Here is a 218007-nt window from a genome sequence, read left to right on the forward strand (position 1 = left end):
CGGTTCTTAGCTTTACAACCCATGCTTCACGCTGTTTCTTGTCCCGCGGTTACCAATGCAGGCTGACACTCCATGGGCTCCTTTGCGTAAGCGCGGCACTGCGGCACCGAGCGGTAGAGCCCCATGTTCGTCGCCTTCAGAGGCAGCCACTCTATTACAATGGTTTCAATTGAGTAGAAAATGAGAGAAAACTTCCGAATTTGAACAGACCGCAGCGCATGTGGGACTTGAAACTCGTTTTCAAAGCACGCGACAGAGCGCCACAAGCAGCCGACGCGGCCGCGGAGACCACGTGATCCTGCCAAGCACGTCACGCCGACGGTGGCGCCGGCGTTTCCAGTGGTGGGCCTCGAGGCCAATATGGGCTTTTTTTACAGTATAGCACTAGGGTCATGTGACTGATTCTTCCGTCCTGGAATTTTTCAACGTTCTTCCTTTCTATCGGCGTTAAATAGCGACAGGATGCTAGAATTAGCTCTTAATTCGCAACGAGCAAATTACGCTTTTCCTTCTTCTCTTTCTTTCAACGGTTGAAGGCAAGCGGATGGACTTAGGCTGTGGGCCATTTGTGTTCCATGTTCAGGTGCAAAACTTAGGAACATTGGCGTGCAAGGGTCCCTCGATGACAATGCTGATATGAGCGGCGCTGGCACCGAGGCAGCCTTTCGGTGTGTGAGGTTACCGCGACACGGAGGTCGTAAACGTTGCCCAGCCAACGGTACAGAGAGAAAGTGTACCCCTCGGCATTTATCACTTCATTCCAAGCATATATAACAGTGGCATGGTCGCTGCACTCTATTTGCGAGACTGCGTATTCAGCCTATCATGCATGAAGACTTGAAGAAAAAATCCGGCAGATCCCGCGCATTGTGGGAATCAATTTCATGGGAAGCAGTCAGCCAGTAGCAGCCTATGCCGTATTCTTCGCTTTGAGCCAAGCGGTACGAGGTGGTTCGACGTCTTCGTGTAAATTGAGTAGTTGTGCCCATATCGTATGCTTACCAGGCACGCCGAGTACACTGGCTTGCATGGTCCGACATAACGTCGGTACTCACGTTATAGCAGAATCGTCAGCTTCATCACTACGAAGTGCGCGCTACGGTGTGATGATGTGCATATTCTACGGAGCGGTCACAGGCGTATTCGCGCTACGCTTGACTATACCTTGAGTAATAAATATATAAGGCTTGTTACATTGATATAAAAGTGGATAGCCGACACTGCCACCCCAATTGGCGTTGTCCTGACATGACGCTTGTGTAGGGTCTTTTTCCGAAGCAGCTTGAAGTACTGGCGTGGCTCTTTGGTTTAATACTTGACTGTCATACACCATGCCTGGGTTCGATTCCTGGCCGAGCCATGATTTTTATTCTTTGCTTCCATCGGGATATTTAACCCATCGATAACACCGCCGACCCCGGCATCGAATTTTCTGTGCCATGAGGTCCTTCACACTATCGGGTTAAGTCGGAGTTGATATAGACTGTGAATCACTTGTCGCGGATACCCGCACACCGTGAGCCGTGGTATGCGGATATGTACCGCATATGACTGGTAGAAAAAATTTCATGACGTACGCGACAGGGAAGTCACGTTATTCATGTCGTGCATTGACAGGGAGGGGGGAGTTGGGGGTGGGCGGTGTTTGAACACCCCCCAAATGCATGCGTTTATATACACGCACACATACAAACGCACGCACCAACATGCATAAACTATGACTGGACCCCCCCCCCCCCTCTCCACGAAATACATTTCTGGATAGGCCCCGCCACGGTGGTCTAGTGGTTATGGCGCTCGACTGCTGACCCGAAGGTCGCGGGATCGAATCCCGGCCGCGGCGGCTGCATTTTCGATGGAGGCGAAAATGTTTGAGGCCCGTGTACTTAGATTTAGGTGCACTTTAAAGAACCCCAGGTGGTCGAAATTTCCGGAGCCCTCCACTACGGCGTCTCTCATAATCATATCGTGGTTTTGGGACGTTAAACCCCAGATATTATTATTATTATTACATTTCTGGAACGCTACTGATGTCATGTCCTGGCAATCATACTCGTCATACGTCATATGCCAATTTTGGTATGTACCAAGCTAAAGAGATGACTACGAGAGCGCGAAGACGTAGGCGGCTGTAGATAGATAGATAGATAGATAGATAGATAGATAGATAGATAGATAGATAGATATAGTGAAACGGTCAAAATGCCTTTAGTTCGCTAAGAAACGCTTCGCATTTAAAACAAATTGAAACTTAGTATACACATGCACTACGCACTGCAGGATGTCTGGCACATAGATCCTGTCATTAAGACACCAGAGAAAGTGAAAGAGAGAGAGAGAGCAGCTAGCGCGTTTGCTTAGCTCTATTCTCGGTGCAGTCAAATAGTACAAACAAACATATCAAACCGTATTGAAACAAACATTTCTCGAAGCGGAACTTTCTCGTATCTTCTCTCAGTGAATCGGCGCTGCAGCGGCTCTTTAAGCGTTTCGAATCCCTTTTAACTATACAGAGGCAGGTGCCGAGTATAGCCACCGTACTGTAACTTTTTCTCCTGCATTGCATTTTTATTCCTCCACAACTGCTCATATGCCTCCTGTGCTTTGTAAGTTTTTTTTTTTCTACCCCGCGCTTAAGTCTGGCTTCTTAAATGAGGAAAGAAGAAGTGTCTATTTTTCTTCAGGATTGACGAACCTCTGCGCATCTTTTCTATCACAGTGGTTGGAGAATGCCCACAGCTACCGGATGCACTACAGACCACTGGGCGCCGACAACGCGCCACGGCCGCTGTTGCCAAAATTGGCGCTCGCTCGGCGCAGGCGATCTTCCTCAGAGCTGCCAGAGGGGCCCGAGTAATGTTTAGAGCGCGAGAAAAAAAAAAAAACAAAAAGAAGAAGCAGCGCCGAGTAGCTATATGTTGAAGGCGGTATTCCCAGCAGCGGCAGACTAAACAGTTCGGATGCAGACTACAACGCATGCGCAGCCACGGTATATACTCGCAGATTGCGCCGCATTACTATAATGGGATGACGTTCAAGGGTGGGGCCGGCTATATAACAACGCGTTCTTGCTATCTCTTACCAGCTGTGTATTTATCCGTAAACTTACCTTCAACCGCGTGGCATTCCAAGCGCGCATCAGGCGCACTCGCCGCAGGGTCTTCGCAGATGTGTGCGTATTGAGTGAAGTATCCGTTGAACATATGTTTCCCCGAACGGCAAAAACATATCCGCGTTCTTAGGTACGCGGTATTATGTACAAGAAAAGGCTCGTTCTTTTCGATTATTCAATGACTTTTGCTCGATTCCGTGCCATTCTTGTCTTCGAACGCTCACGGCCGGCTGATCCCATCCATAAGGTGTTCTGGCCGTCGCTCTGACCGCTCACAAAGAGGGAGGAACACGAAAAGGTGTTAGTATAGAAAAATGTATCGCTATGAAATGACGGCTCAAGAATCTTGCGCTCTAATGTCACTAAAGGCGTGTGCTCTTTTTTCACTACCGAAGGATGGCCACCCCGGATTCAGGGCGGAAGGGCGTACATTTTGACTATTGCGCTTGACTGGAATGTAGTGGAGCAGAAACCTGTGTAGGATACGACACCATGAAGGAGTGTACCGGTGCCGGTCAATTCATTCTCTTGCTCAGGCTTCTTTTCATATTTTCACTCTGCTTTTCCGGAGGTGCAGAGTGCAGAATATGAATGTGGAATGCTCTATACGCGCACGTATTTAGGGGGAAAAAAGGCTGCGTCTATAGACTGAGTGATCGTCGCTCGCGGTCTGATTCATGCTTCACCTTTCGCCCTTTAAATCGCGGTAAATAAGGGCATTTTGTCTTGCGAGTGCCACCACATCATTTGAAACGAAAGTTCGAGGTTCAGATGCGAACGTTCTATCATGACAATTGACTTTCGGAAGTTCGGTGACACAATCGTGTTTCCAGAAGGGGGTGATGCAGGTTGAAAGAATTGTACTCGCTTCCAGGTTAGACTCGCCTGTTGCAACGCGCATGCTTCGTCACTGGCTCTTCGTCACCGACCATCGTCATTACCTCACTTTGCGACGTCGGACAAGTCGAAGGAAAAGTGCATGCGGTTTACAATACAACACTTGCAATGAAAACGCTGGTTCCAGACATGAGAGTATACAACGAACGCGCTTCTTGCATAAGATAATTGTCACCTATGAGATAAGAATTTTGACAGCTAGGAACGGCGTTGGCAACCAACCGCATAATGCGTGCTCAGTGATGCTTCAGCCATGCTGTCTTATTTATGTATTTTTAAGCTGCGCTGTTTGAGGGATTTTTTTTTTTCTAGCACTGTAATATCCATCCATCCCCGACGCCTCGCGACAAAACCCACGAGTTAAAAGAAATAAAGTGCGTCGTATACATATGGCTCCGCCAAACCATCCGTTTATAGGTGACACGGTGCCGTGCCGTCGTTTTGCGCGCTGCTTGACAGTGTGCCAATGTTCCGAACCATCGAGGAGGCGACTGCCAGCTTTCCACTTGCCACGCGCTGTGCGAGACGTCCCTTGAATCAAACCAAATGAGTCCGAGCTGAACGCCTTTCCATAAGAAACCAAAACCTGCGACCTATATCTCGCTCGCGGGGCAATTTGAGAACTCTCGGAGTGTGTGTCGCTTATCTTCTTCCAATTTGATAAATGTGAAGCGCAACGAACGACGGCGTGTACTATTGCTTAGCTCAGCTCGTGATAGCGTCCCTGGCATAATCAACGGTGTGGGCGTCTGTCGAGGTCGCCAGCCACGGCGGCGCGTGCCAGAACGAGAAGCCACTCGGTCGCCGGGCCGCCGATCGGGACGTGTACACTTTGCTTTGAGACACTATACAGGCGTATAGACGCACGGCGTGTTCTATTAGAGACATCCTGATCCGCAAATAATGCGCATGTTCGAAATAGTTTGAGGTATTCTACAGGCTAACTGGTCAATGCATTAGAGGGATGTCGGAGTAGTAATAATTGCTGCGGTTTTATGTGCCATAACCACAATATGATTATGAGTCACGCCGTAGTGGGCGACACCGGATTAACTTCGACCACCTGGAGTTTTTTTAACGCGCGCTTGAATTTAAGTACATGGGTGTTCTTGCATTTCGGCCCCATCGAAATGCGGCTGCCGTGGCCGGGAATAGAACCCGCGCCTTCGAGCTTAGCAGCGCGAGGGCGTGTCGGAAGTGTGCCTATATGAGGCTTGGCTGTAATTTTGCTCTTACTAACGACGCTAGCGTTAAAGCTTTTTCTTTTTTTCCAAAATACGGGCCGAAGTGTTTATGTGTTTGTTGCTGTGTGTGTGCGCGCGCGCGCGCGCGCGCGTGCGTGCGTGTGTGTGTGTGTGTGTGTGTGTGTGTGTGTGTGTGTGTGTGTGTGTGTGTGTGTGTGTGTGTGTGTGTGTGTGTGTGTGTGTGTGTGTGTGTGTGTGTGTGTGTGTGAATACAGAAACAGGGGAGGGGGGCAGCCAACCTTGATGCTGCACATCTACTAGCGAAGGTGGTCAGACAATGGCAAATACCATTCACGACAACGAAAAAGAAAAGGGGGTTGATTCACCTCATCTTACGCTATAATTATTTGAAAGAGAAAATTTCAGCTAACCCAGGATGTCTGACATATATCAGTAAAGTGAGTTATAGCCCATGGTAAATAGCACTTGTGTTCATGTGAATTCGTCTTTTTTTTTTTATGAATACACTATTAACGCAACGGGAAGCATGAAATACCTTGTGTTAACTTTATCGCGCTAGTATACGTTGAAAACTTACGTTAGCTTATGTTCTATTACGTTCGGCCTCCCACTTAATTCCATCATCCAGGATGGAATGAGAGAAACAAAAAGAAAGACGGAGAGTTCGACCTGACTGACGTGTCTCAGTCCTGCAACTATACGCTGGGGGACAGGTTTGGGGAAGCGGCAGAGACAGCGCAGCAAGATGACGGTGATATGATGAGGAGGATCGTTATGACATTGCTGCGGCACAGTCTGCTGTTCATGTGCAACCTTAACGTGCATTTTTTCATACACACCCACCTTATACGAGAGGTTTTCAGGTATACTGCTGGGACACCGCCTATAGCCTGCAAAATTTGGACGTCTATTCTCGCTGCAGGCGTAATCGAGTGAGATGGCAACTGCTTAGATAGAGAAATGTTGTGCGGGGCTATGGCTAGCCACTTAGGTGTAAAGCGTCCCAGTTTATGACTGGCTTGTAGACGAATGGGGATGTTGACTTTCACGACTCTTCACACCGCTAAAGCAGCGAAGTCCGGGTGTTACATTTGCACAGTTACTGAGATTGGTTAGGGATTTCGAGAGACGAAGGCCTAACCATCGGCACAGACACGTCGTTACGGTGACAGGCACTTTGCCATGTCAGTTCGCCTTGATTGGCAAGACGTTAGGAAGCGCACACAAGTTATGCGCTAGCATACGCTTTTTTGCCCTTGAGGAAGCTCTGGCCCTTAAATCATTGAACGTATGTGAAAGAACAAAAAAGGGCGAGCGATGAGGCAGGCAGGGAACGCACGAATAATTTTCACCGTTCCGACTCCACTTCGTTCGCGGCACTTCGCGAGCAGCGCAGATTAGTTGATCGCCGACTGCGCACACCTTGTTGCGCGCCTAGCTGTGACTGTTTTGGCATAGAAAAAAAAGACACTTTTCACGGGACAAGGAGTGTGACAAAGTCCTACCTAAAGTGTGCGCAACTAGCCCCACTCACCGCCTTGCTACCACGCATGGAGTGTCACACACCATAGCTCTTGATGTCCGTGTACCCTGTACAAACAACTTTCGAAGTCTAAACAGGCAGGTCCTCTCTTTGTTGCTTTATGCTACTGTACCAAATTAATTCAAAACATTAGAATAAGCTAACGAAGGAATATCCTGGCTGCAGACGTAGCACCGCACTCCATACAGTACAGAGCCTTAAGGTGCTCGTGGAGCTCGACAGTGCTAAAGTACAATCAACAATACTGTAGTCAATGGTGGCGCTACAGACATCATTTATGATAACGTTTCAATTCCGAGCCGATGACTTAATAAAGCGAACGACAGAAGTAATTTTCTAAATGCAAGTTTCAGGATATGGAAACAGGAGCTGTGTGAAACTTGTGTATGGCAGGCAGCGCCAAAGTTGCCTAGTTCACCATCCAACTTGGTGTACGTGGCACGTACCAATACCCCCGCGATGTTACAAATGATTAAAGACTTGCCACTTAAAACGTTTCTACGTTAACAAACGATGCTATACACTAAATGTCAATGGCAGGGGACCATTCAATGCAGATTAATGCAACCACGCCACTCTCCGGCATAAACGGTATCGCCACCAAAAAGATTTGCGAAAATGCGCAGCTGCTCAATACTTTCCGTCTTCCGTAAGGACGGTGTTTGCGTCAAGCCGAGTCCTCCATGCATAGCACCACGCAATTCCGATGCTTTACCATGTACTGACGCGACGGCGCCTAGAAATCGTCGGCCATCCTAATTTTGTGGTGTTTGACGGATCCAATCTGCGTTTTAATGCTTGAATTGTTTTTATTTTAACAAAGGGCGATACTACCATGGTGAATCGCGATGAGCGACATGAAAACTTCATCTGCTCAAAGCGCGAGTCCAGTGCTTGCGGTTTTTAGGTGAAGACGTGGTCCATCAGAAGCCATCATTTCTTGATGCAACGTCATACGTTTCGAATAAATGCCCAAGTACTATGTTTGTAAGACCTACTTGTGAAAGCGAGGTATATAAAACAATCATGCGGCTTAGAAATAGTAAATGTTCTGATTGTTTTGATTTTCAAATCAAACCAATTGCCCCGCCACGGTGGTCTAGTGGTTATGGCGCTCGACTGCTGACCCGAAGGTCGCGGGATCGAATCCCGGCCGCGGCGGCTGCATTTTCGATGGAGGCGAAAATGTTTGAGGCCCGTGTACTTAGATTTAGGTGCACGTTAAAGAACCCCAGGCGGTCGAAATTTCCGGAGCCCTCCACTACGGCGTCTCTCATAATCATATCGTGGTTTTGGGACGTTAAACCCCAGATATTATTAAATCAAACCAATTAAATACGCCGCCGAAATAATTGCCCAACCACTCTCTGAAATCATTAACCTCTGTCTGGCGAAAGGAATTTTTCCTGCGATACTTCAAACTGCTAAAGTGTGCATCTTGCACAAAAAGGGAGATAAGAATAATTTAGCAAACTATAGACCCATCTCAATTTTGCCAGTATTTTCTAAAATAATAGAAAAAATTCTTCATTCCCAGCTGGCAGAATTTATTAACAAACATAATATCTTATGTGACGCACAATACGGTTTCAGGAAAAATCGATCGACTGAGCTTGCTCTACTTGATCAGAAAGAGTTCATTTTGAATAGCATAGAATGTAAACAACTAGTACTCGGTATCTTTATCGATTTCAGCAAGGCCTTCGACTCTCTGAATAGACAGTTACTTTTACGTAAGCTAGATTTATACGGTGTACGAGGTGTTGCCTTAGACTTGTTTGACTCATACCTAAGTGAAAGGAAACAATACGTGTGTATAAACAATTTTTCGTCGACGACTAAACCAAACTATCTCGGAGTGCCTCAGGGCAGTATATTAGGTCCGTTTTTGTTTAATTTATACATAAATGACATTGTAAATTAGATCCTTCAGCAAAATTTGTTATTTATGCTGACGATACAAGCGTATTTTTTTGCACATGATGATACTGACCAGTTGATTCAAAGAGGAAATAATATACTAGAGAAGATATATAAGTGGGCATGTTCCAATGGGCTATTAATAAACGCAGAAAAAACCAAAGCGGTTATGTTTCGAGCAAAAGGCAAGCAGGTACACGTAACTTCTCCGCTCTATCTTAATAACGGTCTGATTCAAATGGTGGATAATGTGGAAACATTAGGTGTCGTATTTTCAAACAGCATGCTATGGGACGCACAAGTAGAGCAAGTAGCGACAAAAACGGCACGTGTACTTGGTATAATTTATCGCAACAATGATCTACTTCCGTTAAAAACAATACTTATTATTTATCATTCTTTGTTTATGTCCTATGTTAACTATTGCTTTATGGTGTGGGGTGACACAACACAAACAAATATTGATAAGCTCAGTAGACTTCAAAATAGATTCCTAAAAATTATCGCTAAGAAGGAACCTTATCACTCAGTTATATAGATGCAACAAAAATATAAACTAATCAGTTTTCAAAATCTTTACAATTACAACATTTGTAGGAGTATAAAAAAAGAGCTGAAGCAAAAAACTGTACTATCTGATTTAGCCAACCTACAGCCTTCGGAGAATAAATATGATACCCGTAAGCATAACCTCTGGTTAATACCACGATCACGCACAAAATATGGTGACCAAATGGTACGCAATGCTATTCCCAGAATGCTGAATTATTTAAGCAGCATTGATGTAAATATAGAAAACATGACCACAAAAAATGTTGCATCATTGTTCTTATAAATTGTATCATGATGTCATTTACCCTTTTGTATCAGTTTGACCTCTTATTGCATTTTGTAACACATGTATACATAGCCTTTTTAAGCTTCTGATGTTTTGTTTTCTCTTCATGGAAACTGTTGTATCCTGTTTACATATAGATTATGTAATTATATTGATTGACATTACCATATTTCTGTATATAGTATGCTTTTGTTATCTTATTTGTATGCCAGTGCTTCTGACCCATTCTTTTTTAGGTAGCGGGAGCTAGTCAAGCTGTTTTAGTGCAGCTTTTACTCCCGCCATCCTTCATGTAGTATCAAACATGAAAATAAAGATTCAATTCAATTCAAAAAAAAAGGTTCAAAATGCGTCGGTCCTTTAGTGGAACGCTGCAGGAGTTAAATCGCTCATGTCCGACATCCGTCAGTTTGCAATCGTGAATCGTGTTCCATGCCCATCGTCTTGGCGAACCCAAATTTTCAGTTGCCATCAGACTCCCTCATAAGTTATTTGTGTCCTCTGTACACAGCGACCACAGCGAATAATTTTTTTTTCACGCACCATGAGCTTACGTATTTTCATCAACCAGTGCCACAAGGTCATTAAATTCTGCATACACGCGTCTGACAACAAGGAAGGCACGCTGACTTTTACAATTCATCAAAGATGTGTACTAGCCTTAGGTAGACTGGATGGCTAACAATTACCAATAATTTTATAACGACTCCGCAGTACTCCATTAGTAGTCATTGAAAATTTAACAAGCACCACTATTCCTGAAGAAGCTTCGGGATAAACTCTAGAAGGAAGTAAGTGTATACGTCTGAAACGGTGACATATAGACCGACAATTCAGGAGATGCTCAGGCGGAACAATTGCCGGCTATGTCATGAGCCAGAAAGCAAAGCGAAAGATGCTCAAGGCCTCTGTAGACGCACCTGCCGTGAAGGCCCCGCAGAGTACGCCGAAGTACACCATCCTTTTCTTGCCTACGCAACCAACCATCAACATGAGTCTGCTGAACAGGCAAGCCGTGTATTTTGAGCTCGAGGCACCAACTGTAGCCGAACGGTATTGAAGAAGCCAAAGTTAATGCACGGATTTATATTCTAGCGGTGGACGTCGCTCAAGCATCAGCGTTGGAATCTCTGAGCGCATTCACCATCTTTGGTGGCATGAATGTTCGTACAATCACCCCCCTAGGAAAACAGGCTACTACAGGCGTCATGTATGGCAGTGATGTGGCCATCTCGAATCGGCCGTTCTTTATTAAGCCTGTGAATTATGGGCCCAAATGCTTCAGGTGTCCCCTATATAGGAAAGTCTCGATGCGTAAAGAATGTCTTGAAGAGTGACTACTTGCACTCAGTGCCAGTCACACGTCAAGGTGGGCGATTTCCGACATGCTTAGTGGCCCTTTATTTCTAAGCCGCTTCACTGGCGAAAATCTTAGAAATTTGGTAATGTGAGCACTGTCTGTGGAAATTCTACATGTTTCTATTGTGTTGCCCCACATTCTGCAGACAAGTGCCGGGCTAAAGCTTTATAGTAGTACAAATTCCCAAGGGCCCCACGACGCGTCATCAATGGACTGTCCGAAAATAAGGCAGAAAATTCCTGTTTTGAAAAAAAATGTTAAGGGTCCGTTCGACTCATCGAGAAGCAGCTGCTGTCGTCTCGCGAAGTCGTTCTCTTCACAGGCGCTCATCAAGAAAGTCTACGCCTACCGTAAGAAGAACTACCTGCTGCAAATTAAGCCTCCTTCTTTTGAATGTATTCCTATACCCCTGCTGAACACAGTCAGCGCGGGTACTAAGAATGCTGCAACCTGAAAAGAAGGCTGTGGAGGAAGCATGGCCAAAGATAACTCCTGCGAATAAACTGCAACAAGGACCGGTAGCACAACGCTCCGCATCTCGCCCAGATTAACTGTCAGAGCGTAACCGGCAAATTGTGACGAAGTCTCTTAACACTGCGATTCGCATTCTCGCAGCGCAGTGCAAGTCAGTGGCGTTGCCAAGAGGGTGGTCTGGGGGGTTTAATCCCTTCCCCCCCCCCCCCCCACAGACACACCAAACATTTAACATTTTGCATGTGTATATATACGCGCACACACGCAAACACACACACGAACATACATAAAGAGGGGTCGGAACACCCCCGCCCCGAAAATAATTCCTGGCCACGTCCCTGGTGCAAGTATTGGATGCCCCGAGTCCAGTGCTTGCAAGCCTTGCGTAGACACAATGGCTCGCCCCGTGGCCTCACTTCGTGATGAAGAGGTAGCGTGACAGTTTTTCACCGGGATGCCAGATGTCTTAAGTCGCGGACCTGATGTTTTCGCCAGTACGTTTTCTGCAAAAGATTTGCTATATTAGTCACTATGTGCACCGAGCCAGTCAGAAGCGATAAAACTATCTGGATACGAAGCCTTCACGTCATCGACGTGTGGAGAACCAGCATAGTGATTGCTTATGTCCGAACTAACCTAACCTACATTTCCCATTCGGCGCAGCCGGCACGTTACAAAGGAGAAAGTAGCCTTCACACATCGGCACCTACATGCCACCATCCAGTAGGTTCCACGGCGACAGGCTGTATGACATCTTGACGGCGGCTCCTGGAAGCTGGCTTATCATTGGTGATGTCAGTGCCCATCGTTTACTTTGGGGTAGCTCCAAATTTGATTCGCGGGCCGAAAACTTGCGGAATTTGCCTCCACGAACTCAACATCACAAACTCGGCATCACTCAAGTGCGATGGTTGCCTGTTATTGAGGCTCACAGCAGAATTCCGACGTATTTGAAAGTCGCAGGTATTGGTAGTTCTTTTTCTTCTACTTACACACACGTTAAGTGGTCAATGCATAAAATAAAGGTGGGAAAATGCATGCGAAGGTCTCGTGTGCAGCCTGGAGGAGGTCATTGTTAGTGTGATGGAAGTGGCTAAGTACACCCTTACGTACACATCAAAACGTGTACAGAATCCGATGTAGAACTTGATGCGACTACGAACGATTCGTACGCGGGCTGAGAGTAAGTACAGGTGCACTAAGTCAATTCATGGCCTCAGATACACTCGACGGATAAAGAAATCCAACTTCATATGGACAAGTTGTAGGACCAAAGGTGTAAGGTATTTTGCGAATCACTCGATCCTCGCAAGCACTGTCCCTCATAGAGAAGACGGTGCGTGGCACTTAGCTCGACTCCACAACGACATCCATTCTGCGCTCTGGCTCTCCATCAAGGCCTCTCACAGGTTGATATTGCCGAAGCTTTCTGTGTTAAAATTGCGGGCAATTTGGTCACCAGGAGTGACAAAGTTTTGAGGGATGTTCCTGTGGCGCGCGTCCCTGAAATGAATGCGTTCTTCTCACTCTAGGAACTGGAGTAGGCTCTAGCCACCTGCCGGCGTTCAACGTCACCTGGGCCGCGGACGGCCTTAGGCCTACATGCGCTGCTTTATGTCATTTAAGGAAACATGGACGAGATAAACTACTGAAATGCTACAACCAGTGCATGGAATGATGGCGTCATTCTTGAAAGGGGGCAGTCCAGCCGTTTGATACCGCTCCTGAAACCGAGAAATTCGCCGCTGACCTGGCATCATACCGGCCTATTGCGCTGTCCCGCTCCTTGGGGAAGGTAATCAAAAGACTGGTTCCCACACGCCTCGAGGGATGCATAGAGCGCCACAATATATATCCTGAGGCCATGGCTGGCTTTCGCACTGGCCGCTCCTCTGTCGACGATGTCAACAACCTCGGAACATCTTTGCAACAATAGAATCACCTCAAGCGTATATCAGTTGCGTTGCTCCTCGATGCGAAAGGCGCATACGACAACTCAACGAACGAATTCAGTCCTCGATTCGCTGGAGGATATTGTATATTGCGCCTGTGCTCGTCTGTTCCTTTCTGGTGTACGTCCTGTCTCCTTGCGCCACTCACGATGGTTTCTATCTCCAAACACCAACTAGCCCAACAGTCATCATCATCATCATCATAATCAGCCTGTCTACGCCCACTGCAGGGCAAAGGCCTCTCCCATGTTCCGCCAATCAACCCGGTCCTGTGCTTTCTGTTGCCACGTTATGGGTAGATGAGATTAAGAAGTTTGTAGCCCAACAGTGAACTCTTTTAAAGATATTGGAATTGATGGAGAAATGTTTCGATGGATTCCGAGGTATCTGCTCAGGAGATCCTTCTTTGTACTAACCGCGGGAGGCCGAACTGTCAACCACTATGCCTCTCGTGGCGTTCCCCAAGGCAGGGTCTGAGCCCTACATTGTTTAATCTCATGATCATTGGACTTACCCAGATTCTACTACGGACAATCAACCTTTCTGTATATGCTGCTGCAGGGTATTCCCCATCGTGGGTGGCGATGGAAATGCCGCCAACCACTCCATTTCACCGCTCACCGCTTCGACTGACCCTTTTGAAATACGCGCCTCATGAACCAATAGACAGCAACTGTGAGCGCGCAACGAACGTCAGCGAGCCGTGCTTCCCGCCACTTGGTTATGTAAAAAATCGCCAGGCCTGTTCCGAACACGCAGCACAGTCACAGCGAAAGCTGGAAGAGCGGCCTTCCTTCCTTCCTTCCTTGCCTTGCCTTGCTTGCTTGCTTGCTTGCTTGCTTGCTTGCTTGCTTGCTTGCTTGCTTGCGTGCTTGCTTGCTTGCTTGCTTGCTTGCTTGCTTGCTTGCTCGCTTGCTTGCTTGCTCGCTTGCTTGCTCGCGGTTAATATAAGTGGGAAAATTTAGACTTTAGACGAAGGAAAAAGAACTAATCGGCCGTGTAGGGTATATAGAAAAATTGAAGAATTATTAGTTTATGTACTAGTAAAAATAGGAATGTGCCAATCATATGGAATACAATGAATTAGCGCGAGGAAGTCGGATGTACAAAATTTTGATTGAGAATAATTAACAAGGAATTCTTGTGTCCCTAAGGAATTCGCATACGGCTAAGCAAACGTTCCTGTTGCTCTGGCCCAGAGATGCCCTAAGGGAAAAAATGTTTTGAGAGTTTACAGTAATTCTTAATTTTCTGAATAACATTTCGTAATGTTTTTTCCTGAGGCTAGGGAAACGACGGTAAGTAAGAAGTGATCGATGTCTTCAGGTTCTTGTCAGTAAAAGCATGGAGGTGATGGCACCAGAGCAGACATGTATAAATGAATTAAGAGGAGGTATATGACATCGAAAATTTGTAAAAGATACTTCCAATTTGCGCGTGGGACACCATTTATTATCCCAAGCAAAAGAAAGATGACCATATTCTTGAACTGGTAATTTAGGTTTCATAGAATCTTGAAGTAAGGAATATTTGCGAAATCTGGATTCAGTAATAAAAGCTGTATCGGGCACAATGGTCATTACAGGACCACCTAGCGACCACTGCGCGAGAGCATCAGCCATCTCGTTTAAAAATACGCCACGATGACCTGGTACGCATACCAACCGCACTGTACACAAGTTTTTAGGGATTAATGAAGTGAAAGCATTCAGAATAGAAGACTCGGAAGGAGAAGCTGAAGTGAGAGATCTGCATACGGACAGCGAATAAGTAATTACTACAACTGTCGAATCATTTACTGAAAGTTTTCGAAGGGCTGAAATAATTGCTAGGAGCTCAGCTTCGAATATTGGGGTATAATCCGGGAGACGCAATGAGAATGACCAAGATAAGGTCTCTGAGAAAATGTCTACTCCTGCTTTCTCTTCACACATGGATGCATCAGTAGCAATAACATTATCAATTCCCCTTGCTAGAGCTTGTTGTAAACTCTATTGGGGCAACTAATACAAGTACACTTGCAAGGTGCGCACTATATACACATAAATCATAATAATTTTTCTAAAGTACGGAAGCAGCCACTATGCCATTATTCGTCATTCTGCGGAGAAGCGTGGTACTCGCTACACATCTGTGTGGCATTATGTGCACTTTGTTTGTGCTGTGGCTGATGACGATAAAGAATTGTGGCTGAGCCCTTTGTAACGGGTTGGAAGCTTTCAGCAACCCACTCGTTGCGCAATTCGCATTGTGTGACGCCAGGTTGTTATTATCCTCTTCTACCACGCTATGTTACATATGTTAACGTTATTCCTTGCCCGACATGAGGCCTGTATAAGGTCTTTTTGCGAAGGTAATTTATGTCATCTATGCTTCAGCTATTCAGCGTGCTCTTCTTGGAATATTTGCTATATAGCACGCCACTGTTTTCCTGGGAAAAGTAACATCCGGGTACTGAAAAGCATTCAAGGAAAAGTCCATCGTATACATGTCTGGGGCTAAGTGGCGTACCAACTCGTTCGCGAGTGGGGGGGCTGGCGTAGCTCATTCTGTCCGCCAACACACACACACACACACACCACACACACACCACACACACACACACACACACACACACACACACACACACACACACATATATATATATATATATATATATGTGTGTGTGTGTGTGGTGTGTGTGTGTGTGTGTGTGTGTGTGGTGTGTGTGTGTGTGTGGTGTGTGTGTGTGTGTGTGTGTTGTGTGTGTGTGTGTGTGTGTGTGTGTGTGTGTGTGTGTGTAAATATATAAGACTAAAAAGGAGACACACGTTGAAAAACAGAATGGTTTCTTTACGGTTCGGCCGTGGAACGGGCCTTCGTCAGAATCATGCAAGTCCAGTTCCAATCATGAAATATCACCCTAGTGTATAATATATATATATATATATATGTTTGATTTGAGGCGATTTTTTGTATGCATAGAGCTGATCAGATGACTTGCTTTTCAAAACCGTTTGTTTTAAATCAAGGAAGAATCTGCACAAACAGATTGTGCAGGCTGGGCCGCCCTATATACCGCCACAACGCAGCAGTGTTTAATAACGTTTTGGAAATAATACCGTGAAGTTTAAAAAGTACACCCAAATTTAACCTGATCATCTTAGCATTCCATCAGCAAACTTCCCAGCCTTAGTTTGGCGTTGTAGATACGATGAGTATGAAGAACCTGCTATGACTCTAGTACCTTAAATTCTCACTTATTAACGCGACAGCGTTAAAGAGCTCGTTTCGCAGAAATTCCGGTGTCGGCGTCGGTGACGGCCATGTTGGTTGTGAGCGAAAAATCATCTTGTCCGTGACCGAAAAATTGAGAAAGACGCAAATAAAATAAATAAAAATTTTGGCTCCATGTGAGAATCGAACCCACGCCATCTGTGTGGCAAGCACCTGTTCTACCGCAGAGCCACGTTTTTTCTTGAAACTGCTTCGCAAAAAAAAAAAAAAAAAAACGCTATATGGATGTTACGTAGTGGAAGGTTTTTCTAACGTATGCAATATTGCGTGGCAGAAGCGTAGAATCGCTCTAGGTGTCAAAACATGTGAATCGCGCAGCGAGTGGGTGTTTTAAAGGCCCACCCATCACAAAGCGCTCAGACATTTGTAATAATCATAATCAACAGCAAAAACATCAACAAAGTGAACAGCTGCGTAGGTTCGCGTGTTGGTTTACGGACGCGTAGTGGGCCCTTCACTAATTAGCAAAATGAATAATTATGGCGTAGTGGGCACTTCAACAACTGTACTTGCAGTAGGCATTATAGGATACTTTGAAACGGCCAATGTTACGCGCACACTCGTTCGTTTCCTCATGGCATGGTTGAGGCATACACCAAGAGCCGAAGCCAGGCTAGCAATTGAGAAGGCGATGCGCACGAGGCCCGATTACGCTATCGCGTTCTACTCTTGAAGGCGAAGCTGAAGCGTCCTCCAAGTTTTTAAACACAACATGTGTCTGACAAAGCAAGGTACTTCGCAGAAGTCTTCAGGATAAGCAGAGTGCCAATTTCTTTACAGTTAGAGCCCTCTAATATAACGTCTTTCTTCAGAAGAAGACCAAGTTCAGTCGATTAATACTTAATCAAACCACATTGAGCTGATTGTGCATTGTTATAAGATTATGAATGACTACGAATTTATATACTAGGTGTCGTTCCTTGCCCTCCTACTTTTCCCAGATTGGGTGGGGGGTGGACGGAAAAGCGGTGAAGTGGCCCTTTACTTCTCCCCTCCGGTTCCTCCTAGCAAATAGCCTACGTTAACTGTGTAAGCTCAAATTTTCCTTCAAAAAATGTGGGCGATTATAACGTTAAACTACCCCGCATTGTTTTCTTCCGTATAGGTCGTTAGCTGTTAATGATTGGTCGAAATTTTCTGGGTCATGCTCACAGCACCTGCTCGTACAACGACGCAACAAATAACGCGTAAGTGATCCACCGCGTAATTACCACGTACGCATGACTGAGTAAAAATAATAATAATGAACTATTTTCAATACGGTGCGGTTCTGCGCTGTTCGTCAAAAATTTTCATTCTGCCATAAAATCGCCTCCACTTGTTACGCGACGTCACACGGTCTGCGAAAACTCGCGGCGTTAAAATGAAGTGTGCACAATAAGCAGCATATTACTTTGCTGAACAATTACTTTTTTTTTGGAATAGCCAGACAGTGTCTCTCTCTGAACGCAATTTAAGAAGGCTGCCCACCAATCACATTGGCAGTGGCTGCTTATAGCAGCGGGCGAGATGGATTCATATGTGTATGATAGATACTTTCAGTTGTAGTATAAGGACGCTGAGCTGTTTTTGCGCGTGTACAACTCTTTGTGAATTCATCGTTGCTGAATAAGAGGTAGAGAGAGAAATAAACATTATTAGGAACAGACACAATCCTTTGCAGGTATGCAGCCTTCTTAGTCCAGAAAACCGTGAACGCTGATCATCTCCCTGGTGAGGTATATCAAGTAACAGGGCATACTTGAAAGCTGAATGTGCTCGAGTCCACTGGCTTGTTACAAGCCGCTACGACCGCTGCAGGCTACCATATGATAAGCCAAGTGAAGCAGGCTTATCGGAGACTAAAGTGGGAATCTATTTTATCTGTCCTGGCTAGGCACAACTAAAATAATGGACACTTCTGCACACTCATCAACTCACTGCAGCTTGAATATGGAGCAGTGGCGATGCTATTCGTTTTCAAAGAAACTGAATTTTCTGAAAAAGGGAAACGTTTGATCGGGCTATAAAACGTTTACTGGTTCCCGCCCATATATGCGACGCGGATTACTTAAATTTCAGGGCAGGCGGGACAAAATAAAATCATGACAGATTGCTGTAATGTTACAGACCTCCTGCTGAGCGATAGCCTCCTCTGCAATGCTCGAGCGCAAGACGCACAAGCGTGGAATATGCAGCCCGCACCGCAGGTAGCCTACACGTGCGTCGTCATGACACACGGAGGACAGTCGTCACAGCAGAATCGTAGGACAAATTTTATTACAAAATTACGTTATTGCTGCGTTCAAGTAAAACTTTGCCTGACTTGTTAGTTTCCCAGTCTGCAGCCGCAGTCGAAAGTGGGGGGGCGGAGCCGCCCCCCCCCCCTAACATTTCTCAGTGGGGGGGGGGGGGCTAGCGCTTCCCTTGCCCCCCTCCCCCCCGTTATATACGCCTATGCTGGGGCTACCTCGGTGTGCTTCAACGTGAGCAACGAATGCCATTGCCAAAGACCACCCAATTACGACATACATAACTGTTCCGGGAACGTATTCGTCACATATCCAGGGATCCTGACCACCATCTCGCAAAATTACCAGAAAAAATACCGAAGGCTGCTTTTTCTAAAGTTGTTGCTGCTAGCCAGCTTTCTATCTCGTTCAGATTCTTGCCCCAAAAAAGAACGCCATCACGTGTGTGCTTTCTGAAAAAAAAAAAATGCTCCTGTGCACGTTGAAGTTACTGAAATATCAAAAAAAGCTATGTGACTCTCAAACAGATTACATTGGGCATTTTACATACCTTGTATGCTGACCGAATTCACGTGTACCCGGACGCGTTTCGGTTTCCGGAAGTTCGGCGGGTGCCTTTGTTGCACCATCTCGATCGATCGTTGTTAAGTTCAAGACCTCACACGTCACGGCATCTACGGGTTATGAGCTCGCCACTCTTAGAGACACAATGGAATTTGAACGAGAATCTCCAAGTAAGTGGGCAATATTCTACGACTCTGTAGCATTCCTTCAAAGCGTGCGAAGTTTACAACGTGAAAACTCCGCCGTAAAATGCGGCATAAACTACACCATAAATTGCGCCGTAAATTACGCTGTAAAAAGTCAGTGTGCCATATAAGAGAAATTTGTCATCGCGCTGCTTATGGAGAAAACGACATAAACCTTGATAATGCCCGCCGGAACACTGTGGTATCAGTGGTAACCACCTCGCCGATGACGCTGCCCGATGTTCCCACGATGGAACGACGACCCCTCTCGTACATTTATCAAGACGCTGCAGAGAACTTCGCAAAAGCACGCGTAGTGATTTTGCTCACCGGAATTATCCACTAAACTCCAGTCGTCGCTTGTACCACCTCAATGTATTATTTTTATTACAGCTGCAGCTGCCGACAAAGATTTCTCGACGTGACGCTATAATGCTGTGTCGGCTGTGGGTCGGTGTAGCATTCACCAACTCATACAGCTATTTCATTCGAATGGTGGAATCACACATGCAAATGTGAAGAGGTATAGCCTCTTCACATTTGCAGTTAGCGCACATGTGAACCTCTTGTGCCGCTGTTCCCACTTTGACCAACATTGCGTCACGTTCCAGCGTGCTTTGAGCAGACTTGACGATCTACCTTTTACTAAACAAAAGATATTGCGAGCCTGGCCTTATAGCTCATCAACCCAGAAAGGCATACGAGCCCTTCCGCAGCGATGGTCGATTTTCAGCGACTCCAAAGCAGCCCTACAATCTCTGTCAGCCCTGCGGCATGGACCGTACGAACAACTGGTATTCGATATCAGACACCTCATTCATACGTAATCTGAGAAAGCAGACCAAGTGACATTTGAATGGTTGCCAAGTTACCGCGGCATGATTGGCAACGAACATGCTACTCGGTCAGCTTTGTAAGGCGACAAGGAAGAGGCTATAGCCCAGTCAAGGTCTGATGCTGCTGTCATGCTTCGAATCAGGAACGTAGCCAGAGGGGGGGGGGGGGGGGGAATTATTGGTGAAGTACGTGTTTTTACCAACAATGAATAATAAATATAGGTGTTTTTCTCAAATTGTCGAGGTTTTCAGCAAGTGGGCCCCCCACGAAAAAAATTCCCGGCTACGGGCCTGCTTCGGAATGATCGCAAATGACATTACGCACTCCACAATGAATACAACAAGTAGCCAAAATTATTGGGAACACCACCTGAACGCGCTTCTACGGGTTCAAGTACCAACTGGACTCCGCCGAAGAGAGGGCACTCTGCTATGCCGATCATGGCTAAGAGTGTCTTTCACAAAGACATTTTCGTTTCGTATTGGGATAACCGACAACGCTCTTTGCGACGCCTGCGGTACCGAAGAGACTGCGGCGTATCTTGTGCGACTGTCCTCGCTACGCTGCACAGAGACGATCACTCGCAATCGCTCTCGCTCGCCTTGACAACAGACCCATGTCACTAGCAACTATCCTCGAATGTCATCCCGAAATGTCATCGAGAATTCAAGCAACCAAGGGATTGTTAAATTTTCTAAGGCCAACAGACTTGCACGAGCGACTGTATACACTCATAATGATGCCGTACACTGCACAAGGCTGCCGCTCTGCCCTGTGACGTGTGTGTGTGTGTGTGTGTGTGTGTGTGTGTGTGTGTGTGTGTGTGTGTGTGTGTGTGTGTGTGTGTGTGTGTGTGTGTGTGTGTGTGTGTGTGTGTGTGTGTGTGTGTGTGTGTGTGTGTGTGTGTGTGTGTGTGTGTGTGTGTGTGTGTGTGCGTGTGTGCGTGCGTGCGTGCGTGCGTGCGTGCAGGCGCGCTCCCCCCTTTTTCTCTCTTTACTCTTCTTTCAATCTCCCCTCCCTATCCCTCTGCAGGGTAGCATACCGGTTACGCTAAACTGGTTAACATCCCTGCCTTTCCTCTCTCTCCTGTTTTCCTTCCTTCATTTCTGTAGTTTTTTGCAGGCAACAGAATTAAGCGATCGCCTGTAGATACGCTGCACTGTGTATGTATATTGTGGATTGTGTTCATTTTTGCTTTTTTTCTCCTCCCCAGTGTAACAAGCTCGACGTAGTCTAATTAACCTTCCTTGCCTTCCCTGTATTCCCCTTTCTCTCTCTACTCCGCAGAGAATGGCACCGATGGAAGTAGTAGTTGTTCAAAACATTAATATCGGTACTGGGGGTAATGGGTTCTGCGACCCCACCAGATGGTCCTCAGTTGCTGATGAAGAGCGACCTATTGCTCTTGCTGTGACCCAGACTTGCACAGAGCTGGCCAGCAGGGTCTCCCACTTTTGCATGCCTACAAGTTTGCGGAGTTGCTTGGGTGATATTCGTTCCATGAGAATATAGGAAGAAAAATATTTTCAAAAAATCTGAAGTTCTTGCAACCGAAGTCGAAGTGTCGGTATCCTATGGGCGATAAATGCAGGAGAAACTCGGAAAAACTTGACGATTGGAGAACCCTGCGCACGCCTATGGGTGTGATTGCGCAACCTATATGTGTAGGTGGGATGTTTAGAATATTATAACACAAGAATTTATCCTCTGTTCGACGGAGAGATGCTTGGACAACTGCTAAATCGAATGAATCATTGTTATGTGAAACTGATCCACAAAGAAATTTCTAAATAGCGGCAGATATACCACGGAGCATAGAGACGTTTATTCAAAGGCTTCGACTGGAACTAGTGTGCACAAATAATTTTCTCCACAAGATACACGAGGGGTCCCAAACACGCGGCCAGCGGACGTTTCGATAGCGGCCCGCGGCTTTCCAAATAATACAGTGTTTGTGACTTTGCTGTAAGGTACTCGCATCATTTATTCACCTATATTGCTATTAATAACACCTTGTTCGGGTAAGCTACAGAGACAGGACTGGTCTCAAGCAGTTATTTCGTGAGGCGCCCCGTGCGGTCACAATTTTTTAAAACATAACCGCAGAACAAAATCTCTATAGTTCGCAACCGGCGTCCAGATTGTCCAGAGTCATTCTGGACAGCAGCAGCGATATGGTTCTCGAATCCGGACGCCAAATCCTCTTCAGAAATGACCCATATATGAGATATGGGAAATGCGTTCTTTCAAATGGCAGCGTTAAATATTTTGTTCAACCCCCCCCCCCCCCCCTTCGCGCTTCAACCTTCTTGACTGTCCCGGCCCGAGCGGGTCGTGACTGCGGCCCGCTAGCGGAGGTCAGCTTGAGACCCCTGGAATACACTGTTCCTAATAATCTGGGCACTGCTGTGGACATGAAATCGAGAACGTTCGTCAGATTCGTCTGCAATGTATGCAAATGAAAGAAGAAAGTTGCACAGAAAACTAAGTTTGTACAAGTGCCCTTTTACATTACAAAAATTACTTGAACCGTGGCCTGCAAAGCATCCGCAGTAAAGGTCAAACATTTTTTTATAGATTTCATAGTAGACACTGAACTCGACAATCATTTTTGATGAGCAGCCATTTGCAGGTATTTAAGAAGTGGCGTGCAATCCCGGGTATTGTGGATACGTCTTAGACGAAAATCTGTGCTTCTGAACGTTCTAACGTAAAGTGGACTTTTGCCAATGATCTGCCCACTTTCATGTTATTAAGGCGAAAGCCTTAGATGCCTCATCAAACGCGAAAATTGGCCGTCGGCGGTGGGTGCGGCAACACGAGTGATGCTGAAAATCATCATCACGGGATGACGTCACAATATTACGTCATCATGACGTCACATGTCGCCAAAATTTATGACGTCATCACATGACATCGTTGCTTGGTCAAAGTTGGGCCGATCACGGAGGCAGGGCAAAACCAGGGCAGGTGCAGGTAGCCTTGCAATGCCTCCGATCCTGGAGGCAGTGCAAAAGCACGTTAGGTGTAGAAAGCTTTCGGAGGGTGGCGAGGCAGGATCAATGCATCGACTGAGACAAAAAAGAAGATGGCTTTCGCCTTCGAGTCGTCTTAGGCGAATGCATAAGGGACCCCGTGAGTTTTGCTGCTACATTTCAATAAAAAGAAAAAAAAAGAAAAGCTACAAATCGGAGTTTTTGTTCCGAGGGCCGAACATTTTATAAGGTTAAAATTTAGCAAGTGGTCCAGGACTGTTACTTTTTTTTTTCATACTGCTATTTGATCTCTTTAGGTGTCTTTTTTTTTGTCTTAGGCTAACCGTTATAGGGTAATGGAGACTTAACGTGGCGAGTTTCGGGAACGTTGATTGAGCCAACGTGCCAAAAATAAATAAAATTATTTCCTTGAGATCCTTGACGTCACGCTGTTAAGGTTTTGGGGCGAATAAAAAAAAATGAGCTTTGACCTTGAATTCGTCTACTAACAATGGGTACGGTACGGTACGGAGACATTTATTTAAAGGATCCTTAGAAGTGCCACCCCTTAGGGCGACACAATGAGTGTGTGATCGCAAAATTAACGACTCTAGAGTTTTGAAAGAATAATCAGTCAGTCTCCACTGATTTTCCCTGTTTGCACGGCGCCTACGGGAAACCAACGAAACGCTTACACATCGCTCGGCGTATCCGAAGATTTGGTTTAGCCGGGTTCGTCTTAGCCGGTATTTGCGGTACTTGAAAATCTACTTTCATAAAATAATATTATTTTCTGTGTTGCTCCTAAACTCTTTCGCGCCGCCCAAGCTGTGGACTCAATTAATAAATATGCGCCCCTAAAATATTCTGGTAGGTGATGAATGAGTTCATTACACGTCAGATTTCTAACGGCGGTGCTTGTTATCGCTTATAGAGGTCAGGAACACCCCGGCCTTCAATGTGTCTACCTTGCCTGTCCTTGAACTCATGTAATCTATTATCTATATCGAGAAACACAAGAACAACGCTTCAAGAGTTGTCTTTCGTAAGCACTTAACGTCTGCAAGCTTACGCACCAAGAACAAATTACTGCTGGGTAACGGTTTTGAAAACTTTTTTTTTTTCAAGGCTGGATCTTAACTAGCCGGATCCGCCGCACCCCGATATCGCGCGACGATTCCTTGTCACAGGACAGCCAGCGCAAAGAAGAAAAAGTGATGACGCGCTTCTTTTATCGGCCCAGAGCCTTGAATGCCGCAACTATACGACGAGGGGCTCCGTTGCTTCCCACACACCGTAATTCAAGGCCAGTCCGGATGCGGATAAGGAACGGTTTCTCAATGAAACTACTCCGGGGCCTGCTAAGGGTTAGCGACACTCCCGGCCGTGGGCTCTCCTCTTTGAAAGTCTACACTGGCCGCCGCCACACAAGACGGCGAGGGCGGCCTGGTGGACTAGCAAAGCGAAGCAAAAGTAGAACAAGTTAAGAAGAAATAAAACGGCCTTGTAAGGGGGGCCCCGGCTGGCGGGGTGTGTGGAGGGGTGTGTGCGGGGGAGGGGGGGTAGAGGGGGTTGCGCAGCATGAGAATGAAGATAGAAGAAAAAGGTCCCGCCGCGAAACCGAACACGCGGACGGACGGACGTTACGCGCATGCAGGCCAGCTGTTGGAGACGCGTCTTTGGGCGCCCGCCTCCGGAAAAGTAGTCCCCGCGGCGGAGTGCCGCTGCTTCTGCGTGGCGTGGTCCGGGTGGAGGGCGGATACCGCGCCTCGCAGCCCACGTGCTCCTTCGAGGAGCGGAAGAGGCACTCTCTCGCCGCCGGCGGAGCATGGTGGCCCGTCGCTGACTGGGCCGACAGCAGCGAGAGGAGCTGTCTCACAGCGGGGCTGCCAGCGCGGCCGCTGCTCGGTAGTGCGCCGCTAAGACACAGACACGCAGCGTTCGCTCAGAGAACACGCGGTCTCTCAGTAAAAAAGCCACAGGGCCTGCGCACGGGGGAGGGAGCGCGACAACCAGCGAGCGCGCGAGACCATGCCGAGCCCCCCCGGCAGGGACAAAGGCGCTCGGCCGCGGCTGACCGCTGCCGCATCTGCACTCGGCCTCATACTCGTCCTCTTACTCCACCTGCCGTCCGGCGCCGACGCTGCGGTGAGTCTTGTCTTTTTCTCTCCGCAAAACGCCACCGGTATTGCCTTCTTTCATTTCTTTTTTTTTTTTTTCGAACGCAAAGAAAAAAGCGGTGCAAGTGCCGCATTTTTCTTTTGGCCCCCACTTTTTTTGACGCTAAGGTGGACCGGTGGCACGGTTGCTCGTTTCACTTGCTTCAGCATTCTCCTACGAGAATAAACTCGCTAGAAGTAAGTACATCAACTTGCACGCGTCGGCACGTCCAAGTCGTGTAAGAATTCCCCGAGCGCTTTTCCCGAGTGTTGTTTTTCCCGCGATGCGCGTCTGAGGCAGCTCTTGCGCGCAGCGCTCTTTTCCAAGCTGAACCGACGCGGCGCGCGCCGTTGGGGGGAGGGGAAAAGGCATCCAGGCGAGCGCGCCCGATCAGCGAGAAAACGCGCCGGGTGCGTCCTAGCGCGACGTCGTCACGAGGCCGCCATATTGGAAGAGGCAGTGGGATCCGGAACTTCCGGCCGGAGGCTTCGGCCCAGAGCGAAGAAAAGTACCAGATAGTTGCGCTGTGGTGGTGCTACACAGCTTCATGGAACTCGCCTTTCTGTTTTTTTTTTTTCTTTTCTTCCCCTTCATTTCGGACGCCGGAGCCACGATATGTAATGCGTTTTAGAAATTGATGTTCAGAAGCATCTTCGTAGCGCCGTTTCATTCTGAAAATAGCATGCTTCAGAGGCATAATTTTTATCAATACTGATACTATTTTTTTACTTCATTTAATGAAAACTGTATATTGTTCTGAGTTGGGTGATCTTTGTAACGTATAATCTCATTAGGTATCGCAGAACTGTGCTTTTTTTTTTTGCGTGGTGCCGTTGAGTTCTTCTTTCTTTCGAGTTTCAGTTGTCGTTTAACATATACAGTTGTGTAAATTGTATTTACAGATGTTCACATTTGTGAGGAATCAACTGCAACGATTCCACTGTCTGTGCGTTTGTCTTGCGAGATATTAAGCTCAGAATGATAACCAGTCTGTCATGTATGTGCTTGCATTCGAGTGTACCGTTAAATGTGTGCTATCGGAGCCAAAAGAGGCCGCGCTTACTTACGCCGCAAACAAAGACGAAAGCTTTCGTCGCCCAAATTCGAGTTATAAGCTCAACAAACAGCATGTTGGATTTCTCAGGCGTCCGAAAAAAAAAAAGGGACGTCAGGCTCTGCACGCCATAAGAAATGCGCAAGACGTAACGAAGCATACTATGCTATGCTATTTATCGAATCATGTTGCTAACACTGAAAATGAATCGCATATAAGTTGTCGCATTTTATTAATTTGTGGGCTGTTACGATAACTATAACTAACCGAGAGTGAAGGTATCCGTTGTTCTGTCTAACCGCTGTTTAGTTTTAAAGCGTAATGTACGACTAATACGCGTAGGAAGTGTCTCGGTAGACTACATCAGACGAGGCGTCCAGCCCGGACTATAGAAGCGCGCTGTTTCGAATCCCACATAAGACCTTGAGGAGCGTGTAAGACGAACTCTCGCTATAACGAGATGAAAGAAAAAATAAAAGAGAAACAAAGCGATTCAATGGTGCCCACTACTGTTCCGAAGACACATTGCGTTACGACTCGTCGTCAACCAACCCGGAAAAAGCGAATATATATGGTTGGTACACGCCTAGCTTTCCTTGGGAACAAACCTACGCAATCCGCTCTCCTACTCTCACTTTATATTGCGAATGCGCCAGGGGTACTCAGTCTTTATTTTCTTTTCCGTTGAGGCAGTCATTTATCAGCTGTTTACGGCCGTCGGCGTTTCTGTTCCGGCATACGGCACCGAAAGTCGCTTCGTTTCCAAACTATACTAGAAAAAAAGGCTATGAGATACGCGTACGTGAAGGCCTGACCGACCACGCCCTCTGTGAGTAGCTAAGAATGTTTCGTGGAACGCGTCGCTGTGATCTGCGCATTGCAAATTTAAATTGTGTGTCGCAATAGTTGAGGATTTTGTGCTATAGCGTATATATATGTCATGGAAAATCAAAGAGAGAGAGAGAGAGGGAGAATAAAGAAGAGCTTACGATCCATATATCATTGTCACCACAAATTGACGAGTTGACAACATTCAACGAATAGTTCTATACATTTTTATTAGTTATCCAAAATAAACATTGTCGGACGGAATGTATATGCTGGGTAGTGTTCTTGATTATTGAACCCTCCCCCCCCCCCTCCCCGAGGGAAAAAAAAAAAACAGATATCTTGCAACTACAGAATTTATCCGTGCTGATGCCAGCTTGCCCACTGTATTTCATATTGTGTCTGCAGTGTTTCGAGCCAGGAGCTAAAAAACCGAAAACTGAAATTAATGTTCGGAATGCAATGAACCCAAAGACAGAAAACATGGCTGCAACATCTTATTACATTATTTAGACAGTGTTTTCTTTTTTTCTTTTTTTGCTGACATGTTGTTACGGACACGGTGCAAATATGTCATCAGTTTTCCCTCAACCTCCATTCCGAATTTAATGTATTCTTGTGGTAACTGCGCGTGCACGCCGTGTGCAGTGTTATAGCAGGAGTGAGCATGCATTTTAGCTCATATGGTTTGTCGGCCCTAACGAGCAGTTACGATGTCTCCACTTGGCTAATAAGCACCCAGTTCTCGTACGCAACTTGAGTGTCTGTGACAAATGATATCCACAACGCCTGGCAGCAGCAAACGCAGAATGGTGGTTGCGAAAGAGTGCGAATGAGGGAATGTCTTATATAGGTGCCAGCAGCATTGCTCAACACGGACCTCTGAGCTTTTCACCCGCGCTTTGTACGCATCAAATGAGGAGAGGACCCAATTGTGCGCAGCAGTTGACGCCTGGTTGGCCAAGAGTTACGAAGCTAAGCGCAATTATCGCATAATTTTAAGCAGTTTATCTGTTCCGCAACTGACAGTTACATTCCATAAAATAGTTCGTAATCAGAAAAAAGACCAAGTGCTTTAATGCAACCTGACGCACTGTTATTTATAGTATTCCCCTCTTTTACGGGACGTAACCATGCTTACGGTCCCACAAGTGCTCCATATGAAGTCGTCTTTATGGTAGTTGTTAAACCAATATAGTCGCCTAAGTTTTTTTCGTGCGCGCGCGCGCGCGTGTGTGTGCGTGTGTGTGTGTGTGTGTGTGTGTGTGTGTGTGTGTGTGTGTGTGTGTGTGTGTGTGTGTGTGTGTGTGTGTGTGTGTGTGTGTGTGTGTGTGTGTGTGTGTGTGTGTGTGTGTGTGTGTGTGTGTGTGTGTGTGTGTGTGTGTGTGTGTGTGTGTGTGTGTGTGTGTGTGTGTGTGTGTGTGTGTGTGTGTGTGTGTGTGTGTGTGTGTGTGTGTGTGTGTGTGTGTGTGTGTGTGTGTGTGTGTTTTGTGAACCCCCTAAGCACACCTGTCTGGGTGTACTGGGCTACAGTCTACGCATAATTTGAAAGCAGCCCTATAATTCCGAAATGTTGTGGATACTTCCAGAACTCAAAGCCGTTAGGCGACAGTGCTGATAAGCACGACTAAAAGCGACTTCTCCTATAGTTGCCAATACCAGCAAACTCGCCCTTGAAGTGACATTGACTGTCGACAGGGATATCTCTAAAGTACAGGAAAACGCGCTCCGTAAAATACATACCGACGGCTTTCTCATCCGAGTCCTTTCACCGAAATTTGCAGTTAGGAATTATTAGCTGCTGATCACGTCGGTTGAAATTTGACCTTGTTGGTACATTATCGTCGAAGAAAATAGCGCTGGTTGAACAAGTACGCAAGAAGAAGACACAAAGCACAGGCACTAACAGCGCCTGTGTCATGTTTCTTCTTCTTGTGCCCTTGTTCAAGCAGCGATAGCTTTAGAAAAGAGGACACTGCGAAGCGTTGATAAAAAAAAATTGTGCGCGTAAAACGAGGCATTGAGTAAAGTATACACGCAAGAGACGTACTGCATATTTTCTTCAGTGATCACCAATTTAAGCTGGAAGGAATACCTCTGCTACCACTGCACCTCTCTTTCCTATTTTCTAAACAAGAATAGCAGCCGTAAATGTATTTATTAACAAGAAAAATCAAGAACAAAAGAACAGTACTCTTCGCGAAGCTCTACTTTTCCTGCGGCACATGTGCATTGCAGGTAAAGCAGATTTGCAGGGCGAAATGACGCTACGCGGAGGGGGCGACGAGAGAAAGCCAGAGATACAACACAGAATAGGGATGAGAGCGCTATACGCCCGTAATCTTGATTAAGACATACTGGAGGGCACGCCCACTGAGAACAAAAGAGACACGTGCAGATAAAGGAAACACAATTTCTCCGTGTAGCTTTTCTTTTTAAAGCAAAACACTACAATCATGTTATCACAGCTAAACCAGGCCACACGCCATAGTGTCGCAAAGTGCGACACCGCGCATGTAATTGAAACCGCGCGAAGGGCGCGAACGCCTCGCTTTGCTGAAAGACTGATGACGGGGCAGTAAGGGATGCTTTCTTTTTTTTTCTTCCTCACTAACCGGGCCCTCGTGTATGACGGGAAAGCTAGGCAAGCGAAAGAGTGGAAAGAAAAGAAAAATGAACGCTTATCGTTGTCTTGTCGCCAGAACTCGTTGCATCATGTCGCACCAGTGGAAGGAGGATTGGGTACAAGAAAGAAAAAGCAAGTTGACGACGACGGCGCCTTGAGAAAGTCAAAGGCTACGTAGTGGCGAGAAGATATGGTCAAACGATGAGGCCAAAAAAGCGGGCAGATAGGCGGGGCAACTGCGTGCGAGTGACGACGTGAGGAATTGGCGCCGCTCGCGGGCGTCTCCGCACCCGAAAGGTCACACTCACCGCACGGATGCGAGCCGCGGGCTTGGTCTGGAACTCGTTGCAGATAACGACAGCGCTGATGCTAGGGAAAAAAAAAGAAGCTTGTGCAACGAGGACGCAGATTGTGCGAGCGTAGGCTAAGACGATACGTCCAAGTTGGTTGCTCATTCACGCAATTCGAGCCTCGCCAGACAAGCGGCGCCGCGCTGGGGTCGTCTGGACCACACCGCTTAAACCTGTGACTGACCAGCGGGAGCGACCGCTGGTCGCGGTGAAGCGCGGTGGTCGCGAGCACGGGTCACGCAAGCTTTGCGTTCCTCGTGTGCATTATTCAACCAGAACTCGTTCATAAGTCGCATACGCGCTGAGAAGACGAGGTCAGGCGTTGTTTTCGAGCAACCAAACGATGAAGCGCCATCTGCGGTCTTATAGCCTCCGTGGCCAAAGGCGTCATTCTCGAGAGATCAGGGAGCCGCAGCAGAGTTTCTTGCCATGCTAGCATCCGAGTTTTGAATCCCTGCGTGCCCGCAATTGCTCACTTGAATGTCTTCAATCCGCAAAACAGTGTTCAGAGCAACAAAAATAATGCAACAAAAGGTGCTTCGTAATATCGGACATTATGTGTATTTCTGTTTGTGTCTCGCTCCTGCTGCATTTCTAGGGGCGAAGCTCCTTATAGCATCACCTGGTCGGTCGTCGCTCCATCCGGCGTGCCCCCGCCGTCGCGTCTCCCGTATCATTCAATAGATGGCGCTGTCCCATAGAGATGTGTGCAATATGTGTGCAAAAAAAGAAAAAAAAAGAAGAAAAAGAAAGAAAAAGAAAAAAAAAAGCAGCGGCACCCTGCACGCTAGATGGCGTGCAGTAATCAAAGCGGCGTATCGCTTTGATTACTGCTGGGCGAAACCACTGAACATTTCACGGTGTAACCATGATTGCTTCTGGAGCTTCGCCCAAGCTCTGCATCATTCACCCGTGGATATGCTGTAATTTTTATGTAGTCCCAGCAAATATTTTAGAAAAATAAGTAAGGCTGTCTCTCTTTGATCGGACCTAGGACATGCCAATACTTCAGCTCTGACAATGCTCAGTAGCCCTTCCCCCTCCTCTCCTCCTTTCGGCTACTCTAGATCTCAGGCGACCACCCCATCCCCCTGGCTATATGCTTTTCTTCTTTATTGCCTATGCTGTTGAACAATCTGAGGCGAACGCGCTGTTTAGTCGCGCGCAATGTATACAATGAAAGTGCGGATTGACATGGAAAGAGGCGGTGTTGTGGATGCAGAGTTACTTCAAAGGACGCGCGTACACACACTTGCGTAGCAGAACAAGGAACATAACTGTTCTCAATATAAAAAAGACGGTTACGTAATTATGTGACATGAGGCGGTATGCTACGCAAGAGAAGCTGGAACATAAAATGGAACGGTTCATCTCACGTGGATGAACATGACTTGTTAAGCCCAAATGGCCACACAACTGTACGTATTACGAGTCACTCAGTCATCATTTTTTGCGAATTACGGTATTTTACCGCACCTTCTCCCCTCTGTAATGCTGAAATGTCCCGGATGGATGGATGGATGGATGGAACTTTATTCAAGTCCTGCAGACTACAGCTGGCCGAGAGGCTAAAAATAATTGAAATTAAATAATTAGCTTTTCGATAGTTGTTCGCAGGGGAAGTTTTTCAAATCGATACGTTGGGAGGACGGAAAACTCAATCCGTAATTGTTGAACGTAATCTTTTCATCGGGAAGTATTTCTTTTCATTTTTTTAAGTTGAAATGGGGTCAAAGTACCACGCCTTGCATAGTGTTTTGACGCCATTGAATTCGCCGCATGTCTTGCGCATTTCATAGAGGTCATTGCTGAAACCAGCGACAGAGTGCGCCACCGCTGTCAACGACAGCGAGATGTTCCAGGCCCGAGGTTGTTTTCCGCCATACAAACCACGCCATTCAGCCACATTTTATTTCTCTCCACGCTATGAAATAGCTCAGCAGTGCCAAGATTGTCATTTACAGAAACCATTGCCACTCAGTTCGGCCAGAAAAATAAAGCCGTCCTCGTGTCAGTAAAAAGCGAGACGCTATAAATGCGTCTATCATGGCTTAAGTAAGAAAGAGTGAAAGAGAGGCTCACACGCGCTTCCCTTTCTGTCCAGGGATGTGAACGTTCGTGTCAACACACGTGTCTTAAAAACTCCGTACGTAGATTCAGTTATATTTTTTTGTTGTTTCAATGGCGATTCGCGCAAAGCTGTTCGCGTGCCTAGCTATCAACGCGCCTTCATTTTGGCTCACAACGTGATCGCAATATGCGAAGGAAGAAACAGGATATTAGCGAATGAGGCCCTGGACGAGAGACTCGTTGATAGCGATGGCCTTGTTGGCAGCCTCGTTTCACCCTGAGCGTGGTCCTCTTTCAAAGATGGACTAGAATTTCTCGCCTTGTGGACGAGGAGATGAAAAGCGAAGCAGGAGGAATGCTTTCCTCCGCACTTTTTTTTCTCGAAGGCGGAGCGGCGACGCTTTGCCAGCCCACCTCGAAAGATATGTGAGCCCAGAAGATATACATACAGGCTTTTTCCGCCTCGGAAAGAGCGCTTACTGAGGCTGGAATCTGGGTCAGGGAGCTAAAGCATAGGATCTGACTTAAAAAGCACGTTCTCCTATATATTTGCCGCGGTATAGCTGAGTGGCTATCGCGTTTGGCATGAGGTCGCGGGTTCGATCTAGGCAGCGGCGACCGCATTTCGATGGGGGTTCAATGTAAAAACTAAAATATGGTTGATCCCTCCGTCGCAGGAATCGGTATAACATGAAAGTGAGCTGTGTCTTGACAGGAATAGTGGACTGTTTATTGTACATTGATGTATCAGAGCTTACACATTGTCTATTGGTGTTTGACAGCTATAGCACCGTTGGACGAGGATGCATCCACGTTGGCGCGTAGTGGCACATCTCCATCCTGACGACTAACGTCCATGATCTTGACTTAACCGTTGTGGCAGCTGAAGTAGTTAACATACACCCGGACCCAGCATAGGGTGAATCCCGCGCAAAGATGGCATCAACAACCATGTAAAGAACACTGATGCTCGATGTGCACGCATTCAAAGCGTCGTCATCTGATGAGACAAACGCCAAGGCGTGCACTCCCCATTAATAGGGCAACCTACGCCTGTGCTCATGCATATACCACACAGCAAATCAGGAACGCGAAAGACAGAGCTCGTAGCTTGAGCCGGGAACGCGGGAATGCGTTCCACTAGCCGCTAGCGTCTCTCTCGCTGCACCAAATCACTCACTGCGGAGACATTCGCCCGTCGACGTCATTGCCTTTCCGTGCCACTTATTGCACCAGTTTTATTAGCCTGTGCTATTGCACTCGAAGCAGTAGCGGCGAATAAATGCTGTTGGTGCATGTGGAAACTGCACTACTCTGTCGACGAGTCGTCACGCTAATACGACGCGAAAGGCAAAGCACGCACTGCATCGTCACCACATCGAATCATCGTGTACGGCGTATTGCACCGACCGTAGAGTTTCCTACAATAATGCATCGAAAGCCTCCGTTGCGCTGAAACTGCCGAAGCGTTCCCTGTCGGCACTCGTTAGTGTCATGATGCAGTAATTCACTTCACCGCTTCTAGGCGGCGACACCGCCCCGCCAACGAAGATCACTGAGAGGGAGGTGTGAGAGGTATAAGGCGCGCTTGTAAAGCCTCGTGCATGTGCGTCGGTGCCGCAGAGGGTAGAGCGCCGGGCACCTGTCGTCGCGGACCGCGAGGTCGTGGGTTCGTTTCCCAGGTCATCGAAATCAACGGAACTTTTGCTTTATCATCTGTTACTGTACTTTATACTGACGTCACTTCCGTGGCGGAAATGATGTCAGTGAAGTCTTTTTGTACCCCGACATAAAACCCTTTCGTGTTAAAAAGAAAAGCAAAAAAAGAAATTACTCGCGCACCGCTACGCCAAAGATTCGCAGTTGGCCTTGACTAATGCGGTGTTCTCCCCTACTACGAGGTGCCTCATGATCGCGTGGTAGTGCTGGCACGTAAAACATAGAATTTAACTTCTGCCCCCTCGCGGAGATCTCCGAAACTTGAGACGTGCTATACCTACAAGTATATTGAGTTTTGACGCTGAAACTCGCTTATCATGTAGCGCCCTCTTACTCCGGTGCTCTTGTGGTGAAGCGGTCGCCTTTCTGCCAAGGAAAATCACTCTAGAAGGATGTCCCTACAAACTATAATTTTAGCGATTTCCTTCCTAAGTAATCATTATTAATAGATGAAAGAAGAATCCATTTAACAACAAGGCAAGTAATGAAACGTGGGATACAAGATGTGCAGAAAAGGAAGGCGAGTAAAGCAAACTTCTTTGTTTTTTTTTGTTCTAATTTTCACACAATTGACGCCGTCATCCCAGTGGTCACCCCAGTAGAAGGTAATACATATGAAGCCGCTCTAAAGATTAACCTATACACACAGCGGGAACAATAATAATTGACGTTTAACGTCCCAAATTCATGGTATGATTACGAGGGACGCCGTAGTGGAGGGCTCCGGAAAATATTGACCATCTGGTCTTCTTTAATGTGCACCTAAACCTAAGTACACTGGTCTCTAGCATTTAGCCTCTATCAAAAAAAGGCCGCCGCGGCCGGGAATCGATCCCGCGACCTCCGTGACAGCAGTGGAGCACCATAACCACTAGACCACAGCGCGAAACGGTTGATACCATGCTGAAAATTATACATTTGAATTGTTAAAAAACTGATGAAAGGAAAATTCAAGGCGATGACGCAATGACTCAGTCTTGTGCCTTGCGGCACAAAACTAAATCATTTGGCACGCTTTTTTCTTTAAGAAAAAAAATTAAAGCGCCACCATTATCCAGTAGGACGGACGTGCGTCCTATATGGGTTTGATATGTCCACAATCTGGGCTCTTTTTATCACCAATCTCACTTCAGCCTCGACTATGGTTTTTTTCCGCTACGATGGCCTCGCCTCGCTATCGGGTGACATTAATAACAACGCGTCTCAATATCACTTCGCAAGTTTGAGGTTACAATGTCGACCTCGCCTTAGAGGACACATCACTGATTACGGACGGCCATGCGCTGCTGGTTGTATACTTTTAACGCTACTAAATCGCTTTTCCTCTTTTTCAGCTTTTTAACAGTGTGAATGAAACAAAAATGCCTAGACGTCCCCGAGTCATGTTTAGTCGGGTGCGTAAAGAGTTCCTTCCTTTGGACAGAGCTGTACATAATCATTCGTTGATTCGGTAACTCTTCATAAAGAGTAACCTTCAAACCATGAAAAGCACATCAAAAGCCAAATAGCGACTTGAGTCGCAGTGATAGATTAATGCTGGAAAATTTACAAAGCGTCAATACTATCGACAAGAGCGCTTTAGTGACTGAGAAAATAAGGGGAACGTGGGAGCCGACTTGCGACTCCAATGAGACATTCTAGTTTTAGCTTGTTGACGCTCGAGGCCCGTGTACTTAGATTTAGGTGCACGTTAAAGAACCCCAGGTGGTCGAAATTTCCGGAGTCCTCCACTAGGGCGTCTCTCATAATCTTATGGTGGTTTTGGGGCGTTAAACCGTGACAATTATTATTATTATCATATTATTAGCTTGTTGACGTAGAAACTCCTCACTATAATTATGTCACTATAGTACGCAACCACTCATAATAATAATTAAAAAAAAATCGTCGCAGTGAATTCTAAGACGGAACAAAATACTACACGTGCATTTATATTTGATTCCTGACAAAAAAAAAAAAAAAAAAGTCTAACGTTTTGACGCTACCCTTCCAAGTGTGGAAGGTGGCCAGAAATGTTCGTTTCGCTCAGCCTTTTGCTGCCAGCGCACTTGTGTTTCAGTAGTTTCGTTATTGCGAAGGCTTTGCTCGCTAGCGAAACTCACCACGCTCTCGCATCTCACGGAAGACACCGTAGGGCTGACTGTTGGGTAGTTACAACATGGTTACAATAGGCGGTGATAGCGTATGCAATATCACAACTTCTCGCTCAGGAGAGGGCCATTCTGATGGCGCTAGGAGTATCCAGACCCTTGAAACACGATTTTCTCTTGAACTAAGCTATCTTTTACAGCGGAACTGTATATGACACACGTCCTTGATTTCTTCGTATCGCTGTCCGTATGCGAAAACCCCAAGTACCCTCTAGGGAGTAGCGGAAGAACTATATTTAATGCATTAGTTCTTCCACCGCTCCCTAGAAGGCACCGGAATTTTATCACTTTAATGCTTCAAATGTGTGTTCGAAGCATTAAACTGATAAAACCTCTGGTGCCCTCTAGGGAGCGGTGGAAGAACTAATGCATTAAAGTGATAAAACCAGTCAGTACGTGTTTCGAGTCGAGGCGCGGCGTTTATACAGTCGTCCGTAGCAGGTATATGGTGTAACCGCGCTTTGTGAGAACGCCCGAGGAGCAGCGCGCTTAAGAACGGCGACGAGAGCAGAGGCGGGAGTGCGCCCGTCAGCTCCGTTAGTCACCCAGCTTTAAAGAAAAAAAATGGTGTCGAGCTTTTTTTTTTTTTTCGGCACTGCAAGGTTTCTGGAACGGTGTTTTAAGCCAATTTCTATTTAATATTTCAATTTTGTGTTCCTTGAAGGTAAACATTCAATGTTTTGCCTTTCCGTAAGATCGAAAAAAATATGGTCCTGATTCGAGGGAATTACCGTGATGCGAAGAACTGCGGTGCCCTAGTGCTGACCACCAGCCTGACCACCGGTGCTGCCCGCCGGTGCTGCTCACCTGCCACCAGCCGTAGTGGTGGTTGCACCTAACATTGTACTGAGTTATTGAGACAGTCTGGCATTTGCTGAGTTTGAAACGTGTGCCAAAGAGGCGTAGGTTTCCATTTTTCGGGAGAAATGGGGGTGGAGCTGTGGCTACCTAGACGACGTTGTCGGGGCAGTGGAGTTGAAAGCAGAACTTTTTGCGCACTGAGGGAGAAACACAAAATAAATCAGTCATCTTTGCGATAAAAAAATTGGAAGTTTATTTACGCAAGAGAGAGAGAGAGAATTTATTTGAAGGCAGAGAGGTCACCAGCCGTAGTGGTGGAAGGTTCATTCCAGTGGTATACTACATGTCTAGAACAAAACGCAGCCGGTAATTAGGGCTGCCAAGGGACTACCCGGGGGGGGGGGGGGGGGTGGTAGACGCATTTACGGTCTACCTTGCAGTCCCTAGTCACAAGCAGGAGTAAGGGCAGGAACAGCCATGGAGAGCGGGCGAGTAGATATATTCCGCCGCTTCGCTCATATTGGCCAAACGGCTGCACCAATGAGTGCGCGCCAGCTGCGCCGCTCACACCGGAAGGGGGCGGAGCTTTGGACTTAAGTGTAGATGATGTGAGCTTGTCTCAGGAAACACATATTGTACGATCATCTGATTTGAATTAAATGAATCATTGGGTCACACGTAATTCAGTTTAACATCTACGTTAATTCAATTGACATTTGTAGCAAAACGGAGAATAAGGCTGTATTTTACTTTTATCGCGTTATCATTAATTACCGTATTTACACATCTCTAGGTCGACCCATCCCATTTTATCTAAGTTTGAAATCCGAAGTTGGAAGGTCAACTTACAATCGAAACAGAACCTAGCAGCGCCAGTTACGGCGGGACAAACGAAAAATCAGGGACACTGTGGCATGGTTACAACATTACGTTTACGTTCTGGCTCTGCTTGTAACATTATACCGTATTTTCTTCTGTATAACCCACACTCTCAGCAACGATTCACAGACATTTTTTTTTTTTAGTGATCCCCGCGTATTACCGCGAAGCTAGCTTCGCTGCAGAGCTGTGAAACGCTGCCGTGAAGTGACTTTTGCACCACGGAATTCGCATTTTTTGTTTTGACCTCACAAAATACGTTGCGGGGCTAGTTGGTGATACATTCCTACTAAAAGTATTCCAGCGCTACTTTTAACGAGTTCAGGACAGAAAAGTGCTGTGACAGGACGGGTGCTGACTCCAAAATGTCAGTTCAGCGTGTGGTCAGTTCAGGACTGACCACTCCAACGTGTGGTCAGTCCGCCGGCGTCTATGTAAATAAATTTCCTTTATAAAATGCGCTCACGCGTTCTTTTTTTTTTCTTTTGCTGTGCTATTGGGGGGGGGGGGGGGGCGAGGGGGGTCTACCTACATTCGAGTCGACTTACAGTCGTATAAATACGGTAACTACGAAATAATGTCCAGTAATAGGATATGAGAAGAGAGACTGTACATCAGGGGTCTAAAACGTGTGGCCCGCGGCTTTACAAAGAATAAAACGTATGTGACATTGCTAAGTGGTACTCGCATTATTTACTCACTTGTTGCGATTAAAACGCTTTCTTCGGGTAAGCTACAGTTACGGGACTGGTCTCAAGCACTCTTCGTGGCACCGCATGCGGTCACTATGTGTTGAAACATAACTGCGGAACAAAATCATTATATTTCACAATCGGCGTCCAGATTTAGGTCATTATGGAGATCAGTATAGATGTTTTGACGTTTCCCGAATCCTCACGCCAAATCCCCTTATTCAGAAATGATTCATATATTAGATATGGGAATTGCGTTCTTTCAAATGACAGCTTTAGGTGACAATTTTTTGCTTCATTGCTTGGATATTTTTGTACATTTTATCGACCATGCAGGCACATTTTTAGAAGTATATTTTATCGCCAGAAGGCTTTCGTATCATCAAATGTCATCTTCCTTCATTTTTAAAGGACTCCTTGTTTGTGGAGAAGCCGACGTAGGAGACAAATACATAGTGGCCAACGTCTCACTTTTATCGAAATAAATCAGGCCAAATGTACGCGGCCCGGATGAGAGCGACTCTGTAAGTTACAGCGTTGTTCCCTGCTCTAAACCCATTCCCCGTTATCTCGGCGCCGTCGTGACAAATAACCCTTTCTATGTCCGGTTGACTGATTTCAGTTTCTTTTTCGAACAGAATGTTTTAGTGTTATTTTTTGTCCTTTCTTGTTTCTATGGTTAATAAGTTATTTTCTAAACTATTCATTTCTAAACCCATTTATGTTATAAAGCCATTTACTTTCTAAAACAAGGTACCACACGGTTCATGGCCGATCCCCCAGTGTGGGTGACGCCAGGCCGCTGAGGAACAACCAACCAACCAAACGGCTTCTAGCTTGATCCTCCTTGATACGCATGGCATAACCATCGCCATTATCGTCTCCTTTGCACGACATCCGAAGATAACCATCATCTTCGTTTTCTGCATTTCAATGCTCCACTTTCGGTGACGTTCTTGCCAATATCTTTATATGCCTGACCAATCGCGCGGAAATGGTTTTCAGCGAGAAGCATCGCTTGCTGTCTCTCGCATAGAGTCTCCTATAAATACACTAAAGGGAGCTCTGGCGCTAGTGTCTGTGGCAACTGCAACGCATGGCGCTTCAGCCAGCATGGGAATGATGGGTGGTACACGGATTTGTCTAAACTTCGTTCTTTCGGCTCCGTTTGGCTCCGTGTGGCATAGAGCCGCTTTGTCGCAAGACGAAGTTCAGCAAATTTTCAGCAGTTTCACTTCACCACGTTAACCTTTTTAGGCTCGCCAGTTCAAATCGGCTCACGAAGTTCACAACGATCTATCTTTTATCCGAAACAGAACCAAAACACAACAACAGACAAAGCCGCAAGTGCGTTCGAAGCCCGCATGCACGAAGACTAGGCAAATCCGTGTACTACCCATCATTCCCATGGTGGCTGAACGATCGCAGCGCCAGAGTTCCCTCTAGGTAATTGTAGGAAACTCTATGGTCTCTCCTACTGATTCTCCTGGACAGAAACTATTGGTGGCGTTGAACAGAGAACAGAAAGCCTTCCCCCTTTCCCACATTCTGTTCCCCCTTTCTGGTCCTCGTAGCAACCTTCGAGGAACGCAGAGAAAGGCAGCGGCTATATGTAAGTCACTTTCGCTGACTGAGCGGTTGTCGCCATACAGCGCTATAGTGCTCCCACAACCAGTGCTTCCACTATGCTCCCCACCCGAACGGCCGCGGCAACGCTTTACCGCAACAGCATTAATAGAAACGTTCTCGCTCACCGAGCTTTTGTGGAACCTTGAGCATCTCTATAGTTGCTCCGAAGCGAGCCGACCAGGGTTTCTTAAGAAAACAAATATGGAGTGCTGGTGAGATCAGCGAAAAGAAAAAAGAAAAAAAAAAAACCTTCGCGAGTGACGGCGCCAGCTGTGGGGATCTGGGCTACGGAAATATTCGCCAAAGCAACAAGGGCGCGTCGGTGAGCGATCTCGAGTCCAGACGGTTTCCGAGGAGCGACCGCATGTTTCTGGCAAAAGCTTCTGGAAACTGACAGGGAGTAAATCAGTGCAAGTGGGACAGCGATAAGAAGAAAGAAAAGGCTGGCCACCCGATGCACGACAAAGCTGCATGACACCGCCCAATTCATGAGGCGTTTGAAGCCGGCACCAAAAGGAGACTGCCACGTCGGCCTCGGGGAACTACCAACCAACTGCTGACCAACCGTGATGCCGAAGTTCATGGACGCAACCATCTCCATAAGATCGTTTCGAATGGCCGAGGCGTCTGCCAATACATCGAATAGGTAAATATATTGAGGGCATTGCGTTCTACGAATGGCGTCCCTCTCGTCACGTGCTGAACAGCTTTGTTCTGCTATGCGGTGGATAGCTCCCGAGCGGGGATTTTCCCCTCTCTCTTTTTGAGGTGCCGACGTAAGACATATGTGCCCGACGGTTCGAGATGCGATCACTCGAATACCATACGGTGCAGGCACTGTTACGACAACGCGCATACCAGTTTTTTTTTTTTTTTTTTTTGGGGGGGGGGGGCACTGAAGGGGGTGATTGCGTGCATGCGCAGTTACGACAAAGCATGATTGCGAGCAATCTAGTAACGCGGCGCTTCCCGAAAGGCCCTTACGGCGCCCACACGCCATGCCCCCGAGGCGAGGGAGGTCGACAGCGGAAACGGGACGAGAAAAGCACGAGGAGCGCCCGATCCATCGCAGCAGCCCGCGGAGGCGAGGAGGAACTTCCAGACGCTAGCTGAACAAACAGGCGCACGCGCGCTCGACGCCGGCATCACCGAGGGTCGGGTGCAGCTCCGCATGCGCTGCTGTTGAAAATACACGCCCAGGCTGGCGCGTACAATAAACAGTTTGACCAAGGCAAAAATTTTTTGCCCGATGCGGAGGAGGAAGCGTGTATTTCAGGAAACTGTTTAGCTTTCCCGGACCGATAGGCTTGCCTTCTTCAGAGTGGCTGCTCAAGCGAGTGTAGGGTTACAGCCCTACTCGTCGAGAGCTCAGGCGCACAGCGCAGAGCTCATCGCGGACTGTGTGAGAAGCGACTGTCGATGTAGCGTACTGTGATCCGATACACGTTCGCGCGCGATGGCTTGGCTCCGTACGATGACTAGGCGAGGCCACCTAATTATGGAAAGCCCCTGGAGGCCTATCGGAGTTGCTGTAAACAGAACCGATGTTCCAAACTTTGGTCGGGAATGACAGAGGGCAGACGGTAACCTTGGAATGTGCGGTGCGCGAGACGCTGTTACTTTGGTTATCCAAGAGGCCCCTTTGGAGGCAGCAGTCGGCAGTGTAGCCGCGGTTATCGCAATCCGAAGCGTCGGGCTGCATGAAATCTCCAAGGACCCGCAAATACGTCCTCGGCAAATGAAAGGGACTGATTCGCGAAGGCCGAAATAAGTGGAGGGAGAAGACACGCTGCTTCATAGTCAACAGGCGCAGGTCTGTGGGCAGCTAACCAAACCGGGGCCCTGTAGTCACTGCTCGAAGCTCTCGACCCGCGGCGTCAACAACCCTTATCCTGTTCGGGACCAATGGCGTACAAGGCCACCCATGCGCACCATGACGGCGTGCCAGATTGCGCAAGCAGCGAACCGTCCGAGCGACGGGCATGCGTAGTATCCAGCCGCTGCAGCCATGCTGCCATTTATTTCCTGCCGCTCGTTTTTCGCCTTGTCGCCTGCGCATCTTTTTTGTCAACGGTCGCGGGTATCGCAATACGGAAGTCTCCGGTGCCAAGGAGCAAGAAAAACAAAGATCGGACTGGAGCGCATGCACGAGCAAAGATGGATCTACGAAAAAAAAGCATTCAATGACAACGCAGCTGACTGACATTTGCGGTTATCAAAGGGTTCCGGCGACGGCTGCGCGCCGGTTTCGGGTTGCAGGCTCGTTAGGGGAACTCGCCCGTCCCCTTCCCGTTCCCTTGCAGCAACGGGTCGCAGTGCTGCTTGCAGGCGTCGCCTCGTCTCATGCATGACACGAGCAGCTTCGCGCGCCCTTCAAGGATCCCAAGAAGAGCAGCTTCCTGGCTGAGAAACGAGGCGTTGTGCGAACGAACAGCAGCTCGCTTGTCGAGGAATTGGTAAAGTCCGAACAATACTACTGAAAGAAAAAACAGAAAGGGCACTGTTGCAACGGGCACCCACGTTTTGCCACTATGTGCCCGCGCCAGTGCCGTTAATTGCGACATCTCAGTGGCTAAGAAAACGGAATCCCTTGATTTCTGACCTCCTAACACCGAGCGTGATAAGGCTGTCAAGCTCCTCGTGTGGTGCAAGTGACCTTCCAGCATGTTCAGCTCCAACTGATAATGAGAACGATTGCGCGACTCTGATTGGCGCTGTAACGTTGCGCGTTTGTGCGCGGGTCACGGCCACAGATTCCATGTGCCGGAGCAAAAAAAATAAATAAAAAAAGACGACATCTGTGACGTCGTAATTTCACTCTCCGCACTCTACAGCCCATGCCAGCACGGGTGTGTATCACAGGCGTGAACGAGGAGCGGTGATTGGCACTGTTCCCACCACGCTCCCTCCATAGCATCAGCCAACTGCTGCTGCGTATTTTCCGGACAGAGAGCATATATCTGCCCAGAAATTCACTTTGTGGAACATCATTACAGGGATAATGATTTTGTGAGAGGAAAAGGGCGAGATGGTACAACTGAAGTACAAGGGGGAAAGGTACAATTTTTAAAGTATCGGCAGATAGATAACGAGAAGTCAATTAAAACGCTTTCCCCCACTTTTTAACAGCGGAGCTGTTTTAGCCGACCGTTAGCCCGTCCTGAGCGAACAGAAAAGCTATCATCATCATGAACCGTCACGCACTCCCTTCGTCATCTTCTTCATATTCTGCTTCGCTCCCAGAACACGTGCACCGATTTGTCCGGCGTGGGATGCAGTAACTCTGATGGACGAGAGAACGAGTGAAGAGAGAGAAAGAAAGAAAGAGAAAGAGAGAAATTCTTGGCGAAAAAAATTTCTCGGCCAGGTGGGATTCGAACCCACGTCCCCAAGATCCGAAGGTGAGCGTCGTAACCACTCCGCTATCCAAGCACGCTAGCTGCTCATATCATGTATCCTTTTATAGTATAGCATAGCAAGTGGATGGAAAAGGGAAGTGAAGTGTGAGGAGGAGGGAAGGGAGGAGGGGAGAGAGTAAAGCATAGCCTTGAAAGAAAGAGAGAAATATAGAGAAAGGAGGAAAGAAAGAGAGAGAATCAAAGGAAGAAGCATGGAATAAAAAGAAAGAGAAAGAGCAAAATATAGAGAAATGAAGAGAGAAAGACAGCGAATCAAACAAAGAGAAAGAAAGAGGAAGCGAGAAATAAATAGGGAGAGAGAAAGAAAGGGAAGAAACAGAAAGAGCGAGAAAGAGAAAGCTGTACATAGAGAGAGAAATAAAGAAATAGAAATGAACAGAGAGAAAATATACATGGGAAAAACAGAGATAAGAGAGAAAGAAAGAAGCAGACAACTAAAGAGAAACAAAGATGGCCACCCAGCTCCACACTTCCTTCAGGCTTGGCACTATACTAGTGTTAGGCTGCCTTAATATATTTTTTTTCTTACGGCACCTATTGTAATGTATAATTTTTGCAGATGACTTCGCACAACGCATACGTTAGAAAAGAATTTTTAGAATGCCTGAAGTCAGTTTATCGTTCGGGTTTTACGTCCCAAAACCACGATATGATTATGATGGATCGCCGTAGTGGAGGGTTCCAGAAATTTCGACCACCTGGGGTTCTTTAACGCGCACCTAATTCTAAGTACATGGGCCTCAAGCATTTTCGCCTTCATCGAAAATGCGGCCGCCGAAGCCAGTTTCGTTGCTTTATTTCATAAGTTAAAACATAGCACACATAGCAACACGTTTGTGTACAAGGTACATAGCTAAAAAAAGGCAAGGTTTGCGAAATTATACATAATATAGGGTGTTTTTTTTAGAAAATATAGATTTTTTACAGATATGCTATGACGGTCGGGCACCTGTAGTCTTCCCACACGAACTCTACGTCGAGGCAAAAATACTTTGCCGCACCTAAAGTTGCACTGAAATGAGAAATGAAAAAAAAACATGTCAATTAACTTCTTAATTATTAACTTCAGGGCGGTTGTTTATATGGAAAAGTTGTAGGACGTGACATTTTATGGCATAATATTTTTTTAGAAATCCCAAAAAACACACTTAATTTTTTAGATATCTTCATCTGAATTGAAGGCCCCGATCCAGGTGATATCGAAACTGAGCGCTGTGTTACGTCAGACCGAAACTTCACGTGACGAACTTCTTGACCAGCAGAATCTGGTCATGAAAGACGGCAAGTCGTCTCAAATACGCAAGCGGACCGCTTATTCATTGCGTGTGATGTTTCGTGTTTATGTGATTCTTTCGTGTTGCGCCCAAGAAAACTGCGAGTTCCACTTTTTCGTTTTCTTCTTTGTTTTCACTGCACAGCGTAAAACTAGGGAGCAGCCACTGTGGTGCTTTGTCCAGCATGTAACCGGAACACTTTTTTGCGCCTACTTAGAGTTTAAGGAATGAAACTGCGGTAAGCACTACACACCAGACGTAAAGAATAAGCGGTCAACTTGTGTATTTGAGAGAACTCGCCGTTTTTCCTGACATGATTTTGCTGCGACGCGTCTTTTTTCAAAGTTCGTAACGATAAGTTCCTTCCTGACGTAACACAGCGGTGGCATCCCTTGCATATCGCCTGGAAGGGGGCCTTAAATTCCGATTATTAATATCACAAATTACGCTATTTGGTTGACTTAGTGAACCTAGGTGAACCTGAACACGTCAGTTTATAATCTATACCAAAATAAAAGTACCTTTTCAAGTTGGCTAGACGTAGGGACGTCCCTTTATATAATTTGGAATAAAATAAAACGCTTATCGTGCGTTTTAGTTTCCCACTGACATTGGTTTCATTTAGTTTCGTGTGTAATATACGGTAAAATTGATTTTCAATATTTACGATTACCCACGGATAAAGGTAAAGGAGGAGATGGCAAGTGTCCTCTAATCCTCCACCTTTATCTTGCCCTCTCCTCTTCAACATTTGTGGTTGTGCGAGAGTGTACGAAGCACACACATGCACGCGCTAAGGTAGGCAGCTGCAGCCCTAAAGAAGAACAGACCGCTTGTCGAAGCGTTGGCTTCGGCGACGCCCTGTTTCAAGGATCTCTCATCGCTTCAAGATTCCATTTTCTCCTGTCTTGTCACTCTAGTTTGCGGGAGTGCACGCTTCAAAAGACCAAACGCGTAGTCCTTTCTTCAACGTTCTCGGATTTCTCACTCCACACACCGAAGCACCGAAAAATGCTATCGCACCGATACAAGAAAAACACTGCCCCCTCGTCTGACTTGCTGCGTTCCGGCTATCGCCCGTAAATGGAGTCCTCACAAGACGCCTCATTGGAGCTCGCGCCTATACTTTACTTTCGTGTCGTCCGTTCGTCTGCGTGTTCGTACTCAAACTTGTCATATTGAGCCTATTTCGTAGGAGTAAAATGAATCCGCAAAACGTGGTGCTGACTCTCGCGAGTTTAAAACTGTCTCGCTTAGAATTATACCCATTGCCAGATGGAGCATTTCTAGCTGGCCAGCTTTCTTGCGAAACTTTCTCATCCGCTCAATGTGCTTTAGCCGAATGAGCCAGTATTTTTAAAATATTTATTATATCTCATAGTCACACAAGAAACTTACACATTGCCTTCACGTGTAAGGAAGTGTACACCAGCCCTTCGTGCCAAGTCTGTGGAGCCTAAAACGAAACGCCTGAGCACTTGATTTTATAATGCCCAACTTTCAACAGACACCACTAAGTTCTAGCTACTACTTTTCTTTCTTTTCTGAAACTGAGCAGAATAGTTTGGTTTTTTCCTGTAAGGTCGAGGGTCAATTCGGTACTTTAGGCTGACAAAGATTTAGTGGAAGACCACACTATTTTGCATTGTGCTCGTACTCCGTATATATGTGAGGTGTTGGGGTCTGCCTTGTTATTTGACTCCGACTTCAGTCATATATATATATATATATATATATATATATATATATATATATATATATATATATATATATATATATATATATATATATATATATATATATATATATATATATATATAAAATGTATCATTTCAACGATATGCGCGCCGTCTCCTGAAGTGCGTGCCTATACACACTACACGTTTTTTTTTTTTTAGTCTCCCCTTAAAGTGGATGAGCGCATGGCGTCCCTTTTGAGGGCAAATTTGCTAGCCTGCTTTCCTTTGTTCGTGTGTGGCGTTTATATATGCTTAAATAAATAATAATACTGATAAATTTAAGCACGTTGACCATACCTGGGTGAGAAGTGGCTCAAATGTATTATATTTATGATTGTTTCATGCCGGGCGCTGCTGCCAACCGTCTGTCCTCTTTCAGGGCCAGTGTTCGATTCAAGTCAGAAGATACCCGCTGCAGATGTTACTAGTCGATAACTGCGCACCGCGCAAAACGAAAACACATCTTGTACACGTTCGGTCTTAGTTTCGTTTTCGAACGTTCGCTTTCGGCTAACGCGTTCGGCCGGAAGCAAGCTGTCGCCGTCGAAGGCTGGCTTCGACTAGACAGCTCGCTTCTGGCCAGTGCTTCTGGCCAATCGCGTGTGCGGAACCAGAAAGTTCGAAAACGGAACTATAAGACGGAACGTGCATAATATCCTGCCCCGTGCGCAGGAGGCATCACGTAATGAACTCCACCCCTAATTCGCATAATGAACTTCGCACTCGTTGGATTTCAATCCAACGACAGCCGAAGACAGCGTACGTCTTTCAGTAACAGCGCAGTTGGAAGGCGTGCGCAATGCGGCGCCGCAACTCTTCATCACGCGCCTCTCGGCCACGCGCTGCAAGCAAGCGGATACATCACGCCTGAGCACGCGTTCTGAAAGTCGCGCTCTGTTTCTTTTATTTTTTTCCTTTATCTTGGGTCAGGCCGCTGTAAGTAGAGACACGCCTGCGCGAGCCACGGCCTCAGCGCTGGCCGCTATTTGTGAGTGCTTTCTCGTTCACCAAAGCAGTGGCGTTAGCTTTCGAGGCCACATTCGTCGTCGTTGCAGCATGCGCGCAGTTTCGCTTTCGCGCCTCCATGTCGCAACGGCCGAAAGCGAAGAAGGCGAACCCGGGGAGGGGCCGCTGTCGAAGAGAGGGGGGGGGGGGCGGATGACGCAGCACGGCGTAGGGGACCAAGATGGAGGCATCGTGTCACAAGGCGTTCCCACGGCCGCCATGCAGTCCACGTGGGCACAAGTTCGTTTGCGAGACGACGCCCACCATCCCGCGGCACGCGGGCGCCTTAATGAAACGGGTCGCGGCACGCATGCACGGGCAGCAGTTCACGCATCTTTTTCTTTATTATTAATATTTTCCCGTGCAATTCCAGAGAGAGACGCATTGCCAGCCTGTCCCGTGCATGGTCGTACACTGGTGTCAAGGCGCCTTACAGACGTCAGCAGCCGCCTCACTTCCTTGCACTCTTCCACTACAATCTCTTTATTCCGCCACCGGGAGACCTCCGAGCAATTAGCATCTGACTTAATTTTTTTTTACGTCAGCCCCCTGTCCGAGGTGACAACATTTTCGTGCCACTGTGGTCGGTTTAGCACAGTGCATTCAGTAAGTAAATCGGCGCAAATGCCAGCAGGGCGGTGGGCACCTCCTCATGTCTCTCACCCCAAACCTCCTCCTGCAGACTCGAGGAACTGCAAGGCACTCAGAGCGAGGGGAGGGCAGCTCCTGCAAGCTCTCTTACTTAATCCACCCACTCCCCTCTAATCACGCTTAGTAATAACTTGTGACTATGATGCTGCCTACTAGCCTTTAAAAGAAAGTTGTAGTTTTGAATAGGTATGCCGAAACTATGAGTTAGAGATTTCGGTGGCGGCCGCGGCGGCATAGTTCGCGAAAATCCCGGCACCGGCGACTGTACGCAAATGCGCGTGTACAAAAATGGGGCCCTCGAAGGTGCGCCGGTCGCATGCGTATTTGTATGCGCTTTTTCCATTAACTGATGCACTCTCGATCGTGAGCTTGTCGGCGACGAGCCGTTTTTGATATGGCAATCTGGGGATCTATTCTCGTGCCGTATACTCTCTTCTGGTAATTTCTAAAGGACACGCCCATTTATCGTTTCGCATATTGATGCTTAAAAAGTTTAGTCAGACTACTAAACAGCAAGATAGCGCGGTGATCTTAACTAGAAAGAGTCATTTTCTTCACCAAATAAAAAAAAAGAAAAAGAAACTGGAGCGTCGTCTATGCTTGATATGTTTACCGCGAAATTTTGTGACATTTATATTAGGTATATCTGTTTTTATGTATGCTTCACTTTTTTCTTTCTAGAGCTTACCAGCTTCCGCAATTTTTTTTTTAAATTTCTTGTTCTTGGCGGAAATTCTGCTACTAAAATCACTAAGGTAGAGTTGTTGTTTGTTTCTCTCAAGTGTGACGGATTTAGTTTAAATTGATTGAACGTCGTCTCGTAAATGCATTTCTGAGTTTTACATGTTTATTTGGACATAGAGCGCTGAGTTGACCTCGAGCTAAAGCATCTTCTTCCGCTCTGTCTAAACAAAGCGATTCTGCTTCGAAATATTTGTTGCGATGGTTAGAAGGAAACCAGAACAAGGAACGGAGATGGTGCAACCAAGTTTATTGTTTTTTTTAGTTTTCTTTGTTTACTTGCACTGTTGGTCTCAGACGCATGCAGCTCGCGCTCCTCAGCACTGCGATGCGGAAGACGCTGCTGCTTATTAGCAGGGCGGAGGACTCCGCTGCTTACTTGGGACATTAACAAATAGCATTTCAGCGGAAATGCAGGCTCATCTCCCTTGCTTAATTCTTTCTTTCTTTCTTTATTTATTTATTTATTTCTTTCTTTCTTTCTTTCTTTCTTTCTTTCTTTCTTTCTTTCTTTCTTTCTTTCTTTCTTTCTTTCTTTCTTTCTTTTCTTTCTTTCTTGCCACTGAGTGTCCGTTGTCGACCTCTGAAGCCTTATGGAACGCGTATGTTCGCTATAATAATAATAATAATAATAATAATAATAATAATAATGATAATAATAATAATAATAATAATGCGATGAAAAATAGCCTTATACGTACTGCTCACGAAAATTTCATCAATATTACCGTAATAGTGCTGTGAAGGCTGTGGAATCAGTTCGTGTCTCCAGCACCCTGAAAACTTTTTGTTGTTGTTGAGTTTGGCAGTTCAACTAAACTACAGTTACACTTGCCAGGCCGGTCGACTCTTATCGTTCGTTCCCTAGCCAGAGATGCGAGGAGAAGCGTGTCGTTTTGTGCCAGCTGGGGCGTATATGCCGAGTGCGTGAGCGCCTGCGGTAAAGAGAGAGGGACCGACAAAATGTCCCGCGGCAGTACATCAGACGCCGCCGCGGCGGCAGCTGCGTCCGAGACCTTGCGACGCACCCGTGTTGGTGACCTCCCGCAAGTGCGTGTTCCCGCGTCCTTTCACAATGCTCGACAATCGAGGGCTACACGCGGCCATATAGGAAACGTCGTCCCATCGCATCGCCGCTTGTTGCCCCCAACAAACGCGGCGGCAGCGGCTCATTCAGTCAGTCACAGGCGCGAGGGTGTCGCTCGTGACAGCGAGTTCTGGCCCGATCCGGGCCGGCGACTGCCTGGACACCTTCCAGCTCGCCGCACGTCCTCGCCCCGCTTCGTGACGACGGAAAGGTCTCTCCCTTGGCTGCCAGTCACAGAAGTCGGCGGGGAGCACTTTCGGACCTCCGCTTCCGCCTCGCTTTCTTCGCGCAGCCGAACTTGCAACCGCTTAGTGATATACCTGTGGCGAATCGGCTCCGTGGTCTTTTTCAATTCTCGATGGCTGACCTTCGTGCCCCTCGGCGCATCAGTCGAAACTTCTGCCACATTCATCTTTATATGCACTCCTTCTCCTTTTTGTAGGGTAGCAAACCGGACACCTTCCCGGTTAGATTCCCTGCCATTCTTGCTCTTTATGTCGCTTTTTCTCCACCTCTCCATTGGCATTCGAAACGAACGGCCGCTACCAGGCGTCTCACAATTATGCTGGCGTATAAAGGGGCCGCCACTGGCTGTGAAAGCCCCTTGTTCTGAATGCCGCAAATATTTAGCCATGGAACATAGCTCGATAAATGCACACGTGACGAAAGATTCAAGAAGCTTGAAACGCTGCTTTTTTGAAGTTATTTCACGGTTGCCAAATTTGTTTTCGACAGCTTGCTATTTATCATTATGAACGGTCGCGTTCTTTCGAACTTGTAACGAAGCATTTCAGCGAAAGGTTGGCGCGTCGGGTCAAACGCAGGGCCAAGACGAAAGCCCACGTGGGGAATGTATTCGTTTCTTAAAGACATCCCGTAGATTTTTTTTTTTTTTTATGGTTGGCGACGCTGCCACCATGACAATTTACCGGAGTCGCTGAAGGTGCCCCCATCTCCCTTCATCATTTTTCGAATTGAACTTTTCGAATATGGGCCAGCATTTGCGCAAATGCTCTTAGCGTCTTCTGCCGTTGACCATCGCCGCTCCTGTATCACACCGGGCGCCATAGTCAATTGTGCGCCCGAGTTTTTAACGGGACTTTTAGCGTCTGCGAATTAAGAGATATACGCTTACGCAAGACAAGGAAGTTCTGTAAATACGTGGTCTACAATGCCAGCCAGGTCTGCTTGCGCGCATGTTTATTTTCTTCTTTTTTTTCGCTCGTTCAAATTTTTTTTTTTTTTGTTCCCAACAAGGAATGTATTCGGCGAATAACACGCGCTTGCTCGCAACCACCTCCCATCTCTGCCATTCTCCCCCGCTGGGTTGCCTTTCCAATGCAGCCCGCTGATTCCCGAGCGGAAAATGCCCGAGAAATTTGTTATACTGTGCGACGTCTCCGGGAGCGACGATGCGCAGACGCGAAGCGAGATGACGAGGAAGAAGGAGATGTCGCGGAGAAGCATCGGCGCGAGAACAAGGGGTCAGAAACGACGGGCTGAGAAACAAGAGACAGCCCCCATAGCAAGTCGAGGCGCGGTTTCATTACTCGCGCAATGGTATGTCACGCGCGAGAGAGAGCCAGTCTGAAAAAAAAAAAGAAAAAGAAGTATAGAAGGCAGCAGAACCAAGCGAACCGGCAGAGTTCAAAAGGAAGAAGAAAAGAAGAATGAAGAAGAGATAGTAAAAAAAAAGGGGGTGGGGGGGGATTGCGTGCAATGAAAAAGGACGCGCTTAATTGGAGTGAGAGGAGGGGCCGGAAGACGGGCCAGCATACGCCGTGTAGAGGCGGCGGCGAACGAGAAAGATGATCCCGAGAGAGCGGCGCCTCATCCTTCCTCGCCATCCTTTCCGATTCGAGATAACTGTCCTTGAAAGAAGTCCTTCTTGGGGCTTCTTTGGCGAGCAGTGCCGCCTCTTATGTACACGAAGCGGCGGCAGCCGCTGAAAGGGGCGCGGGATTGTGACTGGTGAACGCCACACGCGGAGCGCTTTCGCGTGCCCTTGCTTGCTTCGAATTCCGCGGTGCTCAGACTCGATAGTTTATAATAGAGACCCCTTGTCCTTGCACCGCTGCAACAAAGTGCGCCTTTCCTCGGGTTCATCCGTTGCATTGGCGTGTATGTGCAAAGTACTTGCCATGATTTGTTTTAACAAAAAAGCGGAACTGTTTAAGCTTTTCGTTGCACCGGGTAGTGGGAACGGAAATTATCATCATCACGAACCGGCACGCGCTCTCTTCGTCCTCCTCGTCTTCATCTTCTGCTTCGCTCCCACAACATGGGCGCCGATTTGTCCGGCGTGGGATGCAATAACTCTGATGGGAGAGAGAACGAGTGCAGAGAGAGATATAGAAAGAAATGGAAGAGAGACATAAAGATAGAAAGAAGAAAGAACTAGACAGAGAAAGAGATAGGAAGAAACATACACAAAAAAGAGCTAAAAGAAACAGACAGAAAGAGAAAGAATGATAGAGAGAGAATGAAAGAAAGAGGGAGAAAGAAGACAGAGAAGAAGAGAAAGAAAGAAGGGGAAAGAGAGAGAATGAAAGCATACCATAGCCACGTATAGAATAGTATAGCAAGGAGATGGGAAAGGGATGTGAGGGTGAGGAGTAGGGAGGGGAGAAGGGGAGAGGGTAAAATAGAATAGCCATGTGTAGTATAATATAGCAAGAGGTAGCCATCTATAGTACAGTATATGAATGGGTGGGAAAAGGAAAGTGAGAATGAGGAGGATGGAAATGAGGAGGGCAAAGGTTGAAGCACAGCAAAGCCGTGCATTGTAGAGTATAGCAAGGGGTGGAAAAGGGAAGTGAGAGTAGGGAGGAGGGAAAGGAAGAAGGAACGCCACCAGCTCCGCTGATTCCTCAGTCTTCGCAGCACTAGTGTGAAGCCGCCATAATTTTTTTTTTATTTTGCTCCCGCCACGGACGCTACATAAGACACTCGATGAACAGGAGGAGACTTACGCGAAATGTAAGAACACACAGACGAAATAAGCAAGCCCACTGAAGAAGGCACATCGTCGCGCACACAAATATATCTATTATCACGTATTGTGAAACAAAGACAAGGGAGATTAATCACACGATTTTATACGTAATAGGGAACGTGATTAGACGGGTCGGGGCAGCTTCATTACTGACACTTTCCCTAGACATTAACATTGCAGTTCATACTAGTTTTTTAAGTCGAAAGCCTTATATGGCTAATGAGTAAAAAATAAATAAATCCGGCGTCGGCGGCGTGAATACCAATGGTACCAAATGTAAGTAATTTAGTGAGTGTCTCGTGAGAGCATAGGCTTTCACCTGCCCTCTCCTCGGCTTTACCTAAAGGGACTGTCAATTTTTATTTCTTTGTTTGTTTGTCTTTTTGTGAACGAAAGAGCAAAACGAGTACCGAAGTGCACAATTGGAAATGTGGGATAATCTTTATTTCGCATCTACCTCGTTGAAACTGTGAATTGATTTTGCTCAGTTACTCAGTCCTCCTTACCTCTTGTTTTACAGGCGTGCAAAGGGTGCTCTATCCAGCCATGCCTGTGCAAAGGTGAAAAAGGAGCCGTGGTGAGTTACACCTTCCCGTCAAGCCATTGCGTTGTGCCTTTGCAAAAGGTCGACGGGCAGAGAAGGGCGTTAAGAAAGGAAAGTGAACTATAGTTGGTCGGTCGTTTGCGATGGAATTGTGATTTCGGGGCTAGAAGCGCAAAAAAAGAAAAAAAGAAATATAAGATGAGGCTAAACACTGCTAAGCGTCAGAACAAGCTCGGAGCACAAATGTCTCGTAATTCATCATAATTCATCTAAACAAAGGGCTCATAATTCATCACCATCAACAACAGCAACAAGCGTCCAGCAACGTAAGTGCACGTATGGCCTTACAGATGCGGGGTGAGCACTTTGCTACTTTATTTATTTATTTTTATTTCAGTATACTGTCAACCCCAAATGAGGTTTTTACAGAAGTGGGTACATTTAGAGAAAAACAGCAAACACACAGAAGTGTTACAGTGAAAATGTAGATGAAGACGGAATCGCATGGTGAAGGTGAATGGTGATTATGACGCAGTGCGCACTTCGCAACTACACTTGCATTAGGTGCCCTAGGAGAGTTTACAACGGCTAATGTCTCGACCTCATAGACGTTCCTTCCCTCACGGCAGTGCTGAGGTGTCCACTCTAAAGGGCGAAGCTTAAGCGTCCTCCAGGTTTTTTTAAGTACCCTTTTCTTCCAACGGTGACGATTATCGAATTACTCACGGAGTGTTAGACTGACTGTTAATAAAACAGAAAAAAAGTATGTTCCCGTTAACAGCGGCTAGTCTAGGTGTCTTCGGGTAGTATTCGTTGCGCAGGCCGTAATGTGTCAGTATTATGTGTGCCTGTACTGCGCAGGGCCACCCTGGGCTTCCCGGATCGCCGGGCACCGAGGGATCGCCAGGAGACCTTGGTCCCCTGGGACCGATTGGTCGCCGAGGCGAACGAGGTTTGACCGGAGACACCGGAGCCATCGGACCCAAAGGAATTCGAGTACGTACGACGACTCACGCCGGGCGGATCATCATTCATCGAATGGTGAAACGGCGGCTGAGCTAGACGGTCTTCCGACCAATCCTTTCATTTGCCGTTTCGCCACGCTTCAAATTTGATTATACACTTCTGAGAAAAATATCGGGAGCTTGTTGTCGCCACATGCGTAGACAGTGGACAAATGTACTCGAAGATAGAGCACAGCGCTGACCTAATGCTGTTGCTCAGCAGCGCTGCGTTCACTTTTCGACTCCTTGCCTCCGACCGATGTGTGAGCGCGCGCTGTGGCATCTAGCCAAGAACTGTGAACCAACTGGCTTGCCAGCGTGTCTTAATGAAAATTGTGACACGGGCCATTCCTAATTACTCAGTCATCGCGCTCGTGATTGTGAAACCTATCCACGGGGATTAAGACAATGAGAGGAGTCAACTGACACGGTATCGAAAACGCCACTTGCAACTTTGCACTCTTGCTGTAGAAATGGCAGCGTCTCGAAATGTGTTTCAAAATATGAATATTTTTCAGATGGCTTCGCAACCATCGCGCTGTATTGAGAGCGAAGCTGTGCCGGTTACAGCGCAAAGTGGGCGTTTTTAGAAATACGCATGTTTCTATCTGCCATCATGACGCCGACCTCAAACAAAACTAGAGACCTTAAACAAAACAAAAAATAAAGAAAACAAATAAAGCATGAATGCTTCCACCAACGTGAAGCTTGCATATATTTATGAAGATCTGATTTGCACCTTTTTTTTCTTTTTCTGCCCCTGAGCACAAGTGCCCATCAGTCACGTGGTACTCCTTCAAATTTCGCCCACTTTCTTAAAAGCTCTGAAGAATTAAGACCACGGTAACTATTATCAAGGAAGTAAATTATTTGGACACTAGTTAATAGGCTCTATAACTCCTCTATTGAAGGTGGGGCGTTAAAAGCAATAGTTTGAAAGTTAATTAATCAATTACTATGAAGTAATTCCCTGAGATTACCTTAAAAACATACTGAGTTGGTCAGGGTGACAGTAAACAATAGTAATTTCGTTGTATAGTCATAACGCGCGCGTGTACTTTCTAAATTTTAGCCGCTAAAAGACCCTGTATGTAGCTTTAGGGACTCCTGTCATAATGACGTCTTCTTCATAGCATGCATGTCTAAAGTCGTGCGTTCATGCGCACTACTTAGCCATCACCCCTAAACCTTCTAGGTAGGCTTAGTAATTGGGCTTCTGGTTGCTCTAATGATTTCACTGTGGCTCAGCCCCCAACATTGTAGATGGATCCTCATTTAGGTTACAGATGGTCGTTACGGTAACTTGGCTTAGGCGACCTTCACGACGTCTCATGTTCGCGATTCCGGTCAGAAGTTCAAAAATGCCAAAACATTAATAACACACATGTACGTGCGAAGGTTTATAGTGCGGTTAAAGCTTTCGTAATATAGCAAAGCGTAAGGTTATTTGTTTGTTCAAATCTCGTTCTGCTCGTCGTTCGCTCCCGCACTGTTGGCTTCATCTCATCAACGCTATGCTTGCAGTGAAGAAATCTTTCCTTCGTACTGGCTTCACGCGTCTTTCTATTTCTCACATGCTCGTTTAGCCATGAACCACATTGAATAAGCAGTCAATATTTCTCTGTCGACAGTCAGTCATCCTAAGCGTTCATATTTCCTCACCTGTGTTCTTTCACTCGCTTCCTTTGAAAGCGGGCAGACGTTGTGTGGCTTTCGGTTGCCCTCCCTTTACTTTATTTTCTTCTTAGCTTGTGTTTCTTTTCTTTTTTTTTTCTGGCGCATGTGCATGTACTTTTTCTTGTTTTTTATTTTTCTATGAAAGAAATGACTATGGGCAAAAAGACGAATTGTAAGAAGTTCTTCCGTAGCGCGTAAAGATAAAGGCTTACTGTAGGCTCGACACCTTTACTATTTACGCCACAAGAATAGTAACTTGCGCCACATTGAACCTGCATCTCCGTAGCACGTCAACAGAAGATTGTAAAACTGAACTATAGCTGTTCCTGTAGATACGCACGCGTAAATGCAATCTACGAACACTGCGTAATATCAACAGCCATTATCGAAAACTATACACATCGATTATATTCATATTTTCAATAATAGTGTGGATACCACTTTACTAACTTGAAACGCAATTATAAAAAAAAAAGATAAGCATTCATGTGTTTTGTACTTTAGTGTATGACGTCTGTACGCCGAGCAGCCCATACTAATCTGTTGCCATTGTGCGTCAGACTCGCATCATCACCAGACAACTTGTAAAGGCACTTTCTTTTTTTTTTTTCTTTCTCTCTCTCTCATCACTTACAGGGTGAACCAGGGGCACCAGGATTCCCAGGCAGGCCAGGTGCACCGGTAAGAATGTGGCAATAGGAAACTGTGCAATTTTTATTTTATTTTTGCTTGTTACTCGTTGTGACTGCACAGTTCAATAAAGGGACGCTAAAAAGTGCAATCCAGGGATGGGTTGGTACGCTACAGTTACCTAATTTTTAAAAAGGTTTCTTTCAGAAAAGAGATCGCAGCTTAGGTACGCTAAACATGAGGTACACAAAAAAAAAGTAAGAGAAGTTGCATTGTCAACCCCCATTCCCAGTATAGCAAAATCAACTAACTGTACTCAGTGTCACAAATTATGGCAAGTACGCCCTATGAACTTTCTAATTCTTCATTATAACTACAAACAGGGCAAGTTACGCTTACATTGCATCAGAAGAGGAATAAAAATTGAGTTTCTGTAAACATTTCTCAAGAAATAAAAGGATCTAGAAGTATATGAGGTGTTTACGGTTGCGGATCCACGAATATTGCGTCACCACTATTGCACTGCAATCGAACAGAATCAAAAATGCGAATTTCACTCTTAAGACACAATTTTTAGTGACTCTTTTTTTTTAATTTTATGGTCAAGTTTTGGGGGAGTGTAAGATATATATATATATATATATATATATATATATATAGTGAAACTTTAATGAATAGTGTCTCCAACGTGCCTTCAGATCGCTTTGAAAAGTAAAACTCACAACGACTCTTAGAAACAATTACAAAATTATTTGGTTTAATTGAACATACTTCAAAACCCTTTGAATGCACTGAAGGCATGTTCGTCTAAAATAACCTACCATCTAAGCTATTTCAAATGCATCCAGTGTTCGTGGCCTTTGTATTCTGTAACAAGAGTTTCGTTTTTCTTTATTTTCTTCTTCTTTTTTTTGAACAGGGAAAACCAGGTCTCGATGGGCTGTTTGGAGAGCCGGGAATACCGGGATGCAACGGAAGCAAGGTACTGTTTTGCACTTATTGCGACAAGCCGAGAGACATCACCCCGATAAAAACTACGTTTAAAACAAAAGTAATTTGCATTATGCGAATAGGTGCGGACAGTTCTAAGGGCTAGAATACGTTGTTTTATGACACTACGATGCCTGCAACAATCTGCAGAGCTTCCTTGACATCAATGTATTCGCGTTTTCCCTCGAAACATTCTTAGTTTTTATCAGAAGCCTCCTGACAAAACACCTGCTATTAGCGCGCACATAAGAATGCGAGGCGACAATATAAACAATAAAACAATAAAATAATGTGCGGGGGGGGGGGTTCTAACTTAGCATGTTCAAGCGATTGCAGCCGTGTACTCAGGCCAGTTCTGCCTGGTAAATTATAATAGATTTTACAGACCGCCATTTCAAGACTTATGCCAAGACTACAAACAACGAGCGAAGTTGGTTTTCTTGTGCTCTTTTTTTTTTCTTAAAAGTAACTGCACATAAATGGCTGAAGTCACTGGTGATTATGACATGAGTTGTAATCCTCGGAAGAATAGCGACGCATAATCTGTTTGTTTTTTTTTTCCTCTCATAAGATTCTGAGCAAGCGCTTGAGTGTGTTTAGTTTTCATCTCTTCTGTATGGACCTATTGGGCCTAATGAAAAAAAGAAAATTCACTTTCTAAATGCCAGAAAGACCAACGCTTATTGATGCTGTCATACGTCATTTCAGAACATAAGGTTTATAATGTTTCGTTTTTTTTTTTTCGTATTTGTTCAACGCAGGGTCTACTCGGACCCCATGGTCCAGCCGGTGGCTGGGGACCGCCAGGACCACGTGGTCCTCGCGGAAACTACGGACCCAAGGTACGCGTGTGTCCTAATGAAGACACAGAATTTATATTCGTATTTTTGTACCAGCACATATGCATGGTAGTATAAAAATTATACTTACGCACATTACTTCACTTGGTTGAATCTTTCCGATAGATGCATGCACCTCAAAGCATCGAAAGAAAGTAACGTGCAAACAGTGCCTAGCGACTATCATTTTTGTAATAATAATAATATTTGGTGTGCTCCTTCGTGTGTTTGTCTTACTTCGTGGCGCCGTTTCGTAAATATAAATAATAATTTCTCGTTTTTTTTTTCTCTCATGCCAGCTCCCAGGACATGATTATGACGCATGCCTACATGTGTGGTCATAATTGTATGCGCCTGCTTCTTGCCCAAAATTACCGTTACATCAGTAGTTAACCTCACAACGTGCAAAGTAAAGGTCTCAAAATCCTTCATCTCGAAGTAACGTGAGGGACTGCACTAGTTCGCATCTCGAAATCATGAACATCAAATCACTAAGCATGGCGCAGACAAGAGCGGACGAATACGAGCCTTGCCTTCTTGTCCGTGTTTTAGTTTGCACTGTAACGATGCCTTTACAAACAATCTTTAGAATATTGCGACGAGTCCACGTGGTAAATGAATTATCGTGTGGAGCAAAAACTGAACATTAGAGATGTGTAGAGAAAAAAAAAAGGCAAACAGTGACGTAACTTCACAGCAACAGCAAGTGACGGTTGATCCTTGAGGAAGCTATGCATCTGTCCCGGATAATAATCTCACTTGTGCAACACACTATGGCGCATCCGCGTGTTGACACTCTACATGACATTTTCTTTTTCGTTTGCAGGGTTTGCCTGGAGATGGTGGGATAAACTCCCTTGGAATTCGTGGAGACCCAGGAGACGACGGAAGACCGGGCCCTCAGGTAAGATCAAGCTTACACTACACGTCACAAAACGATAGTTTTAAAGAGAAAAGTGAAGTACTGTGGAGGACAAACTCGGTCATTCATATAGCAAAAAAAAGAAGAAAATACGAAGCGAAATTGTCACAAATAAACCTATTTGAAGGAGGGATTCGCAATGGGCGATTCGTGCTGTATTTTGCGAATACGTGTAAGTGTATGTTCTTAAACAATTCCAAGTAAAAATCCAGAATTTCATTCTGAATATGGATTAACCATACCAATGGTGGAGCCGCCGATGAAGCTGAGCTCAGGCAAAGTATAATAGAATAACTTGAGTCACCGAAAATGATGGAATTTTAGTCAAAGAAGCGCTTCACTTCTGATTATTTGGCCGGATGTGGATTGATCGGTGAATTTAAGTAAAAAATTAATTCTCTTCCTGTCAACCGTAGGGCGCACTTGGTTTCCCAGGTTTTCATGGCGAGAAAGGTGTTCGAGGAGACAGTGGACCAGCGGTGAGTGACCTTCGTATTTTCAGCTTTGGCGCCGTGTAATACACACGATATCGTTTGAATCGCGCAGTGCAATAGTCTTCTCCTATTTCACCCCATCCCCCACCTTTTCTTCACATAGAGAGAGGGAAGGGGGGAATTGTGGATTCGCGATCATTCGAAATTTCGAACATGAATCGGGTGTTTTCTGCTATTATATTCGTATTCCGATCCGACAGTTCGCTATATTAAAGTGCCGGATGTTCATTTCTATTCCTAATTAGCGGCTAGCAGCACTTGTTGAACTCTTGAGCGAGAGAAAGCCACCCGAGGTAAGTGTGAGGGACCGTACCGATTTATTCTGCGGTAGGAGAGTCATAGTAGTTACGCAGAGGCAAAAATTACTAAGAAAGCGAATGGGGTGGTTGACCATTGCTAAGTAATCTCCAGAAATTCCTTAAGCGTTCATCGCTTTTAGGGAGCCTATGCGTAATGTTGCTGTCTCGATTTAGGCAAACCTATTTAACATTTGGCCGATTTCATATCTGCACCCCTTTAATGTAACGCGTGCTGCTGAGGCATTTATTTCTCTCTTGCTTCTTAAAAACACTCGGCCCTCTAAATGCACCGTAGTGACCTGCTGTAAGCTTATTTTATTGCCGTCATGTTCGTGGAGCACCAAACGAGTAAAAGCAGTTTCTTTGTTCCTTAATTCTTTCTACGAGCAAACTTTGTGAAATCTTTATACTTCATTTCTGTTTATAAATAGGAATGTATTCGATATTTAATGATATTCGGACGCGGTTTGCCTAGAACATTCGTATTTACTTCGATTCAAAAATTTAATTATTCACACACCACCAGAGCAAAACAAAAAAAGGTAAATTCTGCGCTCCGTACTGACAGCAGTTACAAGTTTGACATGCACACTCCTCAAGGCGCACGCATATTATGCGTGCACCATGTCCGCTTCGTTTTGTAGGTGCAAAACTAACGTAAGTACTCACGGATTCAAATGCGACATCAGGCTTTTTAGTATAACGAGTCGTATGCGCAATTGCTCAAGATAACCGCATCATGCCGCGACGAATCTGGTCTCTAAAGATAGTGTTGGTTCTGATCTACGTGTTCGAGTCAAAATCACGCCAGTATGACCCAAACTGAAGACGGTAGAAATGAAAACATATGCATTACTGAGCCCTAAATTGTCCTATTTCAATCCGTGAGTACTGTACAGCTGCACCGGCACTTCAAAAACAGCTCCTGTTTCCTGAAAGTGGCGCACATGGTGCGCGCGACAACCAATCTCCATGGTGATGGAGTTGTGTCCGAGTTGCCTCTTTTGTTTTAGTTACGCTTAGATGACGCGGAATAGTAAGTAACGCGGACTGACCTTTTTTTCTCTGTCATGTCGTCTTACCAGGGAAGACCGGGCCCTCCAGGAGCGCCAGGTCCCAAAGGTGTCCAGGGTGATGACGCGCAAGGCGACAAGGGACCTAAGGTGAGCGGATTCAGCACCAGTCCGGTGAAACAAGACGTTACGAAAAGAAACTTTTACATGACGCGATGCATACCAAGATTCGAGGTGTTAAAGTTTCGCAACTCCTTCGCAGTCTGCCTCGGATAGTTGTTCGAAATTATTGTCACGCTGAGAAAAATTTAACGATCAATTAAAGGTCTAAGCGCTTCACCGACGGCGTTCTCGCTGATAGTACACCCAGTGCACTAGAATGTATACAATCTCTTGGAACGAGTTTCAGTACACGAGTTCTGAAGTGTCTTATTGGGCAGCATTTACTACGAATACGACAAACGACTGTGTGAACTGTAGAAGCATAGAAAAAAAAAAGGAAGGCCATGCGGATAAATTTGCACTGGCGACGTGCTGCTACTGAATATACAGAATTGTTGCGAAAAGAATCAGTAGGAAACGGGAAAATTCACATTCCTCAATCACCAACTTTTGTATACGGTGAGACTTCCAGCCGTGGTCCACATAACGCACCTTGCACATTCGCCGAAGCATTTGAACGGGACTTTCTCTGTACATACGTGCAAACTTCAGCTGCTTTCTACTGTTGTGCCAGAGCGTAACCTACAGGTTTGAAAAAGGGGAGTCAGTCTTTCCTCAGCTGATTTTGATCTTCATCACCTGGACGGCTTCTCCTCAATGTCGCTGGGGAAAAGAACTCATCGAGTGCGATGTCTAGCAAACGTAAGCTCTGTCACCCCGCTATGTATTTTGTTTTTCAACGCCTTCACATTAAAATGTGGGGATTTTAGATGCACAACCCGCTGCTACATAACGCGCACAATGAATGTACACTCCATATCCAGAACGCGCGTTCCCGTGAGAGAGAGGGCGATGAATAAGGAAAGGCGGGGAGGTTATTAACCAAGGCCACGCTCGGTTGGGTACCTTACATTTAGGAAAGAAGAGGCGGGGAAATGTGTGTGTGTGAGAGAGAGCGAGAGATAGAGAAAAAAAGGGTATTTGTCCACGATAAACGCCGAAGCGTCCCGGCTAGGTCCACGAGGGGACCGGCAGTCCAAGCCTGCCAGCCTTCTCGCGGGCCCTCGAACGGCCAGTAGCTGACGTCTTGGGTCTTGGCTCATGATTTGTTCGTACCGACATAGCACGTGTGTGAAAAAAAAAGCTAGTGGAGAGACAGTAACCGTGAGCGCACTCGCCGAGGAATGTTCGCTGGCATTCAGAGGATATCGTACAGCGTAGTCGCCCTTTATAAGCGCAATGCTTATTTGCCCTTGAGCATGTCAGGGTGCGGCCCCTGCGCCAGGCTATTTTTCCCTTTGAGAGCTGTCCCAGAAATATTTGTCCAGGTACATAACAGCTCAATGCTTTTATAGCGCAAATGTTTGCGCATGCGATGTTCAAACAGATGTTTGCGCATGTGACGAACTAGTAAATGACCTTGTTTTGACATACTTATAAAAATAATTTTGGGGTTTCTTCTTGTTCTTCAGGGAGAGCCAGGTCTTCCTGGAGATAGAGGTGCTCCTGGTGACTCCTATTTCGCTGCTGGGTTGCCAACAGTTCTACAAATCCCCGGTGACAGAGGACCAAAGGGTGAAAAGGTCAGTTCAGTGATTTCTTTCATTCATTGTCTCGTAGATATAGCGATGAAAAAACAAAGCGCGTCTTCATTAATCGGTAAAGGTTGTTGGCACCTTCTGAATTTTTGTTGGCGTCAGAACAGCGAATTTCTTGTCCTTGCAGGGAGATGTTGGAAGCAAAGGTGAACGTGGATCACGCGGAGTGGATGGAGAAGCCGTGAGTTGGTCAAGCTGCACATATGATTTTTAAATTTTTTTTATTCGTCTGTTTGTGTGTGCGTGGAAAATTGTGCTTGGGTCGACGAAAACAGACGTGGCAACTTTCTATGATTGTATCTGTGATTAAATTAACCTGCAAATTAAACTTAATTAAACACGTAACATTCATGTTACGATCCCTCATGAGCCTGGTGGTACTCACAAATAAACAAATATTGCAAATAAAAATAAACTCAATAATTTCTTACTGGAAGGTGTAAAAACAAATAGGAGACATTAAAATCGATAGTTTTTTTTTTTTTGTTCCGAATGGTGCCATCGGTACATGCATCTAAATATATAAGCTAAGGCCAGTTTCGTAAGTAATACATCAGTTGTTGTTTTCTCAAGTGAAACGCCACTACAGTACAACATATTTCATTGCGGCATCCTGATCCTCAAGACTAGGTAACACGGCCAGGATGAGATATTGGGAAGTTTTTCGTTGAACCGACCTGGGCAATATCGTGCGCACGATTAACGATGCCCACGAAAGTACGGTAAACACTTGCGTATGCCTATCCCAGGGCCTGCCTGGCAGCGACGGATTCAAGGGAGAAAAAGGAGACTTAGGCGAGGAAGGTCCAAGGGTAAGTGCTGTCGGTCCTGACAGTATGCGTATTTACTACTCCTTCTAGCAAACATGCACATACACGATCACCTTGGCTTACCCGAGGCCATGCTTACACGAATGGCGCAGTTAGGCAGCGGTCGGACAGCAACGGGTGTTTTCCGCGTAGCGGTTAGATGTCTCCAGCCCATGAGTGCCCAACGGGTCAGACACCAAACTGCGCCGACTTTTCCACAAAGGCGTTCTGCTGATGAGCACGACGTCGTGTACTCAGTTACTGCCTGCAGATGTACTGAGATTTCAAGACTGGTCAGGCGGCGAATATCAATCCGGAGCAGTCCACTACGTTCCTCACGTATGGCTTTTACTACAGAACGTAGTAACGTATGTGCACGTTTGCTTTGGTCACTGAATGAGCAAAGGCAGTGCCGCGGATGCAGACTCCGCTTCACCTCCTCTACAACTTGGAGGGATTTGGCAACTCCATTCAGCACAGATTGCTTGTATCAACCTTTTTCGATCGCTACAGTTGTATTTACTTCAAGCTAGGCAACACCAAATACTTCAAGAATCGTTAATGAGACCCACGCTAACGTGCCTCCTCTGGCAACGACACTGTGCTCGATCGTTGCATGCGCGACTACTAAAAGCGGGTGTTCGGCGTGTTTCCTGCTGGAGTTATTTCTACCCGCTGAAGTACTGGCGCAACAAATGCATTACTCGTGACGACCACGTTAACGTGGTTGTGCTGTCTGAACGAATAGATTACCCACAAAGCAGCTCATCCATCAATGATTAAGTCACCCGCTTGTATGTGGCTTGCTGTCGTTCACGCGCATGGTTACGAGGATTTTCGCTTTTTTATTATGTCGCCTTCATAGCGATAAGCTTTACTTTGAAGTTAAACTTCCGTTTATTCTTTAAAAAAAAAAACACTCTTCGTACTTTTTGAATCACGAGCAAGGAGATGGGAGGTATGCGTGCCACAACAGAGGTGCACGCATACCTTGTAGAGATGCGCACTTTTCAAACGTAAGGGAAGTGCAAGATTTATTTTGATTCGCTGTTTATGTTTTCTTCGTCGCTCTTAGTTACAGCCCAATACACCAAGCCATTCAGGACCCATCTCATAGTTTCAGATGCTTGCATGCATATTGGGGACCTGTGCGTACTTCTTTACGGCTCCACGGCGTATTCCTCTGCAGGGCAAAAGGGGCAAAGAGGGGCTCGAGGGTCCGGCCGGAGATAAAGGACAGAAAGGAGAACCAGGATTCACGGGAATTGATGGTGGCGCCGGTGACACGGTAAGAAAGACGTCTCAAAGCGTTTGTGCCCATTTAAAGAGAAGAGCCTTCTTTAATCTATCCTAAGAGTTCACGAATGCCTTCGAGCGTCACGAGGTGTTGTCTGATTTTCCCAACAGGGAGAAGCGGGAGAGAAAGGAAGGCCCGGAAATTACGGACGACAAGGACCACCGGTGAGTGTTTTTCTTTGTGAAAATTTCCATCCCGCGCTTCAACTCCTGACAAAATGTTTTCGCGTCATATGACAAGACACAGCTATGCCCGCAATATATCTCGACTGATAAAACGCATACACCGCGGCATCTTGTCCACGGGCGTCGTCGGACATTAACCTTGTCCAGGATATTAACCATTAACCAGGGCGTCCACCGTGTTAGGTCTTCCTAAGCTCGCCGCACCGCTAATGAAGAAATAGGCTTAATTTCGACATTGTTCTCGCGCTCTTCAAGTTATACATTGCCTTTTTTTTCGTTGCAGGGAGTTTCTTTCTTTCTCTTAAATACTGTCTATCGTCCTCAATCAGCGAATACGACACCTATATTTAGGGAGCACTAATGAAGCTTGTTTAACAAATGCACAATAATAGTTACATTTCTTGAGTTACTGGTAGCTCATATTTAACGTAAGCTTAGACGTTGCGTGCAAGGTAAGAGGCCGACCTAGAAAGACGGGTATAGACGACAGCAGTAATGCAGCTAACTTATATTAACTATACACGATAGCAGCAGGGTACGCATTTGGGCTGGTTGGTTCATGATTACGAGTGGAGAAACAGCGCTAAAAAGACGGGACAAGAAAGGACACAGCGCTGTGGTTTGTGTCCCTTCTTGTCTCGTCTTTTTAGTGCTGTTCTTCCACTCGTACATGATAGCGTTTCACATTTGACGGCGATATGCGAAAAATTGCAGTAGAGCGAGTTATGAACGTTCTACTTCATTTCCCCATAAATGAACACTGGCTTTTGTATAATAGTCTAAAAATAGCAGAAAACGTGGCATCAGGTACGTGACGCAATAGTAATGTCAAATGCTTGTACATTATGCAAGCCGAACACGGGCAGAAAGCGCGCCAAACAAGTGTCATATAACAGATTGCGTGGCTGAGTTTGAGTTCCCTGTTCCTTGGTATTTTGCGCTTCTTACACGTACACAAGCAACATTCTGCGCTGTTCGTACGAGAATGGGACTTTGAAGGACACTATTTTGAAGCAAAATATAACGAGCTATCTTAGTCACCAAAAAACTGGAAACCACTCACGGTGAAGTGCCGCCCCAGGTAAAGTACATTTCCTGGCGTCCCACCGAGCACCTGCATATACTGAAGCAGCGACTGCCACCTCTCTACTGATAATGGCAAACAAAGCGCCAGCCAGACACTGCCTCATACCGTGACTTGCATTTTACAGACAGAGCGCAGATGTTCAGCCCAGCGGACGCAGCCACTTTAACATACTTGATTCATGAATGCAATCGTTCAGCGGGTAGTCCAATATGCAGTTCTCGCAGTACTTCTAGGACTATATTCATTTAGAACATCTAGGCGCATTTCAATAGCTCCAAATGTTGTATTCAGGGCCCACCGGGACCGACCATAGCGATCGGATCGCCCATACCCGGTCCCAGGGGCCCCCAAGGAGCACCTGGTGACACGGGTCTACCTGGACGAGACGGTAAGCACGCCATTCGCAGCACTCCCCTGGAGGTAGAGGCTTTGCTGTGTCATGCCCCATGTGTACATGGTTACCTGCCTTTCCTGTAGGAGAAAAGGGTGCCACTGGTCCCATGGGCTACCGTGGTACAGTAGGTGAACCAGGCATACCAGGAGAAGCAGGAGCAGCTGGACCTCGAGGACTTGCCATCAAGGGCGAGCCAGGAGAGGACGGTCAGTTCCCCGCATTTTTTACGTGTCCATTATTTTGCAGCAGTTCCGGCTATCCGGCATCACCCGCCAGCAGTGGAACGCACATCGGCTAAAAACTTTTAGGGCACCTAAGCAATTCTTACGATGTCTAAATGCGAGAGCATGACTTGTCACTGAGTGTGTCGTCGAGTTATGTCGCTGAGTTGAGTGCTATGGCGACACTTTGCTGAGCTCGTAGATGGTGTTCTGCAGAGCCGCGTGGATAGTGCCGTATCTATTCTTCAGTTCCTTGTGGTTCGCACCACCCTCTTGCACCCTATTTTCCCTTCTCAAGTACTGGGTAGCCAACTGGAGACCTCCTCTGGTTGACTTCCTTCTCTTTATTTTACCTTTATCACTCTCATCGGTATCGGCCAACGTGATCGGAGTTATTATGCGGCTCTCACATCGGCCACAACGTTGCCTGGCTGCAGCTCGCCCTGCTTTAAGCGTTGTCGGGGACCTGGGCGCTATCTAATCTGTCGCCCGCCAACTTTCAGTTTTCGAACGTTTGCTTTACGAAAGATCAGATTGCGAGCGTTCCATTTTCGAATAACCACGTGCCAGCCTCGAAGATGACGTAATTTGCGCGCTGTTTTTCTGCCAAGGCTTTTCGATGGCAGTGGGGTCAAGTCAGCCAAGCAATGAGCCAAGTAATGCTCTCGCATTAAAAGTATACATAACACAAACAACCTTGGAATGCAAGATCATGCCCTTAAGCGCTTACTCTCGCTCCAGTCTCTTCATTCACAGTGGTATGCTAGTGTAGCCTACAACTCTTATATAGAACCGAATACGTACACAGTATTCCGTTATAACTGAGGAACTTTACATTCTTATGGCGGTGTTAAACGAGCCAGATTGTAGCCCATTTTTCCTAGACCCAGATTCTTAGACCATCACCCCTATGCTCCGCAGGCTTACGAATCAAGGCGGGCTTCAGCTTATGAAATCGGCTGGCCTCGGCAAGCGATTTTAGGCGCAATGGGCAGAACCACCAAGTATCAACTCTAATGCTTCTTCCCTTGTTTCGTTAGCTGTACACCTTCTCTTGCGCATGGAAGTTCACCACTCGTGCGTCGGGTTCATTCTCTACCTTTTCTCCCTCTCACCTCCGCCTCTCCGTTATCCTGATGTTGTTTTGTGCATGTTTGGACAACCATGGCTTCTTCGTCGGCGTTGTTGCTGCTGTTGTTGTCGTCATCGCTGTATTAACGAACGTCGACTGCGTTTGCTTATTCCCTTTCTTATACTGAACCTTTCCTTCCGCTTCCCGCAGGGGAATTTTTCCTTTAGATCTTTATTTCAGCCTGATCTTCTTCACCTCGGTGACAGTGTCTACTACTGGACATTCGCGTGTTCTATACAGTGGCGGGTGACGCCATGCAGAGCTGATCATATTTCGTCTATATCGTGGCAGCACAGCTGGCGATCAGACGCAAAGAGCCCAGGTTGAAAACTCGCCAATAATGCTTCTTTTTTGAAAGATTTGCACATATATGTTGTCATTGACCGTGGTTGCCAAGTAGCTATGGCGTTGTGCTCCTAGGCTCGAGCCCACGACCACCACATTTCGGCGATAGCTTCGTTTTAGAAACTCTCCAATCATCATGCGAATTTCACACACGCGCGCGCGCGCGCATGCGGCCATTTTGTTGTCCACAAGGCTATTGACTGCTCACACATCACCTGTCCGTACGCGCCTGCAGGTTATCCGGGATTGCCAGGCCTGCAGGGTCAGCAAGGACTTCCAGGGCCTCAAGGCCCGGTAGGAGATAAGGGCCAACCGGGTCTCACAGTAATCGGCGCTCCCGGAGAAGATGGCCGTCCGGGAAGAGATGGACGACCGGGCATTCCTGGTGTACGCGGAGATCCCGGACCACCAGGTAAGAGCAATGCAGCGAGCACGCGATAGCTTTCTCTTTTTTTTTTCTTTCCGATCGCAGCGACTAGCCAACTTTTCAGTTGTCTAGCCGCTTAGACAGACAAAAAACAGTTAATAGAGTGTGCTCCATGTGTTGTGTTCGTGTTCTCGCAGCAGTCCGGCCTCTTTGTTGCATTGCGCAATAACTTTGGTAAAACTAAATAGCTAACCTGCTAGTGGTTGTGCCGAAGGAATTAAAATGCGCAACTACTAAGCAAGGACAAGGGGACAACACGGGCAAGTGCATTTTATTTGTTGCTTATTTTATTTCCTTCAGTATCATGAACCATCTCGCCTCCAACAATTTTTATCATTTTAGTGGTCATGCCTCGAAGTTCAAACGAAAGTTTCCGTGATCAAGACGAGCTGGTTCTTCTAACACTTTTTTGTGTGTGATGTGTGTTGATAGGTTTGATAAACTGTCAACAACTTAAAACCGCAAAGAACTCTGAACAGCGAGAAGGAATTTATGCCTCCTGTCAGTTTGTGAGCCGAGAACGGTGTCTTTTTCTTTTTCTGACCAGGTGACCAGGGCACACCTGGTCGTGGCGTGCCAAGGCCTGGCCCCGATGGACCCATAGGTCTACGTGGACCACCGGGTGACCAAGGAATTCCTGGTCGGCCGGGTATCCCGGGTGCAGATGGCCGTCCGGGACCCAGAGGTGACGACTGCGGCTACTGCCCACCGGGTATACCTGGAGATCGTGGCGCACCTGGAGAAGACGGCCGCCCTGGTGAGTCACAATACTTCTGTCATATTGGACGGCACTCATTTCTTCTCTGACGCGTACAATATCGTTAAATGAACGGAAACTGAGTGTTCTATGCGTTGGGAAACGTTATTTTTCTCATGCTGTCCAGATGCCTCCACCTTTCAGGAGAGATGCGCTTGCAGGGCTAGATGAAGTATTCTACTAAAGCACTCACTTCATTCCCCTCAATGCACGGTGAAGAAGCAGCATCCCTGACCCTGAACATCCATGCATGAGTGTAGGCCAACCCTGCTCTTACTCTGTGGCGGGAGGTGGCTACGGGGCGACAAAGCAGCCCATTTACAACCCCGGGTTGACGCGGCGGTTTCTAATGCCAATGAAAGTGGCAAGATATTGTCTCTTTAGGGGGTTCATGATTCTCCGGAGCTCTCGTTGTCGGTTATCTCGCTGTCGGCTGTCTTCGTTGGCTCGGGTATCTGCTCTTTCGTCGCCACTGGCACTCACACGGGAAGGCATCCATTGGGAAGCTATTTTATTGCGATAGCAATTATATGGACACTCTCGGCTGTTTTTTGCCGTCACCATCGCCGTCATGCCCCGGATATGTATATGTATGTATGTGTATGTGTATATATATATATATATATATATATATATATATATATATATATATATATATATAAAAGGCACAAAGAAAAATAAACCACTAGAAAGAAATCTGAAGTACCCGACCGCGGATTCGAACCAGCAACCCCTCGCTCCCCAGCGCGCTGCGTTAGACAACTCAACCACACACCATGTATGCGCCGGTGAAATAACGGCGAGCTATTTATGTACACCATGTACCACTGGTGGTGCTTGTGGTGGTACCACTGGTGACAGTTTCAATTTGAAAACTGCCCTTGAGACGCGCACGACAAAGTGGCCCTTTTCTGTACCCACTCGTGATGTGGAAGGAAAAAAAAAACAAAGAACACCGGGCACACTTTGCATCAGACGCCCCCGTGTGGCTGGAGACGCAGGGGGTCACTCCACCCGCCGCAGTTTAAAAGAAAGAGAAATATCTAAGATCGTCTGATTCTCCATTGTCGACACTTGCAGACGCAACGCTCCTAATCTTCTTTCCATTCAAAAACTGCCCTTGAGACGCGCGCGACAAAATGGCCATTTTCTGTACCCACTCATGATGTGGACGCGCCGCAGTTGAAATATCTAAGAGCGTCGAATTCTCCATTGTCGATGCTTGCAGAGCGTTGCTCAAGCACGTAGACGTAACAACTGTGACGGTTGTTAGTTCACGCTTGCCCTGTGCATGCCTATGCGTTCTTTTAGGGTGTCCTTCTTTGTGCTTCAACGGCGCGCTGCAAGTTTCGAGCTGCTTCTGGTTCTTCGTGTGACATTTCAATTTCTTGCTATCGCATTCATTGCTTCGCCCTTGCGGCGAAACTGTGACTTTTTTTTTCTTTTGTCGATTACTTTCGTGTATCTTCTTCTCCAGGCCCCGATGGCTCAACGGGATTCCCCGGAACTACGGGTCCGTCTGGAGTGAAAGGTGACAGAGGCTATCCTGGTGCTCGAGGCATCCCTGGCCTACCGGTACGGACGAGCAGGACTCATGATTCGCTTTAACTTCCCATTCGGTTGTCGCATGTCGTGGCTTCCGATATTCGAATAGCCTTCACTGAGCCTCAGTGACCAATTGTACTCCGTGCAGTGCTCGCCTTCTTTCTATTCTCAATTCTGTAGGGTAACAAACCGAACGACCATCTGGTCAACCTCCCTGCCTTTCCTCTTCTTGTTTTCTCTCTCCACTGAGCAATAGATAAGCAAGTAGAGCCTCGTTCCGCACTCGGCTTCTGCAAAAGCTTTACTTATTTGTTTTTAAGTTATGTTATGTTAGCTATGGTGCTTAAAAAGATTTGATTATGGATCTGCTACTAAATTCAATCCTCACTATGGATCTTATGGGCTTCTCAATGTTCTCAGTAAAGCACCACTCGTACGTACTTACATGAAACTTTGTTCAAAATAATGTTGACGCACGCCGTAGTGGGGGACTCCGAAATAATTTTGACCACCTTGGCTTCTGTATCGCACCCCTAAATATAAGTACGCGGGTATTTCCGCATTTCTCCTTCATCGAAATGTGGTCGCCGTGGCTGGGAATAGACCTCGCGCCTTCCAGCTGTCCAGAGCAACTACTCAGCCTCTAAGCTGCCAAGGTGTGTAAATCTTGTTCAAAGTAAGCGGTATACTTTGAAATTTATTTGAACTGGCAGCAATGTGCTTGTGCGTTCCACACAGCCTCAAGCACAATGCTGCTTTTTAAAGAGCCCCTTCGCTTCGCACTTTGGCACCGGACTATAATGTTGCGGTGGCGATAAGCAGTGCGTATGTGCAGTGGTAGGAGGATCGACGGGAACGACCGATGAGGCTGCGCAGAGGCCTTTTTGCCCAGATTGTTCCCAGAACGTGAGCGACTACGTCTGTCGCAGGGTCGAGACGGAGAACCCGGCTGGGACGGACAGAAGGGCGAGAAAGGCTTACCGGGCGAATTCATCTTTCCGCCGGGCCCGCTACCGCCGGGCTCCATCAAAGGCGAGAAGGGCGAACCCGGAGACTACGGACCTAGGGGCCTGTCTGGTCGCGAGGGCAACCCTGGACCCATGGGCCTGCCTGGAATAGGGGGACCCAAGGGAGACCCGGTGAGCGCCCATGTGGGAACGCCTCAATGCACATTTGCGTTGCCTTCTATAAAACTTTCGTGTAGGTGAGTTGCTGATACATAATCGGGGTGTTTACGCGCTTCTTCGGTGAACCGAGCACAGAATAAACAAAACGAGATATGCAACACTTGCAACGAAACCTCAGTTATTTTTTTTATTCACACAAGAATTTCGTACCTTGTAAAAAGAAAACCTGAACTTACGGAAGTGTTGTCCAAGTTCCTCCTGTGGGAATGCTTCGATTTCTCGTTAACGTCGGCTGCCTAGCGTGGAAAGTGAACGCCTTATGCTTTGGTATGCCGTGCATTTGTGTGACGTTACGTATAAGATGCATGATTTTTCAGTAGTTAGTCTGAGCACTCTCAAAGCAGCTAGGGTGCTTGAGCGTAGGAACGGCCGACTGCCTGTTTTTACAGCCGGCGTAGTAATATTAGCGAAGGTTTGTCAGGTAACATACCTATAACAGACAGCAGTTATGGACGAAAAGCTCCATGGATTCGACCATTCGTTTCTTAAAGCTTTGCCTCCGGCTCGCACTCATATTGTGGAGTGCAAATGTTCCTGAGCGGCTTGCGGCCAGTGATAGTCGGTCTTCTTGCACCCTCTACTCGATCCTTGCGTGCGAAAGGTAATAGCGAAAGCAGACAGAGGCCTCCCCGACCCAACTTTGACATTGCACGAGTTGCTTACTGCACTTGGCTGACAGCGATCAAAGGGGCAGCTGAGCACGCAAGTGATAATGATGCTTTGTGAAGACCCGCCAACGTGAGGCGGGGGGGAGGGGAGGAGGGGAGCAAAACTAATAATAATAACTGCTGAAGTTTGAGGTGCCAAGACCACGACACGATCACGAGACCAGCCGTAGCGGGGACTTTCGACCACCTGGAGTTCATTTTCGTTCGCCTAAATTTAAGCACACGAGCGTTCTTTGCATTTCGCCCCTAATCGAAACGTGACCGCTGTGGCCGAGAATCGAGCCCACGCCCTCGAGCTTAGCAGCGGGACACATTAAGGGCTATAAACTGCCATGGCGGATGTTGGAACAAAGCTGTCCTGTCGAAAAAACACATGTGCCCCGCAACAAGCATATCTAATAATCACCATATGAGCTCCACTGGTTCGCTTTTCCATCTGTCGATCTCCCCTTACCTCTACTCTGCTGTAGGGCGACAGACCGAATGTTATTCTTCCAGTTAACCTACCTGCTTTTCGAACCTCACGTACTTTCTCTACGGCATTATACTTATAAACTTCTATATGTACCACAAACCGCATGAAATGTTTCAACGATGAGTGCATATTATTTTAAAACGTATTTTGAGAATAAAACAGACTGCTTATTAAAGCCCGAAAGTCTACTCTGTACGGACATGGCATAACAGTGAACACAGATGTAACATGCTGAAAATATAAATGTACTGAAATAATCAGGTAATTGCAAATGAAAGCAATCTAAAAGTTAACTTGCCGCAGGTGGGTGGAGCTAAACTACATCACTCGCATTACGTGTGCGGCGTTTTATCATTCCGTTACCTTTCCGTGAAGTTTCATTTCGCATGCCTTATTGTTTGTATTATATTTAAATTAAACGTATAAATATACTATTTACCCTATGCTGGCTACGATTTCTTTGTCTGCTTTTAGCATATGGCTGTGACTAACAAAAAAACGAGACTCTCGGGTCTGTTTTGTTAAGGCGAAAGCCTTACATGGCTGATAGGTCGAAAGATCCAGCGTCCAGCGTCGTCGTAAACGCAAATGGTACCACAATTCTCGTGACGTTACATGCAGATGCAATGATCCCAAATGATTAGGAGTACCAACTGAAGTGAATTCAAAGTGAATTTAAAGTGAATCAACGCACTTTGAAGTGATTCAAGAGTGATTCAGGTGAGCTAAGGGTGCCTCGCAGAGCCGGTGATTTCCTAAGCGTTAGGTAAAGGGACCCGGTGACTTTTTCTGCTCTCGTACTCCACGCATCGGAATAAAGCCCCACACAGAGATCCGTCCCTACGCAAATGTTCGAACTCACAAAAAAGCGGAAGTTAATTCTATATATCGTACAATTCGATATAGAACCTTTAACAAACTTACCGTATTTCTGACTTTTAGTTTTCCGCGGTTTGTAGTTGGGGGTGCGGTTTATATGCAGGGACGGGTTATACGCGAGAAAATACGGTATCGATGTAAACAAATCATCTCGTAAAAGTCTGATTTTTACTTTCTACACCACGGGCATATATCGGCATGGAACATAGTCTCCGATGGTATTTTGTTTTTTCGCGAAGCGAACGGCGACGACACACGAATGGTGCGACGGCGAGAAACCATGGGCGAAAGCACGGAATGGCACGTGGTAGTTTCTAGTTACTCCGCGCGGCGCCCTCCTAATCTCACCACTCGCTCTCCCAAATGCATGAAGAAAAGCCCTCTTTTGCGAGAAAAAGCAAACTACTTGCAAGAAACCAACTTCAAGTGAGGGAAAGCCAACTTCTTGGGACGTATCGCGCTGCCCAATGTTCGATATATGACGTCTTCGGGCTACCTTTTGTTCGATGTAGCCTTAGATATTCCTACGCACTGGCGTCAAAGCATTGTCGTGTTCGAAAATAGTTCGATCTAAAGGATAATTTGTTTTAACTGAGGTCGATATGGTCTGGTCTGACTGTATATACTTGCGAGAGCTCACATTTACGCGTGGCTGTGCAGGGCGACTTCGGAGACCCTGGTTACCGCGGCTCTGACGGCCAGGAAGGCTTTCCTGGTCTTGCTGGTCGCAAGGGAGAAGCCGGAGACGCCTACTTCGGCGAGAAGGGAGACGACGGCGAGCCAGGAGAGCCCGGAGACATGGGACCCACCGGACCGCCCGGAGAAATGGGTACGTCGTCAGCAAGCGCTTCTCGAATCTCGATAACAACATCCCTCGATCCACTTCGCGGCCAATTTCGGATGATCGTCCGGGCGCGCTAGCACGTTCTGAAAACGCGACATGCGGTTACACGCATATGCGGACCTGCTGACTCTTCCGTATACCAGTGTAATCTTGTACTAGCCCTAAATATATCCCAATTTCTTTTTGTCTGCCTCGCTTACGCCGGATGACGGGAAAAATTGAGTAGGAGGTAAGCGTGTATACATACAGCCCGTTAAGGCAATGATGCGCACAACGTGCCACTGTTGCGTTAACGGGGATCATATGTATAGAGGCACACGGGAGACGGCGATATAAGATAAACGACACTCTTTTGTATTCATATGCTTTTTATTTCTAGTCTAAACTTCTTGCTTTGTAAAAGTGTATCAGATTAAAAAAAAACCAACAACAATCATGAGCGTAGAGCATCATGGAGGTTGCACTTCTTTTTTTCTTCAGGTGACCCCGGACTGCCCGTAAACATTCCGGACTCCCTGATACACTTGACGGGACCAAAAGGTGAACCAGGATTTCCTGGCCCGAATGGCCGAGAGGGACCAAAAGGTACGCATGGACTCCTTCTACAAGTCCTCGTATAAGCTATTCATGCGCACGTGTAGAGTGAGCCAAGTAACACAAAGCGTCCGTTGTACGTTAAGGTTGCTACAGTGCGTTCTATAGATATGTCAAGCAGCGCACAAATTTTCTAACAGAAACCTACATAAACCTTGCATCGGAACTTAACTGCTTAAAGAAGCATTCGTACTAATCCCAGCTGCAGAAACCTCAGAAAGGTAATCATAGCCGTTGTCACGAAAATAAATAAACAAACAAACAAATAAATAAATATGCTGCAGGAATTTTCAGGGAACAAATCGTCTTGCCTACTCCTCCGCAGGTTACGCATAAGAACCTAAGAGTATCTGTTTATTGGTTTATTAGGTGTCCGCAGTTACATTTCAGCAACTCAGCTGCTGTTAATCAGCGCAATCGAACGCACGCTATTTAATCGCGCGATGTATCATATGGTTGTTCCGCTGACTTTGAGAGACTTTCAATAACAGTAAAGCGACCGGCGTTCACCTATCCAAGCCGACAATTTTTGTCACGCAAGTAAAGAATATTTTAGATATATAATCTCACGACATTCAGCAACAACAATAAAGCCTCACTAATATCTCTTTCAGTTGCTGTACTCGCATTTATGTGTACGCGATTTGTATGCTCAGCTGTTATTTTTTTAATCATTGACATAGCAAAGAAGTAAAATAAACTGACATTGCAACACTGTTACTAAACTTAACTACACCATGCGTACTCGACATGGCTCCGTTTTAGCTGAGCGCGTTGAATACTGCTGCACACGACCATTTTGGCGAAGGCACGTTTCATGGCTTGTTCGACTTGCTGGGTTTCGTTAGCGGTGGCGAAAGAATCAGTTCTCTTTGCCCGCAATGTTTGCAGCCACTGAGTAACCCGTTTTTGGGCATTGAGCCAGCAAGGCATGCATTTGTTTAAACAAAAAACGGAAAAACGGTCTCGAATGTTTGAGCGCTGAAGTAATACGTGTAGTTATTTGTAATCAAGAGTACTGACTGGAAAATGGTCAAATCCCGCATCCCTTTCCCTCGACTTGAAGCAAGTGGAATCTGCAGCACCTTGCCAGATAATTTATGCAACTTTGACGCACTTATCGGGCTGTCCGTCATAACTTGTGACTAAAAGAGACAGGAACTTAAGTATACTTCGGTTCTGGAATTCTTTGCGTTGACATCAGGCCAGGTTATCAGCACAACGCAAATAATGCAGAGTAAAAATACGTGAATATGCTACTGCTATAGTGGACGCGGAGCAGAACCTGCGTCGTGAGCGGGTTGTTTCTTCTGCCACCTACAGGCGACAAAGGATCGCCCGGCTACAACGGCTTGCCCGGGCGGCAGGGAGAGAAGGGAGACCACGGCACACCGGGCTACTCCCAACAAGGACCCGAAGGTCTTAAGGGTTACCCGGGTCTCGCCGGAGACCAAGGACCTTCCGGTCGCCGTGGTGCCCCTGGAACGAGCGGAGAACGCGGCTACGATGGACGTCCTGGCCCGAAGGTACGCACGCTGCAGTGCTGCGCCTCACTTGCAGAGTTCGAACTATGGAAATTTCCTCGGTCCCTTCTGTACTCGTTTGTATCATCATCGCGCATGCATACTACACCCCCCGTCATATCCGGCGATATTTCTTATCTTATTTTCTTTTAAGGGGGGGGGGCGGAGGGGGGGAAGGGGGTATCAATCACTCGGTGACAAGATCTTATTGTTATTTTGTTTTGATATATTGGCAGCCCCGTCGATATGAGTCCACCTAAAAAAAATTACTTAATATTACAAGAATATAAAAGCGTTCACTGGAGGCGAAAATGCGCAGGCGCTACCAGACTGGCGACAAGGGTGCATCAATTTTGTTGTCTTAAGGAGCGGTACTTGCCGTTCTCTAAATGGAATGGTGAAGGACAGTACTCTGGCGCATTTATTCACCAAACCATAAACTGTCATGTGACAGTGCCCTGGGAACTTCTCTATGGGAGCTCGAGCGCGGGGCCGGCTTAGCGGGCAGCAAGCTATGAGCATGCATTTTAAATACGATGAGCCTTCTTATTCTTAGCCTGCTATGCCTCAATGCTTTCGCGTGACTATCGTTAAAATAAGAGGCGCGTTCGACAGCCGGTTTAGAGCGCGGTTCCTTCAGCACAGCATGCCGCCACTCTACCCATTAAGTTAAACCATCATTGACACACGCGCCGAAATCTTCTCAGCAGTTTTGCGTGGTCCATACGCCGGCGTAGTCAATCTGTCGTCATTCATATGGTCGTGCCGCCTTTGTCACACCATCTTCGTCACTGAGCCGTCGTCATACACGCGTTGTCATACCGCGTCGCGATGCGCCTTGGTCCTTCTATCGTCGTAATTGCAGCTTATTCATCTAAGATCTCGTCATGCCATCGTCGTCATTGCTGTTTTAATGACATACTCGTCGTGATTCAATTCTTATCATGCAGTTGTCTTAACACTGTTGCTATTTCAGAGTCATCCTTCTATTGCCATCAGCCCGCTTTCGTCGCTGCATTGATGTTTACCTTCTTAGTGGCTCCATCGTTGTCATGCAGTCATCGTCATTCTGTCACGACCAACTCTGGCGATCGAGTATCCGATCCATGCAGGAGACAGTGTATGTCTCATGTAGGTGAAGCAATGGAAATATCAGGATCACCACCGCGGATTGTAAATAATGGCTTCTGTAGCATTAATGCGTGCCGCTATACATCAAAAGAACATGTTTCTGGGCTATAGTTTGTTCATACTTGCAGGCTTAACAAGTGCACACCGTAGACGGACAGTAAAGTAGGCACAAGACATGTACTACAGTTCTTAAATGCGACGGAAATCTCTTGATGGAGCAGTATTTCCTAGGATTTCCGTGGTCGCGAGAATGACTACGACCGAAGACTACATATTGTAAATGAAGGTGTTTTCAGCAGTGCGGTGTGTCGCAACGTTGCTGGTATGCTAGTCATACGAGGTGTTTTCTTTTTCTTGTTTTTGTAACCACTACCCCTGAACCTTTTCCCTGTTGAGATCACTGAGTCACACTCGGGATTAAGTTCTCTCTGGACGATTACAGGGTGCTCGAGGACGGCCTGGCTCGGGCAAGGGCACAGGACCGCAGGGCCTGCCGGGTATTCTGGGTCTAAAGGGCGAGCAGGGCCAGCCTGGATACCCTGGAGCTCCTGGTCCTGCTGGACAGCCAGGATTCGCCGGATTGAAGGGACAAACAGGCGAGTGGACGTTTGACTGACTCACCAACAAAACGAATGCCAGTTCTCTGCGACTTTCTCCGCCAGAAAGTCGTTACGTCGTCCACAGCTGAGCGTGTTTTTGCATAACCTTAAAACGCAAAAATAATGTTACGGGCTGCCAGGTTCAATTCCTTCTTTTGCGTTATTGTCGTCGTGCGCTACTGCGCTTAGGAAATGTCTGAAGAAGCGGAGGCTAGGTGTCCCACTTGTCCACGTCAGAAGCAATAGAGTGTGCTTGGCGCAGCAGCAATCTGTTTGAGAGCAACTGTGTATCGGGCGTGAGGTTGCATGCATTGTGACTTTGTGTTCGTGTGTGCGTAAACTTGCCGCGCCAGAAACCGCAGAGGCGAAGACAGATAGTTCCAGACAGGAAGATTCAAGGGCAAACCAGAAAGTCAACCAGAGTGTCCTATCACGACCCTCTGCTGTCAATAAATACGCCGCTTCTTCGAAGAATAGATTGTTGGGCGAGTTGGTTATACAGCAGACATAACTGATTAGCGCAAAAAACAACGGACAAGGTAGAGATGACAGACAGGACGTCCTGTCTGTCGTCTCTACCTTGTCCGTTGTTTTTCGCACTTATCAGTTATGTCTGCGTTAATACGCACCAACTAGCCCAACTCACGTCTCTAATTGGTTATACATGATGAGTGAAAAGAGCGTGAAATAACGTGGGACAACACGTAGAAAGCTACAGGAGAAGCGCATTCCTGCTTCTTCCCTCGAAGCACTTCAGAGATGCAACGCCGTTGCTTTACTTCAGATGCTCTCGACTAAGCACAGCCCCACTCACTCACCCCAGATCTGTGCGCTGCACCTGCGCAGGTGAACCGGGCTATGTCGGATACCCCGGACCAAAAGGAGTGAAGGGTGACGCTGGCGATGCTGGAATCGGGACGCAAGGGCCCCCTGGACCTCCTGGATACGACGGCCAGAAGGGTAAGTAAGTGAACGCGCCGGCATAGCGGCACGAATGCGACGCGCTAGATACAGAGGCCGAGTGCTCCACTGACAGTAATCACTCGCGCTGATATTTGCACCGTGTACAGAAAGCAGAAGAAACTTGAGCTTCTTGGCGGGGATCTCATAAGCCCTGAAAGCGCGAAATCACTGGCAGAAAAATATCGACCTAGAGTATAACTTCAGAAATGTAAAGCACGGTATCAAGCTGTGTTGAAAAAAACAAGGACGAAGTTAGTAACTTTCCTACATCCTTGACGTCAATAAAAGATATACAAAAATAATAAAAGACTTACTAGTGTTGCGAAGGCTTCGCATCAGTCGTAGTATACTCTCCACTTGAGTTTGCCTGCATTTTAAACCATTCTCGCGTTAAACGCAAGTTTTTAATGCGATAGCGTTAAGGAGCTCGTTTCGCAGAAATGCAGATGTCGGCGTCGTTGGTTGTGAGCGAATAATCCAGACATATGCAAATAAATAAATCATAAAAATATTCAGTTCGCGTGGGAATCGAACCCAGGCCTTCTGCGTGGCAAGCAGTTGTTCTACCACAGAGCCATGGCATTGCTTGAAACTGTTTCGAAAAAAACCCTATAAGAATGTCATGTATTGTGAGGAGTCTCCTTAACCCGTGTAATATTACGTGGCAGAAGCGTAGAATCGCGCCAGGCGTCGAAACATGTGAATTGCGCAGCGAGTGGGTGGTTTAAAGGGCCACCCGTTCCAAATCTCTTTGGCATGGCTCATCATCACCATAATCAGGAACAGCATCAACAAAGTGTGCAGTCCCGCAGGTGCGTGTGTTGCCTTACGGACGCGTAGAGGGTACACCGCTAATTAGCAAAAGGAAGAATTATGGCGTAGTGGGCACTAGAAGAACCCCTGCGGAAGTTGGACTTGAATTTGTCACTTCCGGTGAATCTTTCATTTGGGGCAACCATATTTGGTTTTAGCCACAGGAGCGTTTTCAACGCTGTCTCTAATTTTTTACGAGAATCCAAAAGAATTGAATGTTGAGTGAAGCCTCAGTTGTCTTATATGCAACTGTATATATTTATTTTTATTATTGTTCTTGTTGTTGTTTCCATATGTGCGTTTTTTTTGTTTTTTTCTCTTCTTTAAATCTTGCGAGTTTATATGTAAAGGCTAAACATTTCATTTCAACTTTTTCCTTCACTAAGTGAATTAGTTTCCTAAGCAAGGCACCGTCCGCTTCATGGCCTATCCCCCCCAGTGGGTTGAGCCAAAGTACTGAGGAACCAACCAACCAACCAACTTCGCAACTGTACTTGCATTAGCCATTGTAGGCTAGCTTGAAACTGCGAATGTATCGCGCACAGACGTTCCTTCCCTTGCGGGACTGTTGAAGTGTCCACCGAGAAGCGAAGCCATTCAGAAGGCGATGCGAACGGTGCCCGATTATGCTATCGCGTTCTACTCTTGAAGACGAAGCTCAAGCGTCCTCTAAGTTTTTGTGTACACGCTACTGCATCCACTGAATGCCGACTTGGTGTGCGCAGGAGAACGAGGCGTACCCGGCCTTCCGGGCACTGACGGTTCCCCCGGGTTTCCCGGACTAAAGGGAGAAGCGGGAGCAGCGGGCGCACCAGGACCACGGGGCCGCGACGGCCAACCCGGCACCCGGGGACAGCCAGGAACGCCGGGTCTCGAAGGATACCCGGGCTCACCAGGTATACATATGCAATGTTGATCGAGCTATGCCTGTAAGAGTGTTTTCATCAGTGTTGTTGCCGGTATACAGTCCACCCTGAATAAACTTAGCTGCGAGGGACGCTTTTTTTTTTCTTTCTTTTCGCTTCTTCGGGTCGGTTCGGGTCATTTAAACCGTAACAAGGGTGCTTCGTGTAGCTATAACTTCCAGTTTACGCACCACACATAGAAGGGGCACATTGCACTTCCACAATATTACGCCCTGGTTACGTCGAATTTGCATGAGTGCTACAGCGTGTTGCTCACCTCTTACAGAGATAGGACATATGCTTTTAAGGAAAAGCAATTGCATTTACTAATAAAAAAACAGTATACTTGTGTGATATATATGGGAATAGTCGGGCTGTTGCAAGACATCATCGGCAATTCGGGCATTGCCACAGACATTTAGGAAAACCTATAGGTAAGGCCAGGTGCGTGCGCCTTCATGTGGTCATGTCACCTGTATAGTGCCGACGTCAAAACTTCAAGTATAAGACAACTGATATGCGCAATTGCTCGAGATAACCACGCCGTGTCGCTATACAAATCTGGCCACTAAAAGTGATGCTGGCTGTGTCGTAAGTGCACGAGCCAATATTACGCCGGTGGGACCCGAACTGAAGACGGTAGAAACGAAAGTAGGCGCATTATTTAGCCCTAAATTGACGCGTTTCTGTTTGTCAGCACCGTACGTACGTACAAAACCTGGGACGCCAAAAGTATTAGCCATTTTACTGTACAATACCCAAATGCAGGTTCGCTGAGATTCTGTGATACCATGCGTGCCTTACACTAAGGTTGAAGACTGGGCGTGTTGGTATAAAGCATCACTGTAGATTGCCTTACACTAATAAGTTACAACGTAGCCGCAGAAAGTTCCGCTATGAAATTGTGACAGTTACCTTATTATGAACTACTCTTACAGGCCGAAAAGGCGAGGCTGGAGATTTTGGTTCACCTGGCTGGGACGGACTTGCCGGAGAGCCAGGATACCCTGGGCTTAAAGGAGTCAAAGGTACGCAGGTCACGTTCGTTATTTCGCTGCCGAGCCGTAAGATAGTGTTACCAAGATGACTTGTTTCTAGACCTGAGGGTAAGGAATACCTAACTTAGTCAAGAAAAAAAAATCTTTTTGCACTTCATTGTCCCGTCAACCTATCCACTGATGATATATGATTGAATGCGTGCGAATGTTCAAGCAACAAAAACAGAGCCGTCCATTTGCTTGCAAATGCGAATAAACTGCTTTTCCGAACCCAACTTGTTCACGGTGACAACCAGATCTACTCTGAATAGCTTACCCTAAATATCTTAGGGTAAGCTATTATCCTAAAGCTTACCCTAAATAGCTCACCCTAAATATTGTGTCATTTTAAATCATAAAAAAAAAACATATGTGCAGGAGAGACACACTAACAAATAAGGCCACGGGCAACAATAAAAAGGCGTTTTACGGAATTGCCTTCAATCGTGTGCTGCGGAAAAGCTCAATCCCTCTGCGAGTATCAGTTATACTGGTTGTATGTGTTCAATACTGCCACGCGCGCTTCTTTTTTATGTAACTAATCCGTTGCACGCGTAGCCGCTGCCTTGCGCAAGCCGCGCCCTAATGTCTGGGAACCTTCCAGATTGTTAGAATCTTCTTATAGGCTTGAGCGCGGAAACTCGAACAGCTGAGATTACTCTGTATCTAACGCGGCCATCAGCGATAAGGCTTGAATGTTCGATGCCGCGTGTATAAATGCCGACGCGCCTTGCTGCAGATCAGTTTTATCGAAGGCCGACGCTCTGTTCGCCGCTATCAGTGTACAGTGTGTATTGCTGTAGTTTGACTTTCCGTTGCCCGGCCGCAAGTTCGGCCAAATACAGTGAAACCTCGGTGATACGAATCTCACCGGACCACCAGAAATATTCGTATCATCCGAAATTCGTATCACCAGTAGGCATGGAAAAATAGCATGGAAAAGTGAACCAGGCGCGTTGTGACCCGAGACAGATAGCCCCTTCCAAATTTTAGTATGCTTTTTTGCTTGACACCGGAGTACTGCAGCGGAAGTAACTAAAGAAGTGCTTTCACGCGATGGATCAAGGCCACACAATTACAGAACCACGGTCCTGTGTTATGACTTAGTTATCGCGGAGGTGTTGGGGATGTTTTTTGGGATATTTACGGCCGTGCCCGCACACGTGCGACCTCAATAGTCGCTCATGTTGACGTTGTGAGGCCTGACTCCTTCGCGAAGACCGCCCTCGCCTTCTTTCGGTCCTCGCACACCTTTCTTAGGATGTCTGATGCAAGAGGCAGGCATTGTAAACGCAGTACAGCGACAGCAGTCCGCGTCATCGCGTTAGAAAAAAAAGCACGGTGCTAATGTCATCTGTGATCTAAACGCGAAGGCACACGAAGGCATGTCAGAGCCTCAAAGATTCGTGCACACAATCTCGGAGGCCGTGACGCGTCTCTGAAGGTTTATTCTGACCGTAAGAAAAGTGTTTTGCTTACACTGTGACTCTGACGATTTTGAGGTGCGGCGCGCATGCCCACGCTTGCGTTCGCGCGCTCGCACGTACTTCGCGCGTCTTCCACAACAGCGCGGACAGCACCTCTTCGTACCTGGGCGGTAGCGTACGTTCGTATCAAACGTCGCTGGGTGAAAATCGGTTCGCAACAACCGTACTCCATTACATAGCAGGCCAATGGGCCTTGGCCGGGACCAACGAAAAATTCGTATCACCCCGAAATTCGTATGAGCTGTGATTGTATCACCGAGGCTTCACTGTAAAGAGTTTCATTTTGGATACGCCCACTGTTGCCTTCGCGACGTCACGACCCCGTGACAATATCCAATAGTCGTAATTACAATAATGCGACTGCACGCACGTTAAATGTAAGCCAGCGACTTTCTAATTCCTTACCTGAGCATGAGTATGTTGGTACTATAGTAATTATTATAATTATTAGCAGTAGTATACTCCTTTATACAAATATTATTACAAGATGTCTATCTATACCATGTGTTCCAAAAGAGTGCAGTGCATCATGATCGCGTGGTACCGAATAGCCTTTTCGTAATTGCTGCGAACGCCGGCGCTGTCCTGATTTCAGGGTATGGACACCGTTTTATAGCCTGGAAATTAATTGATATCGTAGAGTGTCAAATATCGCTGGGTCGTAAAAGGTTTTGCAGGAGCCCCTGCCAAGCTTGCGCTGGGATAGACTTGCACCAACAATGCATTTAAGTAAGGTGCTGCACTCTACTATCTGCTGCTCGAACGTCGCCATCGTGAGCATATAGCATTCACTCTGCCAAAAACAATAGCGCTAGAATATGTGGATCACACGGTACTGGCGCACCATGTACTGCTGTAACTGTCTTTATTGATCATCGAATGCACATTGAACAATGTGAACGCGTTCCATCGCAGGAGAGCGGGGCCTAAGTGGACTGCCCGGATATCAGGGTCTTCCTGGCAGGCCGGGCCTTCCGGTGAACGTGGAGAAGCCGGATACCCGGGTCTTCCGGGTCTGAAGGGAGACAGGGCTCTACGAGGAATTCGGGGTGACGACGGCTACCCAGGACCCGACGGTACGAAGTTGTACGCGTCGGCATGCACATGTCGCGAAGCAGAAGAGGCAGCTGTCCTTGAGTGGACAGGAGCAGCGTCGAACGTGTTCGATTATAACACCGTCGCAGATCTTTTAAAAAACATCGCAGTTCGGGCGCGGCGCTTGCCGTGTGATTGAGGCACCTTACATCACTTAAGCTATGTTTGATCCATCCTTATCTACATCAATATACTCGGTAGATAATATACGGTCATCATAATTCAGCTACCACGAAATTCATGTTTTTCTGTGTGAGTGTGTGTTTTCCGGGAGCAGCGTAAATATACAAAGACAACTTTTCCTGTAGAATAAGCATTCACCAATCAGGCCGGCGAGACTTGTCCCGCCGCATCACCGTCGCTATGTGATCTTAGACCATTCCTGTGTACTCGGCTCGCCCGCCTGTTGACGTCGCTATTTCCCACTGTCTTTGCATGTGTTTGTCAGCGGCAGCCGCGGTATTGGATAGCGTGCGCGCGGCATCGTGTGGCCCAGACATCCGGCCCTGAGCACGTGATCGTCTCGGGGTGCCAGCCTTTCGCCGTCGCATCCTAGCACCCATTGTTCTCGCTCAGCTCCGGACCGGGACAAAGCGTCTCGTCCGGCTCACTCACTATACAACAATTTCCGCTCCATTAGCAAGTATGAACTGCGCACGGTTAACTTAAAGAACGCTACATCGCTGTTGCTGCAAAAACGTTGATCCCCAGATTTTGAGTCTCCAGTTTGGCTTTGTTCTTATATTAATATAAACAGCGCGCGTATATGCGCATCACTCATTTCGATGTTCGCTTGTTCTTCCCAAGGTCTGCCTGGTCCAAAGGGTCCGGTCGGATTCCCTGGTCTTCCTGGAAGGAAGGGAGAGCGCGGAGAGCCAGGCCGAGCACTGGGCGCGCCAGACGGACTACCGGGAGAACCGGGACCCAGGGGCTACGACGGATTCCCCGGCCTGGCTGGATTAAAAGGCGAAGCCGGAAACCCTGGACTCCCCGGCAAGTAGCTACGTTTTCTTCTTCACGGCAGTAATTGGGTACCAGCTTCTCCTACCTGCGGTATCAAGAGACTGACTACCCTGTTCATGCCCAGCGCATGGTAGGAGGTGCCGTCACAGCGCGTGCGCTCGGTTCCCGCCCGCGCCGTGACGCCCGAAGTTATCAATTGTTCGCCATTTTTGTCGGATGATTGCCAGAATCGACACGCTGCGAGCTCCTTCAAAGGCGCCAACCGGTTGTATTGAATATGATATAAATTATATATATACTCCTGACGATATATATTACTTCTTTTATTCGTGCAGGAATGTGCGAAATAGATTAGACAATGAAGAATCCGCCCCACGATAAGCTAAGCGCTTCCAAGCTCCTAGTTACGATCCGCTAAACTATGATCCTCAGAGCCCGCTAAAAACTACAAACACAAACACTGACAACTTCTGTCGCAGTGGTGCCATGGGTGTACAAGCGATGCCCGTAGAACTCGTTCTGAACATAGGTGCCCCCCTCGCGAAGCTTTCCTTTATATATTATCAAAGTTTCAGGATTCAGAAGCTGAAATGCTCGCTATATGGGGAAAAAAATGTCATACAGCCGGACCTCGTTATAACGGAGTTGCATGGGGACCCTAGGTTGGTTCGTTATATCCGGTATTCGTTGTAACTGCAGGGATGAGAGTGTGCTCCAACAAATCGGCAATCTGTCTCGCGAAAAAATCCTAGATAGAAAAACGCGTTATGGTCCGAAACCACATGCAGCGTGTTTGCCGGCGTTTTCTGGAATTGCGTTTCTCGGCGTCGTCACATGAACGCCGACAGAGAAGCGCTGAGATGGCCAACCGCATGAGAAGCGCTGAGATCAGTGCCAGCCCAGCGTCGCACAATGTGACCAGAGGGAATGAACCTTAAAGGGGCCCTGCAACACTTTTCGAGCATGCTCAAAAAGCGCTGCCGATCGGTAGTCGAGGCTCCCGAGAACACGCGAGCCAAATATTATAGCGATGCGCACGGCCTGGAATTTACAATAAATTCTCAAAGTCAGCTGAAAATCGCTCCCTCTTCTCTCGACAAATGATGCATTAGTCCGCAAAATATGACGCGATTGTCGGCAGTTCCACCATTGGCTGATGTTATAATCACGATAACACCCTCATTATTACTTTCGTTGTTAATTTTGAGTTCAATAAGTAGATAATATGTATGTTTATATTATGTTATCGCGTTAAAAACACCGCACAAACATTAATATTAGCACTTCCGGTCTCACCGACAGCTCGTCTGCTCGTAGTTGCGTGGTTCCGTTTTCTTCGCCATGCGCAGTGCCGAAAACGTGAATATTTCTGTGCTTTTGACCATCGCCGGTTGCCGTTGAGAGTGGCAGCCGTTCGAGTGTTGCCTCGTCAGCTGAGAACTGCATCGTCGGCACGTTCTCACGACCGACCGAGGCACGGGCGCAGCGCGTCTCCGATAACAATGCTGGCGTCCGGTAATGGCGGCGCTTCGGGGTCGTCTGCCAGTGCCTTACGAGGCGGTGTATCGGAGTATGGGCCGAAACCGATCTCAGCTGTCATTCGTTCCAAACGAGCGCGCAGGTGTGCTTCCATGGTTGGCAGAGCGATGAAAACACTACGGCGTTCGAGGTGCACACCCAACATTACCAAACCGACGCGCAGTTTTCAAGCACGCGCGATACACAGAGCGATCGACTCCGCTCGACGAGAACGACGCAAGCCGACCGGAAGTGGCGGCACAGACCACGTGGTTGCGCCCAGACGTCAGAGAGAAAAAAATGAAGAAAAAATTTCCGCCGGCGCTCTTGGGCGGAGCCTCGCTCGTCTGCGCTCCCTCCCTCGACTCGCTGCCTAGCTCTCCGCGCGCTCGCTGCGTTGAGTTGAGGGAGAAAGCTGCGGAACGTGATCTCTATAATTTGGTAACACCACTTAGACTTGACGGATTCGAAAAATTTTTGCGGCATATGACTCGTGAAGAGTCATACGTCAATAATGAGACTATTCCAGTATAACTAAGAAAGGTGTTGCAGGGCCCCTTTAAACCTCACAAAGCAGTGTGCAGTTTCCGTCAATGGACTTGGAAGAAATATTCCTGAATATAGCTTTTATGTCTCATTTGTAGTTTTGTATAGTACGAAAAATGAGCCAGTGCCGCCGAAAGGTATTTTTTTCTTTTACTTGTAGCACCAGCTATTAGATTAAGAAAAACCACAAACTCGTAATATATGGCCCCTGAGCTTGAAGTAGCACTCATGGGCACACATCTTTGAGGCCACGTATTCGGCTAATAGAGCCATTCATGTTAAGCCTAACGATTAACTTGAGTATGGCTCTCGGAAAGAGAGATCACGAGCGCGCTGAGAACTTGTGGGCCATAGACGACGACGAAGTAAAAGAAGGCACAGGACAGGCAGCGCCTGTCCTGTGCCTTCTTTTACTCAGCCATTTCGGCAGCAGCAACGACGCCATTACGCAGGCGGAAGACGCTGCCAGCCGCGCGCTGATTGATTCTCCGTCCATTGAACTGCTTCTGGCGTCGACACCGACGCTGCCTGGAACGCCCTGAGGCGGATGTTTCGGCCGCCGTCACAAGTAGCGTAGACACCAAGTGACGCCGGGGAACGAAACGCCAGACGAACGCCGGCAAAAATGCCGCATGTGGTTCGGCCTTAAAGGCCGAACCACATGCAGCGTTTGGATCGGAAGGTTCGGCCTTAAAAACCGAACCTTCCGACCCAAATGAGGTAATCCTGACCTTTCTTCGTGTGGCATTTCAAATTAAATAGACCGGAATATGTGAAGGTCTATGACACATGAAATTGTCTGCAACTTTTTCGACCACATTTTTAACCAAATTTTTGATGTCCCAATCACAAAAAAAATATGGTGGTGAATTTTCTTTCAATAGTCATTTTGCATTTTATGCAAGGTTTAAGCTTAGGGCGATCCAAATATTTCTTCGTTGCAGCCAATATCGCTGCGGCTCTCGCGTTTTCAGCGTCGTTATAAATAGAATAAATGTCACTGAAATGAAACGTGACACACCAGCGTTCGCATTTAGCTCGCTGTAACCGATAATTCGCTATATCATTATTCGTTATAACGAGGTTCAATTGTACCTTTCACTGGCATGGTTCACGTGGTTCCTTTTTACTTTCATACCACATTATTTTTTTATTTTTTGCAATGACACAATTCTTCGAATAAACACAAAGTGTAGCTAAAGAGTGTAATTGATTCGCAACGTGCAATTCGTTCAATTCGTGCCTAGAACTCCAGAAATCGCTCACGTTGTCAAGCTTCGCTAGCAGTATTTCCCGTTCTACGAAGTTCTAATGCTGTGCACATTCACTACAAGTGAGCAGCTCCTGATGTCCTTTTAGAAGATGTTGCGCCATGAGCATGCTTTGTTTACTACAGCGAATCCATTTTACAGCAGAGTTATTATGGTCGAGGTATGCCGTGTGTCGTGGATGGAAAGTTATTATCATCAAAAACCGACACGCACTCAGTCACCGCCCAAGCATTATGTACAGATGGCTAACATTAGAAGCTGAAGCAAGCTTGTCCAGCAGCTCTGCTGTAACCCAGCCTTGTGCGACTTAGTACAAGCCGCTCTATTTTTTTTTTTTTTTTCAGCGGTCATTTTTGCCTCCTGAAAAGCACTCCACCCAACACAGCGAGCGCTGGACAAATTGCTCACAGTGCATATTATCCTACACAGGCCCTCGTGGATTAGACGGAGAACCAGGATTCCCGGGCGTTGCAGGCCTCGACGGCGCGAACGGTTTTCCAGGACTCCCCGGTCTCCCTGGCCCTGACGGATTCCCAGGCCTTCCAGGATTCCCTGGCTTAAAGGCAAGCACGTTAGCTAAAGACGGTGCACTTTGCACACCGTACCATTCTCTTACTGCACGTCAGTAAGGCATCTGCAACACAGCGAAAAACGTGCGCTTCCATCAAGTGCGAATCAATTTTGTCGCTGGATGGGGTTCACTGCAGCTTACCCAATTTCTCTGACGAGTCAGGCCTTACTGCTACTCGACCATAATTCTTCAGGTGTGGCATTCCGTTAGTGGTGTAGCCGGATGGTGCATGCTCTATTCGAGCGGGCGTCCTGCGTTTCAGAAAGCTTGTTGTTCCTTTTACCTCAATAACTTGGTATGCGGAGTAGCCCGACCTCAGCTTCACCATTTCTCTCGTCTTACTCCTCTCTCCTTAGCAGGGCAGTGAGCTATGTTCGGGAGCGGCCGCGCGCTAGACAGTCATCCTCCACTTTCTCTCGACCCATTTATTTCTCTCACTAGTTGCTCTAAAACACTCGTTTATATTAGTGCACAATGAACACGCTCTCTTCGGAGCTTTTACGAAGTGCTGTATCGACTAATGTGGCAGGCGTATGAATTCTGCCCATCGGCTTCCCAGGCACCTTCACTTTCATCACTCGTCGTCGGCCACTCCCGCCGCCGCGCCTGTCTTTGCAAACCTGCGACGCTGTAGTATTCACCCTCTTTCCCTATAAGCAATCTTACACGCCTGGCTGCGACGTTTCCACGTCGGAGCCAGGCGTGTCTCCGTCGGTGTCTCACGGCGCGACTGATGACCATTCATCGAGTGCACCGGAGACGACGTAGAGGTACGAGGGTCGCTGCCGCCAACCAGATGCATCAAAGGTTTTCGTTCGCACATGTGGGCGCCCGCAATGCACTCAACAATAGATTAAAGCTAAGACGTTTGGTCTAAATAGTGACTTCATAAAAAAAAATAATAAGGCGAGGGAGGAAGGGGGATTACGCTTGAAGCCATTGCGCAGGCGCCGAATAAAATCTAGAGAGGTGAATAAGACAGTGTTATTACGTGCCTATTAGATTTGTATGGCGTCACGCCCATCTCAGTACACCAGTGGACATAAGCTGTCGCAAAGTGAAGCGACATAATGCCGCGTAGCTTTGTTATTTATCTGGAGCCGCATAACGGTATTTGTTTATCGTTGGTGGGTCCCCGTAACTAAGTTGTTATCGCGTTTTGTTTGAGCGCCGATCTGGCGCGCCCCTTATCTTTCGCCACTCGCTGGGACATCGCCCTTGTCGACGGCTTATCATTGTGCATGTGTGTGTACGGATATGAATAGCCGCCTCAGAATCGCTAAAGGGGCTTTTCTTGCGCCTGTCATCGACGGATTCAGAGCCTGAATGTCCAACGAGACGGAATGTACAACGAGACTGAATGTCCAATGGGTCACGTGACCGGCGAGACTGAATGTCCAACGAGACGGAATGTCCAACCGAGACGGAATGTCCATCGAGACTGAATGTCCAACGAGACTGAATGTCCAACCGAGACGGAATGTACAACGAGACGGAATGTCCAACGAGACGGAATGTACAACCGAGACGGAATGTCCAACGAGACTGAATGTCCAACGAGACGGAATGTCCAATTAGAAGAGATAAACGTGTCCTCGTTTGAAATTTCTCAGACAATTCTGATTCATTGGGTTAAGATAGCCTAACGGAAGATCGCATTTTTTTGTGTGTGTTTTCCAAATATTGACTGTCTGTGGCGTCGGGCGTCGTATTTTTGTTTCCGTATTCGCTTTCCTGCATTTACCATAATTTCAAATTTTGTTAGTTTTATTTCTATTTTGTATTTTAGTTTTCATATGTATATTGAATATGTTACTTTAATGCTTTATTTTGGTTGTTTGCATGCTTTGCTGTTCCTGTTTATCTTTGTCATAAATCGGACATCACAGCCCCTTAAAAGATTACGAGAGAGGGCGCTCCCTCGTCCACTCTGTGCGGTATCTATCTGCGTTTAATCCCTGAGAGCGTTACCAGCGCCACTCGTAGCTAAGGCGGCGAGTGTGAAACACTATTTTTGCCAGAAAGCGTCACGAGGCAGGACGAATCCCTTGCTATGAAAGTGCGAAAGAAGAATAGTTCGAGAGACTCAGTTATTTGTTAGAAAACCAACAGCCAATTAAGCCAAATAAAACATTGGGGACATTATTTGTTGCTTTTTTTTAACTTCGATGTAATAATTATAACCCATATGCAAAGGAATACAAGCAGACGAAAAAACACCCTTTCCATCGGTGGGATCCGAACCCGCAACCTTATAATTACGGCGGCGATTTGCGCTTGCTAACACTCCCAGGGATCAAGCTCACGTAAACACCCAACAAAGTGGACGAGGGAGCGCCCTCCATCGTAGCTTAATTGTTAGAGCATCAGACGCGTAATGCGAAAGTTGTGGGTTTGAAACCCACCGAAAGAAAGTGTGCTTTTTCGTCCCATTTAAGTCCTTTCAATTTAGGTCATATTCATTACACCACAGTTAAAAAGATCCACAAATAACGTACCTATGCTTTCCTTGGCTTGATTGTTGGCTTTCTGCGAGCCCCTAGAACAATTCTTCTTTCCTCTTAAAGAATGCGGGTCGAAGAAGCTAGGGAGGAACTTTTCCTTAAAATTAAATTCTTTGGTTTTACGCGCCAGAACCACGAAATGATTATGAATCATGCTGAGTGTGGGATATTAGTTTTAGTTTTGACTACCTTGATGAAAACATGTCATGGCATTTCGGCTAGAGAACCGCGGGCCGGTATAGGAAAGACTAGGCCGTTAAAGAGGTGGTGTCACCAAATTTTGAGGCTATAAAAAGCCTGCTGTAGGCTTTCTCTGTAAACAAGGACGCTCAGCACGAAGTATTGCACGCAGCAAACGTTTAGAATATATTTAATTCACTTCCAAAGTCTGTATAAATACTCATTCTCGCGATCGAGACCCATCGCTAGCGCGTCTGACACCGACGTCACTGTGTAGGAAGCGTAACGAAAGTTTTAGTGACGTCACACCACATTAGAGTGACGTGCAATGAGCGGTGACCTACACCTCCGCTGCACCGGGCCAGTCAAGGGAGCATCAGGCCATCCGCTGCGAAGTGCTCATTTTTTCTGAGCTTATTGCCGAAGTAGCCAATCTTGCTCGCGTTTTGCAGTGCTTCGCGTGAATAATTTTTCATTACAACACATAGCATACAGGTAATCGTTGGCGACAATAAAACCGTTTTTATGATGTTTAAAATAATTTGAGGACTTTTCAGAACCGGCCTGAACACGAGCTTTTCTATTACTCTTCCAATGATGTCGATATTAGTGCTGTGAAGCTCAAGTGAAAAAAAAACTGGGTCGGGAACAGACTTGTACGCATTACAGTGAAAGAGCGTCAGCGATTACAATTACCTTTTAAAAAAAAACTAACGGATTACCGAGAAAAGCTGAAAGCTAATCGATTACTCAACAAGGTGAGGTACCGGGCTTTTTGGTTTTGCATAATTGTTAAAGTGTGGTAAAGTTACAGGTACATATTTTTAGGGAGGACGCACATAACAAAAGCATGAAAAGCGCAAACTTTCAACTCGATTTGTTGAAAAGGCATCAAGTTATATGAACACGAGCAAACGGGTGCAAAAGGGAGCTCTTTAAATATTTTAAATGCAAAGCATTTCTTAGCGAACCTCTGGCACTTTGAGCGTTTCTATCTACGTATCCATCTATCTATCTATCTATCTAGCCGCCTACGTCTGGGTGCTCTCATGATCGCCTCCTTAACTTGGTCTAGACCAAAATTTGCATGGTAGGGTAAGAGGATTTGACGAATATGACTGTCGAGTCATGACATGAATAACGTTAAAATCCTGTCGCGTACGTCGTCAAACCCTTTCCACTAGACACGTGTGGCACATACCCGTTTACCACGGGCCGCGGTGTACGGGTATGCGCCACAGGTGATTGACAGTTTATATCTTCCCTGGAACGGCGACAACAGACATTGGTAACTTAAATGCTAGAACGTTAAGGAAAACCAATATCGGCAGCGTTGACTCAAAGAATGGAAAGAATGAAAATTAGGATCCCAGCAGGAATCGAACCCAAGCATTCTGCGTGGCAATCAGGTATTCTACCACTGAGCCACGCAGGTCTATAAACTGGTTTGGGAAAACAGCCTACGCAGGCGTAGTGTCGGTGCAACGTCAATTGTGGTTGTGGTGCTGGCTATCTAATTTTACAAGAAAGCAATAAACACTACATGATACTCCTAAAATGTGTACTCCTACGATACAGGCGTCATATCAGATTAACGTCTGTAGCTCCAGTGTTGGCTCCGCTTTTATAGCAGTATAATAAACATTACGTTTGTATTCCTATGATTCAGGAAGCTATATTGAAGTATTGCTTGACCCCGGAGGTATACATTAACGAAAGTTACATATGATATCCACATCACCGTACGGTAAAGTGCACTTCGTCCACCAGAACGACGCAGTGTCCTCTTCATTTCTTACGAGGCTGGGCGATGGCCTCATGCTGACCGAGGATGATGCCAGATTGCTTGATAGCCGCCTTGTAGAATAGGCTACGTAGGCCCAGGTAGTCTACGAATACGACAAACATCATCCACTGATGTTGGTCTACGTAGCACTATCCAGGCCTACCAGCCTCCCTCACCAACACGAAGGGTGGCTTCAGGTTCCGACATGACGCCGGCTCTGTCGACAGACAATTTGTCGACGAAATGACCGAGGCATCCACGAATTCCAACAGCTCTACTATACCACATACTTCACTACACATGGACCATTCGTCACCACGATCACGACCGGATCCTGTAATAGGTCATGACCAGCTGCTGGTGCTCGCTGATCACGGTGATGATGCCCTTGTTCAAGAACTGTCAAGAACTTCTTGCACACACGCACACGGGTTCGTGAAACGCTCGTGCGTTCTCGGGACACGTATAAGCACTACATATCAGCTTACCGCTTCTGGTGTTGGTAATACCCATGTTGCCATATATATATATATATATATATATATATATATATACATATATATATATATATATATATATATATATATATATATATATATATATATATATATATATATATATGTGTGTGTGTGCGCGCACACAATTTATACAAATCTTTAGCGTCATTTTGTACGTGTCGCTAAGTAAAAAAAGTTACGCCACATTCACCTACCCGCCGCATGCTTCGCATAACAACGACTCCCACGGTACGTGGGATCTGCCGAATTTTTTTTTTTGCGTCTTGTTTCCTATTTATTCCCTCGTGTCTTTGCGCTTTCTCTCTCTCTCTCTCTCTCTCGCTCTCTCTCTCTCGTCTATATATATATATATATATATATATATATATATATAAATATATATAGACCGGTCCCTCCGGTCGAAAACCGTTGGCAAATAAAATTAAGACAACCGCTTAGTTGTGTCTCTTCTCTTCCCAAGTACGTTTGGCCCATTGGAAAAGCTTATTCAAATATATATATATATATATATTAATATATATATATATATATATATAATATATATATATATATAATATATATATATATATATATATATATATATATATATATATATATATATATATATATATATATATATATAATATCCTTGCCGTGCGTAATACGCAGTCTCAGCGCACGTCCTATCACGACGAAACGAATTTTCACGCACGTCGCAAAATATTAGGGCACATTCGGAAAATTTTCACAGCAAATATTGGGATGTGTGGAACGAAAACGGAAAAGTGAAATTTGTGACCGGGACGGAATGTCCAACGAGACGGAATGTCCAACCGAGACGGAATGTCCAACGAGACTGTATGTCCCAACGAGACTGAATGTCCAACCGAGACGGAATTGTCAACGAGACGAAATGTCCAACGAGGACTGAATGTCCACTATTGGACATTCAGTCTCGTTGTACATTCCGTCTCGTTGGACATTCAGGCCGCAAGCGTCATCGACGGTGGTGGCCCGCAACAATTAAAGCCACACCCATTTTCTTCAGCGGGCAGGAGCTAGCCCTATCATAAAACTTACTTCGAAGGATGCTCGAATACATACTGCCGTCATTTACGTACCGTCGCGATACGCGTGGCAATACTCGGGCGCCAATAAAACTTGCTAATACGCGCGTACTGTTGGATTCTGCTCAGAATCGGCACGGGATATACCTGGCTTATACCTCAGTCATTGTCATAGCCATCGAGGTGCAACCCTCTCCGCAATCGTATACGCCGCTGCTGCCGACGTTATTGCGATTACCAAGGCAGTTAAATAAAGCCGTGTTAGCGATATAGTGTGTATACCAGCTAATTCGGACCAAGTTGTTTAAAAATGGGGTCGAAGAGGTACGACGATTGAACCAACAATGTTTTGTTTTGCGCCGCATTGCGCAACACTGCGGAATTGTGCTGCTAGCATACATTACTTCACCAGTAAAAATTTATTACCGAAATTGCTAACTATTTTCGTAATTGCCCAAATTCGCATGCCAGATTGTGCATCACGTTCAAAAACATAATTTCCAATTTTTTCCAGCTCGCTACGGCTTTCTTAGATTTTACGCTCTTCAAGGTTGGGGCCCAAAACGCGAATAACGGCGCGCGGCAGTATATTGCTCTAAAAAAAAAAAAAATTTAATATTCGCTCTAGTCAGTGCCATACTTGAGGACTGCCAAAACGTGACGAGGCGGCCGTTGGTTTAGTTGTTGGTTGCTGCTACAAGAAAGCAGCCGCGTGACCCTTGTGTCAGAACCGCGTCCACCGACTCAGCGACAAGTATTTCGAGACGTCTTTTGAAAGCGCTGCTGTCGAGCGCGCGAGAGGTGGGGTGTGTACGATCAGCTGGGCGATTGCCAACCGATCGGAATTTTGAGACAGTTTATGAATGTAAACATTTGCTCTACAGCAAGCATATTTATGGGAACTGCTGAAGGCATAATGTCCTCACAGGTCACCAAGGTATAAAAACATAGGTGCCTCCGCTTAGGAGGAAAAAAAATCGAAGATGAAATAGTTTTCTTCTGTCCACAAGCTTCAAACAATGCTACGTTACACTTCATTACGCATACATTTTACACATTTTTTTTTGTAGCCGTAATATTTGACACTTCATATTGTCGCGAATTTGTGAGAATGACGGGTGACAAAAATGGTGCCTCCGCATTGAAAAAGGTCGACATTTTTTCCCTCCTAAATTATGCATTTGATAAACAAACAGAGTCCACTTTCGGGCTACCGGGGGATATGTGCGTAAAATGTAAAATACTTTATACGAAATCTAAAATATCAAATTTTGGGCCCGTCTTAATCTCTCGTGGTACAACTCAGTTCCGCTTATAGCGCCGCAACTTTGAAACGTGGAAAAAACAAGTAGGAAAGACGTAGGGAGCTAAAAACGATTGGACATGATGCTTCTTGATGTAATTAACAATGTTCCTAGCAAAATTTGGCAATGATGCAAGTCATTAGTAATTTAGATAAACAATTTTCACTGTCGATGTAGTCGATGCTAACAGGAAAATTTACCAGTTTGCTGGCCGAAAATAGTTACTAACAAAACACCGCTGGTCCCATCTTCGAACCCCCCCCCCCCCCTCCCCGTCTTTTTTAAGTTAGCTTGGCTGAGTTGGCTGGGACACACTGTATATTAAGCTCTTCTTTTGTACCTTATAACAATCATTTTCTAGTGCTCAAACCGGGATGCTCTCTGCAATTCAGGGCGACCCCGGCTTTGATGGACGCCCAGGCGCCGCTGGTCCGCCGGGTCCACCAGGTCTTCCTGGACCTCCGGGTTTTGACGGCAAACCAGGAATCAAGGGAGAAACAGGAGAGCCCGGATATCCCGGTACGCAGCACAGCAGCGTCTTCAGGAACACTTCCCTGTTGGGCGCTGAAAGCACAGCGAAAACCGCCAAGCAACGGGTTTACCACACATAGGTGTTCCGACTAAAGCAACCGAGTTTTTCTTAACTATTTAGCGTGTAATGCGCTGATTGTTGCGTTGATAAGTACTCTTAAAAGGAGCGTCATTTTTCTTCTTTAATTTCTGTTCGGCCCTAATTTGACGGTTTAAGGAAAAGAAAAATAAGCAAGAGCGGCCGCTTGAGCTTTATCTTATAAGAAACCAAGTGCAGTCGTTTCGTGCGAGGCAGGTATGCCAGTGAAAGGAACTGTGACGGAAGCGTTAGGAAGTACGGATACGGTGGCCTTTATTGACAAGAGTCCTGAGAGAAAGCCAGGCCGCCCTAAGGCGGGGCGGTTGGGAATATGAAACATACACGGCCAAATCAATGTCCGAGAGGAACAGCGTTATATAGCCAGTGGAGGAATACTATACTTGAATCGAGGTTGCCATGGAGGGGCGATGCGGTGCATGGAACATTGCGCGCTGGATCGGGGAGCAACGGTCAAACTAGTGCGCCGATGTAGCGTACTTACATTCAAGCGCACATGCACACCCACAAACCAAATGCACTTACGCGTAGGAATTACCCTCCTCTATCATATAATGCTACAACGTTTCCTCCCCCCCCCCCTCTCTCTCTCTATTGCAACGAATGACGAACGTGCGCTTACACGTGAAATTTGCGCCTTCAATCGCGTACTTCTGACAAGAACTTGTCCCACAGGTCTTTCGACGTTCGAGATCAGTAAGGGAGACAAAGGAGAGCCGGGCCGACCGGGACTGCCCGGGTCACGAGGCGCTCCCGGTGACGACGGCTACCCAGGCCTTAAAGGCGCGAAGGGCCAGGTCGGTGAGCCCGGTTTCGACGGCGCGCCGGGCATTGCGGGAAGACCCGGCCCCAAAGGTACGTCCACGCGCATGTCTGGCTTCTCATATTAAACAATGTTGCTATACGAGAAAAAAAAAGGGGGGAAATGTGTGTGTTTGTGTGAGAAGGGCATGTTATAGTCAACAATTGTGTCTATTAGTGTTTAGGCTAATTCATACGTGCACGCTTTTACTTGTGGTGACTAGCTGTATAGCTTTTAAAAACACTGTGTGTGTCATACAAGGTGGAACCTTTTCTTTTTCGCCATCCTATAGGCGTTCGCCGCAATGATAGACAGATAAAGCGCGGGCAGCATGAATTTTCTCACTTCCTCTTTTCCGCTTATGCGCATGAACATAATAACCCCCGAATGCAGAGATGTTACTTGGCTCGTGCCTTCAACTTGACTTGAGCAAGTCGGCCCGAAGCAAGCAGCGGACTTGAAAACCCCCAAGTCGGTCTTCGCTCGGGCCCGACCTACAATATACATTCAGTAGATCTAACAGCAGCTGCAGAGAAGCACACCACAAATTAAAGACGGTTCAAAAGGGTGCTCTTTGCTAGGCTGTAGAGAGCCCGATGCCGATATATACTTCCTCGACATAAGTAACATGACTATATATGGTAAACTCTTGCGCTCGCAAATACATCTCGTTTGCGCTTTTGCGACACAATGTCACGTTCCCGTCAGCAGCACTCCCGTAAGAGGGACAAAACGCAGAACAACGCACTCGCAAAAGTATGAAGCTTCGAAACGTAACTGGGACATATTGTCCCTTCATGTACGCTTGGTGCTGCATTTATATTACGGCAGCGCGCTATGTGGAGTGAAGTGGGCACTCAGGGCTCGCACGCCGGCATTAGACGATGACTGGAAAATTGAGACACGCGGGTAAGTACACAAGCCATCGTTTTGTGAAACTATAGTGGCAACTAAGAGTAAGTGGCTCCGTGTTTTTAGCAGAAGCACCAGCGCTTGTGTATCATTAACACGGGCAGTGCATTTTTATGCGTTTCTGTAGCATATCAATATACTTGAATGGCTAACAAAAACTAATTTTAAAAAACATGAAAACGAACGCAAGTTCCCTATTTTCCTTTTTTTCCTTTCTTTCCTTCTTTATGTTGCTTCATGCGCGTGACGACTGAGGCAACCGAGGGTCTTGACTCCTTTCTTCTTTTTTTTTTTTTTTTTCTTGTGCACCGTATTTAGGATACCCAGGCGACCCTGGGCCCCCTGGAATGGATGGAGCACCCGCTACCGGTACTGTACTAGTTTTATTGCTGCAGCACGCGTAAATAAAGCAATTCGCCTGCTAGAAAAAATAAAATAAGCAGCTCGTAATTACTGCACCTGAAAACTTGACTAATAGCCGTTCGGGCCTTTAAGCTACGCAAGTAATAAATTAATGAGCTCTAAACAACGAAATGAAGTAAGTATAGTACCTGCTACTTTGTGACATGCGAACTCTGGCTCTTTTTTTTTTCTTTATTTTGCAGAATAGCAAGGCAGATCAGAGCTACATTAACTACATTAGCTTATTGTTTGCGAATGAGTGGATATAACGTGACGAGCGACTGTTGAGTTGTTTTTCTTGCTCTCCATTTATGCCTTGTGTGGCAGTTGATTAGCCAGAGGTACATCTTCTGTTCAAAATTGCATTTAAATGTAACAGCGCCTCCACCATAATGAAGCGGGAAAGAGACAGCCACCAAGGTGTAAACAGGTGTCTGTATGCACATAAGGTATATGAATGGAGGCAGCTGAACACGAGCGGCCACAGTCTTCACCGTAATTATTTCGAGGCAACTCGCACGCTCGCTGCACCGTTATATTGTGATGAATTAATCAGCTTAAGTTTCATTCTTTGGTTTTATATAAAATAAAAAATAACTTTCGCTAAAAGGGAAAGGTTCGTGGGGCGCCATGCTGCCTCTCAGAAAAGGCGTCACTATATAGAAGCGCAATTGGTGGCAGAGGAAGAGCCTACGCTGTGTGACATTGATTCACGCGTCGCACTTGCGCTCGCAGACGTCTACCCAGGACCAAAAGGAGACGAAGGAATTCCCGGACCGCCTGGTTTCCCCGGTATCCCGGGACTCAAAGGTGAAGCAGGAGAACCAGGACCAGATGGACCAGATGGACCGCCCGGCTATCCAGGTGTCGCCCCGATCGGCTTCAAGGGTGAACAAGGAGACGCAGGAGTGAGCGGCCTTCCAGGTGACGTTCTAATTAACATTCTACTCCTCCTTACCCGTAAACACGAGCACTTCACGCGCAGTTAGCCAGCGGCGTTCAGTAAATAATTGGTAGTCAACGAATAATCCAAATCAATCGCAAGGGGCACGTGCCCCTTCGCAAAGAGAAAAGGCCAGTCGGCCATTGCCGACAATGTACGATTGACCTTACGGTGCGATGTTGTTGCTTCTTGCTACACGATGTTCATGGACTGGCGTCCTTAGTCAGCCTACCAATAAAGTGAGGGCGCTCCGATGAACATCGAATTCAGCGTCTTGAAATGCATTATTTTCGCAATTTTGTACAAGCAAATGACGTAGACCATACACTCCGTTACTGCTGCTTGTGGCATCTAGTCATCTAACCCCGCTAAACTTATGCCTCTGATAAAGAATAACTTATTTATACGTTTCGTGATTAGCAACCAGATGGGTCTAAACTTCGTATCACGGTCGCAGCTAGCTGTGCTCTACGTGGAGGATGGCTGTAATTAGGAGCAGAAGACTGTCTGGTGGACACTCTTGAGCTACTTAAACGTCGAACAATCCGAGATACAACAGTCATGCGTTTGGCTGTGTAAAAGTAAGAATAGATGTTGTGAGGGACCTTGGTGAAATGCTCCAGGATTGAGAAGAACAGAAATGAGAGACTTGCACGATGTATTGCCGCGGTAAACTGAAACTTGTTGCTTGTTATCCGACGACAGGCACCCCCGGCCAAATAGGTTCTCCGGGACAGCCTGGTTACCCCGGCATCCCAGGATCGAAGGGTATCCGAGGCGATGACGGTTTTCCGGGGCCTGTTGTTCCCGGACCACCGGGATTACCAGGGCCGAGGGTGAGCTATTTGCCAGCCCCCCTTATTTTTTCGCTGTCCCCCCTTCCCCCCGTCAAAAGTGCAGTCAAAAACCGTGGACTACGACGTACGAGTGGAGGTGAGCTTTTGATTTTTCAGTGCTCTACGTGTGCTGAGCCATACCGAACTGTTTTCGTTCCTAATGAAGAGGACGCGGCAAATTTGTGTCTGATTCCGCACCGGCTACCCCTGTTCGCCGCTCTGGCTGGCAAGAAATCACGCGTGAGAGCAGAAGACGCAGACAGGCACATTGCCCCTCTAGGTGGCCGTTGTCAGCCTGCCATTTTCCTATTTCTTTGTGACCTTGTAAGCTTGTGTATACATTTAAAATAAATAATAAAAGGCGAAAAAAAAAAACGCACGAGAGTGGGGACACTTATGGACGGAATTCGAGGCGTTGCTTACGCAGCCCCGCACAGCTGCGCTAGAGTTGTCTTTCATTTTCGTCCGACTTCTGAGGTAACCCGCAGAATTTTAAAGCTAGTTGCTTCCGAACGGTGTTCCTACAGCTGTTGTGCCAGCCATTCACGCAGAAGTACGGAAAATTACCGGAATTCTGCGACGTTTTTATGTCCTTTCGGTGAGGAGCCATGCGTTTCTACCGTGACTGCGGGCACGGGAGCAACAAACGACAATCCCAAGTTTTCCGCCGCGGCCGTCCGGTGGCGCTACCTGTTCGGTTCAAAGCTGCAGCGCACTAGGCCTGTAGTGCGCGCCGTCCAGTTATCACCATTGACAGGCGCGCACATCCGGTTTGACCGCACTGCGCATATGCGCGCCTGTCCATGGTGATAACTGGACGGCGCGCACTATACCACTGCGAAGGCTTGCCGGTGTTTGGTTTCATTTGACGAGCACTGTACTTACCTCTAGGGAAAGAAAAATGCCGTGGTTGAAAGCGCTTAAACCAAGCTTGTCGAGCGATAGCAGCAACTGCCACGGAAAGCATGCTGCGGCGGTGCCCCGCGCGTCGGCGTCCCCGCGCGGCAACCAGATCCACGCTGTCCACATTTCCCGTCGTACTTCCGGTGTGGAAGTCACGTGACAGGAGTTGAGATCTCGAGGCTCTCGCCGACCAAGGGAGAGGGATGCGCGGGAAAGAAGAACAAAGCGCCACTGCGCATGTCCGTTACTGTGACGACGTACGCGCGAGGAGGAGGAGGGGGAAATTAACGTTGGCTGGGCTTCAAGGTCAAACGCATGCACCAAGATGTTTTCTGAGTTTGTGCCGGGAGGCAGGGCCGTACCCAGGAATTTTTTTCGGGGGGTGTTTGTGTGTATAACGGCTATCTTCGGCAACTATAGTGGTCGCTGTGAAGGCATGAAAGTTGTATAGAGCCACCCGAAAAGTTAAAGCATGAAAAAATTTAGGGGGGTGTCAGAACCCCCTCAACCCCCTCTTAGTTACGGCACTGCCGGGAGGATTAGAGCTATCCCTCTAAAGAATAAAACGTATGCTGAAAATCGAGGCAGAACAAAACCAGCGCACCGCTCTGCACACTCATGGGTGCCCCTCCCCGCTCAGGGACAAGACGGCCAGCGAGGCTACAAAGGCGAAAAGGGGGCGCCTGGAGAATCCGGATTCTCTGGTTTCCCTGGACTCAAAGGCGAGAGAGGTGACGACGGATTGCCCGGACCTCCAGGAAGGCCCGGTGTAAACGGCACAAAGGGCAAGTGATTTTTTGGTTGCGTATGAATGGTAAAAGTACACCGTGCAAACGTGTTCTTGAGGCAGTTACCGCGTGCTCAACTTCGGCCGCTCCAGCATCCAATGGCTGCACGGTTTCGTTCACTAAATTTAGTGCGACTCTTTGCCTAGAAGAAAAAAAAAACACTAAGAAAGTTATTACAGTTGCTTAAGATTTATTACCATATGATTGTGCAAGAATTATAGATTTTTGTTAAGGTCCGAATATCCGAACAGATTTGACAGTTTCGCTTGACATATTGAATGCGCTGCCATTAGAGTCGCTGTCGTGTTTCAGTAGGCTAAGATTCATCAAACGTTGCTAAATTCGATCGTATCTATTTGGCGTCACCATTCTTCAGTTGGTATTATATTCACTTCAATTATTATAGGATTCGTTTCAAACATTACTGTTCACTTTAATTCGTCCCTTACTTCATTTGATTTATTGTTTTGATATTATATGTCGTGACCCTGTGTCCATTATTGCGTGTCTGTATACATTTCCGCTATGAAGGATCCTACTAAAATACGAAATATATAGAGGACAGAAAGCAGCATATTATTCGTGCATATTATGTGAAATTTGTCTATGTTCGGTTCGTGTGTTTCATGATTTCGCTGACATACGTAGGCGTACAATACAGCGTTCTGGTTCATTTGTGATGCCGTCGGAGCTGTAAGACTTTCAGATATGCTAGAAGTTAAAACAGCGCAAAAGACATAAAACCAGCAAAAGAAGGGCACAGACAACAGCGCTGTGTGTCGTACCAACTCGCCCAAGCATTCACTTATGGAAAACGTTAAACTTAGACCACAGGATGTCTCATCGCCAACTTCACGCTCTCATATGCAATAAAGTATGAAAGTTAACTAGCTGGAGAACTTAAGCTCTAGTCTCGCGTTTTTGCGTATTCAACGCAAGTCTTCATTATGTATGAATGTAGTACATTGAATTGTAGGATACCGAGCCGTCCAGACTTCAAGAATACCTAGAAACACAAATTTTTGTTTTATAATAAAGTGCGGCCAAGAGAAAGCTGGAGTGGATATATATTTATTTATTTATTTTCGATACTGCCAGTCTCATACGAGACCAAAGCAGAAGGGCATCAGTTCTTGGATACACAATACAGTTTTCAGTTTCACGTTTATACGTTTATATATATATATATATATATATATATATATATATATATTCTTTTTATGGTTCTTTAATGGTTTCGCTTCGTTACTTGCTCATGATTATCTCTCCCAGCATCAAGGAAAAGAATGCCTTTGTCTAAATGTAGTTGTGTTCCGATTATTTTTGTTTCGAATATATAGAAGGGTATTTGCGCCGTATGTAGGCAACGGCTATTCAATAAAAGGAAACGCCCATGACGTGGTAACGTCCCCCTTAATCACGCATGCTTGGCCGTTGCGAAACATGCAGGTGCTAAAGGACAACGTGGCAGTAGCGATGGTCCAGTCGATTATAGGCCTCAAGGTTTCCCAGGAGAACCAGGCTACCCAGGAGCCAACGGATTACCAGGTCTGCCCGGCGACCAAGGTTTCCCGGGAGTCAACGGCGAACCAGGAGACAACGGGCTTCCGGGATTCCCGGGACTTCCGGGCTACTCTGGCCCCCGAGGTCTTCCGGGCGACGAAGGATTCCAAGGCACGTATTTCGGACACGAGATAGCTGCGCACGCATGCTCGCAATGTCATTGCTATGCCTGTGGAACTATAGACTCGATGATGAGCTGAGTTGAACTTTCAACGGAAGCGATACCCCGGGCACGCGAATCATGACCGTAATAATCATAATCATAACCACCCACGGTCCCACGCTCGTACGAAGTCAACTATCCGAAATGTACTCAGCGAGTGTAAATGGCGCGCATACTCGTTTCGAGTTTATAATATGTACGCTGTTTTAAAGCCTACAACGTCTAATGACGCATTTGAACCAAGATCAATAACGGTTACCTTTCAAGCCTCGTGACTCTTCCTCGCGTTGCGTGCCTACAGTAATTTCAAGCTAGTCGCGTTTGCCTATACCATTGGCATAAATTCAAATGCGAAGTGGAGAACGACCAGAATGCGTTGTCGCATTTTAAGGAGTTTGCTGCGTTTGTAACACCGCGACAATTATTATTATTATTATTATTATTATTATTATTATTATTATTATTATTATTATTATTATTATTATTATTATTATTATTATTATTATTATTCCGAATGGTGCAACGGCAATAACCTTTCTCTAAATACCTCAAAGACAAAATTCATGTCTATCACTCGCAAAACATCTAGCGTGTCATTTCAATACTTTGTCAATTCTGTGCCGTTATGCAAGGTTTATGAAATCAGTGATCTTGGTGTTGTTGTTGACAGCGCGTTAAACTTTTCTTCTCACGTTAAGCGTGCTGCTATGCGGGGCCTTCGTTCTCTCGGATGTGTTTGTAGAATATCTCGAGAATTCAGGTCTCCCATGGCCCTACACAAATTGTACACGGCAATATGTCTTCCGCAACTTGAGTATGCGTCCGTGATATGGAATGGCATTGCTCAATCCAGCGGTAACACCATTGAACGAGTCCAGAAAAAATTCCTCAGCATATATAACCATCGTTTTGCTAAAAATGACTCTGGATCTCGTTCAAATACTGCTGAGTCATTATCACTGCCATCACTTCACTGCCGACGAAATCGTTCTGATCTCTTATTTCTCTACAAGCTAGTCCACGGTTTCATATCCTGCCCTGTACTTCTCCATTGTGTTAATTTTCGAATTCCGCGTAAGTTAACCAGAGAGAACAGACCGTTTCATGTACCCGCCTGCTTCTTCCAACACTCTACCGTTCACAGAATACAAAGTCTTTATAATATTAATTTTCTTGATCTTGACGTTTTTCATAGTCCACAATCACTGTTTTATCCGAGCTTTGCACTGTTTTGACATAGTATGGCACAGTGTACAAAGTCTTCCCTTCTCCGTCTTTCCGCATAGTTGTATATGTGCAATCTAATTTTTTATTCCCCTTCAATATTTCTCATATTGTCTTATTTTACTCCTCCCCTTTAGTGTTCATTTCTCTTTGTCTACGTGTTTTTGCTCTTTTTATTTCTGAAGACTGTCTGTATTGTATTGTTTATTTTTATTGATTTTATTTTTGCGTGCGCCTGCACAAAGACCTCACGGTTGTTCCTGGGCACGTTAAATAAATGATTGATTGATTGATTGATTGATTGATTGATTGATTGATTGATTGATTGATTGATTGATTATTATTATTATTATTATTATTATTGCATCTGTAACAGCCGGATCCTTGAATACTGGTGCCGTTTTATTCAAAAGAAAAGCTCTACGAACTGAGCGAAAAAAAAATATTGGTAAATTTGGTACAATTTTTCTTCTTTTTTCGCGGTCATGAAAGGGTTACTTAGGCATTCTGAACATGAATTACCAAATGGAATTATCTTTCAATAAATTTTGTTTTCCTGTGCGTGAGTCGCGGTTGAAAACCGCTTCGACTGTTATGACTTACAACGTTGCTTGTTCGGTTCATTTCATTGCTCGTTCGGCTCGTTCGGAGGGAGGGGGGGGGAGGTTCAACCCTCCCCCCCCCCTCCCGGAAATTTTCAATTTTGCATACACAACCCACGCACGAACATACATAAAGTATCGTTGAACCCCTCCCCATCCCTGAAAAAATATTCTGGCTACGCTACTGATACGCGCGTTCTTTAGATCAGATTGGACGGTGTATAACCGCTGAGATTCAGCCATAGTGCGACACACAAAACAACTCGGCCGAAAGAGCTGCAGGGCTGCACTGCGTAGTTCGCTGCATACGGCAAATGGTTTTGGAAATGTATGGCGCATACTGAAAGCTCCCTGTAAACCTGATGTCTGCAGGAATCCAATTGCAGCTTCGTGAATAACGACCGGAGGCCTCCGAAAATTCTCGCGGAAAAATTTGCCGACCTTTTTGTTTTTCCTATGTCAAGAGGCAACGCAAACGGTGACCTTGATTCCCTGATTAGTCCCGATACCATAACGTTTTGCTATGGTCCTGCCGGTCAGATGGACGAGGCAGACTTAACTCTCGAGGAGCTGCGCCACGCGTTCTGCATGTCATGTCTCTGCACTGCCCCAGGTGAAGACGATATTACGTATCGAGCCTTAAGAAACATCGATGAGACCTTCCATCAGTACATCTTGGACGAATATAACAAAGTGTGGCGAACATGTGTGATCCCTGTTAAATGGAAATCATTTATCGTGAAACCAACCTTTAAAAACCGGGCGCCCTGCAAAACACCTCAAGTCATACCGGCCAATATCACTAACTTCTAATGTTATGAAGCTGATGGAGCGAATGGTACTGTCTCGTCTAGACCGCAGACTACACTAGGTAAATTTCTTTCCTGATGTTATGAGCGGCTTTAGTCGACATCGTTCAACCACCGATAGCATCGCAGATCTCGCATCAACACTTGAATCTGCTCGAGAAAACAGACACTCTGCATATATGCTATTCCTGGACGTGCAACAAGCTTTTGATTCGGTGCCACATAAGAAGATCGATTTCGCACTTATGGCTGCGGGAATTTCGGGTGGACTGCTTAATTTTGTGCGTAGCTTTCTATGGGAACGCAAAATGGTGGTGGTGGTGGTATCAACTTTTATGAACGCAAAATGAAAGTACTCATCGAAGGAGTGACAAGTGAATCGCGCACTATTAAATGCGGTGTCCCCCAAGGCAGCGTTTTGTCGTCGCTTCTCTTTTGCTCTCGAATACCCTCAGTAAATGTGTTAACAGAATCGCATAGATGACCTCTGTTTAGGAATATATAACAGCGTACTTGCTGGGCTGCCAAGCCGATTACCTCAAGAATACGAGTTCCTTCCCAATAGGCATGACAATCTATGCTGACGATATTGCACTGTGGACGAGCGGTCCTTCACAGCAAGGTCCGCGTAATCGCGGAATTTTGCAGAGAGCGCTGAATACGACTTTACAAATTTCACCTGCTAAGTCAGCCGCCAGTATACTGACCATCCCAGGCAACGTGCTCGACGAAGCTTGAGCCGGCTGTACATCGGAGATACACCAATAAAGTGGGCACGAATACATCATTAACTGGGCGTAATTATCGATGGTCGCCTGTCTTGGCGCCCTGCCGTTACCTCCGCGAGGCGCAAATCACAGTCGTTCCTCAAGTATGTGGCCGCCCTGACTGCTAGGGGCGCTGGCTGCGACCAGACGACAGCACATGTGTATTAGTCAGCTATGCTCTCTGGTTTGATGTACACTTTGCTAGTCTTGAACGTGCCGCCTAGTTTGATATTTCACCTGGAACGTGATCATCGTGTTGCCCTCCGAATCATACTTGGTTTACCTCAGGCGCAATCTGTTCCTCTACACACCGAAGCGCACCAGTTGCGCCTAGGGCTGCAGGCAGACCAGAGAGCGCTGCACTATATCGAGCGTTTGCACCGAGCACCAGACGGTAAAGCACTTATTATTGCGATAGAAATTATATGGACAGTCTCAACGGGTTCTTGCCGTCGCCGTCATGTCCCTCCCGTATGAAGTCCAAATTGATAAGATCCCCCCGCGCATCATATGTTCTACCGCGGGTAAAAGCGCGCGAGTGGGGGCGACGAACGCGGCCCAAGGAGAGATCAAACGAGCCGGCCCATTTCCGTCGCTCGGAGTGTGCATGCGATAACATTACCCCGCTCGAGAGGCCCGCCGTCGAAGCAGACAGGAAACGCCACGCCCTGCTCTAACGAGCATGAAAAGACGCATGCACCCTCCGTCGCTCGAAGGGTGCATTCGCTCGGAGACAGAGGGGGGGGGGGTCGCACGAGCAGCGCAACTTTGAACATTGAACCTGAAGGCGCGGTCGGGATCGCTGGCGCGCGCGCTATCTCGACAGCCATCACATACCCTTCTACGTGCTGCGCTCTCACGCGAAGTGACTATGCGGAGAGCATCTCTCCCTGGAGCGGCTGTATTCTTTTACACCAGCGTTTTGTAGTTACGCGAGATCGGATACAAAACAGTTAGCTGCCAGCCTCACTTCGTATAACACTACAATTTGTTGCCATCGCATTCATTGCTTCGCCCTTGCGGTGAAACTGTGACATTTTTTTAATCGCCTCACCCAGCGCCCGGGCTCTCGCATGGGAAAAATGGCGGCATTGTTTACTGCGACTGCCGGCAGTTCAGAAGATTCCACTTCCTTCACAACCCCGAAAGAGCACAACCAGTGCACCTTCCCCATTTATCTTTCCATTTCCGGAATACATAAAAAGTCTGACCAGCCTGTTTCGGCTCTATTTCAGTTGGCCCAGTCGCACCTATTTGAAAATTTTGACGATTATCTGCGAGTATTTACAGACGCATTTGTACGCAGCGACGGCCAACGTGGCTCTGCAGCTTTCTATTGCCCTTCGACTAACATCAGACGGGTGTTTCGTATACCGCATTCATCTTCACCAACAACTGCGGAACTATCAGCTATTGATGTTGCTATCAAATGCGTTCAAGAAGATTTAGGAGCATCAAAGGTTGTCATACTTACAGACTCTCGTGCTGCCCTTAGCAGATTGTTGAGAAAAGACTGCGGCAGTCCAATTACATGCAGTACTGTAAAATTTGCCACATACATTATTTCTCGTGGGGTGTCCCTCATTTGCCAGTGGATACCTTGGCATGTGGGCATTGCTAGGAATGAAGAGGCCGATCACCTAGCTTCAAGTTGTGCCCACAACGAGTGCGACTGCCAAGAAATTTCATGCCTGCTTGACAACGCTCGTCTGTTGATCCGTCGATATATCTTCTAAAGCAGCACCCTGACCAGCGCGTCGCAAGCGGATTGTTCCCTCCCCGTATTCGTGGTCGTGGACTGCCTCGTCATGACAGAGCGCTCTTATATAAGCTAAGAGTTGGCTCTCTATTAGCGCGTGAGCGATTATACCGTCAAGGACGTGTGGACAGTCCGTTATGTACGTCGTGTGGCTCCTTTGAGACACTAAACACATAATTTTTTAGTGTCCCGCATTCTTTATGCAGCGAGCACTGCTCATCAAGGAATATGGACTTATTGGTCTTAAGTGTACGAACCTTGATTGCCCGTTCCCAGGTGGTTGTGCTGCTCGTCGTGACCAGGCCCATCGAGCCCTACTAACTTTCTTAAAGAATACCAATTTGGCCTCGCGTTTATAGACATTTTTCCATGTGTCTACTTATTTGTGTTTACGTCTGTGTTATTTTTTTTTTCTCTTTTCTTTCCTCTTATCTTCCTCTCCTCTATGTTTCCCCCTTCCCGAAGGAGCAGGCAGGCGTTTTGCCCCTTAGGTGGCAGTTGTCAGCCTGTTCCCGCCCTATTTCCTCTGTGTCTTCGTGTTTTGTATGTATCCAAGCCAAATAATAATAATAATAATAATAATAATAATAATAATAATAATAATAATAATAATAATAATAATAATAATAATAATAATCAATCAATCAATCAATCAATCAATCATTTATTTAACGTGCCCAGGAACAACCGTGAGGTCTTTGTGCAGGCACACGCAAAAAAAAAATCAATAAAAATAAGCAATACAATACAGACAGTCTTCAGAAATAAAAAGAGCAAAAACACGTAGACAAAGAGAAATGAACACAAAAGGGGAGGAGTAAAATAAGACAATATGAGAAATATGGAAGGGGAATAAAAAATTAGATTGCACATATACAACTATGCGGAAAGACGGAGAAGGGAAGACTTTGTACATTGTGCCATACTATGTCAAAACAGTGCAAAGCTCGGATAAAAACAATGATTGTGGACTATGAAAAACGTCAAGATCAAGAAAATTATTATTATAAAGACTTTGTATTCTGTGAACGGTAGAGTGTTGGAAGAAGCAGGCGGGTACATGAAACGGTCTGTTCTCTCTGGTTAACTTACGCGGAATTCGAAAATTAACACAATTGAGAAGTACAGGGCAGGATATGATACCGTGGACTAGCTTGTAGAGAAATAAGAGATCAGAGCGATTTCGTCGGCAGTGAAGTGATGGCAGTGATAATGATTCAGCAGTACTTGAACGAGATCCAGAGTCATTTTTAGCAAAGCGATGGTTATATATGCTGAGGAATTTTTTCTGGACTCGTTCAAAGGTGTTACCGCTGGATTGAGCAATGCCATTCCATATCACGGACGCATACTCAAGTTGCGGAAGACATATTGCCGTGTACAATTTGTGTAGGGCCATGGGAGACCTGAATTCTCGAGATATTCTACAAACACATCCGAGAGAACGAAGGCCCCGCATAGCAGCACGCTTAACGTGAGAAGAAAAGTTTAACGCGCTGTCAACAATAACACCAAGATCACTGATTTCATAAACCTTGCATAACGGCACAGAATTGACAAAGTATTGAAATGACACGCTAGATGTTTTGCGAGTGATAGACATGAATTTTGTCTTTGAGGTATTTAGAGAAAGGTTATTGCCGTTGCACCATTCGGAAAAAGAACACAAATCTGACTGCAGCAAGCGACAGTCGTTAACTGAATGAATTTCCTTAAATATCTTGATGTCATCGGCATACAAGAGGAAAGAAGAATTACGGATGGCAAAAGAAACATCATTAACGTAAATTAAAAATAGGAGTGGGCCTAATACCGACCCTTGAGGGACCCCACTAGTCACTTTATACAAAGAAGAGGTTTGGCCATTCACGGCAACATAACAAGATCTATTGAGCAGATAGCTGTGCAAGAGATTCACAATCGACAAGTCAACGTCAAAGTTCGCAAGTTTAACCATAATCAGTGTGTGGCTGACTACGTCAAAAGCCTTGCTCAGGTCACAGTAGATTGCGTCAACCTGTCCTCTCTGAGAAAGAGGTGTGGAGATCTGCGTCATGAAACTAGCAAGATTTGTGGTAGTTGAGCGGCCAGCAAGAAAACCATGTTGATTTGGAATCAATGAGTTTTTCACACTAAAAGACAATATTTTGTGAAGAGCCAGTTCGAAGATCTTTGATGTGGCACATAGTAGAGAAATCGGGCGATAATTAGAAACATCTGTCTTAGAGCCCGACTTAAATACTGGGAAAACACGAGCAGTTTTCCACATGCTAGGAAATGTGGAAGTGCCCAGGCAGTTATTAAATATCGTAGTCAGTACTGGGACAAATATAGTACCATATGCTTTTAGTATGGCGGAGGGGATGCCATCTGGGCCACATGATAAGGATGGTTTTAAGCTCTTAATGCATTCGCTGATAAGATTTTCATCCAGCGACAAAGCACTGGATGAGCTAACTGCCTTGGGCTGTTGTCTGATATCAGTGCTGGAGTCTGAGGCCTTATAAACGGATGAGAAATGTGTGGCAAAACAGTCAGCGACGGCATGCACTTCTACCCCATTTGAGTCTAGTAGTCTGAAGGACTCTCCGCTTTTGCTAGACCGTTTACGTACATACTTCCAAAACTCAGCCGGCCTGTCAGAGGCGCTTATTAATTATAATAATAATAATAATAATAATAATAATAATAATAATAATAATAATAATAATAATAATAATAATAATAATAATAATAATAGGTCGAAGTGCCGAGGATCGATGCCGTATAATGCGCCTTTTTTGTTGTTGCTGTTGCTTTTAGAGACGCTTAACGTACCTTCTGACGCGTACGCAGGATATCGCACCGCCTGTAAAAAGAAACGAAGGGGCTTCTCCTTAACAGGTATCTTGATGTGGTGAAGCCAGCGTTAAGAGTGAAAAAAAAAAAAACGCTTTTTAGAGACCTATACGTTCCCGCGCATGGGATGGGATATTCGCAAGCGCCGTAAACGCGTCATTTGGAAGTTAATCATTGTTGCCACACAGAAGTTTGCTCACGTAAGAAGAAAAGCCATGGCTGCAAATATTGTTCTAAGCTGAAGTCACTTGGCATGGATGGAATGGTGCATTATAAAATTAGGTATGAAAACAACAGAATGAGGTTAATAAATAAATAAATAAATAAATAAATAAATAAATAAATAAATAAATAAATAAATAAATGCTCGTGCTTCGAGAAACAGGTGCAAGAACCACTGATGTCTAGGAGTAACACGGAGACACTACATCATTACTCTCGGTAGAAATATTTGCATGAAGCTACAAGCTTAGTTGCGTTTTACAATCAGCACTCCTTGCACCTCGACCGAAAGAAGCGCAATGAGGAGGGAGGTGCGGGAGGCGATCAGCTTCGCTCTTCCCCACTACCTCCGCTTCTCCAAGAGTGTGCCTTCTGAGCGAAGGCTTGCACAAATCGTATTTAAGGTAACTCTTTCAACAACGATGCACGGCTTGACTACCTATTACACGCTAAAATACATCGCGCACGTTTTCCAACAGGACTACCAGGCTTCCCCGGTACGCCAGGCACTCCGGGACGTCCAGGAAATCGTGGTCCTCCAGGTGGTCCCGCCAGGTCCCGAGGCTACTTCTTCACCAGGCACAGCCAGACGTCGCGAATTCCGGAATGTCCCAGAGGCACTCATCCGCTCTGGTCTGGCTATTCTCTCCTCTACATTCTCGGGGATGAGAAAGCCCACGGCCAAGACTTGGGTGAGTTTCATTTCAAGTTACCATTGTTGGCACATGGGAGTCGAATGAGGTGAACATCCGACGTCAGGTGTCACTCGAAAGTGCTTCTTAGGAATAAGTGTCTTCGCACATACTTCAGTTCTATGAAATTCAATTTACTCGGCAGTACGCTCATGCACCCATGTCGTAGACCATACCAATTGCCTTCTTTTTAAAACTTTCAGGAAGCGCCGGAAGCTGCTTGCGGAGATTCAGCACGATGCCGTTCCTGTTCTGCAGCTTGAATAATGTTTGCAACTTCGCATCGAGGAACGACTACAGCTACTGGCTCAGCACTCCGGAACCAATGCCCATGGCAATGACACCAATTGTGGGAAGAGACATCCAGAAATACATCAGCCGATGCAGTGTCTGCGAGTCTTCCACGCAAGTACGTGCGAGTGCATTTCACGCGCCCCCGAGTTTTGACGTCACACACAATACAATAATGTTCTTTTACGATATCAAGTATGTCCCGGGGCATGCTTTGATAGCAGCTTCGAAACGCAAGAAACACTCACCCACCCACCTTTTACGCACAAGCACGTGCCATAATAATAATAATAATAATAATAATAATAATAATAATAATAATAATAATAATAATAATAATAATAATAATAATATCTCGGGTTTAACGTCCCAAAACCACGATACGATTAAAGCACGTACCATGGACTTCTCCTTCGCGACAGCTACCACCGCTCCCACTACCGCACAATGCGTCCTCATTACCACAATTGCGCACTCGCATAAAGCCGGCGCAAGATATACCGCAATATACACTGACTGAAATAATCAGCAAGAAGTAAATAAACAGAAAATGAAGAAATAAACCATAATGAAATAAAAACGTAAAACGTTAAATTATTAAAATTAAATGCTAAAGAAGTCACAGTTTCACCGCAAGGGCGAAGCAATGAATGCGATAGCAACAAATTGTAGTGTTATACGAAGTGAGGCTGGCAGCTAACTGTTTTGTATCCGATCTCGCGTAACTACAAAACGCTGGTGTAAGAGAATACGGCCGCTCCAGGGAGAGATGCTCTCCGCATAGTCACTTCGCGTTGAGAGCGCAGCACGTAGAAGGGTGTACGAGCCGCCCACTGTGATGGCTGTCGAGATAGCGCGCGCGCCAGCGATCGCGACGCGCCCTTAGATTCAAAATTGCTGCTCGCGCGACACCCCCCTTGCGTCTTTTAACGCGGTAGCGTTAGAGAGCTCGTGTCCCAGAAATTCCGCTGTCGGCGTCGGCATCGTTGGTTGTGAGCGAAAAATCATCCGTGAGCGAAAAATCGAGAAAGTAGGAAATAAAATGAACGATAAAATCTTCGGTTCCAATGAGGATCGAACCCGGGCCGTTCGGCGTGGCAAGCAGGTGTCTTACCACAAAGCCACGATGTTGCTTGCAGCTGCTTCGGACAAAAACACTACATAAATGTCATGTAGTGAAAGGAGTCTCGACGCATTTTGTTCGGCAGGTGTCACGACGAAAACGAGCCCATACGGTAGGCGCATTCGCGAGGCCATCAAACTACGTCGAAAAACGCCGGGATAGTGCAGCCATCGCCGCTAAATACACACACGAACTTTCAAACAGCGCTAAAAATGGACAACTATGTCCATCTAGAGGAAAACATATCAAGCAAACGCAGCAAACGCTAGATAATGTGCTGCCATCTGTGAGGCATTGTGAGAAATATGTCTCGACTTTTCATGGCATCCGAGAGGGCCGGCGCGCGGCGTATATCTTGGAGGCCATGCGACTCTTGCTTTAGATCGAAAGCCTGTAAAATTCGCGCGCGTGTGTGCGTGTGTGTGTGTAACAATACACATTAATAAGTATGCACTTAGTGGTTGAAGTGCGCACTAGGGGCCGGATCTCGCTATCGCGTTCAACTCTTAAAGGCGAAGCTTAAGGGTCCCCTAATTTTTCATGGTCGTTTAAGACGGGCGAGGCGTTTCCTGTCTGCTTCGACGGCAGGCCTCCCAAGCGGGGTGATGTTATCGCATGCACCCTCCGAGCGATGGAAATGGGCCGGCTCGTTTGATCTCTGCTTCGGCCGCGTTCGTCGCCCCTGCTCGCGCGCTTTTACCCGCGGTGGAACATATCCGATGCGCGAGGGGATCTTATCAATTTGGACTTCATACGGGAGGGACATGACAGCGACGGCAAAAACCCGTCGAGACTGTCCATATAATTGCTATCGCAATAAAAATAAAAACATACCTATAAAAGTACAGCACGAGAACCAATATTTCAAGCAGGCTAAAATAAAGCCACAGTTTCACCGCAAGGGTGAAGCAATGAATGTGATAGAAACAAGCGCGAATGTTATACGAAGGCTAGCAGCTAACTCCTTTAGCATCCAAATCGGCGTAAGGAAACACGGCCGCTGCAGTGATCTAAGTCACCTTCGCACTGCCTATCACTTCATCGTAAACCGAGCTGTTAGACCAGCACCTGCAAAGGTATAAGCCGTCTGCTGATCCATGTTTTAAGATATGCGCGCGCCACCACGCCCGGCTGAGCAATGTGCTGAGCCATGCAGCCGCCCCTTCCCTCCCCTCATGCCCCTTTTGCGCGACTAAAGACGGCCGGCATGTTTCCTCTCCGCTAGATAAGCGTTCGTCGGCTGCGCTCGCACGCTTTCACTCGCACATAGGACATACAACGTGCGGGGCGATGTTATCGATTTGGACTTACACGGAACCTCACGGCGACGGCAAAAACGCGCCTAGAATTTCCATATCGCAAAAAAATGCAATGTGAATTGTCATCATTCATTATTGAATCGACCCAGTGAACAAATTGCCTGCCAAATTTTGTTAGCCAGCCCCTGCACCGATTTGAATGAAATTTGATACATTTGTGAAAGAAGGTAAATTCGAGCAATTGTAGGAAGCAGAATGTTGTTTCGGGGCCTGGAATATACAAAAACAGGGAAAAATCAGTAGGATAAAAAATTATGACCACAGACTTTACAAATACACGACTGCACCAGAAACAGATAAAGCAATTCTGTAAACTGTCTTAGAGCATCTAAAGCAGACAAATTTGACAAATGAATTTACAAATTGCGTGAATTGTTGCGTTTACAAGCGTTTTGAAAATGTCCCACCGAAAAATTAGGGGTAGTTTATTCCAGAAGGCTGTATACGTAAATTCTAACCACTTTTGATCTATTTCTAGGTGAAGTTTATTGAAATTTGATAGTTTTCAACTGCTAAGTTACACAGAGTTAAGAAGTTGGTAGTTCCAATTTTTTATTGTTAATTTCACAGTCAACAATTATGTTTAAAAACTGATGGCTTAAATAAACTATCAGCTTACTATAGACAATATATTCTCATTTTTAACTTGGTGCAGCGGTTACTAAAAAAACTACTTATCTGTTTCAACGATTTAGATAGGAGCACCCGAGCTAAAGCTTTCTTTTAATGCTATAACTTTATTGGCAACCCTCCCTACCGCTCGAATGTGCGCAGTGTGTGTGTGGGCAAGCACATGCATGCATGTAGATACAAGTTTCACAAATAGCCATAATATGGAAAATGCAGCAATATACACAATGTAATAAAATATGTTTATTTGTAATAAGAAAGTCGTGGTTGTACACATGCATATGCTACAGTAAAAAAACTGTAAACAGAATTTTTTTTTCAATCTGCATTGCACATAACATAACACTGAAAACAGGTGGTCGTAACACTGGCATCAACAACGATTAAGCAAAATTTGTGATACAACAGAGGCATGGTAACAAAACAACATTGAGTCAGAAAAAAAGTTTTACCTGAGACAAGTGCACATTTCTTACAGAATGAGTATTCAGCACATAATCATGCCAAGTGTAACTTGGTGCAGCTATTAGGCAGGTGCTTGCACTGAGGCATTTTTTGGCAAAATTGGCCACAATCACCACAGCACTGGGTACAGATATACATTTTGGTACTTTGCAGCAGATACAAAAACAGCTGAATGAATAGAAAAGCTATGAAATATGCATCAATATATACACCAGGCTTAAGAAAGTACTCTGAAAGACATAACATATTTGTTTTTTTTAACACTTTATGCTGTTGGTGCAATATTGGAAGCAGACAGACAAAAATCACGTTTGCATGAAGAAAGACAATTGATCAAAGATTAAGTATGTAAGCAGCAAATTGATTTTTAAGGCTTAGTCCCATGTGGTTACACCTCATGTGAATAATTAAAGATTAAGTAGGAAATTGCTTGCTATGGCTTGGTCCCATTTACTTGTAGATCGCACCACTAGCACAATGACAAACGGTAACAAAATACCCAAATTAATACTTATTCATTTATTTGCATTATGCTATTGCCTCACATGCAGGTCATAGCCATACACAGCCAGACTTTGGAGGTACCAGAGTGCCCTGAAGGCTGGGATGGCGTTTGGTCTGGCTACAGCTTCTTCATGGTAAGTAGGACATTGGATCTGTTTGCACGCAGCAGTGAGAGGCGGTGTAATGGTCACAATGGCATTAACTTGCTCACAATAAAGAACATGGATTGAATTTTGGGGTTTCATGTGCCAAAACCACAATACAAATATGAAACATGTGGTAATTGGGTGCTCCAGTTTAATTTTGACCACCTGCATTTCGTTAACGCTCATCAAAATGCAAGTACACAGGCGTTTTTGCAATTGGCCCCCGTAGTAAAATGGTAGCCGTGGCAGGGAATAGAACCTGCATCTTAGAGCGTAGCAGTGCAATAGCCTAGCCACTAAGCTACCGCAGTGCATAATGAAGGTTGCATCAAAACTATTCAAGCGGGGAGAGTGGTGTGTTGAGTTCTGGCCCTGTAGAAGCCGTTCAAGTGCGAAAGAATGTTTCTGCTTATATTCGCCTGCAATTATACAGCAATCAAATAAAGACAATGAGAAAAAGAAATGTTGCTAATCTAAACATGATGCAAAATGAACGGAAGATCTTTTGTGCCTCTGATATTTCAAACACTGAAAAACACATTCTTCACCGACATAAAACATAAGGCTTGAAGCATGAGAAATAAATTAAGGTGTATGTATTCGGTAAATATCAAGATTCAGGTACAATAGATTCTTTAACCACTCCCATGCCATGGATAAGCTCGGTTTGTCCGTGTTTGTAGTAGAAATGACCGAGGATGAGCCAATACGATACTTTCCACTTTCTTTCAATATTCATTTGGATGTTTGCAATATATTTTACAAGTACAGCTGTTAAGCTTGACTTTTGCACTGGACGGTTGATATTCCACATATGTTTACAGTTAAAACTGCCTGCAGTGTTTTATAAAGAATTGTGCAATAAAAAATTTCGGTCCACCATTTTCGGTCAGAATTTCGTACAATAGCATGGCACACAATTGGCTGATGCACAGTGTTTCCTGCTAACAGTAGTATACTATACAGAACTAGGTACTGCAATCATTCAGCGACCTAGAAAAGGATGGTTTGTATGTATATGTAGCTCATTTTAATGCTTGTGCCTTAAATGTTCAAGTCTATGAAACTGCTTGAAGCCATAAGGATAATGTTTAGGAAAAATTACATATTAAATCATTCCCATGCCCGCCATGTTTGCAGCTTCCCTTAACAATAACACCCCAGAGTCCTCTCTATTAATTTTTTCGAAAAATTGTATAGGTTAATGTATATGAAGTCACAAAGATTGTCGAGGCCTTGTATAAAAAACCAATGCATTAAGGTCACAAAATCAGCATTTTAATTATTGCAAAAAATTTTATGAATACATAAAAAAGACAAGTGAATTTTTAGAACATCCCACAATCATAAGCGACTTTTTTTTTTTTTGCTTTACCAAGATGTAAAATAAACACTTTAAAATATTTGTAGACGAGTGCCGAACTTGACTACTAAATGAAAAAGAAGATGTATAACAGTGGTTATTGTGATTTGCACAATAAATGGCCACCTTGCAACCAAATCCTGCCAGTCGCGTTACTCGGTATACGGAGACTTGTCATGTACCTTGTCCTCGCAAAAACTATGGATTTGAAACACTACGTTACCGCCTTCCAAGTGTGATGAACAAATGGAAACTAACAATTGATAATCTGCGTATATTGTCTAAAACTGAAATGTTAAATCGGATGTGCTGATTGTGTTGTAAATGAATGTTGTGTGATTTCTGTAATGGTTATTCAGTTTTATTCTTTCATACATTGCTTTGTTATGAATATTTTTGTAAGTATTTCAGAGTTGTCATTCTATTATTTGCTGTCATGGGCCACATGCGTGTTTCTTTTTGTATTGTCGCTTTCCACTGCCTGTAATTTTTGTAATTTTTTTAAATTTGTAGTTTAGATTTTTTCTGGGTGAAGGGGCCAGTCAAGCTGTGAAATGCAGCTTTTTTCCCTTTGCACCAAACCACGTATACAGTGTATTTTCGTGTACTTGTCACGTGGTTGAATAAACTCAAACTCAAATATGCGCAGTTTCTATAGGCAAGTACAAGCAGCCCCACTTGTAATACGCTTGCTCCAGGTTTAGCGTTTTCGACTGCGTCTTAACATATGAAAAGAGTTAAACAATTAACAATACCACAGGTGTTAAATGGAACAGGTGTTGCTTTTAACATTTTTGCAATAGAAGAATGAACAACTTAAAACAATATAAAATTATTTCTGTTCATTTTAGGCTAAAACACAGTCTTTCTCAATCTTTGTGCTTATAGCTAATAAATATCGGGATAAGCTCCATAAATAGCAGAGTTATGCAACAAAAACATAAAAAATCTCACAACAACAACCTTGATTAGAATATTCTTCAGCTGCTCTGAAAGTTGTTTTCAGACAATTCACAATAGCGGACTTATGTTGCAAACTTTCCAATGCTCGTCAGCAAGAAACAGCTTTGAGTAATGAGTAAAAAATTATCAAACCAGGCTTCTGTCTACGCTATTAGCGAGGGTTGCCCTGAAATTTCTTGTAAAAACGGAGGCTCTTATTGAGGCTATTAAAATGGCACACTATGCCTACCAATAAAACAAGTTAAAATCAGCGTAAGGTAGAGAAATTATCACTATTCTGGATATATTGCAAAAGGATTCCATCTCTGGACCCAATTTCTGACTTGCGATCACAAACTTGGGCAAAAATAGAAACAAAAATTGCGCATCAAATAAGAAACATGACAATTTTGGGCCAGCAGAGATTTCGCCACGGGGATGTCATTCACGAGAATGCAGCGCATTGAACAGTATATGAATGTTTTTTATTCCCAAATATTTGGACCGCTAAAGTTCATCTCAAAAGCCTTGCATTTTGAAACAACTTCCAGAAGAGACTCTCACTTCCCCAAAATTATCCATTCTTACACCTCCATCATCGTCCCTCTGCCCCTTCCAAGTTTGAATAATATGAAAATAAAGGGCTATAAATAACATTTTCAACATTTAAGTAAGCCGCTCTAAATTTTGGTCTGTTTCACAGAAGTTTTTTCCTTGCTTTGCAGAACACCGACTCGGGAGCAGAGGGCAGCGGCCAGCCCTTGGTTTCACCAGGTTCCTGTCTCGAAGAGTTCCGACCTAATCCCTTTATTGAATGTCATGGTCATGGCCGGTGCAACTACTACACCACGGCCTTCAGCTACTGGTTGGCAACAATCGAACGACACGATATGTTCAGACCACCAGACCCACAAACGCTCAAGGCGGGTGATCTGAGAACACGAGTTTCTCGCTGCAAAGTTTGCAGGCGGCAGGTTATTGTCCCTTGAGCAATTTTTTTTTTTTTTTTACTGTGTTCAACTGCCTTGTTCACCAGCTCGACCTTTTCTCCAGCAACAAGAATTGGGGGGGGGGGGGGGAAACTCATGCAGAGGGTGACTGCTTTTTAAAGAACACAGCAAAATTGTTTTGTTGGACTTGTTAGTTTCATGTTAACTTACACATAAAGGCCTTGTGTTGCTTATGTTCCTTTGTTTTGCATTTATAGTACTCATAAAAACTGCCAGTGAGTGTGCCTGCATTAAGCCAAGAGCCAGATATGTTGCGTACTATGTGTTGTAGCAAAAGCCTTTTCATCAGAGCAAGTTGAAGCTAGTCACACCGTAACTTTGCTGCACCACTGGTTACGTAAAGGAGTGACAACAAGGACAAGGAAACCAATATGTATATAAATATTCAGCCTGCAGGAGAACAAGGCAATGCAGGCCATCAATCTAGATGCTGAAAATGTGCCAGCAATCAAGCAATGGCATTAGTATGTTGCTGACACTTTTTTCTTCTTTGTGTGCGTCTGACTGTCAACACTGCCAATTTGCTGTTTACAGTAGAAGAATGCAAGACATCATTCACCACTTTTGTTTTTCAAGAAAATTCCTTTTTGTTGTTGATTCTTGTGCTATATTCTGCATATTTGTTAATAAAACATTTCAAAGTCCCTGTGCAATAGATGCTTCGCATGTAGTGAGTCACGACTTCAATTTCAATATCAATAATTTAACACTACTACAAACACAGGTGGTGACAGATATATATTAATGTCAGTCCTGGAAACCCAAATAGTGGCCCGTCTCATTGCATTTCCGCCCTGAGATCCATTAAACACTGATGTCTGCACAGGTAGAAGCACATACTTTAGCAAATGTGAGACCTGTGCTTAAACTCTGTTCTACAATACAGCTGCTGAACACACCATGTTCAGTAGTTTGAGAAATCAAAATCATAATATTTTGCATGGAGGCTTACAAAATAGGCATTTTAAATAATCCAAAATGTCTTTGCAGTTGGCCTTTGTGACTTTGCCTGATGCTTTCATAATAATAATAATAATAATAATAATAATAATAATAATAATAATAATAATAATAATAATAATAATAATAATAATAATAATCATTTGTTGTTGGGGTTTTCATTTATAATTTTTATCACTTTATAATTCATTTATCTGTAAACCGAGATTCTACGCAGCTTATCCAAAACATAAGTCTTCAAAATAGTTCCCAAAACATAAAAAAACAAACAGATCTGCATGGGATAATCTGACTTTTACTGTAATTCAATTATGTCTAAAGGCTCAGCATCTACATACGTATTCCCATAGGCTACGCACAGGATGGGCAGTCACAGGGCTTAAAGTCTCCCTTCAGTGGAGGGGGGCCCACATAGGGTGGCGACCTGTGTGTGTGCATGCATGTGCATATATGTATGAATGTATGTCTGTATGTACACACACACATCACCGATTAAGTTTTAAGTGCCAACAGATGTGTTTGGGACAAAGTGTAACTGTCACTAGAATTGAACAAATGCTTATGAATGTTACACATATAAATATATTATTCCTTGTGTATTTCTGGCATTTATTCGAGGTGCCAATCCAACCAAGGACTAAAAGTTGGCATTTTAGAAATGATTTTTCAAATATAACTCTGGATGTAAAGGGATATGAGAGCTCAAAGCAGATATGAAAGCTCAAAGCAAAGAACTCAAAGCAAATAACATTAGTTGACGTGAGAACCTCAGTCACGACAATACTATGTATTTTATTTTCACACCTAAGTCTGTCCGTCCCTCTGTCTGTTTGTCTGTACTTGCCTAAAAAAGCAGGCAAAATACATGCATCTTAGCCATTACACCAGACTTGTAATGCACAACTAAACAAATTAAAGCTGGCTGGTAAACTAAAGAGACCAAGGTGAACCTTCACCAATTGATGAGCTGGTAGCTTCACGCTTAGGTGTCTCGTGAAACAGTATGCTGTGCCAAGAGGCTTAGTCAAACAGGGTAGCGACCCATGATGTGCAGTGTCTCGGGAATTCGCATTCAGCAGTACAATGATACCTGTTTCCTTTTTCTGTTTTGATGAAGCCCCGTCAACCAAATAATCGCGATTAAATAATTATTCAAAAAATTGGAGAGTTAATTTCCCCGCACAAAGCACTACTGCCAATAAAATCAATTCCAGCGCTTATCAAATGGGTGCCGCAGTGTGACCTGGTGAGGGAGGGCCGAGCCCCTCCTTAAAAATAGAAGGGGGTGTCGGGCCCAAGGGGGGGCCCCCTTGGGCCCCCCCTGACTTTAAGCCCTGGGCAGCCGCACCCCTAATCATTTAAGGAGGGTGCCAAGTCTTCCTGATACCTTTGCTCAGTCGGACCTGTCCGGTCATTGTTTGAAGCTCAGGGTTACGGTCATGCAGGTTTCTGACGATAATGGCAGGCGAGGACCCCTAATGTTGCATTCCAAGAACTGTTTACTTCCCACCTTTACTCCCAGAAAGCCGGGGACCAAAGGCAGGCTGTTGTGGGAAACATGTCATCGCTTCATTTTCATTTTTCCATCCATTTAGAAGCTTTTCTTTCAGACTAGATAATTGGGGAGGGGGGGGGAGGGGTTAGGTGAAACTTTGCTCTCCCTAATGGAGTACCCTGCGCATGCCTCTGCATATTCCTATGCAAAAATAAGCCGGTCAAGATTTATCTGAAATTTCCAAAAACTTATGGACAAGTGTCCAACAAGCAACTGCAATGATGGTTACGCAGTTGAGTTTTTGCCTCATAAGCAGGAAATACCAGGTGTGATTAAAGCTAGAGTGAAAAACATTTCTTTTTTACAAGTACAGATTTGTCCGTTTGTTTGTTTAATTATTTAGCATTAGATTGGTTGGTTGATTAATTTTGTATTGAAAAAAGTTGGCCACAAGAACAGCGTGCCACCTGGTTCTCCGAAATGTGAAGTTTTTAATTAAATGACAAACGATGATAGGTGAAGCACAACATTTCAGCTCTTTAACAGTTTGCTACCAAACACAGGGCTTGCTTACTGGTGTTTGATATTAGCTTTTAGATTACTGAGCTTTCTGCCTAATCTGAGATTGAGACCAAAGAAAATGGTCCTATAGCAATCATAGGCACTTTTGCGGACACTTCACAGGTCTTTAACAAAAAAAGTGAGGTATGGGTAGATGCTTGGCACCCCAAAGGATAACATATTAAAATGAGGCTCAACGCATTGTTCCTTAGAAGCTAGATGGTGGCGATCGTGGATGGCGAGTTGTCCAATTACAAATATCATGCGACCTCCACTGCAGTTGTTGGAGCAGTCAGCGCTACCTATTACTTTTCAGTAAAATGGGTATATAAGCTCCCAAAGGCTGCAGTAGAATTAGGGGACTGCACTGCTTCAAAATATGACCCGTTGCTGGGAAGTGGCTTTGGTGAAAAGCTTCTCTACATGACAATTTTTTTGAAGGCCTTACCAAAAATGCAGTCGATAATTCTTAACAGGGTGAATGCGAAAAAGTGATGTGAAATGTAGCCCTGGTCACTTGCACTGGGATACACTTTGGACTACCCAACACTACATCAGACAACTGCAGCATAAATGACAGTGCCGTATCACCTCTTTGCCTCTTTTGATTAAAATTCTGAAGCATCAGCTCAGGGCAATAAACTGAAGTGACGACGCATCAAAAAAACAAGCCTGCAGTCAACCACGTGCAGCTTTACACTTATCTGTCATTGTTGATACAGGCTGGCTGTAAGAAACACTAATGTAGAAGCAGCAGCACCACAAATGCCTTTAAATGTGTTTCTGAAAGAAAAACTGGCGCTATAAGCATGTGCATAATTTTTCAGCCAACAGCACATCGGATGCACCCGGTTTAAAACATATGGTTAACCCTCAGTGCGGTGACTCTTGCTCCACAACCTCCTTGATCTTCTTGTGCAGAGGAAACCGAACACCATCTGGAGAAGTAGCCCCTGTGCAGTCATCGCAATTGAGACTAAATGTCATTATTCCTCCATAGCCTTCTGAAAGAATCCACCTGGCCTGCAAAAAGAAATATGTTGTAGCATATATGAATATGAATGCGGAGGTATCCATTCCGCAAAACTTAAGGAAATAGTAGTACTGATAAGGCAAACGCAAACAGAACATTGGTGCATTATGAAAGCATATCAGCTATGATTGCCACCTGGCTGGTTTTCCACTCGTCCAGAAGGTTTCTTTTTTTTTTTCATGGTACCAGCTGTGACTCGGGACACCACACCAGCACAACAGTTTCCAGTGTCCTCTCTAAACTGGCACATTATAGGCTGCATTGCAAGGAGCAGGCTCCCATGTATGGGTAAGCCAGAGCAGTAAGGGGAGTGCCAGCCACAACACACAGTGCAACACAGCGCCACAAATAATCACCTCCCAAAGCATGCTAAATGCATTCTTAGATAGCAACCGCAATTGGTTCTTCATAAACTTTATGGCTGGCTCTTGAAATCGTCATCTGGGAAAATGGTTACAAACCACAAGAAAGCTTCAGAATGTGGTGCAAGTTGCAGTATAATGTACAGTAGGGCATTTCACATGCTTATGTCTGTAGAGTAGAAATACTCTTACACAGAACACAATTTAAAGTTCAATAGAAAATGAACAAACTATTGAAAACCTACTAAATAAAACTTATGTCTGCCTAGACTGAATGTTGGAACATGTTTTTTGAGTGGTCACAGCCATGAATCACACTAAACAAAGCTCGTACTTTCCCTCTGCCACTTCGTGTAAACCTTGGAAATAAACAGGCTCTTTTTAGAATTTGACAGCCTTTTTTTCAGTTTCAGCACATCTGCGTACAAAGCAATCATTAAATGTACATGACACCTTCTGTTAACAGTTCAACGACTTATGTTTTCACACATCTCATCTTCTCTTTCAGTATTGTGAGCAGTATTTAGATCAGTGAACTGCGATGATATCATGATGGCAACATCAATTTTTACTGCACCATTTGAAAGGTGCTACAATGCTATCATTTTCAGTGGTAAAATATAATGGGTAATATACTTTGCCACCATAGGATGATTTCATGTTGGTAGTACATGCCAGTTTCTGGACGTGCAAACATAAATATGGGGAGCTAATACATATGACCATATAATCTAAACAAGGTCACTGTTTCAGAGCATAAGCGCCACAAAAATGTAACAAACAGGAACTTATCGATGGGGTAGTACCATAGTACAAACGTACAAATGTTGCTTCAGAAAATTCTGGCCCTCCTCAAAACACATAGCATGCTACCACATATGCAAAATTTGGTTATGTACTTAAACAAGCAACATTTACAAGTTTCGTCCACCAACTTGAGAAAGTAAACACATTATTTCCAATAAATCTGTCCAGTTTAAATAACATTTATAGCTTTATAGTATGCACCAAACAGCAAATCGGAACTGAGTTGAGTCGACAGAACCACACTTTTACGCATGAGTACCTTCAGTTCAACACTGTCGATGTCATCATAGCTTATCCAGTGCTTCTTGTTGACCACATATGGAACTTTTGACTGTTTATCAAATATTCTTTTTCCTCCATCTGCAATCACTTGGCAGACCTGCAATGCATATTGGTAGAAAAGTAAAGCAGTGCTATGAAACACAATATGCTCAATCAAGGCTTGCTCACACTATTATGGTACCAACGAAGGCTGACAATTGAAAAAAAAAACATGGCTGATCCTTCCGTCATAGGAATCGGTATAACACGAAAGTGAAACATGTCTTCACAGAAGTAGTGCTTGTTGTATAGTAATATCTGAGAGCTTGCACGATATCTATGGGTGTTTGGCAGCTATAGCACCATTTGACGTGGATGCACCCACGTTGACGCCTAGTGACATATCTCCATCGCAATGACTAATGCCCATGATCATGATTTAACCGTCGTAGAAGCTGAAGTTTTAACATATACCTGGACACAGCGTACCGTGAATCCCGCGCAAAGATGACATCAACAAGCAAATAATAAACACTAGTACTCGATATGCACTTCTTCAAAGCGTCGTCAATTAAGGAGAGAAGCGGCACGGTATGCGATCCCGAGTAATAGAGTAACCTACGCCTGTGCTCATGCATACACTACCACACTGCGCTTAAGTAACACGAAAGGCAGAGATTCGTAGCTTGAGCCGTGAACACGCACAAGTGTTCCACGTCCCACTGGCCTCTGTCTCGCTCCACCAAGGCACGACATATGCCCGTCGACATCGTTGCCTTTCTGCAGCGCTTACTGCAGCAGTTATATCAGTTGCTGCTATCGCACTCAAAGCAGTCGGTGACGAAACACCGCTGGTGTATGTGGAAGCTGCACTACTCCGACAACGAGCCATCACACACTAACACGAAGCGAAAGGTAAAGAATGTAACTGCGTCTAGGGTCTCCCCCAATGCTAGCGCGGCCAGTGTTTTTCGCTGGTATCGAGACGCTTTAACCATGGCCTCCGAGATTGCGTGCCGGCACGCAATCTCAGGGGCCATGCTTTAACTATGTCGTCACCGAATCGTTCTCTATCGGCACTAGTAATAGTCTTATCGCATTACTTCACTCCACCGCTCACAGAGGGCAACTCACAGAAAGCACCGTGCGAGAGAGAATGTGTGAGGGATATAAGGCGCATTTGTGAAGTGGCATGCATCTGCCTCGGTAGCTTAGTCGGTAGAGCGCCGGGCGCTTATAGTCGCGGGCCAAGAAGTCGGAGGTTCGACTCCCGGCGGGGGAACTTTTTTTTTAGTTTTTCCTTTCTCACCTGTTAGCGTCCATTTTATCAACGTCACATCCGTGACAGAAATATGTCACTAAAGTCTCGGTGGACCCCGGCATGAAACACTTTTGTGTTAAAAGACATATTACAAAAAGTCACCATTATAACAAGCAGTAATCAGCAATGCTATGAAGCCACTTTCGTAAATGTGTGACTTGCTTTCACAAAATGTAAAAACACAGTTACTAAAGACATGGTATATGACACGGAGTGATTCACCTTCCGTAAAGGGGACCTGAACCACTCCCAGAAATATTGTTGATGGTTGTGACCTCTGCATGGAAAGCTTTCACCTACTGCTCTCTTTTCTTTGTCTGGTTATGTTAAACACAAGCACCCCATCAACATTTTGAGATGGCTTCTCATGTAGGAACTTCAATTATTGACTGGGGCTCTTCTGCCTTCGGTGGCTCTTCCGACCTCAATTACAAGCCAAGCCTGCACTCGGAAGACGACACCTTAGAATTCCAGCAAGAGCAACCTACAACTACAGTCGACTCCCGATAATTCGAAGTCGCTTAATTGGAATTATCGGTTAATTGGAAGTGGAGTGGGGGTCCCGTCAGTTTTGCATGCAGTTCAACAGGAAGAAATTCTCGGTAATTGGAAGCTAGAGGTCTGAAATTTCGGTTAATTCGAATTTATTTTCAATCGAATTCCCGGAGGAAATCGTAATGTTTGTTAAATTTCCTATTGTTGAAGTGCTAAACAACAATGCGTGTGCGACCGGCACCCAAGGGCATCGCAGTTGACCACAGCGCCGCAGCTCAAAGCGTCAGCTGATGGCATCGCAGTTGCATGCAGCGCCCCAGATCACGAAGCGGCTGCTCCGGCGGTTCCGGTTCCGGGCCTCATTGTTGATCTCGTTACGGTCGTGTGCGGACTCAGCGTTTCCACGTGCGACGAAGCTCCACGTGCATTTACTATGGCAACTCGCGGGCCTTATCGGACGCTTGACTTGGCGACGAAAGTCAAAATTTTGAAAGAAGTTGAACAAGGAGGCACCGCCAAGCAAGATATTGCGCGGAAATACGGCATCAAGCCTAATACCCTGTCTAACATCCTGAAGAACAAGCGCTCGGTACTGGACGCATTCGAAAATGACCAGTTCAAGATGTCTCGCAAGAGAATGCGCACCGGCGCCCACCCGGAGTTAGAGCAAGCGCTGCTCATCTGGATTCGGGAGGCTCGAAGCAACAGACTTCCTCTCAGCGGCGATATCGTTGCAGCGAAAGCGTCATCGCTTGCGATTATGCTAGGCATCGAGAACTTTGCTTCGTCCGATGGGTGGCTCACACGGTTCAAGCAACGCCACGACATGGTGTTTAAAAGCGTGAACGGGGAAAGGGCTGCCGTCAACGCTGCAACATGTGCTACGTGGAGGGAAAATCAGCTTCGCAAATACTTGGGAGAATATCGGCCGGAAGATATCTTCAATGCCGACGAGACAGCACTTTTTTACAGAATGTTGCCCGAGAAGACGCTGACCTTTAAGGACGATGACTGTGCTGGAGGGAAGCGTAGCAAAGAAAGAGTGTCGGTGCTGATGGCGGCGAACATGACGGGCACTGAGCGATGTCGCCTGCTCGTGATAGGCAAAGCTGCTAAGCCTAGATGTTTCAAGGGCGTGAAAACGCTGCCTGTCGACTAAGCGTCTAACAGGAAAGCGTGGATGACCGCAGACCTATTCAAGGATTGACTGACAAAATTGGATCGCAAGTTCGCGTTATCTAAACGCAATGTATTGCTCCTTGTGGACCGATGCAGTGCACACATGAATGTGCCGCCCTTGAGTGCAATACGTGTCGCCTACCTGCCAGCGAACACCATCGGTGTTACAACCACTGGACCAGGGGATCATCAAAAACGTGAAAGTATTGTACAGGAATCATCTTCTTGAGCGGATGCTGTTGTGTATGGACAATGGATGTCAGTATGAGGTGAGCCTTCTCAGTGCTATCCATATGCTGGCGCGAGCGTGGGGTCGCGTAAAGGATGAAACCATTGCGAACTGCTTTAGGGCGTGCGGCTTCATTCCAAGTGGTGCAGATGATGACACGTCTTGTACAGTGGGGGAAGAAGACACAAGTGAGCTTGACGTCGACGGTCTCCTGCCAGCTCTCGGCGACGTCCCTTTCGAGGAGTACGTTGCCACTGACAGTTCGGTAGAAACGTGCGGTGCACTGTCGGACGCTGAGATCGTGGAGATGGTTCTGCCCAACGTTACTAGAACAAACTCAGTTTAAAAGCTCCGCCGGAGAGGCGGTCCACGTGGCGGTCGTGAGAACTAGTGGCGCTGCAGTCACGTCTAGCTCCCGCGGCTGGCGCTTGTTGTGATCGGCGCCGCCGATGTACGAGCGCACGTGGGTTACAGCGTCGTCTGCGCTTTGTTAGCTCGTCATTTTTGCGACTGTTCTTGACCAGGCTTAGCGTCTTGTACGAAGACACGTGCACGATGTACGAAGCGTAACGAGGGCGAACAGATTCACAGTGCGGTATGCCGACTTGCTTTGCGCCGGGCTGCAAGGGCGGCTACCGCAACGACGACTCCGCTTCACGACACTTCTTCGGACCTCCAAAAGACCCTACGCCATTCAAGCTTTGCATCGCAAAGATAGAAAGCTTACTGCGAAATGCAAGGTCTGTGACGTTCATTTTGAGAGTGACGACATTGTAAAGCACTATCGTCGTGTCGTTGCGGGACAAGAAGTTTTGACCCACGTGGAAAGTGGGAACTCGCGCCAGGTGCCGTGCCGCGCTTGTTCCCAGCACTTCCACCCCACATTTCAAAGCCAAAATGTTCGGGGTTTAAGCGCAAATCCCCCCCCCCCCCCAAAAAAAAAAAAGAAAAAACGCACGGCGTCCCGCGAAAGCCCAGTGCCCAATTTGGAGGAGCCGCCAGAAATAGAACAGCAAAACGAAAGGCAGGCGATTACCTATATACGCTACCGAGACTGAGAGTTGCATCACTCTGATATTCGATCAGTTGTCAGCTGTCGCTATGCCTTCAAAGCAGTGGATTTTCGAGAGATTTTACGACGAGGTATTGAACGAGATGTGCGGAATATTTTAGAGTCACCGGCTCGGGAACGGGCTGCTCAGCGCAAAAAAATGTGACACGGTACACATAGAAAACACGAGGACCAGCGCTGGTCCTCGTCTTTTCTACGTGTACCGTGTCAAATTTTTTGCGCTGAGCAGTTTAATAATGGAATACCAACTAGCCCAATCCAACACTTTGCTTCGGGAATGGATGCTTACTTGTGCAAAAGATAATTGTAGTTGACGAGCAGTTTAACTGCGTAGTGAACGGCTGCAGCACGAAACGCAAACGGCTGTTGTACAGTGTAAGAAGTGCTGCGTGCATGGAACATCTGCTCGGTGAAGTTAAAAAACTGAAGTTGAATACTGACGACTCTTCTAGCGACAGAGTACGCGCGGATAACTGCTCGTGCTCACATCACGGCCGATCTGTTCGAATTGTTTAAGGCACCGTAGAAGGATGCGACGTAGAAAGATGAGACACCGAAAATACAACTATCTGCTGAAAAAATTGCTCAGAGACGACATCTATTCGATGCAATCGCACACTGACATTTCATTTACCGAGTTCTCGTAAAATTTTCTGATTTTGGGTCAGTATCCCTTTAACCGTCGCGAAAACGTGTCCTGTAAACATTGCAAACCATTGGTGATGTTTTTCGAGAAAGTTTTTTTTCAATAAATTGTAGAAACATGAGCACTGTTTTTCTAGAACGTCTTTGTATCTCGAGTAAGTACGCTTTGTACACTGTAAAGGCTTTTACAAACGGGTTGGGTTGTTCTTGGTCTGTATAAGACGGCAGCAGTTAAAATTGTGGTGGTAGTTAAAAAATTTCGCTGAAAACCCTCATTCGCTTAGAAACTCCTATGCTTGGAAGTTAAGCGCAATGTAGACAGCTCAGATATTGTCACAGGATCGTGACGTCGACGAAGGCAGCAGTCAGCAGGTCCCAGATGAAACTTTATTTGGCCGAACTTGTGGCCGGGAAACTGAAAGTCAAACTACAGCAATACACTGATAGCGGCGAACAGAGCTTCGACCGTCGATCAACTGACAAGCGGTCAAGCGTGTCGGCTTTTATACAGGCGCTATCGAACTTTCCAGCGATATCGCTGGTGGCGGCGTTATCTCTCGACAAAGCTGGAACATTCGCGTGCAGCGCGAAATCTTACCAAAACGACCTACTACAATCGCGAAGTTTCTCGAACACTGCTTCGCGGACAGCGTCGAGCGTTGATAACCGTCCTTGCTGGTCAAACCCGAATACATCAAAATAAAACAAGTGGGCGTGGCAATACAGACCGAACATCGATTCTTAGCCAATCAATGAACAACGCACGCGGGCCAATGCATACAGACGACCTTATGCATATCCACCTAAGTATCCACCGAACTAGTACAATAATAAAGTTGCCGCGCAGTTGCCGCGAGCAACTGCGCGGCGGACCGCAGCACAGCAGACGACGCGCCGATAGTGGCGTGGCGCAAGACGGAACTGCAGCGCCGCTAGTTCTCGCGACCGCCGTTCGGACCACCCTCCTCCACTGGCGGAGATACGGAGCTTTGAAACTGAGTTTGTTCTAGTAACGTTGGTTCTGCCCAGCGAGCCTAGTCACGAAAGTGAGGTTGACGACGACAACACCGCAAGTGAGCCACTACCGCGGGCTGCTGATGTAGCCGCAGGCCTTGCCCTCGCGCAGCGGTTTTTCACTGCTGAGAGCAACGCCGAGGAAGCACTCAGGCACATATACAGCCTGCAGGTCTTGCTTTCTGCTGCAAGATTCAGCAAACAGAAGCAAACGGCAATCACAGATTTTTTCTCATAAACTGCTTTGAAATAAATGTATTTTTCGTTCATTGTGGTTAATTGGAATTCCGCTTAATTCGAAGTTTTTCGCGGTCCCCGTGAACTTCGTATTAACGAGAGTCGACTGTATGTTGGACCTTGACAAGACGGCACCAATGCAGAAGTACTGAGAAAAATGGTGCTTTAATCTGCTGTGCATTTTATTGATTAGATATGATATGATTATGTTGCATGCCGTAGTGGGGGACTCAGAATAAATTTTGACCACCCGTGGTTCTTTAATGTGCCCCTAAATCAAAATACCCAAAGTTAACACCTACCTCAGGATAGGTAATGTATCCACCTCCTTCGGCAGCTTTCCCCAAGGTGAGGCAAGAAACACCATGCCACTTATGATGACCAAGTCTCCAAACCAAGCCGTAAGTGGGTATGCCAACAACTATTTTTGACTTCGGCATCCCTTTGGAAACCCACAATTTAGCTGAAGATGCCTATGTAGCAAGAAAATAGAAAAGGACTCAAAATTAAGTTGTTTTGGTACAGACATTTATTGATATAAATGAAAAAATAAATAAATCAAAGATAGAAAGCACAAGGTGTTTTAAATTAAGCAAAACTTTTTGCCATATGTGATGTAGTGAACCATGCATGCATGTAAATTCAGCTAAAGGTACTTCTGCACTCAGACTAGTCTTCCAATCAGCAGACGTTGTACTACAAAATGATGTATATTTCTGCAACAAGAACTCAGAGGGATAAAAATTGACTATCAAGTTAAGCTGTATTTATAAATTATACTGCTGTGATTACACTGAAGTTGCACTCCTTGTGAGAAGAGCCTTGGTAAACCAGGAGAGGAACAAAAGTGAGCCAGGTGGCAATGTCACTATGACGTTCCAACACAAGCTTGCTGTAACATCATGAACTCTGACAGCATTTAGATGGATTAAATACCAAACATCTTGGTATTTCGATTTTTAATGGTCTTAGATGGAACGAGCACATTTACTCAGTGTGTAATTCTGCCAATAAAAAGCTTTTCATCCTCAGATGGGTTATGAGGCTGACCATGCCCGAGCTTCACCTTCGAGCATCTAATACCATAGTACAGCCTATATCAGATAACACTACAGTAATTTTGGTATCCTTTTACCAAAAGAAAAATAAAATGGAAAATATTCAAACGCAGGCAATGCGATATATTTATGACAGCTCTGGACGCACGTCAATCACAGCATTGCTAAATAGAGCCAAGCTGTCAAGCCTGACTCAGAGGAATCGAGTTCTAATATGAAAATTTGCTTTAACTAATGAAGTGTAATTGCAGCGTAGACATTTCTGAGCTGCTTTCATTTTAAACAGCTTATGCTACAAGGCAAAAGCATTCACTAACAATCGCCCCCTTCACTTGCTGCAATAACCCCTTTAAATACTCCTCCTTTCCCAGGACAGTAATTGAATGGAACCAACTGTCAAATAATTTGGTGTTACAGCCTTTCATGAATTTGTTTACGTATCATATTGTCGAATGATGTTTTTGTTTGTTTTTTGTTTTTTATCGGTGTATTTGCACTTGATGCACCTTTTATTTTATGTTAACCGCATCATTTTTGTACCAGTACATAATATATGTTATTTTTCTTTCTTGGCCAAACTAGCCATATCATAAAAGTGTATCCCCACCCTGCAAGAGTCCCATTATAGGACTGCAGTATTCACAAATAAATAGATAAAGAGGAACCAAAGATATGGTCCATAAATTGCTTTGTGGACTCACGGTCTCATGCCACAAAAGGCGCACTATTTGCAAGTCACTAGCTATCTGGAGACATTGCTCTTCACGCAGTGACCTACTGACAAGTGGCTTCAGCACAGGTGTGAACATTTTGGTCCGTTTCAAGCATGCCTGCAGTGGCCTTGTAACTTTCGACGCACATAAAATCATGAATGTGAGAGGCACAGTTCGTAGCGTGCACCCAGTACACGCAAAAGCATTGGGATTCCCATTGGCATGTCTATAGCTGGTTTAATGCAGTCCCTTTCCTAAAATTTGCTTGTCAATGTCACTGTGTTTCTGTGGTACTTAATGCAGCAGCATTGATATTCAGCGCCTTTGCAAGTGAAGCAGTAGGCAGCATGTAAGTAGTGCTGCTGCGCATTGACACTGCAGTCTGGAGGCAATGAGATTTCATAGCCGACGTGGAAGAAAATCAATGTCGCAAAAATGTATCAAGTCAGAGCAGAAAGCTCAGACAGATGGTCTCACGGAGATGTCAAGCCTCTACCACACCAACCTTCTGCACTCTTTAGTGTCATGATGCAGTACTTCAGTTTACCAATCCCAGATAGCAGCACCATCCTCAACAAGAGCAGTGAGAAAACACAGAGAAGGCACTGAGAAAGGATATAGCATGTGTTTGCACTGTGAAGAACGCTTGCATTGCGGTCATAGTGCTTGGAGCGCCCAAACAGTGTCTTTGCGGACTGAGGAGTCGGAGGTTACATTCCATTCCCCAGGCACCATAATGAAAGTTTTCCTTTTGACCTTTTCTTTGTGGCCCATACGCGTGCTCTTTTAATGATGTCATTTCTGAGATGGGAATGAAGTCAGCCAACTCTTGATGGACCCTGGCATGAAACGCTTTTGCGTTAAATTTTTTTTAATTGGTTCATTATTGGACCAGAAGAAGAAGTTGAACTTTCCTGTTACAATGCTTCCAGAAAACAAGCTTCAATGCCAAAAATCACTCTTCCCCTTTGCCACGGCTAGAGTCCATGAGTCATGCACACTCCTGCGTTCTTCCAAGTGCTGAGCGCATGATGTGCAGCTGACAAACACTGCCTCCATTTTTTTTCCCTCTATTCCAATTTTGCTGCATGGCACATTTCCAATGGTGGCATTGCACACTCCATATTGGACGAAGAACTAAAGTCACATGCCATTGAAAGCGACATTCCAAGCAGTGCCTGTGGCATAGGGCATGTGTGTGACTTTCACTCTCTCTCAAAGAATGGCTCTTTCTAAAGGAAGGGAGGTTTTCTGTTTGAAATTTTGACCATTTTCACATGACATGTAAACATCAAGGAAGGGGAATGAAGAGGGAAACGACATTTTAAAAATAACATTGCTTCGTTGGAATTTGCAGAAAACCAGCCCATCATCTTTAAAGCTTTTCAAAGTAAAGAAATTGGAAAAAATTACTAACGATATTCAGAGTGGCAAAGTAACCAAGCTCCTTCCTCCTTCCATGTAGAGGACTATTGTGCCCAGAAAAAGGGTAATACCACTTGAAAAGGTGTAGATCGTATGTCATGAGGTTGATGAAGTCCACATACCTGAAATGAAATAAAAACAAAGAATTTGCACAACACACTGTGCACACCTTACCTTGCACAAGATGCTGTGATGACATAGCACTAACATAGCGTGACATATATAGTGCGAGTAATGTATAAACCAGCTCAATTCAACATTTTACTACAATTTACCACATATGTAAACTGTCCATACAGTTGTGCCCTCTCAATGCACGGGTTTTTTAAAGGAGTGGTACATGGGCTCTATAATGCGCAGTTTCAGCAAAAATTACGATGTGCACTTTGGCAAACATTTCTGGTAATGGCAAAGTAACACCGTAACTTCTTTCTTTTTTTCGCAATGCAGTGCACATTAGCTACAACATACAAAGGCAAGCTTTGCATTAAAAAATTATCAGTCACCATCCCAAGAGAGCAATGATAGTTAAGAAATGTAATGCAATCTGATTTAGCATAATGTTATATCAAGGAACACAAGAAATGGTAAATAATTATTTAAAGGGGCCCTGCAACACTTTTCAAGTAGTCATCGAATGACCTCACCATCAGTTTATTGCCGCACAAATCGACTGGTACAAAAATTTTTCGAATCCATAAGGTATGAGCGGATTTACGACGATGAGTTGCACGCCTTAAGTTTTCTTTCTCCTTTCGTCCTGACGAGCGTGCTGAAAGCTACATGGAGAGGGGGGGGGGGTGACAAAGGGGAAGAAGCTACATCAGTGCGCATCATGACCTTGAGTACCAATCTTTTTTTTTTTTTTTGAGCACGTCAACCCACTTTTGACATGATCACCAGCTTGCTAGTGTAATTCTAGCACTATAGAGCACAACGTGGGTACATGGCAGCACCCCGTGCCAGCCGCGGTATGCAGCATACGAAGCTCAAATCAGCGAAAGGCCGTGTCCCTCTGCCTATGATGTAGTCGGGCCAGTCTATCATTGAATTTGCCGAGAGAAAAGTGAGCGATTTCTAGCTGTCTTCGAAACGTAACTGTAAATTCCTTAACGCTTGCAGCACTATATCTGGTTCACATGTTCAAAGGCGTCATGACTAGAGATTGGCAGCGTTTTTTTTACTTTGTCTGGTCTTTCATCAAGGAACCCAAAGCTATTTTGAAATAAAATCAATTCCAATGAAAGTAATAAAGTTTCCATCAACAATAAAATGTGAAAACAAGTGCCAGCATCTAAACGTGCCCTGTTGTTTAACAATATTTTTTCTGCCAATTTTTGGGGAAACATCGTTGTGCTTGTTCATGCAGTAGTTTGCCATAAATACTATTACCCAATGTTTCCTACTATCTTTGAGTCTGCTGGAGTTGTGAGGTTAACTAATTTTTCAAAAACATCCTCATAATTCAGCTCTTAGAACATTAATTCAAAGTTTCTCAAGCAGATACACATATGTTCTTTTCTCTTCTTGCACAAAATCTTTCAGTGGCCTCTTGCCCAAAAAATCTTTTTACAGGAATGGGAAATCAGTAAGGTAGGTCCAATAGATTGTTCTTGTAATAAGCAATCAGCTCTTGACTACCAAGCCGTTTTATTAACAAGCCTTCCTTGTAAACCCATGCAACACATTTTGTATTCACATAACGCTGAATACATAGGGTACAATTCATACTGTCATCATCTCAACATGGCTTTAAGTGTACATATTCCTGTGAGACCCAGTTGCTTCTGTTTACTAACATTTGCACACTGCAATAGATAAACAATCTAAGGTCAACTGTCTTTTTCGGGGACATCACGAAAACCTTGAAAAAGTTAATCATGCTACACTAGTGCTTAAACTCTCCTCATTCAATCTTCATTCTAACATGCATGCTCGACTTGATTCTTTCCCAACAAACTGCTTTCAAAATATCAAAATTAAAAGTCAGGACTCATCTCAAATCAATGTAGCATCAGGAGTACCACAAGGTTCATTCAGTTTTAGGTCCACTCATGCTTTTAATATGCAATAACGATTTGACTAACTGTGTCCCTTCCTCTGTGCGGCTGCATGCCGACGACTGTGCACCTTACATGCAACGATGACGATAATGATTGATATATTGAAGACAGACTAAAATAACATCACAAGTTGGGGTGATAATTGGCTCACGAAATCCTTACAAATGTGAACTAATGATGGTCTCTCAGCATTACGAAAGCTCAAGGTGTAATCTAGGTGACATCGAACTTGACCATGTTTCATCATACACTAGTTGGACGTCACTCTTACTTGCAGTCTAACATTGAATACTGATATTAACATGATCAGTAACCGTGCTAAATACACAGTCAGCTAGAAATCGTTTCCTCTTCTCTCAACAAATGAAGGTTGTAGTGTGCACGTAACTCACAGGAGTACGGCCACTAGCGTGGGTTCGGACTTAGCGAGCCACAGGGCCGCGTCTGCCGTCGCCTCGCGTGAACTAGCGCGCCGCTGCACACGTACGTTCGAGCGCAAACAAGGCGCCGAGCGTAGCGCGGCAAGTACACAGTACTGCTCTCGAAATCCGCAACACTTTATTGCCTGCGGCAACTCCACAAAACGCAGTACAACGCCCGCTCCCAAAGGCGGCGGGAGAAGCAAAACAGGCTTAACCACGCCACGGGCGAAAGTACAACACAAAGGGTGCCGCGAGCACGTCTCCGCGGGCAAAAGGGCTCACGGGGACACGCCGCTGAGAGAAACGTTCCCTCGCGACTATGCTGCGAGCTCTCACGATCAGCGACCAAAACAGGGCCCGATCGCTCGAGCAAGGGCAAACTCCGCTCGCGTTGGCTTCGATAGATACGGTTTCGGCGTAGTAAGACCACGCGCGAATGCACCGCACCGCTCTTCAGCCTAGCGTTCGGAAAAGGACAACGTAAGGTAAGCGCTCGCCGCTGGCGCAAGGCACCGTTGGCGAACTCCGTCCGAGCGAGCCCAAACAAAGGAGCCGACGGACGGGAAAGAAAATGCGTGCTTACCCCTACGAGGTCCAGAGAGAGTCTCTTCCCCCGCCGCGCAAAACGCAAAACGTCTCGCGAGACGCGAGCACGCGAGACCCGCACGCGGCGCCACCGTCGAGATCCGGCGCCGGGGTGAGGAGGGTTAACGTCACCCCCGCTCGCCCAGAGCCGTAGGACGGCGGAGGAGGGGAGCGACATGATCGGACATGAGGATGGCAGAAATAGGCGAAAAACCCGCGCAATGGCGACGGGCAAGCCTCAATCCCCCACAAGGTATATACCCAAAATCAACTGCGTCGCATACCCAAAACACACAGCCATTGGCTGATTTGACCATTGTGAGTTGCATAGCTACCGCAGCGTGCCACGGCGCGGGCAAGTGACCCGTGCGCAGCGTTTATACATTGGCCACACCCACGTTCAAAGAAAACAAGAAAAGAAAGTGCTCAATATCATGACGTGCGATGACGTACAGATGCAGCTCTTGCCCCCTTGTCATCCCCTCCACTCCTGTGTACCTTTCAGCGCACTCACTGGGACGAAAGAAGAGAGAAAGCGCTTAGAGAGTGCGACAAATCCCCATAACGCCGGTCGTACTTGACGGATTCTAAAAATTTTTGTGGCAGTCAATTTGTGAGGCTCTGATAGAGAGGTCATTTCATGATTATTTGGAAAAGTGTTGAGGGGACCCTTTAACCCTATTTGTTTATTTTTTTCAATTATGAATGAGTACATGATGTCATTCTCTAAAATAGTATTCCATCTATGAGTTCAGCTGTTTTTCTGCGCAACTGCATGTCAATAACTCGACCTCATTGCTGCATTTGCATTAGCCTGATTTGTTTTGTCTTTAGTTCATACAAGATTTAATTGAGTATATTTTGATATCATGTTTCCATTGTCGAATTGGATAAAAACCAGCGGGAAACACGAACCACAGAGAAAGAACACGACGGGACAGGCTGGCACGCGAACTTACACCCACTGGCAACCACATTCGCGCTTTTTGTTTGTGTGCCAGCCTGTCCCGTCATGTTCTTTCTCCATGGTTCGTGTTTCCCGCTGGGTTTTATCCAACTCGATATGTACCAACTAGCCCAGTCCATCACCTTGATATCCTATGTTTCCATTCATTTGTTATCTTGTTTTATTACTTGTTAACTTTTTGTTACCTGTTTGTATGTTGATTTAACCTGATTTTTGTTCTTTTTCATTAGGTACAAAGGTCCCCTGCCAGGCAGGAACTTTGGGATCACATTCTGCATATTATGTTACTGTGTAACATTGGTGCAGCATGGGGGGGAGGGGGGTTGGGGGGTTCAACCACCTCCCCCCCCACCCCACCCCCGACATTTTTTCAATTCTGCATGTGTATCTGTGCAAGCACATATACAAACACACACATGAAAGCACATAAAGGTTGTAGGTGTGCAATCACCCACCCCTCGAAAAATTCTGGCTACGCCCCTGCTGTGTAATATTTTCATGACTGAATAAAAATAATTCTTCTCCTACGTCGTCAGTATTTCTACCTTAATTTTTTAATGTTTAGGGTTTTACATCTCAAAACCAACACACGATTATGAGGGACGCCGTAGTAGAGGTCTCAATAAATTTTGACCATCTGGTGTTCTTTAACCGTGCACACGGGCCTCTAGCATTTTATCTCCATTGAAATGCGGCCACCGCAGCTGGGACAGTATTTCTGTTTTTGCCTTTTCATAAGGTCTTCCATCATTAATCACTATGTACCAAGCTTATCATGCCACTGGCTAATCCTTCATCTTGGAATGATTATGGACGCAAGGTTAGAGACATTTTCTGCAACACAAACACATTTTTTATTTCTTCACACCCCACATTAGAGCACTGCACGGGCCCGGGCCGGCCCGAAAGCCCGGGCCATCCGAAGCGTTTTCCGGCGGGCCCGGGCTGGGCTCGGGCTTGAAAGTGTGGGCCCGGGCCGGGCCCGGGCTTGAAGCCGCGGGCCTGGGCCGGGCCCGGGATTGAGGCTGCGGGCCGGGCCGGACTCGGACCAGCTCATTAAAAGGCGTAAGTCGGGCCTTCGAGCACACGCGAACGTTATGCATTGCATGGTCTAAGGTATACTGTGCCAAGCTGGAGTGACACGTACAAAGAGCTGGCTCTTAGTAAAGCTTAGCAATAAAAATAGAAAAACAGTTGAAGTGCTATTTTTTTTCACCAGTATAGATATAGATTGGCATGGTATATATTCACTAACGTTTCGTCTGCTGGATCAGACTATGTCAAAGTAACAAGTACATCATTGTGGGTTTCCTTATAAACACGCCAGATCACGTATATATATATATATATATATATATATATATATATATATATACACATTTCATTGTGACTTGCTCAAATATATTTGCTCATTTATATGACTTGACTTGCTCATTTATATATACATTTCATTTTGAAATGTATATATACATTTCATATACATTTCATTTATACTCCTTGGTATTACGTGCCAAAACCACGATATGATTACGAGGCACGCCGTCGTGCCACCGGATCAATTTCGACCACCTCGAGTTCTCTAACGTGCGCCTAAAGATAAGTATCTACACGGGTGTTCTTGCATTTCGCCCCCATCAAATTGCGGCCGCCGTGGCCGCAATTTGATGGGGACGAAATGCACACGGGTGCGAAATGGACACGGGTGCGATTCCCGCGGCCGCCGTGGTCGCGGGAATCGCACCCGTGTCCTAGGACTTTACAGCGAAACAGATTAACCGCTGAGCTACCACAGCGGGCAAAGCAACATTTCGATGCATGTACACACCGGATTTTCCGTCCGATCGCCCGCTACAAAGCGCACGGCATCATTAATAATCATCAACAACTAATATCCTCTAGCGGGCCCGGGTCGGGCCTGGTCATGAACAAGCGCGCCCTGGATAAGTTTAGTAATGAACGCCCAGGCCCGGGCCGGGCCCGGGCTTGGAACGACGGGCCCGGGCCGGGCTCGGGCTGGGTACGGTCAAGTACGCCCGGGCTCGGGCCGGGCCCGGGCTTGGAACCACGGGCCGGGGCCGGGCTCGGGCTGCATAAAGCGGGCCCGGGCCGGGCCTGGGCCGTAAAATCCGGCCCGTGCAGTGCTCTACCCCACATATCTAACTGGAACCACCCACTCCCAATGTACATAGTTCATATTTCTGATTCCTCCCTTTTTTTTTGTCATTCTTTATCTGTGCACCTTTACTGCCATAATCCTACCTGGTCATCAGATACATACTTTCCACACCCTGTTTTTCTGTACACGTCACAATGCCTGCAGTTTTTTTGTGTCCTTTCTGATATTTCTTTTTCATTTACAATCTGCTGATCATACTGTATATAACATATGTTTCATTCTGTTTATATTAGCTTTTGCTTCATCTCACTCTCTTTACATTTCTTCATTTATATTTTTGCGACTGCAGGCTTCATCTGGTTATTTTCTCCCCCTCTATAGAATACGTCAACCAATAGCTCGGCAAGGCTTATTCGACTGAGAATATGCAAAATAAATAAATAAATAATGCATGTCTACAGCCAACTGTATTAAACACAATGTTGGCTGAAGCAAAAGCAGAAAGCCGTTCCTTACCTCTCAATCTCTTGAACATGGTAGGAGGAGTTGACAATCACAGACTGTGCAGCAACTGCAGCGGATAGAATTAGTCTCTGTCGTCCTGAAGCAACAGCCTCATCATCAAATGCGGTTCGCAATTTCTATAACAAAATGTTAATCAGCAACACTCCGTTCTGTTCAAAGTTTATGCACAAGGGAGTCGATATTCGCCCGGCATCCGGCTGAACTGCGCGAGCGGAACTTGGCCGGCAGTGTCTCCTCATTGGCCGGCTGTAGTCACGACGGCACAAGTCGTCCGGTTGTGTGTGACCGGCAGTTTGCTATCGCGAGCGGCCGGCTGTCAAGCAACGAGCGCCGGCACTTAGCGCGATTTGCCGGTAGTTTTACTTAAAACAGGCTGTGACTGACGGCACAAGTCGTCCGGTTGTGGTTTGACCGGCAGTTTGCTTTCGCGAGCGGCCGGCCGTCAAGCGACTAGCGCGGAGACAATTATTTGCCGATACATGTCAAGATAGTGTGACGGAGTCCCGTCACATCGGTGACAAACATGGTGAAATAAAGGGGAAAAAAATCACCGACGATTACGATACCACCTAATATTCTGAGCGCAACTGTTTAGGTGTTATCAGTGCCCTCAGTGGTAAAATTCTTGAAGAAGATGTGGAAACAAAGCCAGATTTGCTGAACTGTGGTGTTTTAGATGAGTGCATGGACATCAACCTTGTAAGGCCCTTTTTTAGCAGTAATGCATGGCCCGCTATAACGAGCACAGTGAAGGTGAAACATATCAATGCACCAGTGGGAATGTGAACAGTGTCACGAAGAGCTTGAGAAGTTTGACTTTATTTTTTGTGATTGGTGTCTCTGCTGGTACCATACACCTTGCACATTGTTGAAGAGGCAGCCAAAAAAGAAACTGTGGCAATGTTCCAAGTGTGTGTGACTAATATATACAACAACATTGTGCATTGGCTTTCACGTCAACATTGTACAAACAACTTTGTAACTTGTTATTGATGGCTTGCATTTATGTCATTGCACCATGTTGGAGCACCAGCAAGTAGGGATGCGGTGTTTGCGATGCCACATTAATGTTATCAAGACATCACATGCATGTACTTTTGCTATTTGCACACAGAGATGTATGTTCCTGCCATGTTCTTTTCACATAGACGAAACTTGTTTGTCATCAGAGCCACCATCGTGCAGTGCCAGTTCATTCAGAAGCTGCGTCTATGACATCATGTGCAAGCCATCCTGAAGTGACCTTTTGTGTACCATGCAACAACAAAAAAAGTGAGAGATGTCATGGAGACAATGAAGGGTTTGACTGGCACTGTAGCTGGTATCATACCCCTCCATCTGATTTGAGGTAGCCAAAGAAGAAACTGTGCAATGTTCCCACTGCGGGTGACTTTTTGACAATATTTATGTGCATATCTTCCATGTTAAAATTGTTTAAAACTGAGACGTGCTACTTTTTTATATCACCTGACGTTACCTTTTGTGTAGAGTTTGACCTCTACTTAATTGCCATTATCATACCCCTCCATCTGATTGAGGTAGCCAAAGAAGAAACCGCAATGTTCCCACTGCAGGTGACTTTTGACAATATTTATGTGCATATCTTCCATGTTAAAATTGTTTAAAACTGAGACGTGCTACTTTTTTATATCACCTGACGTTACCTTTTGTGTAGAGTTTGACCTCTACTAATTGCCATTATCATACCCCTCCATCTGATTTGAGGTAGCCAAAGAAGAAACCGCAATGTTCCCACTGCAGGTGACTTTTGACAATATTTATGTGCATATCTTCCATGTTAAAATTGTTTAAAACTGAGACGTGCTACGTTTTTATATCACCTGACGTTACCTTTTGTGTAGAGTTTGACCTCTACTAATTGCCATTATCATACCCCTCCATCCGATTTGAGGTAGTCAAAGAAGAAACTGCGCAATGTTCCCACTGCGGGTGACTTTTGACAACATTTATGTGCATATTTTCCATCTTAAAATTGTGTAAACTAAGACTTGTGTTGCCTTTTATAACGTCTGAAATTACTTTTTGTGTACCACGCAACAAGAAAGAAAAAGCAAAGTGAGGAGTGTGTTGTCGACATTCAAAGACAAATTCAGGATAAGATGAAAGCTTGCAGAGATTAAAAAAATCCTTGAAAAGGCATGTTGCTGGAGCCAACATTTCGACAGGTGGACTTGTTATCATCAAGGCTGCCCTGACAAAGCAGGCCCGTTTGTCGAAATGTTGGCTCCAGTGACATTCCCAGGCCAAGGACTTTTTCATCTCATAGAAACGCACAAGATGTTGAGTAGCGCCTTTGCTGATATCATACATAGTCCTTCTATATGTCATCAGAGGCAGCCAAAGAACAAAAATATGTAACTTTCGTGTGAGTATTGTGCATTTCAGAATTTTTCGTAACCTCTAAATGTCTGACATTAATTTTGGCAACATGGAAATAAAAAATTGAAACACGACGCCCCCCCCCCCTTTTTTTTCACTCCAATGTGCACTATGAAAGGCAACGGTTCACTTGCGAAGTTCGCAGGGAATTCTAAGTGGAGGATATACCGTCAGGTTCTGACTGAGTTAAACGAAGTAACAGCGCAAATGCCGGTCAAACCACAACCGGACGACTTGTGCCGTCGTAGTAGTCACAGCCTGTTTTCAGAGGAGGCTATACCATGGATAAGTAAAACTACCGGCAAATAATTGTCTTCGCGCTAAGTGCCGGCGCTCGTCGCTTGACGGCCTGCCGCTCGCGAAAGCAAACTGCATGCCGGTCAAGCCACAACCGGACGACTTGTGCCGTCGTAGTAGTCACAGCTGCCTGTTTTCAGGGGAGGCTATACCATGGATAAGTAAAACTACCGGCAAATAATTGTCTCCGCGCTAAGTGCCGGCGCTCGTCGCTTGACGGCCGGCCGCTCGCGAAAGCAAACTGCCGGTCAAACCACAACCAGACAACTCTGTTGCCGTCACGGCGTGCGTTTTCAGACGTGGCGACGGCACTCTTCTCTTGACGGCCGCTCGCGAAATGAAACTCGCAAATACCCGTGCGCTAAGTGCCGGCGCTCGTCGCTTGACGGCCGGCCGCAAAAGCAAACTGCCGGTCAAACCAGAACCGGACAACTGTTGCCGTCACGGCGTGCGTTTTCAGATGTGGCGACGGCGTGGCTAAGTCAAACTACACTAAATGCCGGCATCTTCGCTTGACGGCCGCTCGCGAAATGACACTCGGCAAATACCCGTGCCGGCAAAGCGCTTTTTGCCACTGGATGCCGGCATTAACCACGTGACTACGGCCGGCCAATGAGGAGACACTGCCGGCCAAGTTCCGCTCGCGCAATTCAGCCGGATGCCGGACGAATATCCACTCCCTATGCACAACAATCAGCCTACCTGCAAAAGCCTACTGAAATGGGCTTTGCCGTTACGAATATGCATAGGAAATTCCCAGTCAATATCAATGCCATCTAGATTGTTTCTCCGCAGGGTTTCCACAACACAGGCGACGAATCTGCCCAAGTGAATAAGGCAAGCGTGTTTAAGCAGCTCACAACTTCGCTAAATCACTCGCCAAAAATACACACCTGTCGGTATTCGAAGGATCAGACACCATTTCGTGGAAACAGCGCGACTTGCCCCCTCCTCCCACAGAGAGCATGACTTTCAAGGAAGGATTGTTGGTTTTGAGATTTGCAACAGCTTGATAGGACGAGTCCCCATCTGTAGATCCTTTGCTGAGGATGCTGTTTTCGACCTCCGTAAAGCCCAAAATAAGATGAGTGCACAAGCTCGTGTCCAGATCACCCGGCTTGAGCTTGTCCTCATCCCATCTGTAGTAACACACCGTCACAAAACCTGCAGAAGACATGACAGGGTGCAATAAAACAGTATAATCCGCGACGCTTCGATGATTCCGCCGACATGAAGCGCGTCTTCGCTTGCAGCTGGCAGGGCGTAACAAAACGACGACAACTACAATGCCGTGAAGTACCAATATCCTAAACTATGTCGTTTCGAAAAACCGCTCAAGTGCGGTGACGGACAAAATGTAAACAAAACAGCCATCAAAAGCATCAAAACATACCTCGGTTCTTGTTTGACATGGGCGTCATCGCTGGTTTCAAGACGCAGACAATAGCTGAAGGTCGCAAGGTAATGAAGGCTCACAAACTTTCTTTTCGACGCTAAATGTTTCACAGCTGCAAGCAGTTGGTACTAACACTATTTCTACAAATACGACCGTGATTTGGAGGCTCTTTGCCAGCCTTAGAAGAAGATTTGGTGATTCGGGTTGCTCTATACTACAGCGGCAGCAGCATCACAACAAGCAGCAAGCACTTTCGGATTCTTTGTGTTTGCGCAGTGTCCCGTAAGCGGGTTATTTGAAGTGAGTTGGGCAGGGTTGTGACTGCGCCCTTTTGCAGACGAACATCTATCCTCGTTTACACAAACTACAGACAGTGTACCCAAACAGTTACACGGGCGTGTGCTTCTGGTGCGGAGGCGCTCCAACACTACCTCATATAATATACATCTGCCCGGAGAGGCTAGTTTCGACTCGGTCGACTCTGGTACAAAATACGTACAAGTGCCCCAGAAAGTAAACAGAATGAACGAGCGCTGGCCGATCTGCGTCTCGCGGTGCTAGCAGCAGTATCAAGAGCAACATGTGCAAAGAAACAAGTTAACTTTTTTTTTTTTTTTCCTCGGTGATTTCATGGAAGAAAGCTTCCACAATGTGTGATAGCAACTTCATCGCAAACCAATATATAGCCTGGGAAAGTGCGTTACTTTTACGCTATTCGTGTAAGCTCTGGAACTACAAGTGATGTAGTATCAGTTTAAGCAACAGGACACATTTCTGCCACCCAGACAACATTAACATGCTGCGAAATCTTCCGGACCGCGTTATTCTAGTTCGTAGCCAGAAAAACGCGCCCGCCAGACGAGGTGACTTCAGCCAGTGACATATATGGCAGGAAAAAATGTTCCAGTCGCTAATGGAACCAAGCTGATAGCAGTAACCATATTTCTTTAAAATACGTGCCACTTATCTCACGACAGTGATTCATTCTTGGGTTGTTTGCTACATATTTATTTCCTGCAAATTTCTTAGCCGTCATATTGTTTCAATGTGTGCTTTAAGCATTATCGCTGGTTCACAAGGTTCACAAAGGCGTCCGCGGGTGAAGGATCGTCCAAGCTTTGATTGCAACATGTCCGGGGTTGACCTAGTTTGCTACGTAGCATCCTGTTTACGTTTGTTTGTTGTAATGCCGTACTGGTATTTATTCTTTTTCTTTGTGTTTTACATTACTGGTATGAATTTCATGTTTGTTTGTATTTAATTTCCGTACTAGTGGCAGCTAAAGTTTACTCCTTACGTATTGCAAGAGTGTGCCAAACTGAACTGGTTGGTTTATCATTAGGACGAGGAGAAACGACGATTAACGCGGGCTTAACGCGGGATGTTTGAATGACCGGCTGAGAGAGCACACGTACTCGCTAAAAAACTCAGTATCCCGTAAACCAGCCCGGCACTGAAAATAAGAGGGGAGTAGCCAAGGAGGGGGGGGGGGGTTCAAACCAGCGACGCACTGAATGCGATAGCAACAAATTGGAATGTTATACGATCAGGTAGCTCCTTTAGCATCCGATCTGGCGTAACTAAACAAAGTGCTAGCGGAAGGAAACGTGGCCGCTAGCGAAGCTATCCTTCGCGCTGTCTATTGCTTCAATGCTAACAATGGTTTGAACACAGTACAAAAAAAGCTATGAGCCATCTGCGCCACCGCATCCAACCAATCAAAGTACGCAGTCACTGCCGGAGTGACGCAGCTAGCCTCCCTTTGGGCCTTTCGCGCTATGAAAGACGGCCGGCGCGTTTCCTCTCCGCTTGAGCCGCTGTCGTCGGCTGCCCTCGTACGCTTCCACTCGCTCATAAAACATACGAAGCGCGCGACGATGTGATTATTTGGAGTTTATGCGGAACCTCAAGGCGACGCCGACAGCAAAAAAAAAAGGGGGGGCCTGGAGTGTCCATGTAATTCCTGTCGCAATAAAAAAGAAGAAAGCCACTTTGACCAGCGTCGCTATGTTGCAATTTTTTCCTTGCGTCTTTCGGAAAGCCTTTGCCAGCCGAGATAGGTGTGCTGGCGCCCATCGACTCGGAAGGCAGAGCTCAGGCGGTTGCAGCGGCGGTGTCGGGTCGCGGAAGCATCACCTGCAAGCCGGTACTATAAAAATGGAATGGAATGACAACACCGAAGCTCGCAATCAAACGAGGGGGGCGCCGTCCCTCTGGAGTGTCCCGTAAGTGCAAACTCGGGAACCCTTTGTTTGTGCCAGCATTTCGAAAGATTCTTCATGGCATCAATATAAAGTGAAGTATGCCTTGAGGAAATTCAGAACTCACTCCCGGAAGTGTTCCTAGACAATGACTCCCTTCATGAAATTAAGCAGTTTTCAAACTTAATTGTGCTTATCTTGTTCCAAACCTGTGTCTTGTTTGTAAGGTGAGTGACAGCTCTGTCACTCACCATGCATATAGCCGTATTTCAAACGTTTGTATAGAGCTCAGATTATATCTGTTTATTGTTGGTTTTACATTATTGCTGTTTTAGATTAGAAAACAGTACATTGGTATTTTATAGAACAAAGCAACTGAAGTTTCCACTTTTGCCGTACTGGGCTGACTGGGCTCCTGTTCAGCTGAGTTTGATTTCTAAGCAGGAGCGATGTGGGCTTGTTGGTAACGCATCTTGAATGGGTTTTCTTAAAGCGAGTCTGCACAGAAGATACACGACACGCTAACTTAGCGCCGTATGTTTCCTTGTATGTCTCTCTTTTTTTTTTTCAGAAACAAAAATCCTTGAACAAGGAATGTCTCTGGAGCCAACCTTTCCACAAGTGAACTTGTCGTTTTTAACGAACTTCCTCTAATTGCAGCAGCGATAACCTGGGAACATGCACGCTATATACTTGGTCATTCAGCACTGCATTTCTCAAGTTTAGCTCAATGACTGTTGCTTGTATGTCGCCTTTGATGTGTTAAATATGGTGGCCCTGAGTACGCCTGCTTCTTGCAACAACGCAAATGTAAATACACCATCGGTTCCCACTGACATAGCAGTTATCCTGGCCATATGTCGCGATATATTCTTCGTTATACGGCAAAAACGAGCGCCAAAGCTTTCAACTATACTGAGAAAGGAATGCAATGGACGAAGAATGAATATATGTCCACGTGGTCGTGACGTCGACGAAGACAGCAGTCGGCGTTTTCAGAATGAAACTGTTTATTTGGGCCGAACTTGTGGCCGGGAAAATGAGAACTAGAACTACAGCAATACACGCTGTACAATGATAGCGGCGAACAGGGCGTCGTCCGTCGATCAACTGACAAGCGGTCACGCGCGTCGGCTTTTATACAGGCGCTATCGAACTTTCCAGCAATATCGCTGGTGGCGGCGTTATCTCTAGACAAAGCTGGAACATTCGCGTGCGGGGCGCAATCTTAACAAACCGATCTACTACAATCGTGACGCTTCTAGAACCCACTTCGCGGACGGCGTCTAGCGTTATAACCGTCCCTGCCGGTCAAACCCGAAATACACCAAAACAAGACAGAAGTGGGGCGTGGCATGGCCCCCCCTCTGAAAAGCATCGTCCCGATGCTTGTGAAAGAACATAGAAGAGAGAAAAAAAAAAGTGCATACACAAATAAATTACAATACAAGGGAAAAAAAATAGAGTCCCCCAGGCTCGCTACGCGCAAAAAACTGCTTACGGCGCCGACATGGACGACTTCAGGTCGCGCACGGCGCCGCTGAGAGTTCGTAATGCCGTCAGGGACAACCTCATAGTCGGGTGCGCCGAGCGTCGAAGTACCCTGTACGGGTCCGAAGTATCGTCGAAGAACTTCTCACTAAGTCCTCGTCGGCGTATTGCGTCCATACCCATACACGGTCACCGGGTTGGTATTCCATGTGGCGTCGGCGAAGGTTGTAGCGGCGGCTGTCAGTCGTCCTGCTGGTTCTTGATCCTAAGCCGGGCCGAAGCTGTCGTGCTTCTTCGGCGCGCTGTAGTAGGTGGTCACGTCGATTTTTCCCTCGTCGGTCACGTTTGGTAGCATGGCGTCGAGCGTCCGTTGCCGGGCTCCGTCCGTAGACCAACTTGTATGGCGTCATCCTGCGTCGTTTCCTGTACGGCCGTGTTGTACGCGAGGTCACGTACGGAAGGATGGCGTCCCACGTCTTGTGTTCGACGTCGACGTACATGGCCAGCATGTCGGCGATGGTCTTATTTAGACGCTCGGTGAGGCCGTTGTTCTTGTGGGTGGTACGCGGTGGTGCGGCGGTGGCTTGTGTGGCTGTATTCCAAGATCGCCTGAGTCAGTCAGCCGTGAACGCCGTACTCGGTCTGTCGGTGATGAGAACCTCTGGGGCGCCGTGTCGAAGGACGATGTTCTCAACGAAGAACTTGGCTACCTCAGCGGCACTGCCTTTGGGCAGGGCTTTTGTTTCGGCGTAGCGGCCGGCGTAGCGTTGCGGGTGAGGTAGTCGGTAGCCACGACGATCCATTTATTTCCGCAAGTCGACGTTGGGAACGGCCCCAGGAGGTCCATCCCGATCTGCTGGAATGGTCGCCGAGGAGGCTCGATCGGCTGAAGGAAGCCTGCTGGTCTTGTGGGCGGTGTCTTCCGTCGCTGACAGTCTCGGCACGTCCTTACGTAGCGAGTGACGTCGGCGGCAAGGCGCGGCCAGTAGTACTTTTCTTGTACTCGTGCGAGCGTTCGGGAAAGTCCGAGGTGTCCAGCCGTTGGGTCGTCGTGCAGGGCATGCAAAATTTCTGGTCGCAGTCCCGAAGGTACAACGATAAGGTAGCTGGCTCGGGCCGGAGTGAAGTTCTTCTTTACGAGGACGTTGTTTTCATGGAAAATGATGCCAATCCTCGCCTGAATACTTTGGGACAACGATGGTCCTGCCCTCCAGGTATTCCGCTAGACCCTTCAGTTCCGGGTCGGCCTCGCTGTCGTTCGGCGAAGTCTTCGGTACTTATGGCTCCAAGAAGCTGTCAATCATCCTGTCGTCGGGGCTTGGTGGGGTCGACGGGGGCACGAGACAAGCAGGTCGGCGTCGGAGTGTTTTCCTTCCGGACTTGTACACGACAGTAACGTCAATTCTTGAAGTCTGTAGGCTCCCACGTGCGAGGCGACCTGAAGGGTCCTTCAGTTAGCTGCCAACACAAGGCGTGTGGTCGCTCACAACTTTGAAGGGCCTGCCGTAGAGGTAGGGGGCGAAACTTGACGTAGCCCAGATGATGGCGGGGCACTCCTTTTCTGTTTGGAATAGTTCACCCTCTGCTTTAGACAGCGACCGGCTAGCATAACTGATAACCCTTTCCAGTCCGCCCGTCCGCCTGCACAAGGACGGCGCCGAGTCCTATGCTGCTTGCATCGGTGTGATCTCCGTATCGGCGTATTCGTCGAAATGCGCAAGTATCGGAGGTGTCCTGCAGGCGTCGTTTCAGTTCATGAAATGCGTCGACTTGCGCTGTTTGCCACCTGAATTCGACGTCGGTCTTCGTGAGCTGCGTTAGTGGCTCGGCGATACGTGAAAAGTCTTTGACAAAGCGTCTGTATAGGCGCACAAGCCGAGAAATCGGCGCAAACGGCCTTCTTGTCGGTGGGTGGCGGGAAGCGGCGATGGCAGCTTTTTTCCTGCGGGTCTGGGAGCACTCCAATCTTGCTGATCACGTGACCCAAAAAGAAGAGCTCCTCGTACGCGAAGCGGCACGTTTCTGGCTTCAGGGTAGAGCCCGGAGTTCTTGATTGCTTGAAGTACGGATTGAAGTCGCTGGAGGTGTTCGTCGAAGTTCGAGGAATACACAACGACGTCGTCCAAGTAAACAAGGCAAGTCCTGCCACTTTCAAGCCAGCTAAACGTATCCATGACTCGTTGGAAGAGTCGCAGTGCCGAGCAAAGACCGAAAGGCATGACCTTGAACTCGAACAGGCCCGTCCGGTGTTATAAAGGCGGTCTTTTCCTCGGTCTCTCTCGTCGACTTCATTTGCCAGTAGCCGGTCTTGAGGTCCATCGACGAAAAGTAATTCGCGTTGTGGAGGTCGATCCAGGGGTGTCGTCTATCCTTGGGAGAGGGTAACCGTCCTTCTTTGTGATTTTGTTCAGGCGACGATAATCGACGCAGAAACGTAGGGTCCCATCCTTCTTCTTCACTAACACCACGGGAGACGCCCACGGGCTGTTGGACGGCTGGATGATGTCGTCGTGTAGCATTTCTCGACTTGGTTTCTTAACGGCCTCCCGTTCCCGCGTCGAAACCCGGTAGGGACTCTGACGGAGGGTCGAGCATTTTCTTCTGTTATGATGCGGTTGCTTAGCAGAGGGGCGTTTGTCGGACCCGCGATGACGACGAGAAAACAGTCCCTGTATTCCTCCAGAAGGCGTCGAAGCTGTTGCTGTTGGCGAGCGGGAAGACTTGGGTTTACGTCGAAGGGTGGCTCAGGGATCGTCGTCGTAGCTTCGTCAGAATCCGAAAATGCAAACGCATCGCTGACGGCCGAGATTTCTTCGATGTATGCAATCGTCGTGCCCCTGCTCAGGTGTTCTGTAATTCCTGGCTGAAGTTCGTTAGCATCACGCTTCCTTTTCCTTCATGCAACCGAGCAATGCCCCTTGCGACGCAAATGTCACGATCTAGCAGCAAACGCTGATCGCTCTCGATGACACCTTCGATGTCTTCAGCTTTTCGGTGCCGACGGAAATAATGACGCTGGAACGCGGCGGAATGTCACCTGCTCTTCTATCACATTCAATGCATTGGTTCCCTGGCGTCACGCGGGGCGGGAGCGCTTTATCTGAGGGTAGTGTTATCGACTCGGACCTCAGGTCGATGACGGCGCCGTGTTCACTTAGGAAGTCCATTCCAAGTATTGCATGCCTGGAGCAGTTTTGCAGGATTACAAAGCTCGCAGGATAAGTCCGGTTATTGATGGTGACTCTCGCCGTGCAGACACCAATCGGCGTTATCAGATGGCCTCCAGCGTGCGGATTTCGGGGGCCTTCCCAAGCGGTCTTAACCGTCTTCAGCTTCGCGGCGAACGGTCCACTGATGACAGAATAGTCGGCTCCGGTGTCGACGAGCTGTGACGTTGTGGCAGTCGATAAGACGTCGAGGTCGCTAGTTCGTCGTCTTGCATTGCAGTTAGGTCGTGGCGTCGGGTCACGGCTACGTCGGTTTGTTCCGCTGCTTCCCCGTTGCGTTGTCAGGTCCACTTCGGTCCGGGAGGCTTCGTCGTCAGGGCTCTGTCTGGTTCGCGTCGGGTCTTCAAGGTTTCGTCGTGGCGGTCGTCGTCGGCGGCGGAGGATCTTCGATGTTTCCGTCGTACAGCAACCGCACCTCCATTCGGTTGCTGCCCTTAGTTTTCCGGATACGGGCTAGGCGACCGCCCCGGAACGGGCCAGTGTACTGGCGGCGTTGGGAGAGGCGTAGCGGCCTGGCGACGGCGATCGGGAAGGTCCTCGGGGGGTCCATGCGCTCCTGCCAGATAGTCGGCGATGTTCACGTGTCGTTCCACCTGCTGTGGACGCGGCGCGGTCGATGGCGAACCCACGCAGTCCCATCCGTCGATACTGGCAGCGGCGGTAGGTGTGGCCAGCTTCTCCGCAGTGGTAGCAGAGTGGACGATGGTCGGGGGCGCGCCAAACGTCGGTCTTCCTCGGCGTGTATCGCTGGCCGGTTGGCGGGCGGTATTGGCGTCGGTGGTGGCGGCGGTGGTGCCTGGCGGCGGAACTGCTGGGGCGGCGCGGCGTCATGACGCGGGCGAGGAGGGGGGGCGTTGCGTCGGGCTGCAGCAGCATAACTCATTGCTTGAAAAGCTGCGGCGGTGCCGGCTGAGGAACACCCAGTGACTCTTTGATTTCCCCTCGCGGACAATGTCTGCGATGGAATCCACTTGAGGCTGCGGCGAAGGTAACAGCTTGCGCAACTCCTCCCGCACGATCGCTCGGATGGTTTCGCGCAAGTCGTCGGTGGCTAGTGAGTGCACTTCGGAATAGGTTGCAGACAGCGGAGAGCGGTTGTACTGTTTCGTCCGCATGTCCAATGTCTTTCAATAGTCGTAGCCATCGGTGAGGAATTCGGCGACCGTCGTGGCGGGTTGCGGACAGTCCCGCGAAAAGTTCTTGTTTGACACCCCGCATGAGCAGGCGAACTTTTTGTCTTCCGCCATCGCAGCGTCGACCCTGACGGAAAAGTCGAGTCATCCCTTCCGTGAAGATGGTGACGTTTTCGTTTGGCAGCTGCAACCCGGGTCTCCAGCAAAGCAGCGGCCTTTTCCTTGCGGACGATGCTCGCGAAGGTATTGAGGAACGTCGTCCGAAAGAGGTCCCAGGATTGAAGGTTCGATTCATGGTTCTCGAACCACGTCTTCGCGGCGTCTTCTAAGTAGAAGTAGACGTGGCGCAGCTTCTCTTCAGTGTCCCCAGTGGTTGAAGGCGGCGACTCGCTCGTACGTCGCCAGCCAGCTCTCCGGGTCTTCAAAAGACGATCCACGGAAAGTTGGTGGCTCCCTTGGCTGTTGCATTACTACCGTTGTAGGTGGCAGTTGGTCTGTCATCGTCTCGGCGGTAGATGTGACGGTCTTCGGCTGCCTGGCGTTTTCGGGAAGGAGCCCGTACTCTGGTTGTAGTCCCTTCTGCCGGCCGGCTGGTTCGAGGATCCGGGTTGACCTTAGAGTCGTCTTCTTCGCGGCTTGGGCTTGGGTCAGCGCTCCGCGGTGGCGTCCGGATCATGAAGCAGCACCTCCACCAGATGTCACGTGGTCGTGACGTCGACGAAGACAGCAGTCGGCGTTTGCAGAATGAAACTGTTTATTTGGGCCGAACTTGTGGCCGGGAAAATGAGAACTAGAACTACAGCAATACACGCTGTACAATGATAGCGGCGAACAGGGCGTCGTCCGTCGATCAACTGACAAGCGGTCACGCGCGTCGGCTTTTATACAGGCGCTATCGAACTTTCCAGCAATATCGCTGGTGGCGGCGTTATCTCTAGACAAAGCTGGAACATTCGCGTGCGGGGCGCAATCTTAACAAACCGATCTACTACAATCGTGACGCTTCTAGAACACCACTTCGCGGACGGCGTCGAGCGTTGATAACCGTCCCTGCCGGTCAAACCCGAATACACCAAAACAAGACAAGAAGTGGGCGTGGCAATATGTCCTTGAACCATAGGCGTATCTACCGGGGGGAGGGGGGGGGGTAAATGGGGCGCTAGCCCCCCCCCCCCCCCCCGAGATAAGTCAGGGGGGCTGAGCCCCCCCACTTTTGACAGTGGTAATTGTCAGCTGTAGACTGGGAAACTAACAAGTGAGGCAAAGTTTTACTTGAACGCAGCAATCACGTAATTATATAATAAAACTTGTCCTACGATTCTGCTGTGAAGACCGTCCTCCGTGTCTCATGACCACGCACTGTATGGCTCTCTGCGGTGCGGGCTGCCTAATACAACGCTTTCGCGCTTTGCTCCAGCATTGCAGAGGAAGCTACCGCTCAGCAGGGGCTCTATAACATTAGAGCAATCTGTCATGATTTTTTGTTCTGCCTGGCCTGAGATTTACGTAATCGACGACGCAAATACGGGCGGGAACCAGTAAACGTTTTATAGGCCGAACAAACGCTCTTCCTGTTTCAGGCAATTTAGTTTCTTTCTTTGAAAACGAATATAGCATCGCCGCTGCTCTATATCCAAGCTGCCGTGAGTTGATGAGTGTTCAGAAGTGTCGAGTGTTTTAGTTGTGCCGAGCCAGGAGGTCTAAAAAAGGTTCCCGCTTTAGTCTCCGATTAAACTGCTTCACCTTGCTTTCATATGGCAGCCTACAGCGATCGCGGCGGCTTGTAACAAAGCGGTTAATAAGGTAGTTGACTCGAGCACATTCGGAAGCCCAGCTTTCAAGTTCGCCCCGTAACTTGATCTACCTGACCAGCAGGGCCGTAACTAAGGGGGGGTTGAGGGGGTTCTGACACCCCCCGAAATTTTTTCATGCTTTAACTTTTCGGGCGGCACTAAAATACTTTCACGCCTTCACAGCGACCACTAGTTGCCAAAGTTAACCGTTCTATACACACAAACACCCCCGAAAAATATTCCTGGGTACGGCCCTGCTGACCAGGGAGATGATCAGTGTCCATGGTTTTCTGGACTAAGAAGACCTGCAAAGGCTTGTGTCTGTTCCTAATAATGTTCATTTCTCTCTTTCCCTTTCTCTCAGCAAGGATGAGTCCACAGAGTATTATACGCGCACAAACAGCTCAACATCGCTTTACTACAACTGAATGTATCTATTATACGCATATGAATCCGTCTCACCAGCTGCTATAAGTAGCCACTGACAATGTGATTTGAGGGCAGCCTTCTTGAATTGCGTTCCAAATGACACACTGTCCGGCTATACCAAAAAAATTGTTATTGTTCAGCCTAGTAATGCGCTGCTTATTGTGCACACTTCATTTTAACGCCGTGAGTTCTCGCAGACTTGTGACGTCGCGTAACAAGGAGGCGATTTTATGGCACACCGAAAAATTTTGACGAATAGCGAAGAACCAATGTTCAACAACATGCCGCATTGATTTTTTTTTTTTTTTTACGTAGTCGTGCATTAGTCGTCATTGCGCGACGGATCACTTACGCGTCATTTGTTGCATCGTTGTACGAGCAGGTGCTGTGAGCATGAACCAGAAAATTTCGACCAATCATTAACGGCCAACGACGTATACGGAAGGAAACAATGCGGGGTCGTTTAACGTTATAATCGCCTACATCTTTTCAAAGAAAATTTGAGCTTACACAGTTTACGTAGGCGTATTTAGTTGGAGGGGCCCGAGGGGAGGAGTAAAGGGCCACTTCCCCTCTTTTCCCGCCGCCCAAGCCATGAAAAGTAGGGGGGCAAGGAACAACACCTAGTATATAAATTTGTAGTCATTCATAATCTTGTATATAAAACTAACTGAATGTAGTTCCCATGAATATTAATCGACTGAACTTGGCTTCTTCTTCGGAAAGACTCTTACAGTGAAAAAATTGGCAGTCGGCTTATTCTGAAGACTTCTGCAAACTACCTTGATTTGTCAGCCACATGCTTTGTTTAATGAGTGAGAATTTAAGGTATTAGAGTCATAGCAGGTTGTTCATACTCATCGTATTTATAGCGCCAAATTGAGGCTGCCAAGTTTGCAGATGGAATGTTCAGATGAAAAACAAGTTAAATGTGGCTGTACTTTTTAAAATTGACGATACTTCTTCCAGAATGTTATTAGGCACAGCCTGAGTTGTGACCAAGCCTGCGTAATCTGTTTGTGCAGCTCTTCCTTAATTTCAGATAGCAGCTTTGAAAAGTATTTATCTCTCTGTATAAAAAAATCACGTCGAAAATCATGTCAAATTGAGAGCAAATGTATCTCTCTCTCCCTATATATATATATATATATATATATATATATATATATATATATATATATATATATATATATATATATATATATATATATGTGTGTGTGTGTGTGTGTGTGTGTGTGTGTGTGTGTGTGTGTGTGTGTGTGTGTGTGTGTGTGTGTGTATTTATTTATTTATTTATTTATTTATTTATTTATATGATATATATACATATAGAATAAATAATTATGTACGGCCGACAGAGTGAGCGACACTAGCCCCCCTACTCGCGAATAAGTTCGTACGCCACTGCCTTGAACTTATCCTTATATGCAGGTTCATGAACTTTCGCAGCATCGTACAAAGGGCATCAAAAGATATTCCCGCCGGTCTCAAGCTCCAGGCCGCGTTCAGCGTCTGCGCGACGTCTGCCAGTGGATTAGACGAGTCTTCCAAGTACATACTCAGGGACTTCATGAAAAAGCGCAAGATTCCATGGCCCCATGATACGATTCCGGAAGCAAATCAGCGAGACCTTCTCGACTTCGCACTCGGATCTTTGGTTTGATGCACAACCGCTATACACACACCGAAGGGTGCCACAGATTCCAGCCACTTTTGATAGCCTCGACGGTCAACAGGGCACGCAGCTACCTCAGAGGCGCCATTCCAAGGGATCTACAGGAACACTATTTTACGTGTCATTTGTATAAACCGACAAGAAAAAGGAACACGTAGTGAGCGAGATTACCAGTATCACCAGCATCGAGTTTGATATCGTCTCTAGCCACAATTCGCCACCGAGGAGATGCTGACGGTAGAAGCTCACTTTAACAGGGTCAGGCAAGTAACCATGATGAAGATCGCCAGACTCTGGTGGGGCTACAAACTGCCCAAGTGCATGTGGACCGTGAAGCTACAAGAGGTGAAGGTGCTTCTGTGGTCACCCGCCGAACGTCATGGCTGCACAAGTAGTACTCTCGCATATGTGCGCACACTTCGCGTTCAAAATGAGCACCACGATTTAGTTTGCACGGAACACCCATGAGAGTTTGCGCGCGTTGCCCTTGATCCGACGTGCGGTCCGGGCAGATAAGTGTGGTCGAGTCACTCGAGTGTCATTTTGTGCTCTCTATCTCATGGCAGAAAAAAATTTCGGGGGGGGGGGGGGGGGGGGGAGGGCACGGGCCCGGTGTGCCATCCCCTGGCTACGCCTCTGACCCTAGCGATAATGTACAGGGGACTCATATTCCCGTACGTGCGTGTGTTGGTACGAATCCTGGACAACGTCGCGCTGCCCCACAGGGAGACGTGGTACTTTCGTGGGCGTCGTTCAGCTGCAATTAAAAGGCGCTACCAGAGCCGGCTCTTGCCTTGTCTCCCGGCTTCTCGTTGCCGTTCCTGAAGATGCCGGCGCTCGAGGTGGCTTCGCAGCCTTCGAGCGAGCCTCGAGCAGCTCTGCTAATGGCGGGAACCAGTGGCGCACCACGGATAGAGTCTGGTACACTCTACCCCGGTCCACGGACGCGTTCACCGAGCAGAGGGTGTTCTTCATGACCGCCTCCTTCACGCTGTGCAGCGAGCACTACTAGCGGCCTTGCTGCGTGGAGGCCGCAAGAAGGCTTTTGCGCATTTCCCTCCGTTCGCAGAGACGTTGGCCTGTAGGCCCTGCTCAGCTAAGGACCCGCCAAAATGCCCATTTTTTTTACTGAACATTTCAGTTGACAGCGCTTAGCACTGGAACATGCCTTGCGCCCGAAGCAGACTGACACACCTGTGGCTATGGACAGCGACACCACGCTATTCTGTTTCTTCTTTTTCTTCCTACTCTCTGTGTTACACCATTGATCACCAACGAAGATTCATTTTGTTGGATATGAATCTAATTCAGTTATTCCGTTAATCAACTGAATAAATTTAGGTATGCAATACAACGCACTGGAAACATGAAAGCCTCATGTAGTTAATCATTATTATTAGACGTGTTGGCGGTACAGCACGTCGTGAAAATGGGAAGTAAACAGCTCTTGGAATGCAACATCAGTGGTCCTCGGTCGCCATTGTCGTCAAGAACCTGCATAGCCATAACCTTCCACTTTAAACAATGAAGGGGGAGGTCCGACTGAGTGAAGGTATGGGGCAGACTTTGCGCCCCCTCAGATGATTAGGGGGGCGCCCCTCCCCCCCCCCCCCGGCCCCCCTCGTGCGCACGCCTACGATTTCGAGCCTGCACCATCCCATTCGAGCAGTGGTGCAAAAGTTATCTAATTCTCAACTAGCTCGCGTACAAGTACCCACGCTTCGTTGTGAACGTCCAACTGGTGCACGACCGGCCAATGTTGGTGGGAAAAGTGCGGCATAAAAGCCATTAATAGACGCACGCAACACCTTGCATGGTGATGCACACAGTATGTGCAACCTTTATTAGGATTCCTCTTCGGGCGTCTCGTGCAGCTGTTTCACCACAATAAGGGTGAAAGTACGGCCTGGTGTGACGATGATCTCGTGGTTCTCGTTCGTCACCTTGAAGTAGTTGGGCCGATCCCTGCGACCGGTTCCCAACGTGTTCCTGGTCTCGCTGCAGAGGCCGACGGCCATCATGGCGTAGCGATTGGTCTCTCCGCGGTCCGGTAGGGTGGATTTGATGACCGCGCCATCCGACAGAGTAGCGATGACTCCCACGACGCCGCGGTTCCGGTGGAGATTCGCGAACACTTCATTCACCTCGTCGACCGGAGTTCTGAAGCCAGTATCGTCGAAGAGCCGCGATCTGAATTCCCCACGGCGGGGTGGGGCCAAGCCGCCCCGGCGACGTCGCGAGTTCATGGTAGACAGTCGAAGCTGCTTCGAGGACAACTGACGGGTAGCTGTGGGCAATCTGGACAAGCTCTGATGAGCTGCTGTCACTAGGCCTCTAGAACGTCTCTAGAACAGCACGCGATTGTGGCGCTTCGAAGCAATGACAATGCGTATGGACCGACACACTCGTGCTGCACGTGGAGGTAGAGCAGACCGTCTTTTGGTTGTGAAATAGTATGCTCACTGCGGGCGCTAACTGAGAATAGAACAGCATAAAGATGATAAATTAAAGTAAGTTTATATAAATTAAAATTAATTTGGACACGATATTTAATAGGCTTTGCCAACAGATTTACCAAAAAGAAAAAAGAAAAAGGTGCGCGAGCATATCCAGCTGGAATGTCCGTGTCTCACAGCGTCGTCTGCTACACTTCTGGCCGGCGATCACATTTTGTTGTCTGAACTGCCATTGTCTTCTACAGATGACTTCGGTGATTACATATTGTTCAGCGAGTTCCTTATGCCCGCGATGCGAGAAACGTACTACGTTAGCGTCAGACGTACCGATTTTATTATACACCTGTTCTGAGTTCTGTTCTGAGCACGCCTCTTTAAACCACAGATTTTGTTAAAAATGAAGGGAAGCTGTAGCATTTTACTTTCGCATCCATAACGCGGCGGCTGATCGCACAAATATTGCAAAGCTACGACACTGCGAGAAAAACAAAAGGACGCCACCACTTAACAGTATTAAAGTTTCAGTAGCGTTCGGGCGTGCAATCTAAGACCCAAGAATCCATCAAGCTTTGTTTCCCAACCCCCGTGCTGCCTGCTTACCAAATTGAGCTTTTCCTAAGAAGAAATAACGAACCAGGCGGGGTTGACGAAATGTTGTCGAAAGACGCATCTGGTTGAGAGTCTTTGGTGCCCCGAATATTCCCTTTCTGTGCACACGAAACAATGTGAAAGACAACTAAACTTTTACGGTACAAGATTCTCTCAATAACGTTTAGTAGTGCTTCCACTGGGGCTAGTTGGTATGGCATTGCGAAGTGAAACGATGCGCTGCATAGATGAACTTAGACGAAAGACAGATGAACATGAAACGGACAAGAACCTTGCGCACTAACAACTTTTGTTAGTTTAATAGGCTTAAAAGTTTAAAAGTTTAAAAAGTTTAAAAAGTTTAAAAGTTGTTAGTGCGCAAGGTCCTTGTCCGTTTCATGTTCATCTGTCTTTCGTCTAAGTTCATCTATAGATGAACTATAGACGCACCACAAAAAGAGAGAATCTTGCGAAGTGAAACGATGCGCTGCAATGCAGCGCATCGTTTCACTTCGCAAGATTCTCTCTTTTTGTGGTGCGTACGACTGCAAAGATCTTGATATCGTTGTTTCGGCAATGTGCTCATCGCGCATCTATCCTCGTGCTCATTCCTGCTTGCAACAGTGCTCCGAAAGCACGAACCAAATTTCAAGGCAGGAGGCAATAAAGTAAATACAAGGCAAAGTACGAGTTAACGCTACTTTTTTTTGTAACTTGAAACTTGCGGCGAGTACGCGCAGAAAGGGAAGATCCCATCGCAAAGCGCTTGCGTAATGCGTACGTAGTGCCATTCCGCAGTACTAAAACTCTTTATTATTGCCGCAACTTCGATTTTTGCGAGGAAAATCCGATGCGGAGTTTCTGGAGCGTTGTAAGTTACTTTGCAAAACGCGCTCGCTACCATATTAGAAGGAAGATAGAACAGGCGAAGGAATGGGAACCATCGTTAAAGGCGCAACACCACACAACACAAGAGAAGACCAGACGAGCACAGGCGCTCGTCTGTGCTCGTCTGGTCTTCTCTTGTGTTGTGTGGTGTTGCGCCTTTAACGATGGTTCCCATGTCTGAACACCAACTAGCCCAACAGTCAACTCTCTTAAGGCGAAGGAAATGCAACGCTACTGCGGCTGATGTATAGCAGGCTTAGTTTTTAATTGAGGCGTTACGGCATCCGAGGTGATCTTGTACAGAATATTGCATTTCCTGGAACAGGACCTGGAACTGGGAATAAGTCAAAACTCGCATCTAAAAACTTTTTTTTTTCGCGGGCGATGGCGTCGCGGAACCCCTGAGACGGCTCCTCGGAACCCCGCTTGAGAACCACTGCATTAGTATGCTAGCTGTTTCATTGATAAAAGCTTATCTTTTTTCTCTCTCGGATATTTCGTATTTAACAGCGCAGCTTGCACGGTTCCCATTTCTTGCTCTTCACTGCTGTTTCGAGCAAAAGGTGGCCCCCCTCCATGGCCCTGGACACGTGACAGTCGTTGAGACTAAGCAGAAGAATAAAAATAGGATGTCACTGTCGGGATCTCGGGGGCGTTCCTTTTATATGTCTAACCAAAGTGGTTGACTAGGAATGCTAATACTGATGTTAATAAAAAAAACTTTCATTCTAGTATATTTCAAAAGTTCTATGATAAATTGAGACTAACGTCCACCCGATTATCGGACAGCCAGTGGTGTAGGTCTAATTTTCTTCAGCATCATTACCATCATCATCTCCCAGTACTCGCGGAGCGTTCGACGAAGCCACGAAAGCCACATGTGTTGTGAAGAAGAAGCCGCGATTGCGGTTTTGAATTCCTAATTGCAAACGTATTCTGATAGTAGCAATGAATCAATAAGAAAAAAAAATCAATAAAAAAAGAATAAGACGTTCGGTAACACATTAATTTCATTATTCTAATTTCTAGTTAGGATGAGAAGTCTGGGCTGAATGTGCAAATAATTATTGCACTCGTTCTTTTATACGTTTGCTTGTCTTTTGCGTTAAATCATTAGTTATGACTTTGAAACTTCATATCAACAATTCTTGACCAATCCCCCAGTGTGGGCATGAGCCATGTGTAGAGGCACATCATCATCATCATCATCATCATCATCATCATCCCAGAGGCGTCAATACCGAGGTGAGGCCAGGCATTGTGTATCCCTGGAGCCTGGGCAGCAGATGCCGCCGGCCGGTGCCCGGGCTGACAACGGTAACGCACCATCGCAGTCATTTATCGCTCGCTTCCTCTTTCTTTCTGTCTTTTTCAACAGCGGAGCTGTTTAAGCCGCGCATTGGTCCGTGACGCGTGAACAGAAACGATCACCATCATCACGAACCGGCACGCGCTCTCTTCGTCCTCTTCTTCGTCTTCCGCTTCACTCCCAGAACACGTGCGCCGATTTGTCCAGCGTGGAATTCGATAACTCTGATGGGCGAGAGAACGAATACAGAAAGAGAGAAAGAAAGAGATACCGAAAAATGCTTGGCGAAAAAGGATTTCTTGGCGAGGCGGGATTCGAACCCGCGTATACACGATCCAAAGGCGAGGGTCCTAACCACTTGGCTATCCAGGCACACTAGCAGAGCATAGCATAGCCTTGTACAGTATAGTATATCAAGGGGGTGGGAAAGGGAAGTGAGGACGAAGAGGAGAAATGTGAGGGTGAGAAGAGGAAACAAAGGAGGGGAGAGAGTAACACATAGCATAGAAAGAATGAGAAAGAGAGAAACAGAGAAAGAAATGCAGAGAGATGAGAGAAAGAGTGAGAATCAAACAAAGAGAGAGAAAAAGATAGAATGAAAGACGAAGCAAGCGAGAAATAGAGAGAGAGAGAGAGAGTGAAAGAAAGAGAAGAAAGAGCAAGAAAGAAAAAGAAATATGTAGAGAGAGAGCAATAAACAGATAGAAATAAACAGAGAAAGAAAAGACATAAAAAACAGAGAGAATAGAGAAAGAAAAATAAAAATAAAGAGAAACAAATAAGGCCGCCCAACTCCGCGCTTTGTTCAGGCTTGGCACCACCAGTGCGAAGGTGCCTTAATTTGTTTCTCTCTACTTCCTTCCCTCTTTTTCTTTCTTTCTTTCTTTCTTTCTTTCTTTCTTTCTTTCTTTCTTTCTTTCTTTCTTTCTTTCTTTCTTTCTTTCTTTCTTTCTGCATTTCTTTGTCTCTATTTCTCGCTTTCTTATTCTTTCTATGGTATGCTTTACTCTCTCCCCTCCTCCTCGCCCTCACATCTCTCTTCTTCAACCTCAATTCCCCACCCCCTTGCTATACCATACTATACATGGCTATGCTATGTTCAGCTAGTGTGTATGTATGTGTACCTCTGACTGCTTGTCTTGTAATGCTCGTGCGATTATTGCCGCTGAGTGAATGCAAAATTACGTCATTACGTTTGTAGTAATTTCAAATACGCACTGTAATAAATACCACGAAAGAAAAAAAGTCACAATTTTGCCGCAAGGGCGGAGCTATGAATGCGATAGCAAGAAATTGGAATGTCAGACGAAGAACATGAAGCAGCTCGATACTCAATTCCAGCGCGCCGCTGAAGCACAGAGAAGGACGCCCGAAAAGAACGCACAGGCATGCACAGGGCAAGCGTGAACTAACAACTGTCGCAGTTGTTACGTCTTTGTGCTTGAGCAACGCGCTGCAAGTGTCGACAATGGAGAATCAGATGCTCTTAGATATTTCTTTTTCTTTTAAACTGCGGCGCGTGGAATGACCCCCTGCGTCTCCTGCCACACGGGGGCGTCAGATATAAGGTGTGCCCGGTATTCTTTGTTTTGTTTTTTTCCTTCCACATCACGCGTCGGTACAAAAAAAGGGCCACTTCGTCGTGCGCATTTTCACGGGCAGTTTTTCGAATTGAAAGAAAAATTAGGAGCGTTGCGCGATATAGAAAACACGCTCAATCTCCTCCGAAATTTGCTTACCACCAGCGGTAAATGGTGTATATAAATAGCTCGCCGTTATTTCGCCGCGCATGCATGGGGCATGGTTGCGTCGTCTAATGATTCGAATCCCCGATTGGGTGCTTTGGAATTTTTTTCTTCTGCTTTATTTCTTGTGCCTCCTTTTTATATACATATACATACATATACATATCCAGGACATGACGGCGATGGCAAAAATAAGCCGAGAGTGTCCATATAATTGCTATCGCAATAAAAAATGTCTCTATAGCCGAGTGCTTAGGACGCTCGCCTTCGGATCGTGTGTACGCAGGTTCGAATCCCGCCTCGCCAAGAATTTGTTTCTCTCTCTACCTATTTATTTCTCTCTCCCTGTGGTCGTTCTCTCGTCCATCAGAGTTATTGAATCCTACGTTGGACAAATCGGCGCACGCGTTCTAGGAGCGAAGCAAAAGATGAAGAAGAGGACGAAAGGAGCGCGTGCCGGTTCATGATGATGATAATTTCTGTTCACGCGTCACGGACCAACGCTCGGCTTAAACAGCTCCGCTGTTAATGACATAATCCTGAAGTGTTAAATTGATAAATGTTTGCATTGCGGCTTTATTGAAGTGCGTGGGAAGAGGCCATACCGGAGTACAAAAAGCAGTGAGAAGGGTTCGCTGCCGCACGCTCATCATTGTAAGCCAACATTCGCCGATAGAAAGAGGTAAGGGTTATACCGTATTGGCCGCGAGATCGAGCGGAGTCGCCGCCCATGGAGGAAGGAATACTAAGGAGAGGCCCTATCGTATTTCAATGCATTGCGAAGAGTGTGGCGGAACTGACGTCAGATTTATGGGGCAAACAAAACAGCAGACGCCCCGCGGCGTGCTCTCCGCGGTGGTTCGCTTCTGCGCAGATTTGTAGTCCCGGCGTAAACTTAGCGCGTATTGTGCGGTTCGCACGCAGTAAAATGTTGCAAGCAGACGTTACCCAGGCTGTTCGTGTGTGGCAGGCCCGAGCGCTGCGTGCTGAAATTCTTCGCGGAGCGTTTTTGTGCAACAGTACAGAATACCGGTACGTGCCGTGATCAAAAACGTTCAGCCCCTGCATCATCGTATTCGAACTCACCTAGCAGTGACTTACGCGTTCTGCTGGGCGTTAGGCCTTCCCTTTCTCGTAGCCCGATTTCCCGATCTGTTGCCGGATTAGCGGTTCTTTGTTCGTGTATATGGAGTGAGCGCGTAGTAGCTATTCGGCGCAACGCCAACCTATAGTTGACGTAACTTCACGTCGAAAAGGACACCGCTGTATTGTATACGCGATCGTTCACGTAAAGTTTGCAATTCCAGTACGCACACAACAAAAAGCACGCAGCGAGCGCACACCGCACAATACATACATCACGTAGTCCGATAAAAACAACATAAGTTTATTGCCCTTTCGTTGAACGACATGGCCTCTAAAAACGTACGATGCCTTCGGCGCATGTTATGTACGGCGCGTCAGACGCCAAAAACAAAAGTCCACGTGTGTTCTGAGTTGACACAATGAGTAAGAAGCAACAGAGCGCACATCCGAGAGCAGCAATGAAGCGAACGTATACGTACACACGAAAAGTGAACCCCGGTACTTTCCGCAGTGCACGTGGTTTGCACCGGGTATACGCAACCATACGCAACAGCTGGGCATGCGTAGCTTACTAAAGAACACGCCCAAGGAGCAGCATGCGTGAATCGACTGCGCCGCGGCGCCGCTTGCTCGACGAAAAAAAAAGAAAGGCTCGAATCGCGCATGCGCTTGAAAACTACATGACTGAAATCGCGAAATGTTTCGAGACCCCTTCGCTAGGAGGCGATGCGGGTGTTTGCGATGTGGAGGCTTCACGAATGTGACGTCAGGGCCTCTCCTTATTTTTCCTTCCTCCATGTCGCCGCCTGGCGGCTTCTGGCTGAACCGCGCCTAGTGTGGATTGCTCCATGCGTCGTCTGCTAGCCACGTTGTGTTTGCATGTGCCCGTACGTCATGCAGGTCCTTAAAAGGCGGTTTGTTCCTTTGCGTTAGTGCAACTTTAACCGCTCGTACGTATGCCTAACACGATGTAAAGAAGCATTTGGCCTTGATCGGCTGTGTATGTACTGTTATAAGATCAGTGAGTGCACGTGTCGAGAGTGCTGTGTGTGGTCGTCGTACCCTCCGTTCACGAGAGTCATATCAGTGTAGGTGCCGCTCTGTGGCTCAAGCGCATTGCAAAGTGCACTTAGCGTTGTCCTAAAGATGAGAAGTATTAGATCTCATGCGAGTCTTTTAGAGGCTCGGTGGTAAAACAAAAGAAAGGCTCTCATGCACTTGAGCGTTGTGGTTAGGTGTGTAACTTCGGGACTGTCTATAGGTTACGCGACGAGCTTTAGTTGTGTACGGTCCTGGTCCCACTACAGAGAAATATTTCTGTCAAGTCACGTCTGACACTTCGATACTTAAATTGTCCCCTAAACAGAACAGAAAATGGAATGACACGGAAATCGCAAAACTGAGTTTCCTTGTGCAATTATAACGTGTGGCGAAATGCATACAAAGGCACCTGTGTACTTAGATTAAGGTACGCGTTAAAGAGCCCTAATGGTCAAAATTAACCCAAACGGCGTACTTTAAAATTATGTCGTAGTGATTTCACGCGAAGCCACATCCTTTTTTCTTTGCATTATCTTAGCGTTTGTGTTGCGTTGTTATAGCATATTGACCGAAGGCAGCGGACATTATTCGCACGAAAAAACGTACTTTGGTCCCGTGAAATAAGCGGACCTTTGTCCCATTACTGTCGTGCAAGTAATCAATCGAAGAAAGTTCCGTGCTGTACAGTTACTTGTTACTGGAATAAAAACAAGCGTGTGCGTGTTAAACGTCTCAGTAGCGCTAAAGCGCTGTCAGCCACGTAGCTTTCTTCAGTAAACCTATCAACTGTCCTACATTTCATGGAGAACTGAATAAGAAATTCGGATGAATATTTGAGCACGCAGTACACATAGTGCTATTTGAACTCATCGTGCAGGAATACGGGCTTTCTTTTTGTTGGGGGTTATCCAGATGAACAAGTAAATACTTAATTCAGTCGCACTACAGCAGTGCGTAGTAAGTGGAACACAAGGTAAACATGTACAAATAACACAACAAGAAAATGTCATCCATTGCGAAAACGCCGACTGTTGCCGAAGGCGAGCAACCCGTTCTTCGGCAGAATGCGCTTCTCTCAGTAATAGTAACGTTCAGCACCCTTCGTGCATAAATTCGGAAATGAAGAGCGCACAATTACCAGAAAGCTGCAGTCAAGGCATTTTGTTTGCCGGAAATTGTGTCAAATCGCTCACAACGAAGCGTTGTTGTGTGCGTTTGTATACGCGCCGACAACCGCCTATCCACACTAGCGCGGGACGGTGCTGCCACCTGTAGCCCGATCTCGCGGCGAATAGTCGCGATGGCCTTGCATAGTCAACTCAGCGAATGAAATTATCACATCACTTATAAGTTAGTGACGCTGATAACGGGGACATTATGAAGTGTTCTTTAACGAGCTTTATGTATACAACAGCTGCACGAGATAAATTTGTGTGTGTGTGTGTGTGTGTGTGTGTGTGTGTGTGTGTGTGTGTGTGTGTGTGTGTGTGTGTGTGTGTGTGTGTGTGTGTGTGTGTGTGTGTGTGTGTGTGTGTGTGTGTGTGTGTGTGTGTGCGATTTCGTGGGAGAACGCTACCGCAAAGTATGCATAGTACAACTTCAATCACAGCCTGGGGAAATGCGTTGCTTTTACGCTATCCAAGCTCTGGAGCTACAAGTGATTTAATCATCCAGACAGCATTAAAGGAATACTGAACGAAATTTTTTCCACCAAGATCTTCAGCCAAATTGAAAGATTGGGTGCTGAAATCGACAGAAACAACCTTCATTTCAGGCAGAAACAAGAGGAAAATAATGAATTTAATACATTTTTTACAAACTGCCGCGCCTAGCGGCCGCGCTGAGAACTAGAGGAGGTGACTCACGGCCGGTCTGGAGGCGCGCGCTCGCTCGCTCGGCCGGTCTGGAGCGCGCGCCTCCAGACCGGCCGTGAGTGACGCTACATACACCTGAAACACGCATGCCAACAATGCCAGCCGCAACCCGCGTCTCTCAACCCGCTGAGCTCCCACTACGGTTCCCAGAATCACTACGAACAGCACCGGCAGCGAACAATGTTCCCGGCTGAGGTAAAGCATTAAAGTGGGATGAAAGGAGAGGTGGAGAAAGGAAAGAGGACAGGAACACGTGCACCCAGCATGCGCCTCGGAGAATGTGATGTCATGGCTGGCGCTCGCATGCAGTTGCCGCGCGCTGACAATCCACCAGAAATACGGCCAACTGTTAAAAAATACGCAAATAAACTCTGTTTATCGGAAAATTCGCGTCTTCCGAGTAGAGTTTCAATGTTTCGCCAGTTTGTCCAACCCTGTCCAGAAGCGAAATCTTCTGGACAGTTCGTCGCCAGAAAACCGCGCCCGCCAGACGAGGTCACCTCAGCCAGCGACATAGTGCAGAAAAATAAATTTCCAGCCGCAAATGGAACCAAGCTGAGTAATCATATTTCTTTAACACTCTCCTAAATACGTGCCACTTATCTCATGCCAATTTCTCGTAGCCGTCATATAGTTCCAATGAGCGCTTTCAGCATTATCGCTGGTTCACAAAGGCGTCCGTGTATTCAGCTCTCAAGGATAGGCCAAGTTTTGATTGCAACGTCTCCGTGGTTCACCTAGTTTGTTACGTAGCATCGTTTGTTTTTACAGAAGAGCTGCTATGCTTAAATTTGTCGTGTGTCGTAGACAGGATATTATCATCATCATGAACCGGCGCGCCCTCTATTCGTCCTCTTCTCCCTCTTCTGCTTCGCTCACAGAACACGCGCGCCAATTTGTCCGGCGTGGGATGCAATAACTCTGATGGGCGAGAGAACGAAGAAAAGTAGAGATAAAGTACAGAGAGAGATAGAGAAAGAGGTAGACAGAGAAAGATTGAAATAGAGAGAACGAAAGGGAAGAAAAATAGAGAGAAACAGACACAAAAAAGGGATAGAAAAAAGAGAGAGCAAGAAAGAGGAAGCGAGAAATATATATATATATATATATATATATATATATATATATAGAGAGAGATAGAGAGAGAGAGAGAGAGAGAGAGAGAGGAGAGGGAGGGAGGGAGGGAGGGAGGGAGGGAGGGAGGGAGGGAGGGAGAAAAAGAAACGGGACATTTTCCCGGCAACATCACGTAAAAGTCCCAAAATATGTAGACCACTTTCGCTAAGTCGCGCACGGCTGGGTCACAGTGGAGCTGGTGGTCTCCTAGCTAGTCCCGGCTTCCACCAGCCACTGCTAGCTCCCTGAAACAGTCGCGAAAGACACTGCGCATGTCTTAAAGTAGAAAGGTGATCGAGGTGGGAGGCCGACCGGAACTGAAGAGCCGGTTGCGCTTGGTGGTACCTGGGAAATAGCGAAACTTGACAATAGCTAGCATTACCTAGCAATACTTAGCAAAACATAGCAACAACTTAGCCAAGCCAGCACTAGCTAGCAGACCACCAGCTCCGCTGCAACCCAGCCTTGCACGACTTAGTGCAAGGCACTGCAAGCTGTCTACATTTCTCTTTCTCTCTCTCTCTCTCTTTTTAGGAGTGGGGGGATTTGGAACACCTACGCGGATCTGGAATGTACGGTCTAGTCTGATTATTGTTTTCATGCGCCATGTTTCCAAGGGTCTGGCAGGAAGGCAAAGGTAATGCTCAGTTATTTTGTGGGGACTCTTATGTTCTCACATTCGATCGTGAATCGTAGTAAGAGTGAGAACATAGGAATTACAGACACGATAGGCAAGCTTCCTGAAACGAGCAAGACCATGATACAATTTGAGAAAACCATCAGCTTTCGCAACGGAAGATATGAAGTGGCCCTCCCTTGGAAGGATTGATTCGAGCTTGCAAGCAACAGGCAAGTCGCCATTACTCGACTAGAAAAGCTTGTCAACCGTCTCAGCGCCAAGAAGGGACTGTTCGAAACGTATGACCGTACCATAAGAGAGTACTTGCGGGCAGGACACGCTGAAGTCGTCAGTGACGCACCTTCTGACGTGACAAAGTTATATTATATGCCGCACAAGGAAGTCATACGTGAACAAGCGCTGACCACGAAAATTCGAGTGGTGTTTGACGCTTCGTCACATGCCAAAGGATGCAAGTCACTTAAAGGGGCCCTGCAACACTTTTCGAGCATGCTCAAAAAGCGCTGCCGATCGGTAGTCGAGGCTCTCGAGAACACGCAAGCCAAATATTATAGCGATGCGCACGGCCTGGAATTTACAATAAATTCTCAAAGTCAGCTGAAAATCGCTCCCTCTTCTCTCGACAAATGATGTATTAGTCCGCAAAGTATGACGCGATTGTCGGCAGTTCCACCATTGGCTGATGTTATAATCACGATAACGCCCTCATTATTACTTTCGTTGTTAATTTTGAGTTCAATAAGTAGATAATATGTATGTTTATATTATGTTATCGCGTTAAAAACACCGAACAAAGATTAATATTAGCACTTCCGGTCTCACCGACAGCCCGTCTGCTCGTAGTTGCGTGGTTCCGTTTTCTTCGCCATGCGCAGTGCCGAAAACGTGAATATTTCTGTGCTTTTGACCATCGCCGGTTGCCGTTGAGAGTGGCAGCCGTTCGAGTGTTGCCTCGTCAGCTGAGAACTGCATCGTCGGCACGTTCTCACGACCGACCGAGGCACGGGCGCAGCGTGTCTCCGATAACAATGCTGGCGTCCGGTAATGGCGGCGCTTCGGGGTCGTCTGCCAGTGCCTTACGAGGCGGTGTATCGGAGTATGGGCCGAAACCGATCTCAGCTGTCATTCGTTCCAAACGAGCGCGCAGGTGTGCTTCCATGGTTGGCAGAGCGATGAAAACACTACGGCGTTCGAGGTGCACACCCAACATTACCAAACCGACGCGCAGTTTTCAAGCACGCGCGATACACAGAACTCCGCTCGACGACAACGACGCAAGCCGACCGGAAGTGGCGGCACAGACCACGTGGTTGCGCCCAGACGTCAGAGAGAAAAAAATGAAGAAAAAATTTCCGCCGGCGCTCTTGGGCGGAGCCTCGCTCGTCTGCGCTCCCTCCCTCGACTCGCTGCCTAGCTCTCCGCGCGCTCGCTGCGTTGAGTTGAGGGAGAAAGCTGCGGGACGTGATCTCTATAATTTGGTAACACCACTTAGACTTGACGGATTCGAAAAATTTTTGCGGCATATGACTCGTGAAGAGCTTTGTTCTTATATTAATATAAACAGCGCGCGTATATGCGCATCACTCATTTCGATGTTCGCTTGTTCTTCCCAAGGTCTGCCTGGTCCAAAGGGTCCGGTCGGATTCCCTGGTCTTCCTGGAAGGAAGGGAGAGCGCGGAGAGCCAGGCCGAGCACTGGGCGCGCCAGACGGACTACCGGGAGAACCGGGACCCAGGGGCTACGACGGATTCCCCGGCCTGGCTGGATTAAAAGGCGAAGCCGGAAACCCTGGACTCCCCGGCAAGTAGCTACGTTTTCTTCTTCACGGCAGTAATTGGGTACCAGCTTCTCCTATCTGCGGTATCAAGAGACTGACTCTACCCTGTTCATGCCCAGCGCATGGTAGCCAGGTAGGAGGTGCCGTCACAGCGCGTGCGCTCGGTTCCCGCCCGCGCCGTGACGCCCGAAGTTATCAATTGCTCGCCATTTTTGTCGGATGATTGCCAGAATCGACACGCTGCGAGCTCCTTCAAAGGCGCCAACCGGTTGTATTGAATATGATATAAATTATATATATACTCCTGACGATATATATTACTTCTTTTATTCGTGCAGGAATGTGCGAAATAGATTAGACAATGAAGAATCCGCCCCACGATAAGCTAAGCGCTTCCAAGCTCCTAGTTACGATCCGCTAAACTATGATCCTCAGAGCCCGCTAAAAACTACAAACACAAACACTGACAACTTCTGTCGCAGTGGTGCCATGGGGGTACAAGCGATGCCCGTAGAACTCGTTCTGAACATAGGTGCCCCCCTCGCGAAGCTTTCCTTTATATATTATCAAAGTTTCAGGATTCAGAAGCTGAAATGCTCGCTATATGGGGAAAAAATGTCATACAGCCGGACCTCGTTATAACGGAGTTGCATGGGGACCCTAGGTTGGTTCGTTATATCCGGTATTCGTTGTAACTGCAGGGATGAGAGTGTGCTCCAACAAATCGGCAATCTGTCTCGCGAAAAAATCCTAGATAGAAAAACGCGTTATGGCCGAACCACATGCAGCGTGTTTGCCGGCGTTTTCCGGAATTGCGTTTCTCGGCGTCGTCACATGAACGCCGACAGAGAAGCGCTGAGATGGCCAACCGCATGAGAAGCGCTGAGATCAGTGCCAGCCCAGCGTCGCACAATGTGACCAGAGGGAATGAACCTTAAAGGGGCCCTGCAACACTTTTCGAGCATGCTCAAAAAGCGCTGCCGATCGGTAGTCGAGGCTCCCGAGAACACGCGAGCCAAATATTATAGCGATGCGCACGGCCTGGAATTTACAATAAATTCTCAAAGTCAGCTGAAAATCGCTCCCTCTTCTCTCGACAAATGATGTATTAGTCCGCAAAATATGACGCGATTGTCGGCAGTTCCACCATTGGCTGATGTTATAATCACGATAACACCCTCATTATTACTTTCGTTGTTAATTTTGAGTTCAATAAGTAGATAATATGTATGTTTATATTATGTTATCGCGTTAAAAACACCGCACAAACATTAATATTAGCACTTCCGGTCTCACCGACAGCTCGTCTGCTCGTAGTTGCGTGGTTCCGTTTTCTTCGCCATGCGCAGTGCCGAAAACGTGAATATTTCTGTGCTTTTGACCATCGCCGGTTGCCGTTGAGAGTGGCAGCCGTTCGAGTGTTGCCTCGTCAGCTGGGAACTGCATCGTCGGCACGTTCTCACGACCGACCGAGGCAGCCGTGCAGCATGTCTCCGATAACAATGCTGGCGTCCGGTAATGGCGGCGCTTCGGGGTCGTCTGCCAGTGCCGTCTTACGAGGCGGTGTATCGGAGTATGGGCCGAAACCGATCTCAGCTGTTATTCGTTCCAAACGAGCGCGCAGGTTTGCTTCCGTGGTTGGCAGAGCGATGAAAACACTACGGCGTTCGAGGTGCACACCCAACATTACCAAACCGACGCGCAGTTTTCAAGCACGCGCGATACACATCGGCTCCGCTCGACGAGAACGACGCAAGCCGACCGGAAGTGGCGGCACAGACCACGTGGTTGCGCCCAGACGTCAGAGAGAAAAAAATGAAGAAAAAATTTCCGCCGGCGCTCTTGGGCGGAGCCTCGCTCGTCTGCGCTTCCTCCCTCGAGTCGCTGCCTAGCTCTCCGCGCGCTCGCGGCGTTGAGTTGAGGGAGAAAGCTGCGGAACGTGATCTCTATAATTTGGTAACACCACTTAGACTTGACGGATTCGAAAAATTTTTGCGGCATATGACTCGTGAAGAGTCATACGTCAATAATGAGACTATGCCAATATAACTAAGAAAGGTGTTGCAGGGCCCCTTTAACGACTGCCTTGAAAAAGGTGACAACTTGTATCAAGACCTCGTGCAAGTTTTGCTACGCTTCAGAACGCACCCGGTGGCAATGATCGCAGACATCGAAAAGGCATTCCTTCAGATTTCGATACGGGAAGAAGACAGAGATGCTTTCCGCTTTCTCTGGTTCGAAGAAGGAGATTTATCCAAGGCCAAGTTACAAGAGTGGAGGATGACACGAGTACCTTTCGGAGCCACATGTAGCCCATTCTTGCTCACAGCTACCATTCTTTACCACGTCAAAAGAGCAACGGCTGCCATGGCACAAACAGCACAAACTCTTGCTGAGTCTTTCTACGTAGACGACTTAGTCACTGGTGCCGATACAGAAGAGGAGGCCGCTAAACTTTGCCGAGAAGCGCAAACAATAATGAAATCGGCAGGCATGACACTGCGCAAGTGGACAACGAATTCAGAAAATTTGATGCGAACTCTTGAACGTCAGCAAGAGTCTACCAATAACGAAATGGTCGTCCTTCACGAAACATCCGTCAAGGTCCTGGCTCTGGTATGGTATCCTGCAAGAGACGAATTCAGCTTTACGGTTGAAAATTTACTCAGATTTATGGCAGCACAGAGGGACACAAAGAGATTTGTCTTGCAGGCAGCATCAAGAATATTTGACCCATTGGGACTTGTCGGGCCATATACCATTACCATACGAATATTATTTCAGAAGCTGTGGAAACGAGGAATCAGCTGGGATGAAGTACTACCTAATGACCTGCAAAAGGAATGGCATGATTGGGTCATCCAGCAACCCCAACTGCAAGCCGTTGCTGTTCCTCGCTATCTGTGTGGCGGAGGCAGGATGCACAACGTGCTTCAAGTACATGTCTTCTGTGACGCCAGTCCAGCAGCATACGGAGCAGCAATATACGTCGTGCCAAGTCCTGAGAAGCCGACGTTGTTCATTGCAAAGTCACGTGTAGCACCCATTAAGGAGACGACGCTGCCGCGATTGGAGCTTTTGGCTGCCTTAATCGGCTCACGAATGTTGGCCTACGTAAGGAGTGGCTTGGAAAGTGTTCAAATTGACTACACGATGTGGACGGATTCAGTGATCGTGTTGTCATGGATAAAAGGTGACGCCACGAAATGGAAGCAGTTCGTAGCCAACAGAGTCAATGAAATCAGGTGCAAAACAGATCCATCAAAGTGGAGATACTGCCCTGGGACGGACAACCCGTGTGACCTGCTCACGCGTGGTGTGACGCTCGAGAAACTGCTGTGCAACTCTAAATGGTGGCATGGTCCTGAGTGGCTACACAGACCTATGTCCGAATGGCCGCTACAGTTCAACGAACCAGACATAGAGGAAGCCACACAAGGTGAAGTCGCAGTAGTACACGTCGCAGTAGTAAAGCGCTTCTCAAGTCCAATCATCGACATTCAGCGGCATAGCAGGCTTCAGCGCCTACTCAGAATCACTGCCTGGGTGTTCAGATTCACCGACCGCTGCAGGAAGAGGACAGATCAAACTGGACATCTGGCAACAGAAATCTCGAACGCTGAACGGTATTGGATCAAGCGTACTCAAGAACAAGGCTTTCCTACAGAGATCACCGGTTTGTCGAAGGGCCAACCAGTAGAGTCCACATCGCGAATCGCTGAGCTGCGCCCTTACCTAGACATAGACGGGGTTCTTCGGGTTGGAGGACGCTTATCGCTTATGCATTCCACGCAAGACGTTAAGCACCCGATCATACTGCCGTCAAGCCACCACTTTTCGGCCCTTTTGGCAAACAGAGCCCATCATCAAGTCCTACATGGAGGCGTTAGAGACACGCTTACTCAGCTTCGAGAACGCTACTGGATTTGCAGAGCTCGCACTTTGGTGAAGAGAGTGTTGCACGACTGCAACGTATGTCAGCGTATGTACACCTCGAAACGAGTTCGAGGTGTACGGCTCTAGATGCGGCGCACGTGAAAAGTGCGATGTAACACTTCGTGTCGCCTGTTTCCGTGCGGGCATAAAGGGGGCCGGCGAAGTCGACTCCTACCACTTCGAACGGGTTCGTCGGTGACAGTCGATGGCTTGCCATTGGAGCAGTCTCAGCTCTTCCTGGGCCCACACTGAAGCGCTGAGACTGCTCCAATGGCAAGCCATCGACTGTCACCGACGAACCCGTTCGAAGTGGTAGGAGTCGACTTCGCCGGCCCCCTTTATGCCCGCACGGAAACAGGCGACACGAAGTGTTACATCGCACTTTTCACGTGCGCCGCATCTAGAGCCGTACACCTCGAACTCGTTTCGAAAATGACATCCGAGGCTTTCCTACTGTGCCTACGGTGATTTATAGCTAGAAGAGGAATACCTAGCGTGATCTACTCGGACAACGCACGAACCTTTCGCAAGGCATCGGCAGACATGAGACGACTACACCGAATGGTCTCTGAAGAGGAAGTAGCTGGTCACCTCAGCGCCAGGCATTTCGTGGAAGTTTATAGCGCCAAATGCCCCTTGGTGGGGTGGATGGTGGGAGCGCCTCATACGATCAGTGAAGCTTCCTCTGCGAAAAATTATCGGAAAAGCTCGTCTAAACTTCGAGGAAATATCGACAGTGCTGGCTGAGGTCGAAGGAGTCATAAACTCTAGGCCTTTGACTTTCATCGAGACAGATGCTGGAGAACCTTGTACGTTGACGCCAGCTGAACTTCTCCTTGGACGAAGGTTGACTTCTATTCCGTATGCGACCGTCGATGAAGTCGCCGGTAGTTCCAAACGAGCAGATGCCATACGCAGACACACCTATAGAAAGCTACTAGTTGAAACATTTTGGAAGCGGTGGCAAAAGGAATACCTGTTGCAACTACGATCTGCGCACTGTACTGACACCAGATCAACCAAAGCAGTGAAACAAGGGGACGTCGTGCTCGTGCATGCTGACAACGCGCCACGCCAGCTATGGAAGCTTGCAAGGGTCATGGAAGTGTACCATAGTGCCGACGGCCTCATTCGTTCCTGCAAGATCAAGTTGCAAGGAGGTCTTCTTGTGATCAGGCCGATACAAAGACTCTACCCGCTTGAATTGCGTACCTAACTTTGGCGTGGCCGGGAATGTTGATTATTTGCACGTTCCGGGCTGGGTCAAGGAACCGAGGAAGAAGAGGAGCGCGAGAGCACGAGCGGCGGGGACGCTCAGAACTGAAAGCAGAGCGCTTCCACACGCAGCTCAAATAAAAGTATATTTTACCTTGTGCCTTTATGACGGAGTTGAGTCTGATCGCAGTGTCTGGAACGCCATCGTTTAAACAAGAGGATGACGTTCTGGCCATTCCATCACTGCCAGGGGCGTAGCCAGGGGGAGGGGGGGGGGTTGAAACCCCCCGAAATTTTTCGATTTTGCATGTGCATATATACACGCCCACATACAAACGCACGCACGAACATATAAAAAGGATGGTTGAACCCCCCCCCCCCCCCGAAAAAATTTCTGGCTACGCTTCTGATCACTCCAGAAGCTTTTCATCAGTCAAATTCAGTAGGTCGTTGTCAGATGTATAGCTTGGACTGTATGCATGGATCGGTGCGGGGTCACCGTGATTACACCAGCGAATGCCTCGAGATTTGAGTTTTTTATGTTGTACACTGTCGCATACTCATGCCAGGTGTTATCGCTCATCATTTTCGTGGCTTTGTAGCTATAGTCCTATTGTATCAGTGAGGCATTTTGTTACAGTGAACGGAGAAAGCGTTCTGACTTACTCCTCAGGAGCTGGGCAGCGGATGACATGAAAACGTGGGAAATTTTCTTTTGGTTTATGAAAGAAGCTGTAAGATCGTTCGCGCGCCTTCTTTTTGTGAGAGCGCGATGAGGAAGTATAGGAAAGGCACTGGAGGCCACCACTGGCGTAGCCAGGAGTGGGGGTGGGGGGGAGCGTTCAACCCCCCCCCCCCCCCCCCACTGACTGAAAAATAATTCTGGCTACAGCCCTGCTGGAGGCCATAAATGTTGGTTATTTCACACAAGGCCAACCCTTGTCGCCAGGAAAATTGGAAATAAATGGAAGATAGAAGAGGGAAAGTAAGATTAAAAGTGAGAAAGATAAAGATCATGGGAGGGAGAGACAGGAAAAGGCGACTGCTGATTTCTCCTAGATGGGTCCGTCTATAGGTGTGCTGACTACGTGAAGCACGGGCTAAATGGGTATGTCTATGTTACCTCCACCTTACAGTTCGGGGGCCTTACAGTTCAAACACCCAACGTCATCTCGACCCCCAGGATCACCCTTTCCCCGGACATATCTCAGTCTCGCACGGCAAGGCGTGGAAGTGGGTGGGAACCCCCCGTTAGCTCGGATTCGTGGTGACTACGTTCTGTCCGCCAATCAACCTAAGCATTTGTTAATTAATCTACCATTCTATCCGTCCGGCGTCCGTCTGTCAACAGGGTGTTTTAGCAGCGCCAGTTAACCATACGTTCAGCCACGCACGTCAAGGCGTGGAAGGGGGTGGAAACCCCGAGTTCGGGTCCGTGTTGACGCTACGTCTGCATGGCTGTCTGTCTATCTGTCTGTCCAATGCCTCCTTGGCTAGATGCCCGCCGTGTAGGCTGATAAACCCGGTTCAGTACTCTCTCCCTCTTTTTTTCTCCGCGGGCTAAGGTCCCCCTATTTTTCAAAGGTAGCGCGAACTCCTCCTCTCAGCGTCGTTTCCTCCTCGCCCGTCGGCTTCCCTAGATTTTTTCCTCTTAAAAAATCTAGGGACTTTAGGCGCGCCCAGCCCGCATGCAGCGCGTCGAAGCACTTGCTTGTACTTGCTTGGAAACGGGACGATTCACACAGCTATTCGTACGTAAGATGTGTATAGTAAAAATAGTTTGTGGTTGGTCGGTACCTTAGCTATCATCTCGCGTTTTATAAGCAACAGATCGCACACTGGTGCCGGCATACATAAAAAGAAATCCCATTTCGGCACCTTACGCGCGAACAGCTTTCTGGACCTGGGATTTGTTTTGACAACGCGAAAAGCCTAGCATTTGCGCATTGTATTTGAGTTTATATATAAGTGTGGGATGCGTCGCTCGCACCAGGCAAACAAAAGGCAGAACATGTTAAAGGGACACTAAAGGCAAATAACAATTTACGTCAGAGTGAAAGCTCAATGTATGACAACGTCTAAAACGGCAATATTATCAACAGCAGCGCCCTACTTATCGAAAAATTAAGCTAAATGTATCACACGATGAGCGCCACGAGTGGGACATCTTGGAAGTGGTCCCGATGACGTGAGAGAGTCCGACTACAATTAATCGCTCGTAATCATACTAGCTGCAATAAAAAAAAAACCTTCCGTGCATCAAGAGTGGTAATAAAATGCTACTTGTTCGTTTCTGTTTGATTCATAGAAAAAATAACCTCTTTGGTGTTGCCAAGGGGAATGGCGCGCGTGGTTCAAAGCTTCCTTTTTCGCCGAACTGCGTTTCGCCCGGCGCCCGGCTTCGCTCACGCGGTCGCGTCTCAGTGGTAGTTTCGGTATCGCGTACTGCCGCGCGTGTTTTGCACGCTCGTGAAAGTCGCTTTGACAGAAAATTCGACAAAATGCCGCACGTATGTGATGTTGCCGGATGCCCGAATGGTGCGCGCCACCAGTGCACGCCACCGCGCAGTAAAGGCGGGCAACGTTGGGCACGGCAAGAGTGACGTCAGAAAGACCACTTTCAGGCGGATGATTTGAAGTGCGCTAACGCGATGCGGACCACTAAAACGTGATTTCATTACAAAATAAGCACTTCCTTGGCACAAAAGTAGCGCTACGAGGTTTCTGGACCGCTATTTCAACAACCAACGTCCACTTAATATTTGCCTTTAGTGTCCCTTTAAGGACACTAAAGCCTAGTGACGTCAGCTCGCGAGGAGAATCCCCCACAAATGTCCCCCACTCACACGGACGAGGCGAACGGAGGGGGAGACCAGTGCAGACTACTCTGGTGGCTTGTGCCGCCCGTTTCACCAGCTGCTGACGAAGAGCTGCAGACGACCATGCAGCTGCAGACTGGACACGCACAGCCGCTCTCTGCAGGAGCAAGTGCAACAATGTGGCCAAACAAGAGCCCGAAATTCCGCTATATCCCCCACCACCGGGGGATCGTTTCTCCGGTCGGGGAAAAGGTCCCCGTGTCCTCCGAGGAGGCGCGAAGGGGTCGCGCCCACTCACTAATCCGTGACGTCACCGTCACGCGATCCGCCATCCACCCGCGTCCCCTGCGGATTTCTCCCTCGTGTGAATACCAGCGCGGGGACCTTACGCGCTCGCGTTCGCAATCACACTGAAAGTAGGCCGCGCGTTCGAAGAAAAACAAGAAGGTGCTCAAGGCCATGACGCGCGCTGACGAAGGGACGCATCTCCTTGGCCCCCTGCGTAGCTTTTAGCGCGCTCGCAGGCCCAAAAGGAGAGAGAAAGCGCTTGAAGCGTGCGACAAATACCTGGAACTCCTCTCGTAATTGACGGATTCTAAACATTTTTGCGGCATGCGATTTGCGAAGCGCCATGCGCTAATAGTGTGGCTATTTCATTATAACTCAGAAAAGCGTTGCAGGGCCCCTTTAAGCGCGGGCTTTTCGTGGATGCCGCGACGAAGCACATCGCGCGATAACTGCTCGGAATCGTGGCTGAAAAAGTCGCGCATTGGCTCCTCGACTTGCGCGATCAAGAACACCGCACGCGGACTTCTCGCACCTGCGGCTATACATTTCCTATAGATCCACACCGCGGACTGCACGACGAAGGACACGGTGCACCGACTGTTTGGAGCCGCGCACTCTAAAGAAAAGAAAGAGAGCGAGGGAAAAAAATTGGCCGCCATCCCGCCCTGCGAACGTGAATGTCCAGCGAAGCTGTATCAAATACCACACATGCTGATGGGGGAGGGGGGATGTTTTATTATTACATTAGAGTAATGGTAGTGACAATCGATTTGTGGTCGCTGTGATAGGCCGTCATTGGTTCCGCGACCATTTCCAGCAAGACGAATTTGTTCCTTTCGTCGAGCATTGTAAACTTTGTCCGTAAAGTTTCGAGGCTGATTTATTTTCTTCTCTAGAATTGATTCCCCAAAACAAATCTTGGTACTAAAGCCCCTCTCAGAGGGGCTTTACTTGGTACTAAAGCTTTACTTGGTATCAGAGCCATATACACCCTTCGGGAGAGTTTGGCGATTCTTTCATCTCGCCGCTATCCGCGCCCCGCCCCAGCGCCGCTCTCATCTCGTGACGTAAACCCTCTCTCCTCGCCGGCGGCGGCGGGCGGCAGCGCGGCGCGGAGTCTGTGGAGTCGCGACGGCGAGGTGCCGGCGCGCCGCATTTACGCGATTGCTGAGGAGCGCGCGTAGGTTGCGAAGCTCTTGTGCGAAGCCGCGTATGGTCTCGCACGTATTCATGGCGACTGCTCCTCGCATTCATGCGTGAATTTGTTGCGTGCGATGGGCTGTTGCTGCGCGGTTGGCTGCTCAAACAGCAGCGCGCAGGGTTTCCGCCTTTTTAGGCTTCCCAAGGAGAAGAAGTGTCGACGCCTTTGGATTAGAAACATAGACGCAGCAAATGGACCCCAACCGACTGCTCCGTGTTATGCGAGGTGCGTACTTGAGTATTTCGCTTGAATATTGCTGGTATTGTAAACAGCCTACCATTAACACAAGCTTATTATTCGTTGTGCAATGGGGCCCTTTCAGGCGCACAAACATTAAAAATCATCTTGTCACGCTGAAAAAAGGAGTTTTATGGTTCGCGTTTCGAACGCTTGGGTAGATTGAAATTTTACCGCGATCACGCTATAAGTGTCAAGCGTGGTGTGTTGCGTTTACGTAATTTATCGTGAGTTCAGAGCACGAGCTTGGGATGTTACCGTGATGTTGTTAGGGGAAGATTTATTTCGATATCGCAGGTTAGTGCCGCCGCGCGTCAGCTGCGGTGGTTTCTAGCATGTGTTGTACGTTATGTGGTCTGCGTTTCTGTGACTGTCAGCCTATGATGTCATTTACCGCTATGTTGCCGCTTGTGTACATGCTACCAGTTTCACGCTTAATTCGCGCATGTAAATTAATCCGCGCCTCTGTGGTAAGCGAATGTGCCTTACGCTTTCTAGTCATGCACGTATAGTGCACGATGTCTGTGCTCGTGCAGGAAGCTCTTCTACTATAGCAAGGGGCCCTCATGTGATCGATGAAATTTCGTGATTATTAAGTATAGAGCGTGAAGAAGTTGTGCAGAAAAATGATTTTTAGGGGCGTGCGAATATTCGACATTTCGAATATTTTTCGAATAGTGTTTGCTATTCGATTCGATTCACACTGGAATTTTACTATTCGAACTATTCGAACTTCCCAAAAACAAATACAGTCAACGTCAGATTGAAAGTGACCCCTTCAGATTTTTAATTTGCTTCACCTCATTACACCTCGGTATTGCGGCAAAGCTATCTTTCAAGCTCCGTTACGGTCGAACTTAGCCAAGACACAGTCAACGTCCGATTGGAAGTGGTCCCTAAATTTTTAATATCTTTCACCTCATTACACCCCGGTATTGCGACGAAGCTGCCTTTCAAGCTCCTTTACGGTCGAACTTTGCCAAGAGACAGTCAACGTCCGACTGAAAGGAGTCCCTAGATTTTCAATAAACTTCACCTCGTTACACCCCGGTATTGCGGCAAAGCTGCCTTTCAAGCTCTGCTACGGTCGCAAATGCACTAGCTCAAGAAAACGCTGGTTCCAACATGGAGATGAAAGATGTGGCAGAGGTGGGGGCTCAATTAATGCTGTTTTGGACCTGAAATTTGGGCAGGAAGTCCGAAAAATCGGAAGCCGAAGCTTTTTAGCATCTAAAATTTTAGATGTTCTTCTATATCGACGTCTACGAGGCAGATTTGGAACTCCGGACTTGGAGCACACAAATTGTTCGCCACATCAGTTGGGCTTCCACGGAAGTTGAAAGAGGAGGATAAGCTGAGGAAATTGCATCTTTGCCTATCACGTGTAAAGTGTTGTCGGCAACACTTTGGTTGCACCAAATCATGTACATAAATACAATTCGGCCTCTACATTGCCTCATTCTTGATAAGACAGCTATGGAACACCACCCCGCCAGCGCTTCATCAACCTAGCAAAAAGAAACACTTTCATGTTGCTATCTCATAAGAATATGCTTAGGAATCCTCTCTAACTTTTTTTTTTCTGCAGTCTCGCTTTGAAGTATTCGAAAAATATTCTAGAAATATTCGAGAATATTCGAAAAAAAAAAAAAAACATGGCTGATCCCTCTGTCATAGGAATCGGTATAACACGAAAGTGAAACGTGTCTTCACAGACGTAGTTGAGCGTTTGTTGCGCATTCTTTCGCCCCAATGGCGAAGGAATGAATGCTACAGCAAGAAATTGTAATGTCACGCGAAGAACGGCAAGCAGCTCGAAACGTGCAACGCGCTGCTCAAGCAGAAAGGACGCACGGAACGAACATACACAGGATGAGAGCGAACTAACTGTCACATTTGTAACTTAATTCTGCGTGAGCACCGCGCTCCTTTCGCAAAAGGGGCCGCTGCAGTGAGCCAAGTGACCTTCGTGCTCTCAACGCGAGACGTACAAACCACTGCGATCACGAGATAAGCGCACGCACCAGCGACCACGTCCTATAGACGCGGGCGCTCGTCGCAACGGCGACGACCTTTCAAGCGCGCTCTTCGAGCCCTTCGCGCCATCTCGCTAGTGATAACGAAAACACGCTGTAACACAGATCTCCGAGTACAGCCACCGGCAAATGGTGTATATAAATAGCTCGCCGTTAGCATTGCTAGGAACGTGTCGTCCGTGGCCGAATCGTTTCGCGCTGCGGAGCGAGGGGTCGTAAGTTCGATTCCCGGTGACGGACATTTTTCTTCTGGTTTTTTTCTTTGCCCACTGTTAGTCTTTATATTTTACAACGTCATATCCGTGACGGAAATACGTCAGTGGAGCCGTGGTGGGCCCCGGCATAAAACACTTTCGTGTTAAAATATTCGATTCGACTCGCACTCACACTTCAATATTCGAATTCGCTTCGCACCCAAAATTTTGCTATTCGCACAGCTCTAATGATTTTCTAAAGTAAACCAACAGTATGGCTGCTATAACAGACTAGCGGAACGAAGCATTGTTTTCATTTAACACTCGGCTTCTAGGGGCCCTGCACCTGCTCTGGCGAAAACCTTAGATGCGTCAGCAAACGTGAAAATTGACCGCCGGCGTCCGCGGCTTCGGCGGCGTCAACACGAGGGATGTGAAAAATCATCACATAATAACGTCACCATACGGTCAAAGCTTGTGACCTCATGGTGACGTCGAATAACGTGACTTCACGCGATGACGACATGACATATGGCTTCACCCATAGAGTTTCATACAATACCCTAGAGAGGAAACTGGCGCTGCAATCGTTCAACCACCATGGGAATGATGGGAAGTACAGGCTTCGGATTGGATAGCGTTAGCTAGCGAACTGTCTACGGATCTTTTTCTACAGTTTCAGTTTCGTTCTTCGTGAGGCGTGGGTAGTGGGGTGCATTTCAAAGCATTCAAGCAGCGCCTTTGTTGTTCAAAGAGGCTGAATACCGCTAGACCTCTTGGTTTGCTGCGACGCTGCAGCTTTACAGGTTGTATTTGACAGTTTTAGCAAAGCGTCATGCACTCACCGCTGCGCACAGATGTAGCGTCCCATGTCAGTGCAGCAAACTGCGTCGAGTTCACGTTTGTTTGATAAGCGCGTCTTACCAAAACTCGTTCAAATCAGCTGCAAAACGACGGCGAAGCTAAGTAGACGCAGCGTCGCGCTCCTCTGACTCGACTTCACAACAAAACGAAAGATGCGTTGGAGGCAGACCGCTTGAACAGACGCACCTGGCATCGCAGCACACGATACGTTAAGTGTTTCTCACTCAATACAGTACTGTTATTTCCATAAATAGATAATGCGTACTTTCGAGGGAAAAACAAGCGTGTTTCTTTTCAAGTGTTGTACAAAAATAATTCATTATTTGGTGATGCCAAATCTGGAACACAGTTGCAGAGTAATGCATACCCTGGTGGTTGAATTTGTTCAGGTTTCAGTTCCATCTCATGGTCAAGCAAACTTTTTGCAATAAGTTTTACATACAAAAGAATTAAGCAAGTTTTAATTGGAATTAACTTCACATCACTTTGTTTTACACTCGGCAAACAAGCGTCGCGAATCTCAAGAACCTAATCCAACCGAAGCAAATCCGAAGCCTGTACTTCCCATCATTCCCATGGTGGTTGAAGCGCGTCTCAAGGAGCCCGCGTAGACACTAGCGCCAGATTCCCCTCTAGGTATTATTGTAAGAAACTCTATGGCTTCACCGATTTGCACTGCCTTCGTGATCGGCCCACCGATCACGGAGGCAGAGCAAAACCAGGCGAAGTGTAGAAAGCTTGCAGTGCTCCGATCTTGGAGGCAGCGCAAAACCATATTAGGTCCAAAGAGCTTTCGGGGGGGGGGGGGGGGGGGGTGAGGAACAACACATCAACTGAAGAAAAGGAAGAGGGCTTTCGCCTTCGAGTGGTTTCAGGCAAATGCATAAGGGACCCTGTGAGTTTTTAGATGCGAAGATCTTTTGCTCGGGGGTATATCCCGAGCAAGAGATGCCTTCACACTACGCATGCGCAACTCTCCTCCTTCCCTCTCTCCAACAGCTGCGCGTTACTCTCTCCACTTCTCTACCAGTACCTGCTTGCGCTTCTCCTGCGTTCTCGTTTCTGCTCTCGCGGCGCATGCGCTACTCTCCTCCGCTAGTCTCCTCTACTTCAAGTGGTAGAGCGCTGCGCGCGTTCAGTCCAGCGCTTGCTTCGGTTGACTCCTCTGAAATGCGGGCTCGACATGCCGAAATTCTCTCCTGCGCAGCGCCGCGATGAGCGCCAGCGCATGCGCGTCCCCTCCCCCTCTCTCTCCTCTCCTACGCTGCTCCCCTCTCGCGCGCCTGTAGACCGCGTTCCCCGCTCGCCCTGTGAGAATTACCGGCCAGGCTAGAGGGAAGACACGACGCGCGTAGTGTTCCTCTTCGCGTTCCACGACGCGAGGCCGGTAGCATGCCCGAGGTCGGTAGCATGCCCAACGAACGCCAACGGAACGCGATCGTGCAAGTGCTCCAGCTTCGCATCGCCTCATGGTCCCCTTTAGCGGGAGATGGTGTAATTTTTTGTCTATTATTAGACAGTTTAGTGCCGGGTACTCCAAGCCGCTTGCTTAAGCACGCTCTTGGGTTTCAAGATCGGAGGCGTTGCGAGCTTTCTGCACGTCCCCGGGTCTTGCATCGCCTCCGTGATTGATAGGCCGATCACAGAGGCTGTACAAAGCGCCGATGTCATATGTGATGAAGTTATCAGATGACGTAACGTAATATGACGTCAACATGACGTCATTGCCACGCCACAAATTTTAGCTACCTATGACGTCCTGGTGACGTCATCACATGATTTTTAATGCCTCCAGAATCGGAGGCGTTGCAAGATTTCGGCACCTTGCCTGGTCTTGTATTGCCTCCGTGATCGGTGGACCGATCACAGAGGCTGTGCAAAGCGCCGATGTCATGTGATGACAATATCAGATTACATAACGTAATCCGACGTCAGTATGACGTCTTGACACGTCACAAATTTGAGCTATCTACGACGTCCTGGTGACGTCATCACATGACTTTTGCCTCACTTGTATAGGCGCCGAAACCTCGGGACTCCAGTCAGTTCGCACGTTTCATGAGGCATCCAAGGTGTTTGCCCTAAAAGCAATGTTTTAATGACCACGACATTCAACAGCGCGAATTCTGCTTGCATGAACACACCCATACCCCCATAGTATGGGAGATCCGATTTCTAACTGTAGTGATCTTACGCACTCGCCAGCACTCCGCTCCCGAAGCAAATAAATAAATCAATGTTATATATATAGTGCACTCTACAGTTCAACTCCAGCCTCGGAGCGACCATCATAGTAGGGTCGAAAACTTCCCACGAGATCACTGTGCAGAGAAGCGCCAGCCGAACCGTACTAAACATCTTCAGCGTCAGAAACATTACCAAGCGCCGTTATTATTGAACCTAAGCTTCAAAAAAAATTAATCAAGAAAACGAACCAGAATAGACGCAAACCCACAGGTCTTCATAGCACGAAACGTCACCGATGATTACGATACTCCCTCATGGGAACTGAGTGCAGCTTTGTGTTGAGGCAACGCCAACTGTGTTTGAAGTTCTGGCTATCCGCATTGGGACATTCGTTACATATTGCCACAGAAACTGCCAGTGCTCGAGTGCTACGCACACCACTCTGTGCATTGCAGGCGTCGCGAACCAAGCGAAACGCTGACATCAACATCCCCGTCACGACAAGCGATCAGTCGCAGCGCACCTGCCAGCCCTGCATGCGCACGAGCTCCGACCGAAGGGCGAGGGCGCGTGACGGAGGAAGAGAGCGATGTTAGAGGCCAGTGGCTCGTGATATCGACAGACTCCGCGTTCGCTGTCTTTCGTCCTCGTGCGCTCTATCGGTTACGCCGACGACGCCAAAGGCGATGCCGAACAACGCAGGAACGGGCGAAGAGCTGCGCTCTAAAAGCACAGCGCGCATCGTAGAACGTCGTGGACTCGAATCGGCGCACACAACTCTAGAAGTCAGTTTCTCGATGATTTGGACACATCGAATTCTCTCCATATTCTTCATTAAACTTCTATAACAATGCAGGGGCGTATGAAAAAAATTATTTCGGGGGGGGGGGGGGGGGTGAGGGGAGCACCTCTTTGATTTGAAGTAGGGGCCGGGCAGGCATATGTGGGCGAGTGTCATTTTGTGCTCTCTATGCCATGGCAAAAAAAAACAAAATCAGGGGGGGGGGGTGCACGGCCCGGTGTGCCCCATCCTGGCTACGCCACTGTCACAATGTGCTTGCACAATTTCACTTTCGCAATTTCTTTAGCAGCGCTAGATTTCACAAATGAACAGCGCGTACATAACCTCAGCCGTGAACCCGTCGCGCGGAAAGACTATATATGGCGGACGGCACCGAAGCGGAGGCGTGGCGGTGACGTGAACGACGTCATTGCCGCGCCGCGACGTCACTGCCCCGCCCATTCGCCAGACCAGAGTCCTTGGATGGATAATAATAATAATAATATCTGGGGTTTAACGTCCCAAAACCACCATATGATTATGAGAGACGCCGTAGTGGAGGGCTCCGGAAATTTCGACCACCTGGGGTTCTTTAACGTGCACCTAAATCTAAGTACACGGGCCTCGAACATTTTCGCCTCCATCGAAAATGCAGCCGCCGCGGCCGGGATTCGATCCCGCGACCTTCGGGTCAGCAGTCGAGCGCCATAACCACTAGATAACCGTGGCGGGGCTCCTTGGATGGATGGATGGATGGATGGATGGATGGATGGATGGATGGATGGATGGATGGATGGATGGATGGATGGATGGATGGATGGATGGATGGATGGATGGATGGATGGATGGATAAGGCCTTTAGTTCTTATCCATCCCGCCCTTTAGTTCTTATCCATCCCACCCTTTAGTGAGCCGCTGCCCTTTAGTTCGGGCGGCGGCTCACGCCACCTAGCCGCTTGGTACTACTTGATGATGATAATGATGATGTGGTGCCGTTCCCTTTATAACGGGTCGCCGCGTGTATGGCGGCTTGGCAATAAAAAAAATACAGGTGTATAAAAACCCCAGCTAAGGGAAAAAGAAAGGAAAAAAAAACGATTAAGGAGGATGTGAGGGACGACCTACTCCATGAAAAAAAAGATGGGGGGGGGGGGGTGTCCGTTCACTTCGACCCTCTGAAGAGATAGGATTCTCCATCTCTCCAAGCGCCGCTTAGTGCGCTCCACCGCTCCTCTATTCATCTCCCCACCATCACTCTCGAATCCCAGTGCGAAATGCAACGGAGTGTCTCCAGGGTTGCCAGGTTTGGCTACTTTGCGCCAAATTGGCTACTTTTTTAGGCCGGTGGCGGCAGAAAAATCGTCTTGGCTACTTGGCTCCTTTTTGGCTACTTTCTTGTCCCCTCGATTTGAGCAAAATTATGAATATCTGGTGATGTCGCAGCCACTGGTGTTCGAGTGTATGGTGCCAAAACATGGCAGCCATAGCGTGCTTCCTGCTCCAAAAACTGAATTTTCCATTTTGATTACGCGGAAAATGAATTTTAATGAAAAGTATGGCGCTGTGGCTTAAGCAGGCGTAAGGTTCAATGGTAGATCATAACATAAATATAAAAAAAAACTACACGTGTATAACCTGCCAGTCAAGCAGGCGTCGCGCACACTAAACAATGCTTTTAAATGCCTGGTCGGGACTCAGCGGGAACTGTTGCATGGAGCCTGTTTTTGCAGATCACCCATTGCTGAACGTGGCTTTAAACCGAAGTTGCACGTGAACAGGAATCGAAAGCGATCCGCATCCAGGGCGCTGTGCACTCATCGACATTAGAAATAGTATATCCGACATTTCAAGTGAGCACTGAAAAACCAGGACAAGAGAGGAAACGGCGGTAACACAAGCGCTCACTAATAATAGCTGTTAGTGAGCGCTTCTATTGCCGCTTTTGCCATTTGTGTCCTGATTTTTCTTTCTTTGGTACTCTCTTTAAAATGTCGTACCAACTCACCCAACAAAGAATCCTTCTTGGATATCCGACGAACTGCTTCATCGTTTCTTAGGCTTAGTACGGACTGCGACTCTGGATTCGTCATCACGGAAAAAATTTTTGCGAAAGGGCTTCCATTTATGTTTCAAAGCCGTAACTCATGCCGTGGCTCAATTTCATTGTCGCAACTTCTAGTCATTTCAAGAAAAGTCACGCAAGGCGCGTGGAGAGAGACTCGCTTTTTTTCAACAGCGCGAACACTATGTCGTCATGCATGAAATGATTGCTAAAGTCAAGAATTTATGCTGAAATCTCCGGAATTATGATTTTGAATTGTTCAGGCAGCACATATTTAGAATTTCGCCGGGAGGCTTTTGCATTTAGTCATTTAAATACAAATGTAGAAGTGGATTTCACACATGCGTGGCTGCTTTTGGCTACTTTTACTGTCCTTGGCTCAAGTTGGCTACATTTTGGCTACTTTTTTCAATTTTCTGGCTATTTTTTGTATTTTCGACCTGGCAACCCTGAGTGTCTCCTCCACATTGGGGTTCGATTTCCCTGCACTGCACCACAATGTTCCATAGTTTCGTCTGCACACTCACAGACCCTACACAACACATCCCGCTGCTCACTATCTATAGTCCGCTGGCGTTCCAAGGTGTGCAGGGCCCCAGCTCGCGCCTCGAAGAGCAGGCTGCTTCCAAGGCTATTGTCATATATGAACACCGCGCCAATAGTCCGCTTGTGCTGTCCATACAAGGTCATAGAGCTCTTGCCCCCCATCGCCTGCAGCCACAGCTCCTCTTCCTTCTCCTGGACACGGTCGCGCACATCCTTCACATATTGCTGCCATGTGTCCGCCTGTATAGGTGCCGTGAAGAAGCCATATTTCTTCTTAAGGCGGTATATGCGGTTTGTCCAGTTGGTGCGCATACACGTCGCTGAGAGGTAGTCAAAGACCTGTCGGGCGAGTCGCTCTTTCCGCAGAAAATGCAAACGGCCACGGTAGGTCAGTTTGCTTGCCGCCTCCCGTGCCTCGAAGGTGGACCACCCGAGGTCTCCTTGAACAGCCTCGATAGCTACTGCCCCGTGCGATCCTAAAGCAGTGCGGCCGACCTCTCGCTGCCGTCGTTCCAGCCATTCCTTGGTCGCATGAGACAAGCAGACAACGGCGTTGCAGAAAGTCAGTGCCGGCACATGCACAAGCTTCCACATGTCGCGAACCATGAGATATCTGTTGAATCCCCATATGCTTCTGCGCCGGAGAACACACTGTGCCCGCAGGGCCATCCGTCTGACTATGTCCTCGTGTTCACTATAAATGTCGCCTCCTGCACACAGCGTCACTCCGAGGTACTTGAACGAAGAGGCAACCCCCAGCGCCTTTCCGGACAGTGTCAGGGTTTCGTTGCCCAGTGTCACACCCACCAGCTGTACTACTGTCGTCTTCTTGGCGTTATAGCGAAGCCCCAGCTTTTCGACTTCCGCTGCACAGATGTTGAGTAGTGCCTGCATGTCTCGATAATTTTCTGTCATTAAAACGATGTCATCTGCAAACGCTAGTCCCGGTATCTTGCGATTACCGTCTATACCGGTGGTGCTGTATTTCAGGCTGAAGCCAAGGGAAGACCTCTCTATCGCTCGCTCAAGTCCGGACACATACAATAGGTATAGTATCGGCGATAGTGGGCAGCCCTGACGGAGACCCCTCGAAACCTCCACAGATTCTGTCGTGACCCCAGCAAAGAACGTCGTAACTGTGTTGCCGCTGTACAACTGCTTAATTGTTGTCAGTAGTGTTGTCAGTAGACCCAGGTCTCTCAGGCAGTTAAAGAGACTGGCATGCGGAACATTGTTATATGCTTTCTCCGCATCCAGGAAGCAGCAAAGCAGTCCACGGTTTTCTTTTCTGGCAATCTCGGCACACTGCGTAATCACGAAGAGGTTGTCTTCCAATCGCCTGCCCTTTCGGAAGCCATTCTGTAGTTCTGTGAGGAGACCTTTGGACTCCGCCCACCCGTAGACCCAGTCTTTTATCACCTGCGTGAAGGCTCTGTATAGCGTGCAGGTGACTGTCAGTGGTCTGTAGTCGCTTAGATGACTTGTATTGCCTCCTTTCTTGGGGATCAGCACTACTCTGCCGAGTCGCCATTCTTTGGGTATCTCCTCGCCCTCCAACATGTTGGTGAAGAAACCAGCCAACTGTTCTTTGCAATCTGAGCCTAGGCACTTAATTAGGCTAGCTGGTATGCCGTCAGGCCCTGTGGCTGTGTGCGTCCGAAGGCGGGAGAGTGCACGTTCGACACTCCTGTGTGAGAAACCCCATTTTGTCTCCGAGAGGTGCAGAGCGATCGGCACACTTCGAGTCTTGCATCTAGGGCTGTCCTTTGCGTCTGCAGGACTATACAGGGCCTCTAAATATGTTGTTACATACCCTTTAAGGTCTACAACCTGCTGTCGTGTTTCGCTGTCCATGATTTGGAGCTCCGGCTGTTCTTTTCTATCAAACGATCGGACATATAGTTCCAGAATTTTGCAGCCGTTGACTTTCCCTCCTCTCGCAGGTCCTGTAACATCTGTCTATTGGCATTGGCTAGCTTCATTTGAACCAGGGCCTGCATTTCGTGTTTCAGCTTCACGTAGTGTTGCCATTTGTCGCTACAAACCTCGGGGTCTTTTGCCTTGACTGCACGGCGGTGGGCACGGTTTGCCTCTCGGCGTGCCTGCCACGCCTGAGCGACTTCCGTGTCCCACCACAGTTTGCGCGTGTGGCGTGCGGGGTTCTTGTTGCGGGACATGTGCCGTCACATGATGCTGCGCAATATGTCGACGTATTCTTCGTACGTTTCCGCCTCTCGTCGCCGTTCACTGTCATCAAATTCTGCAGCCACCACTTCAATAGCTTTAGCCGGAAGGTTCATTTGACCCTCGGATGTCTTGCGGCGCTTCGGTTTGAGGTGTTGTGTGCGGGAGAAGTCCATCCGAATACGATTATGATCGCTTCCAATGCTATAGTCTCCTTCTTCATCTATATCGAGCGAGTTGAGGAGGCGAGTTAGGTTATGCGAAAAGAGGACATAGTCTATAGATGTTGCACTGCCTCGAGCACACTATGTGTGTTTTCCCTCACATCTGGGATCAAGATTAGCAATATCCAGTTGTAGGCGTTCCGCCAACAGCATCAAGAGGCTACCATATGCGTCCGTGTATCCATCCAGTTCAGATATATGCCCGTTAAAGTCTCCAAGGATCAAAACTTCCCGGCCGTCGGTCACGCACTTTGAGTCCTGGCACACACAGTCTATCAGCGCCTGGTTGGCCTCTAGCCGAGTACCGCTGACTGCCATATATACTAGGTACTAGAGTTGCTGTATATGCTACCTTTAGGTAGCATATACAATAACTCTACTTGGTACGTATAAAATCACTGGAACGGGAAAAGTACCGCGACCGTCCTGCCGGCCGCCATATTTGGTCCAGCGCGGCCGAAGCTGCGGCGGCGCGGTGTTCATTTCACGCGGAGTAACGCATGTTTTACGCATTGCGTGCGCTTTTGCAGCCCCGAATGAAGCATACCGTTGTCCTCTAACTGATTAAGAAAGAAATAGCGACAGTCTTCACTTGCCTACACGCGCACGCACGCGTACTAACGCGATAAAGAAATGCGAACTGCGCGGCATTTACGCGCTCGGCTGTCGCCATTTATTAAATGCGAATCATTTCTTAGTGAACTTCTGCGAGTTTGAACTATCTATCTATCTATCTATCTATCTATCTATCTATCTATCTATCTATCTATCTATCTATCTATCTATCTATCTATCTATCTATCTATCTATCTATCTATCTATCCGCCCACAACTATGTGCTCTCCTGGCCGTTTCGTTAATGGGATGTATACCAAATTCGGTATGGCATAACATGACTGTATGACGAATATAAACTACAGGTGGTAACATGAATATTCACATGTACGCCGTGTACGGCATGATTTACATGCCACGCTCATGGTGCGCTTGTGGCCGCTTCGCTAGCTTGATGCACACCAAAATTAATATGGGATGACAAGACTGTTTGACGATGATAAGTTACTGGTCATAACGTGCAAATCATGGCAGGCATATACCAAGTAAAACATGATTTACATGACATGGTCTCGGGGCGCTCGCGGTCGTTCAGCGAGATGCATATATACCAAAATTGATATGACGAGATATTTCTGTATGACGAACACGTGGTAACATGAAAATCATGACTTGCATGTCATGTACAGCATCACTTGCCACGATCATGGTGCGCTCGCCGCCGGTTTGTTAGCTTGATATACACCAAAATCGGTATAGCGCGAGGTGACTGTATGACGAACATGAATGACAGGTGGTAACGTGAAAACCATGACATGCATGACATGTGCAGCATGGTTTACATTATACTGTCTTTGTGCGCTTCCGGCCGTTTTGTTAACTGGATGTATACCAAATTTGGCATGGTATGACATGGGTGCGTGACGACCATAAATTACAGGTCATACGTTGTATATACCAGATTCTACATGCATGCATGCATGACAAACATGCTATATATATAGTGAACTATAGATGTCATGACATGAATGATTTCATCTGCCTGAAAGACGAACAAGGCGATATATGCAGCTCTTTGTTGGCTGCTTCGCATTAGATTGATTCCCACAATGCGTGGGATATGCCGGATTGACACAAAAGGCACAATTATACTGTCACGTCATGCGCTACCAATCTTGGTGCATATCAAGCCAGCGAACTGGCTGCGGTTGCACCATGAGCATGACATGTAAATCATGCCTTACGTGACATGCGGGCCATTATTTTCGTGTTAGCGCCTGGTATTTATGTTCATCTTACAGTCACGTCACGCAATACCGATTTTGGTGCATATCAAGCCAGCGAACCGGCTGCGAGTGGATCATGAGCATGGCATGTAAATGATGCCTTACATTACATGCGTGCCATTATTTTCATGGTACACACTGTTATCTATGTTCGTAATACAGTCACGTACGTGACGGAATACCACTCTGTAGCAGTCAGTTTTCATGGCGCACTGATCGTTATATGTGAGCCCAAATGCGTCAATTTTACGCAAACATAATTAAGAGCTGCCCGGCAATGTTATTGTACATGAACCTTCTGCAGCAACCACGCGAAACAAGCTTCACTAGTGCAGCGGAGACGCCAACATTCCCCGAAACATTTGCGAATTCTCAATAAAACGCTTGCCTCACAAAGGCTGGCATCAGTCGTGCGAACAAATTTTTCGCGCTGTATTCTGTGCAGCCACACAGCCCTTCGCTTGGCATTCTTTTTCCCGCTGGGAATAGCGAAGAGGGCTCTGCCCGTTTTCCGCCGGTTGCTGCACCCGAAAGCGCAGCACCCAGGCCTTCATCGATGCCTCAACAGGCTTGCGATGAAGTGTCAAAACGATACGGGATGTCTTAATGTTCCTCCACGCATTTCTGAGGCTATAAAAACAACCGCCCTTCAAAGCGCCGTGCGTCAGCGGCCGGGAGACGCTAGCGAGGTGAGCGAGCTGGACCATTTATGTGGCGAAGCCGCCGAAAGGGCACGACGGCGAAGAGAAAGAGAACGCGGTACTTAAAGTACCGCGACCGTCCTGCCCGCCGCCATATTTGGTCCAGCGCGGCCGAAGCTGCGGCGGCGCGGTGTTGATTTCACGTGGAGTAACGCATGCTTTAAGCATTGCGTGCGCTTTTGCAGCCCCGAATGAAGAACACCATTGTTCGCTAACTGATTAGGAAAGAAATAGCGGCAGTTTTCACTTGCCTACACGCGCACGCACGCGTACTAACCCGATAAAGAAATGCGAACTGCGCGGCATTTACGCGCTCGGCTGTCGGCTTTATTAACTGCGAATCATTTCTTAGCGAACTTCTGCGAGTTTGAACGTAGTATCTATCTATCTATCTATCTATCTATCTATCTATCTATCTATCTATCTATCTATCTATCTATCTATCTATCTATCTATCTATCTATCTATCCGCCCACGACTATGTGCTCTCCTGGCCGTTTCGTTAATGGAATGCATACCAAATTTGGTATGGGATAACATGACTGTATGATGAATATAAACTACAGGTGGTTAACATGAAAATAATGACATGTACGCCATGTACGGCATGATTTACATGCCACGCTCATGGTGCGCTTGCGGCCGCTTCGCTAGCTTGATACACACCAAAATTGATATGGCGTGACAAGAGTTTATGACGAACATAAGTTACTCGTCATAACGTGCAAATCATGGCAGGCATGCCATGTAAAACATGATTTACAGGCATGACATGGTCTCGGGGTGCTCGCGGTCGTTTAGTGAAATGCATATATACCAAAATTGATATGACGAGATATTTCTGTATGACGAACGTTAGTGACAGGTGGTAACATGAAAATTATGACTTGCATGTCATGTACAGCATCACTTATTGTCATGCTCATGGTGCGCTCGCGGCCGGTTCGGTAGCTTAATATACACCAAAATTGGCATAGCGCGAGGTGACTGTATGACGAACATGAATGACATGTGGTAACGTGAAAACCATGACATGCATGACATGTACGGCATGGTTTACATTACACTTTGTGCGCTTCCGGCCGTTTTGTTTACTGGATGTATACCAAATTTGGTATGGCATGACATCGGTGCGTGACGAACATAAATTACAGGTCATGCGTTGTATATACCAGATTTTACATGCATGCATGCATGACAAACATGCGATATATAATGAACTAGATGTCATGACATGAATCACTTCATCTGCCTCAAAGACAATTGCCTCATTGCTGGCTACTTCGCATTAGACTGATTCCCACAATACGTGGGATCAGCCGGATTGACACAAAAGGCACAATTATACAGTCACGTCACGCCCTTCCAATCTTGGTGCATATCAAGCCAGCGAACCGGCCGCGGGTGCACCATGAGCATGGCATGTAAATCATGCCTTGCATGACATGCGTGCCATTATTTCATGTTATCACCTGGTATTTAGATTCGCCATACAGTCACGTCACGCAATACCGATTTTGGTGCATATCAAGCCAGCGAACCGGCCGCGAGGGCACCATGAGCATGGCATGTAAATGATGCCTTACATTACATATGCGTGCCATTATTTTCATGGTGCACACTGTTATTTATGTTCGTCATACAGTCACGCCACGCAATACCAATCTGTAGTAGTCAGGTTTCATGACGCACTGATACGTGAGCTCAAAGGCGTGAATTTTACGCCAAACATAATTAAAAGCTGCCCGGCATTGTTATTGTGCATGAACCTTCTGCGACAACCACGCGAAACAAGCTGCACTAGTGCAGCGGAGACACCAACATTACGCGAAACAACATTTGCGAATTCTCAATGAAACGTTTGCCTCAGAAAGGCGAGTATCAGCCGTGGGAACAAAATTTTCGCGCCGTTTTCTGTGCAGCCACACTAGCCACCCTAGCAACACAGCCCGTCGCATGGCAACCTTTTTCCCACTCGGAATAGCCAAGATGGCTTTGCCCGTTTCCCGCCGGTTGCTGCACCCAAAAGCGCAGCACCCAGGCCTTCTTCGATGCATCAACAAGCTTGCGATGAAGTGTCAAAACGATACAGGATGTCGTAATGTTCCTGCACGCTTTTCTGAAGCTATAAAAACAATCTCCCTTCAAAGCGCCGTGCGTCGGCGGCCGGGAGACACTAACGAGGCGAGCGAGCTGGACCATTTATGTGGTGAAGCCGCCGAAAGGGCGCGGCGGTGAAGAGAAAAAGAACGCGGTACTTATGCGTACCAGGTACGTAAGGGTACGTAGTATGTGTAGCGCCATCTTTTCGGGCTAACCTGAGCTATTTGTGTTAATTGCTGTGGCAACCGCTAGATGGCACTACATGTAGAAAAGGGGTAGAGTCACTGGAAAAATGGGTAGAGTGTAACTCTAAAAAGGGGAGATGTGGCGGTGACGTTGTCACTAGTCGTCGGCGCATTCTACTGTGAGTGAATGTGGAGAGTTGGACGTCCACCTCGAACAGCGTGTAAACATAAAATTCTGTGTGAAGCTTGGTAAGACAGCCGCACAGACGTATGAGCTCCTTCGAGACGCTTACGGCAGCGAGACATTACGCAGTTTTAGAATAGCGTACGCCAGGGCTTAAAGTCTCCCTTCATTGGAGGGGGGGGGGGGGCTCATAAAGCGGCAATATATATATATATATATATATATATATATATATATATATATATATATATATATATATATATATATATATATAATCTGGAAGAATAGATCGCCTAGCAGCGATCTCTTCGCCACAAAAACCGATGCTGCTGTGGCCTCAGCGGCTCTGCAACGCGCAGATCGTGGGTTGTTGGAACGCGGTGCGAGCTGACATACCGAAGAATAAACGCACGATTTCTAGATATATCGGTCAAGATCTACTTTCGCGGTCGTATTATCCAACTTTGGGCAAAAGTGTGATCGCATTAAACGCATGAAAATGCATTATTTCCAAGGGATGTTGGTCGGGAATAAAACAAATACGTATTAGGCTGGAAAATGTATTAAGCAGAATCGTATCAACGAGATTCCACTGTATATATATATATATATATATATATATATATATAACAGAGGTGTTTGCGATGATCACAGTGCAGTGAAGCCAACTGTCTCTAGAACTGAACAAATGCTTATGAATGCTATACAAATACATATATTATTCCGAATGTATTTCAAGCATTTATTTAACATGTCAGTCCAATCAAGCAATAAATGAAATTATTTTGGGAACAATTTTTCAGAAATAACTCGGGATGTAAAGGCTTAAAGATATGTGAGCTCAAAGTAAGTAACATTAGTTGACTCTCTGGATTCAGAACCTCAGGCACGACAATGCTATATGTTATTTTCACTACCACTTGCCTAATAAAGTAGGCAAAATACATGCGTCTTTGCAATTACAGCATACTTGTGATGCACAACTAAAAGAATGAAAATTGCGTGGCAAACTAAACAGACCAAGGTGAACCATTACTGATTCAGGAGCAGGTAGCTTCACACTAAGGTGCCTCTTGAAACAGTATGCTGTGCCAAGACGCTCTGTCGAACAGGGTGGTGACCCGTGGTTTCAGGAGGCGTTGCCCGAGGTGTTCAGTGTCTCAGTGAGTTGCTTTCAGCAGTACAACGATACCTGTTTTCTTCTGTTTTGCTGACACCCCGTCAACCAAACATTCGCGATTAAATTATTATTCGGAAAATTGCAGAGTATAATTTCCCCGCACAAAGCACTACTGAAAAAAATTCAACTCCAGCGCTTGTCAAATGGGTGCCCAAGTGCCCCCGTCGGGCTGCCGAGGGGGGCCGGGCCCCTCCTTAAAAAATAGAGGGGGGGCCGGGCCCCTCCCGCCCCCCCCCCCTTGACTTTAAGCCCCGGTGTACGCTAAGTTAGCGTTAGAGTTTGCGGCCCGCTATTTCCGTCACTTAACGGGAGCCCGCAAGCGGTTAGCGTACGACGCATGCGCAGTTGCGCGTAAAGCCAACGCAAAGCTTTGCGTACGCTATTCTAAAACTGCCAGTTCTAGTACATCTTTACTCTCGTTTTCCTTTTGCTAATTTCATGCTCTGTGGTGATTAGAGAGTTTTAGCAAGTTACGGAAATAACGGTACGCAAATACGGTAAGGCACTGCGGTAGCGTTCCTCCTTTCCCGCTGGTTGTACTTTTGCAGTTCCCGGTGCCAGTGACAATATAATGCATACCCCAAACGACAGGTGTCTCGTTAACAATGCGTGGGCTGACGGGTAACAATGAGGCGTGACAACCCCACAGTAATTTTTGAAAAAGCTTTTGTGGTGTTGGGGTGCCTTCACCAGCAAAGGGTCGACGACCTGGAAAGGAGGAGCGGTACCGTCATACTGTAGCGTATTTGCGTACCGTAGTTCCGTAACTAGCTAAGTGGCACAAGAGGTTCGTTTCGGGGAGAACGTCAGAAGACGACACAAGGCAGGGGCGCCCTGCAACCTCACGGAATGAAAACAACGTGGCTAGGGGTCAGGGAGATCGTACAGCAAGAAGCACCATCACAGTTCGCATGCTATCGGATGCTCTCGACATTAGTAAGACAACATGCTACCAAGTCTTGCGTGAGAACTTGGGGAAACGAAAGCTGAATGCCAGACTTGTGCCGCACTCCCTCACGCAGGACCACAAGGACACGGGGGCATCAGTGAGCGCTGATTTGCTCTCCGAGGCAGAGAAGGATGCTGCATTCGTCAACAGCATCATTGCTGAAGACGAAACATTAATACGATCCTCAAACAAAGAGGCAGAGCGCCGAATAGAGGTCCACAAGCTCTCCGGCGTCGAGGAAGGTGCGGCGACAGAACAAAGACGATGCTGATAGTTTTTTTTTTTTTTTCGATGCCAGAGGTGTCATACACCACGATTTCGTCCCACAAGGGCAGACGGTGAATCAGGAGCTTTATATCCGCGTGCTCCAACAGATGCGTGATGCACTGCGACGCCGTCACCGTGACTTATGGGCATCTGGACCAGTGGCGTAAATCCAAAAAAATCACAAGGGGGGACACACATCTCGTCATGGTTGCCATTTTGTTTTTATAAATATAGTTGTTTTTTTTTACTTATATAAAAAATAGATCATCTTTCTAATAAAATTAAATGGTGAGCAAGGGTGCCCAGCTCGCGTAATTGCATTATTTGATTGACTCTTCTTTAAAACCGGTCGAGCGGCAGTTGCGGTTTCAATAGTCTCACACAGCCGAGGGGTATTGAACACAGGACCTACACGCTACAAAATAAACAGGCACTACAGAAAGTTGAATGGACTATACTTAACTGTCAAGAAATTCAAACATCCTGTTTGAAAAATAAATCTCAATGGGGGGACATTTGCAAAAGGTGTGTCCCCCCCCCCCCCGCAGGCTGAACACAAGGGGGATCAGGACCCCCTGACCCTCCCGGGATTTACGCCAGTGATCTGGACAATGGAGGCTTCTGCACGATAACGCAAAGCCACACACTGCTCTCAGCGTGACAAAAGTTCTCGCCAAGCACAGTATTACTGTACTTCCCCACTTGCCATACTCGCGCCTGACCTCTCCGCATGCGATTTTTTCCTGTTTCTTCGTGTGAAGATAGCCCTAAAAGGTCGCTGGATGGGGAGCGTGGAGGCCATTCAAGACGCCACGACAAAGGAGCTGATAGCCCTGCCAAAAGAAGCGTTTTCCAACTACTTCCAAGACCTCAAGAAGCGCTGGAAGCTGTGTATAGACTGCAAGGGAGACTATTTCGAAGGGGTGCTGCACAAATGATTTCAATTAATGTTAAACGCATTTCTTTGAATGGACTCAGTCTCGGAACTTTACGGACAAAGATTGTATTGCGCTGTTCTTCTGGTGTCCTTAATTTCCGTGGTCTGCTTAAACTCCTCAGGACCTTGTGGGGATTGAGGCTTGCCCGTCGCCATTGCGCGGGTTTTTCGCATATTTCTGCCATCCTCATGTCCGATCATGTCGCTCCCCTCCTCCGCCGTCCTACGGCGCTGGGCGAGCGGGGGTGACGTTAACCCTCCTCACCCCGGCGCCGGATCTCGACGGTGGCGCCGCGTGCGGGTCTCGCGTGCTCGCGTCTCGCGAGACGTTTTGCGCGGCGGGGGAAGAGCAGGCCCCGGAAAGTCTCAAGTTCCAGCGATCGCCGCAGAGGGCGAAAAAAATCAACCGCGGCGCGTTCCGGCTTCAAACACCGGGAGTGGATCTACTAACTTCTGTGTTAGGGTCGCATGGGCGCCGCCATTCGCTCTATTGCACTTTCTTGTAGGGGCGCCCTCGTCGGAGTCAATTATCCAATTCAAAATATTCTTGAAATAACCGAAGGCTACATCTTTCTATAATGCTACATTTCAATAAAACAAATTGCTATTTATACCAAGTGGCCTTGCCTTGACAGGTACCGCGGCATCAATCTTTTGTAATAGTTTTTGCTCCAGCTGACTCGTAGTTGTCATCAACCTATCGACATCATTATCTTCATTTCAAAATATACGGCGGCAGAGGCGGCGTAACGGCAGGTAACGGTTCACGGTGCATTCGTATGGGTCTCGCGCTCTTTCGTTTCGCTGTAAAAGTTTCCAGCAACTGCCGGCCGAGAAACTCGCTTTCGTTCTGTTTGTTCTGACTCGTTGAAATGCTTTCGCGAAGCGCATTCAGCCGACTTCGGGAGAACGAAGGGACCGTTGAAGCGTTCACCGGATGAACACTCGTTTCAAGCCCGAGAATATACGAACCGGTGAGTATAAAAACCCACTGTTTCAGCTTTTTACCAATGACTGTGTGGGTGTCACACGGAGGTGACGCACTGCAATATTAAAAATTTCAACGTGTCAAACTCTGTCGATGAAAAAACGTGCGATCCTTGCGGCGTGGCTTCAAGTGGGAGCAAGTTGCTGAGTTTATCGTTCGGTTCACATTAACCAGGCCGCTGCAATAAAGAAAGGCAACTGCATCACCGACGCCTCGCATGTATCTTCGTAACTAGCCCGCATATAAGTGCAAAAAAGATACGAGTTATATTTTGCCGCAGTCGCATTTGAGAAGCCAGGTTTAGAGGTCTCATTTCTCCTGTTGTCAGTTTAGGTTATTTTTACTACACATTTAGTGCAACAAAAGCTTCACATAATTATGAGTGCACTTTCACCTTATTGTGATAAAGAAACCTGCACTATAATCAGAAATATTTTTCTTGTTTTTTTCTGCCATAGCCATCTGGCCTGACAAGAAAACAGCTCTGTGCAGTGAGCAAGGCACCTGTTACATGACACGCCTGTAATGAAGCTAGCCTGAGTGGAACAACATGCATTATAAGGTACGTTTACATATATGTATAAGAAACCGCTATTTTTGTTCACTATGTTTATATGTTTACTTTTGCAAAGTTTAATATTCATTAATTATGCTTATCAATATCTGGTGATGTCATTGTTTTTCCAGGATTGCCAGGCAACGACAGGATGACTACCCTCGAATGTCCACTCTGCAAGTGCGGTGAAACATGTGAATGTCTGCTACAACAGGTCATCTTGAACCTCACACTTGCAATGTTGTACTTGTGAATGGTTTACCATGCATCTCATGGAGGGCTGCTTACAATCGTCCACAAGCATTAGCTGTTTACTGTGTCATGTAATCTACACCACAATAGCGTTGAAATTGAACACTATCTCTGTGCATCAGTTACATTACGTGGCACTGCTGAGCTCAACGACGCAGGTTTTATACCCAGCTACGGTGGTCCCATTTCATTGGGGGCGAAATGCAAGGGCCCTCGTGTGCTCAGATTTGCGTCTGAAGTTCAGGGAAAAACGAAAGCTTGAAGAGACGAAAAATTTGTGAACAAGAGGTGTCGCTGGAGCAAATGTTTCGACAAGAGGTCTTGTCTTCTTCAAGGCTACAACTGCGTTTGTTTAATTCCAGGCAGTTAGAATCAATCTAGAGTTGCCCACTACTGTATGACTCATAATCATATCATGGTTTGCATGTGAATCATCAGAAATTATAAATTTAAAGGTAAACATATTCGACAGAAGTCTGTCTGGCTGGGCAAGATTATAAGAATAAAAAGACTCTCCAGCCACGTTTAGTCATTAATCTTCTTAATTTAAAAAGCTAACAGCCCGAACGGGCCTCGAAACGTAAGGTCAGCTTTTTTTAAATTATAAATCACATTACAAAACGAACATCACGGCAGTGAGGGGAATTAACAGTCTTTCCAACATCTAATAATGTCTGGGGTTTAACATCCCAAAACCACGATATGATTATGAGGGACGCCGTAGTGGAGGGCTCAGGAAATTTCGACCACCTGGGATATAAATACACGGGCCTCAAATATTTTCGCCTCCATCGAAAATGCAGCCACCGCGCAACATAAATGCAAATGTTGTGCCTTATGAGACAGTTTACAAACTACGCTCAAAACTGTTTTGCCTTAATAACTGTGTTTAGATCATAGAAGTTTACAAAAAGATACGACAAAGCTTTACAAGGCTGTGCTCACTTACATTAGCCTTTGCACATATGTTCATGCGCTCCTTCAAATTATTTACAGAAATGTGACGAGCACTTCTTCCAGCACAGCTTCACCAAGCACATTTACGTTGTAGTGATGAGAGAGATTGTGTTTATTGATTATGGTAGTGTTTTTTTTATAGCAGAGGAACGTCCCAAATTTGTTGAGCTCACCTACTTCTGCCTGTTTGATTAAATAACATGTCACAAATATAGCACCTACCACTATGAAGTCTGTGAACTAAAGTCACGAAAAAAACCTAGGAAATCGAAGAGGTAATTTAAAACATACATGAACTTGACTTATCCACAGCCACACTACAAGATTTTACGTATTGTCACGGGGTCGTGACGTCGACGAAGGCAGCAGTTGGTGTGTCCAAGATGAAACTTTTCATTTGGCCGAACTTGTGGCCGGGAAACGAAACGTCAAACTACAGCACTACACACTGCACACTGACAGCGGTGAAAAGAGCGTTGGCCGTCAATAAACTGATCCGTGGCAAGATGCGCCGGCATTTATACCTGTGGCATCGAACATTCGAGCCTTATCGCTGGTGGCTGCGTTAGTTCGAGAATAAACTGAGCTGTTCGCGATTGCGCGCTCCAGCCTAACAGAAGATCCTAAAATAATCTGGAATGTTCCCAGACATCCTGGCGCGGTTTGCGCAACGCGGTAACTACACGTGCAATGGACCAATAACATAAAACATAGAAAGAAAGGAGCGCGTCTGGCAGTATTTCAAGCCAGAGCTTCTAAAAGTAGCAGGGAGAATACATACTTGAGCTTCCAAGGACAAATATATTGAAAAAGTAAATAACACAATAACAAGTATGCAATATATATATGACCTTTATTTATCCAGCATTGGTTCACATCATGCCCCACAGTTTGATTTCGTGCTTGCATAGAGTGCTAGTTCTATCGACATGTGTATGTGATACAGAGATTGTGCTTACGGCTGAGCAGTTGTTTAGTGTTCTGTGCGAACACCAACAAAGATGTACACTGCATGCCTAAAGGTTATTTTCTTAGAATTGTGCTTCTAGAATCTGTAAGAACTCGCCTTATATCTCTGTTTCTTTAGCATTCATCTACGCTGTGTACTGAGCAGTCCGATTACTACTAGCGCCAACAAATTCTAGCTGTAGAAACTGTGTAACTGAACTATAACGAGGAACAAAACGAGCCTGAAATATTTTCTTCCACCTATTACCTAAATACGTAATACCTGTGGTATGGCTTCACGGCCGAGAATTTAGCCGAGAAATTCGTGCCTGCCCTGTAGACACAACGCAATATTCCTTATTTGTAACGCATTCAAGGTGACATCGCAGAGCGAGAAGGATGCAGAACTGTACGCATCCGCGATTGTTAACGTAAAAGATTAATTAAAACTACACTGCTCTCACTGCGCCAACTATTTGTCGGCGTAGCGCACGTTTCGTTTCCGACTCCACATCATGCACTCAAAGATCAACACAACCTGGCAAGCGCCGCGTAACTAACGGAAGGATAAGACCCTTGTCCTAAAGCTACGCTGTTAAACTCGGACGCCGCTACACAATGAGAGCAACGTTCTTTCAGCGATCTAGTGTTCAGTTATATGCACATATTTGTCAGCTTTCAGACTGATTACACACGTACGGGTTGAAAGCTTTCGACGTGTATGAGTGACTTGTTTTGCTTGGACCTGACTGTATACATTGCTTGTACCAGCTTGGGCACTCACAATAAACGATGAAAACCTTACTTGATTGACGCTGTTTTTGCCAGTCGAGGCCAGTTTGGTCACCTGGCGATAACTATTACACACGCGAGCCGCGATTTAGCAACGACAAAGAACAAAATACCACAGGGAGCAAAAAGCGCAGTAGCGCGACCAGGGCAAACCAGCCGCAAAAACGCGTTTGTGTAATGATGATGATAGTACTTGCAGCCGCCATCTCGCCTCGCTCTATTGCAGTTCAGTACGCCGCCGCTACCCTTATTTCCGTACTACAGTCAAAGGGTACAGTTTCCGTTCTCCTAAAGTGGTAGATATTCTCTGGTCGTAGCCGTAGTCGTAGTAGTCGTAGTGCGTAACCAGTATTACGCTTTGACCTCCAAGGTGGTGCCGGTGGGAGATTTTTCCTGTGCGTTGTTGAACAATAAAAAATTCGCAGCGTGCGCGTTAACTAAAAGCCGAATTCTTCTGTCTCTCATTCCCCATTAGCAGCCATTGGCATGTTCCAGTAGGAAACGTTAGTAGAAGTAGAAGTGTAAGTGTTAGCTAAAAGCCGACTTCTTCTGTCTCTCATTCCCATTAGCAGCCATTGTTTACCTCCAAGGTAGTGCCTGGTGAGATTTCTCCTGTGCGTGATTAAACAATAAAAATTTTGTTCAAAACGCCGTTGATTGATGAAATAAACCAACGAAAGACGCCAGATGTTTTCTAAAAAGCAAAACGAAAGAACGCCAGATGTTTCTAAAGCAAACGAAAAGACGCCAGCTGCTTAACGAAAGATGCCATAAGTTTTCTAAAGCAATGGTTTTCTAAACAATGAAAATTCACAGCGTACATGTAAATTAAAGTGAGCTCAGTCGTCATAACTCATCGAACCTTTAGTATAAACGCGCCCGATCTCACGTCGGTGATGATGTACTGGGCAGAATTCACGGAAGATTCACGGTTTACCGATGAACCTCCGCAGCTTTGCCCACTCATCATCATTCACTCCGTGGATATGCTGTGATTTTTTTTTTCCTTCCACATCCCGAGTGGGTACAGAAAATGGCCACTTTGTCGTGCGCGTCTCAAGGGCAGTATTCGAAATGAAGAAATTAGGAGCTCTGCGTCTGCAAGTGTGAACAGTGGAGAATCAGATGCTCTTAGATATTTCTTTTCTTTTAAACTGTGGCGCGTGGAGTTACCCCCCTGCGTCTCCAGCCCCACGTGGGCGTCTAATTGTAAGGTGTTCCCGGTGTTCTTTCTTTTAAAGACGATAGTCTTTCTTGGGGAACTTAAACGCAGAAATTTTGGTCTGTCTTTCTGTCTGTCTGTCTGTCTTTCTGTTTGTCGGCACGTCCCTCGATTCAGCCACTCGGCCAAAGTTGAACACGTGCCCAAGGGCCCAGCCGTCTTGAACTGGTACGGCTGTTCATACTTGTGAACGTTGCGATCAAAAAGTAACTATCATTGCATATCTTAGGTGCAACATCACTAGGTAAGTATTAGGTGGCGGGTCCTTTAATAGAAAATGCATACATACGTAATTTTAAGGCGCCTAGTTTCTTAAGCTGCGGCTGAAAATGCAATAAGAATGGAGCTTGAGCGAGTTGGTATGCGTTCATCTTTGTTGAAACAGACGCTCACTAGACGACGACGAAGTAAAAGAAGGAACAGGACAGGCGCTGCCTGTCCTGTGCCTTCTTTTATTTCGTCGTCGTCTAGTGAGCGCTGTTTCAACAAAGCTGAAAATGCGACTGCGCTGAAATTTGCCTTGCCTCCGTGCCCTTCGCACGAGCTCATGGTTGTGTTTCGGTTTCGGTTCTGTATTGCACTGTACGAATGCCATGGGTTGGTGTTGGAAAAACTTTAGTTTTGAGAAGGCCAAGAAGGTGAAAAAAATATTTAAAACAATGAAAAAGCAGCGTTGTGAGCGGCCTTCAGGCTGCCGGTTGTGGGCGCCGCTCTGGCGTTCCTGTTTTACCCAGCGACGTGGTAATAAAAGAGTGTGTGGAGAGTACTCGTTGAGTGCGGACGTTTCTCTGCTTCAGCGCTTCGCGCCAAACCGCGTTTTTCGGGCTGGCTGGCGTCCCCGCCGGTCGCGTGTGGTCACCGCCGGTCTTCGCCTGCTGCTGCGCCGGGACTACCACACTCAACACAGCACTCATGGTTTCCCGACGTATTGCCAGATGGCGCCCATATCTCACACAGCGCCTCTTCTATCGTCTTTACACGACATTTGCAGCGAAGCACGCAGATACGCGGCCAATTTTTTCTTCCTTCCACATCACGAGTGGGTACAGAAAAGGGCCACTTTGTCGTGCTCGACTCAAGGGCAGTTTAAAATTGAAAGAGAATTAGGAGCGTTGCGTGATAGAAAATACGCTCACGCTCCTACGAGATTTGCTTACCACCAGCTGTACATGGTGTATATAATAGCTCGCCGTTATTCCGCCGGCGCGTACATGGCTTGTGGCTGCCTTTGCACCGTAGGCATAGGCAGCCACAAGCCATGTACGCGCCGGCGGAACAGTATGCCAGTTGCGCCTTTGTCGTGTGTTGCCTAACTTTATAACACGTTTCGAGCTAGTTGGTTGTTCATACCGAGGCGAAAACAGCGCGTACAGACGAGTACGAACAGACACAAGAAAAGGCACAGACAGAAAAGGCACAGTGTCTGTGCCTTTTCTTGTGTCTGTTCGTACTCGTCTGTACGCGCTGTTTTCGCCTCGGTATGCCTAACTTTGTTGTTAGCACCGCAAGCATGCCTGGAGTCACGCGAGGTTTCATTAAGGAAGTTGTGGACAGTGTCCGCTTTTTGTCAGTTAGGTTTTCAAGTGAATACCTGTTTTCAGTCGGTCAAAAGAAACTGCATAAGATATATGCGACATGATTTTTCCGGTACCTGTGTATAGGGTAATAAATAGTGGGGGCAAGGGTAACGATGTTCTCAAACGTGTTAAGAAAATGCAAATTCAGGCGAGCGCAGAAACCTTTTTCTTTAATTTACATTCGGGGCACCCCGCCGGTTCGGACCTTCTTACAAGAGCGAGGTGTTTATATGCCGTGGGGTTCCGATTGTTTATCTGCAGAAAGCCAGAAACAATAGATCATGTATTTTTGCATTGTTGGGAAGGGGTTTATTTCTGGGACGTTTTACAGAGAACGCTAAAAAAAGAACTTCCCTTGCATTCACTTGGAATAAGATTTTTACCAATAGAAAATGAGGATGGACTGCCTTTCGATCTAATAATGCTTCTTGGCCTCCATTGTCTATGGCGGGCTAGGATGGCCGGTTTCCACTGCGACCCTGACAGGAGACCTGCACGCGTGCTTTTTCGCGAAATCATTTGTCAATATGTTGATGTACTCAAACAACAAGACTTTGTCCCTGACTGGCTTTCCAGGGTTGAGCCCCTGGCTTACCTAAAGGAATTTTAGGCATGTAACTAATTATAGGTGTGCACTGCTTTGACATTGCTTCAGTTGTGTCTGTTGTTGTATTTTCTGCTGTTATTCCTGTGCCGTGTTATGAAACAGGTAATAAAGAAAAAAAATGGCTTGTGGCTGCGTTGTCTAACGCAGCGCGCTGGGGAGCGAGGGGTTGCTGGTTCGAATCCGCGGTTGGGTACTTCAGAATTCCTTTCTTCTGCATTGTTTTTTTTTGTGTCTTTTATATAAATATGCATACATATATATATCCGGGACATGACGGCGTCGACAGACTGCGACGGCGACGGCAAAAATCAGCCGAGAGTGTCCATATAATTGCTATCGCAATAAAACAAACCTTCGAAAGAACAGAAGCTGCTTTGCACAACAATTCAATCGCCAGGAAGCAGGGACATAGACGTAGTTGGGGAAGCTTCCAACAGATGCCACTACAGAAGCTAAAATTGTGCGCGCGCTGCCCACATCAATTGTGATGCGGACTCATTAGGCATCGTAGCACCCTCTTCGTCTCGCTCTCTCGCACACGCTCCCGAGCATTGAATTTAAAAACTTTGTCAGCACCGCGAGCTGTTCCGACACACCCCGATAGTGTAGGAGCAGATGTGGGCTTTGGGAACAACAAGAATAAGGCCGACAAAAACGACCGAGGAAGTTAGATGGCTTTAGCTACTCAATAAAGCAGCATATCAATTGAAAGAGCGCTTCTCCGCCAATCTAAAATCGGGAGTTGTTTTTGGAACCTCTTCTCTGAGCTTTGCAATCAAAGTTGAAAGAGCCCAAAGTGGGTCTAAATTGAGGCAGCTCTCATAGGCTGTGTGGTAAAATCTTCAAATGGCCTGGTAAGGTAGGCGCTTTGGGGCACGTTATTAGAATTTCGCCGAAAATGTTCTAGTTGTTCCCTAGTCTCTGAAACCAATACTCGTTTTCAATGTCAGGCTTCGTTCGTCAGATATGATTTTTTGTGTGTTCTTCCCATTCAGTTATGACGGGGTGCCCTTCCGCCGCCGAGAGATGGCGCGGCGTGTGCAGGCCCAGAAATCCTCGGGTTACCAGTACCAGCGAGAGGCTAAATCAACCTGTGTTATAGCAGAGTCATTCAATTCTCTTATGGTCACGAAACTGCACCGTCACGCTATGGGCGAGCTTCATACGCTGCTCGAAAATGCCGCAACGCGCCGCCGCTGCGCCACAGAGGCGATCGTCTGCGCCGTCCGCGTATTGAAATACTCGCGCAGTGCGAGACAAGCTGCTGGATATCATATGTTCAAGTTTGAGGAAACGCTGTCGCAGGACTAGGATGCCTAACAGATGTTGCGTGCCGGGGTGCCGTTCCGGCTACAAGGGAAGCAAAAGGTGTCGTTTTGTTTGCCGTTAGACAGCAGCAGCGCGAGAATGGAAGCGGGCCATACCGCTGCAAGGAAGCGGTGATAATTAACATTGAGTCGAAGTATACACGTGTGTGTGCGAACCATTTCGACGCCTCGGACATTATCACGGCGTATGATTTTAACATCACGGCGACTCCGTGTCGCAGAAACGCGACAAACCAACGCTGAGGCTGACACCGTTCAAAGGATTTTTGAGGACTTCCTTCGTATCTCACAAAGCGCAAACCTCGATCTCGCTCATCTACAGTGCGACCATCATGCAAACGACCACGTGAGTCACCCTGAGAAGAGCTACGAGCATCGCCAACGCCCTGTTTAGACCGCACCGTAGTGCGTGTCGTGCGGAAACGCCTGGCAAGAAAGGGACCAACGGGGCGTGTAACTGCGCGCCAATCACCTGCTAAGTGCTTCACTGCTCGGCCCTGTCGGCTAGACGAAAACAAGTCATATCGGTTGTACGCCAGAATGAAAGCGAAGCACTATTACAACGAATAGAAGCTGTTATGAGAGTCAAGTGCAACTCTCGCCGGCGCACGCAGCGAGCGAGCGAGCGCGCTCACCCACGTTTCTTCCCTATCGAGCTTCCGGACCCAAACAAGTGCAAGCCTTCGAGCCCGGACGCCACGGATAACTCGCTTCAGTGTGCCGAATGAGGAAGAACTACGAAGAACACTGCCAGCCTTAACAAAAGTAAGCTGTTCGTCAGCGGTTGTATTCCCGCAGAGTTACCTGCCACAACTATACGAAGCGATACGAAGTAGGCTTCGCTACGTCGTCGGCACCAAGCCGGCCGGCGGCCGGTGTGAGTGCGTTGCCGGTGCAGGTGAAAGAAACGTTGCGTAGAATATGCTTCACAGAGAATAATGTCTTCTGGAATAAAGTACAGGTCAAACTGTGTCTTTCTCTGCATGCCACAACTGTTGTCAAACATCTAGCGCGAAGGCGAGACGAATCAACTTGCGGCCGGCGGCGTACAGCGAGCGAATTACGAGCATGGTGAAACAGCTGTGCCTGCAGGTGCCAAAAGTCATACAGAAGTCCCCTGCTACGGCGTTCGCAATTATATATCTTGGTATTCTGTCGTTAATCCCCGAATTTTTGTATTTTTTCTGCTGATATCACCGCGAGCTGCATGTTTTAATTGAGCTGGTTTTTTTCCTCCCGGGTGCTCATTTTAAAACAGAAAACGCGTTCAGAAATGTATTTATGCATGCTGAGTGCTAGAAGTAAAAGCGTGAAAGCAAAGCGACCGTTGCGGAAGTTTAGAAAGCTTAAACACCGAGGCTTCCCACACACAACCCCAGCGATAGCAGCGTTCGCATCGCCTCTCAAGCACAGCTGCGCTTCTGGCGGCGGCCGCTGGCTCCATATGAAACTGACGCGGCAGTTTCGTGACCATAAGAAGCATTGAATGACTCTGGTAATAGTTTAAAAAAATGTTTTTTTAACCATTACGGAGGTTGATTCAGCCTCCGGCTGATACTGATGATCGCCGGTCCGATAAAGTCCTGCTTATCTGTGCGCGCAAACGCCCCTTTGAACATCTCGCGTACTTTCCTCGCGTTATCACCGCGGTCCCGGCTCTTCCCGGTCACGAACGGCGCGCGCGTTATCAGCGTGACATAGCATTCTTGATAGGAAAGTGACGAGAACAGGTGTTTCAACAAAGGAAACGCGAGAGAGCCAGATGACGATTTTTGTTGTGTGGCAGAAATACACCCCGAATACTCGATTTTTTTCTTAGAGTGCAGATGTTTCGTACCTACACTAGGGCACTGCACGGGCTCAGGCCTACCCGAAAACTCGGACCGGGGCGCATACAGTAGTTTTCACGGCGGGCCTGGGCCGGGCTCGGGTCTGAAGCTCCGGGCTTAGGGCCCGGCCCGGGTTTGAGGTGGCGGGCTCAGGTCGGGCAGGGCTTGGACATTACTCAGTTCTTGCAGAGACACTAAAGTGATACAATGAATCGGTTAAGACTGACAAAGTGTACTCTGAGAACTCGAATGTAGCTAGTTTCACCATAAGGACAAAATCAAGGGCAAATCTCCATTTTAAAGTTTCGCGCCGGAATCTTCGCTCGTGACGTGACGGATCTCAAACTGAATTTGTCGTATTTTGGGGACATTGGGTCAACGAAACTTTTTGCATTTCATGCATTTAATTTTTACCGGTTAGGAGCTACGTAGATCCCAGTAGACGCCGTCAGAATCGATGACGTCATGGTGGTTGTTGCGTGATTTTCAGGGTGGCGTCGGCACGCGCATTTTCTTTTTGCGCGTTTTCTCGCTTACAAAGACTCTTGTCGCAGCGAGCCTGGTGATTATGGAATTTTAAGAGTAATTTAGTGATAACAGAAGAATTATTTTTTGTTTAGGGACCCTTCAAGTGTGTTCCTCAAAAGTTGCGCGTACATATACATTTCGCATTTTATCTCGAAAAAACGATTCTTTTTTTCACGTGGGGCAAGCTATTTGGAGAAGTTTTATGAGCGAAAAGCACTGATGTTTTTTGCTTCATGCATATGGGGCTACTTCATTTATCTGAAACGGGCGAGCTAAAAGAAAATAGACCAGGCGGATATATAGTTAACATCTCGCTATTCCGTGCTTTATTTGCATTCCTTATTATTTTATATCCGAAATGTTATTCTCTAATCGCAGTAATAAATGTAATATAATAAATTTATACCTATACCTTATCATCCGAAGTGCGATCAGGGAGCTCCAAGGCGGGGAAACGTTCTTGCAAGTTCCATCCCACCACTAAAACGAAAAGATTGCGGGAATCTCGTGACATAAATCCCTATGAAGACATTCTTTTCCGTGGCTCCGTCTAGTCTCCCAGAGGTCATGCGACGCGAGATGGACATGCACAGCCTGCTTTGTGTGCCCAGATTGTTACATCTGAGCGTTTCCTTTCTGTTCCCCTCTCTATCAGGGGTCTCAAAGCCGCCTCAGCTAACGGGCCGCATTCACGAAATTTACTACCGCAAGGGCAGTCACGACAGTGACGAAGGTAGGAGTGGAGGTGGGGGGTGGGCGGAGGAATAGGCTGTACCAGATGTCAGCTAACGTTGCCATTTCAGACCTTTTTAATATGTCATATATGGGTGATTTCTGAAGGTTGTTTGCGGCATGTTTCCATCAACATATTGCCACGCCCGCTTCTTCTTTTATTTTGATGTGTTCGAGTTTGACCAGCAAGAACGGTTATCAACGCTCGACGCTGGCCCCGAAGCAGTGTTCGAGAAGCTTCACGATTTTGGTAGATCGTTTTGTTAAGATTGCGCGCCGCACGCGAATGTTCCAGCTTTGTCGAGAGATAACACCGCCACCAGCGATATTGCTGGAAGTTCCATAGCGCCTGTATAAAAGCCGACGCGCTTGACCGCTTGTCAGTTGATCGACGGACGACGCCCTGTTCGCCGCTATCATTGTACAGCGTGTATTGCTGTATTGCTAGTTATCATTTCCGGCCACAAGTTCGGCCAAAAACAGTTTCAACCTGCAAACGCCGACTGCTGTCTTCGTCGACGTCACGACCACGTGACAATATCGATACCTATCTCCAGAAGCACTAAAATCTGCAACACGGAGTTTTGTTTCATAGTTATGTATCAACACATGGTAGATGCAGGCGATGCCTCGCAAAAAAGAAAAAAAAATGCTTTAGACCTGTCATGCCTGTGTAGCTCAAGGACGTCTACAAAGAAAATTAAAAAAATGGGATGAAGACAGTCCTGTGCGCGCCGCAGGCCGCTAGCGCGTGTTTGAGACCCCTGCACTGTATAGTGCGAGAGCTACATGATACTGCCACAAGAGCGTTGGAATGTGCATGAACAGCATAAGTCCATTAAACAAGTATATGCATGTTTCAAGGCAAAGTTTATTAGCTTGACGAAATATCTGGCTTGAAATAAAGTATCACGAATTCTATGCGGGTGATGTCCCTTACCTCGAATCTATTCATCACAATGAGTAAGCGTCGAGAACAGGGCGTAACCAAAATTTTTTTCAGGGGTGGGGGGGCACCTCCTTGATCTGAAGTGGGGCCGGGCAGGTAGACGCGGTCGAGTGTCACTTTGTGCTGTGCATGCTATGGCAAAAACAAAAATCGGGGGTGGGGTCACCGGCCGGTGTTTCACCCCCTGGCTACGCCACTGGTCGAGAACCTTATTCGCACCTTTATTACCAAACCGGAATGTACCCCGAAATATATCGTAATCACTTCGTCCCCCTACTGCCAGTCCTACCAGTGTAGTCTTACCAGCGTAGGCCACTTTCTACCGGTACAACATCGTTAGGAAGGCATACACCATATATTATGAAAAAAAAACGCCCTGTGCCAGCCGTGCATAACAAACACTGCTGAAAACTGCAAGGAAAAGCCCTCAGAAGCATTTATAGATTATATTGAAGATCCACACAACGTTCGGGAACGAGAGAAATGGAAAGATCAGCTTGACAGCTATTTTCATTCTGCAGAGGTAAAAAAGATACCCTAAATTTCTCCAGTGTGGAAGTTAAGAACTACGACTGCCGATGCCTTCAAATTTCGCAAGGCAGATGTATATGTGCGCCCCTGCGGCTAGCGCAAGCAGTGCAAGAAACATTAGCGCGGCAGGACATGTGATGCAACGGCGCATGGTGTGTTATAGTGAAATCTCTTTATTATTTTATGTTTTTACAAAACATGCGAACAAATAAACTACAAACTATGCTACAGAAACTTAGACTGTATATCCTCTTCAGACCTGCGTGCATTAAGATGCACATTTGTTTTTTCCCGCGTTTTCGAAATTCACGCCACTATAGA

General features: G+C 46.8%; 3 protein-coding genes and 2 long non-coding RNA genes across 5 annotated transcripts; 2 read left to right on the top strand and 3 right to left on the bottom strand.

Annotated features, from left to right (window-relative positions):
* Positions 1–25155: 25155 nt before the first annotated feature.
* LOC119397272 (collagen alpha-2(IV) chain-like) lies at positions 25156–123315 on the top strand. Its single transcript, XM_037664705.2, is given in 42 exon segments — positions 25156–25517; positions 53759–53815; positions 54644–54778; positions 57100–57144; positions 58013–58075; positions 58845–58925; positions 59749–59826; positions 60261–60323; positions 61723–61800; positions 63285–63395; positions 63538–63591; positions 64160–64222; positions 65409–65507; positions 65627–65680; positions 67080–67176; positions 67266–67388; positions 69116–69292; positions 69855–70064; positions 71542–71639; positions 72539–72748; positions 75479–75647; positions 76143–76247; positions 77580–77782; positions 79353–79506; positions 80356–80469; positions 82011–82181; positions 83129–83218; positions 85630–85683; positions 85686–85790; positions 86617–86802; positions 90537–90670; positions 98409–98535; positions 99320–99499; positions 100677–100727; positions 101496–101684; positions 102409–102539; positions 104083–104227; positions 105680–105904; positions 114657–114869; positions 115073–115278; positions 119249–119335; positions 122378–123315. Coding segments are annotated over 42 exon segments (5316 nt in total). The 5' UTR covers positions 25156–25400; the 3' UTR covers positions 122642–123315.
* A 3183-nt stretch (positions 123316–126498) lies between these two features.
* Positions 126499–148487, bottom strand: LOC119397281 (chitotriosidase-1). The gene is made up of 8 exons (XM_037664714.2): positions 148298–148487; positions 147798–148068; positions 147607–147724; positions 144199–144323; positions 137522–137651; positions 134636–134806; positions 128140–128259; positions 126499–126701 (listed from the first exon to the last, which is right to left on the bottom strand). The coding sequence occupies exons 1-8, from the start codon at positions 148323–148325 to the stop codon at positions 126552–126554; spliced, it is 1113 nt and encodes a 370-aa protein (XP_037520642.1). The 5' UTR covers positions 148326–148487; the 3' UTR covers positions 126499–126551.
* Positions 130232–131651, bottom strand: LOC125758710 (uncharacterized). Its single transcript, XR_007416340.1, has 2 exons — positions 131534–131651; positions 130232–130422 (listed from the first exon to the last, which is right to left on the bottom strand). It is a non-coding gene; the product is annotated as an uncharacterized LOC125758710 (long non-coding RNA).
* LOC125758708 (uncharacterized) lies at positions 145368–147200 on the top strand. The gene is made up of 3 exons (XR_007416337.1): positions 145368–145593; positions 145782–145932; positions 146120–147200. It is a non-coding gene; the product is annotated as an uncharacterized LOC125758708 (long non-coding RNA).
* Positions 148488–162093: 13606 nt separating the features above from the next.
* Positions 162094–162495, bottom strand: LOC119379098 (uncharacterized). The gene has a single exon (XM_037648280.1). The coding sequence runs from the start codon at positions 162493–162495 to the stop codon at positions 162094–162096; it is 402 nt and encodes a 133-aa protein (XP_037504208.1).
* Positions 162496–218007: the final 55512 nt, after the last annotated feature.

This window comes from Rhipicephalus sanguineus, chromosome 1 (assembly GCF_013339695.2).
Source record: "Rhipicephalus sanguineus isolate Rsan-2018 chromosome 1, BIME_Rsan_1.4, whole genome shotgun sequence".
Classification (NCBI taxonomy): domain Eukaryota; kingdom Metazoa; phylum Arthropoda; class Arachnida; order Ixodida; family Ixodidae; genus Rhipicephalus; species Rhipicephalus sanguineus.

Coding starts and splice junctions, on each gene's coding strand:
- LOC119397281 (XM_037664714.2), bottom strand. CDS start 148,325: ATGACGCCCATGTCAAACAAGAACCGAG. Junction 134,807..137,521: donor ACTTTGCCACTCTGAATATC/GTTAGTAATTTT, acceptor CTTGCTACATAG/GCATCTTCAGCTAAATTGTG. Junction 126,702..128,139: donor TCGACAGTGTTGAACTGAAG/GTACTCATGCGT, acceptor TTCTTTTTGCAG/GCCAGGTGGATTCTTTCAGA.
- LOC119379098 (XM_037648280.1), bottom strand. CDS start 162,495: ATGAACTCGCGACGTCGCCGGGGCGGCTTGGCCCCACCCCGCCGTGGG.